Source organism: Heptranchias perlo, chromosome 6 (genome assembly GCF_035084215.1).
Source record: "Heptranchias perlo isolate sHepPer1 chromosome 6, sHepPer1.hap1, whole genome shotgun sequence".
Classification (NCBI taxonomy): Eukaryota; Metazoa; Chordata; class Chondrichthyes; order Hexanchiformes; family Hexanchidae; genus Heptranchias; species Heptranchias perlo.
This window is the reverse complement of record NC_090330.1, coordinates 101,891,585-102,179,942: the sequence shown is the minus strand read 5'-3', so window position 1 is coordinate 102,179,942 and position 288,358 is coordinate 101,891,585. Positions and strand designations below refer to the sequence as shown.

Sequence of the window (288,358 nt, the reverse complement as noted above, 5' to 3'; positions counted from 1 at the left end):
TTTCCAAACCAAATTATATGGTTTCTGTGATCCCCTCACATGAAACAAGCCAGACTATTTCAGCAAACAGCCAATTAAACTATTAATGTTGGCATGAGATGGGACCCAAATAAAAATAAGCCAAGCCAAACTGTAAGAAAAGTTGAGTGAGCTCTATTTATACCAATGAGAAAGGGGTCGCAGGAATATAACAAAGACTTGAGAAAGTATTTTGTAAAGCAAGTCACCCAGACTATGTCCAATTTATTAAAACCAGCAATCAACATCTTTTACTCAATGCAGACTGGTATCTATGTGCCTGCCATAACATACAATCCTTCTGAACAGCAATAATACTTACCTTTCTGTGAATTAGCAGTACTTGGCTACCTACTAATAATTCACATAAAAACAAAAGAAAAAATGTTTCTAGGTCCTTCTTATTTGACAACAAAAAGCCTATAACCTATCCCAGTCTCTAGATTGTGAATGAGTACATATGACCCTAAGTCACAGAGAGAATAATATTTCACCTGCATTCCAAGAAAGCTCTTCATCAATATAGTGATCATTTTTTGTAGAGAAAGAATAGGAAGATTCATGAAAACCACAGCATGCTGTAGCCTTCCCACTGGAAATTTATCACCCTAGTCTCTTTCTAATCTCAATCATGATCAATAGGATCATTAGATATTGCCAACTCAAATCTAGAGCCGACCTTTTAGAGAGAAAAAATTAAGAATCACAGTCATGCATTTCAGCATAAAACACTGCCAGGTTAGTACTGTTGATAGGTAGTGCAAAGCTCCCTACATAACATAATAACGTAAGAAAAAGGAGCAGGAGTAGGCCATACGGCCCCTCGAGCCTGCTCCACCATTCAATCAGATCATGGTTGATCTTCAACCTCAACTCCACTTTCCCACCCTATCCCCATATCCCTTGAATCCCCCAATCTATCAATCTCAGCCTTGAATATACTCAACGACTGAGCATCCACAGCCGTCTAGGATAGAGAATTCCAAAGATTCACAACCCACTGAGTGAAGAAATTCCTCCTCATCTCAGTCTTAAATGGCCGACCCCTTATCCTACGACTATGCCCTCTAGTTCTAGATTCTCCAGCTGGGGGGGAACGACCTCTCAGCCTCTACCTTATCAAGCCCCCTCAGAATCTTATATGTTTCAATGAGATCACCTCTCATTCTTCTAAACTCCAGAGAGTATAGGCGCATTCTACTCAACCTCTCCTCATAGGACAACCAACTCATCCCAGGAATTAATCTAGTGAGCCTTTGTTGCACTGCCTCTAAGGCAAGTATATCCTTCCTTAGGTAAGGAGACCAAAACTGTACACAGTACTCTAAGTGAGGTCTTACCAAAGCCCTGTACAATTGTAGTAAGACTTCCTTACTCTTGTACCCCAACCCCCTTGCAATAAAGGCCAACATGCCATTTGCCTTCCTGATTGCCTGCTGGACCTGCATGCTAACTTTTTGTGTTTCTTGTACCACGACATCCAAGTCTCTCTGGACACCAACATTTAATAGTTTCTCACCATTTAAAAAATATTCTGTTTTTCTATTCTTCCTACCAAAGTGAATAACCTCACATTTCCCCACATTATACTCCATCTGCCACCTTCTTGCCCATTCACTTAACCTGTCTATATCCCTTTGCAGACTCTTTGTGTCCTCCTCACAGTTTACTTTCCCATCTAGCTTTGTATCATCAGCAAATTTGGATACATTACACTTGGTCCCTTCATCCAAGTCATTAATATAGATTGTAAACATCTGAGGCCCAAGCACCGATCCTTGCGGTACCCCACTAGTTACAGCCTGCCAACCTGAAAATTACCCGTTTATCCCTACTCTCTGTTTTCTGTCCTTTAACCAATCCTCTATCCATGCTAATATGTTACCCTCAACCCCATGAGCTCTTACCTTGTGTAACAACCTTTTATGTGGCACCTCATCTAATGCCTTTTGAAAATCCAAATATACTATATCCACTGGTTCCACTTTATCTACCTTGCCAGTTACATCCTCAAAAAACTCTAATAAATTTGTCAAACACGATTTCCCTTTCATAAAACCATGTTGACTCTTCCTAATCATATTATGATGTTCTAAGTGCCCTGTTATCAGTTCCTTAATAATGGATTCCAGCATTTTCCCGGTCACTGAAGTCAGGCTAACTGGCCTATAATTCCCTGTTTTCTCTCTCCCTCCTTTCTTGAATAGCAGGGTTACATTTGCTACCTTCCAATCTGCTGGGACCATTCTAGAATCAAGGGAATTTTGGAAGATTATAACCAATACATCCACTATTTCTGCAGCCACTTCTTTTAAAACCCTCGGATGTAGGCCATCAGGTCCAGGGGATTTATCGGCTTTTAGTTCCATTAGTTTCTCAAGTACTTTTTCTCTACTGATAATAATTACTTTAAATTCCTCACTTTCATTAGCCCCTTGGTTCCCCGCTATTTCTGTTATGCTTTTTGTGTCTTCTATTGTGAAGACAGATACAAAATATTTGTTTAACGTATCTGCCATTTCCTGATTCCCCATTATAATTTCTCCTGTCTCAGCCTCTAGGGGACCAACGTTTACTTTTGCTACTCTCTTCCTCTTCCTTCCCTCTACTCTGTCACAGCAATTTGTAAACTCCAACCTTGCTAAAGCACCCAGTACTGCATCAACGTGATATTTTCAGTTTTCATATTGACTAACTGTGACTTCTTTAAATGAGACGACCTATTTATTGCCAGTTAATGCAAAAGTGAGTAGATTTATGCTGAGTACTCATACTAGTTATCTACTGGAATAAAACTGTCCAGAGCCATTTCACTTGGGAACCAAACTAACATTAGGGAGGGAAGGCCATAGCCTACGTTTCCTAAGTTTGGGCTGGTGGCTGGTATGTCATTCACCAACAACCCGTATCAAAAGTTTTATCCCAGATTTTCTGATATTTGCTGTTGATGGCTGAGATGTTGTGCCATCAGCCTGAAATGAGAAAATTTACCTCGACATCTCATCCCTCTGGGTCTGTATTTGTCCGTTTGTTGTTGTGTAATGTATGCCTAATATCAACCAGAATGTTAAAGAAGGTCAACATATATCTTCACCATGTTCTATACTATATTGTTTATTTAGGCCAAATTAATAAAATAATTAGAAAGACAACCTTGTTATTGTGATTTATTAATTATATTACACATAGTAGGGTCCAGTCACTTATCCATCTGGGAGGATGGGGAAGGTAAGATTTCTTATGTTCTTTATTTCTAACTAAATCATAAACGCATGTAGAAAGAACATATTTACAATTCTGCTACAAATAGCGAACAGAGAAAATCTTCCAGTGTCTGGGGGCATTGACATCAAGTCAAACTGAATACTTGGTAGGGAATGAATGGAAACTCTGGGTCAGAGTTCAGGAATGAAAAGGATGCTAATCTGAGATTTCTTATCATTCATCTCTCTGACTCAGCTTGTAGGTTGATGTCAACTGTGCTGCTTTCAGGCCTACTCAACTTGAAATGTCATATCTCCTCAGGGTTATAGGGCGGTGATGTGATGCAGCATTTCTTCCAACAGGTGTTTTTTTTTAGTGCCTGTACGTGGGGAGCATAAACGGGAGAAAGATTTTGTATATTTTCTATTATGCCATTCTTTATTAATACTACACAGAGGCTCCCTCTGCCTCCCAAGAGACATAACTGTAGCATAGATTATGCAGAATATGTAGAAAATAGGGAATTAATGAATATACTCATCCTAGTCCTCCAGTTAGGACACTTTTTCTCCACACAACATACTTCCTACCTCATCTCTAGACTGATCATTTATCAGTCTGCCCTTGGGTTATTGATGTTATGTTTAATCTGCTGTAGGTGTCTGTTTATGTATATGGTCATGATGTGGAGATGCCGGTGATGGACTGGGGTTGACAAATGTAAGGAATCTTACAACACCAGGTTATAGTCCAACTGTTTTATTTGAAAATCACAAGCTTTCGGAGGCTTTCTCCTTCGTCAGGTGACTCACCTGACGAAGGAGAAAGCCTCCGAAAGCTTGTGATTTTCAAATAAAACAGTTGGACTATAACCTGGTGTTGTAAGATTCCTTACATATGTATATGGTGATCTGTTTATGTACATCTTTTAAAAATCCCTTTGGGGCGAATTGTAACGATTGCACTAAAATGTCTCCACATGTACTTCCATTATAAGGGTATTATAATGTGGCACAGTAAATAGTGTAGATGGGAGCAGAAATTTGCAATGGGACATTGATAGATTATGTGAGTGGGCAAAACCACGGCAGATGGAGTTCAATGTGGGAAAGTGTGAAGTCATCCACTTTGGATCTAAGAAAGATAGATCAGAGTATTTTCTAAATGGCGAGAAGCTAGGAACTGTGGATGAGTAGAGAGATTCAGGGGTCCAAGTACAGAAATCACTAAAAGCTGACAGATGACAAATAATTAAAAAGGCTAATGGGATGTTGGCCTTTATCTCAAGGGGGCTGGAATAGAAAGGGGTGGAAGTTATTTTACAGTTGTACAGAGCTCTGGTTAGACCCCATCTGACGTAGTATGTTTAGTTCTGGGCACCACGGCTCAGGAAGGATATATTGGCCTTGGAGGGGGTGCAGCTCAGGTTCACCAGGATGATCCCAGGACTAAAACGGTAAATGATGACGACAGGTTGCATAGACTAGGCTTGTATTCCCTTGAATATAGAAGATTAAGGGGTGATCTAATTGAGGAGTTTATGGTAATTAAAGATTTTTATAGGGTAGATAGAGAGAAACTATTTCCTCTGGTGGGGGAGTCCAAACAAGAGCTAGACTGTTCAGGGGTGATGTCAGAAAGCACTCCTTCAAAAAGGGTAGTGGAAATCTGGAACTCTCTCCTCTTAAAAAGCCGTTGAGGCTGGGGGTCAACTAAAAATTTAAAAACTGAGTTTGACAGATTTTTGTTGGGTAAGGGCATTAAAGGTTACAGAGCCAGGGCAGGTAGATGGAGTTAAGATACATATCAGCCATCATCTAATTGAATGGCGGAACAGGCTCGTGGGGCTGAATTGCCTACTCCTGCTCCTATGTTCTGGGATTTTCCTGGATTATTTATTATCAGAACAGCTAGTCTGCTGAACATGGGTAATAAATTCTGTGTTCAAAGGCTTGCTGTCTGTGTAACACAACTTTATTTGAAATTAAGTCCATTTTCAAATGGATATTAATACTCTGTCATTTGGTGATGATATCATCAAATTAATAATGCATGATCATCTCCATTGGTAATTTTTTCATCTATGTAAATGTGAACAATTTGAGATTTCTTTTTAAACTGATAGTAACAAGATTAATGGTGACTGACCAGAAAGGAGCTCTATGTCTCCCATTTCCAGACTAGCTTCATAGAACATGCTTCAATATGCATGGCTCTCATGCTGATTACAGTCATTTCCTTTCCTCAGCCGTATGTGATGATAAAATAGCATTTTTTTGCGAGACAGATGCAAATCTGGCCCATTTGCCAATATCTCTGCTGCCAAATTACACTTGGCCAGGGAAATGAAAATTGCTCCTCATATGTCCTGCCTAAATATCATACGATACTAGTTCAAAATTATTCCTAAACTTGTTTCCCTATTGCTCCTCTCCTCCAATCCAGACAAAGATAAAGAGAGTGCTTAGAATATGGAACTCTCTAGTAGTTGAGGCGAATAGCATAGATGCATTAAGGGAAAGCTAGATAAACACATGAAGGAGAAAGGAATAGAAAGTTATGCTGATAAAGTAATATGAAAAGGAGTGGGAGGAAGCTCGTGTGGAGCATAAACATCGGCATGGACCAGTTGGGCCGAATGGCTTGTTTCTGTGCTGTAAATTCTATGTAATTCTATGTAATATATAATCAGTTTGAAATGTTTGGAACAAATAGTATTCCATTTCCTTATTCAAAAATGGTGTTTATTTTATAGAAGCAGCTTAGAGCCCATTTTTCTATTATCTGAATTCAAAGTTGAGCTAATGTAAGCATTAACTTCAAGATTTTATGTTATACCGAGGCTGCAGTGTACACTGTCTACAGGATGCACTGCAGCAACTCACCAAGGCTTCTTTGGCAGCACTTCACTAATCTGTGGCCTCCACCGCCTAGAAGGCCAAGGGCAGCGGGTGCTTGGGAACACCATCACCTCCAAATTCCCCTCCATATCACGCACCATCCCCACTTGAACATATATTGCTGTTCTTTCATCGAAACTGGGTCAAAATCCTGGAACTCCCCACTTAACAGCATTGTGGAAGTATCTTCAACATATGGACTGCAGCGGTTCAAGAAGAAGGCCCACCACCTTCTCTGGTGGGCAAGGGCAACTCGGGATGGGCAATAAATGCTGGCCTTCATAGCGACGCCCATATCACAAGAATGAACAACTTTTTTTTAATGTGTACGTAGGATAACTGTTGCATGTACTGGCCATGTTTTCCATTAGTTTACCCCTTCAGTAGTTAAAAATGCTCGCAGGGATGACACAGCTTTTTAATGTTATATAATAATGAGCACATTTTATGGACATTCACCCATAATATATAAAGACACTTATTTAATTGAAAAGCTTGGCCATTTTTTATATGAAGGTAGTAGTTATAATTTTCCCATGGCGCTGTTGTTTGTCTGTCATCGATCAGCGTCATTGTCAATGCAGCAATCTAAATCATTATGGGATGTGAGAGTGTCAGTTTAACTTGGGAGTCAGGTCAGCAATCTGATGCCTGGATGCATTGAAACCAGGAAATATGAGACCAGCTCTCGCAGGTAGCCTCACATTGGTTGGGCTTTACATTGGGTGCAGTATAACTCAGTCGAATGTGCAGTACATGTTTGAAAGTGCCCAGGCAGTCCGTCCAGAGGCATTTTAAATTTGGTATGGAATCTTTTTAATGTTATGACAAAAGTAATGCTCTCAACTGCACTCTCATAACTTAAAAATTAATCCCTGAGGGTTGGAGCTCTGTACATGTTTGTCACTGCTGGCTGCACATCACACTCAACAAGTACAGGTTTAAGACCAATATTTGTAGTACAACACTTTATGACTATTGGGTTGCACTTATTTGTTGAATAATTCAGTGGCTGTGTAGTTACATCCCACATGTATTTACCCTCACGTCTTAGAGCCAGTGGTAAGGAGCTATCCATCAGGATTCAGGAAAAGGGATGGATCCATGTCGATGAACTACTGACCCACTTCTTTATTATCCCAAAGTTTTGATTTGGGTTATTGGTAACAGCGAAAAGAGATAAATTGGCTTAATCTCCTCTAGTGTTTAAAAAAAAACTCTGCTACTTGGGTCTCTCCTAATGTTATCAGTCATTTGAGCCTAGATTCAGTTGTACCTAACAGACTAAATTTTCCCTTTGAAGCAAAAATGTTTTAGAGAGTGAAATAGAATTACTCTAAGCTCAGAGGCAGGAAGACAGCCTTCTATTCTCTGGTGTCAGACGGGGGGAGGGGGAGGGGAGGACGACATCAGAAGTGTAGAAAAATCACTCAGTGGATATTTTAATTTACACAGATTCCTATCAAGGGCAGATACAATTATTGGGCAGAAGTGGTATTGCCAACAGCAAAATCAATGATAAGCCCACTACAATCTGCAAAGAAAAGCATTGTGGCCACTCTAGACCTGAATATATGTATTCTAAATATACCGGGCACCTTGCCTAGATTTCCTACAATGTGTTTTTGAATAAGTGTTCAGTTATGGGTAGCTCCAACATCCCATTGTTGGCCTGTTGTTATGGACTAATTAAAGGAGACAGTAATTACAATATTTTGTTGCTCAGAAAGGGACGGAGATAATATTAAGGTCAGATGGATTAGAATGCCGTCTTCCACTTCCAGGACCTTGTTATTTCATGTTTCCTTTCATTCAAAGTATCACCTGCTGAAGATGCTGATATAAAGAATGTTCCACTGCAAGTACTTAACAAAGATCTCATGCCGTGAACAGCTGCTAGTTGTGTCTGAACTATATGTGAAATATTAAGTCCTGTTATAAAATACAAACAACCAGTCAAATCTATAGGCACACATTAATGTGCGACATAAGCATTTTTAATGAATTCGTAATCTGATTCTGATTTAGGCAGGATTTGTGTAAGCTGTTCCTGTTAAATGTCTGATTATAAGCCACATTTTACTTCATCTTGACTGATTTCATTGTGTGCACATCTGTTAGGAATATATGAAGAGCTCTAATAAGTTCCAGCAAAAGGCAAGGCTGCCATCATCAGACTGGATTGAGCAATTCTGCTTTTAATATGTGTTGCTTTGGTATGGTACGATGACAAATGAGCTCATACATGCTTCTGACAGACTCAAGAACATTCTGTATGAGCTTTGCTAAAGCTGAATCTAAACTCTTTCAAACTGATGCAGTACTGACATAGTCTTCTCAACGCAGAACTAGTTGATCGATGAGTGAGTGAGTAAAACAGTTTTAAAAGAACAATGTCTGACATTTGGAAGATTGTGGACATTGTTCTACTTTATTAAGGATGTAATATACCTCCAGAATATATAAAACATAAAGGGGGTGAAAAAAAAATTGGATAGGGCCTATTATTGGGCAGGGGTAGCGCAATCCGCTATTACCCCGTGCCCAGTGGCCCCTGCGCAAGCAGGATGAGACTTTTGTGAGGCCCGAGGACTTACCTTCAAGCAGTGTTCCGAATCAACGTTGACACCAGGATTCAATGCAATTCGTACTTTCCACCAATCTCTTAAAGGCAGGCTGTCTCTTAAAAATCCCTTAAAGGTAGCTGGTACCTGTTATTTGCTGAAAATAACAGTCTGCTGTCTGCACGGAGATCAGACATCGCACATGCAAAACACAGAAGCAGCTCCTATCCCTATGTTTACAAATTGATGAGTTATGTTAAAACATTGAATAAAAGTTGCGCACTACTAAATTCCACATCCTCCAATCTGTATGCCAGACCTCACCAATCCGCTGATCTGAGTCGGTACCAGGCCCGTGAGAGTGCATGCACCAAGGTTCTCTGCTGATGCACTAGAGGACTTGGTGCAAGAGGTGGACAGAAGGAGGGACATCCTATATCTGCAGGGGGGCAAGGGATCCTCCAGACATATACCCAAAAGGCAGTGGGACAAAGTCAATGCCAGGCGCACAGCATCATGGATGCAGTGCAGGAAGAAGTTCAATACTTTGACATGAGTGGTCATGTTGAGTGAGGTCAATTGTCAAGTGGTGTCTCCTACCAACTACACCACTAGCCCCATCCACTGCTCCATGCACTACACCCCCCATCACCCACATAACAACAAACTCTTTCCATCAGTACTCAACTCTTCCAATCAGATGCTTCCTCTCACCCTTACACATTACCACTGTTGCAAGCCGCCCACCCACAACTCACAGGCTACACACACTGGCAGCTATTCAACCATGACAGGCACATCACCCAGACACACGTCCCGCTTTCTTGCAGGAGAAGGTGGCGCATATCATGAGGCAGCAAGTGGCAGTGGCATTTAGCCCCTCGAGCCTGTTCTGCCATTCAATGAGATCATGATGGACCTGTGATCTAACTCCATATACCCACCTTAGCCCCATAATCCCTCAATACTCTTGGTTCACAGAAATCTATCAATCTCAGATTTAGAATTCACAATTGAACTAGCATCACCTGTCGTTTGCAGAAGAGCGTTCCAAACACCTCCCACCCTGTGTGTGTAGAAGCATTTCCTAACTTCAGTCCTGCACATCCTGACTCTAAATGTTAGGCTACGTCCCCTAGTCCTAGTATTCAAGTAAAGGAGACCTCCAAAAACAATTACAAATGTCTCAGCAGCCAGAAGCAATAATCCAGCCACTAATCTGTAAATCCTGCATGGTCCCTTTGAATAGCACTGGGGGTTCCCCCCAGGCACTCTGAGACACGTTCAGATGGTCGGGGTTAAGACTGTGCGTTACGTCCCAAAATGGTATCTATTACTTTAAATCAGCGTTGCACACTGATTGCACGCATTTTCTCCCTACTTTACATGCTTCCGGTGTTCGGTATTTGCACATGCGCTAACTCCTATACCAAGATGACGTCTGGCGCATGTCACGCTGGAAACGTGCATGCGCAGCCAAGTCACCAACTTGGATGTTGGAGAGGCTGAGTAGTGTCGAAACAACAGGTGCTACACGGCCCAATTTAGCGCCCATAGAATTTCCATGAAACACAATGAAAATATATTTGTCACATGTGAATGTTGACATAATAATAAGTCTCTAACACCGTCTTGGGGTTCAGAGGACTTTCTATACCTTTCTTTCTGCATTTTTGTTGTTCATGACATTGCTTGAACTATGTTACACACTTTAGCATTTTGTGCAAAGTTGTGATGAGGTTCATGGGTTCTTTTCTGATAGACCAGAGACAAATAAAAAATTGTGCTCGCCCAGGATTTTATAAACTACAGTAGGTCTTAGACAGGCTAACACATTGTTACCACACAAAAGACAAAATGTATCAAACTATCTGCTCAATTGGCGTCTCTTAATAGTCTTTCCAGAAATATATGTTTAGCATGTGTTTTGACATAAAATTAGACAGAAAACAAAAATGTGTATTTTCATAGCACCTTATCACATCCCTCAGAAATATTTCAAATGACTTTGAAGTGCAATAGCTATTGTTATTAGTAAAGCACAGCAACAATTTTGTGCACGGCAAGATCCAACAAGCAGCAATGAGGTGAATAACAAGTTAATTGTTTTTTTGGTGGTGCTGGTTCAGGAAGGAATGTTGGTCAGAATACCAAAAAAACCTCCCTGCTCCTCTTCAACTGGTGCTATGGAACCTTCACTGTCCATAATATTTAACAGGGAGCCTCCAGTTTAAGAGAGTGAGGAGAGAGGTTAGGAAAAATGTCTCTATGCAAAGAGTTGTTGGAGCATGAGATACATTGCCACAGGGAGTAGTTGAGTCAGACACCATTGCATCTTAAAGGGAAATGTGGATAATCATTTGAAGCCAAGGAAGATAAAGGTTTATGACAGGAAAGCAGGACAGTGCGATTAGTTTGGCATTGCTCTAGCAAAGAGCAGCCACACAAGGTAAGCTAAATGTGCCATTCCAAGCTGTAAACATCTGGTTCCACGGTGCAGTATCTCCATTACTTACTTCCGTGCTTGTTGAGAATCCTGATGAGAAAATAGATGTACGCAAAAAAAATTCCTGAGGCCTCAGTTCAGATATAAACAATGTTCATTAGGTTCTGGGAATACAAGAGAGCTGAGGACTTTCTTTGTCCCTATTTCATTGTAGCACCTATCTGTCCTTAAATTCTGTTCTAGATCCATTCTTTTTTCCATACATTTTGCTCCTCTGATTTGGTTCATTTTGATTAATCTTTCCCATTTCCTTTAATAGTGGTGATTTTTGTTTTGCCATTGAAAGATCTGTTTCTGATCTTTGTTTTTTTAGAATCAATGTATCAGTGGTTGGCATTATTCTCATCACTCATGGTGGGTTAGAGGTTAGAGAGTAGCAAAGTCAGGTGGTCTGATTTCCAATGAGAAAGCTGAATCTGACGAGAGGGGGGGACATGAATGTCAAATCAGAAAATTAAGATGCATCTTTTAGTGTGTTTTTATTTTCCACAACTGTTCTATTGTGAGTTGTTGCTGTTTTATGAATATGAGATTCAAGCCAATCAGGTGCGAATGTGACACATATTTTGCATATCAAATATGATGGACACAGGCACACATTAAATGCAAGATTAATGCTCTGAATAGCATTCAATGAAAACCAATAAGAAGTGATGTACAAATTTAAAATGGAACAACGTTAATGCAGAAATAAGTTATGGAACTTTTTCAGGCACACTTTTGGGTTAAAATGTGGATGTTAAATCAGACTCAGCTGTTAACAATAGCTTTACATTCAAAATATCAGGATATTTTCGATCATTGTCTTTCATGTACTGAGGCAGAAACTAAAGCACAATGTATTCTCCATCTCCCATTATTCGAACTGACAACATAACAAAGCATTTTAATGTAAGTGTTTACATTAGAATACTACATCCATCCTTAACAACTTAGCATTAATATATTTTACATCATAAAAATTAAACAATATACTTACATTATGCTTGCCCAACAACACAGATAATTGCATTGATTTTTGCTGACTAGAAGGCATTATTCCAACAGCAAATACCAATCAGCTAGATGCCTTGATGTTTCTGAACAGCACAAAGCCCCATAGAAAGTCACACAATGAGGTTTCTATTTTGATCTGATTTTTGCTGCTCTGTAATCAGTTGCACATTGAGTGCACCTGGACGTTTTTTTTTATAGCATGCCATATTGAGTGCACCTGACATGAAAGAGACTGAAAACAGGGAGGGTATACAGGTCAGGGATAAAAAGAAAATGTTGAAAACAAATTACTCTATTTACAAAAAACATATTGTCATCCTTCAAAATTATATGATGGTTAAAGCATCTTCAATGTGGAAAAATGCAAAAATTGCACTTATTTGGAATCAGTGCAGATCCACTTCAAACATTGGCAGACTTCTTACTTGTTTATGTGATTTCCAGTTGTCATTTTAATGTTTTTTATACTTTATTTTTGAGAGAAATCCTGAATCTTCAGAAAGTTTGAAGTAGTATGTGAAAATTTAGATGCACCAGAGGCCTTTTACCAATAGGTGAACCTAAAACAACAACAACTTGGGTTTATAAAGCGCCTTTAATGTAGTAAAATATCCCAAGGCGCTTCACAGAAGCGATTATCAAACAAAATTTGACACCGAGCCACATAAGGAGATATTAAGACAGGTGACCAAAAGCTTGGTCAAAGAGGTAGGTTTTTAAGAGTGTCTTAAAGGAGGAGAGAGAGGTGGGGAGGTTTAGGGAGGGAATTCCAGAACAAAATAAGTCTATGTTTATTTTCACATATCTCATTTCAGTGTTAAAACTAGCCATAGACAATGAAATCTGTTCATAGAATAGGCCTTAGCAATTGACCCAGACCATGAAAATACACGCTGTCCAAGTGTACGATCACAATTTGACAAACCATGGTTATTTTCTGCCACCTAGTGGTGCATATACATCTAAAGTTAGATCATCCAAAGCATAGAGCTCTGAATTCATTTATTAACTGATAGCCTGACCATACCCGGACTTTGGGAACTTCAGTGATTCCAAAAACAAAATCCAGTTCCCAAATTTCAGTACAATCAATATGGTTTCTTTCTGAACTACCCAACACCAAAACAAACTAGTACCACATTCTGTCTGGTTTGCTATAACTGCAAACAGTTTTTGATTCAGATTGCTTGTCCCAGAATGCATCAAGCAATAAGTACAATGTCAATGTATTGTTGTACAATGAATTTGGATTCATCCAAATTGCCAATTTTTGGGAGCACTAATCTAGTCAGCTCAGACTGTAGAAACCTGAATCTGATGGAACTGAAACCAAACCAGAACTGTCCCAGATTTAATATGAGCTTCTACAAAATAATAAGAGTAAAACATTTATTTTGGCACAATTGCAGAAGCCAATCTGACTGAGATATCTGTAAGCATTTGCCAATGATATTCTACTGCAGCCGTAGTTAATTTATACAAAATAATAATGATGTTACTTTAACTTCGAATGTGAAACAGATGGAGTTTTGACATTTTTTTATTCATTATCTAATTAACAACATTATTCCAATGATTTTATCCCAAATATTTCCATCAATTTGTGCTCCTTATCAGTGTTGATGTCTGGGTTTGTACCAGTAATTTATGATTGGTGAGTTCAAGCTTCTTGGTGCCAGTGCATTTCTAATGCACTGATAGCTGCTCAACTTCTTTCAAAGTTGTTCCTCATCTATATGCATCAGATCTGTCCCTCTCTCATTGACACCTCTACTTTTCCTTGGCTGACCTTCCTTCATGCTGGTACCATTTGACAGAGCGCTCAGATGTTAACAGAAGGTCTTAAAAACTCAGACTGAGCTCCTAATGATGCTGCCTTCACAAAACCTGTACAACCAATCCACCTCCCATTTAACCTCTGCACAACTTGATATATACTGCCTGACCTGCTGAGCATTTCCAGCATTTTGCTATTTTTATTTGATATACAGTTGTACAGATTGTAAACAATTTCAGGTTGGGATTGTTGTAAACAATTTGAGGTTGGGATTGTCCTGTATGCAGCATTTTATTTTGCATTATACATTCTCAGCAGAATTTTGGGGTGGTAAAATGCTCTTTGATCATTGTTACTGCTGTTACATTTTGCACTGTAAATTAATCACAAGGCATAAACATTATCATCCAAGTGGAAAATCAGCATGTAAAACCAATAATTAAGGAAGAGACATAAGCCCAGTAACAACTTTGCATCTGTTTTTTTGAGCGTTAAGCATGTGTGAAATTTAAAAAAAAATTAAGTATGATTTCATGTTTCCCCAGTTAGAAAGGAGTCACACTGGTGCCAAATGTATTCTGCTGCACTTGAAAATGTTGATTTATTATATATTTTAATTCATTAGTAATGACTCTGGTGCATCACATATCAGTTTAAAGATTTGTAAACAATGCACAACCTTTACGAACTAGTTACAATTACTAATATATTATGGTAAAGCATATTAAACAGCAACACACTACACCCAATGGAAATGCCACTCCAACTGTTTTGCTGAATTACCTGGCAGGAGGCAAGCCACTTTTCACATGTATACATTAAGGAAATAAGGACTAAGAGGATGAAAGAACAATGGATTGCCAGAGCACTCCAGGAAGTGAAAGTAAAGGAAATAGGCATATTTTGCAGGACTCTCTTCATAATGTTTTTCTTCAAATTGAATTTTGAAAAGACAATTCATTTTCTGGCTTCAAGGGAACAGGTCTGGATGTAGAAGTAGTAAACAATGACTTTTTATAATTTTAGTAGTTAACAATGCCGCCCTTACACAGCTTATAGCACCAAATATACCATTTTATGTTGTTAAAAAATAACAGTTAGCCACTAGTATTTGTTAAAAATTACAAATTTTTGAATGAGCTATCAGTACATGCATCTTTGATTGGTTCAGCGTCTGTGGCACACTCAAGGGTGATCCAACATTCTCATCAGGCTGGCCATCAGAAAATTAAAGGAAGTCCCACTTAACATCCCCTAGATGTATGGAGGAGATTGGCAGCTGGTAGATTAATGCAGTTAGCAAATTGATGAGAAATAAAGCAACAACAACTTGCATTTATATAGCGCCTTTAACATAGAAAAACATCCCAGCTCCACAGAGGAAAAACCAAAAAACCTCTTGGCTAATTATGTCTAGCAAATTTACATACTATTATGCAAGGATGTGTTCATTTAGCTATTCGGGCATGGCAATGGCAACTTCTTCAGGACATCTGGTTCACTAATGTCCTTTAGGGAAGGAAACCTGCCGTCCTTACCCGGTCTGGCCAAAATGTGACTCCAGACCCACAGCAATGTGGTTGATTCTTAATTGCCCTCTGAAATGGCCTAACAAGCCACTCAGTTGTAAAATCTCACTTTAAAAAAGTCATAATAAGAATAAAACCGGACGGACCACCTGGCATCGGACCACTAGACACCGGACACGACAAAGGCAAACCAAGCCCAGTCAACCCTGCAAAGTCCTCCTCGCGAACATCTGGGGACTTGTGCCAAAATTGGGAGAGCTGTCCCACAGACTAGTCAAGCAACAGCCTGACATAGCCATACTCACAGAATCATACCTTTCAGCCAACGTCCCAGACTCTTCCATCACCATCCCTGGGTATGTCCTGTCCCACCGGCAGGACAGACCCCCAGAGGTGGCAGTACAGTGATATACAGTCAGGAGGGAATGGCCCTGGGAGTCCTCAATATTGACTCCGGACCCCATGAAATCTCATGGCATCAGGTCAAATATGGGCAAGGGAACCTCCTGCTGATTACCACCTACCGTCCTCCCTCAGCTGATGAATCAGTCCTCCTCCATGTTGAACATCACTTGGAGGAAGCACTGAGGGTAGCAAGGGCACAGAATGTACTCTGGGTGGGGGACTTCAATGTCCATCACCAAGAGTGGCTCGGTAGCACCACTACTGACCGAGCTGGCCGAGTCCTAAAGGACATAGCTGCCAGACTGGGCCTGTGGCAGATGGTGAGCGAACCAACAAAAGGGAGAAACCTACTTGACCTCGTCCTCACCAATCTACCTGTCGCAGATGCATCTGTCCATGACAGTATTGGTAGGAGTGACTACTGCACAGTCCTCGTAGAGATGAAGTCCCGTCGTCGCACTGAGGACACCATCCAACGTATTGTGTGGCACGATCACCATGCTAAATGGGATAGATTCAGAACAGATCTAGCAGCTCAAAACTGGGCATCCATGAGGTGCAGTGGGCCATTAGCAGCAGCAGAATTGTATTCCAGCACAATCTGTAACCTCATAGGCCGGCATATGCCTCACTCTACCATTACCAACAAGCCAGGGGATCAACGCTGATTCAATCAGAAGCATAGAAGAGCATGCCAGGAGCAGCACCAGGCGTACCTAAAAATGAGGTGCTAACCTGGTGAAGCTACAACTCAGGACTACATGCATGCTAAACAGGGGAAGTAACATGCTATGGACAGAGCTAAGTGATTCCACAACCAACGGATCAGATCAAAGCTCTGCAGTCCTGCCACATCCAGTCGTGAATGGTGGTGGACAATTAAACAACTAACGGGAGGAGGAGGCTCAGTAAACATCCCCATCCTCAATGATGGCGGAGTCCTGCATGTGAGTGCAAAAGACAAGGCTGAAGCGTTTGCAACCATCTTCAGCCAGAAGTGCCGAGTGGATGATCCATTTCAGCCTCCTCCCGATATCCCCACCATCACAGAAGCCAGTCTTCAGCCAATTCGATTCACTTCACGTGATATCAAGAAACAGCTGAGTGCACTGGATACAGCAAAGGCTATGGGCCCCGACAACATCCTGGCTGTAGTGCTGAAGACTTGTGCTCCAGAACTAGCTGCGCCTCTAGCCAAGCTGTTCCAGTACAGCTACAACACTGGCATCTACCCGACAATGTGGAAAATTGCCCAGGTATGTCCTGTCCACAAAAAGCAGAACAAATCCAATCCAGAAAATTACCGCCCTATCAGTCTACTCTCAATCATAAGCAAAGTGATGGAGGGAATTGTCGAAAGTGCTATCAAACGGCACTTCCTCACCAATAACCTGCTCACCGATGCTCAGTTTGGTTTGGGCCAGGACCACTCTGCTCCAGATCTCATTACAGCCTTGGTCCATATATGGACAAAAGAGCTGAATTCCAGAGGTGAGGTGAGAGTGACTGCCCTTGACATCAAGGCAGCATTTGACCGAGTGTGGCACCAAGGAGCCCGAGTAAAATTGAAGTCAATGGGAATCAGGGGAAAACTCTCCAGTGGCTGGAGTCATACCGAGCACAAAGGAAGATGATAGTGGTTTTTGGAGGCCAATCATCTCAGCCCCAGGGCTTTGCTGCAGGAGTTCCTCAGGGCAGTGTCCTAGGCCCAACCATCTTCAGCTGCTTCATCAATGACCTTCCCTCCATCATAAGGTCAGAAATGGGGATGGTTGCTGATGATTGCACAGGGTTCAGTTCCATTCGCAACCCCTTAGACAATGAAGCAGTCTGTGCCCGCATGCAGCAAGACCTGGACAACATCCAGGCTTGGGCTGATAAGTGGCAAGTAACATTCATGCCAGACAAGTGCCAGGCAATGACCATCTCCAACAAGAGAGAGTCTAACCACCTCCCCTTGACATTCAACAGCATTACCATCGCCGAATCCCCCACCATCAACATGCTGGGGGTCACCATTGACCAGAAACTTAACTGGACCAGCCACATAAATACTGTGGCTACAAGAGCAGGTCAGATGCTGGGTATTCTGCAGCGAGTGACTCACCTCCTGACTCCACAAAGCCTTTCCACCATCTACAAGGCACAAGGCAGGAGTGTGATGGAATACTCTCCACTTGCCTGGGTGATTGCAGCTCCAACAACACTCAAGAAGCTCGACACCATCCAGGACAAAGCAGCCCGCTTGATTGGCACCCCATCCACCACCCTAAACATTCACTCCCTTCACCACCGGCGCACTGTGGCTGCAGTGTGTACTATCCACAGGATGCACTGCAGCAACTCCCAAACCCATGACCTTTACCACCTAGAAGAACAAGGGCAGCAGGCACATGGGAACAACACCACCTGCACATTCCCCTCCAAGTCACACACCATCCCGACTTGGAAATATATTGCCGTTCCTTCATCGTCGCTGGGTCAAAATCCTGGAACTCCCTTCCTAACAGCACTGTGGGAGGACCTTCATCACATGGACTGCAGCGGTTCAAGAAGGCAGCTCACCACCACCTTCTCAAGGGCAATTAGGGATGGGCAATAAATGCTGGCCTTGCCAGCGACGCCCACATCCCATGAACTAATAAAAAAAACAGGCAAATACGGTTTTGGATATGAAAGTATAACTTATGAATATATATTTTTGGGCTTTGTAGCATAGAAGATATTTTCAAAGATTGCATTTACATATATATTTTAATTAGCCAAGGTTTCTATTCTGATAAGGTTTCCTTTGTCCATTTGTCTTCAGAGCCTGTAGGTTAAGTGAATGTACAATTCTGTCTGGAGACATTCGATATTAATAGCACTGAAATTCTCTCTGGTTTGCATTATTTCATGGCAAGTGATGCCTTGCTGATTGATGCATGTTTTACAAATGTGGGGAGGGAGAGGTGGCATGCTGAATGTAAACAACAATTTCCTGGATGGTGAAGAGAGTTGTTTTGTTTCTTACATTCCTACACACCCAGATGACAATAAGAATTAATATTGATTTCCAGGCTGTTTAGAAAAAAGTTTGGGTCTTCCTCAATACTTGCTTATTGTGACAAGACTACTTTTGATCTGAGGTATCAGAGGCATCTGGATCCAGAATATCTAGGAAAGCATTTTAACCTCTCTTCAATTAACTTGTTACAACCATTTAGCGTCATAGCACAGTGATGGGCTGGAACTCCAAGGATCTAATCACACAAGTTACCGTCATCCAAGTCTGAGTTAAGTGACTAAGAATTCAAACGCTTTTGTTGTTATGGTGCTAGAAAGCATACATAGAAATATATAGAAGTTACAACATGGAAACTGGCCATTCAGCTCAGTCAATGTTGGCATTTACCCTCCACATGAGCAAATAGTTCTAATCACATTTACCCGCCGTGTTTCCATATCCTTTCAACCCTTTTCCTTTATCCACCTATCCAATCTGATCTTGAATTATGACATCGGGGGAAAATAATACCTAACCCGTTGGGTGGGAAAGCCGCTCTTTTTAAAACCTGTCCGATTTTACTCTTCAAATGGAGAATAAAGACTTCAATGGAGAGTAAAATCAGGCAGTATGTAAAATGAACAATGGACCTGAACCCACCCAGTGGATTAGGTTAAAATTACCCCCATTGCTTCTTATGCCTTTCAACCATTAACCCTGGAAATGAATGCCACAGCCTCACAACTCTGTGTGAAGTAGTTTCTCCTGCTCTCTGTTCTAAATCTTTTACGTTTAATTTTGCATCTATGGCCCCTCATTCTCGAGGCCTTAACTACTGGAAACAGTCATCTAAATACCCTGTCCCATCCTTTCATAATTTTGAACAGCAGTTTAAAGTATCAGTGGAAGTATTGTATTGCTCTTTATCCACTGATTTATTTTGCTTCTGTATAAATTTATGCCCTATATATTTAAGTAAAGAGCAATACTGTACTTTCACTGATAATTTTAAACTGCAGTTTAAAATATGAAAGGATGGGACAGGGTAGATAGAAGACTGTTTTAGCCTGAAATATATAGCTTGCCTTTGTGATGCTTTTCCATCTTCAGAGTGATTAGTAGAGTATGGAGGAAAACATTCTGTGTATTTTACTGGGTATAATTCAAGGGGTAAATGTAAATCCTGCAACGCTGATCAATTCATTCTATCTGTAAATTTTGTAAGTTTGTTAATAGGATGCACAGGCCTACTTACGGAAACTGCCTTGAAATTTCTAGGGCTAGAGGGCGGGAAGTGGGCACATCAGTCACAAGGGAAGCCCGAAATTTGGGGTGGAACTTGATTCTGCCAGGATTCTGGACCCCTTAGCCTCCACAAGAACTTTCAGTGGGGGGACGGATGGCAGGGGAGGAGTCTTTAGCTTGGCCACCCAACGTAACGTGGGCGTAAGGACATAAGAAACAGGAGCAGGAGTAGGCCATACGGCCTCTCGAGCCTGCTACACCATTCAATAAGATCATGGCTGATCTTCCACCTCAACTCCACTTTCCCGCCCTATCCCCATATCCCTTGATTCCCTTAGTGTCCAAAAATCTATCTATCTCAGTTTTGAATATACTCAACGACTGAGCATCCACAGACCTCTGGGGTAGAGAATTCCAAAGATTCACAACCCTCTGAGGAAATTTTTCCTCATCTTGGTCCTAAATGGCCAACCTCTTTTCCTGAGACTATGACCACTAGTTCTAGACTCTTCAGCCAGGGGATACAGCCTCTTAGCATCTAGCCTGTCAAGCCCTCTAAGAATTTTATATATTTCAATGAGATCACCTCTCTAAACTCCAGAGAATATAAAGCCATTCTACTCAATCTCTTCTCATAGCTCAACCCTTTCGTTGCACCTTCTCTAAGGCAAGTATAACCTTTCTTGGGTAAGGAGATAAAAACTGTACACTGTACTCCAGGTGTAGTCTCACCAGAGCCCTAGATAATTGCAACAAGACCTCCTTACTCTTATACTCCAACCCCCTTACAATAAACATACTGGATCTACTCAGGTAGCAAGTACCTCGTACCTCGCTGTTGCATCACAATGTCTGCACCTCAGACTCCAGCTCACCAACTCTGTCTTGGGAAGTTCCGTTACTACCTCAGGGCATTACACACTTTACACTTTTGTACCTTAATGAGTCTCCCATCAGCTGAAGGCCGACATGAATTCTGTTAAGGCCCTTGGAGAGGCTCCAGAAGTTTCCAATACAATTGATCGTGGCGATATACTTAATAAGATGCCTTATTACTTTTTTTTCAGTGACTGGGGAAGGCTTGGGGTCCCTTGGATGGAACAGCTGTGGACACCCCACTTTCAGCTGGAGGATTGGGGCAGACGCCTCTGACGTGCCCTTACAGACGCAGGTGACCCAGCCTGACTATAATAAAGACCCCTGGATAGATTTTTGTCTTCGCCACCTGAGCAGCAGCCTGGTGGGGCGGATCGCATTTAAATCAATAGAATGTAAATGAACCAGGTACTATAAACGGAGGGTGATCCACCCCACCCAGGCACGGAGACCAAAAATCTTCCCCATCCCTGGGATTTGGGACAAGGCCTAGATCATTCCCTGTGGCCAGATGGGAGTTCTGCTTCACTGCACTTGTGCACCCGGAATTTGAGTCCCATTGTGGGTGTTATTGTACAAAACTGAATGGGAAGCACATTAGACACTCATGTCTGTGTTTTCTTTATTTTGTGATTTTGCATTCATAGCAAGGGAATACATTATACGTGGTCAGCACTTCAAAGGCATAGGGGTAGAATTGCTATTTTCTAGGGGATAAAACAGGGGACAAAAAGAAGCAATTTCCTGGGTTATCTGCTGCATCCCAAAGAGCCCAATGGGGTTGGACGATTTCTCAGGTACCGGGCGTGTTCTGCTTTGGTTTTCCTGCCGTGGATGCGGCCTAACAAGCAGCTGCCAAAAAAAATGCTCCTCCCAGCTCCACAGCACTCTTGAGGGCGACTGCTGGCCGTGACTGGTGCGCCTCTTCCTGTTCTCCTACACCCCTCCCCCCTTTCGGGACCTACCTGAAGGCTACTGCCAGCGCAGCAAGCAGCCTAAATAAGCTTGTGGTAAATCGGCAACCTGCCTCTGGAGGCACGACAGACACAGGCAGCTCGCCGCAATTGTTGAAATGGGGCCTGATGCCCGATTTTGGGTGAGCCTCTGGCTTCCCGGTGTAGACGAGTGCTAGGTCCGCCCCATCAGTTATGCACCCGAAAACGGGCAATAACCAAATTTCCCCACACTGTCCTTATTGAATAAAGTTTGGCAAACATTATGGCATAATGATGGACAGGACAGAACAAAATTTATGCCTTTTAACCAATATATGAAAATGAAATCACCTGAATAAGATAATCTGTAGTTCAACATACAGAATGAATTGAGAACTGCGGTTCCCACTTAAAAAACTGTATTTACTCTTTATATTGTAGATCAACTACAGATCATAACAGAAGGTGCATCAACTAAAAAATGAAACACAACTTATATGAAAAAGTTTATTTGGATATTGTGTACATTTATACACGAGTTGCTGAAAAGTTTAACACTGATGTAAAACCATATTAAGCTTGTACAATATCGTTAGAGAAAAGATATTTCAGTTAGAAAAATTGACAAAAAAAAATTCAAAAAAGGACAAGGAGTGTATCTATGCAAAAGTAGCATTTAAAAAGGCAGCAATACTCACAAACCATAATGCCGGAGTGAATTTGTTATTTAAGTTATTAGTTTCCTGCAAAAACTATACCTCAAAATATACGGAAACTTTGGATCCGGTACAATTGCACAATCTGGATTTTTCGACTTGATAAAAGAACAATTATAAATCACAATAATAATAAATTACAATATTGCAGAATAGCACAAATCATTCTTATGAATCATTTTTTAAAACTAGAAGTATTTATTTTGGCATTGTTTATTTCCTGCAGATTGTGATCAACTGTATAGAGGAAAGTTGTTTTCAATTCTAAGGGGAAAAAGAAAATAAATCATGTTTTCATTTTACATACACTAACATTTGCATTTCAATTATGACCTTGCTGATGTGCAATACAATTTTTAAAAAAAAATTGTAAAGGATCAGCTTCAGAATGATCTATACTAGGACTGTCATTACATGCCTCGAGTAGAAGTACTACATTTTGCTTCCTCAAAACAGAAAGGCCGTATAAGAAAAGCTTAATTATAATTAGTATCAATATTAGTCATGGTCAGATGCATATTGGTGTTTCCAGTCACATAATCCAAGTTAAATTATATTGCATAAGGTTTAGTAACCTGCCTCGTGCAGGTGGTCGTGCTTTTAACACCATTCCTTTTCGACTCACTTTCCCTGAAAACAATGTACAATAAGCAATCTATTTTAAATACAGGTTAACAAATTCATTGTGGTTCTATATAGCAAGCATTTGCATGTCAACATCAACAGACTACTCCACAATTTACATTTTTTAACCTGTTGTAACAACCATCTCAACATTCTATGGTACAAAATTATTTTTTCTGCCAGACTCTATACATTCTTTCATCTCAATGATTTTCAGTGCGACCTGATACAGGCACCAACCAGGGAGCTCCATCACAAAGCTGATGTCAACCAGTCATATTCTCAGCAGTCTAGGAAGGAGAAACAATATCCACATTAAGTATAGTACAATTTCTCCAGTACACTGCAACAACTTTCTTGGTGCTGGAAATGTGGAAACTAAAAAGGTGCAATTTTGCTTTTCTGGGGTCTCTTCTTGGCCTATTTTTTTTTTAAGTGCACACATTCTGCATCTGAATTGGGTGTAATGAGATAATGTCTCATTTATAATTTCACAGCAGTAATTCATACTAATGACAGATCAGAGATTGGTCAGTATTCACAAAAAAAGTTATGCTTCTACAGTGTACATACAGCAAGTAAAATGGAGATAACAAGCTTTATTCATACATTAATGTACATGAAACTTTAATGATAGATGTATTATGAGCACCCGGAGTTAGTCTACACATTGTGATACGTACAAATTAATTTGCAGAAGTACTTCAGTACAAGTTCAGAAAGTTACTTTAACCCAAATCAATGTAAATGACCGTAAAACCTGAATTCTAAATTTCCTTTGTGTATAAAATGATTTTCTTTGTGAATGTTCTAATTTTTTTTTTAAATCTTCATTTTTTCCTTACTCTAGGTTTCACTGGGCTAAAGGCCTTTCTGATTGAAAGGCTGTACGAGACTCCCTCGACACCAATTACTCTGTACTTAGTACTCTCCTCCTGCCCCTACTGCAGTCGAGCACAGAAACTGGAATCACAATGCAGTCTATCTACGCTCCTTCTTCTATGTTAGATACTCATGTATCATATCATAGTAGGTACAGCACAGGAGGCAGCCATTCGGCCCATCGTGCCTGTGCTGGCTCTTTGAAAGAGCTATCCAATTAATCCCATTCTCCTGCTCTTTCCCCATAGCCCTGTAAATTTTTTACCTCCAAGTATTTATTCAATTCCATTTTGAAAGTTACTATTGAATCTGCTTCCACCACCCTTTCAGGCAGGGCATTCCAGTTCATAACAACCCGTTGCATAAAAAAAATATTTCCTCATGTCGCCTCCGCTTTTTTTGCCGATCACCTTAAATCTGTATCCTCTGGTTATCGACCCTTCTGCCACTGGAAACAGTTTCTCCTTATTTACTCTGTTAAAACCATTCATGGTTTTGAACACCTCTATCAAATTTCCCCTTAACCTTCTATGTTCAAAGGAGAGCAACCCCAGTTTCTCCAAATAATTGAAGTCCCTCATTCCTGACACTATTTAATATAATTTGGGTTCAGGCCTGTCGAATCAGACACAACTACTATATGCATATTTTAAAAATCAATTTAATCTTTATTTATGACTGACTTTGTGTATAGCAGCAAGCATGCCACATTGACTATAGCAGTAAGAGGACACTGCACTACATTCCACTTACAGGATGCCATAGTTATCTTTATCCTAGGAGGAGGGCCAGCTGACGTTTTTCTTCTGTGGAGGATTCAACGCGGCTTCCAACCTAAGTCTCTCTTTATACTTTTTCCGATCACTGTTCATGACACCCAGCATCCTACTCCAGCAGCATCTTGCATTTGTCTCCCAGGGTTTACTTAAACTTTATTACATGAAGAAAGGAAGTCATATTTAAGGAAATGGTTCCCTGTTGCTGAACTAACACTCTGGTATTCTTACAATTTGGATCAGTGTGATTCATGTACTCTCTCACACAGTACATTCTTCCTACAGTCAATTGTTGTTCAACCATGTGGATCTGCTAACCATAAGTCTGGTTACTATTTATTCTTGAACCCACCAACTTACAGATCTGCGTATTTCATCTTTAGTGCAATATTTCATTACAAAGACATACCCTACTTCTTTTTACAACCTCAACACTCTTCTCACCTTCTAACCACAGATTCCACTTCCTTATTCACTCACTCACTCAACCACCATCTGTTTAAACCATTTCCTTACACACATCTGCAAAACAGTAACTGGGCACTGATTAGTTACTTTAAGACATTGTGGCTTGAGGATCAGATAATGTGCTGACAAATAAAAGGTAAAATTTACACTTATATAAAATAAATCCTCACAACCAAATCAGCCACAGGATTTCTGATTAACCCTTTCCATTCTATCTATTACGGGTTCTATATCTATTATCCATTATGTAGGGATTCTATTGTGGCAAAATGTAGGTTATTTTTGTGTAAATTGAGTTGTACATTTGAAAAGATAAAAACAAACAGTTCTAAAAGATGCCAGAAAGCTGACGCAGGCATAAAAGGCCAAATAGCTTTCTTTGCTGCAAAATTCTAACGTTGTATGTAACATGTATCAGATTTTAGTACACATCAATTTTTCTTACTTTGAGTGCATCAGTAGCCTTGCGCAGCTCCTTAATGACTGAAGCCAAGGCCTCGGGATTGATACCTTGTTCGCAAAGACGGACACAAATTGAGAGAGACTCCATATCAAGACCAGTATTCAGCAATCTGGAAATTTCAAGGAGAACTGAAAGAAACAAATTTAAATTTATAGGATTTGGTAACAACTAGTAAAGACTTGCATTTCTATAGCGCCTTTCACAATTTCAGGATGTCCCAAAGCGCTTTACAGCCAATTAAGTACTTTTGAAGTTGTAATGTAGGAAATGTGGCAGCCAATTTGCACACAGCAAGGTCCCACACACAGCAATGTGATAATGACCAGACAGTCTGTTTTAGAGATGTTGGTTAAGGGATCAAGATTGGCCAGGACATCGGGGAGAATTCCCCCGTTCTTCGATATAGTGTCTTAGGATCTTTTGCATCGACCTGAAAGAGCAGACGGGGCCCTGGTTTAACATCGCATCAAAAGATGGCACCTCCAACAGTTCAGAACTCCCCTCAGTACTGCGCTAGAGTGTCAACCTAGATTTTGTGCTCATGTCTCTGAAGTGGGACTTGAACCCACAATCTTCTGACTCAGAGGCAAGAGTGCTACCACTGAGCCAAGGATTACGCCTGTACAATGCTGCTAGCAGTTTATTTTGTTGTGCACAAACACCCCAGCCATTTGTATTTCAATTTGGTCAAAAATCCACACAAAATTACTTAGCAATGCTCTACTAGGACCAAATGGCAGAAATGTCGAGTTTGAACTTTCATGAATAGTAGGTTCATAATTGCAAGGAGAGAATATAAAGGTGCACTGATACTCTTAGCTTCTTACAAATCATTAAGGAAATATGGTGCCATGGTTTTATAATATCTGCAAGTTATTTAAATATGCAAGTTGAATTACAGGCTTGAAGGTTGCTTATGCATGTGCATAATTGTGTAAAATTCTCTTTAAGAAGTAATTGAAGAAAAGGAAATACTTCTACCTTTGATTTGTCAACTACCTCAATACATATTAGCCAAGTGTGAGAGATTTTTAAAAAAATGAGCAGACACTTTTTGCCAATACAAGAATTTATATTTCAAACTTTGCTAAATCACACACAAGCTTTAAGACTTATCCTTAACAGCATTCTCCAACCCCTCAGGTGATGATGCCACGAGTAGATCATCAATTACCATGTCATTTTCACCTTCAGGTCCACACAATGCTAACACTCAAATATTTTATTCCTGTTTTACCATGCAAGAATGCAAATAACATACTCACAGTTACCATTTTAAACCAGCAATGAATTAACAATCAGCAAGGACTGGAGTCAGAGTTTGAACCAGGTTGCCTTATATGAATGTAGTAAGAAGGTTTATTATCCCACCCAAAATATGAAAACACTGATTCTTATAACATACATTCTGGGTACTTTCCTTCTACCAACATTTGTTATGTTGAAAAGGAACAATAACATACCTACACCATCAATAATACCAGTGATGTTAATGGTCTAAACACATAATGAAGCATTTTCTCCTCCAATACACCAGTTTCACATGGTTCACTTGGCTTTCTGGGTAGTATGCACAGAGAATGCATTATGCCACTTCAGGTTAAGTTCAATACTGCAAAAACTCTGGAATGCTTTACCCTGAAGACAGCTTCCTTTCCTACATTTGATCAGTTACCAACACTGCTTTTTTTCCACCTCTGAAAAATCATGCACCTCCACCACTACTGCTCCCCCAATGTTGCTGAAACCCAAATTCACATCCTTATCACTTCAATGTTCAACTTCCCCAGTGTTTTCCCAGTCATCCCTATCACTTATAAAAATTACAGCTCATTCAGAATGCAGTGAACTGTGTCCTCACCGTACAAAATCCCCCCCGTTCTCATTCTTTCCAAGTTCTACAGGCTGCCCGTGCTCTAGCTACTTGATTTCAAGATTCTTGTATTTGGTTTCAAATCCCTCCATGGCCTTGTCATAGCTAACTTCACTAATCTCCTCCAGGCATAGGTTCCCATGTGTTCCACAGACACATGCTCTCTCTACTCCAACATCAACTGCTGTATTTTAAGTGGTGCAATATAGTTAAAAGATGCAAACAAAAAAAATAGTATCATGTTAATTTTGCCTAAGAGCACTTTACTCTAAAAACAGCTAACTCTCTAAAACATAGTAGCACTACTTCCACCACTCTAGACCCAGCACTTTGAATTGGCATAGTGGAAGTCCACTTGCTGCTACATATCCCACCTCCCCATCTGCAAACTAACCCCATTTCTCTCTCAAAGCATGTAACCTTAATAACTGCAATTAATATACTTACTATCCCACCTATCCTTCCAGCCAAAGTGGAGAAAGGCAATACAATTAAATTAGAGGTACACTAGAGAAATAATCAACAAATCCTTATGTAGTTAACAAAAGCTTTAAAATAATTGTATCCTTCAGATGGATGAGGAAACAAACAAAATTGCAATTAAGTTTACAGTATGTGTGTTATTTTTCCAGAAGCAAGATACAGCATTTATAAAAAAAACTAAAAGCAAACACTATTTGCTACAATTAAAAAATACATTGTTCATCCCACCAAATGCAAGTCCTTGTTGAAGGATATACCTAAAATACACAATTTAAAAAGAATGCAGCAATTTATTAAAACAATCCTTTATTCACAGTTCTCTTGGAAGAAGTGACGATCCAAGAATATAAACCAAAAGAAATACTGTGTGCCGAGGAACATCCTACTTGGAAACTAGATTTGCACCTAGGGGTCCCGACCTTCGTCTTTTTCAATAGCTAAGATGGATAGTGATGTTCTGAACAGTGCCACTCTTGGGTCTTTATCATGCCGAATGTCTTAAGAACAATTTGCATGACAGAAACTGTCCAAGCTGGTGGGAATTATTCATGCAGATACTTGCAGTGGAAGAAGTCGTGATCAAGGACATGCATCCTCTCTAATGGGGTGAAACTGCACTGTGCACTAACAGGCAAACATGTTAATGTATTCATATAAATTTCTGTTGCCCCATTTTAACACGTTTGTATGCTAATAACACACGGCGCAATTTTGTTCCACAAAAAGCGACCAAGGACTTGCACTTGCTGCTTTTGCAAAACATAACCATCTGAGGTTCTACAATTATATTGACTACTGGAGGCCCCTTTTGATTGGGGGATGGGGTAGAAAAGAGATAATGGATAAAAAGCTGCAAGTAAAGAAAAACAAATTAGTGATGGATCTTTGTGAACAATATGTTCAACATGTGATATGTGGTCGTACACAGAACATAACCAGCAGGGTTTCCATCAAATATGGTAGATAATTTTAGATTCATTAAACTCTACATGCATCTAATCCACACTGACAGTTTTATAAGAACTGCTTACAGCAAATATGAGATTCTTGAGCCATAATGACTAGCTGTAAGCCACGTTACGCATATTAAAAAATTAAGTGTTATTATTTGTGTGAATCAAACACCAGAAGCCCTGAACAAATGCAATTTAAAGTTTGAAGTGATTTGGGCGGTGTTTTATGAAACTAGCAGACCTGCCATCACATTGAGGAGGAGGAGGATATGCTGTTTTTTTAACGACAGGATCACTATACCATGTAATACCCAATGTTTTATAAGACAAATACAAGGAAGAATGAAATACACAGATGAATGGATTCCATGGCTTTAATGACAAGTTTAATAACATTGTTTTCAATAAGTCATCATTATTGGATTTACAAAGCTTTTGTAGTCAATTACATAAAAGGACCAATGTTATTGTACTTGCAAATGAATGATTAGCAACTTATAACACTAAATGAAAGCTAGATACTATTTCATATATATTTTCTTTTACCATGGCATTGCTCATCATGAATTGGCTGTTTCTAAAGAACAGGGGGGTTATGCCAAGTAATATTACTAGTGACACTCATTTATCAGAATTTGGGGCAGTCCTAGGATCTGACAGCACTGAAAGGAGTTTGTGAAATATGATTTTAAAAAAAAATCTTTGAACCCTTATTTTGCATCCGTATTTGGCAGGCTGAGGGAAATAGAAGGCAGATTTTTAAAGTATTTTGAGCAAATTGGTTTGCCTTCTCCTTTCTAAGAAATTTGTGCACAACAAATCAATTAATAAATTTGAATTCCAATAAACAAATACATTTTCTTGTAGCCAATCAGTTGACAGATACGTGAACTGAGGTGGGACAAATTGGAATAAAGGGGGCAGTGGCAGCATGGATACGAAATTGGCTAAGTAATAGGAATCAGAAAGTAGTGGTGAACGGTTGTTTATCGGACTGGAGGGAGGTACACAGTGGTGTGCTCCAGGGGTTGGTACTAGGGCCATTGCTTTTTTTGATACACATTAATGACTTTGACTTGGGTGTACAGGGCACAATTTCAAAATTTGCAGATGTCACAAAACTTGGAAGGGTAATGAACAGTGAGGAGGATAGTGATGGATTTCAAGAGGACATCGTAAAATCAAGGAAAACCCAAAGATGTTTTATAAATACAATAAGAGCAAGAGGATAACTAAGGAAACAGTAGGGCCTATTAGAGAGACCAAAAAGGTAACCTATGTGTGGAGGTGGAAGATATTGGTATGGTTCTTAATGAATACTTTGCATCTGTCTTCACAAAAGAGAGGGACGATGCAGACATTTTAGTTAAGGAGGAGGAGTGTGAAATATTGTATGGGTTAAACTTAGTGAGAGAGGAAGTATTAAGGGGATTAGCATCTTTGAAAGTAGATAAATCACCAGGGCCGGATGAAATGTATTCCAGGCTGTTAAAAGCAAGGGAGGAAATAGCAGAGGCTCTGACCATCATTTTCCAATCCTCATTGAATACAGGTGTGGTGCCAGAGGATAGCTAACATTGTACCATTGCTTAAAAAGGGAGCACGGGATAGACCGAGTAATTACAGGCCAGTCAGTCTAATCTTGGTGGTGGGCAAATTATTGGAATCAATTCTGAGGGACAGGATAAACCGTCACTTAGAAAGGCATGGAGTAATCAAGGACAGTCAGCATGGATTTGTTATGGGAAAGTCGTGTCTGACCAACTTGATTGAATTTTTTGAGGCAGTAACAAGGAGGGTCGATGAGGGTAGTGCATTTGATGTAGTCTACATGGATTTTAGCAAGGCTTTTGACAAGGTCCCACATGGCAGACTGGTCAAAAAAGTACAAGCCCATGGGATCCAAGGGAGAGTGGCAGATTGGATCCAAAATTGGCTCAGTGGCAGGAAGCAAAGGGTAATGGTCGACGGGTGTTAAGTGACTGGAAGGCTGTTTCCAGTGGGGTTCTGCAGGGCTCAGTACTAGGTCCCGTGCTTTTTGTGATATATATTAATGATTTGGACTTAAATGTAGGGGGCATAATTAACAAGTTTGCAGATGATACAAGAATTGGCCGTGTGGTTGATAGTGAGGAAGAAAGCTGTAGACTGCAGGAAGATATCAATGAACTGGTTAGGTGGGCAGAAAAGTGGCAAATGGAATTCAATCTAGAGAAGTGTGAGGTAATGCATTTGGGAGGGCAATCAAGGCAAGGGAGTACACAATAAATGGGAGGATACTAAAAGGTGTAGAGGAAGTGGGGGATCTTGGAGTGCATGTCCACAGATCCCGGAAGGTAGCAGGACAGGTAGAGAAGGTGGTTAAGGCGGCATGTGGAATACTTTCCTTTATTAGCCGAGGCATAGAATACAAGAGCAAGGGAGGTTATGCTGGAACTGTATAAAACACTGGTTAGGCCACAGCTAGAGTACTGTGTACAGTTCTGGTCACCACATTACAGGAAGGAAGTAATTGCACTAGAGAGGGTACAGAGGAGATTTACGAGGATGTTGCCAGGACTGGAGAATTTTAGCTATGAGGAAAGATTGGATAGGTTGGGGTTGTTCTCTTCAGAACAGAGGAAGCAGAGGGGTGATTTAATTGAGGTACACAAAATTATGAGGGGCCTAGATAGAGTGGATAAGAAGGATCTATTTCCCTTAGCAGAGGTCAATAACCAGGGGGCACAGATTTAAAGTGATTGGTAGAAGGATTAGTGGGGAGCTGAAGAAAAGTTTTTTTCACCCTAAGGGTGGTAAGCGGTATGGAACTCACTGCCTGAAAGGGTGGTAGAGGCAGAAATCCTCAACTTATTTAAAAAGTACCTGGATGTGCACCTGAAGTGCTGTGACCAAGTGCTGGAAAGTGGGATTAGGCATGGCGGCTCATTTTCAGCCAGCATGGACACAATGGGACAAATGGCCTCCTTGGCCTCCTTCTGTGCCATAAATTTTCTATGATAGACAGGCTGGTCGAATGAGCGGACACATGGCAGAAAAGTGTGAAGTGATACATTTTGGTAGGAAGTACAAGGAAAGGCAACATAAACCCAAGGGTACAATTCTAAAAGGGGTGCAGGAACAGAGAGATCGGGGGGTATATGTGCACAAATCGTTGAAAGTGGCAGGGCAGGTTGAGAAAGCACATGGCATCCTAGGCTTTATAAATAGAAGCATAGAGTACAAAAGCAAGGAGGTTATGATGAACCTTTATAAAACACTGGTTTGGCCACAACTGGAGTATTGTGTCCAGTTCTGGGCACCGCACTTCAGGGAGGATGTGAAGGCCTTAGAGAGGTTGCAGAAGAGATTTACTAGAATGATTCCAGGGATGAGAAGCTTCAGTTGCATGCATAGGCTGGAGGAGCTGGGGTTTTCCGTTGAGCAGAAAAGGTTGAGAAGAGATTTGAGAGGTATTCAAAATCATGAAGGGTCTGGACAGAGTACATAGAGAGAAACTATTCCCATTGGCCGAGGGGTCAAGAACCAGAGGACATAGATTTAAGGTGATTGGCAAAAGAACCAAAGGCGACATGAGAAAAAACATTTTTCACACAGTGAATGGTTGTGATTTGGAATGCACTGCCTGAGGGGGTGGTGGAGGCAGATTCAATTGTGGCTTTCAAAGAGGAATTGAATAAGTGCTTGAAGGAAAAAAATTTGCAGGGCTACGGAGATAGGGCAGGGGAGTGGGACTAGCTAGATTGCTCTTGCAGAGAGCCGGCATGGACTCGACGGGCCGAATGGCCTCCTTCCATGCTGTAACCATTCTATGAAATTTGAAAATGAGAATCTGCTGTAAGTGTGACAAAGATATATTGTGGGGACAGAGAGAGCCAGTGTGTGATGCAGAAAATGTGAGCTACATGTACTACATTTAATATATTACTGATGAATTTCCCACAAAGCTTCTAATTGTAAGTCAGTGGATGCTCTGTTTTATAAAGGAACATTACAGCATGTAAAATACAATGTATTCTTCTACTAAAGTGTTGGTGTGCCCTTTAATGTTCTAATTAATAAGTAAACAGTAAATTTGATAAAGGTTAATTTCTCTTAAATGTGATTAGTAATATCAATCAAGTTTCAGAAATTCTGGCACTTGTGTCAATTAAGGTATTTTTAACTGTCAGGAGATTTTGTATATCCCAAATTACTGCTTTTATACTTTTTAAAAAAAAAAGTGGCAAAAATGTTGAGTGTAACAGGCAGGTAATGATTATTAGACATTGTTTATAAACAAACAGCGAGTCGAACACACAATTTTAATCCTGCAACATTTCTATGCCACAACTGGATGCAAATTTCTTGTATTCAAATTGGCTAATATTCAATTTTTTTCCCCAGTTAATTGATTCAAACTCCACAAATTTCTTCTAGCTGATACCGGCATTCACTCAAGGAGTAGGAAAGATGCTACACTGGTGCAGTAGAGAAATTTCTTCTGAAGTTGTGGGGTTAATCATATTGTTGGGGCAAAATAAAGGGAGCTTTACTCTATCAAGCTGTGCTATGAAATGGGAAATACTTCATTTCTCAGCACCAACATCCCTTTGTTGATGAGAAAAAAAAGGTATAATTTTAAAAAAACATTTAAAATTGGTAAAAATGGGCACCACAGTAGATACAGCATTTGGTATTGTGCAAACATGCCGAAATGATCAACATGGCAATTCTTCAAAAAAAAATCAAAGTAGCTGACCTGCACAAAAACTCCTCCATAAAAAAAAGTCCTTTTAAGCCCCAGTTTATCACTAATGGAGCACCAATCTATTCAGAATGTTGGAGTCAGGGTTAATTCTTTCGCTCCACTGAATTCCTGATCGGTGTCATGCTACAGTAGAGAAGTATTGAGCAACGGTTAAGTGATCTTTCCAGAATGAGGGAAATAAAATCATTAGAAGCCATTGTTGAAAAAGTCACCTGTCACACCATTCCCAGTTTTAGAGTTGAATACTTTTCCATTGAGATAAAGGAATGTTCCAGAAGTGAAGCTATCCCAGCATTCATAGCATAAGGGAAAGGTATTCCCTCAAGACTATTGGTCTGCACATTGATGCAACATTGCAGGTGTAATGCAAGGGTCATATCCCTTGAGGGTTTGAGGGTAAAGGTTCACGAGGTAGTTACTTTGCCACAGTGGTGCACAAAGAGCCCAAGACAGATTCAAGATGCTATTTACAGCCAAAACAAGTGTTTCTATTTTGGTTAATTAACACCCAATTAATGGGTTTAGTGTTTTCTCGTAAGAATACTATCATGCACCCAACTCTAATGCATCAATGATCAGTACCTCAGCTGCAGGACCCACTATAGAAATTTAACTTAAAAAAAGACTAAACCCATACCAGATAACACCACCAAGGTTAAGAAAAGAAGACCAATCAAATCAGGATTCAGTGATGTCAAACCTAAAGCCCTGTAGTATAAGTTTAGTATACTGCAGGGAGTCTTTGATTTTATCACAGTAGGGAGGAAGAACATGTGGAACAGTATTTTTGCAGCTTAGATTGATAAAGCTCCCATTCATTGTGTACCTCCCATCTCTTAAGGACATCCCAAAGCACTTCATAGCTAATGATTTATTTTCAAGTGCAGTTACATCTATTATGTGGACAAATGAGGCAGCCGATTTGCAGCCAGCAAGGTCCCACAAACAGCAAGTAAATGACCAGATAAACTCTTTTTGGGAGTTGGTTGAAAAAGAACTTGCGTTTATTTACATTGTACTTTTCATGTTCTCAGGACGTCCTGAAGCACTTCACAGCCTGAGGTCTGGAAGGAAGAATGTTGGCCACAACTCCCCGTTTGTCTTTAAATAGAAGTATCAGTCTAGATTATGTGCTCAAGTCCTGGAGTGGGGACTGAACCCATAATCTTCTGATTCAGAGGTGAATTCGTTCATACAGTTGATTTGTGGAAGGGAAAAGAATTGCATTATAGAAGAGAAATAAATCTTCTTGGAAGGAATTTTCAGCTATGGAAGATTCTTGGGTTTTCCATTTAAGATCAGAGAATATAATGAAGCCAAGAACGTTAAAGCATAAAGGACATAAGGGTGATGAAATTCCAGCCCTTTATTCTCTCCATTATAAAGGCCACCTACTTCCACCACCGTAACACATTCCACCCTTGCCCCTGCCTTCACCCATCTGCTGCTGAAACATTCATTTATCTCTTAGTCACCTCCCGACTCACCCACTCCAAAGCTCTCCTTGCTGACCTCCTGCCTCCACAAACTGCAAATTGTATCATATGATACACCACATCCCGCTTGCCCATTGACCCTCATCTTCTCTGACCTACATTGGGTCCCGAACCTCCAATGCCTCAAAATTAAAATTCTGAGCCTTGTGTTTAATTAATTTCATGGCCTAGCATCTACCCTCTCCCCCCATCCCCTCAGCAAACTTCTTTAATACTACAACACCTCAGAACTCTCTGTTCTAGACTTTGGCCTCTACTGCATCCCCTCTCCTTTAACCGCAACTCCTTCGGATTCCCACCCTAAACACAATGAAAAAATGCTGGAAACACTTCAATAGGTCAGTCAGCATTTGTGGAGAGGATAGATGAGTTAACGTTTCAGTTGATGTCCCTTAGTCAGGCCCTGCTTAAACATCTCCACCTCCCTCTCCTCCTTAATTCCCACCTTTAACCAATTTTTTTTGTCATCCCTAATAACACCACCTTTGACTTAGGGTCCCAGTTTTCCTTAAGCCTCATGAAGCACCTTGGGGCATATTTCTATGGTAAAGGGTCTATCCAAATGCCAGTTATTGCTGAAACATCACTTATCCACTAGCTTCAACATGTGATGTACTGGAGTCATGGCCGCACTTCAACATGAACTTAGCTTCGATGTGATTCAATGGGTTTATAGCTGCTCACTCATGGGAACATAGGGACAGGAGTAGGTCATAATGCCCTTGTAGCCTGTCCCACCATTCAATTAAAAAGAAAGACATTCATTTATATAGCACCTTTCACAACCTCAGGATGTCCCAAAGCACTTTACAGCCAATGAAGTACTTCTGAAGTGTAGTCACTGTTGTAATGTAGGAGACGCGGCAGCTAATTTGTACATAGCAAGGTCCCATGAACAGCAATGCGATAATGAAAAGATAATCTGTTTTGGTGGTGTTGGTTGAGGGATAAATATTTGCCAGGACACCGAGAACTCCCCTGCTCTTCTTCGAAATAGTGCCGTGGCATCTTTTACGTCCACCCTAGAGGGCAGACAGGGCCTCAGTTTAACTTCTCATCCGAAAGACGGCACCTCCGACAGTGCAGCACTCCCTCATTACTGCACTGAAGTGTCAGCCTAGATTTTTGTGCTGAAGTCTCTGGAATAGGATTTGAACCCACATTCTTCTGACTCAGAGGTGAGAGTGTTACCACTGAGCCACCGCTGACACCTCTAAATTAAATCATGGATGACCTGTACCTCAACCCCATTTACAGTTTGTTTCCAGTGCAGTGTTGTTATGCTTGGTGTGTATCAAGGGATATGGAACAATGTGATTGAAATTCAGGCCATTTTTATGTGGGAACTATTCTAATTGAAAGAAAAAAAGGGTAGCATTGAGTATCCCAGTGTTACCAACACAAGAAACAGCTCTACAAGTACCCCCCTCAGAAGGAAGACACCAGTAATAAAACACTAATAGGTCAATTAAACTAAAGGATGCTCAAAATAAAATATCCCTAAAAAATACACACGACAGGCAGGCAGTCAGAGCGACTCTCCCCATGGATCCTACGTATCCTGCACCTGTGGATAGCAACTTTGGCCAGGCCAAGGCGCAGACCCACGAGAAGGATCCCCGGATACAAGGCCTTCTGCTGGTTGCTCTCACCTCCACCAACCAACAAGATGTTATCCCAAGGCGTGTTCAGACAGAAGACGAGAGCAAGGAAGTGGAGTGTGTGCAGAGAAGGCTCAAGTTGTGAGGCGGAGGCTGGCAAGGGAGGTTTCAGGACCTGCGCTGATGAGGATCTGTCCAAATGGGGGCGAGATAAGACAGAATTGCTCCACCTGCTTAAACATCAACATACCTAGTGGAATCATGGCCAAGTGCAACTGTTAGTGCCTGGTTGGCTTTGGCTGCAAACCTGATGCGGCATCAGGATATTCAGGTAGCTAACATCTGAATGTCCTGGCGCTACATCCAGCCTGCATTATGGCAGCTGGCGGCATTCAATCCCACTCCATCGACATGCAGTACCTTCACTTTGGTTACCTTCGCAGCCAGGGCTCTTCTCTCTGCCAGCCACGTGTCATCGAAGCTGACAACCCAGAGATGTGGCTGCCCCCAGAGATGTGGCTGCCGGAGGAGCGGTTCGGACAAGATGGCGACTGCCTTGGATGAGGACCTGCTGGAGCCAACCATGTTCCAGATTCTAACCAGGTGCCGATAAAAGACACACAGCTCCTGCAAGTGTGCACGTATGCCCTGCAAGTTCACAAAGAAAGTGCTGCCCGAAGTTCAGGCAGTGTAACAGGCGGAATAAAAAAAATTTTCCAGCGCACAACATTTGTATTGGCCGTGGCTCATTGGTAGCACTCTTGCCTGAGTCGGAAGGTCGTGGGATCAAGTCCTACTCCAGAGACTTGAGTACTGCAGTACTGAGGGAGCACCGCACTTTCAGAGGTGCAGTCTTTTGGATAAGACATCAACTGAGGGCCCGTCTGCCCTCTCAGGTGGAAATAGAAGACCCCATGGCACTATTTCGAAGAAGAGCAGAGGAGGTCTCCCCGGTGTCCTGGTCAACATTTAACATTTATCCCTCAACCACCACCTAAAACAGATTACCTGGTCATTTATTTCTTTGCTGTTTGTGGGATCTTGCTGTGCACAAATTTTGCATTTCGCTACATTACAACAGTGACCACACTTCAAACTGTACCTCTTTGGCTGTAAGTGCTTTGAGAAATCCTGAGGTTGTGAAAGGTGCTATACAAATGCAAGTTCTTTCTTAACGTTTGGGAGGAATTTCCAGGTGCAGGGAGCGCTGCAAGTTTCTATATGCCCGTTCCCAATGGCAAGTCGAATATAGAAGATATTAAGACGATTAAAAGATTTGACAGGGTGGATAAGAGAGAAACTATTTCCTCTGGTGGGAGAGTCCAGATCAAGGGGGGGGGGGGGGAAATAACCTTAAAATTAGAGCTAGGCCGTTCAGGGGGTGATGTGCTTCTTCACACAAAGTGGAAATCTGAAACTCTGTCCCCCAAGAAGTTGTTGAAGCTGGGGGTCAATTGAAAACGTCAAGGAAACGTCTGATGAAAATGAGAGCGGTATCTTTTTGTTAGGCAAGGGTATTAAGGCGGGTAGATGGGAGTGGAGATACAGATCAGCCGTGATCTAACTGAATGGCGGGACAGGCTGGAGGGGCTGAATGGCCTACTCCTGTTGGCAAGTGAACCGCAATGAGCGCCGTTACACCGAGACCGTTTGATCAATGATGAAGAGCGATCCCCCGGCCGGCAGTGAAAACAAACACGAGCCGCTTGACAAACGAAGAAGACAACAACACAATCCCTCCCTCACCGTCCATCGTCTCCCTCGCCGCGTTCAGATTCGCCGCATTCGCCATTCTTCCACCTTTCACCCGGAAACACACAAACCGGGGGGGGGGGGGGAGAACAGCCGGTAAAATCGATCAATTCACAGCCCGGCAGCTCCTCCTTTAACTGACAAAAATACCAGACAGGTTTACTTCGGTCCGAGAACGCGAGGTTGGAAATGGCGGACTTTGATCGGCGCCATCCTGCGGCTGATTCTCTTTTGTCAATAAAGTTTTTTTTTTATTTTCGGTGCGTCCGTTTGGAACGCTGGCGAAGGTTTGAATCTGATTGGCCGCCGACAGAGGAGGCCGCTGATTGGCCGTCGGCTGACGGGGCGAAATTAAATGCAACGAACAGAAGGAACGGAAACAGCGGTAAAGTTTACCGAGAGAGGTAAAATATACCGAGAGAGAGAGAGAGAGTGTGAGGTAAAATATACCGAGAGAGAGAGAGAGAGAGTGTGAGGTAAAATATACCGAGAGAGAGAGAGAGAGAGTGTGAGGTAAAATATACCGAGAGAGAGAGAGAGGTAAAATATACCGAGAGAGAGAGAGAGAGTGAGGTAAAATATACCGAGAGAGAGAGTGTGAGGTAAAATATACCGAGAGAGAGAGAGAGTGTGTGAGGTAAAATATACCGAGAGAGAGAGAGTGTGAGGTAAAATATACCGAGAGAGAGAGAGCGTGAGGTAAAATATACCGAGAGAGAGAGCGTGAGGTAAAATATACCGAGAGAGAGAGAGAGTGTGTGAGGTAAAATATACCGAGAGAGAGAGAGAGAGTGTGTGAGGTAAAATATACCGAGAGAGAGAGAGAGAGAGTGTGAGGTAAAATATACCGAGAGAGAGAGAGCGTGAGGTAAAATATACCGAGAGAGAGAGCGTGAGGTAAAATATACCGAGAGAGAGAGAGAGTGTGTGAGGTAAAATATACCGAGAGAGAGAGAGAGAGTGTGTGAGGTAAAATATACCGAGAGAGAGAGAGAGAGAGAGTGAGGTAAAATATACCGAGAGAGAGAGAGAGTGTGTGAGGTAAAATATACCGAGAGAGAGAGAGTGTGTGAGGTAAAATATACCGAGAGAGAGAGAGAGAGAGTGTGAGGTAAAATATACCGAGAGAGAGAGAGAGTGTGAGGTAAAATATACCGAGAGAGAGAGAGAGTGTGTGAGGTAAAATATACCGAGAGAGAGAGCGTGAGGTAAAATATACCGAGAGAGAGAGCGTGAGGTAAAATATACCGAGAGAGAGAGAGTGTGAGGTAAAATATACCGAGAGAGGGAGAGTGTGAGGTAAAATATACCGAGAGAGGGAGAGTGTGAGGTAAAATATACCGAGAGAGAGAGAGTGTGAGGTAAAATATACCGAGAGAGAGAGAGTGTGAGGTAAAATATACCGAGAGAGGGAGAGTGTGAGGTAAAATATACCGAGAGAGAGAGAGTGTGAGGTAAAATATACCGAGAGAGAGAGAGTGTGAGGTAAAATATACCGAGAGAGAGAGTGTGAGGTAAAATATACCGAGAGAGAGAGTGTGAGGTAAAATATACCGAGAGAGAGAGAGAGTGTGAGGTAAAATATACCGAGAGAGAGAGAGAGTGTGAGGTAAAATATACCGAGAGAGAGAGAGTGTGAGGTAAAATATACCGAGAGAGAGAGAGCGTGAGGTAAAATATACCGAGAGAGAGAGCGTGAGGTAAAATATACCGAGAGAGAGAGAGAGTGTGTGAGGTAAAATATACCGAGAGAGAGTGTGAGGTAAAATATACCGAGAGAGAGAGAGAGTGTGTGAGGTAAAATATACCGAGAGAGAGAGAGAGTGTGTGAGGTAAAATATACCGAGAGAGAGAGCGTGAGGTAAAATATACCGAGAGAGAGAGAGAGAGAGTGTGTGAGGTAAAATATACCGAGAGAGAGAGAGTGTGTGAGGTAAAATATACCGAGAGAGAGAGAGAGAGAGAGAGAGTGAGGTAAAATATACCGAGAGAGAGAGCGTGAGGTAAAATATACCGAGAGAGAGAGCGTGAGGTAAAATATACCGAGAGAGAGAGAGAGCGTGAGGTAAAATATACCGAGAGAGAGAGAGAGTGTGAGGTAAAATATACCGAGAGAGAGAGCGTGAGGTAAAATATACCGAGAGAGAGAGCGTGAGGTAAAATATACCGAGAGAGAGAGCGTGAGGTAAAATATACCGAGAGAGAGCGTGAGGTAAAATATACCGAGAGAGAGAGCGTGAGGTAAAATATACCGAGAGAGAGAGCGTGAGGTAAAATATACCGAGAGAGGGCGGGGGGGGGGGTAAAATATACCGAGAGAGGGCGGGGGGGGGGGGGTAAAATACACCGAGAGAGGGCGGGGGGGGGGGGGGTAAAATACACCGAGAGAGGGCGGGGGGGGGGGGTAAAATACACCGAGAGAGGGCGGGGGGGGGGGGTAAAATACACCGAGAGAGGGCGGGGGGGGGGGTAAAATACACCGAGAGAGGGCGGGGGGGGGGGGGTAAAATACACCGAGAGAGGGCGGGGGGGGGGGTGAAATACACCGAGAGAGGGCGGGGGGGGGGTAAAATATACCGAGAGAGGGCGGGGGGGGGGGGGGTAAAATATACCGAGAGAGGGCGGGGGGGGGGTAAAATATACCGAGAGAGGGCGGGGGGGGGGGTAAAATACACCGAGAGAGGGCGGGGGGGGGGGGTAAAATACACCGAGAGAGGGCGGGGGGGGGGGTAAAATACACCGAGAGAGGGCGGGGGGGGGGGGTAAAATACACCGAGAGAGGGCGGGGGGGGGGGTGAAATACACCGAGAGAGGGCGGGGGGGGGGTAAAATATACCGAGAGAGGGCGGGGGGGGGGGGGGGTAAAATATACCGAGAGAGGGCGGGGGGGGGGTAAAATATACCGAGAGAGGGCGGGGGGGGGGGTAAAATATACCGAGAGGGCGGGGGCGGGGGGGGGTAAAATATACCGAGAGAGGGCGGGGGGGGGGGGGGGGTAAAATATACCGAGAGGGCGGGGGCGGGGGGGGGGGGTAAAATATACCGAGAGAGGGCGGGGGCGGGGGGGGGGGGTAAAATATACCGAGAGAGGGCGGGGGCGGGGGGGGGGGGTAAAATATACCGAGAGAGGGCGGGGGCGGGGGGGGGGGTAAAATATACCGAGAGAGGGCGGGGGGGGGGGGTAAAATATACCGAGAGAGGGCGGGGGGGGGGGGTAAAATATACCGAGAGAGGGCGGGGGGGGGGGGTAAAATATACCGAGAGAGGGCGGGGGGGGGGGGGGGGTAAAATATACCGAGAGAGGGCGGGGGGGGGGGGTAAAATATACCGAGAGAGGGCGGGGGGGGGGGGATAAAATATACCGAGAGAGGGCGGGGGGGGGGGGATAAAATATACCGAGAGAGGGCGGGGGGGGGGGGGATAAAATATACCGAGAGAGGGCGGGGGGGGGGGGGATAAAATATACAGAGAGAGGGCGGGGGGGGGGGGTAAAATATACAGAGAGAGGGCGGGGGGGTAAAATATACAGAGAGAGGGCGGGGGGGTAAAATATACAGAGAGAGGGCGGGGGGTAAAATATACCGAGAGAGGGCGGGGGGGTAAAATATACCGAGAGAGGGCGGGGGGGGTAAAATATACCGAGAGAGGGCGGGGGGGGGGGGGGGTAAAATATACCGAGAGAGGGCGGGGGGGGGGGGGTAAAATATACCGAGAGAGGGCGGGGGGGGGGGTAAAATATACCGAGAGAGGGCGGGGGGGGGGGGTAAAATATACCGAGAGAGGGCGGGGGGGGGGTAAAATATACCGAGAGAGGGCGGGGGGGGGGGGGTAAAATATACCGAGAGAGGGCGGGGGGGGGGGTAAAATATACCGAGAGAGGGCGGGGGGGGGGGTAAAATATACCGAGAGAGGGCGGGGGGGGGGATAAAATATACCGAGAGAGGGCGGGGGGGGGGGGTAAAATATACCGAGAGAGGGCGGGGGGGGGGGTAAAATATACAGAGAGAGGGCGGGGGGGTAAAATATACAGAGAGAGGGCGGGGGGGTAAAATATACAGAGAGAGGGCGGGGGGGTAAAATATACAATGAAGTAAAACATACAGAGAGGGGCGAAACATATCGAGTGGGGTAAAGTGTACCCGAGGGAGGGAGTGGGGTAAAATGTACCCAAGGGAGACAGACAGACAGACAGACAGACAGAGTGGGTTATGCACTGAGCGTGTGTGATGGAGAGATGTAAAGAGGTACCGAGTGTGATGGCGAGAGGTAAAGTACCCAGTGTAGTGAACATAACAGTGAACAGTTGGAGGCAAGTATACAGTGGTGTCCTCTAGGGAATGGTGTTAGGATCACTGCTGTTTTTGATAAATATCAATGCCTGGGATTTGGGTATAGAGGGTCTAATTTCTAATTTTGAGATCACACAAAACGTGGAAATGAAATGTAGCAAATAGTGAAGAAGATAGCAGCAGACATCAGGAGGACATAGACAGACTTGTGAGATGGGCAGTCACTTGGTAGATCAAATTTAATGCAGAGAAGTGTGAAATGATTAATTTTTAGAGGCAAAATGCGATGAGGCAATAGAAACTAAAAAGAGGGACCTTGGGGTTCACATCAAGACAGTCTCTGGTTACAGCAGTTTGCCAACACTGCCCCGACTCAGCCTGCATACGTTCGCGAAGTACACGATTTCCGAATAAGAGTTATCGGTCTCAGCAGCTCGACAAATAGAGAGCAGTACATAGAGGAAAAGTACCCAGTACAGAGTATAACAAGGTGTCAGCCTTGGCTCAGTGGCAACACACTTGCATCGGAGTCAGAAGGTTGTGGGTTCAAGTCCCACTCCAGAGACTTGAGTAGGTAATCCAGGCCGACACTTCAGTGCAGTACTGAGGGAGTGCTGCACTTATGGAGGTGCCATCTTTTGGATGAGACGTTAAACCGAGGTCTGTCAGCCTTTTCAGGTGGATGTGAAAGATCCCATGGCACAATTTCAAAGAAACAGGGGAGGTGTTCCTGGTGTCCTGGCCAATATTTATCTCAACCAAAATCACTAATACAGATTATCTGGTCATTATCACATTGCTATTTGTGGGACCTTGCTATGCGCAAATTGGCTGCCACGTTTCTTACATCACAACAGTGACTACACTTCAAAAGTACACCATTGGCTGTAAAGTGCTTTGGAATGTCCTGCGGTCTTGAAAGGCGCTATATAAAAGTGCAAGTTCTTCTTGAGAGCCGAACATGGAGGGAAATACTGAATACATAGAGTGTAATAGTGTTACGAGGGAGTGGTGAAGTACTAAGTACATAGCGCATTGTTGTATCAATAGAAACCGCTGGCTATAGTAACACTGTTTCAGTTGGAAATGCCTTCCATTTACTCATACAATACAGGTAAATGTACTTCACATGTATATTTACTTAACAAATATCTACCACCAGAGTACTGTGTTCAGTTCTGAGCACCGCATCTCAGGAAAGGGTGCAGTGAAGATTCACCAGAATGACACTGGGGCTAAATGGGTTAAATTATGAACACAGGTTGCATAGACTAGGCTTGTATTCCCTTGAGTATAGAAGATTAAGGGGTGATATAATTGAGGGGTTTAAGATGATTAAAGGAGTTGATAGGATAGATGGAGAGAAATTATTTCCTCTGGTGGGACAGTCCAGAACAAGGGGACATAACCTTAAAAATAGAGCTAGGCCATTCAGGGATGATATCAAGAAGCACTGCATCATACAAAGTGGAAATCTGGAAAACACTTGCCCAAAAAAAGCTGTTGAGGCTAGGTCAACTTAAAAATGTCAAAGTTGAGATTTTTTGTTAGGCAAGAGCATTAAAAGTTATGGAAGCAAGGTGGGTACATGGAGTTAAGATACAGATCAGCCATGATCTAATTGAATGGCAGAACAGCCTCTAGGGGCTGAATGGCCTACCTCTGTTTCTATTTTCCTATTCAGTGCAAAACTTTGCAGTCTTTCTCTTTCACCAAATTTGGAATTGATCAGACACAGCACATTAGTGCCAGGTTCTAGGTTTCCGTGTAGCAATTGTGAGCAGTATTTTGACCTCATCAGTCTGATTGCTGAGAACGTTAACTTGAATAACCAAGTTGAGCTAAACATGGAACACAGCTTGGTGCTGGCTATTCTCAAAACCAGATATTCGCCCTTATTCACGGTATTTTGCTACATTATTAGCACAGCCGTTCTGCCATTTATACACTTTGCAGTGTCAGTAAATCCATCTCCTGTCCAATAGAGAGCAGTTCCCAATGGCAAAGCAGAATGGACCTTTTATGAACTGAAAGGCCAGATTAAAAGTGTCAAAATTAGCAACTTTCTTAAATTTTTCCAGCAAAATTTGAAGCTAAGCGGTATAGGGATCTCTCAAAACCATGGCCAGCTGCATATCGCTGCAAATTTGGGTAGTGAGTAACATGTTGCTCTCCCATTTGCCAAATGAACGGTTTTAGCTTTGCTCAAAATTCTGTTATATACCACACAAGGTCACAAACCATCGTTCCTTTTCCCTACAATTTCACTTTCAGCTCATTCAGGTGACTATTGATATCAGTGAGAAAGAACAAATCACACTTACAAGCTTTATTTTTCATTTGAGAGAAATTGTCCAGTTTGCCTCTTTCATCAAGACAGTCTCTGGTTACAGCAGTTTGCCAACACTTTGCCCCGACTCAGCCTGCATACGTTCGCGAAGTACACGATTTCCGAATAAGAGTTATCGGTCTCAGCAGCTCGACAAACTGCTGACAATTTTGCATAGGATCGGATAAAATTGACTTATATTTATAACAGTTTGCACGACATTTTTCAACGAATCATCGTGCCATCTGAGCACAAAGGCTCTCGGTGAATTATGAGTGAAAGGAGACTTTTGATTGCTGTATGGTTCCGATTTCACTCATATTTATTCAGTGGTGTAACGAAGCCAGAGTTTTGATTAATTATGGCAGATGCATCATCAGTGCTGATCGAGCCCAGATTATCCAAGGTCAGCTCAAACCTCTCGATGATCACATTTGCAGCAGCTAAAATGTCAGAACCCCATGTGCGGACTTTCAGTCCCGTAGGTGCCAACCGCTCTTTTAGTTCAAAGTTATGCTTAACAAATCATGCCCGGTGTCACGAATGTTGCAGGATTCATTAAGTGAAAGTGCAAGAGAATCTTTCCGCTCAGATTTTAACCGAGATTCGACGCTGCCAGCCAGATCCAGCAAACGACGTCAAACTATCTGATGACTCGACTGCAGCTCTCGAATTTTCTGCAGGATATCATTTCTGATTTTCGTTGCATAGTTCTCCAGTAAAATGTCCATGACTGTCACCATAATCACTCTCGCCAACTCTCCATCAGAAAATAGTTTCTTTTTTCACGTCAGAATCCAAGCAGTTTTGCAACTGGCCAAAGTTATAAGTTCTGAAGATGAAGAGAAATTGTTTCGGAACCCTTTTCCGTTGTTTGAGAGTTGATTTCAGTCAAGAACTGCAAACTGATTGAAAATTTTCTATCAAATTCAGAATGTACCTGTTTGAAATATTTCTTTAAATCATCCACCTTGTTCTCAGCAAATGTATTTATGCACAAAAGGTCATGTGGCTTCTTGTCACTTTTCACAACAGCAAACTGAATTCCTCATTCATTGTGAAATGTTTGACCAACTTTGGCCCAGTCTCGACCTTTCTTGACCGGAGGCTTCACTGGTGCATCAGTCAGCTCTCCCAAAGAACTATTCACAGAAATGAATTGTACACAAAACTTCACTTAGCTAAAGTGGCCCTGCAGAAGCATTGCATGTAGGAATATGTGCTGTGACCCAGTTGCTGCAACTTGCTTAGGCTAAGTAGTACTTTAAGGATATCTGGTTGAGAAGGAAAGATGTATAGAAAAAATGTTTATATTAAAAATCATCAGTCTAAATAGATGGTCAGTAAAGAGCTGCTCCCCCATATGAGGAGACATTAAAGTAACTGTTTGATATAATCATTTATCTACCTGAGGTGGGAAAGGAAAACAGCATTCATTTTTCCAAGAACCAATCAAAAAGCATTTAACTGTTTCCAAGGGATCTCTTAACAAGCTTCTTTCCAAATTCTTTCTGTGGAGATGTGCACTGCTTATCCACTTCCAACTTCATCCCTACCCTTGCAACACCTTTTGGTTGAAATTTCCCATTGCCTACCACAGACCTATACGTTCAAAATAGTCATGTGAGCTCATTGAAGAAAATCCTTTTTTTATCTTTTCGCTGGTTTTAATTCAATGAGAATGACATGGCAATAGATTATTGGAGAAGAGATGACATTAACAACTTGAATTTATATAGTGCTTTTAAAGAAGAGCAATGTCCCAAAGTGCTTCACAAAGGCAGAATAAAAAAAAATCATATTTCACTTGACTTAAAAAAAAATTGTTGTTTACTTTTTCATGTAGATTCTTCTGCTTCCTGAAAGCTGCTATATACCATTAAGAAAAGAATAATGGGAGACCTGAAGAATGAGACTAGGTTACATGTAACGCCGGACACACCTGGGCGGCCCCCTGTCTCGAATCCTTTTGAGAGTCCCAGTGATTATGCAAGATTGCATGAGCCAGTGGTTCCCAGTCCATCTGTCTTCAGATTGGTGAAAACACCTGACTCACAGGTTAGATTAACATTCTTTAAAGGGGGAATTCTTTTCTCTTCTGTTACTATATTGCACACAAAATATTGTATCTTTGACCAAATATTTTGCTCTTGTACATAACGCTTATTAGCAGTGCTGTATTTTAAGTTGGTTGTTTTAGAAGAAAGGGTACATGTCACATGAAAACTATATTTGAAAGAGCCATCCCAGATTGGATTAGCCAGTAACAAATTAACGTTATTTTTAAATAGTTGGGTAAGAGGGGGAGGAAATGCTTACAAGCAAGGAAGTCAAATTTTCTTTAAATTTACAATAGTTTGGGATGCTTTTCAGTTTGAAATTTGCTAGAAAGAATGCTTATTCCTCAGCTCAGTACAGAGATTTGAGCACAGATGGTAGTGGTTGTTGGAGGCCAATCATCTCAGCCCCAGGACATTGCTGCAGGAGTTCCTCAGGGCAGTGTCCTAAGCCCAACCATCTTCAGCTGCTTCATCAATGACCTTCCCTTCATCATAAGGTCAGAAATGGGGATGTTCGCTGATGATTGCACAGTGTTCAGTTCCATTCGCAACCCCTCAGATAATGAAGCAGTCTGTGCCCGCATGCAGCATGACCTGGACAACACCAGGCTTGGGCTGATAAGTGGCAAGTAACATTCGTGCCAGGCAATAACCATCTCCAACAAGAGAGTGTCTAACCACCTCCCCTTGACAAAAAACGTCATTACCTCGCCGAATCCCTCACCATCAACATCCTGGGGGTCACCATTGACCAGAAACTTAACTGGACCAGCCACACAAATACTGTGGCTACAAGAGCAGGTCAGAGGCTGGGTATTCTGCGGTGAGTGACTCACGTCCTGACTCCCCAAAGCCTTTCCACCATCTACAAGGCACAAGTCAGGAGTGTGATGGAACACTCTTGCCTGGATGAGTGCAGCTCTACCAATACTCAAGAAGCTCGACACCATCCAGGACAAAGCAGCCCGCTTGATTGGTACCCTATCCACCACCCTAAGCATTCACTTCCTTCACTACCGGCACACCGTGGCTGCAATGTGTACCATCTACAGGATGCACTGCAGCAACTCGCCAAGGCTTCTTCCACAGCACCTCCCAAACCCGCGACCTCTACCACCTAGAAAGACAAGGGCAGCAGGCATATGGGAACAACACCATCTGCACGTTCCTCTCTAAGTCACACACCATCCCGACTTGGAAATATATCACAGTTCCTTCATCGTAGCTGGGTCAAAATCCTGGAATTCTCTACCTAACAGCACTATGGGAGAGCCTTCACCACACGGACTGCAGCGCTTCAAGAAGGCGGCTCACCACCACCTTCTCAAAGGCAATTAAGGATGGGCAATAAATGCTGGCCTTACTAGCGACGCCCACATCCCATGAACGAATAAAAAAAAACATAATCTAGGCTGGCACTTCAGTGCAGTGTTGAAGGGATGCTGCACTGTTGAAGGTGTCATCTTTCGGATGAGATGTTAAACCGAGGCCTCGTCTGCCCTCAGGTGGACAAAAAAGATCCCACAGCACTATTCAAAGAAGAGCAGGGAAGTTTTTCCAGTGTCCTGGCTAATATTTATCCCTCAACCAGCACCTTAAAAATATAGATGATCTGTTCATCTGCTCCTACGTTATAACAGTGACAACACCAAAAAGTACTTCATTGGCTGTAAATCACTTTGGGACATCCTGAGATCATGAAAGGCAGTATATAAATGGAAATTCTTTCTTCCGTATTTCTGGTGTATAGCTTGAAAATGTACTATTTTCCTCATTTAGACACCTGGAAAATTCAGATGGTCCATTGGAGAGCTTGCCATCTTGCATCCAATTGAAATTGACCCAGAAGATGTTCACCAGCAATCTGCATTTATGAGCTGCACCAGGTTACCAGTTTTATCCTATTATGAGTTGCATACAGTGCATTCATTAGATCAATGTGTACATGTGTGATTTGATGTTCTTTCTCATCCATTTAAATTACATATATGGTAGTATTTTGTTTGCCATTCAGCAGGGGGATCTTATGAAGGGCTATCACTCTGGAGATATTTTCTTGCTTAATTTCAATTCAGAATGATTTGTTAACTCTTAGTCATGTTTTTTTTTCTTAATAGCATGCCCTCAATTAGTTCATTAAGTCACCCACAAATTTTCTCCATTCCATTGCATTTTCTTGCACTATAGGATTGTGTAGTGGATCGGACTTGCTTTGTTCAATGTCCGTATTGACCATTAGGTTTTAATTGCACATCTTATAGTGTGCTTCTACCAATATATTGCTGCTTCCAGTATTTTTTTTCTAATGAGACTTATATTTGAAGAGTGGATATTTTCGTTTGTGGCCTACACAGACAGAAACTACACAGTCTCAATTTTTCATACCTGTGTTGTCAGGGGGCCAAAGCTTCTAATCACAATACTGTCTGATTCTATTTTAAACAGTAAGTTGCAATAATGTGCCAAACAATGTCTCTTGTAGTTCAAAAATAGGGGACAAAGATTTAAAATGTTGAAGAACATGCATGGAATTTCTTGTTAGATTACCAGTGGAAAAAGGTTATTCTTTGTATTGTGCTAGGAGTCAGTTTCAATGTCAGCAGGCTTGTTGTGACAGTAATATTTTTAAAATTTTATTTTTTTAAATTTATGCTTTTAGACTAGATAATGATATTGAGGCAAGGAAACAAAAAGCCATTGAAGAGGTAAGTGCTTAGGCCAAAATGAGGAAAACGTTTTTGTGTGACATTAGTAACTGTTAAAGGAAAATCGTGCCAGCAAGTACGACTGACAAATTGCTAAGGACCTTCTTCTCAAGTGACTGGTTCCTACACCCCTCACAACGTATAAATCTATATGTATACACATATGCATATATTTTTTTAAGTCATAACATTTGTTTTAAAATACTCCAGAATTCATCCATCCATGTCCAAATGATCTTGGGCACATAGTTCAATTTTTAAAAAGTTTATTAATGCACACAAAATATAGATATCTGGGAGAAAATTACAAGGTTGTAAATGATTTTGGCAGATCTAAATAACCAGAGCACAATTTGCATTTTCAGTATTTTTTTTAAAACTGTGATTGAATTATTCAAGATACTGTAAGGAACCTCAACTTTTCTTATTGTTTATTTGACCACTTCAGGATGTTTCATAAGCATATTACCACTTGTGTTGACTGGGCTATCAGTCGGTTTTGTTCTGCAAAATGCTAGATAGGTATCGTTCTATATTTTTCATGGTCGATTGGCATTCCTAAAGGATTTCTCTGAACTCTGGTAATCCTGTCATGTCGACGATGGAGATCCCACCGTATTGTCTCTGGGGGTAGGGATTGGGAGATATCTTTGGCTAGTTTCTGCTAACTCTACTTCATACCATGGCACTGTAGCCAATGTAGAGATGGACTCATGAAGACTTCATGGTGGATAGACAAACCTCATGCATACATTGCATCATAGATACTGGTGTAGAGTTCAGTATTATTAGCAGAGTTAGTGAAGTGTTGTGGCTTTTTATTATTTTTGTACTGGAGGAGGTGTACATTAAAAGTTCTATAATCAAGTGGTTTGCCATATAAACTTTGTTACTGTTCCAGTTTTTTTTAATAAACCTGATTTAAAGTTTATAGTCTAAGTCACATGGTCTCTGTTTATATACTATCTGATAGCTAATCTCAGTAATATGGTATCTGCTTGTTCCTAGGCAATATGGCTATATCAGATATTGTGTGGATAATATCACACTTCATTTTGTAGAAGTAGGGGCTTACTTTATGGGAGTGGCCTTTTGCACAGCTAATGAGAGAAATATGTGGTGAAACCCTAAAATTATAACAATAAATTCAGGCAGTGATCCTATGCCATGTTGTAATATTACTTGAATCTTCACCTCAGGTTTAAGATTTCAGTATGAAATGTATCCTAATATTCTGTTTTATCTGACTTTTTATTTTTAGTTTTTCTTGAATAGTATCATTGTCCCTTCTCCTTGGACTCAAGCTGAGGGGAAACAAATTGCACAGTCCCATCGAGCCAAATGTGAGTTCTTTGAAAATAGCTGAGTTTTACTGATTCCTTTAATCTATAAATAACAAAATTCTTCTCAAATGGGACTCCTCCACAAGACTGTAACAGCTGTTGGTTCAAAGATGGGGATGTACATAGATAAGCCAGCTTACACTTCTCAACCAGTTAGTTTGCATGTCATTTATTCTCAGCTCAATATATTAGATTTAGTCAAAAATCAATAACTATGTAATCAACAAAAAATCCCTTTATGTTAGATACCTAGAATTGGATGTTAAGTTTGTTTAGTGGGAGGAGTTGTGGTCAGTATGCAAGATTAAAAAATGTTCAGGAAACTAAAATGTAAGCGATGCATAGACCAGTTTGATTCAGCACAGCAAGTTAGAGCTGTTTGGCAGTATTTGCCTCAATACAATTTAAGATGTAATTTCAGAGTTAGATAAACTAAAATATGTTCACTATTTATTTTCATTGCAACAGCAGAAACTTTATTTTATATTAATGAAAACTCTCAGAATTTTTTTTTGTTAAAAATCAATTATTTGGACTTCAACTCAGTTTTCCCACATAACATTTTCCTTTGAATTGGACCAAAGTTTGCTGAATCAGTTGCTATTTCATCTGATAATTCCTGAGGAGCCCTCCTATAAGCTGAGTGGATAAGGGTCATACAGACCAAGAAAGTCCCTAGTTTGACAAGTGTCCAAAGGCTAGGAAATGGAGGCAAAAATACTCACTGTTCCCATTCCTAATCACAACACAGTGACTCTTTAAGTTAGCTGTGTGTGTGTGGATGTTGGGTCAGGCTCATCTTTGCTTGTTTGTGTGTGTTTATATATGATGTGGAGATGCCGGTGATGGACTGGGGTTAACAATTGTAAACAATTATATACACACAGTCAAGTACCTTGTTGATACTGTCTAGGCTTACATGTGAAATACCTTGGGGCTGCTGGTGCTTTGGAGTTATTTCCCATTGTGAACTTAGTATGTTCAATGAAATTGGGTGGGGGGAGTGGTTGGAGGAGAGGAATATTCCTGAAATTCCTGTTTGTCAAGGTTGCGGCAGAGCCCCCCCAGTATATGTGTATGTGTGTGTTTGTTTTCTTATTGGCTGCTACCTTTTCCCATTCCCGTTGGTGTTGTTTCTCACTTGTGTATTCTGATGCCGTCAGCATCTTTAGGGAGATTTCCCTTTTTTTAAAAAAAATGATATTATGTTAAGAGCCTTAACGGAATGTAATCATGTATAAAGTGCATCTAAAGCATTTACATTTCTTTGTTTGCCCTTCCTTTCAGGTTCATCCTGGGATAGGGATTCTTCAGTTATGTCAAAAGAATCTGTTGTATTGCCTGGGAAGCATAATGGTTAGTAGTTGTCGTATAATAGCTGCATCAAGTTCTGCCATTCTATTGATTGCAATTTAGTGCTTTATTTGTTCTACTTTTGTCCAGAACAAGTGCCTGCCTGCAACTAAGAATTAATTTGTTCAGTGGACCTAAAGTGAATTTAAATCACATGACAAACAATTTACTTTACAAGACAACATAATCATAAGACACCATATTCCAAAAGTAAAATACTTGACCTCTATGTCTCTTATAGCTTTAATTTCTCACAAATTTCAATGCAATGACAATTAAGTAGCTGCTTCACACTGGCATACATTTTGCAAGCAGATATGACCTGGTGGTTATGTTAGGAGAGCACATAGGTGAACATCTTTATGGGAATAATGGAGGTTGCCATATTGTTTCTACAGGAGAATCGAAATCTGTAATTCAGTGCTACAAGTACTACTTGTACAGTATATGATGAAGTGAAATTGTAACAAAACTTCATCTTTGTACTTCATATTTTATTTGACCACAGTGTGTTTTTACTGTGTCCTTCCTGATATTTCCCTTGAAGAATTCGATCATTTAGCTGTAATACTGCATACTTACCCTTGACCTTAAAATAAGAATATTAGTTGTTTGAAGTCTTATTAATCATACATTGCACTGTGATAAGTGTTGTTATTACTTGTACCCAAATGATATTCCTTCATACACACATAAAATAGTAAACACTTAATGTATATGGAACTGAATTATCAGAAATGTAGAAGTGCAAACTTACCTGAACTGAAATCACATCAGATCATTGAAAGCTACAGGTCATTTAGTATTTTTCTCCACAGGAGCCACCTTGTCTAATGACAATCTCCTTCATGCTTCCTTTAATATTTCACTTTTTCAAGCAACTGTCTAATTCCCTTTTAAAAGAATTTTTGGACTCTGCTTCAACTATAGTTTGTGTTGGAAAATTCAACATTGTAACTACCCTCAAGAATTTTTTTCAATGTTCCCATTAATTCTTTGTTCTGTTAATTATTTCCCCCATTGATTCTCTCCTGGAGACCAGTGCTCTCTCCAAGCAGGTTATTAAATAACTGTCTAAATATATCACCTTTTTCTCATGAATATGGAAATTTGTGGAAAATTAATATTTTATAAATATAAGTTTAACCCCAGAAAATGTGCTTTTGGGGGTAGATTTTTAGAGCTTTTGTTTGCAATTTTCTGATGTGCACTCGTGACGTACGAGGTACATTACCAAAGGGGAGGATTTGAAGAATCTCTGCAATATAATTTGCCATCATTTGGTTTTGTATGATACTCCACACATCTTTAGCTAGTCTTAACTAAATTACTTCAGCCACATTAACACCTATTTGCACTGTCTACTACAGCGGCACGATCATGAATGTTACAACTGTTTCCAGCGCAGAAGGAGGCCATTGGGCCCGTTGTGTCTGTGCCCAATGGAACAATCCATTGCTGGAACAATCTAAACCTAATCCCACTGCCCTGCACTCTTCCTTTGCTGCAAATATCTGTTCACTTTTTCCTTAAAAGCTGGCAATGGTCTCTACCTCAATTACTCCCTATGATAATGCATTCCATGCTCCAATAGCTCTCTACATAAAATACATTTCCCCTAACCCCTCTCGCTCATTCTCTTGTTGACCATTTTAAATTGATAATCCCTCAGCACTGACTCCCCAAGCAGAGGAAGTTGTCTTTCTCTGTTCTACTTATCAAAATTCTTCATATTTTTAAATCTCCTCAACCGTTTTCTGCTCCATTGGAAATAGTTCCAGTATCTCAAGTCTCTCCTTATAACTAGTTTCTGATCCCTGGTATTGTCCTGATGAATCTGTGATTCACTCTCTGGCTTTGATGCCCTTTCCATAATGGGCTGCACAAAATTGCAAATGACACTCCAGCTGTGGCCTTGCCATTGCTGTGTACAAATTCAATATTACCCCCTTTCTCTTGGACAGTAAGTCCCTATCTCTAAAACCCAAAATGCTGTTGTTTTTTTTAAATGGCCATAAACACCGGCACTAGCAACAATGCATTTGCGCTCCTGGTTCTTTGTTCATCCAGACCCTTCAATATCCTTCCACTGAGTATGTACTCCCATTCCTCATTGTTCTTCCTAAAATGCATCACCTAATCACTTTTCGTTAATAAATTGCATATGTCACCCATCTGCTCATTCTGCTAATCTGCCTATGCCCTGTTCCATTCCAAATCCCTACTTTTGTGTTGTCATCAAATTTTGATAATGTGCTCCCTACACTCAAGTCCAAATCATCTAGTTATATAATATACTGAGAACAAAAGTGGACCTAACCATTGACTCTAGGGTGCCCCACTTCCAACTGTTCTCCAATCCGACCAACACAGACAATTGCACTTTGTTTCCTGTCCGTTAACCAACTTTTTATCCATGGTGCTACTTTTCCTTTTTATACCATATACCTGCACTTTTGTAGTGCGCCTCCTATGAGACACTTTATCAGATTCTTTGTGAAATATCTAGGTGCACAATATATATTACTTTCGCTTTAGCATACAGTAAGTCACTCCTTCACAAAACTATGTTAAATTTGGCAAACGTGAGTTTTTAACAAATCTATACTAGCTGTCCTCAAATATCCTATGCATCTCTAAATGCTCACTAATTTGATCTTGATTTATGGATGCTAAGAATTTTCCCACAACTTACATTAGACTAACTGGTCTATAGTTACCCAGTTTATCCTTTTTGAACAGCTAGTATAGTGACGACCCTCCAGTCTGCCGACACAATTACATACCAAAAGATGATTGAAAAAATATAATCTGAGCTTCTGCTATGTTTTAAATATGTAATGCAGATTAAGACACAATGATTTTGTTACTGTACATATGAGTTAAGTAGTTTAAGGAGATTTGTTCAATAACTTAGGTTTTTTTTGCAGCAGCTTGTCAGACCTTGTTGTCATTACCTGTGGACTTTGATCTAGAAAAAATAATAGGTAATGTATAAAGCATTATACGTGTTGTCTAAATGTGAAAACTGAAATGGACAAAATATTGATCATGCAATGGTTTAGGAGTGGTCTGTGCCGGTTCTCTCACTTCTTTTAAAAAAAAATCTGATTTAGTTATTGCTTGCGCTGTCTGGGTGGGGGATAGGACTGTCTGGAAAAGAAAAAGGCATTCACCCTATCTGGTCACCTTGTCATTTAGATCCATTTACAGCAGGGGTCTCAACTTGTGGTCCTAAGGCTAAAAGTAGCTGCTGAGGACTGGTGCTCTGGCTGTCAAGCCCAGGCAGCTTGGTCCTATTTCAACTTGTATTTCTTTTTTGTTTTTTCCTGTTTGAATTTTGTGGACTGGAGATTTGGAAACGGCTATTTTTAGCACTGTTGTTTCATTGGTGGACAAGTCGTAAAACAAAACTTCAAGACTTCAAATTTATGGGAACGTGGATTTAAACATTATATGTTGCTTTGAGGCTCCATAGTACAAAGGCATGTGACCCACAAAGACACATATTTGGACATCCCTTATGTACAGGACCTGCTTAGACTCATTATTTTTATTCTGTCTTGAGACAACGGTATTCTTATTAATTTCTGCAATTGTCCACTTATCTCCTTGCTTTTAATGCTTCAATAAGGGTTTTTATTTTGGTTAGTTGAGTGACACATATAAAAACTTCACTATGTTCTTAAGTCACCAAACCAAGCTGCTGATAAACCCACACAAGTCGAGCTTCTGCTTGCCCGATTATAGTGCGCACACTCTTCCCATAGGGGCACTCCCAATTACCTTATCCAGAGAGCTTAGGTGCTGGTTGGTAAGGAACAAGACTTATGGATCCCCAAGTATTTGCAAAAGTATTGCTGGAGTTGAATCAGCTAAATACACAGCATACTAGCACAGCACACTGGTAAGCTGTCAGCTGCTTGTCCAGTCAGGGGCATTGGGTTGAAGAGTTTCCTGGAGCCGAATGGTAAGATTCCCAGCTCCAGTGACAGTTTTACCCCTCTAGGATCCATTTGTAAGCTAGGCTGGCTGGTCAATCATCAACAGTACTTTTGAATAGTCCTAGACTTGCTTGGCTCAGGTATTGGATTACTGAGTCTGCCACAGCTTGACTTTGTTCTAAGTTTGCATCATCAGGTGTGTCATCTTTTTGGAACCATCTTGATCCCAAAGACATGCTGTTTACAAACACATTCCTCTTTTCCATCCCACCTCCCCAGGAGGATAGACACTGGTTGGTCATTTGACAATTGACGAGTCCACACTAGTCAAACAGCAACTACAAGTTTGTAGTTTCTTCTATTGGTAAACAATTTATACTAGTATCTTAACTTAAAATCGATGCGTCCATTTCTCTTCTCTTAATTGGGACAATCCATTACACGTCGCATTCATGCTACCAGTTTAGTTTACAACTTTAAGAACATATCTTCTCTCCTTTGTTGATTCCCTCATGAACAGATTCATCTCCCTTAGCACCATTGACTTTTTTTTAAGATGCTAACAATTTATTGTCTGTTAAAATTTTTTACAATGCTTATTATAAGCAGAGTAACCAAAATTGGGGACAATGCTCCCCAGTGCTTTGTTGAGTCAGTGTTGTCTCCTTGGAATAGTACCTTTATGGATCTACTTGCACTTCATAACAGTATCCTACTTGTCCTGATGGTTGCTGCCACATGACATTGTCAGTGTATATTTAACTGTTACACCTAAATCTTTCTGCTGCATTGTACAAATTGAGAGGATCTGAAAGAAATATTTGCTGATGTTAACACTGATGTGCATTTCCTTGCCTTTTTTTTAAAATGAAAGGCTCTTGCCATTCATCTGTCACAATATTAAATGTCTAGTTCATGGAATGCACAACTCCTGAACAACCTTGTGTTACCAACGCATTTAAAGATATTTGAAGTGGAACTTCTGTTATTAATAATGGAATTTTGGGCAGAATTCACACTGCAATTTCGTCAAGTGGTACTGGAGGTGCTAGGTATGACTATCGGTAATAAAAAAGGTTTTCATTGTGCAAATTTTAAAAGGCTAGTTTAATAATGGAAAATTTCTGTGCTAGGCCACAACTGCCAGAACCAACTGAAACGGATATTCACAGTCCAAAGACTGCAACATGATTGAGCTCTGAAACAGATTATATATACGGACAGGAATCATAGAACAATACAGTTCAGCAGGAGGCTGTTCGTCCCATTGTGCCTGTGCTGGCTCTTTGGTAGAGCTATCCAATTAGTTCTACTTGCCTGCTCTTCCCCCATAGCCCTGTAAATTTTTTCCCTTCAAGTATTTATCCAATTTCCTTTTGAAAGTCACTATTGAATCTGCTTCCACCACCCTTTCAAGTAGTGCATTCCAGATCCCAACAACTCCCTGCGTAATTTTTTTTTCATCGGGATCGTCTCTGTTTCTTTTGCCAATCATCTCACATCTGTGTCCTCTGGTTACTGACCCTTCTGCCATTGGAAACGGTTTCTCCTTATTTATTCTATAAAACCCTTCATGATTTTGAACACCTCTGTCAAATCTCCTCTTAACCTTCCCTCCTCTAAGGAGAACAACCCCAGCTTTCTCCAGTCTCTCCACATAACTGAAGTCCCTCATTCCTGGTACCATTCTAGTAAATATTTTCTGCATCTTCTCTAAGGTCTTCACATCCTTCCTAAAGTGTGGGGCCCAGAAGTGAACACAATACTCTAGCTGAGGCCTAGCCAGTGTTTTATAAAGGTTTAGCATAATTTCCTTGCTTTTGTATTCTATGCCTCTATTAATAAAGTCAAGGATCCCATATGCTATTTTAACAGCCTTCTCAACTTGTCCTGTCACCTTCAAAGATTTGTGTATGTGGACCCCAGGTCTCTCTGTTCCTGCACCCCATTAAAATTTTACCATTTAATTTATATTGCCTCTCTTCATTCTTTCCCTACCAAATTGTATCACTTTACAATTCTCTACATTTCATATGTCCTTTTCACCAGTCTGTATGTCCTCCTGAAGTCTGTTACTATCCTCCACATTGTTTACTATATTTCTGAGTTTTGTGTCATCTTCAGACTTTGAAATTATGATCTGTATACCCAAGTCCAGGTCATTAACATATATCAAAAAAGCAGTGGTCCTCATACCGATCCCTGGGGAACACCACTGTATACTTCCCTCCAGTCTGAAAAACAACCATTCACCACTACTCTTTGCTTTCTGTCCCTTAGCCAATTTCGTATCCATGCTATCACTGTCCCTTTAATCCCATTATCAAATGCCTTTTGAAAGTCCATATACGTAACATCAACCGCACTACCCTCATCAACCCTCTCCATTACATAGAATCAGAGAAAGGTTACAGCGTGAAAGGAGGCTATTCGGCCCATTGAGTCCGAGCCGGCTCTATGCAAGAGCAATCCAGCTAGTCTCACTCCCCCGCCCTAACCCGTAACCCTGCAATTTTCTTTTCGTTTCAAGTACTTATCCAGTTCCCTTTTGAAGGCCATGATTGAATCTGCCTCCACCATCCTCTCAGGCAGTGCATTCCAGATCCTAACCACTCGTTGTAAAAAAAAAAGTTTTTCCTCATGTCACCTTTGGTTCTTTTGCCAGTCACATTAAATCTATGCCCTCTGGTTCTTGACCCTTCTGCCAATGGGAACAGTTTCTCTCTATCTACTCTGTCTAGACCCTTCATGATTTTGAATACCTCTATCAAGTCTCTTCGCAACCTTCTCTGTTCCAAGGAGAACAACCCCAGCTTCTTCAGTCTAACCACATTACTAAAGTCCCTCATCCCTGGAATCATTCTAGTAAATCTCTTCTACACCCTCTCTAAGGCCTTCACATCTTTCCTGAAGTGTGGTGCCCAGAACTAGACACAATACTCCAGTTGTGGCTGAACCAGTGTCTAATGAAGGTTCAACATAACTTCCTTACTCTTGTACTCTGTGCCTCTGTTTATAAAGACCGGGATCTCGTATGCTTTTTTAATAGCTTTCTCAACTTGCCCTGCCACCTTCAACAATTTGTGCACATATACCCCCAGATCTCCCTGTTCCTGTACCCCTTTTAGAATTGTGCCCTCTAGTTTATATTGCCTCTCCTCATTCTACCGAAATGTATCACTTTGCATTTTTCTGCGTTAAATTTCATCTGCCACGGGTCCGCCCATGCCACAAGCCTGTCTGTCCTCTTAAAGTCTATCACTATCCTCCTCACTGTTTACTACCCTTTCAAGTTTTGTGTCATCTGTAAATTTTGAAATTATGAAGGAATATAGGTGTAAATCTTGCAAGTTAGTATTCCAGCCGTGGGATCTCACTCAATGGGACGGCAGACCAGATAACAAGATGCAGAAATCAATGTACCCAATTCAATATTCTGATCGTTGAAATTAATAATGAAAAATTAGGGTCATGAATTGGAAGCACTGACTTTTGCGCCTGATTTCCCCTTTCCATCAAGTGAGGCTTTATGCTGTGAATGCTAAATAATATTTTTTTAAAGGGGAGGAAAGTATTGGGGGAGTGCTTTATGTTCCAGCTAACTTGGATTTTTTTTAAAGTGACAAATCTATGGTGTCATGGTGACCATGAGTATGGTCTCCTCTTTTAGACTACTGCATTCCAAAAAAAAAGGGCTGCTTCTAAGCCTGCCAACCAGGAAACTAGGCTAGGAATACAAATTCCCAGCCTGTAATGTGGTTTCCCAGGATTGAGCAGTTCTTAGACCAGTCTGTAAATATAGCCATGGTGTTTGCAATGTAGCTGCTATAAGACACACATCGATGCTTACTGTGGCTGATGTCACTAGAATAGCCGAGGAGGGAGGGAAACCCTATTTGAGAGTCTGCATGGTGACGAAAGTATAACCCACTGCCACAAGCACTTTTCCTCCCCTTTCAACTGTGCTGTAAATTTTACTAATGTTACTCAAATCAAGTTTATTTCTGTGTTCAGGTGAATATTATAAATTGGATGATCCTGCTGACCAGTCCCATGAAAGCTTGAGTGCATCTTCACTTCGAAGGAAACTATTTATCGATGGTGAAAAAAGTTGCTCTGATAGCTCCTCCCTTCCTTCACCAGAGGAAAGTCCATGTGCGGGACCTATCCAATCCCAAGGAAATCTATGCTCATTGGAGTCTTCTCCAGTTCGATGTAGGAGCCCCACAAAAACTCCTAGTTCTGTAAGTATCGTATAAAGCTTCTAATATCATTTTTGGGACCCATACAGAAGATTATAAGGGCAAAGAGAATGTAGAATGTGCTGGGCTGCAGCTTGGTAAGATGTGGTTTTATGCCTCCAGTCCTCCACACAATGTTCCTGGCCTCAGCTCTGTCCATTGACTTCCAATAACACAGCTAAGTGCTTCACCACAAGGAAGAAGTGAAATAGGTAAACACAGGCTGTTTCCAAACGTTCCCTCTCACCAGCTAGTTATAGAGCAGCATTGACAAAGTTTTGACAGCATGTTGCCTGCCTCTCCCTCACTCAGGGACACTACATGGTACATGGCGATCGATTTTGTTTTTAAATATGTACATTGTCAGATCCATAAAAAATTGAAATTCTGCATTTACTATAATGGAATTGTTGAAAATGCTGGTGCCATGAACTAACTGTATTGAATTTAAAGTATTCTGTAGTCAGCTGAAGGCTGTTCCTTAATTTATCATTTTTAAATAAAAGTCAATCTATGGTGGATGATTGCCCTTTGGAAAAAAAAGGTGTGGAAAAAACCGTGTGGGAAAAAAAAGTTACTCTGTGCTATTGCTGCATTATTGACTGATGGTGGCAGCAGAAATTTTTTTTTGAGAAAAAGCCAATTTTTAAAAAAAAGCAACTTGGTGCCAAAATTACAAAACTAAAATTCAGTTTCACATTTTTGAGGACAAACTGAGCTTCACTCCGTTTTCACCAACTGCAAGTCTCTTGGTTTGATTAATGAATTATTATACACTTCCATATCTTCCGTATTTCAGTATCTTCTCTTCTGGTAAGATACAACAGGAAAAGCTTTTTTGGAGCAGGGGGTGAAAGGAAAGCCTGTAGAAAAGTGGTGTTAGGTATTTCATGCAATGAAAAATGAGCTGTATATGTATTTTTCCACTATAATGTGTGTTTAGTTAAAAACAAATCCACACTGAACTATATTACTGCACTGAAAAGCACTTCTGGATTGAACACAGGATTCATGTGAGGTCCCTCAGCAAACAGCCTGAAGTCAGAAAACGATAACTAAACTATCCATTGTTTATTTCAGTATTCAATCTTGTAAGATTTTTTTGGGGGGTGGGAGGGGTAGAGAAGAGAGATTTTGTATGAAAGTAGCTGACTCTGATTGTGTAAAACCTTTTGTCAAGGTAGGTAGCAGTTGAGGAGCCTTGTGTTTGTTTCTGTAGTTTAATAAAAGTTAATGTGTGCTCGTGAGAATCTTGTATTAAACTTGTTTGTTTACTAATTGAGTTTTTAATATTTTTAGATTTAGTTGTGCCTTTATAGTCTGCTCCATTTAGAATGGTGACCAGAACAGGAGATTCATAATGTGGTTCCATTTATTTCACTGCTATAATATTACTAAGAAAAGCACACTATACCAAAAAAAATGTTTGCATGCCACACAACACAATGTGGTAATGTAGATCCACCCTTGTCAATTTTAGGGGCAATTTTCATCAAGTCCCATCCAAGGTGCCGGAAGAGCATGCAGTTTAGGGAGCCTAACAAGCCCCATGTTTCCAGAGAAGTCTTCTCCTAATCCTGCATCACCACCTTTGTCTCCGATTGGACTTCAATTTGACAAAATACCAGTTTCAGGTTTGAACTTTTTATTGTTAAAACTCAAAAATGGTAGTCACTCTTTTTAATACAAGCAAACATTCTAAATGGAGAAATTTGAAATTAGTTCCTGAATACTACTTTCCCCTCTTTCTTGTACTTTGAGGTGGTCCTTCCTAAAACCATTCTTGCAGACCAGTGCTTATTTATAGCACTTGTTAATCTGTCATGAAGCAAGCCAGATTGCTATAACAGGCTGGTAAAACCCCTGAAAAGCTCATACATTCAAGTTCATTATTAAGGTGTTAGGCAATTTGGAACTATTGCTGTTACCATTAGTGCAGCAAAAGTAGAGTTATTTTTAGTTCCTTGCTTGCATATTTGGAAGAAAAATTAGAGGGTAAATTTTCATGACTCCACTCAGCACAAGCCTCGCTCAATGGAAGCATAAATTGAAAAATCTGGTGTGGAGGTTTGGGTACAATAGAAATTTTAAAACGTGTAGCTAACTACATTCTTTAAACATTAACCACTTGTTTGAATTTGTTACAGCTCAGTAACGCTCCATTATGCTTTGAGAACCACCTATCTTCCACTTAGCTTATAGAGTCATAGAGTTATACAGCACGGATAGAGGCCCTTCGGCCCATCGTGTCCGCGCCGGCCATCAGCCCTGTCTACTCTAATCCCATATTCCAGCATTTGGTCCGTAGCCTTGTATGCTATGGCATTTCAAGTGCTCATCCAAATGCTTCTTGAATGTCGTGAGGGTTCCTGCCTCCACAACCCTTTCAGACAGTGAGTTCCAGACTCCAACCACCCTCTGGGTGAAAAAGTTCTTTCTCAAATCCCCTCTAAACCTCCCGCCTTTTACCTTGAATCTATGTCCCCTTGTTATAGAACCCTCAACGAAGGGAAAAAGCTCCTTAGTATCCATCCTATCTGTGCCCCTTATAATTTTGTACACCTCAATCATGTCCCCCCTTAGCCTCCTCTGCTCCAAGGAAAACAAACCCAATCTTCCCAGTCTCTCTTCATAGCTGAAGCGCTCCAGCCCTGGTAACATCCTGGTGAATCTCCTCTGCACCCTCTCCAAAGCGATCACATCCTTCCTGTAGTGTGGCGACCAGAACTGCACACAGTACTCCAGCTGTGGCCTAACCAGTGTTTTATACAGCTCCATCATAACCTCCTTGCTCTTATATTCTATGCCTCGGCTAATAAAGGCAAGTATCCCATATGCCTTCTTTACCACCTTATCTACCTGTTCCGCCGCCTTCAGGGATCTGTGAACTTGCACACCAAGATCCCTCTGACCCTCTGTCTTGCCTAGGGTCCTCCCATTCATTGTGTATTCCCTTGCCTTGTTAGTCCCTCCAAAGTGCATCACCTCGCACTTTTCCGGGTTAAATTCCATTTGCCACTGTTCCGCCCATCTGACCAACCCATCTATATCGTCCTGCAGACTGAGGCTATCCTCCTCGCTATTTACCACCCTACCAATCTTTGTATCATCAGCGAACTTACTGATCATACCTTTTACATTCATATCCAAGTCATTAATGTAGACCACAAACAGCAAGGGACCCAGCACCGATCCCTGTGGTACCCCACTGGCCACAGGCTTCCAGTCACAAAAACAACCTTCAACCATCACCCTCTGCCTTCTGCCACTAAGCCAGTTTTGTATCCAAAGTGCCAAGGCACCCTGGATTCCATGGGCTCGTACCTTCTTGACCAGTCTCCACACGCCTAGTCACCCCCTCAAAAAATTCAATCAAATTAGTCAGACATGATCTTCCCTTGACAAAGCCATGTTGACTATCCCTGATTAATCCTTGCTTCTCCAAGTGGAGGCTAATTTTGTCCTTCAGAATTTTTTCCAATAATTTTCCTACCACTGATGTTAGGCTCACTGGCCTGTAGTTCCCCGGTTTTTCCCTACTCCCCTTCTTGAATAATGGTATTACATTAGCGGTTCTCCAGTCCTCTGGAACATCCCCTGTGGCCAGAGAGATTCTGAATATATGTGTCAGAGCCCCCGCAATCTCCTCCTTTGCCTCACACAGTAGCCTGGGATACATTTCGTCCGGGCCTGGGGATTTATCCATTTTTAGGCCTGCTAAAACCGCCAATACCTCCTCCCGCTCGATGTTAATATGTTCGAGTATATCACAGTCCCCCTGCCGTATTTCTATGTCTACATCGTCCTTCTCCATAGTGAAAACAGATGCAAAAAATTAATTTAGAACCCCTCCTACATCTGCCGGCTTCACACACAGATTGCCATTTTTGTCCCTAATGGGCCCTATTTTTTCCCTAGTCATCCTCTTACCCTTAATCCTCTTACCCTTAATCCTCTTACCCTTAATATTCTCTTTATAGTACCGGAGTAGAGTCTCCAAAATTTTCCCCCAATATTCACTGACCATTCTAATTGTTTATTTCGAAAAATCTATTCTTTGCATAACCTGTGCTTTTTTTTAATGCAGAAGAAAAGGACTTTACTTTCGTGTCTCCTGTTGCTCCTTCTGCAGCAAACTCAGATGGGATTTTTGACCACTGTACAGAATCCCCTTTTATAGAAGGATGTTCGCCTATTAAAATATGCCCTCCTATGAATCCCAGACTTTGTCACACTTCTCCTCATAAGTTTACTCTTCCGCATGACCACAAAAATGAGCAGAGAATCCATTCTCTATCACATGCTAACCCTGAAATGGATGCAGAGGTGTTCTCTTTATATCTGGAAGCAGATGGTAAAACAAATTGTATTACATCTCTCAGTCTCTCGGATGTCAACGAAAACATAATGGTGCTTCAAGATGGGAATGAGGATCATACTGTTGATATGGCAGACCTAGGAGCAACTGAAGGGGATGATAGCACATGGGTGAAGGAAACAGTAACCAATATTAGTATTCCAATGACTAGCTCGATGACTGGAATTACATTTAATGTTGAAAGCCCTCGCATGTATATGTCGCCTCTAGCAGAAAGCAGTGCTATTCCATTTGAGAGCATTAGTATGCAGGTAAGGATAATGTTTTGAGCAATTCTAACATAAGCTAATGCTCTAGTTGATTCTGAAGAACAGTCAATTTTTTTTGTGATTTTGCCTGAATAAAACCCAGATCCAATTATGCATGATGTAAAATAATAGATGGTTAGGTGTGCATTGTAAATGTGTATATATTATTGAATCGTTCAGTCTGAGTGTTAATGTACCTGTCATGCCTTATCTGTTGTTTGTATTGATTTTTTGTAATTAATAGGCTGATAGTGGATATAATACACAAACCACTTCTGCGAGTAGCATAATGGATGCTATTGGAACAGATAGCCAGCTTGATAAAGAGCATTTGGAACTGCAGACACTAGTTGGAACTTTACCTCAAAACAAGCTTGATGTAAAATCTAAGGTAATGTTGCTGTGTTTTTTTTATATAGAACCAATACACATGATCACTCAAAATGCTTACATTTTGGTTAAAGATGGAATTGAAAATAATATATAGGCATAGTACTATGCACGTTATGTATGCCAAAATATATTTTATGGTTAACATTTTTTATTTCATTAGGAAGGCAAAACAGTGGTAATGAACTTAAGTGAAGGTATTTACTGTTCTGTACTTTATTTTGATTTTACAGTAAAGTACAAATAAAGGTTGACTCGACAGCTACAATGTTAGAACTTTAGACCTGAAACCAGGAGAATAGAGTTTGAATTCCAGTCTCAAATTCGTTGCCCACATTTGTGCTTCTCCCTTTTTATTTGTAAAAGAGAAGAGTTATTGTGATTATGTTTAGTAATCTCAATTGGGTCATGGGGCAGGGGGAGGTGGAGAACAGTATTTAAATCTGACAGCCATTGTTGCAGTGCATTAGATCAACTTTATTTTGTTTGGCATTCTAACCAAGTGGTTCGGCCACCTCATCAGCCAGAATTGGAACATTTAGTTATTGTATCGGCACTCGCAGATCCCCGATAAAGTATATCAACACATTATCAAGTCCCCAACAGTTGCTTGTTTCCTATGGTGAGAAAAACTCAATGATAAACTAGGGTCCAAACAGAGAATAGCTAAGTGGGTAAGTGCACTTTACATTGTCACCATTTAATGGCTAGGGAGCCCAAGGAGCCAAGTAAAGATCATTTCATCCATTTTACAGCTGCTTTCTTTAACCCTTCATAGGGTTAGATGAAGTAGGGAGGGAGGAGGCTCGTGGGGATCATAAACACTGGGCCAAATGGCCTGTTTCTGTGCTGTACATTCTATGTAATTCCTGAACATCTCTCAATCAGGTGCAGATTGATAGCATTTGCAGGGCTACCACCTGGAATAACTCCCAATACTTTTTTTCTATACAAAACTCATCGGACCTGTGACTGCGTTTGGCAAAGCTGCCCTGGTGGATGATAAAAATATATTTCAGGGTTCACCCTCCTAAATTGTATTTCTTTGGCATGCTCCTACATGTGTTGAGAATGTGGAGTGGAAAAAAATATAGATTACTTATCTTGCAAGTGTCTTCTAATGAGCACCATGATCCCACACATCCATTCCAATAGGCCCTGCTGAATATTAAATCATCTAGGATTAGAAGAATATCCTGTAGTTGGTTGCTGAAGCTTATGTCAAAGTGCAGGCATGGTACATGACTTTTACAAGGAACGGCAAAAGTGAATTCCGTCAGTTAACGCCTTTGTGGCTAAGCATTGGTTCCTAGGGAATACATTAAAGGAGGCCAGCCTCCTGTGTTGTGTGAATGTTTGTTTGAAGAATGAAGCCAACCCTACCATGGTAGTTAATTTAGGATGTTGCATCTACAGGAGCCTATTTCTTCTGAATTATGCATTCACATGAAGGCCTATGTACCGTGTGTGAATCGACTTATCGATCTTATTGAAAAAAACTTTAGTTCTTACCAGAATTGACTTTTTTTTTTAAAATGTGCATTTCTCTAATTCCAGGATTTCCCTTGTTCGGAGTGTAAGGAGAACAAAGAAGTATTAGGAATGAACTCGCCTGCTAATTTAAATAAGCCTTTTCATATCAATAGGCTGCATTCAACACATGATGTGGCGCTCGGCCAGAACATCTGCTACCTCAATACTTGGAAAAACCCCTGTGAACAAGCACTGAATAGAATATTTAAAAAGAATGGTATGGATTCCTGATGGAGGCCATCTTGATAGCCTTATCATGTAAAGAGAATGAGAAATTGCAAAGTGCCGGTGTATAGTTATTAATGATCTGTTACTTAGCAACTAGGGAGATTGTACACTTGAGTCTGCATTCTGGAAAGTTATGCTTCCACAAAACACTGATTAATGTTGATCTGGAATCGAAGAGCGAGATGGTCTTACCTCTGTAAAACTTCATAATCAGAGATTTGCACATCATACTGCTTTTAAGGGAGAAATCTGTTTGATTCATAGAAATTTCAGCACAGGAGGCGGCCATTTAGCTCATCATGTCTGTGCTGGTGCTAGCTCCATGTCAAAACTACCGACTCTAAACTTATTTCTGTACTCTTTCCCCAGACTCTTGATATATTTCTTCATATTTATCTAATTCCCACTTAAATGTTGAGATTGACTTGGCTTCAATAGCCTCTAGTGGTAAAGTATTTCATATTCTAATGATCCTTTGTGTCACTTTTATGCTTCTATTACTAATGCTAAATATATATCCATTTATACCGAGTCACCACCAAATGCTTCCTGATCTTTTGCTAGAAGTGCAAGAGTATGCATAGTGGGTCAGGATAGAATCATATCAGTTGTAATGCCCCCTCTCCATCCCAATTGCTGAATAGTTTGCAATCACTCTTGAGTCAGCCATTTGAGCAAAGTAGCAGAGCGTGAACTGCATGTGGAATCATAACCAAGCAAGGCCTCAAAGCCTTCAGGAAAGTCTGGGGAGAGGGGCTGGGTGGGGGAAGAGTGGTATTGAGAGCTACTGCTATGATTTCATGCTCATGATGAGAAATTGTTCTGTCTGAGAGTATTTCATTTGGACCTCTTAATTATTTTTGCTGCATCTGAAGCCAAATTGACAGTCAGTTGTGGTTGTGCCTAAGAAATTGCAGTTATAGTTTCAATGAGCTTTGATACAGATTGTCTTTTGAGTTAGGGTTAAATACAATGATTTCCAACTTGGAAATCTTCTCACAAGATGCAGCCTAAAATATCAGTTTGAAGCTGATTCATTTTGTATTTTCATAGAATCTGGTTAAGTAGAGAATAGAGGGGTTTGGTTTCTCAACAGTAGCTATAGATTTTTAAGAATCACTAAATGATAATTTCTCACCACTACAAGTTGAGTTTTGAATGAGTGCATCGGTTAAGTAATGCAATTTATTTTGGGCCACTGAAGATTCAATATCCAATTCTTACATCATTCATTTTCATATACCACCCCTGGATGTAAATTGTTGCAAAACCAATTACCACTAAGGCTGTATTGTTAATATATGTGTTTTTATTTGTAATCTCTACATCAATGGGGGTGATTTTAGGAGGCAATTGAGGGTGGGGGGGGCTTCGAAAATTGCAGAAATTCCTTTCAGGTTTGGAAGCCGGCTCCAACCCGCCTACTTCTGAGTTTCCCAAGGGACCCACCTGTGTGCAAGCCGGCGACCCGAAAATGGAAGTCCCACCGGCAATTAAAGCCAGCGGGATGACAGTTAAAGAGCTAAATGTACCTCATTGAGGTACTTAAGGCACTTTACCTGTGACAGATTAAGTACTTAGAAAGATTTTTAACTTACCTGGGCGGCTTGCCCACCGCTTCTGACCAGTCGTGAAGGGCTGGATCAGGGAACAAGAAACTAAGTAAATTAAATAAAAAACCATAGCTGGAAGTGAACCTACCTTTGCACCCTGCACCAAAGTGAACCTACCTTTGCACCCTGCTCCGATGTCCCCTTCTTCACCCCCCAATCCTCCACCGATGTCCTTCCGATCTTCTCCTCTTCACCCCCCGATCTTCCACTCCCCCCTGCACCCCTGGTCTTACATTCCAGCGGTCTCTTTCCCACCCGCACCCCCCACCACACCTTGCGTTGTAGCTCTGATGTTGTAGCTCTGTCAATGAGGTGGGGAGTCTTAAGGGAGGGAAGTCAAGAGCATGAGGCCTAGCTGGCTGAAGACACAGCTGCCAATGGTGGTGCGAGGGTGGGGGTAGGGGGGACGGGGACGCAAGAGGCCAAAGTCAGAGCAACGGATAGTTGTCGGGGGTTAGAGGTTACCGGAGGAGGTTGCAGAGACAGAGAAGCAAGGCCATGAAATGATTTAATCAAGTATGAGAATTCTAAATGGAGGTGTGGGGCAGCCAGAAGCCAATGTAGGTCAGTAAGCAAAGGGATGATGTGTTAGTGAGACTTGGTGCAGGATAGGATATGGTCAGCAGAGTTTATGGAGTGTAGAGGACAGGAGGCCAGCCAGAAGAGCATTAAAATAAAGTTGAGGTGACAAAGGTCATGTCTGAAAATTTGAGCAGTAGATGGGCTGAGGCAGGCAATGTTACGGAAGTGGAAGTAGGCGGAATTTATGATGGAGAGTATAGGGGTTGGAACCGCAGCTCAGTGTCAAATATGATGCCAAGGTTATGAATAGTCTGGTTCAGCCTGAGACAGTGGCCAGGGAGGGGAATGGAATCGGTAGCACAGTTACGGAGTTTGTGACTGAGGCCACAGCTGATGGCTTCAGTCTTCCTTATAGTCTTACTGGAGGAAATTGCAACATATCCAGGATTGGATATCTGACATAGAGTCAGTGGAGGGGTTAAGAGAGGTGGACAGATATGTGGAAGATGAAGAGGAGGGGACCAAGGACAGATCCTTGGTGGACTCCAAAGGCGACAGTGCTGGGGTGGGAAGAGGAGCCACTGATGGAGATGCTCTGGCTGTGATTGGATAGGTAAGAATGGAACCAAACGAGGGCAGATCTGCTGAGTTGGACAACAGATGTGTTGAAGGAGGATGGTGTGGTTGACTATTTAAGGCTGTAGAGAGGACCAGGAGAAATAATGTAGCGCAGTCGCAGAGGATGTCATTTGTGACTTTGATTAGGGCCATTTCATTGCTGAGGCAGGGGTGGAAACCTGATTGGAGAGATTCAAACATGAAACCGTGGGAAAGATGGGCACAGATTTGGGAGACAGCAACACGTTGAAGGACTTGGGAGGAAAGGGAGGTTGCAGATGGGGCGATAGTTCGCAAGGATGGAGGGGTTGAGGTTGCATTTTTTTTTAAGGGGAGGTGATGACTATGGATGTGAAAGGGATGAGGCAATACCTATGGTGAGAGAACCATTTACAATGTCAGCTAGCATAGGGACCAGGAAGGGAAGTTGGGTGGTCAATAGTTTAGTAGGAATGGGGTCAAAGTGAGCAGGAGGTGGGTCTCACAGACGAGAGAATTAGGGGAGAAAGGAGAAAAACTAGAGACCACAGTTCAGTTAGGGCATGTGGAGAGCCTGAGGAGAGAGGTTTGGCTTAGTGGGCACGGGGAACGGCAGCAAAGGCAGTTAACAGATGGTCTCAATCTTAGTGACAATGAAGTCCTCAGAGGAAAAGTCTCTATTTGAACCATACAGACCAGGAAGATTTGCTTCAAGCTTGTTGATGTTAGCTGGTCTGAACTGGGACAGCAGTAAGGGTTCTAGAGTTGGCAGCAGTACCCATTAATTAAATATTGTACAGCGATCTCTGCTGAACGCGCACATGTGGATCGCAGATCAGGTTTGGCTGTGATTTACTGTTGAGGCTCACTCATGAATAATGGCCACTTGAGGTACTGGAGGGTGATTAGTACCTATAGAACCAAACCCTGGTAAGGGAGCAAGTTGCAGGAGGGGAAAATTGCTTCCTTTGAAACTGAAAGGTTAATGTGGGTTGGGGTAGTGAAACCAGTTTCCTCTAACTCTTTGTTCTTTCTTTGCAGTAAGATATTCTCCACCTCGGCTACACAATGAGAAGTCTTCTTGCTTTATAAGACAACCTCTTGAAATGACTGTGGAGGAACCTGAGCCCACTGGGGATAACTCTATGACTCTGTTTTAACTGAATCAAAGTGGCAGCAAAATCTAGTCTTAAAGGCTAGAATTTTTGTCTGTTGACTATGAATGGGTGTAAAATCCATCTGTAAATGGCACAATTGCTTGGGTCATTAGTAACCTGAAAATACCTAAACAGCCACTAGGATGAGTGGCAAAAAATCTTTATCAGCATTCTAAAAATGGTACTTACATGTAGTTAAAGAAATGCTATTTATAAAGTACCTGAATTTACTGATCAGTTGCTATGTTACCCATAAATCATGCATATAAAGCAGCAGCTCCAGTCTATGCATTGTTTTTTTTCATTCAAACTGATGCATAAGCAAATATCACAATCAGACTTTTGTCAACAATGTTCAATGCCCTGGCATGTATTGTAATTTAACCTAATAATTTTTATTATGTAAGTATATAGATAGAATTTATTAAGAATTTTTTAAAAAATCTAATCAGTGGCAGTTTACCATCTTTTCAAATGACTTGCCACCTGGCTTTATGTCTGGAAACATCTAAATCAGGATCTTGACACTCCCAAGAATTGTCAAATGGCGTTCTTGGATGGGCAGAAAAGCTGGTACAATCAAGTTTAAATTTGAAATGAAAAATATGCTCTTAAAATATTCTGTTATCAATAGTTAAATATATTTGAAAATAGCAAAAATGTAATGTTTACATTTTGGACCTAATGGTCTAGTAGCAATATTTTATACTCAAATGGAACTACATGTGCTTTTTAAAGTCAAAATCTTTAATAAAAAATGTTTCTAAATCCTGTGTTTTTAAACTTTTTGGTCCATGCACTAGAATATATAATTTGTGCATACTACAACATATGTACATTTCAAAATTTATGTAAATGCATATAGGATAGTTGTAGTAATGGCTCATTTATTCCGCCATGCCACTGCTGAAATTTTAAGTGGTTTACAGAAAGAAACAACTTTGTGTCCAGGGTTAGGGAGGTTGGTTGATATTTGGATTGGAGCCCTTTGGTCAGAGCACAGGTTCTGCGCCAATAGTTTGGATTTGTTCTTTTTCTCTTATGGTTGGCAAATCCAGTGTTTCACTTTTAATTTCGAGCTGCAGCTTTTTTTCCTTTTTCTCACTTTGTGTTTATGAACCTCTTCTGTGTGTCTTCTCCCCCTCTTGGTCCATGTGCATATTATTTTGCCATTTCTATAAGGGCCAATTACCTGATCTGTAATTTTAGCAGGAATCCTGGAGTAACCACCGTTTTCAGCTATTGTTCAACAGGGTTCCAATGATCTCCCACCAGAGAACACCTGCGGAAATTCCAGGCGTCCATTCCCTTGGGGTGAAGTATCTTCATTAAAAAGTGACTAGAAATAACTAGTTCAGGGGTGTGCAACGTTTTGGTGCGGGGGCTAGAGCCACATGATCCAACGAGAGATGGTTGCTTATCACGCAAAATCCTAGGCCCTGTGTATAAGAATCCAACCCCATATGCAAAAAGAACAAGCCCTGCTATTAAGTTTTAAAAAAAATCTCCCCACCCTGCACCTTTGTACCTCACTTTTTTGCTCTTCCTGGCTTGTTCAACTCCCCCTTGCATTCTGTTCTACACCCTTGCCTGGTCCATCTCTGACTGCTCCCTACAGTTCATAAGGTGGAAGCTGCTTCTCTTTGCAAAATAGCTGCTCTACCTTGGATACAAAGGCTGTAGCTGACCAGGTAACAAATGCTCCAGTATCAAATTAAATAATCAAGATTTTTTTTTAAAGACTATTAGAGGTACCGTTCTTCTCCCTACTGCGATACTTAAATTTTTTTTTCTTGATGTGGGCACACTGGCCATACCGCATTTATTGTCCATCTTTAGTTGCTCTGAGTCCATTGAGTCAACCATGTGGCGTGGGACTGGAGTCACATGTAAGCCAGACCAGGTAGGGGTCACAGGTTCCCTTTCCTTAGGACATTAGTGAACCAATCAGGCAGTAATCATGGTTATTGTACCTGGTACTGGCCCACAAATCATCAGCTTTAATGAATTCAGTTTCCCAACTTGCCATGATGGAATTTGAACTCAACTTGGATTGCTGGTCCAGTACCCTAACCACTCAGCTACCATACCCTGTCTATAATGATTGTTTTCATAGAAGTAAAGATACACATAAATAAGTTTGAGACTAGTTAGTGATGTGAATGAAAGCAATGATCAGAGCTAGGTTTGAAGGAGGGGGAAGAGAGGTAGCTAGGCAGAGGGAATGGGGAACAGTATTCTGGAGTGTGGGTCCGAGATGGCTTTGCTGCCGAAAGTAGAGGGGAGGGAAAGGATGCAGATGCCAGGATTGGAAGGGGCAGAAGACATGCACTGACAGAGCTGGAGGAGATCGCAAGTTTGGGAGGGTGAAGGTTGCGAAAGGATTTGTAAATAAAGATCAGGATTTTGGATTCAATGCATTGGCAGATGGAGCAACTGGTACGGGTAAGAGCAGAGGTGATGGATGTGAGCAGTTGACCTTTTGCCATGTGGTTTTTGGAGAATTCAAGTTGGCAGACCAGTGAGTATTGGAGAAGTTGAACCTGGAGGTGACAAAGGCATTAAGAAATAGGAGCAGTAGTAGGCCATACGACCCCTCAATAAGATCATGGCTGATCGTCTACCTCCACTCCACTTTCCCGTCCGATCCCTATATCCTTTAGTGTCCAAATATACATCGATCTCAGTGTTGAATATACTCCACGACTGAGCAGCCATAGACCTCGGGGGTAGAGAATTCCAAAGATTCACAACCCTCAGTGAAGAAATTTTTCCTCATCTCAATCCTAAATGGCCAACCCCTTATCTTGAGACCAAGACCCGTAATTCTAGACTCTCCAGCCAGGGGAAAACAGCCTCTCTACCCTGTCAAGCCCTCTAAGAATTCCATATGTTTCACTAAGATCACCTCTCATTGTTCTAAGCTCCAGAGAATATAGGCCCATCCTCCTTTAAGACGCTCCTTAAAACCTACCTCTTTGACCAAACTTTCAGTCACCTGTCCTAATATCTCATGTATCTTGGTGTCAAATTTTTTTGAATATCCCTGCAGAAGCACCTTGGGGTGTTTTATTACATTAAAGGCACTATATAAATGCAAGTTGTTGTCTTGCCCTGTACTTACAAACCAAAATCTCCAGAAGACAATTGTACAAAATGGCTGAGTAATTGGCTGTGACAGACCTCAAGGCCACCTAAATTCCAGGTGGCAGATCATACAATCCTTTAACTTTTGCACTCCATCCCCCCTTATAAAGTGCCACAAAAGTTTAGAACATTATTTTTCAGTTTGTTTTAATTATACTGAAGTACTACACTAATAAAGAACAAAACTGTAACTGAGATTCTGGTGTGTTATGTTAAAGAATTATTAAAGTCAGTTTTCATTGCCATTTTAAAAATCTGGGGATTTTTCCAGGTTTTATTTATAGTATTTTAAAAAGGAGAAAAATCAGTGAAAAAATGGACTTGAGGAACTTATGTCTATTATTCTGGCTCCAGCCATTTAACTGCCATCATGATGGTGATTATGCAGAGGGTTAGTTGAAATCTTGCTTTTAGTAAACAATGCCTTGGAGTGTGATCAGAGTTAGCTTTTGATTGATGACCTCAGTCTTTAAAATACTCAGTGTGGTAACTGTCAGCGTACTTCTCTCCTTGCTGGAGTATAAAGAACAATCCTCACAGCCCTACATATAGGTAATCCAAGCTCCTAGGAAAAAAACCAAATTACAACCATCGTTTCCTTTCCTGCTACAATCCGATCCAAAGATGCATGCATGCACATCATGTGTGACATGGGCACCCCACACACAACACACAATCTGCGTCAGTGATGCAATGGACATGCATCTCCAAAACAGATTTTTGGAGAAAACAATGGGGAATTTCATGGAGTTTTCATCAATTCAACACTTGAACAAAAAGTCTGGGAATTTATCAGTGGAAATTGGTAAAAGCTGATTTTAAAGACCTTTAACTGTGTTCGAACATAGTCACTCATCAAGGCCAAAGGTGAGAAATTTCATCACTGAAACAACTCAACAGATTGTTCCATATCCTCATCCAGGAATGCGATTCCTCTGAATAGTCATCCTCACTGGACCGAGAGTCTGATTCAGGTGTATGTTTATGGTTTCTTTGCCAATACAACTTATTTTTACAATATAATTGACAGTACTAAAAGGTAACTTTTCCACATGGTGTAAATCTTCCATTTAAAATTAAGTTAGTTCTGCTTTGCTCATTGGTACAAGGTTCTGGAGACTGACACCTTCCTTATTTAGATCAAAATAGGCATCAGGTCAGCACTTGCTACATCTGAGTTCTGACTTCAGAGTCTTATATCACAAAATTAATGCTTTGTGCCAGAAATCTGGTCTCAACTCCAATCACACCAACAAATATCAAGTTAGAATATGCTCTACTCATTTTAAAAAATGCAAAGTGATATATATAAAATCCAACATTTTATTCAAAAAACAGATGACATTTCGTATTATAAAAAACAAATGTGTAAATCATACTATTGATTTTCCTCATATATATGTACACATGTATAGTCAACTCAGCTTAAAACAGACATTTTATACTAAATGAGCGAGAACAAATACTCGCCAGAGTAATAGCCACACAGAATGGTAACTTTTCTAGCTTAGCTTGACTTTCTTCACCACAGGTTCAACAGCTATATTTTGCAGTGATGACTTTCTTGGAACACTGACTCCAGGAATCTGTCACAAGAAACAAATTTACAAAAACTTGCACACTGAGGGCTTTCAAAAGAAAAATGGGTGGAGAAAAAAGGGAGAGGTTGAAATCAAGGAAATTCTGAAATCCCTACATCTAACTATGAAGTGCATTGTTTGTTTTGCCTTGAAGCAAAGCTGCTAACTGGTGAAAGATTGGGAGTTTTAATCATCTCTAAAAAGGCCATCAGTTGGAAGCAAATACATGGGAGTAATTTATGGTTTCTTTCATGAGAAGGAAATGTTAAACTACCAATGAACAAACAGCATAAAGGCATGGTTCATAAAGAACATGATCAATATGGAATATGGAACCTATTGGACATTGTTAGATAATGAATAATTGTGTGGATTGGGTATCATTGTGAGTAGCAAGCATATAAATTGAAGCAAAAAGTAAAATTCAAGAATAAATTAAACACTCTCCTAAACATCAACAAAATCCAATTCTCTACAGTGATACTACTTGGCAATACATCAGGCTAGAGCACAAATGGAATCACCTGAAAATTTTGCTAAGGCAAATGAGGTGCCAAGGTTGAAAAGATATCAGTCACTCGAGGCCAATCATTTCATAAGGTGACTGTTTGCTAGCTGTTTAGGCAAAGGACAGGCATGAAGTGACCCTGATTGTCCTCATACGATCCAGGGATAGAGCATGGTGAATTGATATGGTTCCCTCCCTCTGTTTGCAGGAGGTGAGGGAAGAGTATAAAACCTGTTTTTTCCAGTCGTGGCACAGCACATCACTAAAATGAACTGAATGAAAAGTCTCTTACTATAACTTATATTTCTATAATGTTCCTCACATGCAGAAAAATGGTTCAAAGCACTTTACACAACGCAGGACAACAATGGAAATCCAAGAGGACCAGAATGTATGCAGGAAGGATGAGTGTGAAAACATGGTTAAAGAGAAGTCTCTTTTACTTAAGTGGGGGATTCAGAGTCTGGACACAAGTGACGTAATCTTAAAATTAGCCACGGGTGAAAGATACAGCGCTCCTGTCTCGAGTATTGGGGAGGGGGCAAGAAAGCCAAAGGCAAGCTAGATTATTTAGAATAGTCATTGCAATTTAAAAATGACAAGCTCTGATTTAAAAAATAAAAACAAGTATTTGTAACCAATGGTTTACACATCAAACAACTAGATATCTAACTGGGAAAGTGCTGCCACGTTTTATTTTTAAAAAATAGAACTCTTACCATGGGCTCAACCAGTGCCATTCTAATCTTCTGGTGTTGGATATTTGACGCATCTAATGTGATTGTCACGGTTACCTTGTCAAACATGTTAAATGATGTGCCTTCTACTGTTAACGATGGGATCTGTAAGAATAATAATAGTGATTGCCTGCATTTTCTAAATCCATATACACCATTCAATTCACCTTTTCAGAACACCCCAATTGCTGTACATGCAATGGAATATTATTTTTCCAGAATTTTTGGTTAAAAATACACAATGGGAGATTTTTTTTCCATGGTTTTTAAAATCATTTAAAATGAGTTAAGGTTCTCTCATGTCTGGGTGATAGCTCTCGATTCCAATTTGATAGTGTCTTCATTCTGCAGACATCTTACAGTTTTAGACAAGTCTTTGTGTAAGCACTCCAAAATTGGAGACAAGAGTCCAACCAGATTTTATGGACACTAAAAGGGTTGATATGAAATTACATGGGTGTCAAGAATAAAAAAGGACCTCAAATATTCTGCCAAGTAAAATATAGTTAATTGTAAAAGGACTGGGTAGAAATCTCTGTACCTCTTCATTGTAATGCAGCTTTGGGGATTGTTTGCCTTTCTCTTCAAAGAAAACGGTGCCCTCCAAACCAAACTTCGGAATGAGCACCACAATGGCATTCTTTTTCACAAACAGAATATAACCAACTTCATCAACAAGTCCTTTGTTTCTGAAGAATAACTGTAATAACATTGGACAGAAAGAATTTAAATTCTTGTGGCACACATGCAAAACGGTAATCCTGAACAAACAAACTGAATTTGCATATTCATTGAATATTCAGCTATCAATTGCTTCCACTTGACAATATCAGAATTATTGCTTCAAAAGAATGAAAAAGCTTCTGGACAATTTTACCTTGGATATTAAGATTGACTTCATCAATATACAGGACTTATTTTAAAAGTTTGAGTAAATATCAGCAGGTATCTATGGAATTGGATGCACGTGACTACATAGAATGTTTTTACGCAGCTATAACAAGCCGTTTGAGTAAAAAAATGCTGTACTTTACATTAGAAAACAGCAATGGACAACTTCCGCAAATCTATCATGAAAACTACAACAGCTCAGAAGTCAGTTGCGTAGTTACATTACAGCTTAAGTGAGGATTTGGGAGCAGTAGGAAGGAAGGAAAGAGTGCAAAAGTAAGCAAAAATACAACAAAAAGGTATTGAACATGTACACTCCATTTAGCCTGGCAGTAAAAATCTTCCTCACCAATAATCAGCACCAAACCTGCAATCATTTGAGTGAACTTTAGAATCTGGAAAGAGAGCCTTTTCTGCTAAGTTAAGCTGTTATGAGATATGAAATGTTAACTGGAATATTATTTATAAACTTTAAATATTTTGCTGTCACATTGGTTTTTACCTGGGTATGGAACGCCACAGAAGCCCGTTGGGAGTACTGTGCCATTTTGTGACGATAGTTGAGGTTATTACACAGGGCTTGTTGTTTGTGCTTGTCCATGATATCTGGATAAGTAGAGTCAGCATTGATTGCCACAGCCAACAGACGATGTACTATTACATCAGAATATCTGCAATGGGGCAAAACACAGACTAAATGATCAAGCAATATCTAATACAATACAGGTGAAAAAAACTCAAAAGGGTTAGTGAAGCTTCCAATAATATCACATTATTGATATACAACAATATATGGGATGTAAAACAGAATGCTAAAATTATACATTTTCTTTACTGCACCTACAAGGATTTTTTAAAAAATGAAATATATGGCACTTCCTTGCCAAATGCTCTGACAAAATATACAGGATATTTGATCATACCATATAATAGTATTCAAATTATCTGAACTAAATAGGAGAGAATTAAATGCATCCAACTATTACTTTGGCTACAAAGAACAGTTGCATAGTTTTAAGAACAGGAGTTATTATACTTCATGCACTCTACATTAATTAAATCAATTTGGGGGGAAAAAAAAGAGACTTTTGCACTAAACTCCTTTTCAACACAATACAAGAATCCCCTCTCCCAGCAATTAATCACTTATTTTTGAGCTGCAGAAAGCATGTAAGCATTAGCATCAGTGATGAGATCACTCGCCATAAAAGTGATTTCCTGTCCAGGTGGACTGATGCTATGTTGACTTTCATTTTACTTGTATACTAAAGATTAAAAAAACACTTGACACAAGATCCACACCTTCTGATTGGCGATGTAAAGTGAGTATAGATAGGTGAAGCCAGACCAAAGTGATGGAAGTCAGTATCCATTCCTGAGCAAAAATAGACAGCCTGCATCATACAACGCGTGGTTAGGATTCGCAAGAGTGTATTCAAATATGGGGAGCCAGGAACTTCAGCTTTATCCAAAGAGTCTGCCAGGGCCTTTGCTGAATCAGTCTTGATCTCTAAATTCTGAGAGGAACAGGAAACAAATCAAGTACCATTGTATTTTTTTGTCTTCATGTTTTTGGTGAGCACTTGTTCAGTAAAAGTAAATAAATTAACCTTATGCCTTAATACATGTTAGTACCATGCCCACATAGAAAATTATCAACATTTACACTCCAGCTGTATGCTTCGTAGAATTTCACTTAGCAGATCTATTTCTAATCATTTGTATTTGTGAATGGCTTGATAGCTTGGAGTCCTGCTCTGGTGGCCTCCCTATGTCTATCAACAGATCAGTGAATTATTTTATAAGGTATTGCAAAAATCACACCAGATAATTTTAATACTGCCTGAATATAAGAAGCAATTTATATACAGGCAATTTATTATCCAAACTTTGTGGTGCATTGTTTCTCTACTAGAAACAATGGAAATTCATAAAAAGAGTGCACTTAAAGTCTTTCCCCCATCCCCCGCCCCACTTTATCTTCGCAACACTTACAGATTAAAGGCTAACCACACTCAAAATAACAATAACTATGACATCAGAGATTTATTCAGTGGCCATCCTTGATATCTTCATAGTTCTAAATTATCTATTATTTCACTCAAAAAGCAGACAAGGTGTTGCGCAACTGAAGTAACATTTTTACCGTACTCACTCAAATTAGCTCCAACAAGGTGACATCTCAAAACAGCACCTTATTTGAGTCTCATACAATTAAGAGAACACTTCAACCAGTATAATGCAGTAAACTGTCCTCGATTTACTCACTTTGGATTTTGCTGCTTTGACAAGGATGTCATAGTTTGATGGTGGAGGCGCTGGATGCTTTCTGAGTAGTGCACATTCCGAAAACTCTTCATAAATTTTCTGTGCGACTGAGATATTGGCCAGCAACATGAACTCTTCCACCATTGAATTGGTTTCCCTGTAAATAAAGTTAGAAAAATGTTAACAAATGTTTTAACAAGGTTTAAATGTCAGTTGCAGAACTCATCATACTGGACATTAATCGAATAAGCAACACAAACTATTCTACTCCTTCACAGAAAAGATGGCACGTTTTTCATTTCAATTTTGTATTTTTTACTAAAAGGTTTGGCCTTCCTTTCATTATTTTGAAAAATTCAGAGTTTTATAACCAAATGATGAAATGGGTTTTCAGAAGGAGATTTAAAGTGACTGTTCCAAAAATGGATGGGATATTGTTCAGAACAGGCAGTTACAGATTATCCAGAGGATGAAAACTGGAATCATGCCATTAACCAGTCTTTACTGCTACTGGCAAGTGAAAAGTCCAGTTACTGCTAGTGGGAGGATCAACCCCATGCCTTTTTAGAACGTACAAAGAAAAATTACAAAAATAAAATCTTGTATAAACCTTTACAATTTCAGACCCAATGGTTCAAGAAGTTTATCCTGTAAGTAGCTGAGCCGTGAGACGAGGACGATCCCAGGTTCAATCCTTAGTCTGTGTTAAATTAGCTGATCCAACCCAGGATGATGGCAGAGTTGCTCCAAGTGATTTTAGGATCTCAGGTTAGGGGAGTGGGGGGAGTAAAAAGTGATTGTCCAGGGTTCTCAATAAAATGATTTTTTTCATCATTTTAAGTTGATAGTGCTAGCTGAAGATACTATGTTTGAACTGTGTCAGGCACCATCCTGCATCATGTAAAACCGCCCGTTCAGCTGCTTTACAGTAGAGCCTCTAGTAATGCAAGCTACATCATTATAATGCAATGGAAAATCATTGGGAAAATAGGGAAGCACATCTTTGCATATATCAAGAGCCACAATCAACATTGCTACTTCAAATGCTGCTGATACTTTTAATACATTTTGCACCGAGAATAAACGTTGGATGTAAACTGCGACATTCTTACCATCAGAGATGCATACAAATATAAAACTAGCAATAAATCAGGGTGCCAAAGAGTGAATGTTTAACTACTAGATTTGTACCAAAATATCATTGAAATAGGAAAGGTTTGCATTGAAGACTTTTGAATTATACCAAATTGATACTGGTACAATGTCTCCAGTATAAATGAGACTACCATACCTCATAGCTAAACAAAAATGATACTCTAATAATAAATGAAGAAATCATAGAAGCACATTAACTACAGAAATATTTATGAAATTTTAATACTACATGTGATAGAAAGTTTCTCCTTCAATATCTAAGTACTGAATGTTTTTTACAGCTCATAAAAATACATGCAATGTATCCAAGTAGACAGCGGTAAGTTTTAGTGCCGGCTCTACAGAAGCACAGAAACAAAAGTGTTCAATTCACATTATGGTTTGAAAAAAAAACTTCAGCACATCAATAAAAATCAGGTACTGTAATAATTGAATAAAATGCTCTAGTGCACCATTTCTCAAAATTAACTGCCTAAAAATGCATAAAATCTAAAATAAAATTCTATTTTTTCTGTATCTTTAAGAGGTTGATTAGCTTTAACCCATCACAATATATGAACAAAGAATTCAAAAAATGGAATTCACTGATTTTCAAAGCTGCCCAAAATTCCATTTCTATAGTACATACTTTAGCTCTTTGGTCTGCAGGTCAATAGGATCATGGGTCTCGCTGTCTATGTGAAACCGCACTTCAGGAGAAGACAGTGTTAGAGCACTGAAAACAAAAGCAGACTTCAATTAAATGCTTCAAACACAGCACGGGTTCAAAGTTTACAAGTATCCAAAATCTAATTTCATTTGTTCATCCTTAACCGTGCAATGCCAGATGTAGATGATCTGCCATGAGTAAAATATGTCCAAAAGTGAAATGAAGAACAACTCAGGAGCACCACAGACAATGAGTGGATTATTCAATTAGTCTTATTAATGCTGAAGTTTCCATGTCTCACTGCCAGCCATGTCATTTTCCAGCCATAAATTACTGGACAGATTTTGAGACCTCCCGCCTGGCGGAAAAGCCCCAAAAACGGTGGGAATGGCTTACAGAGACCTTCCCCGCAGTCTTCCCCCAGGCCTACTGCCGGGTGGATGGAGCATCTGCCTGAATCAGATGGTAGGCCCATTTGAAATGCAAATCAGGATCCCATCAATTACAAGGGGCACCGTTTACCATTGTACAACAACACTGGGTGGAGCTTGCACTGCAAATTGCTCCGACCGGTATATGTCGCCAGTCCAGCCGAAGAGGAACCGTCGGATAAGTTTGTGTTTATTTTTGTGAACCTGGGAGGAGTGAGAATGCTTCTTTGGGCTCCATGAAACCGGCCCCCATCCCGAGATGGAACCACCTCCCCACGGATCTGACTTCTTCCAGCCTAGTGGTTGGTCGGGCCGCCTGATACTGCGGTGGCCCAGCGCCAGCGAGTCACCCTGGGGTGCTTGTTTTTTGCCCACAGGCCAAATTCTAATGAGGCTTGGCCCTCAATATGGACCCGGCCTCTGATTATCTAGCGGTCGGCTGCGCGCTCCGCTGGCTTCCTCCTGGGGGGAAAATTCATCCCTATACGTTTAAAAGAAATTTATGGTACCACAAGAATGGATTTTTTTTTTAATCCACTGATTCCAAACCACATGTGGCAAAATTCTTACCATGCAACAGAAGATTTAAAATTAATTTAATACTGTGCCCTAGTGCTAGAATAAGCTTGAAATTGAATAATTTCTGCTTGTTGTGATCAAAAAATTGTATATTTTTAAATAAGAGATAAATTTCTAGACGATCTGTTTTTAAATAGTGTTGGTTGCGGGATTAATGTTGGCCAGGACACTGGGAGAATTCCTCTGTTCTTCTTCGAAGAGTGCCATGGGATCTTTTACACCTTCTGACAGGGCAGACGGGGTTTCGATTTTACGTCTCATCCGAAAGACAGTACCTCCGACAGTGCAGCACTCCCTCAGTGCTGCACTGGAGTGCCGGCCTTGATTTTGTGCTCTGGTCGTGGGTGGGGATTGAACCCACGACCCTCTGACTCAGAGGCGAGAGTATTACGATAGAAACAACCCTGGATTATAGATTCCATTTTAGGAAAAGTTTTTTTTACATAAAACATAAACTTTAAAATCTCACCCATTGTCAATCCTCTTCTTTTTCAGAATCTTTGCCAGTTTATTCAGACGGCGAAGTCCCATTGTAATCTCATCATTCATGCTGTCATCATCAATTCTCATCTGTGCTTCAGCATATGTGAGTGATGCCTATTACACAAATGTGCAAGCCCAAAAGGTAAATAAATACAAATACAAACAAAATAGTTATAGATAATTGCTTTCCACGACCTCCAGAATGCAGGCTTAAGATTCAAAGTGAAACTGCAATAATATAACTAGCAAACTTGAATGCCAATGACCCACTGATAATTAAAACCAATGTTTCCATTATTCAGTCTGCTTGGATCCGCTATATTCTGCTTTAATATGCAGAGGCTAAGATAATCAGACTATTAAATTTAGAACATTAGAGTTGTGGTTAATAGTTTTTGCTACTGAGATTTTTTATTAACTAGGATAATACTTCAAAGACATTACATTCCACCGTGACTAATTATGTCATGCTCAATGTCCACAGCTTGCTTTTCAGTTAACACATAGAAAAATTATCAGCAACAAATGACAGGCTATTGTGTCTGAATATATGATGCAACAACAAAGGATATTGAGGTTTAACTGGATAATACTATGGAATATTGAATTTTCATAACTTGTACCTATGGAAAACAACAACAAGAAAAAAGAAATAGGAGCAGGAGTATTCCATATGGCCCCTCGAGCCTGCTCTGCCAGTCAATAAGATCATGGCTGATCTTCTACCTCAACTCAACTTTCCCGCCCTATTCCCACTTCCCTTGGATACCTAGGAATTATTAAAAGGCTGTAATCTAATCTCTCGGATTCAAATTTTATCAGCACTTCACAATTATCATCTGCACTACAAGATTACGTTAGTGACATGTCACTAAAAAGGGATTTTTTAAAAATACATATATTTTGTAAACTCCACGGGGTTATTTAGATCACTTTCTGTTCTGGAAGCAGCTTTTCTCAGAAGTTGATGACTGCCATCGCAATCAGTGTCAACACTGCACGAGCATGACACTGAAGGATTTACCATGATTGTGATACAATTGCAAATTTATCCAGCATTAACTGGCAGTTGATCACTTTAAATTTCTTTGGGTAATATATGTTACATAGTGCCTCATAAATCAGGACACCCAGGTAAGGTACTGACATGAAGTATAAAATGTTTCAATAGAAAACAATGGTTTATGTGCTAGATGGCATAAATCACACCTCTAGGTTTATATGCCATAAAAAGTTGTGTGAAGGTGAAACTCAAACAACAGAATTTTTTAGGATTAAAAAAAAATGGAAGCATTTAAGGATTAAAGTGGATAAGGTTCAAAATGTTTCCTGTGTTCAGACAAATTTATTCCTGGAGGAATGCAATCAATGTGAGCTTGTATTTAAAAGATGTGACGAACGAAACTTCTTTTGTTACATTTTCCTGTTTAAATATATCTGAGATAAAGCTTTCTGGTCCCTCTCTCCATTCTCTTGTGATGAAAGAAGTTTTTTTATACATTATTTTTCCTCTTCTTTCCTGTTCCCTCTCTCCAGCCAAACAGCCAACATAATAAGCAGGTACATCATGGGAGAGTGGAGTGAACGAAAGATATTCCTGGGCACACTGCATGAAAATATTACTTTACCTTAGAATTAATAACACTTTTTGTAAACATAGTATGTAGGATTTCAGCATTCCACGTCATTTCCCAAATGCAAGAAAATGCAAACCTATGAGGAAAAAAATAAGTTCAAAACAAGTTAAGTGATTGTCAAAATTGAGGTTTCAAAGGAACCGATTTATGAAATTATTATAAATCTAATCTGTTGTCATCCTTATTTTTAGATCTCAAGGAGGTGGTGACTTCTTCCCAGGCAACAGACAATTTCACTGTACTCTGGGAAGTGGTGAATATTAAATCTCATCTAATTTACTTACTGTATGGAGGTGGGTGGTTGGGTGGGGGGGGTGTTGGTAGAGATAGAAGGAAGGGAGGACAGTGTACCTGGCTTTCAATCAGTGCCTCACAACGGCATAGTTAAGATCAGAAAACAAACAAATATGAATATAGGATATGTACAGAAAAATAAGATACCTCTCCACATTGGATCTTAAGGAGCAAAGATTTGAGCTGAGCAGTTCTGGAACCATGTCAATTCTCTATTGCAAAACAAAAATGTCAGTATTATTGATAGAGTTATCCATTATTATTACACTTGGGCTGAAATAAAACAATACAACCCCTAGAACTACTCGTTTCATAAATGAAATAGCATGAATGTGTCTTCTACCGTCAGAACTCAAAAGTCGATACAATTATGCCTGCAATGCCATATTCAATGTTTATAAAATAATTATGGTTATGCACAAACCAAGTCCAATTAAAACTAGTGCATTTCATATTTTGATTAAAATTAGAATTGTAGCATCCTTACCTTCTCGCAAAGATATACTGTGGTCCCTCGATTTGCTGACTCCTGGTCCAGAGCATTTCCAGGGCGGATGAAATGGCTCACGTCTGCTATATGTACTCCAACCTGTTTTTGAACATTCACAGATAGTATTATTCCTCAGACAACTTCTCAAATCAGATTCAAATTAAGGAATAAACTAAACGGCCACATAATCACACAGAGGGTTGCAGTGCTGGACACATATGACCTCAGGTGTTTAGGGATTTGAATGTTAGCAGTATTAGAGCATTTTATGCTTTACATTTTACCACACTAACCCATTAGGTTTACTGTCCATCAATAAGAAAATCTAACCCAAGTATCTGAAAAGTCAGAAATCACCCATCTCCACAAACACATATCCTTCTCAATCAATATGTCTGATGTGAAGTTTGACCTGGAGAGGCAAAATCAACCAAATCCCAAGTAATGCAACAATCCTGTTCTGATACTAAAGCTTATATCTTCAAAACTACATCTAATTTCATCATGATGCTATTGAATAAAAATTGTGCTGTTAACTAATCTCTTGTAAAACAAACAGCTTGCCTTAGTGTCCCCTGGTTGAAGAAGATAAAGGTTGCTTGAGGTTCCCACCCCTGATCACTGTTGTGTGACCCCACTGGAAGAATATATGTTTGGATTTTGGGTGAGGACAGGATCTGGCTCAGCTGTGATGGGTTTCTATCCTCAAGTAATCCACCAACACTCACTGTCCAATCTCATACAAAAAGAATGGTCAACTGATTGAGGTGCTAGATGACCAATGGCATTTGTGGGACCATATCCAAGCATGAGTTGCTGCCTTCTGGAGAGGTGAAGTGATGCGAGAAAATTGGAGCAGAAAAAAATTTGTAGATGAATGCAACTTTTCTTTTGAAAAATAAGAATGCTTAACTGGAAAATTATTGCACATCAGAATATGCCTAGAGCTGATCAATAATCCGTTTGGATTACTGAAGGGTTAAAAATAGAAAGGGGCAAGTAGAAGCCAGTGAAATAAGTATGCTCCCTATATGACCAACCGGCATTAAAAACATCCTTTCACTACATAACCACATCCAACACGAAAGCATTTACAGAAGTATATTGTTTACTGAATTTTAACAAACCTAATTTCATAACTTTAATAGAAAGTACCTCAACAGAAAAATCTCATTACAATAATCGGTGTTTAAAGGATATGCATCTTTAATGTTTTGTTTGTAGTGACAAGGTGGTGCTTTGTGTTATTTCTTGTAAACTGGTTATATCCTGATGCTGTTGCTCATGATAGAAAGGAAGATGTGCTGTTGTATAAGGACAGGAGTGTTATACCATGTACTGTAGATTGTATTAGAATATTGCTACGGTGAAGTTGTATCCTTTAAAGGCCACAAAGTCTAATTGCTGTTAGATTTGGTTGGTTCCAGTCAGAATTTTATTAGTATTTAGGCTGCAGGTCATAAAAGGGTTATTAAAGGGTTATTCCCAAGATAAATTAAGAGGCTGGAGATATTCTGAATCTGGCATTTTCTATTGCTGCAGAGTTTCTCTACATCGTAAATGACTGCTTTTGTTTCATATCTTTTTGAAACGTGACAGAAATTTGTATGTGGTAGCTGACTGTGACGAAAAGGAATTGCACGCTAAACATAACAACAACTTGCATTTATATAGCGCCTTTAACATAGTATCGTCTTTACTTCATTAACTAAATGATCTCCAGAGGAGAGTCAAAGGATACGTTGTTTCATAACTGAAGGGGTGTTATGCCTTATAACGCACAACTTACAGGGCCACTAATTTATTGGGATTTACATGGTACCCACAGAATTTTTATTGGTGTTTTGGGAATGGAGTTTCATGAGACTGTTCATTTTTCTCCTCTGGGCCCCATAAAAATCTTCAGGCCTATTGCTAGCCCGTTCTAGCTCCCCCACCTGCCAGCCAATTTTGTGTGGCACCAAAATGACAAGCTGCAGTGGAGCATCTATTTGATGCCCACAACTCACTGGTAAAATTTAAAAGAGGTCCAAACCTGAAAATGGTTCCAGCCTTCCAAATGTGAGCTTGCATGGGCGCCCCGCCAATATTGCACCCATTTTGGGCTAGACTTGAAAATCTCCTTCATGTACCTGACAGCAGCACTGGGGCATACAGAGCTGTGGAGTTTAGCAGAAGTTTAACAATAGAGGCCCTGGTGTTTGTAGGTACTGAGGGGGGTGGTCCTGGTTTGGGTGCAGGTGTTGTGAAATATCTAACTGTTTTCACAATTTTATTATGTTACAAACTTCATTTTGAGCCCTTAAATGGTGAGGCCAAAGGGAATAAAATGGTAGTTTATTTTTTTTCACAAGTCTTTTTAATGATTTGATTGGCCCGTATTCACGTTGGTAAGAAATTTGTATATTACTGAATTTACAATTAATACATTTTTGTATCAACCAATTAACTGCAAGGAATGATAATTAATCTTTGCCACATGACAGGAAGTGTGCACAGAGGCACCATCTTTATAATTAGGTAGGTAGGTAGATAGAAAGCTAGGAAACATTATTTCTAGATTCGTGCTCTAAAACTGAGCACTTTTTCTCTGGCTCTATCTAAAATTCTGTTTAAGTCAAAAGAGGGATTCATAATCAAGTTTGTAACCAGATTTAAGTGTATACTTCATATCAGAATTTACCTCTAGATTTCCATTTTCCAACTCTCGACAATGCAGGGCATCATCAATATCAGTACATCCAGGAGGGTCCACACTGCAGATGTGGAGATGTCTTAGGTCCATCCTCTCTTTCATGTCCTGCAATAATGTAGAACTGTCAGGTAATGGAAAGATTACATGAATTATGTCTGGTAAGAAAAAGTCTAATTTTGGGTTACATTAAATTTTTCAATGTTTAAAAAAAAATTACAAAATACACGTACGCGCGCGCGCGCGTTGGCTGTTAAAGTCTCATGAATTTGGTGAAATCAATTTAAGAGAACAACCTTGAGAAGTCATCAGATCTCAGAGATTGTGTGTGAAAGACAGTACCATAATTCCAGCCAGCTATAATCTTATGTAATACCTACAAGACGATCAGAGCTGGAAATACATAGAAGGTGAGAAAAGACAGGTTAATATTTTAGGCATCAACCCATCATCAGAACTGAAAGCTGGAGGATAAAGCTAGCTGCTTAATAGACAAAACAAAAATGAAGGCGGTGGGCGGAGTGAGATACTGCGTGAATGTACAAACAGACTTTACTGAAAACCTAGAAGTACCTTGTCCTACACCATTATCCAGGGACCTAAACATGGCTTCCATGTGGTACAGGTAGGTTGTTAAATTTAGTGTACTTTATTTATTGATCATGATGTTGTCTCCTATATACTCCGGAGGCCCAATATAGTATGTGACCACTTTGCTGAACTCCTGTTCTTTCTTGAGTCATCGTGGCATGCCTGCTCGCCACTTTATCGCATCATCCCATTCCCACTCTGCCCTCTCCATCTTTAACCTTCTACAGTGTTCCAACCAAGCTCATTCAGGCACAGCATCTTAGCTTTCTCCTGGGCACCCTCCAAACCTTTACATCCGAACACTGACTTTAGTAACATGCAACTTTTGCTATCTCTCCCATTTCTTCGTAACGCGCAGTGGTGCTTATCGCATCTGGGGGAGGGGGGCAGGTTGATACCGTTGGTGTGGGCTGTGTCCTCTCTTTATGTTTACTGGCGGCCAACTAAGTGTTCCTAATATTGTTTTCTCTTTCAGGTTTCCAATATCTCTATTCTGCACCCCCCCACCCCCCCGACCCCGGCCACCCATCAGCATTTTTTTCTTTTACTACATTTTATATCTTGACAAGTTCCACAACACTTTTTACCTTTTTCAAATAAAACCTGTTTGGGTAATCACCTATTATCTTGCTCTCCTTCCCCACCTTTGTTTGTTTCATTTTCATTTTAAAACAGTTTGGGTTAACTTTCAACTTCCAGTTCTGACAAAGAGTTGATAACCTGAAACATGAAAACTAAAGCAAAATACTGCAGATGCTGGAAATCTGAAACAAAAACAAAAGATGCTGGAAACACTCAGCAGGTCAGGCAGCATCTGTGGAGAGAGAAGCAATATATTTCTTTCTTTTCATTCAGACAACAGTAATTGTGTAATTTTTACAGTTTACAGAGTGACATAAGGAGCAGTTATGTCTCTTGGGAAGATGAAATTAATTTTTTTTGTTAAGTATAATTTTTAAATAGTTCTGAACTATCTAAAAAGTTTTTTCTTCAAAAAATACAGAATTTCCACACATTTTAATCTAAGTACTTATAATCTATTGTACTGAACCCAAAAGAGACAAGGTACCTGACTTTCAAATGCATTCATTAGAGAATTACATTAAAATTCACCATAGTTTTAAAACGTAATGATTGTTTGTTTGTTTTGTTCCAGGTTACGCTGGTCTGGGCCCATTATAGCCTAACAATCACAACACAACTACTACATTTTAAACTATGGAAAATGGCAAAAAAAATCCTACTTATTTATCTGAATTTGCACCTAGTGGGGTGAGAGAATGTCAGACTTGATGCTCTTTGCTGTCCAAAGTTTAGAGGTACAGTAATATATGAAAATTGTGGTGTTCTACATGTTAACATCCTCTCTAGACTGAATGAATTGAGTTTGACATTTAATACTATACCTGTTCTGTGATTAGCCATGGCATCTTGGGTAGAAAACTAAGAACAGCCTGTGAGAAAGGCTGATGGGGGACATCGTGCTCAAGCAGAAGAACTTCAGTTTCTGTTTCTTTATCTCCAGCATTTCCTAAACTTCTGACAAAGTGGCCCTGTACAAATCCAAACACAGCACAAACATTTCTGATTATGTTTTGTTGCTCATTTCCTCCCTTCCTTCCTGAGGTCATCGAGTCTAGGTGGGGTATGGTTCCAGCAGCACCAACCATCCTCGGCATCAGCCTAGACAGCAAGTGTCAGCAACTTATTCAACTGTGAGGGGACATCAGAGCCAAGCTTGATTATGTCCTCACCTAATAACCTCACCAAATGCACTTTCAAGTAGGAGTTACTGGGCAGGTGCAGCAATGCTGGTTGATTTTCCCCTTACTATCCAGGAATGCCAAGGCCAACAGTAACATCCAAGCTGAGATCAGTGTGGACTGTAATCAAACCTAGGATCATCTGGTCAGTATGGCTCAGCTAGGTACTGCTATACATCAAACGAATCATTGTGAAGACGGGCAATTTATATATACATCACACACATCCCTCTCAAATTACTTAACTTCTGAACATTTGTCTTCACATATTAAATATCTGAAAATAAAGATTAAATCTTGCACTGGGGAGTTTTGTGATGTAACATATATCTCAAGTGAAGAATATCAATTAACATGGGAGTCACAAAGTTTTATATTTTTATAATCTCTGGGGGCATATAACTATGTCGGGAAGACAACATATGATGTCTATCATTTGTTTGCAACAGTAGCCAAATGATGGCCACAAGATGCCTACAAGGTTGGAGCTACTATTCAATTTCATATATAGATCCTGTTATCACACGTGAGTGAGAATGTACACTTTTCAGACTGAAAATATCAAAATGGTTTTGGAGAAAAAAATGGTTATCTTGAAATAACTGCCAATGCTAAAAGTAAGAATGAGTTATAGTCTCCTTATTTAAGAAAGGACATAATTGCTTTAGAGGCGGTTCAGAGAAGGTTCACTCGACTGATTCCTGGGATGAGGGGGTTATCTTATGAGGAAAGGTTGGAGAAGTTTGGCCTGTATACATTGGAGTTCAGAAGAATGAGCAGTGATCTTATTGAAACATATAAGATCCCAAAGGGATTTGAAGGGGTAGATGCTGAGAGGATGTTTCCCCTTGTGTGCGAGACTAGAAATAGGGGCCACAGTTTAAAAATAAGGGGTCTCCCATTTAAGACGGAAATAAGGAGAAATTTTTTCTCTCAGAGGGTCGTGAGTCTGTGGAACTCCCTTCCCCAGAGAGCGCTGGAGGCATGGTCATTGAATATTTTTAAGGCTGAGTTAGGTGGATTCCTGATTAACAAGGGAATCAAAGGTTATAGTAGGCAGACGGGAAAGTAGGGTTGAGGTCACAATCAGATCAACCATGATTTTATCAAATGAGAGCAGGCTCGAGGGGCCGAATGGCCTACTCCTGCTATTAATTCATATGTAGTTCTCCAAAGTAAATCCATAACTACTTCAAATCACAAATATGGCCAATGAACTTGTAAACTGTTTTGTAACTGAAAACATGGGGTTTCTCTCCTAAACCAGTTGAAACTATCTATAATGTTGCCTTTTTAAACCCAGCTACATTATACAATCTTTTTTCTCTCCTGTTACACCCAAATCAACTCAAATTCAAATCATTTTTTGGGGGCGAGATAGAAAATAGAACACTCTAAACAGACATTCTACAATGAAATTGATTTGTCTAGGTTTGAAGAGCAAAGGTTAATGAATTATATATATTGGCCATCTTATTTCCCAATAATCAATTACAAACTGTTTCAATAAACTTGCAATGATTACACTATAGATGTTGATCCTTTATTAAAGAAGTCATCAGGCATCAAAACTTGTTAGTTGTCTTCAATATTTGTTGTAAGCATAAAAAAAAACATTATACATCTTATTTAAAATCACAGGTGCCCTGGAGTAATTTATTATAATCTTCAAACTCAGATGCTGGTTATAAACTGCTTGAGTTTCGTTCTCAAGTTTTATGTTGTCTGAAGCACTTTCTTGTAATCTTTCCTAGGTAAACTAAACAAGGAAATTAACTGATATACTTACATTAGGATAGCGAGAATTTCTGGGCCAACCATCAATTACAACAATTATTCTCTGCTTCTCAAGTGCAGAGGACTGTCGTGTTTCTATTCGAATCCTAGGAATCCTGCGGTCCGCTGGTGTGAATAAGTGTCTTGTTGACTTGAAACGCAGATAAAATACAGGTAGTAGAGATTCAGATTTCTATTTATGAACCATTTATTACATTATTTAAAAAAAATAATATCCCATTCCACCTATAAGCTCACCTCTTTAATTTGTGACTTTGAAATCATGCCACAGTATGATCTCCAGTTCCTTTTAATTATGCCAACTACTTTACCAGTTGGCTTTGAAAAATTCTTGGTCGTTACGTTCTTCAGCTTAAAGAGAAAATAAACATTTTAAATCGGCACATTAACTTTTATAAATTTATTCTTGATCTGAACTATTTTATAACAGCAGAATCAAATTCCCCAATTTTAATGTAAATTACCTCTTTCTTGAATTTAGCATGTCACCTACATTATATATGAATAAAAAGCAATAACATAAAATAATGTACAGAAGCCATGTAGTGAGAGGGACAGATTACAAGCTTTTAAATCTGATTTTGCTTATTAAAAAGTAAGTCAGTATCATTTGCACAACAAATCATGTGGCAATTGCTTTGTAGTTAATGGCAAAACTCAGCCAAATACAATAACCTGCAGCCCCTTTCTCCCACACCTTTTAAGTCTCATTATGTAGGTTTGCATTTACAAAATCAATCCTTTGACAGTTTAACAGTACATAGTCTAACTTTTTCCCCAAAATATGTAGTGGTCAGCAAGATAATTGTAGCAATTCCCACAAAGATTACGGTTTAATTCTTTTACTTTCAGATACTGAAATGGAAAATTTGGTGAAATTAATTTATTTTTATTACTGTGATGTCCATCTTCCAGTCTGAATAATAAATGGTTTTATTTTTGACAACTTATCAAAGTATTGCAGTAAATGCACACAGCATTAGATCTCTTACAAGGCCTTCTTTCTCTTCCTCTTCCTCATCCTCAACTTGTCCTTCATCCTGAAGTACAACAGCTGATGGTGCCACCCACTTCTCTTTGGGCAGCAATTCCACTGCGACTACATCCTCATGCACAGCTCGATTGAGATTCTTCAGCCCCTGTATAAGGATCTGTAAAGCCACAAAACAACTCCAACTTTAATTTGATTTAACTAAGTTTCTGAAAATGTCTTTTTACAATTCTCAATTAATTTATGGGGACAAAAAAAAAATCCAGTGTTTAAATTTAGAAAAGAAGCATGCAATACATTATATGTCGATTTAATTTTGATGCACTGTTAATATTAAATTCTATTGCCTTCACTGAATCAGAGGAAAGCCTACGGGGAGTACTTATAGTACAATGTAAACCTTCACATACATTATTTACAAAGCTAGTGGAGATGCTCATTGTGAGTCAAAGGATGGAGCGTTTTATAACCTATTCCATGCATTTTATAACATATAACATATGCATGTGACAGGGTGTCATTTTCTACCAATCGACTGGCTATGTTCCTCATTCCATAAGATTCTTTCTCTCTCATTCTCTCCTCACCAATCACAACAGGATATTTAACCTCCCTTTTCACCCCTGCTCAAAATGCTCTCACCTCGTCTCACCCCTAATCAAATGTGTCTTTCTCCTTTGCTATCATCTGTCTCTCTCTCTCTCTCTCTCTCTTACCCCCATCCCAACAGGGTGTATCTAACTTTGCCCTCTCCCTCACCTCAACCACATCTCACTCCCTCCCTCCCACCTCTGAACAGTCTCTCGCTCTCTACCTTACCTTACCTTACCCCACTCTATTCCACCGCGCCCCCCCCGCCCACCTTTCACCCTGCAACAATTACAGTCTCTCTTGTACTCCCACTCAGTTCTCTGGCAATGCTGTTAAACAGAAGTCAGTTTATTTATTGCACATGCACATAGCACTTTTCTTCACGCTGGCTTCTTCACTGTTTCCTCCTTCACCTTTCCTCTATTCCATTACTTCCGTTGATATTTCCTTTTCCTCCCTTTTTTTAATCTTATGTCATACTTTCTGCCTCCACTTCCTAAAGCATTTGGACTGTCGGATGGGGAAACTGCAGGGAAAGAATGGACCATGGGAAAAAGTAGAGACATCAGGAGGTGCAGGCTACAGTAGTCCCATTAGGTGACGCTCCTATGCATTGAAGTCCTGAGTGTCAAGGTTAGTTGGCAGGCAAATTCCATCAGATGAACTCATGCATATGCTATGGATGGGAGTGGAGGGAAGAGATGGCCAGAGTTGCTTTACTAAAGAAAACTGACTCCTGAAAACTACAGTCCAGGAATACTGATAGACAAATTAAATATAAACTTGATGCCCAATGGAGTCTATAGTGCTGCTTGTGCAGTGGACAAGGCGGAGCAGTTGAGGGAGCGAAGTTTATGATTAAGTTTTGATTTTGTTTTTAAGTCCATTTATGTGATACAGGCTTATTTTGGCATGAGTGAGGAATGGTCATGGGAGCTGTATCTCCGAACCTCTCGCTGGAATATGGATGGGGAAAAAACAAGTTGGAAAGAAAGATTTTCTTAAAATCAATGGCAAATAATAAAAGTATAATGAAAGTAGAAATTATCAGACAGGAGAAAAACAGGCATTTTACCAATAGGGATGGTCATGATAAACACAAGACCAGAAACGTTACAAAGATAATACACTGAAGAACGGATCTCCTGCCTTGCAGGAGTCATCTTCAATTTCATGACTGATATCCCTTGCCACTTCAGGTCTTTGCTCATACTAAGTACCACTTTGATGGAATATGTTACAGGAGTGGAAGCCAATTCAAAGATGACTGAGCCTGTTAAAGTTACTATAGGCTGAATACAAAGTAGTCACCAGCTAGTACTAAATGCTAAAGTACTAACTTCTGTAGAAGTGAATGGAGCCGCTCCAGAGTACACACATCTGCCCCTTTGGCATACATCATTGGAATGGGTGCCAGGTATGTGGGATGGAAAATTATTCAAAATCAAACATATATGTTCAACGTTCTCACCCTAGTCCTCTCCATAAGGCAGCAATTCATACTGTGGCAACTGCACTCCAAGTGATCATTTTTTCAAATGAGCACCTGGATTGTGATCACTGGTAAACTATTTAACTGTAGAGCCCAACAAAGCTGAGGCTGATCGCACACCGGCGCATGCGCACCCACAGCCAGCCAATAATGATCAATGGATAAGAAACATGCAAAGAATTCTGGCTAGTGCATTTGTCCACTGAAGTGGGGTCTTCCAGCCAGGCTTCTAGAGAGTCGAGCAAATGATTTAGCAAAAGTGGACTGGAAACAGCTACTTGAAGGTAAATCAGTGTCAGAGAGGTGAGAGGCATTCAAGGGGGAAGATTCAAGGGGTTCAGAATAAACATGTTCCCACAAAGAAAAAGGGTGTGACTGCCAAATCTAGAACCTTCTGGATGACAAGCAGCATACAGGGTAAGATAAGGCAAGAAAGGGAAGCTTATGTCAGACACAGAGAGCTCAATACTGCAGAAAGCCTAAAGCAGTATAGAAAGTGCAGTGGTGAAATTAAAAAGGAAACTAGGAAAGCAAAGAGAGGGCATGAAAAAATACTAGCAAGTAAAATTAAGGAAAACCCAAAAATGTTTTATAAATACATAAAGAACAAGAGGATAACTAAAGAAAGAGTAGGGTCTATTAGAGACCAAAAAGGTAACCTATGTATGGAGGCAGGAGATGTGGGTATGGTTCTTAATGAATACTTTGCATCTGTCTTCACAAAAGAGGGGGATAATGCAGAGGCTGTAGTTAAGGAGGAGGAGTTTGAAATATTGGATGGGATAAACATAAGAGAGGATGTATTAAGGGGTTTAGCATCTTTGAAAGTAGATAAATCGCCACGTCTGGATGAAATGTATCCCATGCTGTTAAAAGAAGCAAGGGAGGAAACAGCAGAGGCTCTGACCATCATTTTCCAATCCTCTCTGGCTACAGGCATGGTGCCAGAGGATTGGAGGACTGCTAATGTTGTATCATTTCTTAAAAAGGGAGAAAAGGATTGACCTAGTAATTACAGGCCAGTCAGTCTAACCTTGGTGGTGGGCAAATTATTGGAATCAATTCTGAGAGACAATATAAACCGTCATTTAGAAAGGCACGAAGTAATCAAGGACAGTCAGCATGGATTTGTTAAGGGGAGGTCGTGTCTGACTAACTTGATTGAATTTTTTGAGGAGATAACAGGGAGGGTCGACGAGGGTAGTGCATTTGATGTAGTCCACATGGATTTTAGCAAGGCTTCTGACAAGGTCCCACGTGGCAGGCTGGTCAAAAAAGTACAAGCCCGTGGGATCCAAGGGAAAGTGGCAAATTGGATCCAAAATCGGCTCAGTGGCAGGAAGCAAAGGGTAATGGTCGACGGGTGTTTTTGTGACTGGAAGGCTATTTCAAGTGGGGTTCCGCAGGGCTCAATACTAGTTCCCGTGCTTTTTGTGGTATATATTAATGATTTAGATTTAAATGTAGGGGGCATGATTAAGAAGTTTGCAGATGACACAAAAATTGGCCGTGTGGTTGATAGTGAGGAGGAAAGCTGTAGACTGCAGGAAGATATCAATGGACTGGTCAGGTCGGCAGAAAAATGGCAAGTGGAATTCAATCCGGAGAAGTGTGAGGTAATGCATTAGGAGAGGTCAAACAAGGCAAGGAAATACACAATAAATGGGAGGATACTGAGAGGTGTAGAGGAGGAGAGGGACCTTAGAGTGCATGTCCTCAGATCCCTGAAGGTAGCAGGACAGGTAGATAAGGTGGTTAAGGTGGCAAATGGTATACTTTCCTTTATTAGCCAAGGCATAGAATAAAAGATCAGGGAGGTTACAGCAAGAACTGTATAAAACACTAATTAGGCCAGAGCTTGAGCACTGCGTGCAGTTCTGGTTACCACATTACAGGAAAGATGTGATTGCACTAGAGAGGGTACAGAGGAGGTTTGCGAGGATGTTGCCAGGACTGGAGAATTTTAGCTAAGAGGAAATATTGGATTGGCTGGGGTTGTTTTCTTTGGAACAGTGGAGGCAGGGGGGTGATTTAATTGAGGTGTATAAAATTATGAGGGGCCTAGAGTGGACAGGAAGTACCTATTTCCCTTAGCAGAGGGGTCAATAACCAGGGGGCATAGATTTAAAGTAATTGGTAGAAAGATTAGAGGGGAGCTGAGGAAATTTTTTTTCACCCAGAGGATGGTAGAGGTCTCGAACTCACTACGTGAAAGGGTGGTAGAGGCAGAAACCCTGATCACATTTGAAAAGTACTTGGATATGCACTTGAAGTGCCGTAACCAACAAGGCTACGGATCAAGTGCTGGAAAGTGGGATTAGGCTGGGTAGCTTTTTTTCAACCGACATGGACATGATGGGCCAAATGGCCTCCTTCTGTGCCGTAAATTTTCTAATTCTTCGAATAAAAAAGAATATATTTTCTGGGCAGCCGTCACAATTTTTCTGCAAGCACTTTTTCATTTGTAGCTGTAAACAGGGGTTACTATGGATGACAAAAAAAAACCCTCAAATATCCTAGGGAAAGGGAGGGATGTCACCTGGTGATGTAACATTCTGGGGAGTCCAAAAAAAGAGATACATCTAATTGCACACAAATGCATTATATATATAGCACACATCAGGAATGAATTGATGCAAGCTGGCAACTCATGGTTTTGTAACAAAAACCATGAGTGTACACAAGTTCAAAACCAACAACTGATTCCAAGTCATCCGTGGAAGTTGCTTGTCAGTGAGCAAACATGTTAAAGGCTAAAAGTAAGGAGTCGCACAACACCAGGTTATAGTCCAACAGCTTTATTTGAAATCACAAGCTTTCGGAGCTTTGCTCCTTCATCAGGTCACCTGACGAAGGAGCAAAGCTCCGAAAGCTTGTGATTTCAAATAAAGCTGTTGGACTATAACCTGGTGTTGTGAGACTCCTTACTTTTGTCCACCCCAGTCCATCACCGGCATCTCCACATCTTGTTAAAGGCTGAAGGAGGGGATTCCTCCAGCATAAAACAGATCCTACATTTTAAACCTGCCAAGTTACCCTTATTTTTTAAAAATAATTGCCATCTATGAGATCTATTAACAGTCGAGAAACACCTGAGATAGCATGTGAATGTACAACTGATTGTTACATGCTGGAACTATGGTTTCTTGCCATGGGATTTTTAAAAAGATAGACCTAGTTACGATACTATATGATCAATCCATAAAACAGGCTATGATAGAATACTGAACATAATTCCCTGGAACTCCTGATGGAAGTCTTTTTTTTTAAATTTGAAGTCATTCACCTCTATGGAGCATCTTTACTGCCCCAATATAAACTTCATCAGTTCCTGCATCATTGTCTTGCATCACAGCCAATTTATGCTGTGGGTATGACAATTTGGAAGTGGACTAACACTGTCCAAACTCATTTGATGCAAGACCCTTACAGCCAGAGGCCACAGATTTTCACTTGTCAGTCTGGAGTGGATTCAAAAGGTCCCAAGTTTGAAATCCAGATCCCCCAATAGCCAGACTTTCACTTCACTTTTCTATAAATTTGACAATGGCATTAAGGAAAGTGAAGAAAGAAGCAGAATTACCTCTCTGTTTTCTCCTTCTTCTCCATGGATCCAGACTGTGGCTTCCAGGTAGTTGTCTCTGTTGGCTCTGAAGGTGCCTTGGAAGTAATGACTAGACTTTATACCTTGCTGTACTCTGGATAGAGGCAGATGTTCTGCGAAGATCAGTCTACCACACTCTATTTCATTCTACAGTGAAACAAAATTTTAATTATATTATGCATACCAGTTAACTGTATTCAAACAAAACAAATTTGAATTCCTATATCTATATTGAGCATTTCATGTTAGATGGTCTTTCTACCCATTTCCGACTGCAATTGAGAAAATCTGAGTCCACATCCTTTTATTCTGTGGTGCAGCACAATGGAAAACTGTTCCGATAAATTCATTTATGCTAACTTTTTCTAACAGTGTAGTGTTGGTATGCTCTCCCCCGTGTCATACATTACCCTAACTTGAGACATACATCACCATTGGGTCAATATCTTGAAATTCTCTGCCAAAACATCATTGTGGGAGCACTACCACCACGAAGGCTGCAGCATTTCAAGGAAAAGGCCCCATCACCTTCTCAGGGCATGTAGGGATGGGCAAAAGATGCAGCCTTGGCAGCTTGCCGAGTACAATTCTTTTTTAGAAAATGGATATTATGACAATACCAACTGAATATTATAAAATGTTTACTTTATTGCCAAGAGCAATTTTCATGAGAAAATGATCTATGGGGGTCCTGGACAAGAAACTAAAATCGTAGACAACAATGAATGGGATGGTTGACCTTTGTGTTGTTTTAACTTTCTTATATACTTCACTATTATTAGAATTATATACACAAGGTAACAGCTACTGCGCTGATTAAATGCAGATTCTATTGTTACATTTTGATCAGTCAATAGTGCATCAATGTAAATAAGTGACATATGATGGCCATGTACGCAAGACCGTATACCAACTAAGATTTGTGTGGCGAGAGCATGGCAAGAACAACCACATAATAATCTGCAATCTAATTACAGTCATTTGCATTACTTGTAAAATTGACACTGTCACTAAAATTTTCCTTTCTACCTGAACAAAATAACACAAGACAAAATAAAACTTAAAACCTCTCCCCCTCTTCCATACAGCAAACTCCGAGAACGGTACTTACAGATGCATCAGAAATACAAGCCAGGCGATCAACAAGTTCAGGATTTCCAGCCAAACTCTTGATATATTCATCACCTAAAAGCCAGGGGAGGAAATAGTCATTAATGAACAGTCCAGAATCATAAACCATATTTGAGAAGCCAATGGAGGAAGAGTATGTGCAGTTATAACATGAATGAAAGTAACTAAACATACCAGGCAAGAACAGTATTGTAAAAAGAAGTGGCCTGATAAAGTATTCACTATTCAAGCACAGGTCCATCTGCTTTATAACAAACATTAATTCCAGTAATTTAAAACAATGACTGATGTTACATTTCTAACTTTCACATTTTTACTCTGTACTTGAAATCTTGCAATACATTTTCTATCATCAACTTCAATTTGTTCTGAAATGGGATCTGAATTAGTTGGCTTTGCTTAAGTTGAATAAAAACTAAACACCCAAAGGCTATTAGTTATTTAAGGCCACTACATTTACCCTTGCTAACTCAAATTTCAGCTGTTAATTCATGTTCAATTATTCTTTGTTGCTTAGATTTCACATTTCATCATGTTTACATTAAAATTGACTGCATTTTGGGATTTCTATTATTTCTCGAACTACGCGGCTTTACTGGTAATCATGATATGAAGCAGCTCGTAGTCAGTTTGGAAAATTTACTTTTAGAATGAAAATTGTGCAAATAAAAGTTTTACTAATACTAGCAGATCTCCCACTGCATTGCTGGCGGTAGGTCAGAGGTGAGCAGGCTCTACACCATGTGGTGGTGACAGGACACTGTTCAGGTTAATATTGGAAATCATATTAAAGTGCCACCTGGTGGCATGACAGGGAATCGTTATAGCTAAGCATGGAAATTTGTGCACTGGAATTTCCATAGGGATGTTTAGTTTTCAATGGAGTGCGGACTCTACGTAAGCATTTTAATAAAAGGATTTCAATGCGCATTCTTGAATACTGTTCATAGCAGATATAACTGTGACAAACCTGTTTACTTCACAAGTGACTCTAGATATGTAGCAACAAAAGATTGGATACAAAAAACATGAAAAAACTGTCACAAGCATCAATATTTATGGGAATGTTCCTAATTTAAACTGAATGTTTACCACAAGTAATTAAATTACTAAAATACTTAACTTTTCTTTTCCTTTCAAATTTCTCCCTTCATCTTCTGATGGCAACGACTCATGCTGGGATAGAGTTCCAGGAGCAACAAGAGCCCTACAGACCATTCTTTACACGCGAGCCTAGACAACGCATGCTGGCGCTCTATTTGGCCGTGAGAGTCGGATGTCCCTGATAGGAATAAATGACTTAGCTCTGTATGACTTAGTACCACACAAAATGATATATGTACTTTTTGAACCAGTACAGGAGCTGCAAAAGGACTTCAAGTCAATCACTCTAACTCGATCATATGTTTGTCAATTACTGACATCTAGGAGTATGACAAAGTATTTGCAGTTCTCAGCCCATTTTATATAATCAGAAAACTGCTCACTGTTGTTGCCCCTACCATGAGTTTGAATCACACTTTTCAAGCAGTGTACTATACAGAATCCTACCAATACTCCAGTGGGGCTTGCCTACAAATTTTCCTCAGCTGAGGAAATACTGTCTCTAATTCCATAAAGCCCATACTTACACGTAAATGCTACCAGGCCATCTTCCGCAGCACGCTCTTTGTTTTTTCTGTCATTTGTTATTAAGATAACCTGAAGCTGCACAGTGTTGATTTGTGATTTTTTTAAATGTTCATTGTACCACTTCACTGCTATCCGTATGGCTCGGTCGTTTCTGTCGTTTGCACTTTCACCTTGTTCTTGCTCTATATAGGTATCTCTGAGGAAGCAACACATGCCACAAGTTACGGATTTGTTTTAAAGTAGATTCATTTTGAATTCTCGTTTACAGATAGATAAATCTCTATCAGATTACCATCTTTTCTAGGCCAGACAGCAGGTTTTTCAGAAACTGCATTCAGAATTTTTCACTGAACACAATACAAAGAGAGTAATATAGCTAAAAGTGACAAAGTAGCATCAAAGAGTTCAGATAGTGTCATAAACCAGAAGATCAAATGGATTATAACTACAATTTGAATGGTGGGATGAGACGACAGCCTCATCACTCCTGGATACCTTTTTTGTATTTAATATTATGATTCTACAAAATTTGAGGTTAACTGAGATTGTTTTATGCAGTCTATTGACAGCAGGCATCAGAGTGTACAGCTTTGGCCAGTGCACTGAAGCCCGTTGATGCATTATGGTATCTACACTAAAGCAATAATGATTGCAATATGTTGCTTTGCAAATTTGATTTTATGAACTAATTATGAAACAATAGTCAGTGTATAATATTCATTTAACAGTGACTTTGGCAGTCCAGTTATATTTAAGAATCATTCTTTTGCCAACATGTTAAGATCATGCCAGCCTCAATACTCTGCACAACTACACACGTACATATATATTTAGTAAAAACACTACAATGTTTTTAACTATACCACTAGATGGAAGAGGAGGGAAAGGAGGGGAAACGATGGAGGGGGAGGGAAAGGAGGGGAAACGATGGAGGGGGAGGGAAAGGAGGGGAAACGATGGAGGGGGGGGGAAAGGAGGGGAAACGATGGAGGGGGAGGGAAAGGAGGGGAAACGATGGAGGGGGAGGGAAAGGAGCGGAAACGATGGAGGGGGAGGGAAAGGAGCGGAAACGATGGAGGGGGAGGGAAAGGAGCGGAAACGATGGAGGGGGAGGGAAAGGAGCGGAAACGATGGAGGGGGAGGGAAAGGAGGAGAAACGATGGAGGGGGAGGGAAAGGAGCGGAAACGATGGAGGGGGAGGGAAAGGAGCGGAAACGATGGAGGGGGAGGGAAAGGAGCGGAAACGATGGAGGGGGAGGGAAAGGAGCGGAAACGATGGAGGGGGAGGGAAAGGAGGGGAAACGATGGAGGGGGAGGGAAAGGAGCGGAAACGATGGAGGGGGAGGGACAGGAGCGGAAACGATGGGGGGGAGGGAAAGGAGCGGAAACGATGGAGGGGGAGGGAAAGGAGCGGAAACGATGGAGGGGGAGGGAAAGGAGCGGAAACGATGGAGGGGGAGGGAAAGGAGCGGAAACGATGGAGGGGGAGGGAAAGGAGGGGAAACGATGGAGGGGGAGGGAAAGGAGCGGAAACGATGGAGGGGGAGGGAAAGGAGCGGAAACGATGGAGGGGGAGGGAAAGGAGGGGAAACGATGGAGGGGGAGGGAAAGGAGGGGAAACGATGGAGGGGGAGGGAAAGGAGCGGAAACGATGGAGGGGGAGGGAAAGGAGCGGAAACGATGGAGGGGGAGGGAAAGGAGCGGAAACGATGGAGGGGGAGGGAAAGGAGCGGAAACGATGGAGGGGGAGGGAAAGGAGGGGAAACGATGGAGGGGGAGGGAAAGGAGGGGAAACGATGGAGGGGGAGGGAAAGGAGCGGAAACGATGGAGGGGGAGGGAAAGGAGCGGAAACGATGGAGGGGGAGGGAAAGGAGCGGAAACGATGGAGGGGGAGGGAAAGGAGCGGAAACGATGGAGGGAAAGGAGCGGAAACGATGGAGGGGGAGGGAAAGGAGGGGAAACGATGGAGGGGGAAGGAAAGGAGCGGAAACGATGGAGGGGGAGGGAAAGGAGCGGAAACGATGGAGGGGGAGGGAAAGGAGGGGAAACGATGGAGGGGGAGGGAAAGGAGGGGAAACGATGGAGGGGGAGGGAAAGGAGGGGAAACGATGGAGGGGGAGGGAAAGGAGCGGAAACGATGGAGGGGGAGGGAAAGGAGCGGAAACGATGGAGGGGGAGGGAAAGGAGCGGAAACGATGGAGGGGGAGGGAAAGGAGCGGAAACGATGGAGGGGGAGGGAAAGGAGCGGAAACGATGGAGGGGGAGGGAAAGGAGCGGAAACGATGGAGGGGGAGGGAAAGGAGCGGAAACGATGGAGGGGGAGGGAAAGGAGCGGAAACGATGGAGGGGGAGGGAAAGGAGCGGAAACGATGGAGGGGGAGGGAAAGGAGGGGAAACGATGGAGGGGGAGGGAAAGGAGCGGAAACGATGGAGGGGGAGGGAAAGGAGCGGAAACGATGGAGGGGGAGGGAAAGGAGCGGAAACGATGGAGGGGGAGGGAAAGGAGCGGAAACGATGGAGGGGGAGGGAAAGGAGCGGAAACGATGGAGGGGGAGGGAAAGGAGCGGAAACGATGGAGGGGGAGGGAAAGGAGCGGAAACGATGGAGGGGGAGGGAAAGGAGCGGAAACGATGGAGGGGGAGGGAAAGGAGCGGAAACGATGGAGGGGGAGGGAAAGGAGCGGAAACGATGGAGGGAAAGGAGCGGAAACGATGGAGGGAAAGGAGCGGAAACGATGGAGGGGGAGGGAAAGGAGCGGAAACGATGGAGGGGGAGGGAAAGGAGCGGAAACGATGGAGGGGGAGGGAAAGGAGCGGAAACGATGGAGGGGGAGGGAAAGGAGCGGAAACGATGGAGGGGGAGGGAAAGGAGCGGAAACGATGGAGGGGGAGGGAAAGGAGCGGAAACGATGGAGGGGGAGGGAAAGGAGCGGAAACGATGGAGGGGGAGGGAAAGGAGCGGAAACGATGGAGGGGGAGGGAAAGGAGCGGAAACGATGGAGGGGGAGGGAAAGGAGCGGAAACGATGGAGGGGGAGGGAAAGGAGCGGAAACGATGGAGGGGGAGGGAAAGGAGCGGAAACGATGGAGGGGGAGGGAAAGGAGCGGAAACGATGGAGGGGGAGGGAAAGGAGCGGAAACGATGGGGGGGAGGGAAAGGAGCGGAAACGATGGAGGGGGAGGGAAAGGAGCGGAAACGATGGAGGGGGAGGGAAAGGAGCGGAAACGATGGAGGGGGAGGGAAAGGAGCGGAAACGATGGAGGGGGAGGGAAAGGAGCGGAAACGATGGAGGGGGAGGGAAAGGAGCGGAAACGATGGAGGGGGAGGGAAAGGAGCGGAAACGATGGAGGGGGAGGGAAAGGAGCGGAAACGATGGAGGGGGAGGGAAAGGAGCGGAAACGATGGAGGGGGAGGGAAAGGAGCGGAAACGATGGAGGGGGAGGGAAAGGAGGGGAAACGATGGAGGGGGAGGGAAAGGAGCGGAAACGATGGAGGGGGAGGGAAAGGAGCGGAAACGATGGAGGGGGAGGGAAAGGAGCGGAAACGATGGAGGGAAAGGAGCGGAAACGATGGAGGGGGAGGGAAAGGAGCGGAAACGATGGAGGGGGAGGGAAAGGAGCGGAAACGATGGAGGGGGAGGGAAAGGAGCGGAAACGATGGAGGGGGAGGGAAAGGAGCGGAAACGATGGAGGGGGAGGGAAAGGAGCGGAAACGATGGAGGGGGAGGGAAAGGAGGGGAAACGATGGAGGGGGAGGGAAAGGAGCGGAAACGATGGAGGGGGAGGGAAAGGAGCGGAAACGATGGAGGGGGAGGGAAAGGAGCGGAAACGATGGAGGGAAAGGGGAGAGGACAGGATCACACATTTTATTGTTTATGGTGTGGTCTCACATTTCCACATAACCATATGTGGCCCATTCGCTGGTTTTGACACGTGCACCAGTGAAAACCTGCAATGACTTTCATTCTACCAGCTAGGGGTAATTGTAACAATTTGACTGTTTTCCCTGTTGAGATTGACTAAGTTAGGACAGAAAATGACCAAGCTCAGTACCTCCTTAGTCTCTTTGATTTGAGCTAGACCATTCAGTATATTTACTCAGTGACCCATTTGGTTCAGGGGATGGGGTTGCAACACAGCACTTAATAAAATTATAATAAATAAACGATTGCTTCATCCAATTTTATTCGGTGAAGACAAGAAATATGTCTGTCTGATTTCTAATACAACAGCCTGCTATTCACATCTAAATCAGAACAAATCTTGTAATAAGAACATAAGAAATAGGAACAGGAGTAGGCCATATGGCCCCTCGAGCCTGCTCCACCATTTACTAAGATCATGGCTGATCTTCTACCTCATCACGCCCTATCCCCATATCCCTTGATTCCCATAGTGTTCAAAAATCTATCGATCTCAGTCTTGAATATACTCAATGGCTGAGCATCCACAGCCCTCTGGGGTAGGGAATTCCAAAGATTCACAACCCTCAGAGTGAAGAAATTTTTCCTCGTCTCCTTCCTAAATGGCCGACCCCTTATCTTGAGACTATGACCCCTAGTTCTAGATCCTCCAGCTAGGGGAAACAGCCTCTCAGCATCTAACCTGTCAAGCCCTCTAAGAATTTTATATGTTTCAATGAGATCACCTCTCATTCTTCTAAACTCCAGAGAATATAGGCTCATGCTACACAATCTCTCCTTACAGGACAACCCTCTCATCCCAGAAATCAATCTAAGCAATTTAATTTCCCACTAAAGAATAAAATTCAGATTCATAGGCATCAAAATGGTTAACCTAATACTGCCTTTATGAAATGAAATATTTCATCCAGAACAGTACTTCACCCTCTGAAATTATAAAGGAAATTACCATATGAAGTCAGTTAGCCGAGAGATGGGAAGCAACATCATGCAACATCAAGATCAAATACCAAAAAAAACTTAAATGTTTACATTTTATTTTCTCTTACTTGTGATGTTCGTTTGTGAAAGTGTAAAAATGTTTTTCAGGGTTGTTAATCACATCCTTAATTCTTTTATATACTGGAGCACTTCGATGCCTGACTTCTTGCAACACTGTCTGCAGGATCACCACATTTTGGATCGCAGGATCCTCAAGGATATCAATCTAATAATAAATTTTTTAAAAAATATATAAATGAAGAAAATGACAGGTTTGCAGCAAAAAGAATGACAATTATATAACTATTCCAAATCTATATGTCGGCATCCAATAAAACGTGGACCCAATACAGCAATGTTTTGTTTCTTTTTAAACACCTACAGCTTCATGCTCAGGGATCAAATGCATTGATAGAATTTATTGCACAAAATAGGCCATTCGGCCCAACTGGTCTGTGGTGGTGTTTATGCTCCACAGGAGTCTCCTTTTTTTTTCATTCATTCATGGGACGTGGGCATCGCTGGCGAGGCCAGCATTTATTGCCCATCCCTAATTGCCCTTGAGAAGGTGGTGGTGAGCCGCTTTCTTGAACCGTTGCAGTCTATGCGGTGAAGGTTCTCCCACTCCATTTCATAGAATTATAGAATGGTTGCAGCACAGGAGCCCATTCGGCCCATCGAGCCCGCGCCAGCTCTTTGTAAGAGCAACCTAGTTAGCCCCATTCCCCCGCAGCCCTGCAAATTTTTTCCCCTTTAAGTATTTATCCAATTCCTTTTTGAAAGCCACGATTGTATCTGCTTCCACCACTCTGTCACCTTTAGTTCTTTTGCCAATCACATTAAATCTCTGTCCTCTGGATCTCAACCCTTCTGCCACTGGTAACAGTCTCTTCCTATTTGCTTTATCGAAACCCTTCATGATTTTGAACACTTCTATCAAATATCCTCTTAACCTTCCCTGTTCTAAGGAGAACCTTCTCATCTCACCCTAGAAAGAAAGAATAACTCGCATTTATATCGTGCTTTACACGACCTCAGGACATCCCAAATCGCTTTACAGCCGATGAAGTATTTTTGAAGAGTAGTCACTGTTGTAATGTGGGGAACGCTGCAGCCAATTTGCGCACAGCAAGATCCCACAAACAGCAATGACCAGATTATCGGTATTTTTTTTTGAAGTGATGTTGGTTGAGGGATAAATATTGGCCAGGACACAGACAGAATAACTCCCCTTCTCTTCTTCGAAATAGTACCGTGGGATCTTCTACATCCACCCGAGGGGGCAGACGGGGAGGGGGAAAGGAGGGGAGGGGGAGGGGGAAAGGAGGGGAGGGGAGGGGGAGGGGGAAAGGAGGGGAGGGGGAGGGGGAGGGGGAAAGGAGGGGAGGGGGAGGGGGAGGGGGAGGCCTCGGTTTTAATGTCTCATCCGAAAGACGGCGCCTCCGACAGTGCAGCACTCCCTCGGCACCGGCACTGGGAGCGTCAGCCTGGATTTTGTGCTCAAGTCTCTGGAGTGGGGGCTTGAACCCACGACCATGCGACTCGGAGGCGAGAGTGCCCCACACACACACACACACACACCCCCCCTTCCCAGTCTAATCGAAAACAACTTTGAAGACCGGGGGAAGGCGAGGTGGCACCGGCGAACTTCTAGAAATAAAAGCGGCGCCCACATGGCCGGCTTCCCCCTCCCCTCCCCACCCCATTTTTACCTGGTGCAGCACCACGTTGGTGTCGGGCAGGACATAGTGCGGCCGGGGGCAGAGGTCGCTGCTGGTGTGGGGGTGGTCGCTGAGCACGGCTGGCGGCGGCTGCTCCTCCTGTCCGGCCCGGGCCCCGCACTCCTCACACAGCCCCGAGCCGCACTGGATGTCGTCCCGCAGGTAGTGCTCGCGGACAATCTTCAGCACTCCCCCCGACCGCGTCTTCTTCACGAATGTTTTAGACTTCAACATTTTTCTCTTTTTATTATTAAAAAGAGAAAAATGTTTTATTATTTAAAAATTTTTTGTGAGGTGATTTTTGAAAAAAAAAATTCAACCGACCGCCAACCGCCGGCAGAGAGAGAGAGAGAGAGAAGGCGGGAACTGCTGGGCGACCGAAACCTAACCCTGAGTTTACCGCCCCTTCGCATCTCAGAATGCAGGAGCAGGCCATTCGGCCCATCGAGCCCGTGCCGGCTCTTTCTGAGAACACCTCCTTTCCCCCCCCCCGTCCCTGCAAATAGTTTCCCTTCCAATACTCATCCAATTAATTTTTTTGTTGAAAGCCGCAGTTGAATCCGCTTCCACCGCCCTCTTAGTGCATTCCAGCTCCCAACCGCTCGCTGCGTTTAAAAATGTTTATCCTCACGTCGCCTTTGGTTCTTTTGCCAGCCACCTTAAATCCGCGCCCTCCGGTTCTCGACCCTTCCGCCAATGGGAACAGCTTCGCTTTATTTACTTTATCAAAGAATACCTCATCAAATCTTCTCTCAACCATTTCTGCTCTAAGGAGAACAACCCCAGCTTCTCCAGTCTATCCACGTAACTAAAGTCCCTCATCCCTGGAACCATTCTAGTAAATCTTTTCTGCATCGTCTCCAAGGCCTTCACATCCTTCCTAAAGTGCGGTGCTCAGAATTGCACACAACCACTGGTTGAACCAGTGTTCTGTAAAGGTTCAACATAACTTCATTGCTGCCGTTATTACCACTCCTCAAATAAAACATCTTCATTTTTTCAGATTAAATCGATACGAATTGACAAAAGAAAACTTTTTAAAAAATTTCTTCCCCCTCTATTTGTTTAACTTTTTTGCTCACTCGATTGCTGCTGTCATTAGATGGTATTTTTTTTGCAGGTTTATTATCATTTGTGTTATTCGATGAAATCCGCTCGTTTGTGTAGCTATGGCGTGAATGAATGTAATTGGAAAATGCTAAAAAGTGTTTATGTAAAAAGTCATAAAGTGAAGTTTAGTTTTTTTTTAAAGTAAGTTTTTGGTTTGCCAAACTACAGGCGCTTGGTGATGTTTAACCCTTTACTGACTGAAACGCTCTTCATTTTTCTACCACCACTGGTTCCAGTCTTTCCTATAATAAAAGCAGAAAATGCTGGAAAAGCTCAGCAAGTGAGGCAGCATCTGTGGAGGGGGAAAAAAAAGGCAGATGCTGCCTCACTTGCTGAGCTTTTCCAGCTTTATCTGTTTTTATTTCAGATTTCCAGCATCCGCAGTGTTTTTGCTTTTGATCCGTTCTTTCCTATGGTAGGTCCTGTACAAATGAAGCTGTTGCATGCTCAAATAACTGGAAATATCATTTCGTTAAAACGGCTCATTTTGAGGAGTGCAGGATCCTGTTTAGTTTAATCTAACTAAATGAAGCTTTTGACGGTGGATACCATCACACATCAGTGTCCTGCCCTCCCCTCCCCTGCATCTCATCGGGCTAAAAGAAAAACGCCGCTTGGCTGGGGGCGCTGTGGGGCGCGGTCCTCCGATGCGGAGGGGGCGCTGTGGGACTCGGTCCTCCGATGCAGAGGGGGCGCTGTGAGACTCGGTCCTCCGATGCAGAGGGGGCGCTGTGGGACGCGGTCCTCCGATGCGGAGGGGGCGCTGTGGGACTCGGTCCTACGATGCGGAGGGGGCGCTGTGGGACGCGGTCCTCCGATGCGGAGGGGGCGCTGTGGGACTCGGTCCTCCGGTGCAGAGGGGGCGCTGTGGGTCTCGGTCCTCCGGTGCAGAGGGGGCGCTGTGGGACGCGGTCCTCCGATGCGGAGGGGGCGCTGTGGGACTCGGTCCTCCGGTGCAGAGGGGGCGCTGTGGGTCTCGGTCCTCCGGTGCAGAGGGGGCGCTGTGGGACGCGGTCCTCCGATGCGGAGGGGGCGCTGTGGGACGCGGTCCTCCGATGCGGAGGGGGCGTTGTTTCTACCTATCTCGCTGACGTCGCTCGGGGTCCTGCTGGTGGCGGTTGCGGGGAAGCGCTGGGGTCGAGGCGGCATTTTCAAGTTGCAGCAGACGGACTGGAGTGAGTTTGGGGAGCGGCGGAGATTGAGGTGGGTAAGTCGGCGTTGGTGGCCCCGAGCGGATGGTGCGGTGAGTGGGGGGAAGCTCAGCTTGAGTACCGAGGGAGGGCACGGTTGCTAAGGGCCTGGTTCAGTCACACTGACTGCTTGACGCTGTTTTGTTTCTGTTAAAACAGCGGCGATAGTTTAACAGAATTAATTCTCTTGCCCTTTTATCAACAGTTTGGGAAAATATGTATGAAATTGCACTTGCACCAGATGAGATGCCGTATTTAGTAACTAAAGGGCACGACCACTGATAGCATCTCTAAAAAACAATTGCAAATGCTAGAAATCAAAGTTTGGACATACACTGTATCTGTAAAGGGGAAGGACAGGCTAACTTTTTCTTTTGTGATGTGGAGATGCTGGTGATGGACTGGGGTTGACAATTGTAAACAATTTTACAACACCAAGTTATAGTCCAGCAATTTTATTTTAAATTCACAAGCTTTCGGAGGCTTCCTCCTTCCACATCGTTCACCTGACGAAGGAGGAAGCCTCCGAAAGCTTGTGAATTTAAAATAAAATTGCTGGACTATAACTTGGTGTTGTAAAATTGTTTACAATTTTTCTTTTGTGAGGAGGGATCCAAACTGAAAACTGAAAGATAAGCATTCATTAGGTTTGGAAAGAAAGACAGGTGAAGAAACAGCAGATATTCCAAATACAGGGACGAAGATATTCGGTTGAATGGCCCGCAAAGCAACAAATCGTTAGATGGTATAAAAGATAATAGTGAGGCAGTGAAAAATGAAAGAACAAAGGATGTGTGAATAGCTACGGCAATAAAAAAAAAGGGAAAAGCCCACGCAAGGAAAAAGGCAAGAAAATTGGGAACTAAAAAAGGGGAGGAAAACCTGCAGATACAAGAGGTCTCCATTGAAATCAGCAAGTGCTGGAAACATAATGTGCCCATCAGTCTGAAAAGAGGGGAAAAACAACAACCACCTGCATTTATATAGCACCTTTAACGTAGTAAAACGTCCCAAGGTGCTTCACAGGAGTGTTATCAAAATTTGACACCAAGCCACATAAGGAGATATTAGGACAGGTGACCAAAAGCTTGGTCAAAGAGGTAGGTTTTAAGGAGCATCTTAAAGGAGGAGAGAGAGGGTTAGGAGAGAATTCCATCGCTTAGGGCCTAGACAGCTGAAGGCATGGACGCCAGTGGTGGGGCGAAGAATATCAGGGATGCACAAGAGGCCAGAATTAGAGGAACCCTGAGATCTGAGGGTTGTAGGGCTGGAAGAGGTTACAGAGATGGGAAGGGGTAAGGCCATGGAGGGATTTGAACATAAGAATGAGAATTTTATAACAGGACAACACCTGAATATTAACACCCCCCCACCCAATTATTTCAGACCTCAAATGTCAATTTACTTTCCTTCCTCAACACCCCTGTTATAAAGAAAATGGGGATATAGGAAAAGCCTGAAACAAAGAGCTTCTATTTATATGGTGTCATCACATCCTCACAACATATCAAAGTGCTTCATTTTGAAATGCAGTCTGTATGTGGGCAAATGCAGAAGCCAATTTAGCACAGTAAACTCCCCGAAACAGCAAATGTGATAAGTCACTTGTCTTTTGCTGGTGTTAGTTATGGGAGGAATGTTGACTAGGACTCCTGCTTTTCTTCAAATAGTGCCATGGCAGTTTGTTATCCATCTAAAAAGGCAAACAGAGCCTTGGTTAAATGTCTCATCTGAAAGAGGCTCCTCTAAAAAGGCAGCAGTCCCCAGTATTGCACTGAAGTGCCGGCTAAGATTATGTGCTGAAGTTCTGGAGTGGGTCTTGAACCCACAACCTTCTGACTTAGAGGCAAAAATGCCTTGGTTTAATTATGTAATGGGGGAATTTGAATTACGGTTGTTGGTGCTCTTTGGATAATGGTCACAGCCTTCATTGTGCTGTGAATGTAAATTCTGTAAGATGGTAATACACGCATATGTTTGATTTGATGGAGCTGTTTCTTGTATAAAATAAACAACTAGGGCAATTACTACTTGAGTTTACCAGTTATTTTTTGTTGAAAAAGCTGGGCAGTTAATTTCTGATGTTATGAGAAAGCAAGATGTGGAGATGCCGGTGATGGACTGGGGTTGACAATTGTAAACAATTTTACAACACCAAGTTATAGTCCAGCAATTTTATTTTAAATTCACAAGCTTTCGGAGGCTTCCTCCTTCGTCAGGTGAACGATGTGAAAATGAAAACCTCGAAATGAAATCGCATTTATAATTCACAGAACAATGCTTGGTGAGTACAGACAGTTGTACAAAGCCTCCGAAAGCTTGTGAATTTAAAATAAAATTGCTGGACTATAACTTGGTGTTGTAAAATTGTTTACAAATGAGAAAGCAAGAGAGAGCTTTATTTTCTCCTAATTAAAAAAAATCCCCACTCTGCTTAAAAAGTGCACAGATGGTCCAATGGAGGACTTTTTAAATTTAGTTTCTCTTTGGGCCTGAATTATACTACAGTCCAGGTAGTGTGTACATGTTAGAGGCAGTCTCAACTATTGTTTCATTACTTTTCGGGGAAGGGGTCTGGGGTAGTCAGATCATTACTCCAGAGTTATACTGCCACATTTGTGTGGAACCGCACCCATACCCCATTTGCATTGACAAAATATGGTATTAGATCAGCAGCCTAAAATTCCCTCCTCAATGGTTCAGTTGGTAAATACATTGGCCAGGAATTTCCCACCTATTTGCGGCTCCACCTTTCCATTGACCGGTCATCTGGCAGCTCAATGGGAACAAGTTGCACGACAAAGCCAGAGTCCGTGTTCTCCAGTTCCTTTAGAAGCTGCTGCCCCACCCTCCCTCGTCCACAGCGACTGCCTTCTGGCGTCTTGAATGGCCTGTGGGAAGAAATGAGAGGGTTACAATGGTTCTTTCTGCCAGTGCTGAGATCCTCCATGAGGAGGAGGGTGGGGAAGGCTGGGCCCCTGTCCTGCAGCATTGAGGTAGAGGAAATGGACAGGTACTCACCTGGCTCTGGACCCTCGAATGTTCAGACATAGCAAGATTGGAATTCTGTGTCACTTTTTATTTATTTTTAATTGTTTTAATTCTGTTATTTCCCTTTTTCTGATCTGAATTTTTTGTTTTTGACTTTTTTTTCCATTTGTTATTTTCCTTTCCAAAATATTACCTTTTTAAAAACCCAATTTCTTATTTGTAACCTGTTTTTGTGGGTCATTAAGAGGAGTTGATTAACTGATTGACTCATCCTAACCTTTGAGGAAGAGATAGTTAAACATTCTTTGTTTCCTATTTAAGATCCGGTGTCTTCGTCCTGTGTCAAAGTAAGTCTTCCAAAGAAAAACCATGTCGCGCAAGAAGAGTAAAGATGATAAAGCCCATGTTTCCAGCTCCTTTGAGTCTGAAGACATCAGTTTAGAAACGACTGTACCAACGGATGACATTTCTTCATCAGAAGAGAGGGAAGCTTCCACTAAAGTCACCAGGCAGCTCATTGAGAGGAAGGAGCTTCTTCACAACTTACAGCTGCTGAAAATTGAGTTATCACAGAAAAACCTGGTCATTGACAACCTGAAGGTAGAATACCTCACTAAAGTAAGTTCTTTTACTATGCACCTTTCAGACCAATTTAACGGTTTTACATTGTTGAAGAAGTGGTTAGAATGTGGAACTTGTTACCACAGGGAGTAGTTGAGATGAATAGCATAGATGCGTTTAAGGGAAAGCTAGTACATGAGAGAGAAAGGAATGGAAGGGTATGCTGATAGAGTGGGAGGAGTCGCTTGTGGAGCATAAACACCGGCATAGACCAGTTGGGCTGAATGGCCTGTTTCTGTGCTGTAAATTCTATGTAAGTCTTACTCCATCAAGTTATTGAATCCATATTAAAAGGTGATTAGATTAACTGTTTCCAGACTGAATAATACTGATCTGCCCTTTTCAAGGTACTTCATAATAGGTAACTAAGATTCTTGTCTTACTATCCTCAGTGAATGCTATATCTTCTTTGAATAGAAAAAAAAGTTAGTTTAAGCAGTACTCATCAGACTTTCTAACAATATTTAGTGTACAACACATTCTTAGAAAATATATCTGGGGACATTCCTGTGCATCCTTAAATGTCCTACAGTTTGTAAGTAGTACCACAAAGTTAAGGAGTCCCTCTTTATTACTGGATACATTCAAGGTGCTTTGTACTAACTGTACAATATAATAGGTACAATGTGTTCTCATCTGTTAGGTAATTAGTATTGCAGAACAAATTCTCATTTTCCTCAATGGTAAGGATACAGTGGGGCATTGCAACCTTTGCTAGTTTAGTATTTCACAGAACAAACTGTAAAATTAAGAGATCTTCATAAATATGCAGGATTTAAAATGTTCTATATCCATCAACTGTGGGAACAAATCAGTGGACCAAGGAATCAATTCAAGCTTTGTATAAATGTGGCTATGTTATAAATGGGTGGACAGTTTATCAAATATGGAACGCAGTGGATCATGGTTAATTTACAGTGAGGCATCCAGCACTAAATATTAAAGCAATCCTATAAGATGCTCACTTTCTTCTGTAAGTGCACATACTGGTATACAGGAATACATTTTATAGAGGTAATCATCATTCTGGGTGGATTGAGTCTCTTAAAACTCTGCAGTAAAATATTGTTTTGAACCGACTGAGTTCAACCCCATCCCACCCCCTCTCTGCATTTCTCTCACTGTTTCGCTGCAATGCAGATAGAAGATTTGGAGGAAAGGCTGAATGATTCTCTTCACCAGAAACAATTGCTACAGGTCCGTTTGGAGAACCAGCTGAAAGTTCAGCAGGACGATGCCAGGTGAGTCTGCAGCACATCTATGATGTGATGTTTTTTGAAATCCACTGTCCTGGTATTCAGTTTTCCAAACTTTAAAGCTGCATTCCCCTGTGATAAGAACCCTGTGGGGCAAAAAGTAATATTCCTAATATATAATTAATGTTGAAGATAATTTTTTTTGGAAAGTGATTGAATCAGAAGAAGACATTTAGCATATTTCAAGTGCTAATATCACCTGACCCCCCTCTGCTGTATCTGGAACTGAACTGGAAGAGCAGAAGTCAGAACTGTAGGCACTTACAATATGCAATTTTGGGTATCTCCATCAGATTACAATCATTTTATCAATTTTATTTCTCTGCTCCCACCACAGTCAAGGTCAGGTGTTTTATTTTTGACCTATCCACAGAAAAAAAAGGACACTTTAAAAAAAAAATCAAAGTCTGTGCTAACAAATGGCTTTCTATTATGGTGCAGAAGACGTCAAGAGCTACGAAAACAAGAAATGGAAACTATTTTAGATAGACAGAGACAACTTGAACAGACAAATCAGCAACTGCAAGAACGAGCAGGTGACATTCGTCGCAGTTTACGAGATCTGGAATTAACTGAAGATCAGTATGCAGAGTTGAAAACTGGACCTGAAGATCAGTTTTCTATCCCAGAATATGTATCAGTAAGTAAAAGCTTAACAAGTAGATTTTATTGTAATTTAATCCTTTGACTACATAGTACTGTTGAACAAAATGTTTAATTGTCATAAACTGCAGCACTGTATAATTCCTATTCATGAAACTGGGGATGGATTTAAAATAGTGTGGTTGGAAGGGTGGGCAGCATTTACAGATTGGGAAACAAATAGCATAGATTTGAACCACATGGTGATCATGTTGAAAATAGGGAATGTGGAGTAGGTTGAGAATGAGAGTAGACTAAGGAATGAGGAAACATCAAGAAGAAATGGAGCACTGGGCAGGACTGCATAAAGGAGTGGAGTTAAGTATCTTAATATACAAAAATGTAAAGAGCATTACAAAAACAGTTTTTTCAAAGAGATGGAGCAGATATGATTGGCCGAATGGCTGCTTTCTGTGCTGTAAAATTCTGTGATTCTATAAAATTAGGGAAATTTTAAGGACACTTTTTTAAAAAATGCAATAACAAAACATGGAGGTACATTAAGCCTGCCAACAGCAAATATTTTTAAATTTATCCTGGATTATTTCCAACTAAGTATAAACTTTGTTTGCTATTCAATAATTCACCATTTTTTTTTTAAAAAAGCTATGTCCTGCTTAGTTCCTTGATTTGTGCCTCTAGATCGGTTATGATTAATTTTCCTCACCAGATGGTGCCATAGCATCTTTTTGAAAATCAGTAACCTGACATTATAGTATTTCCTACTGTGCATCTTATTCTGAATTTAATTCATAAATGTGTCATACATTAAAAATTGCTTTTCAGAAGCATTTTGTTTCCAATTTAAAATCAGCTGCTCATTGTTGATTCTTTTGTTACAATTAAGTCTCTGAAAAATGACCTATTCAACAATAACAACTTGCATTTATAGAGCATATTTAACATAGAAAAACATCCTAAGGACATTTGTGGGAAAGTTAGGAGAGTTGATAGAAAGGTTAGTTAAAGAGATGAGTTTTAAAAACAGGGATGAAGATCAAAGAGGCAGAGGTGCTTAGGGAGCAAGTTCCAGAGAGTATGGCTGAAGTTTCTGCTAGCAGAGTGGAGATGGGGGTGTTGCATTAGGTCAGACTCAGAGGACCAGAGGTGATATAAGGCTGGAAAAAGTTGTGGACATACGTTGGGCCAAGACCTTGGATAGATTTGTAGATTTTTAATTTGATGCATTGGTGGACAAGGAGCCAGTGAGTGTGAGGGGAGCAATTCTTAGTGTGGAACAGGAGGGAAGGAGAGAGAGGAGGAATTGGGAATAAATTGAGAGAGAATGAGTGTGTGTGTTATAGAGAAAGGGAAACATGAAAGATTGGAAGACAAAGATAGGGAGACAGGAAGAATGAGAGAGTGCTAGACGAACAGAGACAATAATGGAAAGAGACATTGTCTGTGTACAAACACCATACTCTCATGACGAAATCCATCCCCAGCCACTGTCTCAGGTTAAACCAGACTGTTCACAAACTCTGTGTCCTTCTTGACCTCGAGTTGAGCTTCTGACTCCGTACCTTCTCCATCACAAAGACCGCCTACTTCCACCTCACTAACATCACCCGTCTCTGCCCCTGCCTCAGCCCATCTGCTGTTGAAACCCTCACCCACACCGTTGTCAACTCCAGACTCAATAGTCCAATGCTTTCCTTCACCCCACCATTGCTTTCCTTCACCCCACCATCTTGGCCTAATGGTCTGGAAATCCCTCCTAAACCTCTCCGCCTCTCCACCTTCCTCCTTATTTAAGACCCACCTTAAAACCCATCTCTTTCACCAAGCTTTTAGTCAACCCTCCAAATATTTCCTTCTTTGGCTCGGTGTCAATTTTTGTCGATTATGCTTCTGTGAAGAGCCTTGGGGTGTTTTTCTATGTTAAAGGCTCTATATAAATGCAAATTGTTGTTAAACATATCTTGTGCTGGCTTCAGAACCACTTCCTTCGAGCAAGTCAAATTGGTTAATTATCCTAAAAACATGTTGTCTAATACAGATCTTATAGAATATGTATCTAAGAAAAGTCATGAGCAGAAACATAAATCAGTACAGCTTGAACCAAACTGCAATTATTGAAATTAATATCAAAACAAAGCAATTTATGATATCCTACCCTAAAATAAGTGTTCTGCTATAATGAAGGAAGTAAATGAAAACTCAACTAGTAATTAAATGACAGGCTATCAGAATGCGAGCCACTGGGGGTTCCATTTTGACTATATAACACAATGATCCAGTTTTTGTAATGTGAAACGCTGGATTACCGTTCTTTAACGGTTTTGTATCTGAATAATTTTATTCTGTCCTTCACTTGTCTTGCCAAATTATATTTATTTTCATAAAGTAAGTATGGTGCTAGAGAGGACTGTAGGGTCTTTTGTTTTACTTCTGGTTGAAACAAGCCAAAGATGCATTTGTTATCTAGTGTTCTTGATGCATCATTGGAAAAGAAACATGATTTTGTAGGCCTAATTTAGCAAATTGTGGAATCTAGTACAAGTAATTATAGGGCCATAATGTTTATAATCCTCTATCATATTTGCCTTCTTATTGTTAGATAAGATTTTATGAAGTGGTGCGACCTTTGAGAGAAGAGATTGAAGAGCTTCGACAAAAGAAAGCTAGTCTTTGTGAAGAGGTCAACAGCCAGAAAAATCAATTGAATCGCTTGATTGAGGTTGGTAATTCTTGCTATTTTTAGAATTAATATGAATATAGGATTTTAAGATGGATTGACATTCCTAGTGTCCTCATGTTTGTAACTACTTACTAGTCATACAGTCATGGCTATATGAATTTATTCAAAAGAATGTTTTGCATAGACTGCAGTTTTTTAAAATTACATGGCTTTACACTGTTTACCTCACAACTTTACATTTTGAAAAGAAGTTATTTCTCACGTTTTAATCCGTGTTTTTTCAATGCACATTCTTTTCCACTGCATGTTCTGTTTTCCTCTACCAAACGTACTACAGTTTAGATTTACTGTCTTAATTCAGATCCACTGAATGTAGTCTCTCTCACTCATATTTATATTGTTCCTGCAATACCATTGATAGTGTTTGTAATTCAGTTGTAGGACTGCTGTTAATATTTTTCTTAAAGTATTTTAAATTAAATGCTAATGAAATGGCAAGTTTCATGCATGTGTAATTATTTTACATTTCGTAAAATTAATCGTTGTCAGGACTATTTACTTTGTTTTTTTTTATAAATTACAACCTGACTCTTAAAATTGAATTGTGGCGGCCTTTGACAGCTGAAGTCTCAAAATCCTGATTTGGTATTTACCTGTTAACTCGAATGCTACACTGCCAGTTATGGCATTTATTGCTAGCCTTATTTTAATTTTGAAAACATACGGGGAGCAAGTTCTGGTTACTTTGTGTCACAGTATTAGAATCTTGGGCATTTTAGAAACCAAATATTGTGGAGAATTTCCTTCCTGTTGACCTTTTCTGAATGACTGAAGGAGCCTTGTTGCTGGTGGATTGCTCTAACGTTGCAGTGATTCAGCTGACACTGCAGTGAGAGTTTGTCTTTGATGTTTATACAAAATAACATCAGACTCAATCCATTAACAATAAACTTTATTTTTAGAATATATGGGTAACATGGTGCTTATCTTGATTGCTGATGATAGCAATTTCATTTTTTTTATTCCTCTTGTTTTGGTTTCCCTCTTACAGCCATGTTTTTTCCTTCAGTTGGTAGAGCAAAACAGTTAGTTACTGACATCCCTTTACTTGCTGTTTGTTGGAATATTCGCACTCCGTAAGTTTAATGTCTGTGTGAAGCTGAAAATATTTTACACTATTGTTGAATTAGGAGTGCAAATTGGGTATGAAGGCCTGAACTGACTCTGAAGCAAAGCAGACTAAGACCTCCTCCCTCAGGAGTTTTCACTCCACTTTCTCAGGGCCCAATCTGACATTGGATTCAGGCTGCATTTACACTATTAATTTCAGCTTCCGTGCAAAGCAAAGCCACTTTTTACCGCTGCTACGGTTATAGTATAAATGCATTCTATGACTCTGATCAGGAGACAGGAGGTATGTTCCTGTAGGGTGGAATGTTCCTATCTTTGTACTTCCTCCTAGTGTCCTGTCCAAGTTAAAACTGTTTTTCAAGTCTCCTGACACTGCTGTGGGGGTCCATCATTGCTGTAAGAACTGTTATGTTGTTGCGTTTCAGACAATCTTTTGCAAAGAGTAAATTTTAGGTCCCAATCAGATGAGTTCATTGTTGCAATAGGAAATTAAAAATCTTTGAGAAATGTAACTTTATTAGGAATGAGAAGTATTAAGAGTGATGCAATCGTTCCTTGTAAAAGTTCTTTTAATAGGTGCGGTGATCTTAACCTCCAAAAATATTAGTCGCTGTACTTGTTGTACTAGCCATATGTAGTTTTGTTTATCAAGTTGGATGACAAAAAAAATTGGAATTTTGGTTCATCATCAGAAAAATATCCTTTGGTTTCTCCTTTTCCTATTCAATATCCCTACTTCTCCACTGAGAATGCAGGCTGAGACCTTTCTCATAAGTCTCTGCCAAAGCAACACTACAGATGAGTATTAGGAGTGGAAGAGCAGTGTGGTGTTACTTGCCTTATTTATGAGAAAATTTGATCTCACTTGCTCTTCATCTGAAGTCATGGTTCAGATAGGAAACTCTGCAGCGAAGGACATTTGAATATTCAAGAAGAAAATTCTTCATAATTTGACCAGTTACGTGATTACGGCAGCCATACAGCACCTTTGGGGGAGAGGAGGCTGAACACAGAAGCATTAGCACTCATGTACAGAAGTATGTTGCATAACGTCATGGTTAAATGTTTATAATCTGTATAATGTGATGAAAATACTTTGCTTAGGGTCTAATACCTAGCACCAATTTCAAAAAGGAACAGAGATTTGTACATGGGGACTTTCTATATTCAAACATTGAGGAAGACTGCACATTTTCAGCCACATTATGATTCTATTGCGATTTAATCTGTCAATACTATATTTTGGTTTATCTGCAAAGTATTGTGTGGACTGGCCAGTTGTTTATTCTTCTCTGAAGCTTTTTCCATCACTTTTGTTTGTTTTTGTAGCTACATTCTACAAAAATGTGCTGATAAATATTTTACCCAGAACTGAATTATGACCTGTTAGACATGCCCGAGTTTGTATTAAACGTTTAAGTCATACTGAAGTGCTTTTGGAAGTGGTGGAACAATAGAACTGCAATTTTTAAAGGAACAAATTTTGGGTCATTCCTTAGATATTCACTCGGTTACAGTGGAGTTCGTCACTCCCGTAAGCAGTCTGAGTGACTTATGTTTAGGGGTGTAACTGTACTGTTCAATATCTAGATATTCAATAGTATAATGCAAGGGAGTAACAATAGTACTGCCTGTGATCTGAACATGTGCAAACTATTTGAAGGTGGACCAAAAAACACTTGGGAAGGTGAGGCCAGACACGAATTGTTAAGCTGCTCTACTTCACAGCACGTGAACATAGAGTTACAGTAAATATCAGACTCACTTAATTCGATCAGTACAAATTGCCTTCACACAATAATACAAAATAATGAACACGCTATGCTTCCCCATCAGTGGGTCGTCTCACTTGACCTAAACACAAATAACTCCTATGTGTTAAATTTCTGAGCCTGGCCTCTGCTGGATCTAAATGCCTGTGTCTCTGCCCCTATCTTTGATCTCCCCTGTATTCACAAGTAGAAGGAAGGACTTGTGCCAGACACCTCCTACCAAGTACCTGGAACCAGTGCAGTGGGTTTGAGCTATTTATCAATTACTGAGACAGGCTAATGAAATGCTTAATGTTTACAGTGAGGATAGTTTGCATTTTAATCATCTATCATCTAGGTGCTTTTTTAAAACTTGACAATACACTTTTTAAAAAATCCAGCATTTAAGTATAACTCTTTTTCGAGACCCATTCTGTGGAAAAATGGTCAAAAATCCTGAAACATGACGACTGCCATTTCGAATCTAGGGAAAATGCTAAATGTTTCAAGCACATTTATTTAATGCTCATCCTTTTCCATGCTTAGAGCTATGAATCTGAAAGGAGAACTCGCTCTGATCTTGAAGTCCGTTGTCAGCGCCTCACATTAGAACTAGCAGACACCAAGCAACTTAATCAGCAAGCAGACTATAAGAGAGAGAATTATGACCGGGTGAAGCAGTAAGTACTCTCATTTTTATTTTTTTTGGTAGTTTTATCTATGGTTATCCATTTATTTTGTGTGCAACTTCAAGTATGGATCCAAAACCTGACTAGTACCCATTTTGCAACCGACTAAATCCCACTTATACTGTCGGTGTCTCTGCTATGAATTGCACTCCACTTCCTTGAGAGAGTTCTGTACCCAGGTGGTCAATTTTGAATCTTTTGAAAGCACACATTAGGGTAGCCATTTGACTTCCTCGGGTCTTTTTAAACTCGGTTTGACACCATATTGGAGTTGTGCTCCATATGGCATTAAAGCCAAGTGGTATAGGACCCGCAAAGTGGCCTGCTCAAGGATATTATACCACTGCATTCTGGTGTTAGACTGGGTCCTAACTCTGGAGTTATACTGTCAATTGTGCACTATTTTCTCTGAATCGGTATGACTGTGCTAGGCCTAGGAGAAAACAAATGAATTAAATTACCCTGCACATGTAGGAGTTAGCAGTTATCTTACTTTCTAAAGTCCCCACTTAATCTAGGTCTGTCAGCGTTTGTTGGTGTCTTAGACATCTGAGGTAGAAGGTAGTGCTGAGAAGCTCATTCCAGGGAGAGAAAGTAAAGCAGTTGGTACTGTGGAGCATAGCACCACACTGCTATCCTGCTTTTGGAGGACTGAAATATAAGTATAATGTTCAATATGCATACCCTACAGTTTATACAATTTAAAAGTAATACCCAGGCTAGAAATAGTGTGACAAACAAATTGTAACCCAGGAAGTGTGCCAAACAGCAGGTGCGTGCTAGATGCAACACATGTATATTAGCAAATCCCCCATGGCATTGCACATGGTGAGTCAGAGGATTTGCTGAAGTGTGATGTCTAAAATGAGAGGCTTAAAGAAAGTATGCCATACAGAAGACTTCTAATCTATTATAAGATACTGAATTTATGACATAGTTATTCCCATGAATTACCTCGTATTTATCTGTGTATACATAGCAGGTGAGTAGTTGATTAATAGTTCAAGCATTGTCTTTGGTTCCATTGAATCAGAGTGTAACAAATGAAAAATCAGTCGTACGTAATGGAAATTAGAGCCTTTCGGAAAGAGCAATCAAAGCTGATTAACCAACAGTAGTAATGACAACAATGCAGAAGATTTTGACATACAGTTATGCAATTATAAAATGTTATAGCAATTTGCTATTATAAGTGTTGACATAAAAACAAGGCTCAAAAATTAACATAGGAAGTAAGTTTAATGGGGTTAGGATGTTGCAGCTATTTGCAAGAGTTATAATGTACTATAGATATGTACATGCAAACAAAAGCTGTGATAAAATCTCATGATAAAAGTTTGCCAAAGCTGTTATTTACAGAGTTTTAGGGGTGGGAAATGTATGAGTTTTTTTTTAACTCTGCACATTATAGCTAGTATGTGTCTGGTCACACTGGTTGTTTGTTTCAGTGAGCGAGATGCACTTGATCGGGAGACTTCAGAGCTCAGGAAAAGGTTAGAATTACTTGAAGTCACGCACAAGGCACAAACTAAGGAGAGAAATGACTTATCCAAAGAGGTATGTACATTGATGTAGAAGTTTGCTGTCCTTACTAATCTTAGGGTTGATGTCTCTTCTAACTCTTACTTGATGTCTTCTTACTCACTTTCTTCAGTTTGTTAATTGCCAAGAAATCGAACAGTACTACACTTAGGTGTTAGTCTTGACTCAGTGTTAGCACTCTATCCTCTGAGTCAGAAGGTCTTGGGTTTAAGCCCTGCTCCAGAGACTTGAGCACATAATCGGGGCTGACATTTCAGTGCAGTACTGAGGGAATGCTGCACTGTCAGAAATGCTACCTTTTGGATGAGACATTAAACTGAGGCACTATCTGCTCTCTCAGGTGGATGTATAAGGTCCCATAGGACTATTCAAAGAAAAGCAGGGGGGGTGGTTTCCTGGTGTCCTGGCCAACATTTATCCCTCAGCCAACATGACCAAAGCATTGTATCTGGCCATTTATCTGATTGGTAACAGAGAAGTTATTTGAACCAATTAAATATCCAGTTGACTAATTGTGAATGGACTAAAAGTTGCAAAAAATATCCATGATGAATCAGTAACCAGCTGGAATCCAATCGAGCAAATGTTTAATTTTTTTCCCAAAGCTAGCATTCATAAACCAGAAAGTGCCACAAAACCGACCAGAAATGTAGCTTTCACCCTTCTTTCAAATCATTCGAGTAATTCCATCACACTCAGCTAACATTTTCATCTGTCCCTCAAGTCTGTGCATTCAGTTAAAAATAACGCAACCATACAATTTATAGAATTACATAGAATGTACAACACAGAAGCAGACCATTCGGCCCAATAGGTCCATGCTGGTGTTTATGCTGCACACGAGCCTCCTCCCTCCCTACTTCATCTGACTCTATCAGCATATCCTTCTATTCCTTTTCCCCTTCGTGTTTATCTAGCTTCTCCTTAAATGCATCTATGCTAGTCGCCTCAACTACCCCTTGTGGTAGCGAGTTCTGGGTAAAGAAGTTTCTCGTAAGTAATATATTTTACGGTTCTAGTCTTTAAGCAAAAAGGCTGCAAGGTGTTTTGTTCCAAAGTATAATAGCTTTATTAAGAAGTGATAAGTAACAAAGATGTTAAAGTACAAGAGTACAATTAAATAAGCTATTAAGATGAATACAACTTGACAAAGTTTATCACTGTACAAAGCTTCGAGGTGCATCTCTGAGTTGAGTGACCCAGCCTTGCTCCAAGAACGTTTTAATCAATACGAAGAACCCCCATTAGCTCTATATGGGCCTCCCATCAATCATCCTCTCTGTCTTATGGTGCTGCCATCAGTCCTACTCCCTTATACACACAACATCTGACTTTACCACCTTCCTCATTATTAGTTGCCTCCGAGTTATCAATAACTCTTATCTCTGTCTAAAGCATCTCGCGCTACTACCAAAGTACGGATAACTCCCTTTACCCATGTTATGAACAGGAGATGAGTGTGACACCAGATGCTCATTACTCAGAGGCCCTCTCTTGCACAAGGTCATAAAAAGTTGTTTTAGATAGATAGAAAGCCTTTGTTCACAGGGAAAACCGATATAATGCTTTTCCATAACAAGATTTACAATATTATATAGAAAGTTTGTTTAATGCTTTTCTTACACTCCTGAATTCCTTTTGGATTTATTAGTGACTATCTTATATTTATGGCCCCTAGTTCTGGTCTCCCCCGCAATTCAGAAAATATTAATACACTTACCTAGAAAATTGGCTATTTAGTGTTATGCCTGTAAGACGTTTCTCCACATCAGCCTTCCCTTCTGTCCAAAGCTTGGCTTGAGTGGGAAATTTCACCTGGGCTTTGGGTGTTGAGCATTTCCAGCTGCTATGGACAAATTCTGACTCTGTGACAGATGCATCATGGACGTTGTAGTTTTCACCCTGCTACTACAGGGCTACAGTACTTGGCCTACATCACAATAATGAAAAAGATAAAGATTGGGTTGTAGCTTATCTTGGCAATATCAGTGCCAGAGAAAGCAAGCTATCATGAAAATTGTAATTTTCACCCTGTTTCTACAGAGCTGAGATATCCAGTGTACTGTGTTAACCGAGTGGACATTTTAAAGCAACTATCAGGTGCAAATGGCAGACAAAAAATATAAAAAATAAAAGTTTCATTTTTATTAGTATTCTAAGCTAAGGATATTGGGATGATTTTTTTCCCTTCTGTTGCTGAAGGAGACTTGGATTTACACTAGTTTTGGAGAGAAATGCTCATGAGGCACTTTGATGCTGACCTCCAACATTATGACTGAGTCAGCTCACCCCAGATCATGGCAAATGACCACCTGTTCAAGTGCTGGCCATTGGATACTTGATGGTGGAAAAATCTCCCTTGCCATGATGCACCAGCATTAGCTTCATCAAAAACTACAAATCCATCATTGGAGGTAGAGGGACAATATATCTTTTATAATCACATAAAGCAACTAAGAAAAAATGAGGGAGGGTGGAGGGAAGTATAAATAAAGTACCTGCATCTTAATTAAATACTGTAAATTCACTGTTGGAGGTTGAGCAAAATAATTATTGATAACTAACTGGGATTGAGTGATTTTAGGGAGGGAAGAACAAATGAAGTCACTTGCTTGTGAAACAGGTTTTGCAAAGTGGCATATTTCATGCATGTTGGGTCCAAAGTAAATGTCAGCACTTCTGGAATTTTGTATACAAATGTGGCCACTATGCCAATCGAGCACTAACTAAGATATTTATGAACTAGAAGGGAGCATTTAATATAATTCGAAAGTTCAATTTCGTTTTGATTTGTACTATCATGAAAAATGGTGATGTGGAAATGGTGCCAAATTGTAGTAGTGAAAGAACCACACCACGAACTTGTATGATCACTGAAAACCAAAACCTGATGTATGTACAGCACCACTTTCCGCAAAAGCCCAGTCACACAAATTACTCTCAGTTGTGTGTTTTATGTTCTATGTTAACCTAAAATGCTTTGACTATTTTTAAGTAGTCACTGTTCATAATTCTATATGTGATTAAGAAATGGCGTACCTTTTGTGTAGATTTTATGAAGTTAAATGTAACTGACAAAATACTTGGTGTAGAATTTACAGTATTTATGGAACTCACTGAGTACAGTTTCAGTGTTGGAAGTCGTGTTAATAGTAACCTTGCTTGAAAATGTATGATATCTTCGAACTTTTGTCCATTGATAACTGTTCAAGTCATTAAAGTACACTTTAAAAATTCAGTGACCTTTAATCAAAGCTATTTCTCTGTGCCCAACACAGGTGGCAGCATTGCAACAGTCTGTTAATTTGCTGCAAAAAGATAAGGAATACTTGAATCGGCAAAATATGGAACTGAATGTCCGCTGTGCTCATGAAGAAGACCGTATAGAGCGCCTCCAAACTCATCTTGAGGAGGCAAAGCGAGCTAGGGAAGAAATGTATGAAAAATATGTGATTTCAAGGTATGTCAATTTGTCTTAGATTTAGACTTTTATATTAAAATGAAGGATTCTTTTGCAGTTCATTGACCTGACAATGCGATTCCATGGTTCAAAATAATTCTCAATCCCTTAGGACGGGGCATTCCAGATGCACAGCACCACCCTCCCTTGTTAAATACAATCCAGTACGGTGATCTTCTGATGAAACACAAATGAAGTTGTTGTGAATTTGCTGTCTATTGTTTCAAAAGCCGTACACAGAAACATCACAATTTTTGCACCTTCATCAATGTCATTATGTACTTCAATTTTCTTCATTATGGGAATAAACCTGTTGAATTTCCGTGAAGTCACAGAAACACACAATGGAGGCGTTGCTTTTATAAATGTTAAACAAATTATTGTGTAAAATAGTGCTGTAAATTTATTTAACGTTTCTGCAGATGAATAACAATAGAAATAAAAAGCATTGTCACTAAAGCATGTGAAATCACAGGTCGCAAATCAGCTTGCATTGCATCCTTTTGCATTGTGAGAATATGTAAATACTTGCAGAGGATCCCACATATATAAAAGTTTGAAAACCAGTGCTGTACAATTTACACAGACTGTCACTTCAAGGTGTACAATGAAGGTAAACTGAGATCACTTAATTATTTTCACGCAAACTTGAATTTAATTTAAAACTATACATAAGCTTTTATCTCAAAACCAGGACTAGTAAATTATGTTTACACATACACAAGACTACAGAACCCTTTTTATTTAATTATGTCTGGAGTTGCCATGACATATTTTCCATTCTGTCACAAACCCTGAACGTATAATGTTAAAAACACTTTTATAATTTGTTAGATGTTAACTTTTAAACAATTTAAAGTGTACAAATGTTGTACTAATGTGGAAGTTCTGTACAAAATGCTAGGTTGTCTATTGAGCTCTACATATGCCTCCAATAATCCAGATATCAATTTTATCATTCATTTCACATAACATAGTTTAGTGCAAGTCTTGACTACTGGCTCTACCTCATAACAATCTCTCTCGTCCCCTCCACAGCCTTTGTGTTGTAAGACTGCTTCCTCGACATCCAGTCCTGAATGAGCCTAAATTTCCTCCAATGAATCATCTGGAAGTCCAAAGCCATTATCTTCAGCCCCTGCTATGAACTCCGTTTCCTACCCACCGATTCCATCTGGCCACTGTCTCAGGCTGAAGCTGACTGTTAGCAACCTCGGGGTCCTATTTGACCCTGAGCTGAGCTTCTGACCCCATAATCCTCTCCATCACCAAGATTACCTACTACCACCTCTGAAATATCACCCATCTCCGCCCCTGCTTCAGCCCATGTGCTGCTGAAACCCTCATCCGTGCTTTTGTTACCTCCAGACTCGACTGTTCCAATGCTCTCCTGGCCGGCCTCCCCTCGTCCATCCTCCATAAACTTAAGCTCATCCAAAACTCTGCTGCCTATATCCTAACTCGCACCAAGTCCCATTCGTTCATCACCCCTCTGCTCGCTGACCTGCATTGGCTCCCGATCCATCAACATCTTGAATTTAAAATTCTCATCCTCGTTCAAATCTCTCCATACCCTCGTCCCTCCTTATCTGTAACTGCCTTCAGCCCTACCACCCTCTGAGAACTCTGCGTTCCGCTGCCTCTGGTCTCTTGTGCATCCCCCACTTCCTTTGCCTACACCATTGGCGGCTGTGCCTTCAGCCTTCTAGACCTAAACTCTGCAATTGCCTCCCTAAACTTCTCCTTATCCACCTCTCTCCTCCTTTTAAGATGTTCCTTAAAACCTAGCTCTTTGACTAAGCTTGTGGTCACTTGACCTAATGTCTCCTTCTTTGGCTCGGTGTCAGTTTTTTGTCTGATTATGCTTCTGTAAAGCATCTTGGGATGTTTTACTACGATAAAAGCCTTATATGAATGCAAATTATTGTTGACTATAGTTGAATTATTTATTTCTTTTGCAAAGCATTGTGCAAGGATTATAAACTTAAGAACCAGCCAGTCTAATTGTTGGACATGTGCCATGATCATGCATTTTATTAGCACACGCTAGCTTTTGTGCAGTGCTTAATTTAACATTTAAATCAGTTGAAAAGCTAAAATGAAAGCAATTTTGATTATTTTATTAAATACCCATATTCCACATGGCCGCAGAGTATTCCCTTATCAGCAACAGATTGGAAACACATATGACTGAATGTAGATGGTCCTTTAAAATTTGTATCAAAATCCATATTAATAGAAGGATTAAAATAAAACAGTAGTGTACACAAACTTTGTACATATCTTTATTAAAAATTCTGCAATTGCTGGAAGATATCACATAAGTAAAATACTTGTGCCTAGCTCACTAAATTTAAATTGATATTGTTGTTCAGCCTAAATCATTGCTGTAAGTATTTTAATTAGTTATATCATAGACATGTAGAATTCACCATTTTACTCTTTTGATTGTTGAAGACAAATATTAAAGCATTTGACACTTCTTTTAAAGGGACCACTACAAAAATGAATATGAAGACAAGCTTCGGCATGAACTGGAGCAGATCCGAGTGAAAACAGACCAGGAAATTGAGCATCTTCGAAGTGGTTCCAAAGAAATGTATGAAAGGGAAAACAGGTAGAGCATTATCCACAGTACTGCATAAGAAGTAATTCAGAATGATCTCCTACAGGATTAAGATTACTGAGATGTATGGACATAAGGGGCTCGATTTTTGGACCCCTGAGCTGGCGGGTTCGTGGCGGGGGTGCTCCGAAAATCGGGGATTCCCGGGGCGGGTCCAGAGCCCGGTTCCAACCCGCCCACTTCCGGGTTCCCCAGTGACGCGCTTAAATGCCGGCGCAGCCCCCGCATGCGGGACTCCCGCCGGCAATTATAGCCGGTGGGATGCCACTTAAAGTAATTAAGTAGGTACTTCAGGTCGTTTGCAGACATGATTGACCTGATATTTTAGGAGGGGTGGGATTTTCAAAGCAACTGAGACTGTTTCCCGTACTGGGGGAAACACTCCCAGTTGAAATGGACTGTTGCAGCCATCAGCCTGTGGCATTTGCAAAGGTCCATTTGACAGGTGGCAGGGTGGGGAGACCCTCACTTATTGCAGGAGGCCACTCTGTCACTTTGGACAAAGTTTGGCCTCCACCACCCTCCTCCTAACAATAAAATTCACAAACTTGCACACTTACCCCGGTGTGCAGACACATTTACCTACCTTGCAGACCCCCTCAAACGTACATCTTCCAGATGAGGGCTGCCATAGCTGCAGTCATGACCTCCTCGGAGGGCGAACAGCATCGCCGGCCACGCCGTCCACCTCTGACACGTGGAGCTCCAGAACACAGTGCTGTGACACATCCACCTGCACAGCAGGAGGGAGGGCAAAGGCAGAGAGAGATGCGTCGCAGAGGGCACTACCCTCGCCACAGGGTCCACAGACCGAGACTCAGCTCCCTGGAACTCTCTGAGCAGCAGTGCACATGGAGGCTCAGAGTCACTCGACATGTAGTCGTGGACATCTGCAGCCTCCTTCATGCCGAGCTGCTCCTGGCTGGCCCGAGCACTATCTTCTTACCTGTTGCTGTCAAAGTCACCACTGCCCTCAACAACTTCTCCTCCGCATCCTTCCAGGGTGCCATTGGGGACATCGCCGACGTCTCTCAGTCGTCTGCACAAAAGAGCCCTGCAAATACACCAACACCCACTCTGCAGTGACACAATGGGTGGCATCAGTTGTGGGTCTTCATAGTGATCCTCAGGAAAGGGCATTAGTGCACAAACCAGATAAGATTCACAAAGATGTGGCAGTAGTGGTGCCAATATAATATGTAATGTGAGTTGATCAGAAATCAAATATAAGTAAAAACCATGACAAACCCTCAAACGCCGTTGTTCCTCCCCCTCATGCTCACGACACGTTTGCCTTACGCTTCCTACTGTACGTATGTGATGCATGCCCTGTGGCTGCAGCACAGGTAGTGGCAGGTTGAGTGAGGCTGACCATGAAAGAGATGCATGAGAGGGTGAGTATGAGACAGAGCCATGAGATTGTATGAGGATTGGGTTGAGTGGTAGTAGTGGGATGAGTACTGGCGAGGTGAGGATTAGCTTTGAGTGGGTATGAGGGGTGATGTGATAAAGTAGTCTTGTCAGTGCAGAAGGAGATGTGGGGTGGGGGCGGTAATATGGCAGATGGAGTGTAGGGGAATGAGTAAGTGTACTCACTTCGGCTGACCTACTTAGGTCATTGAAGCGCCTCCTGCACTGTATGCAGGTGCGCGATATGTTGGTGGTGCAGGTGACCTCCTCTGCCACCTTGAACCAGGCCTTCTTGGTGGCAGAGGCAGGCCGCTTCCTCCCACCCGCTGGGGAGAAGATCTCTGTCCTCCCCCTCCTCCTCACCCCATCCAATAAGACCTGGAGTGAGGCATCATTAAACCTGAGAGCAGATTTCCCCCTGGGCTGCTCCATGCTGTAATTTTTCCTATTTTCTGCAGCACCAGTTAGTGGAGGACTGCCCCTTTAAATAGGGCTCCTCCAGCTGACAGTCTATGCTGCGCATGCGCATGCGCAGTGCGCCCAGTCGACCCCCCGCTGCCATCCCGCCGCCCTCCTAATATCGGGCCCAAGAAATCCGATGGAAGTGTTGTGCCTTCCTTTTTGTGTATTATATACACGCTGATATGTACACTCATAAATAATTGCATGTCCATTAATTGTTATTTCTTAGCAGAGAAGTAAGCATTCAATAAATGAAATGGGGTGATTTCACAAGTGATAAACTGCTGACTATGTTGTTGCCAACCTTACCTATTAGTCTTGCTGTTGCTAAATTTCCACTGTAGCAGTTAATTGCTAATGAAAGTTTCTTTATTTTTTTTAAATAACACTATTGAAAGAAAAAGCTTTACTACTTAAAAAAGAAATGTCTGCAGCAAACTAGAAAAATGTATTGTATGCCGCTATTGGGTTAGATTCTGTATGTTTTATAATATATAAGCGCCAAACCTATAGGGTTAAAACTTAAAAAGGGTTCGCCTGCATTTCAATAATTTGTTTCCTTAATCTTGCTGCTAAAATGTGTCTTTTCCTCATCAAAGTGAGAAATGTATTTCCACTTTTGACACCCAGTATTATTGAATATTGTCTAGCTGTGTATATATGACCAACTTTCTGCTCTGCTCCTGAATATGCCTTAAAGCTAACCTTAGAGAAGCACTCTGTCCTGCACCAGTGTGAATTCTTAGTCATTTCCTATTCCTGACATCCTTGTGGCTTCTCTGAATAATAATTACCAGTTTAATTGATGAGCAATATTAACTCATTTTGCCATCCAGTACCCTAATAATGCTTTGAACGACATAAAGTATATGTTGTGCACCTATACTCATTAGGGATTGAGTTGAGATTAACAAAGCTCTTTTGACTAGAGACCTTTGTTATTTTTCAGGCATTTTCTTTGTGTAAACAGCTTAATAGTTTTAATAAGCAGACGGAATATCCTACAGATTGAAACCTGCGTATTAATTCTCTGCTATATTGATATTAATGTTGCCCAGTCTAACGATCAATGGTAAATTGCTTGATAAACGATATATAGGTGCTCACAACATCACTTGTAAATTTAGCCAACAAAAAATATCACACCATTAGACTACTTTATACAGATTAAACTACTGTTGTGGATTATAAATAAAATAATATGCAGAAGCAAAAACTTGGCTAAGATATACTGTACCGTATAGCACAATCAGTAATTTATACTAGATACCACAACAACTTACGTTTATATAGTACTCCTTTCCCCATGTAAGAGAATGCTTCAAGGAAACTGGGTTAGCTGTTCAAAACAAATCTGTGATTATTCTTGCTTCTGGAGGTCTGCAGCCTTTTTCAGTAGGTAGTCCCTGGTATATACGTGCTGTTTATGGAGCTCTATACACCCGCATCAGGATCTAACGAAAGGCTGCAAGGTTTGATATTCATGCACTGGTCGTCTTTGATGTACAAGCAGCCTCTTTTAAAGATTGTATTTAAAAAAGAGAATCTAAGCGGACTAAAATCTCACCAAGCAATCGGACAATGGTTTGGGAATCGAGCCTCTTCTCAGCGGTGCTTACTTATTTCAACTGGACTATTTTTAACATAAAACAATTGGAAATCATATTTTAGACTGTAGTGGTAAACAAACAAGTTACTATGTTTTGGGCAACTAGAGATTGATATGGAACAACAAAAATATATTTAGGCCAGATTTCCACGTGGAGTAAGTTTACAGAGTAACAGTTTGCTGAGTTCAGTTGACAGTAGCTCATATGGGCATTTAACACAAAGTGCTCTTAAATATTATGATAATCATGATCAGAAAGGCATGCACTTCAACGTGAGCATTCTAAATACTCAGTAGACAAACAAAGAGATTTTAATTTTCTGTGATTTGGATACACAGACAGTATTATCTTGGCTAATTACTTGATCACATTTAAAAATGTAATTTATAGGCCAGATTATGAACTGCATGCAGTATTAAGTCTACAACTGCACTGGAAACAGAGATTATAGGCAATTAGACAGAATACACATGTTTGCATCCGTATGCATGCATTTCTCATAAGTAATTCCTGGTGATGTTCCAATTTATACAAATGACCAAGTTCAGTCTTGTCCCATACATGGTAAGCAAACATGTAATTCACCATATTCATATGCAAACTGTGTTATATAGATTTAATCTCGGTATTTATAATAAGCTCAACATGTTTGTTGCATTATTTAATTTAATCACTTAGCATAGGGCTTTGAAGGATCCTGTTTCAGGTATTTTAAAGTGCTCGTGTTAGTAATGATTTAAAAAAGGATGAAGCTGAGATATTCTCTTAAATGCAGGTTTTGAGTTGGTTTTTTTTTCAGTCCTTGCAAGTATTTGAGATAAAGTGGACCAGCATATCTTTCACAGCATGGTATTACAACTAATTTGTAAAATTACAGCACATTTGCAAATAAACAAAATAAAGTTCAATAAAAACAGAAAATGCTGGAAACATTCAGCGGATCAGGCAGCATCTGTGGAGAGAGAAACACATTTAATGTTTTAGGTCGATGACCGTTTAAAATGCAGATGATTACTGAGACATTGGGCATGATTTTGACCCCAAGCCGGGAAGGGAGCAGGGGGGTCAAATTGCGGATGGGATACCCGGACGTCCGGGTTTCCAGGACATCCTTACGATTTTGACGTAAGGACACCTTTAATGTTTTTTTGTCAGTTTGCCGTCCGACTGACTGGCCTGATTGACAGACTGGTCTCAGTTGGATGGGAGAGCAGCCAAGGAGGGGACGTGTTCAGATAAGTCTTTGTTTGTATGGATTGGGGGTGGCATGGGTTGGCACAGGGGCACAGGTTGGCATTGGGAATGGGTTGGCACAGGGGTCCTCAGTCATTGGGGGAGAGATCGGGGATCAGTCACGGTGGGGGGGGGGGGGTGTCGGGATCAGGGGTTATCGTGGGGGTACGTGATCATTGTGGGGGGGATCGGGGTCGGGATCCGTGATCATTGTGGGGGCTGGGGGGAGATCTGGGGCAGGGGGTCCGTAATTGTTGGGGATCGCTACAGGTAGGCTTGTTGGGCCTGCATGAAAGAGAAGGCCCTGGAATCCCGGCCCCCCGGGGTTGAAATCAGAAACTGTGGGGAAAATGGAGGCCAAAGCCTCCTTGAACGGTTTTAAGGCCTGATCTGCCTCCTGGGAGTGGGTTGGTCGCCCGCCGCTCGTCCCATCCCGATAAAAACTGGAAATGGGCGGGTCTGAAATGGTTGCAATTTTGAATACCCCCCTACCCCCAACCCACCCATTTTTCACTGTTAAAATCGTGCCCCTTGTGTGTCCTTTTTGAGGAGCCTCAATACTCTCTGGCAATTCTTTTGCACCATATTTGCAGGTAAATACGTAAAGCCAAAGTCAAGCACAAGGAACTTGAACATTGCCTGCAAAATCTTAATCGTGCAACTGGCCATAGGTACCAAACATTTCCCCCCTCCACCTCGCCCCAGCACACCTGCCACTGAAACCCTCATCCAAACCTTTGTCACCTCCAGACTTGACCATTCCGGTGGTATCCTGGCCCGCCTCCCGTCCTCCATTCTCTGTTAATTTCAGTTTATTTAAAACTCTGCTGCCTCTATCCTAGCCTGGTATAGGTCCTGCTCAGGGGAGCTCTCCCTCAATCAACATCACTTTAAAAAAAACAGTATCTGGGCATTGTCTCATTGCTGTTTGTGGGAGCTTGCTGTGCGCAAATTGGCTGCTGCGTTTTCTACATTACAACAGTGACTACACTTCAAAAGTTCTTCATTGGCTGTAAAGTGCTTTGGGACATGAGGTCATGAAAGACGCTGTATAAATGCAAGACTTTCTTCATTTTTCATTTATCACCACTGTTCTTGCTGACGTGCAATGGCTCCTGCTCTTCCAATACTTCCAATTTAAATTTTCATCCTTGTATTTAAATCCCTTAATGGCCTTACCCCTTCCTATCTCTATAACCTCCTCCTGCCCAATAGCCCTTCCCTCTCGAACTCTCTGTTGCAATGACTCTGGTCTTTTGTGCATTTTTCCACCGCCCCTTTGCCCCACCATTGGCAGCCATGCCTCCTGCCCTCTAGGCCCAACACTCTAGAATTCCCTCCCTAAACCCTTCAACATTTCCACCTCCCTCTCCACCTTTAAAACCCTTCTTAAAACCCATCTCCGAACACCTTTTAACCATCCCTCCTAAGAGCTCCTCCTTTGACTCGGCATCCATTTTTGTCTGATTATGCCTCTGCAAAGTGCCTTTGGCTATTTTCCTATATTAAAGGTGCGGTATAAATGCAAGTTGTTGTTGGTTGAGAATAAACGGTCGCCAGGACTCTGAGGATCTCTCCTCCCCTTCTTCGAATAGTGCCATGGGAGCTTTTACGTCCCTTGACTAGGCAGACAGTGACTGAGTTTAACATCTCATCCAAAAGCTGGCATCTCACAAATGTAGCACTCCCTCAATACTTCACCGATGTGTCAACCTAGATTATGTGCTCAAGTCTCTGGAGTGGAGCTTGAACCCTGACCTTCTGACTCGGGCATGGATGCTACCAGCTGTGACAAGCTGACACTTGTAATGTCCTTCAGTCTGATGTCCAGTTTAGTTGTAGAACTTGTAATGCTCTTCGTCTTATGGCTGGTAAATTGAGTAATTTTCTTGATACCCAGCAGAGAGTTAGAGCAGTGACCCTTGACTTTTGGTCAGCTGCTGAAGTGAATAACAACATAAGAATAAAGGTATGAGTAAAGGTTGTCAGCACATCGAATTTGTTCTGCTATGCAAATCCTCTTTCAGACTTTCTTTTACTTTAATCAATTTCAAACTTATAACAACTCTTTCTGTTCTTTTTGAATTGGAAATTCATTGCATTTCCTTTTGAATGCCTCATATCAAGCCTATATTTTCTGCACTAGGTGGCAGTCTGATCTCTAAGTCAAATAATTGATTCCTTTGGCTCAGGCTTAACTCACATCTTCCTCAGTTTAGTGTTATGTTCTTCTATCCTTGTTTTATCCAACTTACTTGCTTCACAGTTTTAAAAAAAAATAGAATCACATCCCTCCTTTCTAATAAAAACCATTTTTTTCCCCTTAGTTTCTCTTCACACTCAAGTATATAAAAACCGTTGTCCTTCTCTGAATCCTTTTAACTGCCTCTATATCTTATTTATGGTGACTACACCTGAATGCAATACTTGGCATTTGTTCTCTATAATGCTTTATAGAGTATCAGTAACACTCCTTGAATTTATTTCCTACAAATCTGTTTACATACCGCAACAATTTATTTGCCTTTGCAACTGCCACCATACACCATGACAGCAGTTTGTGTTTGATCAACGATTGCACCTGGATCTTTTTCTCTGAAGCATGGTATTTGTTGACGTACCTTTCATATTGTGATTTTTTTTTATTACTATCTTAATGCCAATAGCTTACAATTCTCAATATTGAACGCAACTTAGAATTCATTCTGCCCAGTTGCTGAGCCTCCGTGAAATCAACAGCTTTCCTCTAAATGTCCTCCTTCCCATGAAAGTAACAGTGACTTTCTGTTTGTGATGATAATCTAAACCGTTTTACAAAACTCAAAGTTTTCATGAATATTTGTTCAAATTTACTATTAGACTGCTTGCAGTAAAGCACAAGAAGGTGAATAACAGTAATATTGTTTCCCTTTTTAAAAAAATAATTTTCCCTTTTTTTTCCCCCACACAATAGGTTGAGCAGATACTGTTTCCAAACCTCTGCCAATAGCACTATTTGTACAACTATGAGGAGTTGCACTAAAGTGCTGCTGAAAGAGTCTTTCTCCGTTACAGTAGGAGGAAAATAAGTCAATGAAATGCCCAACATTTACTCAGTGCCTCCGTCAGCCCAGCTTAGATCGAGCAATTGCCATGAGAAATGGTGGCTGCAAGCCCACGCCCTACAGATTTATGGTGCGACATGTTAGTACACTGATGTGCTGCTCCACCGTATTACTTATTTTAATGGCTTTTCCAAATATTACATGGAGAGAAATTATCCTCTGATCAGCTGTTAGTCAAACAGAATTTTCTTTCATCCTAACTTTGTTCCTGTCCTCCCAGGTGTGAATCTCGTGCCTCAAAAAAATGTTAGTGTTTGTAATTATGTGTTAGAGGAAATGTTTTAATGAGTCATGGAGTTCAATAGCCATAAAACTTAACAGCATATTTTGTAAAAGTTAATAAAAAGGTATATTAATGCTTCTCTGCCCAGACCCCATTCCATCTTTTTACAGTTATGAGTTTGTACTTTACTTCATGTATTGAGAACTGCCACTACAAAATTCAAACATTGAGTGAATAATGGATAATCAACTTTCACTGTCATTCAAAAGTTATTATGTCCAGTTTTGTTTCAGGAGAATGCTGTTAATAGCATCTTTTGTGGCTTTTATTTCCTTTACTGAGCAATTTTATTGGGCATTAACTGAGTTTCTAGTTATGTTTAGACCAGCAGACTCTCTCTTTGTAGAAAGACATCAGTTTACATTAATAAATTTTATAAGACAAAATGTATTTGTAGGGAACTACAAATTCACACCTGTGATTATCCACACTTTTACTCTTTTGTATTATTTTTAATGCAGTATGCCAGCTTCTACCCTGTTTATGCTGTGGGGTCATTTTGACAACAGTGGGAAACTGCACATGTGCAATTACTCTAAAGTTGCAAATAGAAAGAAAGAACCTGCATTTATATAGCACTTCTCATGACCTCAGCGCATCCCTAAACACATTAGAGCCAATGAAGTGTAGTCACTGTTGTAATGTGGGGGGACGCGGCAGCCAATTTGCACGCAGCATGGTCCCATAAACTGCAAAGATATAAATGACCAATTAGTTGTGTTGGTTAAGGGATAAATGTTGACCAGGATACCGGGAGAATTCTCCTGCTCTTTTGCATAGTGCCATGGGATCTTTTACATCTACGTGATAGGGCAGACAGGGCCTCAGTTTAACATCTCATCCGAAAAACTTAACCCTCAATAGTGCAGAATTCCCTCAGTACTGCACTGAACTGTCAGCATAGTTTGTGCTCCCATGTTTCTAGGGTGGGATTTGAATCTATGACCTTCTGACCCAGAGGCAAAAGTGCTACCACTGAATCAAGGCTGTCACTAACTTTAATGCTACCGCACATGATAAATTACATGCATGTGTAATTATTGCTAAACTGTATTTGCAACTTTGGGGCAACTGAGGTGAGGGAAGTTTCAGAATAGGCTAACAATGGCAAAAAGTGCTTTGCTGGACTGGAGGCCAGACCGCTAAGTAATCCTCCGACACCAAATTTTGCCAAGGTGAACTGTTTATGTATTTCACTGCTGGTAGTTTTTATCAGATGACCCAAGCAAAATCCTTATTCTCCAGGTGTTTCACTGTCTCAGATGATAAGAATGTTGGATTATTTATGCGACAGGATTATCTCCATTTACGCATTTGCGGAGATGGAGATTTGCAGAGATGACCCTGTAGTGTCAGTAGGCCATTTTAGTTACCAATCTTAGGGTCATTGGTGATGGGGGGGGGGGGGGGGGGGGGGCGGTGAAGCTAAACTCTTTTTTTCTCAGTGGGACTAAAATTTCCATTCTTATCATCTTGGTGTTCACGTATAAATTCAGTGTCCCCAGGTTTTGATTTTGCTGTGGAACTGGGTGGGACTTATTTCTCAATATTATTTTCTCTGCTAATTTGCCTTACAGCTTCTATCAGAATCAAACTTCATATCCATAAGGCCTCAAATTTTCTCACCCATCATGTGAATAAAAAGGAGGGGGGAGTACTTCCAATAATATTAGTTTTTTGTCAGTGAATATAAATTATATTTTACAGTTTACTATATCAGTCATCTCTGCACCAAATTTGGTATGAACAAAGAAAGATACAAGAATTTTTTATAGAAAAGTAGTGCCTGCCATCTTCTAGTTATTGAAAGGAAAATAAATCTACGCTGATAAGGACGTATTTCCATATTCAGTTTTGCAATTAATTAAGTTTTTTAAAAATTCTATCCTAATTCAGAAATTTGAGAGATGCAAGAGACAACGCAGTTGCAGAAAAGGACAGAGCTGTTGAAGCAGAAAAGGATGCTCTAGCAAAATATGACCAGTTTCAGGAACAGTAAGTTATTGATGGATTAGCCTTGTCCTCTGCAGGTTGAATGTACAGAAAATTCAGAATTCTTGCATGTCCATGTTGGTTGAAACTGGATAAGCATTCAGTTTTTAGCTATTGCATTTCATATTTCTACTGCTGGTATGCAGGTAATTTTAGGAATTTTATCTATAATACTATGGGTGCAGTTTCCTTCAGTGTGGCAGATGTAATGCCAACCGTAGTGACTTTGGGCATGTGACTTACTAAACACAGTAGCCTGAACCACTGCTGAGGCTAAAGGTCTTTGGTATGGGCCAGGATATTCAAAACAGAGTGATTGAATTTCTACTTTTGGTGCACTTGTTTAATAAACTTTTACCAGAAACAGTGCCAACCTGAACATTGCCCAGAAAAGACCGAGAATACAACATTCTTTTTATGGCGACGAAATAACCTATCCATCACATTATCAACACATCACCAGCGTAGGATAGCAGGGAAACTGAGAGAAGACCATAACTGCTCTTCTGATGGCTCAATGAATAAATGCATCCATATTGTGGTAATGAGCCATATAGATCAGGAGAGCCCCACGCTTGCTCCCTAAACCATGCTGACTTAGCTAATTTTAAGCAGTGCATAAGGTTGTTAAAACTGGCCAATGTATTCCTGGGGTAGGAAGTGTAAAAATCAGCTAGCTTTCCCATCGTTTAATGCTCTTTAGTGACCGTTACTGGGAAGTTCACCAATGTGGACAATGAGTGACGAGAATGGGGCTTGGCTGTGATGCCTTCCACTGTAAAAGAGACTGCTGACTTTGTTCATCTTCCTTCTATCAGTTCCGGCACTCATTAGTAAGACACAGATAATAGTGGTGAAATGCATTCTTTGATATGTTTTGATACTGTGAATTGGTTTTGTTGCAAGCTATGGGATTTTGTATCGCAGTAATAACATCAACACATCTGTTGACTATGCTGATATGTAGTGTAATGCTGTTATAATGACATCATTGTGTAGTCTGGCATTGGATGGGAAATTGCATAGAAAAAGTAGTTTCACACCATTAGCACTGCAGCATGATGTTTAAACTTTAACTTTGAATGTTCAGTTTTAAAAAAAAATCAAGTATCCTAATATTCTGTTGGCTTTTATCATTAGAAATCTCGCTATTAGAGAAGCACACTGTGTACAAGCTTTGAATATGTATAGAGGCCTTTCTTCAGCCCACTCAGCAAAAGTGCAAGCAAGTTGTATAACTATAGCTGCCTGGCCCTATCATTGTTGCAACCATTTGTTGAAGTACTGTATTACTGAGGAATTATATGCCTCATTCTTCATGGGAATTGGATCTCATTTTTAGGTGTGTATCATCTTCCTCTTGACCTTTGTTTTCTCTCCTGTAGTCAACAATGAGTCTAAACTATATACACCCTTAAGCAGTCCTTAGGTGAAACCTTTGGTATTCTCATTGATATCTGGTTACCATATTAATTTGAATATAGGCCACATTTTAGAGCAGTTTCCGTTAGGGATGTGGCCTGATTGCAAGTTCACTTTATATTCCTGGGGAAGGGCTCAAGTTTGGAGTGCTACATATATGTGCATTAATGCATTACTTCATCCACATAAGCCTCATCTCTGTTGAAGAATTATGTTTCTTTTGTCCATGAATATTTCCATCATAGAGCTGGTAGAGTACATTCTTCAGTTCCCCCTGTATTTCTACATCCATCATGGTCTGCGATGCAGAGAACCAGAACCTCTTTTTGGGAGTCTAAGTAAACTTTCTTGGGTTTTGAGACCTCCTCCTTTCAGATACACCCAAGTTCTCCACTGTGAGAACTTGGACAGAAGGAGGCGATAATGTGCTGAGAATTAATACTGATAACATGCTACACAACTTTTCTCTATGCATAAAAAAAATTATTTTCTGATTTCCACTGAGCTTTTGACTTGATTCCCCCAATTTTTTTACCTGGTTTTTAAAAGGTGTAAAATAAACTATGAACTACAACCAAGATTTCTTTTCAAAAATAACTAAAAACATGGAGTCCTAACAGCGTTATAATAGTTAAAGGTGATGACAAGATATTTAGCCGTAGGAACATAGGAACAGGAGTTAGGCCATTCAGTCCCTTGAGCCTGTTCCACCATTCTGTTAGATTGTAGCTGATCTGTACATCAGCTCCATTTACTGACCGTTGATCCGTATCCCTCGATACCCATACCTAACAAAAATCTATCAGTCTCAGTGCTGAAAATTTTAATTGACCTAGCATCCACAAACTTTTGCGGGAGAGAGTTCCAGATTTCCACTACCCTTTGTGTGAAAAACTGATTTCGCTTCGAAATAGCCTAGCTCTAATTTTAAGATTATGCCCCCTTCTGGATTACTGCATCAGAGGAAATAGTTTCTCTGTATCTACCCTACCAAATCCCTTCATTATTTTAAACACTTTGATTAGATCACCCCACAACCTTCTAAACTCAAGGGAACACAAGCCAAGTTTATGTAATCTCATAGGGGGAGGGTGTTGCAGCTGATCTCAATCATGTCCTTGTCTGACATCCACTTGTGTGCAGTTTTCAGGGGTCACTGGGTGTTTTTTTGTTTTACTGGCTGACAGCTATTTTTTTTAAATGTGGTCCACCATAAAGTTGATTTGGCACTACTGACATAAAGAAACATGATGTTCTGCCAGACATAAGTAGAAAAGAAATGGCAATCAGATCAACATCAATTACAAGCTTGCTTGAAACTTGGTTGAACATGTTGAGGCAAACTGAGTTGGTTTGGCACAAGAATAGGACTGACTATTGTATTAGATTAATACTTGGTTTGGAAAATATCCATTTGTGCAGGGTGACAGCTCAGGGTGTAGAAGATTTCCCCAGACAATCTTGCATTGATTTATCATGGTAGTAACTTTGTGAGTAACTATTATATACAGGGATCAATTTATATTGCAGCCAATGTGTATTGCTGCTGCACTGTAATTCCAATTGACTGCATTTATACTTGGGTCTGGTGTCAAAACAGAATGAAAGACCTAAAATGTAACTTGGCATGAATAGGAAACTTACTTGAAACTACAGAGACAGTGATCCACAAATAAATGTTTTTATTCCTGAAGGAGGGATGTTGGGATTAATCTAAAGGATTGACTGGTAGAAAGGTCAACTGAAGAATCATAAAAGCAAGTGGTTTCCTTCAAATATACATAACTGCCTATATGAGACTGCTTGTGACAAAGAATTGCTTCATTTAAAAGAGACTAGGTTTGGTTGTAGACACAGAATGGCCACATTTCTAATACATCAGTGCCAACTGGCAACATGAATTTAATCCAACAAAGATTATATTTGCTGATCAAATAGGGAGAAAAGACTGGAAGGGGAATCTCCATTCTGGCATGTGGAGATTGGAGGCACAGATGCCATTTTAGATAAGTGAGATGTTTTCCATTTAGCTCCTTTGAGGAATATGAATTGGGAGCATCTGAAAGATGCCAAGAGGTAATGATGAGGTTTTATAAAACCTTGATAAGACTTCCGATATGAGTGTTCTGTGCAGTATTGGGCCCCAACACTAGAAAAAGGATATTGAGGCTTTAAAAGAGGGTACAGCCAAGATTCACTAGGATGCTGTCTGGTATGAGGAAATACAAATACAAAGAAAGACTTGAGAAATTGGGTCTTTTTTCATTAGAACAACCCAGATCACAGGGCAATATGATAGAAATATTCATAAGTATGAAAGGATGGAATAGGGTAGATAGAAGAAGACTGTTGAGTGATCAAGAAAAAGGAGCCATAGATACAAGATTAAATGTAAACGATTTAGAACAGAAGGCAGGAGAAACTTCTTTACACAGAATTGTGAGGATATGGAATTCACTTCCGGGGTTTGTAGTTGAGGCAGAAACCATGTAAATATTCAAGAGTAGATTGGATAGACGGATGAAGGAAAAAGGTTTGAAGGGATATGTGTACACGATGACTAAATGCGATTAAAACTATGCTCGCATAGAGGGTAAACACTGACACAGACTGGTTGGGTTGAATCAGCTGTTTTTGTTTGTAACTTCTACATATTTCTAGATACTTAGGGAAAAATGTTTGCTTTGAGGGTGCTGACTTTCTCAGGAGAATAAAGGAAGTGGCAACTGGCTTCTTGAGCATTATGCAAGATGAGGGCATTCGGTTTTGAACATAGCATTTTCCAGGACCTGTACGTCTAAGTAGCTAAAACCAACATTTTTCCTTTGTTAGTTTTTAAGAAACAACTTTTCTATTATTTTGAAAGTGAGTCGTTCAGTCATAATATCTGTAATGACCCGTTTCAGTAACTCAAACCTAATGCAAACTGGCCTCCAGGATGATTATGATGATTAGGAGTGCTTTTGATGTGATAATGCTTATTTTTGACCTCTGAGATCTTGGAGTTTTGCCAAGTGACAATATTCTTAACAGTGTCTTTTTAATTTATTATAACTGTTCCAAGGAACTTAGGAACAGGAGTAGGCCATTCAGCCCATCTGGCCTGTTCTGCCATTCGATTAGATCTGTACCTCAACTCCATTTTACCTGCCTTCGAAGCATCTCCCTTGATACCCTTACCTAACAAAAATCTATTGATCTCAGACTGGAAAATTTCAATTGACCCAGCAGCCACAGCCTTTTGGGGAAAGGGAATTCTAGATTTCCACTACCCTTCGTGTGAAAAAGTGCTTCCTTATTTCACTCTTGAATGGCCTAGCTCTAATTGTAAGGTAATGCCCCCTTGTTCTGGATTCCCCACCAGAGGAAATAGTTTCTATCCTATCAAATCTCTTTATTATTTTAAACATCTCAATTAGATCACCCTTTACCCTTCTAAACTCAAGGACATACTTACCAAATTTATGCAACCTCTCCTCATAATTTAACCCTTTAAGCCCTGTTGTTATTCTGGTGAACCTGCCCTGTATCCCTTCCAAGGCCAATATATCCTTTCTGAGGCGTGGAGCTTAAAAATGAACGCAGTACTCCAGACGGGGTCTGACAAAGGCTATGTGCAACTAAGCATAACTGCTGTCCCTTTGTATTCCAGCTCCTTTGAGATAAGTCTTTGTGATTACTTTTTATACCTGTGCACTAGCTTTAGTGATTTGTGTACCCAAATCCCTTTGTTTGTTCACAGTTTGTAGTCTCTTGACATTAAGAAAATATTACAATTTGTCTTTCTTTGATCCAATGTGGATGACCTTGCACTTCCCCACTTTGAACTCTATCTGCCACAGTTTTGTCCACTTACTTAACTATATATAAGAGCATAAGAAATAGGAGCAGAAGTAGGCCATACAGTCCCTCGAGCCTGCTCTGCCATTCAATCAGATGGTGACTGATCTTCAACCTCAACTCCACTTTCTTGCCAGATCCCCATATCCCTTGATTCACCTAGAATTCAAAAATCTATCTATCTCAGCCTTGGATATACTCAACGACTCAGCATCCACAACCCTGGGGTAGAGAATTCTAAAGATTCACAATCCTCTGAGTGAAGAAATGCCTCCTCATCTTAGTCTTAAATAGCCGACCCCTTATCTTGCGACTGTGCCCTCTGGTTCCAGACTCTCCAGCTAGGGGAAACAACTTCTCAGCACCGACCCTGTCAAGCCCCCTCATAATCTTATATGTTTCAATGAGATCATCTCTCATTCTTCTAAACCCCAGAGAGTATAGACCCATTCTACTTGACCTCTCTTCATAGGATAACCTTCTCATCCCAGGAATTAATCTAGTGAACCTTTGTTGCACTGTCTATAAGGCAAGTATATCCTTCCTTAGATAAGGAGACCAAAACTGTACGCAGTACTCCAGGTGAGGTCTCACCAAAGCAATCTACAATTGTAGTAAGACTTCCTTACTCTTGTACTCCAGCCCCCTTGCAATAAAGGCCAACATGCCATTTGCTTTCCTAATTGCCTGCTGTACCTGCATACTAACTTTTTTTGTGTTTCTTGTACCAGGACACCCAAGTGTCTCTGGACACCAACATTTAATAGTCCCTTTGTAACTTCCTGTGCCTATCTACACAATGTACTGTGCTTCCTAACTCTATTCCTTCATCCAGGTCATTGATATATATGGTGAATAGCTGAGGTCCCAGTACAGAATCCCGGGGAACACTACTTGTTATATCCCACCAATCGGAGTACACTCCCTTTATCCCTAATTTCTGTCTCCTATCTCCCAACCAATTATTAGAAGGTTACCTCCAATTCCATGTGCTTTTGCTTTTGCTAAAAATCTCTTTTGCAGAACCTTATCAAAAGCCTTCAGGTTGTCCATACAGACAACATCTTTATGGATCATGTTGGTGACCTCCTCAGAAATTCAACTAGATTCGTCAGACATGACCTACCCTTCACAAATCTATGCTGACTCTCCGATCAGCTCATATTTGTCCAAGTGCTCAGTCACTCTGTCCCTAATGATAGATTCCCAGTAACTTCCCCTCAACTGATATAAAACGGACATGTTTGTAATTTCCTGGTTCCTCCCTCCCTTTTCAAATAATGGAGTGATATTTGCAATTTTCCAATCCAAAGGCACAATTTCCGAATCTAGAGAACTTTTGAAAATTATGACTGACTCATCTGCAATTTCCTATTTCTCTTACTGACCTGGGGTGGAAAAATTATGTTCTGGAGATTTGTCTAACTTGCCTCATTATTATCTCAAAGCTTGACACCATCCATCAGTCCATTTTACTGGAACCTCATCCAACAGCTTAAACATCCATTCCCCCCACCACTGGCATACCATGACTGCAATGTGTATTATCTATAGGATGCACTGCAGAAAATTGCCATGGCTTCTTTGGCAGCACCTCCCAAACCCGTGAACTCCATCATATCGAAAGACAAGAGCAGCAGGTGCAAAGAACACCATGGTCTCCAAATTCCCTTCTAAGAACATATATGACCATTCCTTCATCGTCGCTGGGTCAAAATGCTGGAACTGCCTACCTAACAGCATTGTGGGAGTACCTTCGCCAGACAGACTGCAGCAGTTCAAGAAGAAGGCCACCACCACCTTAAGGGCAACTAGGGCTGAGCAATAAATGCCGGCCTTGCCAGCAACGCCCGTATCCCAAGATTGAATTTTTAAAAAAAGATAACAGTGCTAATACAAAAATGTGCATAACACAGCTGTTCAAGCTGTAAAGCCTGGGGCGTGTGTTAATAGCCTATTTTACAATGATAGCACCTATAGGAAATATTTCGGATTTTGCATGAATCACATTAGTTATTATAAAAATTTAATGAAGAATAATAGGCATCCTACTCGAATAAACATAAAATTATACATTTGTTTCGAACTGTAGCAGGCACACCATTTGTTTTAGTACACGTGAGTTGGTGGTGGTAACCACGAGGTAGCCTGCAGGCCAAATGCATTCATCAAGGTCCTTTGATCTGGACCCAGAGTTCACTTCAGTTCTTTTCTTTGCGCACTTTGCACAAAGCTGATTTTGACTTTAGCCCTTAAAAATTCCCAGATGTGGAAAACTGGAAAAGGCTGTTCCCTGACTGGTGCATTTTGACCAATTAGGGAGCAGCCATTTTACACCAATCAGGAATTGGTCTTTACCAGTCCTCCAGGCCCAGGAACTTTAAAGAACTGAAGCTTTCAAGTTTTGGAGTAGGAGAGGATGGGTGGAAGAGGAGAGAGGGTTTGATTTTTCTGTGTATGAGGATCTCATTTCTTTCTGTGTGGAGGTGTGTCACTTTGGGTGTGTCACTTTTGTGGCGTAGGAGGTGGTGGGGGCTAACTTTTTTATGTATGAGGGCTCACATTTCTGTGTAATCATATGTGGCTTACTCATTAGTTTTGAAGCATGTACTTAGCCCCAGCTCAAAAATATTGTCTTACGGTACGTATTTGGGAAGATGTTAGTGCATGTCAAAGGCATATTGCTTTGGTGGACATGAGATTGTACGGAAACAATTTATTTTTACATTTGGCATATTCCTCAACCCCACCCAAGAACGGCATCCATATTTTTATAATCCTGATTAGCAGATGATATGTGGAGTTGCACACAGGGATCCATGTCATGGTCTTAAAATCCCTCTGCAGTCTTGTTCTTCCAGCCTTGCATTGTCTTCTGATTCCAGCCTCCTGTGCATGCCCCCTGCCTTCGCCCCACCATTAGTGGAACAACCTTCAGTTGCCTCGGCCTTGACCTCTGGAACTGCCTCCCGAAACAACTCTGCCTCTCTACCACTCCGTCCACCTTTAAAAATCCTCTGAAACTGCATCTTTAGGCATGTCTTCAAATTTCTCTCACATTAGTTGGCATCCATTCCTCTTGTTACTTCTCTGTAAACTGTCTTGGGACATTCTGCATGTTAAAGGTCTATATTAACACAAGTTGTTAAAGTGATGGAATGCTGTCTGTTCTCTCACTGAACCTTTGGTCAGAATTTTTATTTCTGATAGATATGAAATTGTAACTTTTAGTTTTCTTGCTGGAACATTATTTTGGTTCCTGTTTAGAAGACATGTAAGCAACTTTTCTCCACACATTTGAAATATAATTTTCTGTGTACCCTAAATTCTGTGTGTTAATGGCATGTTGTCATCAGAAGATGAAATTGGCGCTAACTGGTGCGTTCTGGATCCTGAATCACTGATCCTCTATTAAAACCATTCCATGACATCTACAGGCATTTAAGCCCATCAACAACAGATGCTGTAAGAGTATTTTCAATCTGGTATTTGGAAGACATCCAAGCTGGTATTTCCTTAACCTCTTCTGTAGATATATTTGTACTGCAAGGCAATACAAGAATTTGTAAGAATGTATGGTGAAATATTTATCATTATAGGTAATCCAAGACTCAAATGTATATAGAATATTCTGCTGCCGTCAGTCAACTTGAAAATCTCAAGTATAAAAAAGGTATTTCTCCATTTCAGTCTTGCAAATTTTACCAAAACTTAACCAGATATGACGATGTGTCATTACATAATACAATGAGCTTTAAGAATGCTCCAGAATGATGCACTACAAAGTCTTCTGCTTAAGCATACTTATAAAAGGCAATCTTTGAGTAATTTATAAACACAAATCATTATTTAAATATTCTTAAACAAACTCTCTGAAGACTGCTATTGTCTTGACATTTAAAAAAAAACTGGTCAGAGTTACTTTTTCACATAAATAACAGATCAGACCTGTACAAGACCCAGTGATGAATCTCCCTCTGATCTTCCCTCCCTTCGTGAAAACTACCTGATTTCGAGTATAAGAACTAACAATAATAAGAATTTCTAGAATAAGTACTCTAGTATCTTGGCAGCAGTCGTATTGTTTCTTATACAGTTGGCAATGAAATTGGACCACTTAGCTTGATTTAATTTTATCTTTGGTCTGTATTGATTTATGGAGTTAAATATCTTGGCTCCATAACTCAAATGTGAAAGAAGCAGTGTTTAACAGACTCTGAATTTAGTACTTCATTCATCTTCAAAAAAAGGCGCTTTGAGATAGGAACTAGTTGCATCTAGATGAACAGCCAAAGCAATTCATGTGTCATAATGGGGAATACTAAAGTGCTTGTAATAATCTCCTTTAAAGCTAAATATAACTTATTTTAAACAAAATCACTTCCACATGTATTGCATAAATAAACTGTACTGAGGATCAGATGAATATCTTTAGGCTCGTAAAGAATAACTTCTTAATTCATTCATGATTTGAGTGTTCCTCTCGTATCTTTCCACTGACTGCTATCATGTATATGCTATGCGTTGATATAGCTTCTCACTAAAACATACTTTGATGAACCACAGTTTGTTTTTGTTGAGGCATCTTCATTAATAAAAGTGCTATAAAGTTCACTGTAACATCCCCTCATGATAATGTGTTTTTTGCATGGCTTATAAATATACCAATGTTCTATCATTCTTGATAAAAGCAAAAAAAAACATTTTCTTGGATTCCTGGAAGAAAATGCACCTTACAGAACACAACTTACACAGTATAATGCTTAGCATATGTTTCTCAAGTAAATAAGGAAACACAGCGAGGAGCACCATTTTATAAATGATTCACTCTTTCAGTGCCCTTTAGTATCTAAGAACTCCTGAACAGTGCAGCTTTGAATCGTGACTAGCTTCTTTTTACCATTGTGTACGTGCCATTGATATTTCTTGCTTGTAGCCCTGTGATAGTTTTTTTTAAAAATCAATTTTGATTGTCTTAAGTATTTATTATGGTAGTTGAACTGTGAACTGAGTGATCTCTACAGGTTGGGCAATTGCTTATCAGGATATCTTTTCTTGCATGAGAGCCTTTGTAGTTTGTTTTTGTGAAATAATTCATTGTTGCTGCTCCCTCCCCTAACTCGTATGGTAAAATGAGGTCACCTTACCTGCACATAATAGCTGGGGGGTGATAATGTCATTGTAACTATAAGCCACCATGAAGGACGCTATTGCATATGCACCATAGAGATCAAGATTAACTGAGCAAGAAGGAATGATTGGGCATCTGTTCTTAGTGATGCACTGCTGATATGGCAGGGATAAAGCATGGAAAATCGGAGAGAAGCCATCACCAGCCATGTATTTCATATTCCCTAACGGCCATTTAGCAATCTGAAGCATGGAAGTAGTTTGCCTCCAAGTTCTCAAATGCATTTCATGCATGACCAAAAGATGCAAAAATAAAATTAAAAATGGAGAGTTGCATCCCCTGGTTAACATTCATCTTTCAGCCAGCATCACTCAAAACAGATTTGTCAGTCATTCATCCCATTTCTGTTTGTGGGAATGTGCTATGTGCAAAGTGGCTACCACTTTTGCCTATATCACAACACTCTCTGCACTTCAGAGCAATTTGTTGCATGTGAAATGCTTTAGAACATTTCTAAGAGATGTTATCAGGGCTGTATAAATGCAAGTAATTTTAGTTATGTTGAACACACCAGTTGTTCAGCATCCACATGTTTGAACTATGGGCACATACACGTTGAGAGATAGTTACTGCAAATGAAGTAATTTGTGTTTGCATAACACTGCAATAAATTTAAGCATGTATTGGGTCATGAAAGCTTGTTTCCTGAGAAACTGAAAATTATTTGTTTCTGCAGACCAAATTATAATAGAATACTTTCTTTTTAAAGAAATTGTTTTGACTCATACTGAACAAATGAATTCAGTAAGAGCCCCTGAATTCCCATTCTTGTTTTGGTACTTGTAGACACTATCATTGTGGTTTAAAGATTAAGCTATAGTATGCTCCTTTTTAAGAGTAGTTTGACAATGTTATTGAAAGACAAAAATATTTTTAGAAAAGCAACACTTTACACCTCTTTAGTACTTGTAAACTGTTCAATCTGTTATATATACTAATGGATTTACTACAGCCTACACACAGTAAATGGGAGGATTATGCACTTTTATAAGGACAGGAGTGTTGTGCCGAGTAGCAAGCAATGTATTATTCTGATGCTAAGGTGGAGCTGTATTTAACATAGCCTATGCCTTCGAGAGCATAAAGTCTAATAAGTAGATATTGCCTGAGATTAGTTAGAGCTATTTTTTATCTTTTTTTAATACTTGCTTGGTTGTGATTTGATGGTGAATTTTATGAAGACAATATTTGAGCCAATTAGGTGCAAGCGTGACGCTTTTAATTTGATGGATGCAGTAGATGCAAGGTTTTGTGTGTACATACTTACGTACATACTAACATGTCCCATTGTGTTGCTCATGATAAGTCAGAAGATTTATGTTCTGAAACCATAGACATTTACAGCCTATCCTGCCTGTGTTAGCTCTTCACTAGAGCAATGCAAAACTAAGCTCACTATTCTGCTCCCTCCCCATAGCCTTGTATCTTCCTCTGCCTTTAAAAATGCAACAGTCTCCACCTAAAACACTATCTGTGGCAAAACATTTCATGCTCCAATAACTCGAGAAGAAATTTCTCCTAAACCCTCTCCTCACTCTTCTAGTGGTAATTTTAAATTGTTGACTCCTCGTCACTGACCCCCCACCGCCCCCAACCAGAGGAAATAAGCTTCCCCTATTCACTATCAAAATTCTTCCTGATTTTACAAATTTTTATTACATCTCATATTAGAACCTGGGAAACCACTCACACTGCTCCCATACCCGGTTACCTTTGTCTCAGTGTTTCCATACTCCAGGATCTGCCCTCCAATGTTCCTGAACTGAAGAAAAACTGTTCCCACATCCAGAGACCCACCCAATACTCACTGTAATGCCTGGGAACCCCCCCCCCCCCACTTTCCAATGTGCCCTTGAGACCGCTAATAAACCCATGAGACCTCCATTGCTTCCAGACTTGAGGACTTCACCCCAGTTCTACCAAACCACAGCATCCCACTCAAATCCCTGGAAACCTACCACACAACGTTGCCAGACCATTCGAGCCCCCACACCCCCCGCTCCACTCCCAAAGCCCACCAGTCCAGACACATTGCCAGCAATCCAAGTTGTGCGAAATCTTCGGATCATTCCCCAAAGCACACCCAAGCCCCAGGACCATCCCCCAATCCTGGAAAACCTCCCCACCTCACCACCCCTACCTCAGTTCTACCAAACCCAGGATCATACCCCATTAATACCCAAGATCAGAATTCCCTCCTCCTCTCATAAAGCCAAATCCCACTTCCCCTTTACTCCCTGGTGCACATAACTTGCTATCTTCCTCTATATCCTTGACTCTCAATAAGTAAGAGAAAAAATTGTGGGGGCAGATAGAAGAAAAATTTCATAATGGGATAAGATAAGGCATCATGGGTTATAGTTGGCAGAGGTGAGTGGATACTGTGGTGGGGCAGCAAATACGGGTGTGGGAAAGAGAGGCAATACAGGATAGGGTGGGAATAGGGTAAGGGAGGTGATGGGGGGTGATGATGAAATGGCCTCTGCGCAAGGATGCCATTGGAGAGTTATATAAGGTTAAGGGGGTTCAGTGGAGCAGAAAGAAGTGGATATTGTGGTGGGGGCATTGGTTACAAATGTAAAGGGTTGGGGAGGGATGGGGTGACAGGAAGGATGGGTTGGTCACAGTGAAGTGGGGAGGGATGGGGATGACAGAAGGGATGGTGGGGTTAATGAGGTGGTCTCTGGCTGCTTTCCGTTCTGGAAGCATATCAGGTGAGGGGGTAGAAGGAGGAATACAGTGGAAATGGTTGAATGGTTACAGGGGTAGGGGAAACAATGGGAGCGATAAACTGTTAGGAAGGGATTGGGGAAAAGCAAGAGATACGTGGGAGGCGCGTAGGAAGCGAGCCATCAAGGCAGTAGGGTCGTCAGTGAAAAATGTGGCCTGAAGCCCTTAGTGACTCCCTTCCATGCCTCACACCATTGCCCCCATCTGCCCCCTCTCTTTATTCCCTCCCCCCTCCACACCCTCTTTCTCCCTCTCTTTTCTTCTCTCCTTTCCCTATCTTACCTTCCCCTTCATTCCCCTCCCTCCCTGGCCATGAGGCTCACTCCAAATGAGCAATAAGTAGCTATAGAAAACAGTGGGGGTTTTTTTAGAATTTCTTTCCCACCTTGATTATAAATTTGAATTTTGTAATATAAGTCTTTGATACATAATCCGAGCATAAGATGTAACTGTGATGCTGTACAATCTATAAATTTGGAAATGAGTAATATTGTTTACACACAACATTCAGTTCAATTTTGATGTATGTTACAACATCTATCATTAAATATTGTGTGATGTAGCAAAGTTAAGATTTTTCATTAAAATGCCTCAACAGACAAATTCATAACCTATGAAAACACCTACAATTTAAAACTTAAATGTTTGGTGTGAAGAGGGTTTGCTTAAGATATTTTCCTGAATCAAGTCTTAATTTCACTCGTAGAAGCTCTACACAACACAAAACATCAACTTCCATCATTTGCAAAACGTTGTGTTGCTTTAGATGTTTAAATCCCTCGTGGAGTGTGGGAGGAGCTGCAGAAAGAATCTGGTTTTATAAATGCTGCATTAAATCATTATTTTAATATATTTGACCAAACTCAAATTCTATGAGGTATTGCTTGCTGCAGAATAGCTTTAATAAAAAGAAGTTCATGTATGTTAGCAATGTTAGTGACTAGAGTAATTTGCCATGACATACTTGGGCATGCTCAGACTAACCCTTCTGCAGTTTGTGCGGTCAATAGTTTAATGCAGATAAAATATAATTGTGTTGCATTTAGTTTACACTGTTTCACAATTTTTCTTGCAACAACTTACAGGCACGGTAGCTGTTTGAAGTTTGCTATTTTTCATGAATTGTACAAATTAAACTTTACGGTACTTGCCCTATTTGCTCGTGATATTAGAGATGTGCTGCAGTGCAGTAAATACATGCTTTGAATGCCTGTAAATCCTTAGTACAGTTGTTGAGCATACCCAGAGTTTTTAAGCAAGCAGAAAAGGATTGCTCACATTCATGCAATGCAAAGTTTCCGAGCCAACAACGACAGATGCTGTGATACAGCTGAGATGTAAAATGATTTAGGAAATTGCTCAAACTACATTTTGTTCAGGTCAAGACTAAAAAAGGAACAAGGTTTTTTAAATTCCTTAACTATGTCTGGAGATGAGGACTCAGCAATAACTCACTGTTTGTGCTAGCTGCCATGAAATCCTTTCATTACAGATTCATAAAATATGCCTACAGCATTTCATAAAGCTTGGCTCTTCATATGTGTTGCGTTAGGAATGCAGGATTAATGACATTGTTGCAGAATAGCAAGGATTATTTTTGTAACCAGACTTAACACACTGTGTAAAATAAAAGATAACACATGGAGTGGTACAGCTTCCGTGTTTGCCGCACAAAAATCAAGTTAAAAGTTAACTTGGTTGCATCTGTAAAATTAAAGAAATGTGATATTGTAAGTGTTTCCAACTGCTGAGTTGGAAGATGCATTGTTTTATACTATATAATGTATAATATATTACCAGGACCACTGTTGATTGAAAAAGTGAAATTGTGTGTTTAATATAAAGTATTATTGGACTGTTAGTGGATTCTTTAGGTTCAAATTGTGTGATTATCTCCATGTCTTTGTGGAATTTGTAAATGATTGGCCTGTCTGATATATTGCTGTACATATGTACTCTTATCCTTTTCAAAGCCCAGGACAAATATCAATATAGTAGGAAGGTGTCTGCATTTCCACAGAGTTAACAGGTGCATAGCAGCAAAGAGGAGCAGGGGGGAGAGATCATTCATTTAACAAAAATGATCACTTTTCAGGTATTCACTAAGGTACAATTGCCTGCATTTTATAAAATCTCACTTCCTATTATATTTTGCTTTGTAATATGGTCTGTCACAGTATCATGTAATTTACTTTGATGTTTGTGAATTAGCTTATCAAATTTTAACATTTATTAGCTTTGTCATGTAATGAATGGAATTTTATTTTGCTGTCCCATTTGTTACTTTGTCCAAAAACAGTGTTTCATGATGGGGTATGGTTGCACAAAACCCAGTAGCCCTCCAGTACCTCACTCAAGTGTCCAATCTTCATGTATAAGCCTAAACAGTGATTGTCAATAGGCTCATCATCTGTTCAGAATTCAGCTCAGCCTGATGCTATCCATGTGCTAACATCCTGATGCTAACATGCACACTAGGTACTTTCTGGTTAATGGTAATTGAAAATGGGAGAAAAAGTGCAAGCAGATTTTTTTTCTACCCCATCCCCAAACACTGTGCCAATGTCAGTGCATCCACCACTGTCAAATCTGAGAAAAAAGCAGAAATGGATCTAGGATAATCCTGGTCTGTGTAGCCTATTACCATAACATGTACATTTTAACAACTGACCCACTGGTGAAAAGCCCACCTGAATCACATGTTCATTAGAAATCGCTTTGGAAATGTGAAAATAAAGAAGACATTTGATATATTTTTTCCTACTTCTCTCACTTTCTAGGTTTAGGCAGCTGCAGGTCAACACAGACAGCCGCATATCTGAACTCATGAATCAGACAAAGCTAAAAACATTTGAGGCAGAGCGAGCTCAGTTGGTACAAGAGGAAACAGCCAAGAATCTCAAGCAGTGTCAGTTGGAATGTGATAAGTACCAGAAGAAACTTGAGGTAAAATGATTGTTTCTATTTCAGGGCAACCAAATAGTATATCTATGCAAAAAGAAAAGTTCAAAATACACGAATCACTGTACACAAATATCATTTGATCCACTTTTTGCATTGTGCATTCCACTGTATGACTCAACTGCCTTACACAATGGCCCTGAAATTCCTAAGCCTGAGATGGTGAGTGAGGACACAAGTCAAGCAAGGACCAGAATTTTTGGTGGGACCCACTTCTGCATCTCTACCTCCTTTGTTTACATCCTAAAATTCCAGAGGAGGCGGATGCTTCCTGCGCCCACCCCTCTTCTGCCCTGAAGCTATTGTAGTTTCCTGCCAGTTCCATTTTTACTGTGGCCAACTTAAAATACATCTGCATGAAGCGGGCTGACTTACTACACCACCACGGTAGTGGGAGCCTAATGCCTCTTTCCCATTGGTAATATTGCTGTTAGGAAAACAGCTCCAGAGAAACTGCCAGAATTTACTTTTGAAACATTTAACGCCCTAGCCAAAACAGCCAGGCCCTCCTCCCCACAATGGAACACCTTCCACTTCAACATCCCTGGCCTCCTACAGGGTGGGCGCCCAAGGACTCTATAAATATTGCGAGTGCATGCCCCTTTATGTAAATGACCCCATAACACAGATTTGGGATGGGAGTAATGCCCAGCCAGACTGGCAATCAGAAATCCCACCACACCATACTTGTGGTGGAGTGAGGCTCCAGGAATTTCTTTATCCAGGACCTTGCCATGAATAATGTGACAGAAGATCCACTAGTCTTTGAATACAAAATAACTAGCAAATATACAAACTATATACACACCTCACAGTATTTATTTTATGTAATGAAAATTGACCCACAACCAGTGATACCAAATTCCATGGAACCAGAAATAAATTTAATAGCATAGCAAGGCAACAGTACATGCTAAGTCGCATCACAGCACCATTTTGTATCTCACTTCACTGCCACAAAACAAGAGCCCAGTATGAATCAACATCTTCCAGAGAGGAGGGTAGAAAAGGGGAGAATTGGAAAAAAAAGTGTGGCTTCTTTCCTAAGCCTTGTTGTATAATGTCTCAAAATTTTGAGTTTATATTGGGAACAGACTATCCCCTTTTGGAAAACACCTTTTTCTATTCCTGACATGAGCTCCTCGCACTTATTGTTGGAGGGGACGGGGAGAAGGGTTTAAGGAGACGGTTAGTAGTGGAGAAAAGAAGCTGGAGGTTATCTTTGCTCTCCATGAGGAGTCTGGAGCATTGGGTAGTTTTGGTAGAGGAGAGTGAGGCTCGGATAGCATTTGATGTGGTCTAGCCAGATTTGGTGATGGATCATTAAACCAGTTGTGTACCAGATACCCTCAAGTCTGTGTCCCTTGGACTTGAGAGAGCAATGATGGTGGTCATACCGGGGGAGCAACCATGATGGAGAGTAAAGGTGGAGGTAAGGGTGTGATTGAGCAGATCAAGAGCTGCAGAAGTATCGTGGCAAATTGAAGGCCAAAGGCAAGGTAGTTGGGAGTTTGAAATTGCAGTAGTAAGTGACTTGGGAAAGAGTTTTTTTCCCAGAGAGAATGAGGCATGCACTTACGTTTATTGATACAATAACAGTCAGCATCGGCCATTAAAAATATGGTGCACTTGAATATTTATAAAGCACCACGATCAGATTGAATAGGCCTGAGAATTCTAAAAGAAATGGAAAATTGTTTCAGCTCATTAGACAAGACTGTGGCACCAGAAGTCTGGAAAATAACAAATGCTATTACAATCTTTAAAAAGATCAGAAGCTTGATCCTGGGAATTATAGACTGTAACCTTGACTACTATAATGAAAAAAATCCATTAAAATGTACTATAAATGAACCGTTTGAGGTGCATCTAATGAGTACGACCAGTTCTTTCCAGAAATAATTAAAATGTCTGCTTTTTTTCAAAATTACCTATATACTCTGAAATTGCTACTTTAATTCTAAATTTAACAAATTAAGTTTTCCCTTAAAATAAGAAAAATAGTTACTAAAGATTTCTGTGGAAACTATAATAATTTTTGGAAAGCAGTAGACCTAATGAAGGCAAAGGCAGTCATTAAAAGCTAATGATTTATCAAAGGCATGTTGTACCAGTTTGGAATCATTTGACAGCGGATGGGTGGCCTTATAATGGATACTAGTTGCCATGCATTTTTAAAAGCATTTACTAAGACATTCCATTATTTTGAATTCCATCGCTATGTTTAATCAATGTTCATGGTTTGAAATAGATTACTCAATAAAAGTAATTCTTAACCAAACTCATTTCAAAGAGTATCCAAATCTGTGCCTTCTACTAGACATAGATCCAAATGAGATATCTCAGTTTGATCACCTTGCCCACCTTTTCTCACCTATATCAAAGCAACTCCCTTTCCTTTCTCATTACAAGATGGACCAAGTTAGTCGTCTTTTCTCTTAGGTGTTGGTTAAGGGGTAAATGTTGGCTGGGACAACAAGAGAACGCCCCTGTTCTCCTTCGAATAGTGCCACGGGATCTTTTGTGTCCATGTGAGGGGGCAGACAGGGCTTCAATTTAATATCTCATCCGAAAAACTTAACCTCCAACAGTGCGGCACTCCCTCAGTACTGCATTGAAGTATCAGCCTAGTTTCTGCTCAAGTATCTGAGGTGGGACTTGAACCCACAACCTCTGACTCAAAGGCGAGAGTGCTACCACTGAGCCAAGGCTGACACCTGTTGACAGAAGCTTTATCTTTTCCCTCTTCCCTTCACGCACGCGCACACACAAACCACTCACTCATATCTCTCGCTCTTTTCTCACTCACACTCCTCACTCACTCACTCACTCTCACACACACTCTCTCTCTCTCTCTCTCTCTCTCGCACACACACACACGCACACACACACACACACACACACACACACACAATGCCGTCTACCCAAGCAGAGGCTTCAGTACCTGTCTATGGAACACCAACACTCCCAGTCTAGCTGATAGCAATCGCCATGCATGTCCTGTCCGGAATAGAAGTAAGAAAGCCACAGACGTCCCCCCACCTCCAAAAACAATTCTGGGTCAGTGGGCAGACAGAAATCTGTTTTTCCTCGGGTGGGGGAAAGCTGTACTTTAAACTCCCGCCCCCAGTGGAAATTAAAACTTCATTTCCTTACCCTTGCTCCCCTGGTCCCTCACTCTCCACACCCTCTCCTCTCCCATCCTTCTCCTTTGTCCCCTCTCCTCTATTCTCTCCCTCCGCCTGATCCTCCCATCGCTATCCTCTATCTCTCTTTCACCAACTCTCCTCCTCCTCACTTCCCCCATCCCCGCGACTGCTCTATGCACCCATGTCCTCCTTCCGCTTTCCTCCTCCCCTCCTCTCTGCCCATCCGCAACTCTTCTCACTCCCTCTACTCCATGTTCCTGTCTGCTTCTTTCTCCATCTGCCTCCTCACCCTTCCTCCTTACCCCCCTGCCTGGGTCTAGTTATTTCCCTGCCTTCTAACTCCTTGATCTGACTACTGCAATTGTTCTTGACTCCTCATGTACAAAGGCACAGGAGATTGACTAGTTAGTGTAAAATTCCTTTGTGTTAATTTAACAGCATAATTAACCTTTTAAAATAAATATGTTAATGTCTGTGCTAAATAGCGCAAAAAAGAATTTTACGTGAACATGTTAACTGGCAGACTGACAGAGTTTAAACCTTCCACTGAGTAATTTACCTTTAGATGTTAACATGTAAAAGCATGTTTACAGTTAATTGTGATTTGTTGAATTATTATCTCAACAGGTTTTAACAAAAGAATTTTATAGTCTGCAGTCATCAGCAGAAAAGCATACCACTGAACTTCAGGCTCAAAACTCTGAGCTTCAAGCACGATTGGAGACCTATGAGAAACTAGAGCAAGAGCTGGATGGTGTTATAATGCAAACAGCTGAAAGTAGGTCAACATATTGGGATGGTGTGTGACTTGGAGGGGAACTTGCATGTGGTGGTGTTCACATGCACCTGTTGCCCTTGTCCTTCTAGGTGGGGGAGGTCGTAGGTTTGGGAGATGCTGCTGAAGAGGCCTTGGTGACATGCTACTGTGAATTTTGTAATAGTACATACTGCAGCCAGGATGCACCGTTGGTGGAGGCAGTGGATGTTTAAGCTGGTGCATTGGGTGCCGATCAAGCGGACTGCTTTGTCCTGGATGGTGTCGAGCTTCTTGAGTGTTGTTGCAGCTGCACGCATCTAGGCAAGTGCAGAGTATTCCAACAAACACCTGACTTGTGCTTTGTAGGTGGTGGAGAGGCTTTGGGGAGTCAGGAAATGAGCCACTTGCTGCAGAAAACCCAGCCTCTGACCTGCATTAGTAGTCACGACATTTATGTGGCTGGTCCAGTTGAGTTCCTGGTCAATGGCGACCCCCAGGATGTTGATTGTGGGGGATTTGACGATGGTAATTCCATTGAATGTGATGGGGAGGTGGTTAGTCTCTCGTTGGAGATGGTCATTGCCTGGCACTTGTGTGGCGTAAATGTTATTTGTCACATATCAGTCAAGCCTGGATGATGTCCAGGTCTTGCATGCGGGCATGGACTGCTTCGTTAAATGAGGAATTGTGAATGGAGCTGAACACTGTGCAATCAGCAGCGAACAGCCCCACTTCTGACCTTATGTTGGAGGGAAGGTCATTGATGAAGCAGCTGAAAATGGTTGGGCCTAGGACGTTGCCCTGAGGATCTCCTGCAGCGATGTCCTGAGGCTGAAATGATTGGCCTGCAACAACCACAAACACCTTCCTTTGTCCCAGGTATGACTCCAGCCACTGGAAAGTTTTCCCACTGATCCCCATTGCCTTCAGTTTGACGAGGGCTCCTGAGTGCAGCACTCGGTCGAATACTGCCTTGATGTCAAGGGTAGAGACTCTTGCCTCATCCCTGGAAATCAGATCGTGTCCACGTTAGGACCAAGGCTGTAATGAGGTCTGGAACCGAGTGGTCCTGGTGGAACCCAAACTGAGCATCGGTGAGCAGGTTATTGGTTGACGGTTCCATCCTTTACTTTGCTTGATTGAGTAGGCTGATAGGGTGAAATTGGCCAGGTTGGATTTGTCTTGCTATTTGTGGACAGGACATACCTGGGCAATTTTCCACATTGCTAGGTATATGCCAGTGTTGTAACTGGAACAGCTTGGCTAGAGGCACGGCTAGTTCACTATTTCAGGGACAATGAGGACAATTGTTGTGCCCTCCTGCAATACTTGATGTGGTCAGCTAACTCAACACATAACAGCCTCTCTGGTTTGTGTGGCCAGTTTCTTACCATATTGTGCATTTAGCCACTGAACTGTTGGAGAGCCTCGATCCTCAATTATAAATGTCTACGAACCCCGGTATTTCATATAAAAAGTGATGTGTAGTAAGATATTTACAAAATCCAAAGATAAATAACTAATGAATAGTGCATTACAGTTTTCCACATATTACTCTCCTAAAATCATCATCTTGTAGACTTGGGTAATAAGAGTGATCCAAAAGACCATTTCAATAGGCATTCAATGCTTTAGTAATTTTGCAAGCTGCCTTCTTTGGCCAACTGACAAACCAGGCGTATTTTGATCTTTCAAAGTCTGCTGGCATATATTTAGATTAATTTTGTTTGTTTTTCCGCAGTGGAAAATGAGGATGATGCAGAACGGGTTCTATTCTCTTATGGCTATGGTGCTAATGTTCCCACAACAGCAAAACGACGCCTTAAGCAGAGGTAAGAAATTGAGACTATTCTTCCTTTATTCTTTTCCCAGCTACCATGAGTATGTTACCAGCTGAAATAGGAAAAATCACTTAAGGTACATGTAATTTGAAGAGATTTTTGAAGCAAATGCTGCAATTTTTCCCTTTATGAACTAAATAAAAGAGTTCCCAGGTAACTAGTTTCAGTTTTCCTTTATTCAACATCAAACAGCATCAACTGCATGCATGAAATGTCTGCCCTTGTTAAACCTAAAATTTGTTGGTTAGTGTTGATTTGTGTTTGTGTTAAATGATTTATTGATTTTGTGCTGTGTTTTGAATATTGTGCTTACTATACAAGGCTCTGCTTTGTCACTGCCATTTATGTATATTATCTCTCGTCCTTTTGATCATCAATTCACCGTATGTGGAAATGGCACATATTTCCACAAGAGGATGAAATGCAAATGATGCCAAAAGCTGTTTTCCCTTATCAAGCTAAAAATGAAGGTGCCTACAGAAAGAAGAGGTTGAAGCTGACCAACAAATTAAAATGGTTGAACATTCGGTCCTCCTCTTACTACCCATTTAAATGTAACAATAATGCATATATTGTTGACCTGCTGCAGCATAGCATGAATGGCAGCTTCTAGAGCAGCTGAAGATTTTTTTTAAAGTTGTTATTAAAAATGTAAAAAAAATGGATTATAGGGAATAAATTCCCTTAAGATTTAAGTAAAATCTTAAAATCTCCCATAAAAATGTAATTCACGGCCCCTTCCCGCCCATAACATCCTGTATGGGAGCATTGCTATGGCACAAATGATGGGAATTCTATCATATTACATTCCGGCCATTTGCAATTCTTTAAATACCCCCTTCCAACTGTCCTAATTCTTTTTACTATGCCCATCCAAACACATGCTAGCTTTTGACACAATAATCTGAATTTTAAAAAAATACACCATATGTATAAAAGTGTATATTTTGCCAGCTTATTTTATTTGTAGGTAATAGGTAAATTATAAATTTGCCCAACGTCACTACTGGTGAGCAATCCCAGAAATGGTGGCGTTTTTGCCCCCCTACCTGCTGTAATTACACCAGGCAGCCAGCTTAATTCCAGAGGAAAATCTGCCTCTGTATTTCAAAATCTATCCTAGATTATTCATCTTTCTTTCGTTAGTTGAGGGTACAAATATTTTTTTCCAAGCTATTCTTTCCTTTCCTTGATCTGCAGAGGCTTTGTATCAACTGCAGTTGAGAGAACGTCACCCCACTAATCCAGCTCTAAATCAAGAAAAAACTTACATTTAGATAGCACCCTTCATGACCCAAAAGCCCTGCTTTGCCGTTACACTGCAAGTGGACTCTATGCTGCAAATATAAACTTTAAAATGCCCCTTGCACTACCCATAGCAACGCTGGAGGACGAGGACAAGGACAAACGATCATCCCTCGCATCCGCGTTGCTATTGCGCAAATGATGGAAAATATATTGGGTTACATTCCATCATTGAAATTAATTACGATACATAACACGTATGTCCAGACATATAATATGTCATCAGTTACTTCCGATGGCGAATTGAAGTGATATTAGAATGGGCGGGGATGCAGAGGAGGGTGTCCTTGCCCCTGCCTGCCCTAATTCCTTCAGTATGCTGGCCTCCTTCCATCTCCCATGACTCCTTTCTTAGTTTAACTCTTCAAGAATGAAATGTTTAATTTAGACTATATGCTATATTCAACAAACATTTGCTCACAAATGAAAAACGTTGACCTTTCAGTAATAGTCAGCCGTTTAACTTAATTGGCATGTCTGATATTGAAAAAAACATACATATCAATCATAGGTTTCAGACATTTGTTTTGCAATCTTTTCCCGTGTTTTTATAATGCAATCAGCTGCTTTCAGCAAGATTGTTTAACATCTAAATAGGCAGACATACTGGATATTTCAACAGAAGTAGATCTTCATTCTCTAATTAGTCTTTCTCAAACATTTCTGAGATTCCATTCTTATCCTTCAGTTCTGCTCTAGGGCACAAGTTTAATAAAATCTTTTGAGAAATGCAGGCAGTCAAAACGCTGTTAGAAAGTCTTCAGTAAAAGTAAATCCAGAAAAAGTAAAGCAGCTGAGATGATTAATCCAAACATTAATCTGCACTAGTGAGACTGGATTTAACTACTTTTGCACTGAAGTGATATGTGTGTGTTTAATTTTGATCATTAGTTCATTGTTACACAATTTTTATTCCTTGAGAGCAAAATTATGGCAAAAAGCTATGCAACCATTGCTTGATGCTTTCATAACATCTGTTAATTTCATGCTGGTAATATACATCAACTTTTATAAGGAAGAATCTTCGAGTTAATAAAAAAAATCTCCACTTTAGTTAAAATTACAGGCAATAACTACTGCATTGAATGGTTTTTAATGTTCCTTTTTTAAAAAAAAAAGTATTGTGAAACAAGGTGGATCTAAATGCATCCACAGAAAAGCAATTGTAAAATGGAGTTTTCGTTGGCAGGAGGATTTAAATAGTTTCATACCAGTTAATTTAGTAAAACTAACTTTTATTTTAAAGGCAGGATGCCTTGATTGCAAGTAGGAAATAGCAAAGTGAGAAAGATTTGAGTAAGACTGCTAGCTTGAAAAGTAGCCTTGGAATGCAGTTGAAAATCGCGAACATTTACAAGAGTTTATCCAGGCCTCAGTGGTACCTAAGATGGCATGAATGATAAAGTACCAAGAAGATTGCTTTTAACCAACAGTTGCAGTCTTACAAAACTGATGTTTCATTATATCGGAGGAGCTGTGATAAGGAGAACATAACTGCCAAGTTCTTTGGAAATGTTGGCTAACTGAATAATGCAGTCCCTTATCAACAGCAGTCATCTTTGATTCTCTTTGCTCAGAGCTGCTGACTCCCTTTTACATTGCTGTAGATGACATCATAATCCTATTACTGGTGGCAGCTGCCAGGGAATTTCCCAGCTTTTTCAAACATGAAGCAAATGCCCCATCCAGCTAAGTGGATGACATAGGCCTCCCAGCATCTTTCCATATGTAATATCGACTTCCTTGGGTTTACACTGTAAGTCGGAGAATATAGACGCACTCCTACCCGTCTCTGATGTCTTCCTGTTGCTGATTCTATCTCTCCTCTTCTGTCTGTTTTTCTCTTCTCTGCTGATTCTTTCTCCTTAGCACACTCTCTCTCTTTCTCTCTCTCTCTTTCCTTTCCAGAGGGACACTCTTTCCTTTCCAGAGGGAGGTGTGACAGTGAAAGGAGCCACTGTTAGATACAGGCTGCATTTGGGGTGGGAGTTGCAGAAAAACTGCGATCCTCAACTGCTTCTTTCCCAGCCCCTCCGCTAACCACTTGTGCTCCTCCCTTACCTCCTTACTCCCATCATGTCCACTACCCCTTCACTTTTCTACTAGCCATCCCTCTTCCTACCACCTGTTGACTTCTGTCACTACCCCTATGTCTTCCCCTTTGAAACACCCATTCAATCCCTGCACCCTCACCTCCCCCTTCCCCCTTGCCTCAAAGTCAACTGGCAATGTTCAGGCCAGGCAACAGGAATTAAAAACAGCCTAAAATTTCTCGCCTGATTGTGTTGTAGTTTCAGGCATGCATTTCATCATGTTTAATAGCAATTTACCACATTCACCCTCGTGACATATTCTTCTTCTGCAAAGGTCTTTCACATTGGGGAATTTGAGACAATATACTGTTCAAAATAAAACATAACACCTGTGCATTCCCAGCATTTTATGTATTTCCAGTATTTCCATTTACTATTTCTAGTATTTCCTTACTGCTGGAGTACCCTTGCTGTCAATGGTCTATTCCATCGAAGGAGGTGGCACAGACTCTGCTTTGACACCAGAAAAATAGAAGGTGCAAATATTATCAGCAGCATGAAGTAGTCGCAGCCATTTTCAACAAATGTGAATTAATTTGGATTGATCTAATCTTAGAGTGAGAATAAGCTACCTAGATCTGTTCCCAGAATCAGGACTTCTCTAACTGGATCCTGTATCAGCTGGCAGGCCAAGAGATTCCTGACTGAATCAGGTGGCATTCTGCCTAAGCAGTAGCTGCCACCTATCCTGACCTGAGGGAAATGGCACCCCAGGATCTCTGCAGTGCTTACCAGACAGCGACTAACTCTCCCACAGTCATATCTGGGATCCACAGGTGGCAAGCTACAGTAGGTACAAAATGTTGATTGTTGAAGATGCATAGTTTTCTCTAAGAACCCAGTGGACAGATCTGGGGAGTTCGTGGCTGTGTTTATTTCCTCAGCTGTTTAGTTTTCAGATGTTTATCCATGTTTTGAAATTTTATTGGCAAGTACTCACATTAGCATTTCTTGTCCAACAATATTTTCAGATGATATTTATATATGTCACTTTAGTTTTTTTTTGATCTCAACACATTGACTTTTGTAAGGAAATAATAACAAATGTGTTATCTAAAATGGTGAGTTTTATTAAAAGGGCACCATCAAAATGAAAGAGAATGCATCAAACATATTTTTACATAGGTAAACGGATATTGCAATGGCACAAAATACCTCACCATGTCACTTCTGAATCATGAAGATGATTGGTTCTTTACCCTTCCTAATCCAAAGGTAGATTTGCTAAATATATTTCATGAAGGTAGCATCCCCTGTGTTAAACATAATTGAACGTAGGACTAGTAAGAAGCAATCTTATGGGACTCGATGAGGAAAAGGCATACGGATTTTGCCTACAAAATGGACATTCACCCCTCTGACTTTTCTCTTGATTTGCAGTACTTGTTATAACCACGTTTATGGAATATAACTATTTTGCAGATAATGAAGCTACACTTCAAGATCAGTAATCTAACATGTGCCATGAGTAATAAATATGTATTTTATTAATTGGCTGTTTCCATTAAAAATATGAAAGTATGTTTTTGAAAGTTCTTTAGAAAGGAATGGCCCTTTACATTATCCTTATACAAAGTCTGTCAGTGTTTTTGAAGAGAAATTGATGTATTTACAAAATAGTCTTTGTGGTTTAATGTAGTTCAGTGAGCCAAGATTTTTGTGCTTGATATATTTACTTGGTCACAGCATTCAATAGAATTCATTTTTAAAAAGTTAAACAAATGCCCTGGTTAGACCACACCTGGAGTACTGTATTCAGTTCTGGGCACTGCACCTTTGGAAGGATATATTGGCCTTGGAGGGAGTGCAGTGTAGATTTACTAGAATGATACCTGGACTCCAAGGGTTAAATTACAAGGAGAGATTACACAAAACTAGGGTTGTATTCCCTGGGATTTAGAAGATTAAGAGGTGATTTGATTGAAATTTTCAAGATATTAAGGGGAATTGATAGGATAGATAAAGAGAAACTATTTCGCTGGTTGGGGAGTCTATTACTAGGGGACATAGCCTAAAAATTGAAGCCAGGACTTTCAAGAGTGAAGCTAGGAAACATTTCTACGTACAGAGTGGTAGAAGTTTGGAACTCTCTTCCGCAAACGGCAGTTGTTGCTAGCTAAATTGTTAATTTTAATTCTGAACTTGATAGAGTTTTATTAACCAAAGGTATTAAGTGATTATGGGGCTAAGGCAGATATAAGAAGTTAGGTCACAGATCGGCCATGATCTCATTTAATGGCGGAACAGGCTCGAGGGGCTGAATGGCCTACCCATGTTCCTATAAATGGGTTTCTTCTGTAAAGAGAAAAGACAGATTGATGTTTCAGGTATGAATTGTTGGTGAAAACTCAAATAAGTGAATAGTTTATTGGAACTGAACAAAATGAAAAAGGGAACATCAGGAGAGGTGGAGGAATAGAGGTAATGGGTGAAATGCCCAAACGGGATTTATTGAAAAATTGGAAAGAGTTAAGAACTGATGGAAGATGTATAAAGATATCAGTGAGGCAGTGACAATATATTAACAGAAAACAAGGATGTAAATATGAGAAAGACTGCAAATGCTGGAAATCTGAAATTAAAATGGAAAATACTGGAAACAACAGGCTTGCCAGCACTCAAAGAAGAGAAAGGCTACCATCCTGGGTACAGAGCACCAAAACTATGTTCTACCAAAAGGTCGGTATCCACAATATCAGCCTGCCTCCCCGGAGCACCCCGGCAGTCTCTGACTGTAAGGAAATGGGAGAGATAGCTCAAATTTGACGTTACCTAAAATCAGTGTTCAGACTAGAGGGCTGCAATTGAAAGTTATTCTTAAAGGTTGTGTTGAGCTTGCTTGGAACAGCATTGGAAGCCAAATTGGCAATTGTAGGGAGGGCAGAACAGAGGTGTGCAGAGTAGGTGTGGTGAGGCTTGATACGAATCATTAAGCTGCTTTAATTCACAGTAAGATGAACATACTGAGCAACAGTTATAATCAGATTCACTTCTTTTGACCAGTACAACTTTTATTTGCATAATGATAAAAATAAAGAACACACCACACTCCCACACATCACTGGATATTCTGTTCAGCCTGATTAAAAGCTGTAGTATTCCATCACTGGGCAGATGTAAGCTTCTTAGAGCACTGAAGTTTCTACTGGTGTCAAATATAAATTCCAACTCAATTTGACTATGCGAGATTAACCTCACATATTTTTCTCAAGTCTAACCATTTACATTCCTGATCCTTAGGTTATAAAAGATAAGCTTCTTTAGCACCCACATGTATTAAGAAAAATGTAATTGTGGAGCCCTTGTGGAACTTTGCAACTTTAAATGGACAAATGTGCTTCAATCTATTAATTGCCCTCTCCTTTCTCCTCTCAGTGTTCACCTTGCAAGAAGGTTGTTACAATTGGAAAAGCAAAATTCACTCCTTCGAAGAGACCTAGAATATCACAAGATCCATGCTGATGAATTGAGTCAAAAGGTAAATTGTATGACAAAAATGAAGCATTTTTGTCCACGATGGATTCTTTATTACTGGCCACAGTACACATAAATAAAGGTCTGTTATTGCTAGCTGTATCTGCAATTTGTAGGCAATATACATTGCAGCCTGGCTAATATTCATACCTCAGGTCAGGGCAGAGACATGCATAGTTCAGGAGTCCTTGGTCTGCATGATTTGTTTGGCGACTTTGTACCTGGATGGGAATCCATCTAACTGGTTATTCAAACTATTTGGCACAAATCAATGAATCAGGCCATCCCATTCAATTGTGAGCATACTATGCGATTGATGTCTTGGGGCTGTTTTGGGGAAGTGGTTTTGATTGACGGTTGTGTCTGGTTAAAGATACGAGTCTGGTCTCTAGAGGGGCAGGGCCAATGATTCTTTGATAGAAAGCTCTGCAGTCAGGAGTTTCCAATTATAGACTTTTATCTGTTTGTGCTAAGCTTAGTAGTCAGTCTGAAGCCAGCGAATAGATTGGGCTAAATCAGTGGCTTCATGGCAGTGTTTCGCCATGTGAGAAGTGAGTGATTATGTTCCAAGAACTGATTTTATATTGAGAGATAGCACAGGAGAACCATCTGTTGTTTTGACAATTCAGAGAGAACAAGAAGGCTTATAATTATTTTGAATATACTTTTCATATAGAATACAGTTCATTTACTCATTTAGTGTTAAAGAAAGCCTTAGTCTGATAGAATGTATATTCATTCACAACCAAAGATGAGATCGTGTGGTGGTAGTTGATTTATTCCAGTAAATCGGAGTACAGTGGCTGGAGTTCTCTGTTCGATCCCTAGGTCTCACTACATTTACCTCGTATTGGGCAGGTAAAGAAAGGTATACTCTGGTTTGTAGGGAACGTGAGGTCCACTTACCAGAATGGATAGTGATGCTGACCCAAGAAGAATATCTCATGTAAAAATTCAAAGATATAACTTTTTTTTTGCTCCTAACTTCTTTTCATTACTCCATCCCCTCCAACCCACAAGCCTTTGTGGCAGGAAGGGGAAGACTGTTGCCGTTGCACCTTGATAAGTCAACAGCAGGTCTATTTACATCAGAGTAAAATGAGCAATTTCTTTTTCATTCCCTCTGGAATATTCCACTATCACCATAAGCCCCAATAGGATAAGAACTGAGGAAACATATTAAAGTTTACTATTATGGTAAGATCAATTTCTCAAAAAAAACAAATTTTACAGTTGTCTATTAATTGATTTCTGCCCTTGGTTGTACTGCAGATAAGCTTTACAAGGAATGTATTTATAATTTTTTTAAAAAGGTTTTTTTTCTTATTCACTATAGTAGAATTTGTGGACTTTATAGTTCCACACATGTCTATTTTCCAGAGTGTAAACATATACAGCTTCCTGGAAATCATATTTAGGAATATAAGGGCTAATTCCTCCAGCAAGGAACATCACTTGTCAGAAAGTCGCAGGACAGCACCACTGATTTAAACTACTTTCTCTTAACAAGCAAGATTCATCTTGAACCCGTTGCAAACTCCAAAAATTTCCTTTGTTTCTCACTAGGAGAGTGCAATAATGTTAGGACTTCCTAGCCTGTGTTATGGAGTTTGGGAATTCCCACTTCTTGATATTTGTAAACCATAAATGGCTGTAACCCATCACAAAGGCTAAAAATTTAAACGATTTGGACATGGATATCAGCCATTCACTAAATATTTCTGGTCAGTGTCAACAAATCTAATCAAGCACTGGGATGACATTTTTTGACCATTTGAGACAAAATAGATTGCTTGTGAGTATGTGTAAATTTCACATTTGGAATAGTGCCTGCAATTTTTGGCACCTGACCTTCAAAAGAGCTTTGAATGAAGAGAGTTCAGATAACACCAACATGAATAATGCATGGGGTCAAAACTAAATTTCAAGATAGGTGAGTGCAACTGAATATATTGGAGGAAAAAAGATTAGAGCGCGAACAACTGAAGTAGTTAAAGTACCTGAAGGGCATGATTGCTGTGGATGTAAATGTGTAACTGGGTTAGTTACCTTAAATGTAATTTACAGCACTGGGGAACATGAATGCAAAATTGGGTCCCCCCTCCCTAAAAGGTAGCAAAGATGTAGATATAGATCTGGATAAATTTCCGATTAAAAGATCGATTAATTTGAGGGCTACATATGCATATTTCTATTCCATGCAATACTTAGGCTATTTCAATTCCTTCCCGTGAACATTTTATCTGCAGTTATTCTGCTACCTAATGGAGATTACATGAGTTGATGAGAGACCATGGGCTCGATTTTAGCGTCGGGTTTCCAGCGGGGGGGCCCCGAAAATCCCGAAACCCGGTCACGTGACCGGATCGCGCCGCGATCCCGACCACTTCCGGGTTCCCCGATGACGTGCGGGGCTGCGTGCGTGGCCCCCGCTGGTGGGAATCCCGCAGGCAATTAAAGCCAGCGGGGTTCCACTTGAGTCTACTTACCGTGCTTGTTGAGGTCATTAAATGAGCTCAATCAGCTGTGAAAAGAGGAAGTGTGGGATTTTACCTTCATCGCAGAGTGTTTCACACACTGGGGGAAACAGTCTCCCTCCAACCAGGCGTGTTGCAGCCAGCAGCCTGTGCCAGGTGCCAAGGTGCACTCCACGGGGGAGAGCCCTCACCCACGCAGGAGGCCACCGCGTCACATAGGGCAACCCCTGCCCCCCACCACCCCCCGCCAAGCCAGAGGACAGACCGACACGAAACCGCAGCCCCAGTCCGAGGAACCACCCACCTACCCTGCACAACCCCTCAGACCAACACCTTCCAGATGGGTGGTGCATGGACACCCTCGGAGGACGAACAGCATGACCAGCCCCAGCAGCCTCACAGTCCACGCCGTCCGCCGCAGAGACGTGGAGCCCCCCAACACGGTGTTGTTGCACGCCCACCTGCACAGCAGGAGGGAGGGCTACCGCAGAGAGAGACGCATCGCAGAGGGCACTACCCTCGCCACAGGGTCCACAGACCGAGGCGCAGCTCCCCGGACCTCTCCGAGCAGCAGTGCACACGGAGGCGCAGATTCGCTCTACATGTAGTCGTGGAGATCTGCAGGCTCTTTCATGCCGAGCTGCTCCTGGCTGGCCCCAGCACCAACTGCTTACCTGTCGCTGTCAAAGTCACCACTGCCCTCCACAACTTCTCCTCCGCAGCCTTCCAGGGTGCAGCCGGGTACACCGCCGATGTCTCTCAGTCGTCTGCGCGGAAGAGCCCTGCAAATACACCTGCACCTACTCTGCAGTAACACGATGGGTGGCATCAGTGGTGGATCCTCATAGTGATACCCAGGAGCGGGCATTATTGGACACAACAGACAGGATTCGCGGAGACATGGCAGTGGTGGTGCCAATATAATGTGTGATGTTTGTTGCTCTGAAATTCAATATAGGTGACACCCATGGCAAACCCTCAAACACCCTTGTGCAACCCCTTCATGCTCACGACACGTTTGCCTTACGCTGCCTACTGCACATATGTGATGCATGCCCTGTGGCTGCAGCACAGGTGGTGGCAGGTTGAGTGAGGCTGGCCGTGAGGGAGATGCACGAGAGGGTGAGTATGGGATAGAGCCATAAGATTGTATGAGGATTGGGTTGCGTGTTAGTGGCAGGATGAGTACTGGCGAGGTGAGTAGGTGGAGGTAAGATGAGGATGGGGTTTGAGTGGGTATGAAGGGTGATGTGACAGAGTAGTGTTGGCGGTGCCGAAGGAGATGTGGGGTGGGGGCAGTGTTGTGGCAGACGGAGTGTAGGGGAAAGACTTCGTGTTCTCACTGTGGCTGACCTGCTGCGGTCATTGCAGCGCCTCCTGCGCTGTATGCAGGTGGGCGATATGTTGGTGGCGCAGGTGACCCCCTCTGCCACCTCGAGCCAGGCCTTGGTGGCAGAGGCAGGCCGCTTCTTCCTGCCCACCGGGTGGAAGATCTCTGTCCTCCCCCTCCTCCTCACCCCATCTGATGATACCTGGGGTGAGGCATCATTAAACTGGGAGCAGCCTTCCCCCTGGGCTGCTCCATGCTGTAATTTGTTCCATTGGTTGCAGCATCTGTCAGTGGAGGACTGCCCCTTTAACTAGAGAGCCTCCAGCTGACAGATCGTACTGCGCATGCGCAGCCCGCCCGACGCGCAGACCAGCAGCGCGGACCCCGGAGGAGCAGGTAATTGATTCCTATTAGTGTGTTGCCTGCTACGATCGCGCGGGCAACCCACTAATTTCACCGAGCGTGTTGGCCACGCTCCCGAAACCCAACCCGCCGGAAACCCGCAGGCCTGGTAAAATCGGGCCCCATGACAATGCACACTGCAGTACACACTCTGTCAAGAGGAGTAGGTTAAGAAGCCTTTTTAATTATATTCTTTCTTACATTTTTATTGCCAAAAGATATGTCAGCAGTTAATGAAATTACAATAAAAGAGGTAAAAGCAGATTATTGTATTTGTGCAGAATATTTATCAACATAATCCATTAGAAAAAAATCCAAAGAATTTGAAATAGCACGATTTTGGCAAAGATAGTTAAATACTCATGCTTTTGCATAAGCACACATTTTTATGTAACAATTAAAAGTGATTTTGACAATTTTATTCTATTACCGCATCTTTTATCTCCTAAGCCAATGTAAATGTTTTCACATTTTACTTTTGCTGTTTCATAAGTTCATTGTTTTAAATAATCAGTTCTGAGTCAAGTAGTTGCTTGCTATCATCACTCTAATTTTTAAAGTTTTCTGGCTCTCAATGTGACTGGAGCTAACTTATTTTTAATAAGTAACTGGAATGGTGTGATATTTTGAAAACCCAATGGCAGTTTGTTAGAATAAATTATGGTTTATGATCTGGATAAACAGATTGTTTTAAGAGAATTATTCTGGATGTAATACTGCACTTTATTGGGTTGAAACTAACACCTCCATTTTTGAAATGGTGTTGGAGTGTGTTTGACTTGTTTTTTTTTATTGAAGCAGTGCACAGTTAACTAAATGTTCTGAGGAAAAGTGTGTTCCAAGGAATGTAATGTATCCTAGTTTTTAGTAAACAGAAACTGCCACAACAAGAAGTACGGAAACAAATGCAGAATTGTATTGCACCAGCTGCCAGGTAAAGCATACTGAACAATGTTTTCTTTCTCAGATAGCAATGCATAGGTATTAGCGGGTCCAAAGCAATGTAGAAAAGTAAATCACTACTACTCAATCACTACTACTCTAGCTTTTATTGTTTTGGCCACTGATAATGTTATTCCAACAGGATCATGCATGTGATTTTTCTAACTGGCTATACCCCCTGGTGTACTAATGTTGACTGTTATTTGTCCTCCTATGAAACTGTATCTTGGAAATGAAAGGAGGAAACAAATGGTATAGTGTACTTTTTTTTTCTTGAGAATATTTCTAGGTGTTTGGAAAACCAAACTCTGGACAGTTTGTCAACTAAATGATCTCTTGTCACCCACATAAAGAAAAACTGGTTCTGTTAGTAACATGTCATTGAAATGTCAGTCAACACACCGTAAAAACATGTTTCAATAAATATGCCCTTTGTAGATAGGTTTGGAAAGCTTTCAAAATCTAATTTTGCTCTTTTGTATATTGCATGCTTTTTTTAAAAAAAAGAAGTCAATGATGATGAAAGCAGTATGGAAGATTGCATTTTCAAAAATATAAAGAAGAAAGCAGGAAACCTCTAAAAATTCAATTTTATTAAGTGCTCAGGTTTGGAAAATTATTTCAAAAGATTGAAAGAAACATTTGGCAATCAACAAATCATAAAATGTCACTTTTTAAATCAGTATTTCTCTTCTTCCAACTGTTTTTAACCTCTTTGATGTATTTATAAACCCACTGCTTCATTAGGACTCCTGCAATTTTATTTGAAATTCACAAGCTTTCGGAGGCTTCCTCCTTCCTCACCTGAGGCAGGAGGAAGCCTCCGAAAGCTTGTGAATTTCAAATAAAATTGCTGGACTATAACTTGGTGTTGTAAAATTGTTTACAATCATTAGGACTCCACATCCTTGGTGATTTCCAGGTCCATCTGAACTCCCCTTGCATCTCTCCTCTGATTTCACCACCCTCCTGTTTTCCCAAAACCCCCCTCTATCCATATAAATTCTCCTAGCCATATTCCAGCCACCACCTCAACCTTGCCATCTTATGTAGCCTCTCCAATTCCGTCGTCTCCGACCATTTCCTTGTATCCCTTACCAGCCACATTTCCCTACACTCTTCCAATCCCACTTCCTTCTGGATCCACTAATTCACTAAAATTGCATTTACAAGTTGTCAGCTGCTACGTCTTTGTCCATCCATTTGCCACAATACTTTTGCAGCTGTTGACCCGCTCAACCATTTTCTCACTTCCATCTTTGATGCCCTTGTCCCCATTAAAACACACTCTCATCCTGGCTATTATCCCTGGTATGGCCTCCGTCTTCGGTCCCTCAAGTTCAAAGTGTATCTGGCACAAAACTGGGTTAGCTATCCATCATCAGATCATGTCAGATTAACCGCACCAACCTCCTGCAAAGCTTTCCTCTGTGGCCCAGTCCAGTGGGATTGCCCACTCTTAGTTCCACTCTATCCAGTCGTAGCCAGAGCACCTCCAGCAATCACTTCTCTTTCCACCCCCACACTATCACCTCCAGAGCTCCCCAAGGATCTATCCTCGGCTCCTTCCTCTTCCTCATCTACATGCTATCCTTTGGTGACACCATTTGAAGATATGGGGTCAACTTCCACATGTGTGCTGATGACCACCAGCTTCTACCTCTCATGACCTTGCCTCTCTCTTGTCAGACTGCTTGTCTGACATGCAGTCCTGGATGAGCCACAATTTTCACCTGTTAAACATTGGGAAGACCAAAGCCATCATCTTCAGCTTCCGAGACAAACTCTTGCCACCGATTCCATTCACCACCATTTCCAGACTCAACTATTCCAATGGTCTCCTGACCAGCCTCCCATCCTTCACCCGTCATAAACTTAAGCTCATACAAAAACATGCTGTCCATATCCTATGCCACAACTGACTTCTGTCACCCCTGTCCTTGCTGCTGTATATTGACTCCTGGTTCCCCAACACTTCTAATTTAAAATTCTCAAATGTTTAAATTCCCTTCCTAAACCCCTAACCTCTCCACCTTCCTCCCCTTCTTTAAGACCTTCCGTAAAACCCAACTCTTTGAACAAGCGTTTGGTCAGCCCTCCTAATGTCTCCTTAGGCTCAGTGTCCAATTTTGTCTGATTAAACCTCTGTGAAGCACCTTGGGATGTTTTCTTATGTTAAATTTGCTTTATAAATGCAAATGGTTGTCATTGTGGCTATCAACAAAATAGTTTGGTTAAAGTCAAAAAGCAGTCATTGTAAGCTGCTTTAGTCCTTTTATAGGTGGACATTTGATAACTGTACATATGAGGAGTATTGAGGGTCATGATGCTTAGTTGACTGAATGGAACAGGCTCAAATGGAGTAGCTGGATTTTTTCCTGTCTTTTTTTAATGTTGATATGGACAACTCATGTAACTAGAAATACTAACAAAGCAACATTTAATGCTTTATGAAACTTTAATCAGATTTCATAAGTGGTTTCTTTCACCACGCACTGGATTTCTTTACAAGTAGGCATTGTGAGAATTGCGTGCTTGCCAAAACTCTAGTAGATATCTTCCCCAAAATTCCAAACAGGGAGGGGCAGTTCTTCCTTTCCCCGGTGTTAGAGGTCTTTCCATGTTAAATGAGTAACAAAAAGTACTTTTTTTTTCCTATACATGTTTCGTAGTGAAAAAGGAATGTGCATTTAATACATTAATGATTACCCAATATCTAGAGGATAACTCGAAAGGCCAGTTTGTGGTGTACACAAGGGAGGATTGGAAGCAGACAACATCTAAGAGATAAGTGTCTAAAAGGGAAACAAAAAGGCCTCAAAATGTAATTTTTCTGTGTGCTCGGGCTTGCATCGCAAAAGGGACTGGAATCCAGTTGAAACTTTGCAGTGTTTATATTTTAAATTGACATAATTGAACTTGAATTAGAGAACCAGCTTTTCTGTCCTGTCTCTGTGACAGCAAAGAAAATTGATGAGTTGCTCTTCCCCAATAATAAACCCCCCCCCCCCCCAAGAAAGAAGCAAAATTTGTGGCCAAATTTGCTGATGATACAAAGATAGGTGGAAAAGCAAGTTGCGATGAGGACACAAAGTGTCTGCAAAGGGATATTGACAGGTTAAGCGAATGGGCAAAAATTTGGCAGATGGAATATAATGTGGGAAAATATGAAGTCATCCACTTTGAGAGGAAAAATAAAAAAGCAAAATATTTGAATGGAGAAATATTACAAAATGCTGCGGTACAGAGGGATCTGGGTGTCCTCGTACATGCAACACAAAAAATCAACATACAGGTGCAGTAGGTAATCCGGAAGGCAAACAGAATATTGGCCTTTATTTCTAGAGGGATGGAGTATAAAAGCAGGGAAGTCATGCTACAACTGTATAGGGTGCTGGTGAGACCACACCTGGAGAACTGCGTACAGTTCTGGTGCCCTTATTTAAGGAAGGACATACTTGCATTAGAGGCAGTTCAGAGAAGGTTCACTCGGTTGATTCCGGGTATGGAAGGGTTGTCTTATGAGGAAAGATTGAACAGGGTTGGGTCTATACTCATTGGAGTTTAGAAGAATGAGAGGAGATCTTATTGAAACATACAAGATTCTGAGGGGACTTAATAGGGTAGATGCTGAGAGGATGTTACCCCTCATGGGGGAATCTAAAACTAGGGGCATAGTCTCAGAATAAGAGGTTGCCCGTTTAAGACGGAAATGAGGAGGAATTTTTTCATGCAGAGGGTCGTGAATCTTTGGAATTCTTTACCCCAAAAAGCTGTGGAGGCTGAGTCATTGAATACATTCAAGGCTGAGTTAGACAAATTTTTGATCAGCAAGGGAGTCAAAGGATATAGGGAAAGTGGAGTTGAGGTAAAAATCAGATCAGCCATGATCTCATTGAATGGCGGAGCAGGCTCGAGGGGCCGAATGGCCTACTCCTGCTCCTATCTCTTATGGTCTTATGGTCTAAAATTGTTGAACTGAATACATTCAAAGTACTTACAATTTAGTTATGAGACTATGACCTTAACCATACTTTATTAGCTATTTTTTGCTTTAATAGATTTTAAAATAACATTATTTATATGTCTATGTACTTTCTTGCAAATATATTTTAATTTTTTTAATGATTTCCACTGCCTCTTCTCTCGATGCTTTTAAAAGGGGAATTTTAATGAGCATTTTAACATCTCCAGTTTAGACATATCTCTTCTGATGGTCCAGCATTTAAATTTAGTTGAAAATTCCAGGTGACTGCTTGAAGCTATGTCTTATTTTTCTCCCTTTCCTGATGGTGCCTCATACTGGGTCACAGTTCCAAGGAACCAATAGCCGTCTGATACCTCTCCACATGGCCATTCTTCGCGTATCACTCTAGAGAATGAATGTCATCAAGGCTGTCCACCCAGAGGATAATCTCAGCGGAGCCTGTTTTGAGCCCTGACTAATTTATTTATCTCCCTAGCCCAAGGGTACTAAGGCCATCCTGGCTAAAAACTAACTGCACAGACCGGAGATCAAACCTAGAGCTTTGCTCATCTGTCTGGCTTAGTATCACGGTAGAGGAGCAGTTACCTCCCAAGCTATTATGGGATCACAAAAGAGACTTTAAATGAAGCAAATACTCACAAATGTTCATAAGGTTGAAGTGTAGCTGATAACGTTGTCTACCTCAGTAGCTGCATCAACTAAGACGACTTATGGGTAAATCCTGCAAAAATCATTTTTTAATCAATTTTTACTCCATCTTGTCTGATGGATAAAATATGTGCTGGTGTTCCATTCTTTTGCATGTTGCCCCACTAAAGTATTAAGAAAGTGCTGAACTGTTTGACTGAAGTTACCTCCATTAGATTGATCTGCTGCATCGTTCATCCTCTTCAGTTCTGAAAATGAACAAAATAAATGTACAAGTGGAGAATGCAAAATTTTCCTTTTGGATCTACATATTAACTCCTCCAGCCAGGGGAATAGTTCGGTCAGTCTCTCTATGGAGTTATCCATGCTTATTGTCATTGCTAGGAGTGTGTCTCAATTCTGTTCTGTCAGGTAAGCCCTATCCCAGGCCTCACTAATATTAAGTGCATCTCTATTCTGTGGTGCTATGTCTTGGTGTCCGGCTGAGAACTGAGGCAGTGTATGCAACAGTTCAAGTAGTCAGAAATCGAGACTGAAACTCACCAATATTTGGTTCAAAGCCAAGAGCTGAAATACTTCACCTATTGGCCAGCTCATGTGTCTTGGATTTTTATTTTATTATCTTTAGGGGAAGAAAGAATTCACAGGTTAGTATCTTTGATCGATTGTCTCCTTTGGCATGGGACTTACAAGGTTTCCTAACTTGCTGGCTGAATTAGCTGCAAGTTCACTTCCTTCAAGGCTGACGGCCAACATTTTTAAATTAAGAAGAAATGTTAGTTATTTATAATGCAGTCACTGTTTTTAAGTTCAAATTATAGTTACATTGAGTGAAAGCTTTGCAATATTTGCATAAGTATATCCATATGCATGTTGATGCTACAATTAGAATGGTCCCAGGGATGCGCGACTTCAGTTACGTGGAGAGACTAGAGAAGCTGGGATGGTTCTCCTTAGAGCAGAGGAGGTTATGGGGAGATTTAATAGCGGTGTTCAAAATTATGAAGGGTTTTAATAGAGTAAATAAGGAGAAATTGTTTCCAGTGGCAGAAGAGTCGGTAACCAGAGGACACAGATTTAAGGTAATTGGCAAAAGAACCAGAGGCGATATGAAATTTTTTTTATGCAACGAGTTGTTATAATCTGGAATGCACTGCCTGAAAGGGCGGTGGAAGCAGATTCAATAGTAACTTTCAAAAGGGAATTGGATAAATACTTGAAGGAATAATTTGTAGGGCTGTGGGGAAAGAGCAGGGAAGTGGGTCTAATTGGAAAGCTCTTTCAAAGAGGCACGATGGGCTGAATGGCCTCCTTATGTGCTGTATCATTCTATGATTCTATGATAATGCCCTTAAATACAACTTTCCCAGCTTGATTTCAGCTTTCAAAATGGCTGCTGATTTCAGCTAGTTTTGAAGTGAAATGAAATTTTTTGCATACATCTGCCTGTTTACCCCTGCATATATTTCAATGAACAGCAATAGATAACTGAATTTAATGTGGAAGCACAAGTTTTAAATAAATTTGTGTTCATTTGAGTGCTGGAGTGATATTTGTAAAATTACTTATTGAGCGGTTTTCTTCATAACAATTGCTAAATTGATTGCTCTGTGATTTTTTTTCTCTGTGATCTTTTTTAATATGCAGTTTATTTTTCATATCTGACTAAATTTTTTTCTTGTTTTTTCCTCTTTGCTATCTTTTGGTGCCTAACTATTATCTGTTGACATTTCTGTTTAAGTATTTTGCAGTGGGCAGTTCTTCCCGTACTTGTGTTTCACCCGTTCCCCAATATCTCTGCCTCTAATACTTGTGTTTTGTACATGTGGCTTTATGTCAAGAATCCCTACCTGAGTGTAACTTAAGTCGCAGAAAAACACTGCCCCCAAGTATGTAAAGTCAACCCAAGAACAAACCAACAGAACTGGTATGAATCCAGAGGCTAAAGGTACTGACCTGGTAGTTGCACTATAAATTTACTGGGGTTTTTTTTTTGTTTTTGAGTTCTGTTTAAGCCCTCATGTAAACCTGGTTGTTCTTATGTTAAATCACTTGAACAAAATTGACAATGTTTCAGATTTCTAAAAATCTGCATATTAATTTTTTTTTTTGAAGTATCGTTTTATTTTCAAGTGGGGAACTGGTGCAGTGATACTTGTCCAAAATGTGTTACACTATTTTATGCTTAACATAAATAAAAGATTTTATACATTTTTTTAAACAAACGCCAACAGTTTTAAACTTGCCTGTTCTTTTCATATGATCTCAATCACTCCGTGCCAGCTAAAGCACGCTGAACTAATAGAACAAGAATAACAAAAGTCCCATTTGATCGTAATCCAAGATGATTTGGAAGGAATACATGTACTCCAGAAAGGCATGCAGAAAAACTGTAGTCATCAGCAACTAGTACCACAGGGAGTGGGACTATCCACAGCACCAATACTGTAAAACTGAAACGCTGTGCAGCTTGCAATTTTTGGTAGCTGTTCGTTCTGGAATAACAAAAGCTTAAGTGCACACTTCAAAGTAATAGTAATATCTGTGTCATTAACTGAATTCTGAAACATTAAAAGTTGAACTCTGAAATATTTTTAATTAACATAATCATATATAGAAGAAATATTACCACAAATTCATGGAGTCTTTCTCTAAGTAGAGCCAAGCATTTACAACTTGAAAGGCCCAGTGGTATATGATATAATTCCAGGGTCACAAATAATATTTTGCTTGAAGTACTCTGAGACTTGCCACAAATAAACATCTTTTAAATTGAATATTTTTTTTAAATCAACTTTTTTAACCTTTGGTTGTAAACGAGAACAAATGATCATGGTCAGATTAGGCTGTTCAAAAGTTGACTGAATATAAATATAAACTAAGATCGGTAGAGGCAATTTTTACATTTCTAATGGGGTACTGATCATTTTTCAGAATTTTACACGAATAATTGGCCATTTATGAATGTTTTTCATAGAATTATAGGTTACAGCACGGAAGGAGGCCATTTGGCCCATCGAGGCCACGCTGGCTCTATGCAAGAGCAATCCAGCTAGTCCGACTCCCTCGCCCCCTCCCCGTAGCCCTGCAAATTTTTTCCTTTCAAGTACTTATCCAGTTCCCTTTTGAAGGCCATGATTGAATCTGGATCCACCTCCCCCACGGGCAGTGCATTCCAGATCCTAATCATTCGCTGTGTAAAAAAGTTTTTCTTCATATCACCTTTGGTTCTTTTGCCAATCACCTTAAATCTATGTCCTTTGGTCCTTGACCCTTCCGCCAATGGGAACAGTTTCTTTCTACTCTGTCTAGACCCTTCATGATTTTGAATATCTCTATAAAATCTCCTTGCAACCATCTCTGTTCCAAGGAGAACAACCCCAGCTTCTCCAGTCTAACCAAGCAACTAAAGCCCCTCATCCCTGGAATCATTCTAGTACATCTCTTCTGCACCTAAAGCCTTCACATCTTTCCTGAAGTGCAGTGCCCAGAACTGGACACAATACTCCAGTTGTGGCCGATCCAGTGTTTTATAAAGGTTCATAATTACTTTTTTTTAAAAAAAAGCTGCACCAAAAACTTTGCAGTTGTTACCAAAAGCTCATTTTTTCACTTGTTCATGTTACAGGAAAATTGGTGACATAAATGGAACTTAAACGCCATCAAAAATAACTAAAGATTAAACGTACATGCCAAAATATCAGCATTTCACATTAGCATCGGCATTTTGGTGGTCTGGTTAATATTTGCTGCCAAAAGGCAACAGACTGGGTTCTTCGCCCCAGTGTCGCTCTAGTGGCAGGACTAGAGGAGTAAGGGATCCTGGTCGCTGTATATTATAGACGGGAATTCTTGCAAGAGCTGGGCTTCTCACTTACAGCATGCAGCAGCTAGAATTCCTTACATTAGCAGCAGGGAAGAGTGAGAGAGAAATATATCTCAATGCAGAGAGGAGGGGGAACGGATGGTAGTGAGGTTAGAAATGGCTGCCAGTGAGGGGTAGATGGAAGAGGGCAGAAGCTGGGAGTGGTGCATTGGGAGAAGCTGAATGTGGTGCAGGAGGAAGGAAAGTGCCAGCATTAACTGGGTGGAGGTGAGTGAATGTGAAGAGAGAGGTGTGTCAACATAAACTGATGGAGGGAAAGAATTCCCACTTAAACTGAGGAGTTTGGAGGAGGAAAACAGTGCCAATTTGAATGGGTTGCGAGAAGGGAAGAGGAGTCCCGAGATGGAGAGGGAGAAGAATGCCAGTCTGAACAGGGAGGGTTAGACACAGATACAACTTGGAGCGGGGTCGGGGGAAGGAACCCGGAAGTAAGGATTTCCCACAGGTCCTACCGAATTTAATGGGTAAGACCTGTTTTTAAAATTTTTCAAACGGTTTCCCGCCTGATAGCCAGTTTGATTGAAAAGCTGGCTGCCTGTTAGGCGGGAAATCAGCTGTAGAGCAGATGAGAGGTAAGTCGGAGTTTGGATTTGGTTGGGGGGGTGTCGGCGAGCAATCGGGATCTTCGGGGTTTGGATGGGGAGGGTGTTCGGAATAGATCAGGGTCCTCAGGGTTTGGATGGGGGGCCCGATTACCAGGGGGAAGGAGTTGAGCAGTCTGAGATCATTGGAGGGGTGAGCAGTCGGAGATAGTGGAAGGGGGGTTGATGAGTATTCGGAGATAGTGGGGGAATGGTGAGCTATTGGAGATAGTGGGGGGGATGAGCTGTTGGAGATATTGGGGTGGTGAGCAGTCGGAGATAGTGGGGGTTTACATACGAACATACGATTTAAGAGCAGGAGTAGGCCATTCGGCCCCTCGAGCCTGCTCTGCCGTTTGATAAGATCATGGCTGATCTAATTGTGACCTCAACCCTACTTTCTGGTCTACCTACTATAACCTTGTTAATCAGGAATCTATCTAACTCAGCCTTAAAAATATTCAATGACCTGCATCCACCGCTCTCGGGGGGGAAGGGAGTTCCACAGACTCACGTCCCTCAGAAAAAAATTCTCCTCATCTCCATCTTAAATGGGAGACCCCTTATTTTTAAATTGTGGCCCCTAGTTCCAGTCTCTCCCACAAGGGGAAACATCCTCTCAGCATCTACCTCTTCAAGTCCCCTCGGGATCTTAAATGTTTCAATAAGATCACCTCTCATTCTTCTAAACTCCAGTGTATACAAGCTCAACTTGTCCAGCCTTTCCTCATAAGATAACCCCCTCATCCCAGGAATCAGTCGAATGAACCTTGGGCGGGCCAGAGAGCTTTCCGATCAGATCTGGAGTCAGGCAGGGCTGTCCTCTCTCCGCGGTCTTGTTCATATGTTGTATCGAGCCATTTGCCACGTCCATCAGGAAGGTCGCAGGTATCGGGGGGGTGACGATCCCAGACAGCGGAGGCTGTCAGGTTAAGGCCTCCCTGTACGTGGACGACGTCACCATCTTCTGCTCCAATCAGCAGTTGGTCCATACACTGATGGGCATTTGCGACAGTTTCGAGCTGGCCTCGGGCCAGAGTGAACCGAAACAAAAGTGAGGCCACGTTCTTTGGCAGATGGGAAGCCCGGTCCTTTGTCCCCTTCACCGTCAGGTCCGACTACCTGAAGGTGTTGGAGATCTGGTTCAGGGGGCCCCTGGCCTGCACATAGAACTGGGAGGAGCGGATCGCCAAGGCCAAACAGAAACTTGGTATGTGGGTGGGGCGATCCCTCTCCATTAACAGCAGGAACCTGGTGATAAGGTGTGAGGTACTCACGGTGTTGCTCTACATGGCCGGGGGTCTGACCCATTCTCCACAACTCCGCCGTCACAGTCAGCCGAGCTATCTTCCACTTTGTCTGGAGGTCCAAGGTAGAACGCGTCCGGACTATGTACATGCCCCCAGACAAAGGGGGGGAAGAGCATCCCCAACACTGCTCTGATCCTGATGGCCACCTTTGTGTGTGGCTGCCTCAGGATATGTATAGAGCCCCAGAAAGCAAACACCAAATGTCACTACGTGCTGAGTTTCTACCTGTCCAACACACTGCAAAGGCTGGAGCTGGCTGAGCAAGTGCAGAAAGTCTCGTCCAGCTGGACCGTCACCCCCCCACCTGTCCCCTGAGGAAGAACCCCTTTGACCACAAGGCCGTCAGACAATGGTCGACACGAAACGTTCTCAGAGTCCAGCAAAGAACGTAGAGGGTGGACTCGATTGGTTTCTTCCCCGACCAGCCCGTCGATGCCATTTGGCAGAACGTCTAATCACCGGAACTGACCAACAGGCACCAGGATGTAGCCTGGATGGTTGTGAGAAAGACCCTCCCAGCGCGGTCCCTCCAGCACGCATGGAACCACAGCTGCTCTCGAGGCTGTGGCGGGGAGGAAACTGTCGTCTATCTCCTGATGGGCTACCCCTTTGTGCAAAGGGTGTGGAGAGATATGCGTTGTTATCTGTCCCGGTTTATCGCAAACCGTTCGGTAATACAGGACGCTGTGCTCTACGGGCTGCTCCCCGGGACATTTTTCCAGGGATCATGCCCCAGATATCCAATGTGTAGCATCACCAATTTTGGGTATTTAACATTTGGATTTCCCCCTTCACGCTTTCATATATTTGTTTATTTCTCAAATACAAGTGAAAACATTTGGGTTTTACTTACAGCTTCAGTTACAAAGCCATGCAACTACTTATTTCCATCTCAAAAGCTTATAATCAGGGCTATTCTTGCATTGTCAACTTTTTGATGGTTGTGTCATGTTTTTTGGGCTGTTAATTTTATAGATGGGCATGTATAAATAAAATGTACTGATTATTGCTTTCTCTGTATCTCAAATCCAGCAATCTTGTCTCCCTGCCAGGTTTTTCATCTACTTAACAAGCTATCACTTCAAAACAATCAATAAAATATAACTTCTGGCCTCACACTATTTCTGTACAATTCCAGGCTAGAGGTAAAATTCCCAGATTTTTGATTGCTAGTGACATACACATTGACCTCTGCCCTTATGAAGTAGGTGTGAAAATGTTATGATATTACAAAATTAAATTGGTTGCGGCACATAAAAGTTCCATTTCTAAAATAAAGAAAGACTTGCATTTATAAAGCACCTTTCACGACTTCTGGACATCCCAAAGCACTTTACAGCCAATTAAGTACTTTTGAAATGTAGTCACCATTGTAATGTAGAAAGATGAAGAGTATAAAAGGATTTTTTTTCCTTGCGTAAAAAAAAAAGCTACATACCTGCCTAGGAGAGCAACGTTCCATTCTTTTTCCCCCTTTTTCTTGCACTGTCTCCTCTTCCTCCCCTGAGCCACACGCCACCAGTGGCAGAGACAGCAGTACAAGTTACAATACAGCCCTTGACAATTTTCCGAGCCTTTTGGAGATTCCCATCTCACTTAATATGGCTGAGGATTGGGAACTCAGTGGAGTGGAGAAACTAAACCTTATTCTTTCCATTCCAGGTTATTTATGTACTAGAAATATTAAACAGATTCCTTTATCTTCAGCGGGACTTTCACTGGTCAGGTTCCGCTGATGCCCGTGATTCTCTGATACCTTGTTCAAGCGGTCATTTATTGGAAAATGTACCGAGAAACCGAATGTCAGCAAGCTATTCAATTGTGGGAGCATCTGCTCCTACTTTTAAAAAAAAATTTAATTCCTGCATTTTCCTTTGAGCACTGTAGTAATATTTCTGAACAAAACTATTTTTATACAGCAAAGTATCTGATGTGTCTGATGATGCTTCTTACTGTTAAATTAGAAAACCTTATTATCCTAGTCTGACCAGGTCAATAATTACTTGGAAAGAATATCCCATATGACAGGCTTTGATCACAGGTGTCATGGCTGCAGGCTTGAACGTACCTGACACACAACTGGGCTGGTTGTCCACACCAAAGGTGGCAAGACACCTTAAATGTAAGTTATTGCTTTGTTATTCTACAGGTGTTGTCCTGGTGATTTGTCCTCGTAACCTATGTATGATGAAACTGTAACTGAATTTTACAAGACAGCTCACAAGGAGAATAGTTTCAGATCTCAAAGTTTCTAATTAAGCCATGTGTTTGCAATTTCTCTTATTGTTTGAAAAGGCTTGCAACAATACCCAATTTCTGACAATGTGGTCAGAGATCAGTCAGTCTGTTGAAGTCATCTTGGTTGAGCAGTTGATGCTCTGTGTTAAACATCATTGAGGAATCGTCTTTTAATATTTGGTAGCAAATTTAGAAAAATGCATGCAAAACTGTGTAATCTGATTCAGTTCCTTATTCTATTTAATTTTGTTCCAAGGTACGAAATAACACAAAAGGCAGGGGTTCCCAATGATATCCAGATAAGGTCTACTGATCTCATTCATTAACTTAGTGAGCTATTTTTGTGGAGTCAATATAAGTATCTTTTTGTTACTCTATCCCTATGTCTCGTCTCTTCTCTCCATTTTTCTCTCTGCATTTTTCTCTCTCTTACACCCTTTCTCTGTTTCATTGCTTATTTTTCTCCCACCTATCTCTGTTACTTTCTCAGTTGATCTGAAATTCCTGTTTTTGTAGTAGAAAGTTGTGTTTTCTTCAATGAGGACAAAGTTACAGCACCCCTCCTGCATCTCCACTACACTTTATCTTTCTATCTGTTTCTCTTATGCTCTCACTGCATCTGTTATCGTCCCTTTTCCCCATTTTACTATTACTTTGTGTCTCTTACTCTTTCTCCGCATCTTGGCAAGATTGCAAAGATAAATCAAAGCTGTACAAACTTCTGCAACTCAGCACCCAGGCCCCCCCCCTCCTCCCAGCCACTGGGGAGTTCACATGTATTTTGAACACACCGTTGATTATTTAATTTAATTTTATTCCATATGAACTGTTAGCAGCCTACATATTGAATAAAACAGTAATGGTATCAGAAAAATGTGGAAATATCTCTCCAATTGACTAATGCGGTTCTTCATTTTGTCTTTTAATCAATTTTCTTTGAAAAAAATATCAAGAATAGCTTATCTTAAATCAGCTTCCAGCTAGCTCTTCATTTCACAATATTTGGACATCAGTTTGTTGATATTGCTGGACTCTTTTTTAAAAGCATCTCTAGTATTTTTTTTAATTCTACTTGGGCACAAAGCATAGACTTTTTGTAGCAAGCAATATTGTGAACAAATTTCTCCATGTCCCTAAAAGCCTCTAAGTCTTAATTGAAAGTTTTGTAATACAAATATTGTGCACTATACGTATCTTACTTATTGCAAAAGTTCTTCCTGATGAAAGATATTTATTGCAATATACTTTTCTTTCTGTAACTCTTATACTGGCTATTGTGTTCCATTGTTTTAGTTTATTTCCTCACTAATTTACAGGATTTCAAAATGATTCAAAGTATAGTGTTATCTAATACATGGCGTATAATAAGTGCACTAATACCAATGTATTTAATGCAAATAGAAGATGCAAGGTTCATAGATCCAAATTGAAAAAATATTTTGTATTGTATTCTTAGAGGAAATAGTTGACCTAGTCATGCATTCCTGGGATACCTTTCTTTATTGTTTGCCTGTTCACATTCCAATCCATTAATTTAAGTGTTTATGGCAGTTAGTTGCATTTCATTTGCTCTCCGCTGAATTAATTATTGATGCACTCAAATTCCTAATGACCTATAAAGTTTTGCATGTGCATGTTACATCAAGTGCAAGTAAACCTAATCTTGTGCAGTAGTTACACTATGCTACCCATCTGAGAACTGTAGTTGTAGAGTGTGAAGCTCAGCCAACAATAGTGGAGTTATTTTGCAGGCTGTGCCTGGTTATGACTTGCACTCTGGCAACCAAGAAACAAATCTGTCCATATGTCCTTAAACACTTCCCCAGCAGTTATTTTTTTTAATGTTAACAGATACTAGGCACCATCCCCAATTTCTTAACCTGTTAATTCAGTCATTTTTGTTCAAAAAAAATGAATTAACCAGTAATTGAAATTAAGCAATTTTTAAGCTAACTTTTAAAGGGCCACTTTAAGCTAATTGATCGCAAAGCAATCAAAATTGAAGACCAACATTTTTATTCCAGCATCTTCAGCCAAACACTGCTTGCCATGTTACACTGTGACAGTAATTTTCCTCCTTGCAGTGTCACTTTAAATAGCCCTGGTGTCCATCTGAATTATTTAAATTACCATGACGCTGGGAAATTGTCCAGGTAAAGGTGCAGGCCTGGGGCAGGCAGAATATTCATCCTACAGCGGCTTGATTCTGTACAGTTTATACACATTGCTCAATTTTCATTACATAGTGAATTTGACAATTTAGCAATAAGTGGCCTCTGGGCAAGCCTAACAAGTCGTGCAGCATTCAGCTTCTTTTGATTGCCTTTTGGATTTAGTGTTTGAAATAACATGTGGGGAAGGTGGTCATCTGTAATTGGCAGCAGCTAAGGAATGGAGTCAGGTCTTGAAAAATTTGAACTGGTTCAGTCTGATTAAAAACAATGTTTTCAGACTGAGCAATCTCCCATAGCACTTTGATCAATAGCGACTGACCAGGCAGGGAAGAATACATCCCCAACCACTTAAGTGGGACACATCACTGAGCTGCAGTGCAAGAAAGCCGAGAAGTGTCCCTGTGCTGGGGTATAATCCGGTTATAATGGAAATTCCCCAGGAAACATTGAATTCTGTGAGGATGGATGGGGAGGCCTGACATTTTTTATTTCGTAGTTCCAGTCGTGTTAGAATTTTGGACGCATCCAGAAGATGTGTAGAACTGGGCATTATTTGTTACAACCCCTCCAGCATTTGCCCAGAAGCCCAGGATTTCATTTATGCAGATGGTAGAGATGTGATAATCCATCACTCTCTGTTTCGTGCAGCTGGAGGTTATATGCCTTACAGATGGATTCCTACTCATTGTCAGTTTTGTTCTTTCATGATTTCTTTCCTGCATTGCTCTTGTAAAATTTGTGTTTTCTGGACACGTCAGTAAAGCTAAAGTATCCATATAAAACTAGTTTTGTCATGTCTTCTTTGGGACAGAGATAGAAAGTTCTGTAGTATTGTGAGGTGGGTGAGTGATTTTGTACTGGTTAGAATGGTTTGATGCAGAATGTTTCACTTGTAGCTGGTGGAAGAAGTTATCTTGATTGTGTTGATACTCAGCTAGGAGATGGCTCAAAAGTTTTTGTGGATCCATTGTGGATGAGCTGCATGAATCTTGCAAAGTACTTGTCAGGCAACAAACTAAAGCCATCTCTCAGTTTATGGTGTGATATCTGAGTTGTGTCAGAATTTTACAAGTATGCTGTTAGGTGAGTGATTTTGTTTAATGACAACCTTGGTACTGCATGAGCAATGTGCGTAATTTACATCTTTAAAATGGAATACCTGCCATTTCGTTGAAAGGTTAGTTGAAAAGAATATTTTGTAGATATTATCAATAGTCCTTAATCAAACCATAGAACTAAATACTCACTGATGATTGATGGAATTAATTCATAAATTATCTTTAATTGTGGCTAATTAATATTTTGGATTGAGAGTATATCTCACAAAATGCATTAAATCACTAGTTTTTAATATTTATTGTAATTGTTGATGTGTTCACGGTCTTTAGATTGTTGCTTTAATCCACCCAACTAGTGATCCAGCATTCTCTCTCTCTCTCTCTCACTCTCCCCCTTCCAAAGCAATTGATTTGTAATTGTTTCGGGTTGATGTTCAGAGCTGTTGATTCAATGAGATGTTTTAATAACGTTACATAATTAGATTGTTAGTAAAAGTAATTATCAACCGATCAACAAGATGTTATTTTTCTTTTCATTCCCCAGCTTGCAAATGCCAACTCCTTGCTTAGTCAAGCGCAGCAGCCTTACAGCTACCTTATTGAGACTGTGCGCCAGAGAGACACTCAGATCCAGACATACAAGGAGCATCTTTCACAACTGGAGAATGAAGTGTGGTAAATATCAAGAATTATTGGCTTAATGTAAAATATTTTCAGTCCTTTTTAAAATAAATCTTGCACTGGATTTCCCTTTGATTTAATGCCTGTTGTCAGGCGGTTTTGGGGTACGAAACTGAGTAAAATGGGCAGGTAATAGCTGCTGCCTCAACTACGTTGGTAAAAACTCACACCAGAATTCTCCTCTAAAAGTAGCATCATTCCTCTTTAATGACTGCCGGTAGGCCAACCCACTGCCTTTAAATGGGCCAAGTGGGCATGGCTAACCCCTCTGCTCCATTTTCCCAAACCGGGACCAAATTATTACCGCACTATATAAATGGGAGTATGAACTGTAGCATGATATCCCTGAGGTGGATACCACGTTGAGGAGGCCATTTTGTTTGCTGGACCTGAAGGTCTGTTCTTTGCCTGAATATTGATTTTTAGCTGTTTGATCCTCTGGAGGGTCTGTCAAGACTTTTATTGCCCTGTTTAGGTAGTTCTGCAGAAAATATAATTGTGGACTTCCCAATTAGAATCCCTCTATTCCTACGTTATGAGGAGGAGGAGATGTAAGAGGATAGATTGGAGGTCCTTAGAGTGAGGCATCACAGGAGTCGTATGTTTCCAACATGAAAATACCCACTCACCGGAGTTTACAGACCAAGAAACCAACTGAAGCTCCCATAATTCAGACATCATGTCTGCATCAATATCTGCCTAAGGCTTTAACTACTGAGAAAGGTGGAATAAGCTATTCACAATTGCGGATTCTCGCCGTTGCTGCATAAAATGGTCAACATGAAATTTACCTCAGCTTCGTGAAACACAACAAGAAGGAACAGCTGCTCCCTGTTTCCAGCATTGTTCAGAACAAGATAGATAAGGACAGTAAGCTTCAAAAAAGCCAGTGAGGTATCACTGGACACATGTCGGCACCGGTTGGTGCTGGAAAGCCTCCAACGCCGCATAATGCTGAGGACTTAATGATATCAAGCAACACTAAGAACTCACCAGCATCAGATGACATCAAGAACCTTTAACGCTACTTGGTGCTAAGAGTTCACCAATACTTACCAGCACTGGGATATCATTGGCACCAAAGTCTATGTAAACAAGGACAGATTAAATTTCGTGACCTAGACTTTCCAGCACTCCCCCCCCCCCCCCCCCCCCCACGCCCCCTTTGGGACACACATCCAGCAGGGCAGGATTTCCTTCTGTCCCTGAAGTGCCTCCCCCCCCCTGCCCCCCGAAGCCAGTGGAAAGCAGCAGGAATGCACTGGAGTGATGCCTGAGTTGCTTTCTGCCTCCGCCCACCCCAGATTCACCAAACAGGGAAGGCAGAAAGCCAAGGCTCAAACCCTCCAAGCAGATATTTTCCATTTGTACTTGTACTTGATACAAACATCAGCTTCAGTCAGCAAGCGTATGGCTCCTGTGAAGTGAAACTTGATCTTGTGTGCTAATTGTCCAAGATGTAACTTTCCCAGGGCAAACAATGAACCCCTTTTCAGTCAATATGGGTTACCCTGTAACCCAAAAGCTCTCTGAAATTAGCAGAAAACAACACGCTGACTGGGAATAACAATACTTTCATTTGTGTAGCATTTTTAATGTAGAAAAATATCCCATGGCACTTTAGAGAGGGATTTGTTTTGAAGGAAGGGGAGATGAGCCAAGTTAGGAGAGGTGACCAGAGACTTGAAAATGCTTAAAAAGGTGCTCCCCACCTTTTTTTTTTAAGACAGGTTGAGGGTTTTAAGGAGGGAGTTCCAAGGATTCGAGTCAAGACTCTGCTACTAGTGGTGGGGTGAAGAGAGAGAAGGATGCACAGAAGCCGAGAAGGGAGTGTTGAAGGGTACAGGAGAGGACATAAGGCTGGAAATGGTAGCAAAGGCAGAGTGGGGCCAGGCCATGGAGAGAATTGAATGAGTATGAGGAGTTTAAATTCAATATGTTGGAGGGCAGGGAGCCAGTGTGGGTCAGTGAAGATGGGAATGATAAGAAAGCAGGATAGGACATCAACTGCGTTTTAAATGAATTGGCATTCATGAAGGGATTAGGATGGGAGTCAGGCAAGCAGAACATTAGAGAAATCCAGTCTTGAGTTGACAAAAGTATGGATAAAGATTTTGATGGCACTGGGAGTGAAATAGGTATTCTGCCAGGTAATGTTGCAGACATGGAAGTAAACAGTCTTGGTGGTCGGTAGAATGTGGTGTTTGAAACTCAGCTCAGGGTTGAATAGGATGCCAAAGTTCTGCACAGTCTGATGCACCTTGAATGAGTGACAAACGAGGAGAGTGGCTTTGGTATACTCCAGGTTTAGCTGGAGATAATTTTGACTCATCCACTCTTAATGTGTGTCAGGCAGTCTGCTGGTACAGAGGTGGTTGTGAGATCAAGGGACGTGGTAGAGGTAGAGCTGGGTGTCATCAGCATACATGTGGAAGCTGATCCCAAGCATTTATAGTTGATGTCACCAAGGCATAACTGAGGATCAGAAGGGGACCAATGATAGATCCTTGAGGAACTCTGGAGGTGACTGTGCAGGGACAAGAAGAGAAGCCATAGCTCAAAATACACTAGCTGTGTTAGGACAGACAGGCGTGTAACCATGCAAGGGCGGTCCCATGTAGCTGGACAACAGAGGGGATTAATGAAAACTGGGGGGAAAAAAGTGCACTTCGAAAATATGTTCTAAGCCACGCTAAGTGCAACTACTTGGAAACTAAATACATCCATAATTTTATATGAATCAAAAGCTTAGTCTTGGCCTGGATCCACATTCATCACTGGTGCCAACTTTTCACAGTAACTTTAAAGGACAGCTCCATCCTATTTATAATTGTGGATAAATTCGAAGGTCGCCTTATAGTGAGTTTTTAATCTGTGTCCAACTAACCACAACTGGTGGTGCCAAAAATTACAAGTTACTTTTGAGGGATACCATTTTTCGTTTTTGTACCCGACATTTCTTTTCCTATGATATCTGGAAAGTAGTTTTATGGGCCTATGATGGCCAATCGATATTCTTGATTTAAAACAAAGTTATGAGTAAAAGAACATGTTGCATGGTACGGTACATTTTTTTTATTGTGGACATCAAGATGAGAGTTGCTGGTGCTGGGAAATTGAATATTTTCTACTTTTGGGACTCAATGTTAGAAGTGACCATTCTCAAATCAGGTTACATGTAGAGTAAAGCTCCTTTTACTTTGCCCCACCAAAGTGTTTTAACAATAACCGCAGCAGAACAGCCCTTCCTGCCCCCACTGTAAATTTTACGCTGCTCTCACCAGCCATCCTTGTGGCTAGTCTCAATATTAATGCCCAATTACGTGCCATTTTGTGCTTTAGATCACACTCACCAGGAACTGGGTTGAGATTGTCCACACTCAGTTCACTTAGAACGCGTACAGCTGATAAAGAGAGGAGATTTCCATCCCATAAGCCTGGGCTGGATAGTCAGTCTGGTAGGCCTCCATGCCACCCAGTCGCTGCTGAAATATATTGTAATTTGTAATGGGTACCAATAGGAGTTTAAAGAGAGTCTACACTTCTTTTATGAATCCATATGATAACAGTAGATGGGAACTCACCGGCAGAGAAGAGACTTTGAGCCAGATTTTCCTATTGCTATATGTGTGGTGTTAACCTGTTTAAAGTGAATGGGTTAATGCTGCTGTTAAAGTAATGCTAATCAGAAAATCTAGGCTTTATTTCTGCTATTTTGCACCATCCATATTAGGAGGAGTATATTCCATCAATTCTAATAGTACAGTTGAGTACATTCTTCAAAAAGGAAAGTTCAAGATGGTGACAGTGCCTCAATTCTTAGACAATCTGCCCTGGAACTATCTTCTACTTGTATATGAAGGACATTTCCATTTAACGAATGAAGACGACCTTCAAATTAGGCAATCTCACCTTTTAATATTGAAATATGGTGGATTTTGTGAAAATTCCATGCTGTGAAAGAACAGGCAGTAAATCACATTATCCATGTAGCAATCTATGATTGCTTTTATGTAGATGCCTTCCTCAATTTTTCACTGTATTTATTAATGACTTGGATGAACGAATAGAGTTGATATGTATATCCAAGTTTGCAGATGACACTAAGTTAGGAGGGACAATAAGTAATGCAGATGGGAGCAGGAAGTTGCAATCATTTATGATTAGTTATTTAGTTGTTTTCCAACTTTATAGATCTATTTGAAAAATGGTGCTTTAAATATTTATATCCAATTAGTAAATTTCCTCTTCACTATAAGTGACCAATGTTATGAGTTTCCGGTCAAGCAGATTTGCTTTTATCTCATGCCAGTAATTCTGGATTATTGTAATCTTACTAGAATAAGTAATTCCTTAAGGAAATTAATTTTGAAGTAAACTGAGGCAATATCATTTGAACATAATTTTCTAGCATATTTCAATTTTGCATTTGCTCACAGAAATCCGTGCATAAAAGCATATTTCAGTTCTGTATACAAGAAAGGTTTTGATAGTGTAATTAGAACACTTAGACGTGATGGGAATAAATACTTTTCCACAAAATTTAAATTGAAAGACTTGAACCTTCCAAATTTAAATAAGATGATCTGGATAAGGAAAAATGTAATGTGGGCTGGTTTGAATAGAGCAAAAAAAGTCAACTCAGAATATCACTGAGCAATAAGAGAAAAGAAGCCAAAGGAAGAAAGAGGTATTTTGTAACGTATGGTCTTTTTAAAGCAGAAAGTCCTCCGCTATAGGTGAAAAAAATTATCTGATGTAAAGAAAAGTAGGATATTTGAGAAAAAAAAGAACAGTTGTCAGTAGAATAGTCTGCTGGCAGTCAGTGTCAGTAGCCACTTAAGTGAACTATTAGTTCCGTTTATCCCTCTTTAGTAGAGGTTAGCTGGCCCAGGGAACTATCTATATCCCAGCAAAAAGAAGAGGGAAAAAAATTGGCACTTGAGTTTAAAAAAAAACTATTGGATAGCTTCACTAGAACTACATACTGCAATATAGCTTTAATATGTAACATAACAGTTGGTCAAAGAAATAGCCAGAAGTATAAGCACCTTGCTTATTGAGATAACCTTTTTCAAACTCATAGTTATACTGTGTGACCAAACAGTGTCATATCTGCAAAGCCAGTTCCATTTTTACATGGATTATGTGAATTAGATTTCATCCCACAAAATGAATATTTGTGTTGATCAAAACATCTATCTTGCTGCAATAGTTTCAATACACCTGCCGAACAATGAGCAAACTACCCCAGGGACATTGCCATAGCTGATATCAATTAATGTCACACATTTTAAATTTGGGATCATCTTGCATAAATGCCAACTGTCAGCATTTGATGCTGACGGTCAATGTTTTTGGGGCCTCGTCAGTGTGTGATAGTATTCGCTGACAAAAACCAGCAAGGACTGGGCCTTTGACCCTTTGGACCCACTCCTATCCAGGTCCTGTTCCTATTTGACCAAACCAGACACCCCAAGTGCTAATGGAAAAGGCCCCAGTTTTCTCAGTTGGCACCTACCATACCACTTGTTGTATTACCATTCGTTGTATTTACCCATTGGAGATTCACTTCAAAAAAACATTCTAACATTTATGTTGGATGCAACATCAAAACTATCTTTCAGACCTATCTGAAATTGGGTGACTTTTTTGTTCAGCTTTAAATCTGTTTTGCAAAGATTGAACTTTAGTTGAACTTGAACTTAAACTGGAATTTGTTTGCCAGGACTGTCATAAGCCCCAGTCAAAGAATCTACAAATCATCAAAAACAGTTTGACATTCATTTAAAGTGTGTGTGTGTGTGTGTAATATAATATAAACGAATGTCCTTGCGGGCGGATTCACTAGTGCTGTGGGTAGGGTTTAAATTAATTTGGTAGGCAGTTGGGCACTAGGATGTAGCATTAGAAAGGAGAAACAAGGTGCACAAATGATTGGGAGAGACAGATAGCACTAGAGTAAGAAATAGTATTAGGTGGGATCAGACTAAGAGAGAATATGAGAAGGTCTAAGATAGATTTAGTATGCATGTGTGTAAACACATGAAGTGTGGTAAATAAGATTGGTGAGCTGCAGGCACAAATAGCCACATGGGAATATGATGTAGCGGTGATAACAGAGACCCGGCTCAAAAAAGGGCAGGAATGGATACTAAATATTCCTGCATACAAGGTGTTCAGGAAAGATAGGGGGGGAGAAAAAGGAGGGAAGGTGGCAGTATTGATTAAGGAGAATATTGCAGTGCTGGAGAGAGAGGATGTCAAGGACAGAATCTATTTGGTTAGAGTTAAGAAACAACAGAGGTGCCATTACACTATTGAATGTATTCTGTAGGCCACCAATTAGTGGGAAGGATATAGAGGAGCAATTTTGCAGAGAAATTACTGAGAGGTGCAAGAACTAGAGAGTAGTGATGATGGACTTCAACTATCCTAATATAGGGGCCGATTTTAGGATGGCCAAGCGGGTGCGTTCGGGACGGGGGGGGCTCCCAAAATGGGGGAATCCCGGAGTGAGTCCGGAGCCCAGCTCCAACCCACCCACTTCCGGGTTCCCCAATGATGCGTTTGGGTGCGCGCACAGCTCCTGCATGGGGGACTCCCACCAGCAATTAAAGCCGGCGGGATGACAATTTAAATACTTACCTAGTTGAGGTACTTGACAGACCTCTTTGACTGGAGATTTTGGCAGAGGTGCAATTTTCATGGATCCTCAGCGTGTTTCCCATGCTGTGGGAAACACTCCCTGTTGGAGCAGACGTGTTTCAGTCAGCAGCCAGTGGGAGATGCAAAGGATTTTTTTTGTCAGTTGGGGGGAATACCTCCTTTATTGCAGCAGGGCACTCTGTCACTTCAGACAAAGTTTTGGCTGCAACACCTTTGTCTTTCCATTCAAAATTATTAATTTATACCCTAAACTCTGCTGTGCAAACACATTTACCTACTTTGCGGACCCTCTCAAACTCTCTCCATCAAGATGGGGGGGGCGCCATGGCGCATTCATCACTTCATCCGAGGATGAGCAACATCACCAGTCTCACCAGGCACGCTGTCCACCTCCATCATGTGGAGCTCCCACAACACAGTGCTGTGCCGCAGGCACCTGCACAAAATAGTCGTGCAACTACACATACACCCACTGTAGGATGACCCAATGGGTGGCATCAAGTGTGGGTGTTCATGGAGAACCTCGTGAAAGAGACTTATTGCACAAGCCAGTCAAGAATGGCCAAGACGTGGCAGTAGTGGTGACAATATAATATTTAATGTGAGTTGAACCAAAATCAAACATAAATAAAAAAACATGACAAACCGTCAAACACCCTTGTGCATCCCCTTTGTGCTCACAAAACCTTTGCCTAATGCTTCATACTACTCATACATGATGCATCCCCTGTGGCTGCAGCAGAGGTAGTGGCAGGTTGGGTGAGGGTGACCGTGAAAGAGATGCATCAGAGGGTAAGTATGAGACAGAGCCATGAGATTGCATGAGGATTGAGTTGAGTGGTAGTGGTGGGATGAGTACTGGGGAGGTAAGTAAGTGCAGGTAAGTTGAGGATGAGGTTTGAGTGGGTGTGAGGAGTGATGTGATAGAGTAGTGATGGCAGTGCAGAAGGAGTTGTGGGGTGGGGTCTGTGATGTGGAAGACAGAGTGTAGGAGAATGAGTAAGTGTGCTCACTTTGGCTGACCCAGTTAGGTCATTGAAGCGCTTCCTGCAATGTATCCAGGTGCGGGATATGTTGCTGGTGCTGCTGACCTCCTCTGCCACCTCGAGCCAGGCCTTCTTGGTGGCAGAGGCAGGCCACTTCCTCCCGTCCGCTGAGTAGAAGATCTCTCTCCTCCTCCTCACCCCATCCAGTAACACCTGGAGTGAGGCATCATTAAACCTGGGAGCAGCCTTTCCCCTGGGCTGCTCCATGCTGTAATTTTGGCTGTTTGCTGCAGGAGCAGCATTGGAGAACTGCCCCTTTAAATAGGGTTCCTCCAGCTGACAGCCTGTGATGCAGGTGCGCAGTCCGCCCGCTGCGCAGGTTTCCAACGGGAAACCCGGAAGCCACGGTAAGTGGCTTCAATTTACCTGCGATCGCGTGGGGAACCCACCGATTTTACTGGGCGGGTTACCCACGCACCCAGTCGACCCCCCACTGCCAACCCACCTCCCTGGTAATATCGGGGCCATAGACTGGGATGGTAATAGTGTAAAGGGCAAAGAGGGGGGGAGTTTCTGAAGTGTTCAGGAGAACTTTCTTGATCAGTATGTTTCCGGCCCAACGAGGAAGGAGGCATTGTTGGATCTGGTTCTGGGGAATGAGGTGGGTCAAGTGAAGAAGTGTCAGTGGGGGAAGATTTAGGGAACAGTGATCATAGTATCATAAGGTTTAGATTAGTTATGGAAAAGTTCAAGGACCAATCCAGAGTAAAAATACTTAATTCGAGGAGGGCCAATTTCAGTGGGTTGAGAACGGATCAATTGGAATCAAAGATTGGCAGGCAAAACTGTAATCGAACAATGGGCAGCCTTTAAAGAGGAGATGGTTCGGCTGCAGTCTGGGTACATTCCCACAAACGGGAAAGGTAGGGAAACCAAAGCCAGAGCTCCCTAGATGATGAAAGAGATAGAGAGTAAGATGAAACAGAAGAAAGGGCGCATGACAGATGTCAGGTTGATAACACAAGTGAGAACCAGGCTGAGTATAGAAAAAGGAAATAAGAGGGGCAAAGAGAAAGTATGAGAATGGACTGACGGCCAACATAAAAGGAAATCCAAAAGTCTTCTATAGGCATATAAACAGTAAACGGGTAGTAAGAGGATGGGTTGGGCCGATTAGAGACCAAAAAGGAGATCTATGCATGGAGGCAGAGGACATGGCTGAGGTACTAAATGAGTACTTTACATCTGTCTTTACCAAGGAAGAAGATGCTGCCAAAGTCACAGTAAAAGAGGAGGTAGTTGAGATACTGGATAGGCTAAAAATTGATAAAGAGGAGGTATAGAAAGTCTGGCTGTACTTAAAGTAGATAAATCACCCGATCCGGATGGGATGAATCCTACTAGGTTGCTGAGGGAAGTAAGGGTGGAAATTGCAGAGGTGCTGGCCATAATTTTCCAACCCTCCTTAGTTACGGGGGTGGTGCCAGAGGACTGGAGATTTGCAAATGTTAAACCCTTGTTCAAAAAAGGGTGTAAGGATAAACCCGGCAACTACAGGCCAGTCAGTTTAACCTTGGTGGTGGGGAAGATTTTAGCAACGATAATTAATAGTCACTTGAACAAGTGTGGATTGATAAAGGAAAGTTAGCACGGATTTGTTAAAGGCAAATCGTCTTTAACTAACGTGATTGAGTTTTTTGGTGAGGTAACGGAGAGGGTTGATGTTGTGTCTATGGACTTTCAAAAGGCGTTTTATAAAGTGCCATAAAATAGGCTTGTCTGCAAAATTGAAGCCCATCGAATAAAAGGGGCATTGGCAGCATGGACGCTAAATTGGCTAAGTGACAGGAAACAGAGTAGTGGTGAAAGGTTGCTTTTTGGCCTGAAGGAAGGTATACAGTCGTGTACCCCAGGGGTTGGTACTAGGACCACTGCTTTTTTTGATATATATTAATGACTTGGATTTGGGTGTACAGGACACAATTTCAAAATTTGCAGAAGACACAAAACTTGGAAGTAAACAGTGAGGAGGATAGTAATAGACTTCAAAAGGACATAGACAGGCTGGTGGAATAGTTGGACACCTGGCAGATGAAATTTAATGCAGAGAAGTGCAAAGAGATACATTTTGGCAGGAAGAACGAGGAGAGGCAATATAAACTAAATGGTACAATTCTGAAGGGGGTGCAGGAGCAGAGAGACCTGGGGGTATTTGTGCACAAATCTTTGAAGGTGGCAGGACAGGAGTTCCTCAGGGCAGTGTCTTAGGCCCAACCATCTTCAGCTGCTTCATCAATGACCTTCCCTCCATCATAAGGTCAGGAATGGGGATGTTCGCTGATGATTGCTCAGTGTTCAGTTCCATTCGCAACCCCTCAAATAATGAAGCAGTCCAAGCCCGCATGCAGCAAGATCTGGACAACATCCAGGCTGGGCTCATAAGGGGCAAGTAACATTCGCGCCAGGTAAGTGCCAGGCAATGACCATCTCCAACAAGAGAGAGTCCAACCACCTCCCCTTGACATTCAACGGCATTACCATCGCCGAATCCCCCATCATTAACATCCTGGGGGTCACCATTGACCAGAAACTTAACTGGACCAGCCATATAAATACTGTGGCTACGAGAGCAGGTCAGAGGTTGGGTATTCTGTGGCGAGTGACTCACCTCCTGACTCCCCAAAGCCTTTCCACCATCTACAAGGCACAAGTCAGGAGTGTGATGGAATACTCCACTTGCTTGGATGAGTGCAGCTCCAACCACACTCAAGAAGCCCAACACCATCCAAGATAAAGCAGCCCGCTTGATTGGCACCCCATCCACCACCCTAAACATTCACTCCCTTCACCGGCGCACTGTGGCTGCAGTGTGTACCATCCACAGGATGCACTGCAGCAACTCGCCAAGGCTTCTTCGACAGCACCTCCCAAACCCGCGACCTCTACCACCTAGAAGGACAAGAGCAGCAGGCACATGGGAACAACACCACCTGCACGTTCCCCTCCAAGTCACACACCATCCCGACTTGGAAATATATCGCCGCTCCTTCATCGTCGCTGGGTCAAAATCCTGGAACTCTCTTCCTAACAGCACTGTGGGAGAGCCGTCACCACACGGACTGCAGCGGTTCAAGAAGGCGGCTCACCACCGCCTTCTCAAGGGCAATTAGGGATGGGCAATAAATGCCGGCCTCGCCAGTGACGCCCACATCCCATGAACGAATAAAAAAAAAGGTTGAGAAAGCAGTTAAAAAAGCATACGGGATCCTGGGCTTTACAAATAGAGGCATACAGTACAAAAGCAAGGAATCTATGTTGAACCTTTATAAAACACTGGTTCAGCCACAATTGGAGTATTATGTCCAATTCTGGGCACCGCAGTTTAGGAAGGTTGTGAAGGCCTTAGAGAGGGTGCAGAAAAGATTTACTAGAATGGTTCCAGGGATGAGGGCCTTCAGTTACGTGGATAGACTGGAGAAGCTGGGGTTGTTCTCCTTAGAGCAGAAAAGGTTGAGAGGAGATTTGATAGAAGTGTTCAAAATCATGAAGGGTTTAGATAAAATAATTAAAGAGAAACTGTTCCTGTTGGCGGAAAGGTCGAGAACCAGAGAACACCAATTTAAGGTGATTGGCAAACGAACCAAAGGCAACTTGAGGATAAACTTTTTTACACAGCGAGTAGTTATGATCTGGAATGCACTGCCTGAGAAGGTAGTGGAAGCAGATTCAGTCGTGGCTTTCAAAAAGGAATTGGATAAATACTTGAAGGGAAAACGTTTGCAGGGCTACGGGGGAATGGGACTAACTGGATTGCTCTTACAAAGAGCTGGCATGGGCTCAATGGGCCGAATGGCCTCCTTCTGTACTGTAACCATTCTATGAGTCTATAAAAACAGGTAATGATCTGGAGCTAGAACTTAAGCTGCTGAATAAGTTAGACCTGGCCTGGTTTCTTCCCCAAGTTTCTGGACTGAACCTGAATTTTAAAAAAGCCTTTTCAGTGGCACCAAGCATGATTTAATTCTTTTTGCCCTTTTTGGACTGAAGCCAATGCTTTCAAATAACAATGATTCCTAAATTTACATTTCACAAACTTTCCCGAGCCTTCAGGGTAACTTCTTGCCTCTCGCTGCTAATGCAGCCTCTGACTGTCCTGACATATTAGGTGCCTGTGAATCATTCTTAAAGGACCAGATGGTAAATAAGGGGGTAACCATCCACAGCAACAATCTATTTTAGCAGGACCACGTTGTAGCTCGTGACAGAATTGTGTCATGTGGCATGAGTTGTCAACCTCTCACAGGCGAGATATGGAATCAAATATATTTGAAATCCTCTTGACTGAAGTAGTGCTCAAAGAGATGTTTTTGGCAAAAATTTATCCCGCATCACATGCTGACAATTCTACTTTTATCTGCCTCTTGCCATAAATAGATTCCAATGTCTAGTCTCAGGTGTTCTATCTTCTTGATCAGCGACTTGTTGTCACCATGAAAATTGGCATGGAAATAAAGAAATAAAAATCCCTACTCCATGCTGCATCTTCATACTTTTCCTGTTGACCTTAGTCAACTGGTTCACTCTCAATTAATGGCAAGTTAGATTTAACAATATCTGGCTTCTGTTATGATAATTTGTCTGCACCTAAGCAGGCTTTGATTGGTATTTGGAAGGAAGTGACATCAGCATGGTTTGCCTGATGGCAAATTGGACAGGCAAAATTGTTACTTTGAACTAGCACCCCGTCTACCAATTTAACAAGACTATACCTCTTTCATCTCCATGGACAGCCTACGTGTGGTTTTCATGTCATTGACAGCACTCCTGAACGTAAACAACCTGACCTCCAGAAATACCTCAGTAACACAAACCTAAGATTTTAGTAGATCTTATGAGCCTCTTCTGACCTGTTAAACACACTGAGCTAGTTCAAAACACAAAACAGCACAAAAATGCAAATAAGTGATGCACATCACTCGTTCAGTGTCACGTACAATTTTTCAGTTATATAACTGTCAATTTTCAATTGCTTTTTCTTTTATAAAGATAAGCTTTGTTTATAAAAATACTTTTAAAAGTATTTTTGTGATGACTACATGGAGTTCCTGTTCACTTAACTTGGTAAGTTAAGTACACAACTGGAGAAAAAAAGCCTTTGTTAAATAAGACATGGTATCCTTACAATGCTCAAATGGATCTGCTTTTCTTTCAGTCGGTTAAATAAAGAAAAAGCAGCTTTACTTCGCATGAAGAACCAAATGGCAGCAGATCTAGAGAGACTCTTGAATCAGCGGGAGGTAATGTTTCTTTTTTTTACATTATCTTGTAATTGGCAGGTGCCTATAGTCAAAGAAAAAGCTTATTGTAGTGGTTGCTGCTTAAAATTTGTGGCAGTGTATATTAGTACTAAATTAGGGACTAAATTAAAAAGCAGGACCTCACTGGTAATCTCAGGTTTACTACCCGAGTCACTTGCTAATTGACATAGGGATAGGCAGATCAGAAAGTTGAATGTGTGGCTGAAAGAATGGTGTGGGAATGAATGGTTCCATTTCATGGGACACTGGCACCAATACTGGGACAGGAGGAGCTGTATCAATGGGACGGGCTCCAGCTGAACTGGAATGGGATCAGAGTCCTAGCGGAAAGGATGAATAGGGCGGTGCATAAGGCTTTAAACTAGCAAGATTTGGGGTGGGGGGGGGGAATCTGGTAGCAATAACAAAAGCTTAAAGATAAAAGAAACAGGCGATGAGTGTGAAGGTGAGAGTGCAAGGAATAAAGATATCAAACGGTCAAGGAACAAATACAGTTATAAACAGAAGTATAAAAGGACTGTTAAAAAAAATAAAGTAAAAGGAACAACTATTAAAGATGAATTAAACAGCCTGTACAGCAATGTATACAGCGTCCAAAATAAAACACGGGGAACTGGAGGCAATAACCTGTAGTGAGGAACCAGTTGTAGTAGGAATAACTGAAACATGGCTACCTAAAGAACAGGACTGGCAACTAAATATTGCAGGCTATAACATAATCAGAAAGGATAGGGAATGAAGAAGGAGGTAGAGTAGCTGTACAAATTAGAGATAACATAATGGCAGTAGAGAAAAGGTACATAACTAACAGATGGATAGAAACAGAATCCCTATGGATTGAAATAAAAGATAAGAAGGGATCGATCACGCTAATAGGGATATACTACAGACCACCTAATAGTGGAAAGGAGGTGAAGGAAGAAATATGTGAAATGAGTGAAGGATATAGAATAATAATCCTGGAAGATTTTAACTATCACGAAATAAACTGGCAAGAAGAGTTGGTACAGGGAATGGAGTTTTTACAATATGTGCAGGACTCCTTTCTTACCCAGTATGTAAAGAGCCCAACAAGAGAGGAAGCACTGCTGGATCTAGTAATGGGAAATGAACCAGAACAGATAAGAGAAGTAAGTTTGGAGAACATCTAGGCAACAGCAATCATAACATAATCAGATTTAAGATAAAAATTGAGAAGGACATAAGTAAGACAAAGACCAAAGTAATAAATTGGAAAAAAGCTGATTTTCAAGGGATGAGAATGGAACTAGGGAAAATAAACTGGAAAAATTTACTGATAAACAAAGAAATAGAACAGCAATGGGAAACGTTTAAAACGGCGATCAATAGAGTCCAGGAGAAATATGTCCCACTTAAAAGCAAGAACAAACTAGCCAGTAATACACCGTGGATGAATAAAAAATAAGGGCAAAATTGAAACTAAAGAGAAAGATATACACTAAGTACATAAACAACAAAGGAGAGGATGACAAAAGGGAATATAAAAAGGTTAGGAAAGAAGTTTTATAAAAACAGTTAGGAAAGCAAAGAGAAACTACGAAAATAAATTATAAAGGAATATCAAAAGAAATAATAAAGTATTCTACAGACACATAAATAACAAAAGAAAAGTCAGGATAGGGATAGGGCCATGAAGGGATACAAACGATAAACTCACTGATGATAACAGCGAAATGGCAGAAATATTAAATAATTACTCTGCCTCAGTATTTACCAGGGAGACTGGTGGGCATGACATTAGAAGAAGAGATCAAAAAAGATATAAAGACATTTAAGATAGAAAGGGGGGAGATAATTGATAAACTAATCAAACTTAGAGAGGATAAGACTCCTGGTCTGGATGGATTGCACTGTACATATTAAAATAAGTTAGGGAAGAGATAGCAAAGGCACTATTACATATATATATAAAAATTCATTAGAAAAGGGAATAGTGCCAGAGGACTGGCGGACAGCTAACGTGATTCCTATTTGTAAAAAGGGAAATAGAACCAGTCCAGGGAACTATAGACCAATTAACTTAACGTCGGTGGTAGGAAAGATAATAGAAACCTCACTCAAAGATGTAATAGAAAAACATCTAGAAACCGAAAATATAATAAAGAGCAGTCAGCATGGATTTCAAAAGGGACGGTCATGCTTGACGAACCTTATTGAATTCTTTGAATAAGTAACAGAAAGGGTAGACAAGGGTAATGTAGTAGATGTAATATATTTGGATTTTCAAAAGGCCTTCGATAAGGTACCACATAGACTCATGACTAAGGTCAGAGCATGTGGAGTCAGGGGACAAGTAGCAGAATGGATAGCAAGCTGGCTACAAAACAGAAACAGAGAGTAGGGGTTGCAGATAGTTACTCAGACTGGCAAAAGGTGGGAAGTGGTGTTCCACAAGGATCAGTGCTGGGACCACAATTGTTCACCATTTACATAAACTATTGAGACTCGACAATCGAAAGTATAATTTCAAAATTTGCGGACGACACCAAATTGGGGGTTACAGTTAATACCGAGGAGGACTGCAACAAAATACAGAAAGACATTAATAAACTTGTAGAACAGGCATGTAATTGGCTGATGAATTTCAATATAGATAAATGTGAGGTATTACGTTTTGATAGGAAGAATAAGGGGGCCACATACTGCTTCAATAATAGGAATTTAAATGGGGTAGAGGAGCAGAGGGATCTGGGGTACAGATACACAAATCACCAAGTAATAACGCAGGTTAATAAGGCCATATAAAAAGCAAACCAAGCACTGGGGTTCATTGAAAAGCAAAGAAGCTATGTTAAACTTGTATAGAAGCTTGGTTAGACCACACTTGGAGTACTGTGAACAGTTCTGGTCTCCATATTATAAAAAGGATACAGAGGCACTGGAGAAAGTGCAAAAAAAAATGTCCTAGGATGATAACATAGAGGTTATACCTATCAGGAAAGATTGAGCAGGCTGGGGCTCTTTTCTCTAGAAAAGGGGAGACTGCAGTGTGACCTGATCGAGATCTTTAAGATTATGAAAGGGTTTGATAGGGTGGACGTAGAGAAGATGTTTCCACTTGCGGGGAGACCAGAACTAGGGGCCATAAATATAAGATACATTCACTAATAAATCCAATAGGGAATTCAGGAGAACTTCTTTACGCAGAGGGTGATTAGAATGTGGAACTCATTACTGCAAGGAGTAGTTGAGATGACTAGCATAGATGCATTTAAAGGGAAGCTAGATAAGCACACGAGGGAGAAAGAAATAGAAGGATATGCTGATAGGGTTAGAGAAGTAGGGAGGGAGGAGGCTCGTATGGAGCATAAACACCAGCATAGACATGCTGGGCCGAATAGGCTGTTTCTGTGCTGTACATTCTATGAAATTCTGTGTACTATTGAAGAAAGTTTTTAAAGAATCTACTTGAATCTCTCCCCTTCCTCAAAACCTAACAATCGTGCTTCATTTCAAACACTGCCTCACAGGATAGATCAGAGCAGACACCTCCATAGACACCAAAGGCCCGATATTAGGAGGGAGGCAGGTTGGCAGCGGGGGGTCGACTGGGCGCGTGGGTAACGCACCCAGTGAATTCGGGGTGCTCCGCACGCGATCGCAGCCTAATTGAAGTTACTTACGCGTGCTTCCGGGTTTCCCGTTCCAGACCTGCGCAGCGGGCGCATTGCGCATCCGCATCACAGGCTGTCATCAGGAGGAGCCCTATTTGAAGGGGCAGTCCTCCAATGCTCCTCCTGCAGCAAAGAACCAATTTTGGAGTATGGAGCAGGCCAGAGACAAGGCTGCTCCAAGGTTCTCTGACTCCTCACTCCAGGTGCTGCTCGGTGGGGTGAGGAAGAGGAGGAGGGACCTTTTTTTCCATCGGATGGGAGGAGGTGGTCTCCCTCCGCCACCAAGAAGGCCTGGCTGGAGGTGGCCGAGAAGGTCAGCAGCAGCGGCAATGTGTGCCGAACCTGGGTCCGGTGCAGGAAGCAGTTTAATGACCTAACCAGGTCAGCCAAAGTGAGTATACTTACGCATTCTACCACACTCCATCTTCCACGTCACCTCCACCACCACACAACTCCTTCTGCACTGCCACCATAACCCTCTCGCATCACTCCTCACATCCACTCAACCATCATCCTCACCTTGCCTGCACTTACTCACCGCCCCAGTTCCCATTCAAACACTGCCACACAACCCAATCCTCATACAATCTCATGGCTATGTCTCCCACGCACCCTCCCATGCATCTCCCTCACGCTCACCCACACCAATGCATGTAGTAGGTCACCATGCAACCATCACTCAATCACGCCTCTGTGTTTTGCCTTGATAGGAGAAGAGATGCCAGAATGCCCGGGAGAGGGCAAGGACCGGAGGGGGCCCGCCACACCAGGTGGTCTTAATATATGCGGAGCAGCAGGCACTAGAAATAAGCCGGACACTGGAGTTGCCTGTCTGTGGCGGACGCCGAGACTGGGAGTGCACAAGTGGCTGGTGACAGAAATCTAACACTCAGCATTCATGATAGTGAATGATTTTAGCATCACTTGGTTTCTGCAGCACCTCAACATCTGTCCACATGCTTAATATTGCTTTCTGTTCTCTTGCAGGGCCATCTGCGAGCGCCGTGACTGCGGAGGGCGATTCCTCAGACAACGTGCCAGCCTCCGAGGGTTCATCATCACATCTGAGCCAGTCATCCACTAGCGCAGATACACACACCTCGGTGGGTCCCTGTCCTCACTTAGTTGGGCTTGCACATGTTGAGTCGCCACGCACATGTGAGCACGAGCAGACCCTGGTGGCAGGGGCAGCCGTGGAGAGTCCGCGTCAATGGGAACACTCTTCTCCAGGCTCTGCTCAGCTGGACCCAGATGCTGAACCCTGGGGGCCAGCCGTGAAAAGGAGAGTCATCGAGGGCCAGCAGCACTTTGCCGAGGTACTGGAACAGTTGCCACGCACACTCTCCACAATCGCGCAGAGGATGGAGGAGTCCAACTCCTGCATGAGTGGAATGGTGGCACAGGTACAGGAGGGTATCTTTGAGTTAGTGTGACAGGGACGTGAAGGCATCTCTGAGATAGTGTCGTGGGTAGGTGCGGGAATGTCTGTGATGGAGGAAAGGCTAGCCCCCATCGAGCTTCAAGCACGGCTCAACAATGAGTCCATTCAGGCCCTGACAACGGCCGTTCGGATTCAGGGTGAGCAACATTCTGCCACCTTTATCAGGCTGACCGATTACCTTACAACTGGTCTTCCAAGGCTTCACACAAGTCCTCCAAAGTCGTCCAGCAGAGTGGAAGAAGTGATGTGGGCCTGGGCCAGGAGAGGGATGATGGTGAAAGGGGACATGGAAGTGGGGATGCCACGCAAAGCGTCCCACATCTCACCCATTGCCCCCCTCTCAACCAGTACCCACAATGCTGCCCCCTCTCCAGGTGGCCAAGTCTGCCCCTGCACAGGTGCAGGTGGAGCAGTCTTTAGAAGGGCCCTCACGGGCACCGAAACCCAGAGGGTGTCCGCGCAAAGCATCTCATCGGTCAGGGCATGGACAAGAGCAACCTGACACTACCTCTGCTGAAGCCACAGGGGTAGCACCACATAGGGGTTCCCATAAACGTACGGCGAAGGTTTTGTGAGCATAAAGGGGATGCACAAGGGTGTAAGACAAAATGTCATGTTTTTGATTTACTTTTGTTTGTTTTGCAAAAAACCATAAAAAATTTGTTATCACCGCTACTGCCACGCCTTTGCAAATCTTGTCTGGTTTGTGCAATAATGCCCTTTCCTGAGGATCACCATGAAGACCAACACCTGATGCCACCCATTGTGTCACTGCAGAATGGGTGTAGGTGTATTTGCAGGGCTTTTTTGTGCAGATGACTGAGACGCCGGCGATGTCCCCGGTGGCATCCTGGAAGGATGCGGAGGAGAAGTTGTTGAGGGCAGTGGTGACTTTGACAGCGACAGGTAAGAAGATGGTGATCGGGCCAGCCGGGAGCAGCTCGGCATGAAGGAGGCTGCAGATGTCCACGACTACATGTCGAGTGACTCTGAGCCTCCATGTGCACTGCTCCTCAGAGAGGTTCAGGAAGCTAAGCCTTGGTCTGTAGACCCTGTGGCGAGGGTAGTGCCTTCTGCAACGCATCTCTCTCTGCGGTTGCCCTCCCTCCTGCTGTGCAGGTGGATGTGTCACAGCACTGTGTTGTGGAGCTCCACGTGTCAGAGGTGGACGGCGAGGCTGGTGATGCTGTTCGTCCTCCGAGGAGGTCATGACTGCAGCTATGGCGGCCCCCATCCAGAAGATGTACATTTGAGGGGGTCCGCAAGGTAGGTAAATGTGTCTGCACACCGGGGTTGAGGTTGCAAGTTTGTGATTTTTTGTGTTAGGAGGAGGGTGGTGCAGGCCAAACTTTGTCCAAAGTGACAGAGTGGCTTCCTGCAATGAGTGAGGATCTTCCCCCCACCCCCTCAAACCCCAGACCTGTCAAATGGACCTTTGCAGCTGCCAGAGGCTGGTGGCTGCAACATGTCCATTTCAATTGGGAGTGTTTCCCCCAGTACGGGAAACATGCTCAGTTGACCTGAAAATCTCACCCCTCCTAAAACATCCTCCAAATCAGGTCTCCTAATGACCGGAAGTATCAAATTAATTGATTTAAGTGGGATCCCGCCGGCTTTAATTGCCGGTGGGAGTCTCACATGCGGGGGCTGCGCACGCATCTAAGCGTGTCATTGGGGAACCCGGAAGTGGGCGGGTTGGTGCCGGGCTCCGGACCCGCCCCGGGAATCCCCAATTTTTGGAGCCCCCCACCATGAACGCACCTGCTCGGACATCCGAAAATCGAGCCCCAAGGCACTGCAATTTTTTGTTTCACTTATGTATTGTGATGAAGTTGTTAGATTTCAAAGCTCCATGGAAACTTTCAGTTTGGTAGCTAGATCACGTTAAGAACCACTTAAAAGTTTTTCTTAACTTGATCTAGCTACCCAACTGAGCGTTTCCTCGGATCTTTGAAATCTAAGAACTTCATCACAATATATAAGTGGTGACTTCACCACATTGGCGTCACTTAATACGTGGGAAAAATTAAAGATCTTTTTCCTTCAGAGTAGGGGATCTATGGAGCAAAGTCCCAGGAAAGGGGATATTGTTATGTTGATTAACTCACTTCATAAAAAAAAAAAGCTGTAAAAAATTCTGGGTCAGAGTGGAATTAAAGGTTAAATGGATAATTGTAGATAGGTCAATTGTTCTATGAGGTACATTGGTTCGCAAGCTGGGACCACAGAAGTATCATCCCATGAAAAGCAAGTGAACCTAGCAGGTTTATATTATGAACTTAGTGATCCAATTTTATGATTATAATTGGTTAATTAAAAGAATTTGCCGGTAATTGTTGTCCCTGGAGCATTAATGAGAAATGGTCTTAATGGCCGAATGGTTCCTTCCTGTTCTGAAGTACAATAGACAGTTACAGTATTATCTTTTGAGAATGGGGACAATTAGTGAGTTTTTACTATCTTAAAACATTGCTACGACTACATACAAGGAATTTATAAGACGGTATCATTGCCATTAAAACATTTTACATATATTTGGAAAATGCTGTGCCTTCATTTAATGTGTAATATACACAGTTGCAAATCTACCCCTTGTGAAAACATTCAAATAAATTCTAAAATTAGCCAGATATATTTACTTTACTTCCAACAGTTTGAAAGGCTCAAAGTTAGTACTATTATAACATACATTTGATAATTAACTTGTAATCTTGATAAAAGTATTAATTTTATAGAGATACTGAAACAGGCAAAATACTCTGCCCACCTCAAAGAAAAACTCTGGAAAATAAAAATGTCTTCATGGCTTTTGAAGTCTGTTTTCTATGCATTGGGATTTATAATTAGCAAAAATATGCAGCCAAATCTTGTACACTGAGACATTTGTAAATTGTTAATTTTAATTACTGTTGTTCACTGCTGCGAGATTCTTCAAAACATTTGTATTCCTCAATGCTGAACATTATAAAACAAACAGCTGGAAACTTGATAGCACAGTGTGGTAGAATAATGTCCTTTCATCTTTAAGGCCTGGGTTTGAATCCATCCCAGACAGACTTGGTGAAACTCTGCCTATTTGGTTGGTTTTAAAGAACATATGTGAAAATATGGTACTTTTATTTCTTTGTACAGTTGACTGGAACATAGGAACAGACGTAGGCCATTCAGCCCCTAGAGCCTGTTTTGCCATTCAATTAGACCATCACTGATCTGTACCTCAACCTCATTTACCCGCCTTTGCACCATATCCCTTGATACCTTTACCTAACAAATCTATCAGTTTCAATCTTGAAAGCTTCAATTGACCCAGCGTCCATTGCCTTTTTAGGGAGAGTGTTCTAGATTTCTACTACCCTTTGTGTGAAAAAGTGGTTTCTGATTTCTCTCCTGAATGGCCTGGCTCTAATTTTAAGATTATGCCTTGTTCTTGATTTCCCCCATCAGAGGAAATAGGGTTTATTAGATAAAGACAATCTATCAAATCCTTTTATCATTTTAAACACCTTGGTTAGATCACCCCTTAATCTTTTAAACACAAGGGAATACAAGCCAAGTTCATGCAACCTGTCCTCATAATTTAATCCCTTAAGCCCTGGTATCATTCTGGTGAATCTGCGCTGCACCCCCTCCAAGGCCAGTATATCCTTCCTGAGGTGTGGTGCCTAGAACTGAATGCAATACTCCAGATGGAGTCTGACCAAGGCTGTATAAAACTGAAGCATAAATTCCTCCCCTTTATATTCCAGCTGCCATGAGATAAAAGCCAACATTCCATTAGCCTTTTTCTTTGTTATTTTTACCTAGACTAACTAGATTTTAGTGATTTATGTACAGGGGCACCCAAATCTCTGTGCTCCTCCACAGTTCCTAGTTTCTTACCATTTAGAAAGTACTCCGATTTGTCTTTCTTAGATCCAAAGTGGATGACCTCACACTTCACAACATTGAACTCCATTTGCCACGGTTTTGCACACTCACTTAATCTGTCTGTCACTTTGTAACTTCCTGCTCCCATCCGCACTACTTACTGTGCCTCCCATCTTGGTGTCATCTGCAGACTTGGATATGCAACTCTCTATTCCTTTACCTAAGTCATTAATAAATATGGTAAAAAAACTTAGGTCCTAGTACAGACCTCTGAGGAACACCACTTGTTACATCCTGCCAATCAGAGTGCGTACCCTTTATCACGACTCTCTGTCTCCTACCTCACAACCAATTTCCAAGCCATGTCGCAAGGTTGTCTCCAATTCCGTGCACCTTTATTTTTGCTGCTAAACTCTTGAGCGAAATCATATCAAATGGCTTCTGGAAGTCATAATAGATAACATCCACAAACACTCCTTTAAAAGACTTCACTGGGCCAGTTGGATTTTTACAACAATCCAACAGCTTCATTGTTACTTTTACTGATAACTTTTTATTTACAGATTTTTAAAATTAAATTCAAATTCTCAACCTGCCCTGGTGGGATTTGAGCTCACGTTCAAAGATAAACTGTTCTAGCAATTCACTATTTCAAGAAAAACAGTTCAGTATACAAACTAATTCTACAATAATGAAGCACTGAATATGAAATTTGGTAATCCAAGTAATATTTAGGCCATTTTCCCATGGACAAAATATTATGTAAAAGTACCATGATTTTCCTGGCATAACAAAATGCTTCAGCAAAATCTTGTGCATTGCTTGCTGTAATGCAACTTGTGAATTAGTTTTTATGGTACTTGGAAATGTGTCGATATGATTCGATGAATCTGTAAAATTTAGTTTAAAAAAAAGGAATAATGCAGTTCCAACTGATATACACCGTGGAATTGTATCAGTTTTCACACATGCGGAGACTTGGTTTTTAATATCTGGCTTCTTTCACTTGCACTTCAATGTGATAATTTGAGAGCCATCTTATGTACCCTGTAATCCTTAAATCTCTAAATCACTTTGCAGTCATTACTGTCAGTACAAAATCCAGCCAAAGGTCAGGGCTATACTAGTTATTCTGAAAGGGACAGGCTTTACTTTTTGTGGTGGGGGGAGCATTAAGCACATTTGATATAACAATAAATATGTTCATATCCTTGTCTCTTTTTAAAAAAAATCTCACTTGAGGTACTTTATAACTGAACAGACTAATGAAATCCATGGCAGGAAATTGAAGGGGACACAACCTGTTTGTGTCATTTAAAGATGTTTGTAGAAATGTTGGCCCAGTGTATCTCCAGATGTCTAGTTAATGAGGTTCAGCTGGCATGAAAATTGGCAGAGAGCCCACCGCATAACAGGAGTGTTTGGCAACAAGATCTTTCTTGCTATTTTTACCTTACACCCACCAAATCTTTAAATTGTGTTTTTTTTGCGTGGAGCATAAATCTTGGTTACTGCGCTTGAGTCAGTTTAAATTGTGTTACATTGATCATTCAATTATTTAATGTGAGAGTATATGGTTTACATCACAACTAATCTACTTTTATACTTAAAACTGCCCCTGTGAAACCCCTTGGAGTCATTTTGCATGCTGTGCTGTGCTGGTCTGATCTTGATCAACAAGTTGACATCAACAATGCTGCCTTCCAGGATAGCTACACTACATTGACAGCATTTTTATATATGAATCGCAAAATGCCTGGTCACTCAATTGGTTCACTAATTTCTACTTTCGTGTTTTTAAGCTTTGTTGTCAAATAAGTTTAAATACTGAGTAAGTTTAATTTTAAATATGTTTTACATGTAGAAATCATTAACTTTTTGATCAAAATGTTATAAATAAGCATTTCACCATTAATTATTAATTGAAAAATTCAATGGCCCAGAAATTACTCACCCAAGGACGCTATTCTGTAATGGCGTCCTCTCCGACCGCTGGCGAATCCATGGAGTAAGTTCACGAATGCACATTAAAACCAGAAAATCGTGAACTTGCTCCCATTGATTCGCTGTCGGTTTGACAGGTCCGAATTAAAGGGCCACCTACGCTAAAATCAAAGAAATCATTAAACATTCATAAACTTGCCCATCTGCCCAACTGGAACAAAGATACTTCACCAAAAGGTATGCTGGAAAATACCAGCCCTGCACTACTTTTTAAAAGCACGGTGATGACTGTGACACAACAAAAAATTAAATTTTAAAAATGTGGAATGTCATAGTACTCATCTTAATATTTTTTGATCATGAGAAAAAAAAAGATATTTTTCTTTACTTTTAACTTCTGTAAGTTTCATTAAATTAAATCATTTGCTTGGCTTTTTATAATAAGATATTTAAAATTTTTAACAGAGAAGTTTACTTTAAATGAATGATCTCTACTTGCCTGCTTGTGGACGTGGCTTCCATTCCCACAGCCATTTCCCATGCGCATCAGCCCACGCTGTTCAGAGGCTGGGCAGATGTCACGATTCATTTCAAATCTTCCAATTCATGCAAGTGGACACCTCTGACCCGCAGTAAGTAAATTTGTCCCTTTTCTTCGTAGGAGCTGCTGCGGAGGTTGCCACGCTGATGTGCACAATTTCCAGCCCATTGTCCCCACAGTAAACTGAGATAACTATATTTTTTCCAAAAGACAATCCAAACTGTAAATGATTTTGCATACCTTAAATGCTTGGTTGTAAAAGAGGATGTGAATTAAGCATGTAAAAAGCATAAAGCTTTACCTTACATTGCTCTTAAATTCAAACTCAATTTTTTTTTTAAATGGACACCTAACCTGGATTTTCCTCTTGTCACCCAATTCTCAGGGGATGGGCCCATTTTGCTCGCTCCCTATACATTTTGTTCACTTATTTAATTTTCCTATGTCACTTCTGGCTGTCCCCAGAAACAAAAATAGGCAACCATATTTAAATGAGGAACATGGTGAACATCATACATTACATTTTCAGTTATTGCCGCATCAATAAAGCTGTACATAAATTGCATCCACACAAAATGGGCACACTGCACTGTTAGGTGGTAAGTGAAAGGTGAAAGTCCATTTAAAGGGCCCAGCTGCCATTATAAAAGAATAGAGAGTTTATTTCTCAGTTAATGTTGATCATTTTGAAAATTGAGGACATCATTGAAGTCACTCATTTGTAACTTGGCCTAAAAAACATAGTCAGTATTTACATGTTAGATCAGTTATTGAGAAATCAAGGTGCATCTTTTAATTTGTTTAATTGTTAAATAAAAGTAATAGAAGTAAATTAGTAAAACATTTTGTGATCGTGGTACCTGTCTGTATTGACTATCTTTTTTTAATGTCAGCTGTGTTTATATTTTGCAGGAATTGGCAGTAATGAAGCAAGTTTTGATAAATTTGCATAACAAGCGCTATGGTGGTGGCTTGCCAGGCTCTCGAGATGAAGTCAAAAGTAGTCCTATTGCACACAGAACAAAATTTTCTCTGAGTATTCCCCCAGACGAGGATGAAAACATCTACAAACCAAAACCAACTCTTTTTGTAAGTTATCTCTTTGTCTGAAGCAAAGAAGACTTCAGCTTTTCACCAGCCCAAATATTTAGGCTTCTTCTAGTCATGTGAAATACAGGAATAGGAGTAGGCAATTGAGCCCCTCACGCCAGTTCTGCCATTCAATCAGATCATGGCTGATCTGTACCTCAGCACCACTCCATTTATTGCCTTTGGTCCATATCCCTTGATACCCTTACCAAACAAAAATCTGTCAATCTCTCTTGAAATTTTCAATTGTCCCAGCATCCACAGCCTTTTGGAGAGTTCCAGATTTCCAGCAGTAATCAACTTTCAATCTCATTCCAAAATGTTATTTGTCTTGCCTGCTTTTATTCAATAGATTGCATAATTCTCAATAAAACATTCGATTTTTTGCAGAGGTCTTTGTTTCATATTGAGGCTTTCAGCGCTGAAGGAAAAATACAGATACAAAAGGAGAAATGGAAATAAATCTTAATGGATTTGTGAAACCCCTAAAATCTCCCTACCTCCTTGATCAAGAAAATGTTAATCCCTAGGAGAAGCTATTATTGCTGGGTGTCAGCATTGTCATATCAGCTTCCATCCTTTCCAAGCACTTATGTTACAAGTTATGTAATTTAGACACCATCTCTGTTCGAAATGGTTGTGCTGCTGTGACATTACACAGTCACTCAAAAAGGCTAATGGGATGGCATAGGACCCATAATTAGAGCACATGAAATGGATCACAGGCCGAGAGATTTTAGTTTTATATAATTTAATGTAATTTCATGCAGTGATAAATGAGCAGCCAAAGTATAGTGTAATTTTACATAATTGGACTTTTTAAATTTAAATATTGTTTTAAAACTGAAACATATGTGAACGTCATTTTGATGTCCATCTATATATGTATAATTTGCAAAATTTCTGCTTCGAGTTTTAAAAAGAGCCTCAGTGTCTCATATTTTGCTTCACAGAGACCATTTACCCAAGGGTTGGGAGCACACCACAGGGAAGAATAGAGAAAACACAGATTTACTTAGTAAACATTTGTCATGCTAAAGGATCTGACAACAGAAAGTATCCTCTATATCAGCAGAACATATTTGAGCACACTAATTGCACAGGTAGCTTACAAAATATAATCTCCATGTGCTGTATTTAATAACACCGAGTTTAATAGACTCAGGTGAAAGGGAAAATCTGGGGAGAAAACAGAACTATAGCACTGGCTCCTACAGTACCTAGCCTGTTGGTACCAGAAGTAACTCTAGCAGGTTCATTCAAGCATTTTTACTACTGCTGACCTTTAACCTTTGAAACCAACAATGGAGGCATGAAAAAAGGTGGCGGTGTTGTGATTTTTCGTCACTTCATTGGCATCCCTTGGTTCTTAGAGATACACATAGACATAATAGGCTCACTGCAGAGCCAGACTAGGCTGAAAATTCATTTCCTGTATTTACAAGGCTCCACTATCATTCTGCATGTGTTATATGTCTTATATATTTGATCATTTTTGAAATAGTCAGTCATGTGACTGAAAAGGAGCAGAGACAATCCTCAGGTGTGACTCTGAGAAAGGATTAATAATGCATAAGGAGGATTGCATCCTACAATTTGAATAATGTTCTGAGTTTGGAGGACCATCGTTCAGTGTTTTACTTAATACCCAAAGTTGTATGTCGTACCACTTGTGTTAACCTGACTTGTATTGAGACCAGCCTTCAGTGCCTTATTTGATGCAATTTTTGTGTCAGTCAGAAGCTTCTGAAGCACAGCTTGCCCCTTAAACAGGATGATATTTGAAACTCATTTGATAATGGAGAAGGAAAGCTTGGGTATTTGTGACAAAAGATTCAGTGTTTTTTCACCACTAACCAAATTGAAAACTGAAACTAAATGGTGTACAAATGTTTTGACATTGAATATAACTGTTGTATGAATTAAATTTGCTTGAGATTTAGTGGTGCAATAACCAGCCACAAAATAGTAGGACATGGGTCCACAATTGTAGTTTGTTATACGGTAATTCTTGATCTTGTTCATGGTGTCTGGGAGAGGTACTGAGTAGAGGTATTTCTTCACGTGGAGGGAGAGAAAATCAGCAGGTAAGTCACTTAGGGACACAGTTATACATCTATAGCTGGATTGAGATTAATATTAGTGTCCTGGGCTTAAATTACCTTACACCCTGTCACCTGGGAAATTATTAGTATGTACGGTGATGGGGGAGGAGAGGGAACGAATAAAGGAGGGAAGAATATATGTAAAATGAGACAAAAAAAACTATTGTGTATTCAATTTGTAAATTGAGTCCTTTATGGCAAACTGATAAGTCTTCGTTAAAGGAAGAGATAACTAGTTCTCTGATTCAGGGGTGTCCAATTTGCAGCCCTCAAGCCCTGGCAATCTGGCCCTTGAAGCCTGGGCAACTCAGACCTATGTGTACGTATATTATTTTGTGGGCTGGTAGGTTAGAAAATGGCTTTTAGTACCGTTGCCTCATTAATGGATAAATCCTCAATCAGAACAAGGACTGTTGGTATCACCAGCTTGAGATATATGCAACATGCCATGAAACACACCTGTGTGGTCCATGAAAAGAAGGGCTTGGACACCGCTACCCTATATAATAATTGGATGACTAGGTTTTGTATCAAAAATGGAAAAAAATCTGCAAGAATGCCTCTGAGCACGACCTCATCATTAAGTTGCGCTGTGGGTAGGTCTTTGACATTTTTACCTCTAAGGAATCCCTGAATAGAAAATAGATTACAGATTCTGCATTCTTCCTAATCTAAATTATTTTTTTCTTGCAGACAAACAGAGAATGTCCTGCCTGGTACACAAAATTGAAGCAGAAAAATACTTGACTCTTTTGAAGGACCTTTGTAGATGCTGCACTTCATCGTACTACTCATTTTCTGTAACATAACCACAAAGCTGAAGATGCAGGTTTTCTAATTCAAGCGTTGTGATTCCAATAATATGTCCGTTGTTTGTGAACCACTCTTAAGGTGCATTTACACTACAACCATAGTGTCGGTATGAAGCTTATTGGCTTCACACTAATGCTGCAGTTATAGTGTAAATGCAGCCTGAATCCGGAGTCAAGGTCTGACATGACACCAGAGCAAAGCACAGTGTGAGACTCCTGAAGGAGGGACTCTCACTCCACTTCGCTTCAGTTAGTTCAAGCCTTAAAAACCCAATTTACATTGCACAAGATTAGCTTCAGCGTAATGCCTAAACCATTCTGTGCTGACACAAGTGTAATTCCACCCTTATTTGTACAACTAAAGTGAAGATAGACTTGCAAGGATGTCAACGTTATTGATATACAGCAGTTTGTTTATTTTATTACTGTATTGGGTAACCAAGTTACATTTGTGATAATCTTGCACTATACATGTTTAAAAAGAAAATTTTAATAAAGGTTTTATTGTAATGTATATCTGTTTACTATTCTGCAATTCTTTAATGGTTAGTTTATCAATATAACAAATAAGGTTTTCAATTGGCTAGTTAGTGTTCTGTTAATACTTTGTTTTTCTTTAATACAAGAGCTTTCTCCTTTGTAACACCATTGTAAAACATATTTCAGATGTTTTGCTGTAAATAGAAATAATAGGTTTAATTTATTGGAGACTTTGGATTGTTATTGTGTCTGATTTTTTTTTTCTGGTAATCTTCCTGTTTTCTTCCAGGTTCGCAGTGCCCTGCACCACCTACAGCCTGGAGCATAGGCCGCAACTTCTTCCTAGACTGCCACGAATCCTGCCCTGAGGCAGCCCTCGACAAATGTATTGGAGCAGCCTGGAGGCATTACTCTTCTCATCAGTACATCAGAGATAGGGAACTCAGTAATGTGAGGGATTGAATCTAACTACCTTAGCTCAACATAGTACCCACCTCACTACTGCTTTCACTTATTTTAAAAATTTCCACTAATCTTTAGTTATCTTTCGTATCCAGTGTATCTTTTAAGAAATCTCATGATTTGTTTATTTTCAGAACCAAGGGGGACCTTTTGCATAATGAATGCAATTGGTACTTCATATTTGACCAGATAATTATGAGCCAATACCAATCTGCAGCCACAGACTACTGGCACAAATCTTACATAATGCACCCAAAGGAGACAAGCATGTATACTGCATTCACATGGGCACATAATTTCATTCATAAAGCTAATGCATTCTAAGGTTTCGTGCCAAGAGGTTCAAAACATCCAAGCGCGGTGTAATTCAACCTATCTGCATTTGAAACCTGACCTTTTCAAATAAAATAATCTGTAATGTCAAAGCAATTTATCATTTGCAATATAAAGAATAGGTCATCAGACACAATGCGGTATTTTTGCTTCAAGTAAAGCCGAAGGTTCTTATTTACATTCTGCAAAAGTCACATTCACATTCTAATCTGATTGTTTATTTTATAGCTGCAATTTAAGCTGTACTAGAGCCAAATCATATTAAGGCTTGTATGATGTGTAAATCATATTAATTGTCACATAGTGGCAATGATAATCTCAACAGGTGAAACGCAATATGCAACCAGAGTCTTGAAATTCACTATATTTTATTCCCCCGCCCCCATCAATTTTCTCAGCTCCTCAACAACAACTTTCATTTATATAGCACCTTTAACATAGTAAAATGTCCCAAGGCACTTCACAGAAGTGTTATCAAACAAAATTTGACACCAAGCCACCTAAGGAGATATTAGGACAGGTGACCAAAAGCTTGGTCAATGAAGTAGGTTTTAAGGAGCGATTTAAAGAAGGGTGGAGAGGTTTAAGAAGGGAATTCCATCGCTTAGGGCCTAGACAGCTGAAGGCACGGCCGCCAGTGGTGGGGCGAAGGAAATCGTGGATGCACAAGAGGCCAGAATTGGAGGAACGCAAAGTTTGCGGAGAGTTGTAGGAATGGAGGGTGTTACAGAAATAGGGAGGGGCAAGGTTATGGAGTTGATTTGAACACTCTCCTGAAGGCGTTGAGACATGTTTGGGTTTTGGTTCCATAGATACAGGTCAACCTCTAGTACTTCAGCCCAGTAGACATCCTTCACAAATGAGCCTAGACCGAGTGTCTGTAGGACACTCAACCACGTATAGCTTTATAGCTGTGGCTGATCTCACCCGACACGCACATCCTGTAGGAGTGGCTGAATAGCACTTGAGAGGGCACCTGAGCTGGCATTTCCCTTCCATACCCCAGGGGTGCTGAGGCCAATTGTAACACCTCCAGTGGCAACGAACTGAGATCAGGTAGCTCAGCACAGACTGGAGGTTGAACCTGAGGCTTTGATGATCTGTATAATCCAGTTTGACAGTAAGCACTGCACTTAGAACTAGAACATTGGGGAGAGCTTCTGATTTACTGTATTTTGGTACTGTTTTTATTTTGTGAGTGAATTCAATGTCACGTTTTACTATCCATTGAAAAGAAACATAGCTGTGTGCTTGTTATTTAGTAAACATTCCAGAATTCATGCTGCAAGTTTTTAATAATTTTTCAACTCTTTACTTTGTCTACACTACAAAATTGATTGCTGTGTGTTGTACCATTCATGATAAAAATTAATTCAATAGTTTATTAGGAACCATTGATGCTATCATTTTGGCCCTGAATTTTCTGGGATTTTCTGCTGCTGTCCCGCCATAGCTATGTCGGAACTGCGGCAGAAAGCCCGTTTATGCACCTAGACGGGGTTTACACCGCACTTCCAACAGACCTACAGTGGCGCAGCAGCAGAAAGTCTGAGAAAAATCAGGGCCTTTATCTTTTTAAAGTAAATGTGTTCTGAGTTCTTTAATTAAATACCGTCAAATCTTTGTATCATTTAAAAAAAATATGCATTTAACTTTTGCCAAATTTGCTCACTTAGTGCCTACATTACACAGTTTTGTATTACGATCAGTGCTTGGGCCTCAGCTATTTACAATCTATATTAATGATTTAGATGAAGGCACTGAGAGTAATGTATCCAAGTTTGCTGACGATACAAAGGTAGGTGAGAAAGTAAGCTGTGAGGAAGACACAGAGGGGGTAATTTTAACCCGGAACCAGGAAGGGGACCGGGGGGGGTCGAGTTGCGGATGGGAAACCCGGAAGTATGGATTTCCCAGACATTCTTACGATTTTGACGTAAGGATGTCTTTTATTTTTTCTGTTGGTTTGCCGACCGACTGGCCGGCCTGATTGACAGGCTGGCCTCAATAGGACAGGAGCAAGGAAGAGGACGTGAAAAGGTAAGTCTTCAATTAAGCCTTTCACTGTATGGATTGGGGTGGGTGCATGGGGGTCACGGGGGACGAAGTCAGTCATTGGAGGAGTCGGTCATGGGGGGAGGGATCGCTGGCCAGTCACCAGGGGGATCGGGGTTCATCGTGAGGGTCCACCATCGTGGGGGGTGGATCAGGGGTCATCAAGAGGGTCCACGATCGTTGAGGATCAGGGGTCCGCAAACATTGGGGGTCATCATGGGGGTCCACGATTGTTGAGTGAGGGAAATCGAAGATTGAGGGGGTTTGGTCGCTGCAGGTAGGCTTGTTGGGCCTGGGGGAAGCACACCTGCTCCTCCGGACCCACAAGTAGTGCCAAAAAGGCACTTACCTGCAGTTTCGGGTCTTCTCGCCTCCTTTCGCGTGGTGTGAAGGAAAAGGCCTGGGAATACCGGCCCCCAAGGGTTGAAATCAAAAAACCTTTGAAAATGGAGGCACGCAGCTTCCTTGAAAGGTTTTAGTGACCAGTCCACCTCCTGGGAGTGGGTTGGTGTCCTGCCCCGGTGAAAAACGGAAATGGCCAGGATGGGGGTGGGTCTGAAATTAATATAATTTTCAATGCCCCAATGCACCTGTTTTTCAAAGTTAAAATTCTGCCCAAGGAGTCTGCAAAGGGATTTAGAGAGGTTAAGTGAGTGGGCAAGAAGGTGGCAGATGGAGTACAATGTGGGGAAATGTAAGGTTATTCACTTTGGTAGGGAGAATAGAAAAACAATATTTTTTAAATGGTGAGAAACTATTAAATGTTGGTGTTTAGAGGGATTTGGGTGTCCTCATACAAGAAACACAATAAGTTAGCATACAGGTACACAGCAATTAGGAAGGCAAATGACACGTTGCCCTTTATTGCAAGAGGGTTGGGGTACAAGAGTAAGGAAGACTTACTACAATTGTACAGGGCTTTGGTAAGACATGTGTACAGTTTTGGTCTCCTTATCTAAGGAAGGATAATACTTGCCTTCGAGGTGGTGCAACAAAGGTTCACTAGATTAATTCCTGGGATGAGCGGGTTGTCCTATGAGGAGAGATTGGGTAGCATAGGCCTTGCTCTCTGGAATTTAGAAGAATGAGAGGTGATCTCATTGATACATATAAGATTCCGAGGGGGCTTGACAGGGTAGATGCTGAGAGGTTGTTTCTCATGGCTGGAGAGGCTAGAGCTAGAGGGCATAGTCTCAGGATAAGGGGTCGGCCATTTAAGACTGAGATAAGGAGGAATTTCTTCACACAGAGGTTTGTGAGTCTTTGGAATTCTGTACCTCAGAGGGCTGTGGATGCTGAGTCGTTGAATATGTTCAAGGCTGAGAGATTTTTGGACTCTCGGGGAATCAAGGGATATGGGGATCGGGCAGGAATGTGGAGTTGAGGTCGAAGATCAGCCATGATCTTATTGAATGGCGGAACAGGCTCAAGGGGCTGTGTGGCCTACTCCTGCTCCTATTTCTTATGTTCTTATCTTATGTATTGGAAACGATGCAAGAATTTTTGGACCTATTTTTGAAAAACAAAAATTAAAGTATAAATCCTAAATGTCAAAAATTAGATGCTCTCTAGGTGAATTTACTGTATCCACGGGTCTATATCACCACCTCTCATTACTGGGTGTCTAGATGCCCAAGGCTAGATCCCTACCAACATGGTGAGTGTAAACATCTCAACCCTACTGATTCAGTCACAACATCCCCTCTTCCCAACATGGAATGTAAATGAAGACTGGCTACAAAATTTATCAACTGCCCAAACAGTAAAGCAGGGCAGCCCTCCACATTTCCTCCAATCTGTGGAAATGTTGGTGCAGATCATCTGAAGGATGCTGCACTCAGGGGTATGCTGGCAACAAAATTTCAGGACCGTAAGAAGGTCCCAGAAGGACTTGAAAGGAAGATATTTTATTTCCATGATTTTATGCACCCCAAAAATGAGGGGGATTGTGCTGAACTGTGGGCTTCAAAATGCTAAGTAGGATCGATGTATGTTGAAATATCTCAGGAGAAGCACCTTTATTGTTTTTGATCCACCAAGAAGAATAGCAAAGTTTGTAAACTACTGTGAATAAACTATTTTGTGCTATTCATTTACCTGTTCTGTGTTAAATAATTGTCTCTTGATTTATAGCCTGAACCTCGGTATGATAGAGTATATTTAATCGCTACTGAAGACGCGAAGAAGCATGCGGCGTGTACCAGCAAGCCTGACTATGGTGATCGAGGTTCTCTGCTCGACTCTTGGGTCTTGCTATCGTTTACGTAGACATTGGGGAGGTAAAGGCACACTCCAATTCGTAGTGGATACAGGGTCCACTTATGGGAGGAGTCAGTGGTGTTGAACTTCTGTAGATTGTCTAGCGTGAATACCTAAAACATAATAGTTTGCACAACAATTCTACAAACTCCAATCAGAGAACCAGCTGTTTTTAGTGAGGATGGGAAAGCAACATGCTGTCAAAATAGGGTTGGATCCCCGAGTAATAGACCTTGGTGCCAAAGCAGGCAAATGATCATAGTTTGATAAGCAGGGAGAATATAGTAGCAGGTCTTAACATAATCTTGATCCTACCCAGTGAGTAGACCCTTCACAACAAAATGCTCTATGGTTTTTGAAAGGTAGAGAACCCTTCTCTAATGACTTACAACAACAATAAATTGCATTTATATAGCACCTTTAACGTAGAAAAACGTCCCAAGGCGCTTCACAGAGGCGTAACCAGACAAAAAAAGGACAGAAATAGAATGCAAACACAATTGTTATGATTGTTCTCCAGGATTGGGACTCATTCCAATATAATATAAAACAATAAGCTATTTCTTGGCACAGTCAGCTGTGCTTCCATTTCAATCTCCCTGATCTCCAAAGTGATTGCTGAAAACAAGAGATAGAGGTTAATTATGCTTGTAGTCCCACATTAGCCTTAAAAAATTGATTTTAGTCCTACAATCCCTGGGTAGGTCCTGTCCCACTGGCAGGACAGACCAACCAGAGGTGGCGGTACAGTGATATACAGTCAGGAGGGAGTGGCCCTGGGAGTCCTCAATATTGACTCCGGACCCCATGAAATCTCACGGCATCAGGTCAAACATGGGCAAGTAAACCTGCTGATTACCAACTACTGCCCTCCCTCAGTTAATGAATCAGTCCTCCTCTATGTTGAGCACCACTTGGAGGAAGCACTGAGGGAAGCAAGGGCACAGAATGTACTCTGGGTGGGGGACTTCAATGTCCATCACCAAAAGTGGCTCAGTAGCACCACTACTGACCGAGCTGGCCGTGTCCTGAAGGACATGGCTGCCAGTCTGGGCCTGCAGCAGATGGTGAGCGAACCAACATGAGGGAAAAACCTACTTGACCTTGTCCTCACCAATCTACCTATCGCAGATGCATCTGTTCATGACAGTAGGAGTGACCACGCACAGTCCTTTTGGAGATGAAGTCCTGTCTTCACACTGAGGACACCATCCAACGTGTTATGTGGCACTACCACCATGCTAAACAGGATAGATTCAGAAAAGATCTAGCAGCTCAAAACTGGGCATCCATGAGGCACTGTTTTGTATTCCAGCACAATCTGTAACCTCATGCAGCATATTCCTCTCTACCATTGAACCCTGGTTCAATGAGGAGTTTAGAAGAGCGTGCCAGGAGCAGCACCAGGCGTACCTAAAAATGAGGTGCCAACCTGATGAAGCTACAACAGGACTACATGCATGCTAAACAGCAGAATCAACATGCTATAGCCAGAACAAAGCGATTCCACAACCAACAGATCAGATCAAAGCTCTGCAGTCCTGCCACATCCTGTCGTGAATGATGGTGGACAATTAAACAACTAACGGGAGGAGGAGGCTCCGTGAACATCCCCATCCGCAATGATGGCAGAGTCCAGCACGTGAGTGCAAAAGACAAGGCTGAAGCGTTTGTAACCATCTTCAGCCAGAAGTGTCAAGTGGATGATTCATCTCGGCCTCCTCCCGATATCCCCACCATCACAGAAGCCAGTCTAACGCCACGTGATATCAAAAAGGACTGAGTGCACTGGATACAGCAAAAGCTATGGGCCCCAACAACATGCTGGCTGTAGTGCTGAAGACTTATGTTCCAGAACTAGCCGTGTCTCTGGGAAACTGTTCCAGTGCAGCTACAACACTGGCATTTACCCGATAATGTGGAAAATTGCCCAGGTATGTCCTGTCCACAAAAAGCAGGACAAATCCAATCTGGCCAATTACTGCCCCATCAGTCACTCTCAGTCTTCAGTAAAGTGATGGAAGGTGTCACTCACCAATAACGTGCTCACCGATGCTCAGTTTGGATTCCGCCAGGAGCACTCGGCTCCAGACCTCATTACAGCCAAATATGGAAAAAAGAGCTGAATTCCAGAGGTGAGGTGAGAGTGACTGCCCTTAACATCAAGGCAGCATTGGACCGAGTGTGGCATCAAGAAGCCCTAGTAAAATTGAAGTCAATGGGAATCAGGGGGAAAACTCTCCAGTTGCTGGAGTCATACCTAGCACAAAGGAAGATGGTAGTGGTTGTTGGAGGCCAATCATCTCAGCCCCAGGACATTGCTGCAGGAGTTCCTCAGGGCAGTGTCCTATGCCCAACCATCTTCAGCTGCTTCATCAATGACCTTCCCTCCATCATAAGGTCAGAAATGGGGATGTTCGCTGATGATTGCAGTGTTCAGTTCCATTCGCAACCCCTCAGATAACGAAACAGTCCGTGCCCGCATGCAGCAAGACCTGGACAACATCCAGGCTTGGGCTGATAAGTGGCAACTAACATTCGTGCCAGACAACTGCCAGGCAATGACCATCTCCAACAAGAGAGAGTCTAACCACCTCCCCTTGACATTCAACGACGTTACTATCACTGAATCCCCCACCATCAACATCCTGGGGGGGTCACCATTGACCTAAAACTTAACTGCACCAGCCGCATAAATACTGTGGCTACAAAAGTAGGTCAGAGGCTGGGTATTCTGCGGCGAGTGACTCAAGTCCTAACTCCCCAAAGCCTTTCCACCATCTACAAGGCACAAGTCAGGAGTGTGATGGAATATTCTTCACTTGCCTGGCTGAGTGCAACTCCAACAACACTCAAGAAACTCGACACCATCCAAGACAAAGCAACCCGCTTGATTGGTACCCCATCCACCACCCTAAGCATTCACTCCCTTCACCACCAGCGCACTGGATGCAGCAACTCGCCAAGGCTTCTTCGTCAGCATCTCCCAAACCCGCGACCTTTACCACTTAGAAGGACAAGGGCAGCAGGCACATGGGAACAACACCACCTGTACGTTCCCCTCCAAGTCACACACCATCCCGACTTGGAAATATATTGCCATTCCTTCGTCGTCGCTGGGTCAAAATCCTGGAACTCCGTACCTAACAGCACTATGGGAGAACCTTCACCACACGGACTGCAGCGGTTCAAGAAGGCGGCTCACCACCACCTTCTCAAGGGCAATTAAGGATGGGCAATAAATGCTGGCCTTGCCAACGGTGCCCACATTCCATGAACGAATAAAAAAAAGAAACAACTCTTTTCCCTACCAGATTGTGTAGTCTTCATGGTGTTAACTTTCATTTTCAGGTGGTATCAGTTCTAATTTGATTTATTGGTTTTAACACCCACCTTAATCTCATGGAAAAGGCGATCAATTTTCCCTTCTAAGCTCATTTGCAAAAAATTATTTACAACTCCAGGTGCAAACTTGGTTAGGTCTAGAGATGATACGAGATGAAAATTGTGTGTCAAGTCAAATTTAAAAGAATGGAGAAAATTAAAGGGGAGGGAGATAAAATCTTCTGGAGAGCATTAAAATCATCTCAAACAATTATCAGCCTAAGCCAAGATAAAGGGAAAGGGACCCTCAGATGCAGGTATGAGTCTGCAGACAAGTGAAGGTACAACCCAGAACCCAGCTTCCTCCTTGATGGGGAGGGGAAGAGGAGTGGAAATATCACTAAGGGTCCAAGGGCTATCCATGGCTGCTGACCCCACTGATGAACCCCTCAACAGTAAAGGAGAACCTCAAGCTGGAACCCTGAGCATCTGCTGGCTGTTTCCACACCTGCTACTTCCACTTACAAGAAAAGGGTACTGTTCAGCTTTAGCATGATGAAATTGTGTGTGTAAGAAGGCAATGGTTGCATGCAGTTCTTTAAATGGAACCTCCATATAAAGGAGGTTTGTGACATGTTTAGTGGGCCTCACAAGAAATGTTTGCAAAGGTTAGGAGTACACTTATTTCCTCCTGATACCATCAAACTTCTTCCTCATTTGCACCCAGGTACAATGGACCTTGATGATTGTGTTGATTCGGTCATTGTCTTCCCTCGCTCCATTCAGTTTGCCCCTATGTTTTTACTAGAAGGTGGCATTGAGCCTCAAACAGGGCTACTCTCCATTGGTGCACCTCCTGTAGCTGGATCTTTAACTCTTCAGCATCAAAGGAAGCAGTGTTGTTGTGCTATTGTGAACTATTAGTATGCTTTACTGCCCCCATCATGACTTCCCATTTAATGCCCTGGTGCAGCCTTTTAAGAGGTATTTTATGCTGTCCAGCCTAAGGTACTACAGGCCAAGGTCTCTGGCCAATTTTTTTATGGACTAGTAGCTCATTCAAATTAGGGAGAGGGACTCTCATCAATTTGGTGCAATTTCCAATGATAGGGGTGGTGGGAACTGACAATGAGGAATGCAACAATTGCGTAGATCATTTTATTTTTCAAAGCTACCACTCAATAAGCAGAAAATACAATCAAGCTCACCAGACACACAAATTGCACAATCTTAAAAAAAATCTCTGAATTTACCCATAAAATTCATTGGTTAGTGTGAGGAATACCTGCAAGATGTTTCCTCAGATAGGTCTGCCCTTTTATCTGGATCTTGAGTTGGAACTTTCACCTGGGAGTGGGTGCTGGAATTTCCAGCTATGATTGACAAATTGTGTGTGTGTGAGGGAGAGAGACATCCCTTGGCAGCATTACATCAATGCTAGCTATGTACAGTGATTACAAATGTGCATAATATTTCAAGTTATAGTCTCAATGATGTTTGATAATGTGTCTATTGGTCAGCCGGTGTTCATGCTCCACACGAGCCTAGTCCCACCCCTTTAGTGTTCCCTTTTAGCTCGCAGCAGTGGCCACGTTTCATGGTTTGCTCTTGCTTTTCTTTGTAATAAAAAGGCAATAACTTACCTACAGAACACAAGTGGTGAACTTGGCTTTCTGAAACCATGCGTTAAGTATCCACAGAAGCAGAAAGCCCTGTGTAGACCTACACAATGCAATCTGGATTCCATCTCTGGCATACATGCAACAAAAACGTACATGTGGTATGGCATTCAAAACTATAACTTCCAATATTGTGGTTGGAACTTGGGCAGAGATCTATCTGCTGCACGGTCCCAACATGCAAGTGGTTGGATACCAACAGTATCCAGAACGCAAACCCTTCCAAAGCCTAGCTGAATGCATGGCAGTAGCACGATTTTTTTTATTATAAGGGCTGAAAGAAAATGGTATAGCTGGGGCCCAAGCAGCTCAGGGATCAGTGCTTGGGGCCCAGCTGTTCACAATCTATATCAATGATTTGGATGAGGGGACCAAATGTAATATTTCCAAGTTTGCTGATGACACAAAACTAGGTGGGAATGTGAATTGTGAGGAGGATGCAAAGAGGCTTCAAGGGAATATAGACAGGCTAAGTGAGTGGGCAAGAACATGGCACATGGAATATAGTGTGGAAAAATGTGAAGTTATCCATTTTGGTAGGAAAAGCAGAAATGCAATGTTGATGTTCAAAGGGACCTGGGTGTCCTTGTACATGAAAGCTATCATGCAGGTGCAGCAAGCAATTAGGAAGGCAAATGGTATGTTGGCCTTTAAAACAAGAGGATTTGAGTACAGGAGTAAAGATGTCTTACTGCAATTATATAGGGCCTCGGTGAGATCACACCTGGAGTATTGTGTACAATTTTGGACTCCTTACCTAAGAAAAGATATACTTGCCATAGAGGGAGTGCAACGAAGGTTCACCAGACCGATTCCTGGGATGGCGGGATTGTCGTATGAGGAGAGATTGAGTAGACTGGGCCTGAATTCTCTAGAGTTTAGAAAAATGAGAGGTGATCTCATTGAAACATACAAAATTCTTACAGGGCTCGACAGGGTAGATGCAAGGAGGATGTTTCCCCTGGCTGGGAAGTCTAGAACCAGGGGTCACAGTCTCAGAATAAGGGGTAGGCCATTTAGGACTGAGCTGAGGAGAAATTTCTTCACTCAGAGGGTGGTGAATCTTTGGAATTCTCTACCCCCAGAAGGCTGTGGAGGCTCAGTCATTGAGTACATTCAAAACAGAGATCGATAGATTTCTAGATATTAAAGGCATCAAGAGATATGGGGATAGTGCAGGAAAATGGCGTTGAGGTAGAAGATCAGCCATGATCTTGTTGAATGACAGGGCAGGCTTGAGGGGCCGGATGGCCTACTCCTGCTCCTATTTCTTAAGTTCTTACGAAAGGATTTAACACAGGTTTGTGGAACCAGGCTCAGATCCCAGGCGGGAACAAGAATTTTCTTCAGCGGTTTGGTATGTATGTGACAAGATCAGAAATTGGCCCTATTTATTGTTATAGAACTTTATATTATATCTTTTTTATGTGAAAGGCATTGGTGAAATACACGATGCTTTGGTTGCCTAAATGTGTTTACTGCAAACAGAAACCACATTTAAACCTGTCTGGAATGTAGCCCCCGTAACCATTTGAAGGGACAAGCCTTGTTACTTGGAAGCAGGCCCTTCTGTAGATTGTGTGGAGACAAGCTGATTTCTTTGTTCTGAAGTCAGTCAATTGAAGTAAAGGTATTTGAATGAATTTGAGCCTAGCATCTATTATTAGGCTGTCAGTCTAAATGCTAGCCTGTTATCATTGTACTTTTTGTTTGACAAAGGCTTGTGAAACTTGGGAGTCAAGCCGGAGGACCCACAGAGTGTCTCTGGGGATAGTGGTTGAGTGACAACGCCTTACCCAAGCTGGGAAATGGATTTGGCTGTTGTCCGCCAGTTCTTATGGTGGCCATTGAGATAAAGAGGAATACCTAAAGACTCTGGTGATTAAATGAAACCTCACATAATTATAATGGTCCAGGTGCAGCAGTATTAGGAGAGTTAGTGAAGTATCAAATCTTTTGTTGTTCTTGCATATCCATGAAGATGTAAGTTAAAAGTTCTGTAATGAAATCAAATCTGCTCTTTTTTCACGCTACTGTCTAATTGTTGTTTTTAATAAATTTGGATTGTAGTTTATAGCCTAAGCAAAGCAGTCTGATAGTGTTTAATATTCCACTAAATGAAACTAGGAGAACATGAAGTGGCTCATGTCAATTCCAGAAAGTTATTAGCATCATAAGGGTTTCTGTTCAATCCCTCGTCATTGCTATTTTACCAGATATTGTGTATGAAGTCACACTCCAGTTCGTAAGGAATGAAGGCTTTATTACAGGAGTGATTTTTCACATCAAACCCAAGGGAAATATCTAGAGCAAACTGAAAACTTAATAGACTTCAGTGTTTTACATGTTCAAGACATACAGCCTATATTTCCATAGTTTCCAATCACACGTTTAGAACAAACTATTCAGATCTGTGCTCACAGCTGTCATTATAGATTGGGGGGGGAGGGGGAATGTGAAATATATGCTTTACCCCCTATTTTAAATGGGCTATTGGTACATGAAAGGCATACCCAGAGCGTGGCCTGTGGCACACTTGGCTTGGGATTATAAAATCCAATGAGGAAGCAGCAAGGGCTACAACTCACCAAAATAAGAAGAAGTTGTGATAGTGACAGAAAAGTTGTGCAATTGTTCACATGTTGATGGTGGTATCAGGAGCAATGTTAAAGTAACTGTACTCCACTCATTTTCTCACATTTCTTGTGGCGCTCAACAATCACAGCACAAACCTAAGTTGGGAACTCCCAGTTCTTCTCATTTAAAGCACTGCACACAACTGTTGACCTTTTGTACACACTGTTTCACATTGTGCCCAAGGTACATGGTGCATTTTTCTTGAAGGTGGAATGGCAGCTGAGGATCAGCAAATAAATGCTGAAGCATCCAGACTGAAGTGCTCCTCAGATAAGAGATTGCTCAGTGGGGTCAGCATTCAAGGATGCAGAGGATATCTCTTCATTCCTTAAAGCCATGCACACACAGTGTTTCTTATATTCAGACATCATGCATTGGCACATAATGAAGGCATAATGGCTATTGATGTGTATGATGATGTTTCTGTGTTCAGTTACCACTTGAATATTAATTGGGTGCAAACCCTTTTTCTTCACGAAGGCTATGGAGTTGACATGAAGAGCTCTGAAGCCCACACTGATACAGTGCCTGACTCTTTACACTCAAGAGAGCCCTGGCAGCCGTGTGTTCTGTCCAACTGATGTCTCCTTTCCCCAAGGAAATTGACGAAGGTGGTGCCCCTTGTAAACAATAGCAGGTGTGACCTCTTTGATACATGTGTGCACTGCAGACTGCCTGATCTGGTAGATGTTTCCTGAGGGGGTTGGGGGGTGGGAAGTTGGTAGAATGCAATAGCATGAATGTTTCATGCTGTGGTAATTTTCACTTCTATGGGAGCATTGTCCCTGATACAGATGTTGTATGTAGAAAATTGTTGATCAGATAGTACAACTCTGTACAACCTGCCTTGTGAAGCAGAGGGGTGAAGACAGGTTTCCGTTGACACGTCAAGGTATAGCTCCCGGGGAGTAACAGATGTGGCCAAAATGCCTCCGGATTCATTTACACCTGCATCGGTTTGCTCCTCATTTCAATTATGCAGTGCCTTTGGAATCCTCAAAAGAATATCTATTCTCACCTTTTTGTAAGGTATGGTACAAAAGCAAACAGAAACCAAGAATAATAAAACTGTTAGTGGACAGGACAAAAGAAAACAAACGGAGGCTGACCCAGCAAAGCAAACTAATGTATGGAGCAAAATGCAGCCAAGAGTGCATGAAAATGCAGGCAAATAAACTTACTATTTCCCTATTAAGCACTTAGGTACATCCAGCATTTTTACGCAAGGCTTGAGCTGTGGACAGATTCTTGCCCAAACTCTTAAAATTGCTGACAAAACTTTAATATTGATAAATCATAATACAGCATAACCTCCAACATAATGTGAGCAATATTATGGGTGATCTGCTCGTTGTTTATGATTTATTAGTTGTGTTGCAATGGTAAACATAACTAGTTTATTGGAATAGTTATAGCAGCGTCTGAAAGATTTGCTCCCCTTTACATCGAGTTGGGCCTGACCATCTTTTAACTGAACTTTGTTAAGATGCTCCCTCTTCTTAGGATAACTAAAGTTGATTCATGTTTGAAATCATTCTTTTAGATAAAGAACTCTTTTAATTGAGGTAGGTTGTGCCCTAAAGTTAAGTGCGTAATGGAAAGCTCATGCACTATAAAATAAGATCTGCAAAGGGCATCATCCACACACTTTGATGTTGACCGCAGAGTACAATAAACAATATTTTTTTTTAACATCCAACTCAGGTGCTTTTATTGCTGCCCAAAAACCTGTCTCTCCTACTATACTTTCTGAATAAATGGTAAAATAAACTAGTATGGAAATTCAACTCAGTAATAGGAACATAGGAATTGCTAGATGAAAAAAGACCAAAGTCCATCTAGTTCGCCTTCTACCATCCTGGTAGTCGCATAATACAACGATAATTGAGTTGTTGACTATTCATAGCAATCAATCTCTATCCATTAGTCTACAACAGACCCAGACATGAGGTAAGGAAAGCTTTAAGAACCATGGGTCCAAAGTCGCCTGTTCCTCCCTAGCATTCTACCCTTACCATATGTACCCATATACTGTATCCCAAAATACTATTTTCTGAAAGAAATCTATCTGATTTGCATTTGAATGAATCAATACTATCTGCCTCCACCATCTCCCGAGGAGCCTATTCCATTGATTGACCAGTCGCTCGCTGAAGTAATGTTTCCGCAGATTAGTTTTAAATTTCCCCCCTTCAAGCGCAGGTCATGTCCTCTGGTTCTACTGTTCTGGACAAGGTGAAACAGCTTGTCATGGTCTATATTAGATAGTCCCTTTAGAATCCTAAAAACAATTTTTCAATTTAAATTAATAGCAATGAATCAGAATAGGATATTCAGACCATTTTTCCACTCAAAAAAAATCATTGCATTAATTTTATATTCCTGCTTACCTAAACACTAGACTTTTTTTAATGGAATCATAGAAGATTGGCTGCAGAGGTGTGCCGTATTATAAAGTTATTGGTTACTAAATCCATTTTATATGTATCATTGATTTTAAAGCTTTTGATTTTTTTTAAAAATAAGCAAATGTATTAAGGACTCTTCTGCACAACAGTATTTTCTAGTAGAACTACAGGCATATGTTTGTGGTTTAAAAGGCACTTCAAATATGTACTGTTGAGTAGTATATTCCAATATGTCATTAAAAATGTTTTTTAAATTAACACTTGAAAGGTCAGATGGCCAAATAGTTACATACTTATATCTATCCAGCCATCTATCTATCTTTATTGTATTATAATAAAAACAATACCTCCCATTCCCATTTTGTTACACTTAATCATGGTCAAAAATATTCCAATCCAGTGAAAATTTCTAACTCACTTACAACTGGGCTCATTCAAATTTGTCTCACCTCAATTCAAATTTTTTCCACCCGAGTGGCTGATATTAACATTAACTTATTAATTGTGTTTTCTCAAAGGCAAATTTCTTAGGAAAGACAAAGAAAACCAATCAAATCACTCAAATAGTTGTTTGAATTTTTTTTCCTGCTGCCATTTTCTCCTTAGCCTACTGACTACAGGCTCAAAAAAAAGGTTTCTAACAGAGTTAAAACAAAATTAAAATTCCTTATTTCACAATAACAAGATTAAACTTACCTACGCCCCCATTAATGTTTTTCCTCTGAAGCCTCAACTTTCCTCAAAAGCCTCGGGTTTGAGCTTATAATTTTTCCAGACTCTGTCAGTTGGAGATTTAACAGCTATGCTGGTTCCTACAATTCCCAGTATGCTGCTATTGGAGAATGATAAACAGGAAAAGAAAGGGAGAGAGCCACATACAGCGAGAGAAAGAGTTAGAGGGAAAGACACTGAGACTTGAGCCCTTTGCTTGAGGGAAACAGTGGAAGCTGAATTTGGAGGCATGATGCCACTATCCAACAAGTATGCTTCTTTCTTTGACTTCTTTCCCACATTTCCTGCCTTCCTTCTCTCCTGGGGCTACACACATTAAACAGCCACAGCATGCATTAAATTTCTCAAGTTTTTAAACCTGTGCTTGAAGGTATTGTCTTGGGGATACCTTGTAACTAACTGCCCTTTTCTCTTCCTGTAGGCTTTTCCCAAGATTATGGCCCAGGACATATTGCTACCTACGACTCTCTGAAATCTTGGGAACCCTTCCAGGTGGTAAAAGGTCTGGGCCCATCCAGTTACTGTCTTCTTTCCCCTGGAAAAGTGATGAAGGGATTTTCCTGGGAAAACACAACACCAAGTGATTTGCTTGATGCAGTTATGAATTGCAGACCGGCTAATCTACCAGACTTCCCTTGTGGTAGCCTGGAAGGATCCTGTGGCACAGAAGCCAAATGCAATTGTTAACTTCACAGCAACATAAAGAGCTGTTCTAATGCTTGAAGTGATCTACAGATCAGACTGTAGCAGGTGGTATAGCTTTGTTATTGCATCAGCAGAAACACTGAAGACAAGTCTGATCTGACATACCCTGGTACGGTCCTGGGGCAGTGGCAGGTCCACACATAACATCTGAGATGATTTTGTACCCGCAGTTGTTGCTCCACCATAAAATGTTCTGTATCATCCAGATTGTGTAGGGGAATAGGAGGTGACAGAGCCAGGCTCAACCTCCCAATCTTCATAAATTATACTTGAATAGCAACAGATATTTGGCACTTCAAAAAGAAGTGCAGCTCAGCCAAAAGGCATCAGCAATAGAGAGCACAAAACATATGTGCACAAAAATTAAATACACACCCTTGTAATAGAAAAAAAACACAGCGATCTTATGCAGCCAAACACCATCTTTTAAGCAGGGCTTACCAGCTGTAGGCTATGCTCCCAGTTTTTATGGGTAAGGCTAAAGGTGTGGGCAGTGCCTAACCCAAACTCATGAAATTTGGCATGGAGCCCAAAATGGTTCAATTCAGTATTTAAAGGAGGCACATAAATGCCAATAATGTGGCCTCATTGAATTGCTTCAAATTACACCTCACAAAATGGAAGACAGAAGTAAACTATGACCTCTGTTAGCTGCATAGAAGCATAGGGTCACGTGAAGTGACCCTTTTATGTCATTACCTGAGCCCCTTGTAATGAAGGAACTCCAGCCTATGTATTGCTGACAGCGATAGGCTCCAGGTGAGAGATATTGCCCAAATTAGCAGGAAAGTTCAGTTCCTTCTTATGCAAAGATAAATGTTAAAAGTTAATAACTGACTAATGCCTCATACCTGGAACCTACTTTTTTTGGCAAATATATAAGTTAAGGAGGAAAACGTTTGAATCCATGAGAGAAAAGGCAAGATAATCAACTTAGAGCAGGCAATCTGAATTCAGCATTCAAACACCTCCTCAAAATGGAGAAACAAGCATAACATTTGATAAGTAACATTTAATATACATTTAAAATACTTTAACATTTGCTTTAACTCTTTCCCAGTATTCATCGGTTTCCATGTGAAGGAGAAGGGAATGGCTTTCCATTATTTGTTTCATATTCTTTTTCAACTAATTTTTTATGGTTCTCGATATTGCTTTGGATTGTCTTGAAGCAGATTCAAACTGAGAGATTGGGTACACTATTTTTCATGCTTTTATGTAACATTTTTGGCATACACAGTGTAGCTTTGAATCTGGCTTGCTTTTTTACCCTTTCCCCTTTCTCAGGCCAAGCACTTCCTGCCACTGAGAGGCTGACTGACCTACTCCCATATTTCTGCCGATGCCTGTCTGAGCCAGTAGATAGAAGGCACATAGCAATATCCCACCACTGTTGGGAATCCACCCATCGGTACTGCGATCCACCACATTGCTGCTTTTGATCCCAAGTACACAATCATCTCTGGTTTTAGAGCTCTATACATATCCAGAAAATCTGTGCTTCCTCAATCTGATTTTCCTCCACTGGCAAAGTTTTCAAATTATTAACCTGTAACCGCCATACAAATCTTTTCGTCTGACCAGAATTTTTTTTTACTTTCTCCAACTGCAACATCTTATTCCACAAGGATTTAAATTTACGAAAACACAAGTGCATACCCATTTTTTTCTTAACAGGCAACATGCCTTTTGCGATGAAACCTGTTTTGCTCTCTGTCCACCTACTTTGTGAACTGACTTTAAATAATCTATTTGCTGGTTTTCTCCAGTGATTTGTTTTCGACCTTCGATGGTTTCTCTACCTATTCTTAGGGGGAAAGAAGAAAGAGCAGAGGAGGGGGAGTAACTTCTTGTTATCCCAACTGTTTGTTTCCTTCTGGCTACCCCTCCACCCAGGTAACCCTCTTCCCTCCGCCCCCCCCCCCCCCCGCCATTGGTATGCAACATTTCCCTGCAGAGTGAAGATTAATGATCTGTTGGCAGGCCAGTGAACCCAGTATCGCAGTCATTAGGAGCCGTGCAAGAGCGAGTTGGATTGACATGACCCATTCTTTGTCTCTCCCTCCTAGAGAAGCCCCTCCCTCACTTTGCTCTGCACCTATCCCATGTAGGGATATCCCCAGTCCCAAAATCCCACGGAATTAATGTCAAATTTATGTTACCGGGACGTACTTTTGTAAAATCAGTAGTCTCCAGGGTAGCCTTCTCAATGCTGTAAATTGTGTTTCTAGATATTTTATTGGACATTATTTTTTCCTAAAGGGAAAGCACTACTGGTGAAAATTAATAATTCTTTGCTTCATCACTGAGCTTTTTAGCAGAGCAGTGCTTATAAAATGCCACTGTGTCACAGTTGTTCATATGCGTTTGATTTAGGTAATTGAGATGCTAAAATATCCCAGACACAATGGGCTCAATTTTAAAAGCAAAGTCCGGGTGCGTTGGGGCGGAGGGGCAAAGAAAATCGGAGAAATCCAGAGCGGGCAGGATTCCCGGCTCCAACCTGCTGAAGAACGCGCATGACCCAGAGTCATCTGGGTGCTCATTGAGGTACTTAGGTTTATTTTTGGCATATTGGCCACTTAAAAAGATTTTGACCTTACCTGGGCGGCTTTCCCACGGCTTCCGATTTACGCCTGGTAAAACCAGATGGGAAGGCCCGGATCAGGCAAAAATAAACGAAATAAATTAAATAAAGTTACATTTCCCATTGTAAAAAAATAAATAAACCAACCTTACAAATGATGTCACCTGCACCCCCCTGCTCCGATGTCTGATGTCTCTTCCCCCCCCACGCCGATGTCCGATGTCGCTCCACCCCCCCCCCCCGCTCCGATGTCCGATGTCTCTCCACCCTCCCCCCACTCTGATCTTTGTCTCCCCCTCCCCCCCCCCCCCCCCCACCCCAACTCTCTCGCAATGGCTGGCTGCCGGGTACGAAACCCGGAAGAGGCTTTAATTGGCCTCATTAGCGTTGCCCGCCTGCTTCCCTTCTGGGTTTGGCGCCGGCAAATCACCACCCCCCTCCCACCGCCACCCCGCCGCCCTTTTAAAATTGAGCCCAATATTCCTTTAACCAGTTTTTCCTCTGCATGGCGATATCACTGCAGTGCAAGATTAGCTTTATCCTACAAAAACAATCATTCTCAGAGTTTTAGGCAAGTTTTATCTGGTACAGACCTAATTCTCTGTATTTACCCATGTTTGAGATGCCAAAGGGAGTGGGTGGCATGGTGGGCTTAGAACACCAGTCTTCATAAACACTAACTTGTTCAAAACGCATCTGCCTGTATCCCATCGCGCACCAATTCTCACTCACTTATCACTGCTGTTTTTACTGACTTACATCGGTTCTTTGTTCCCTGATGCATTAAATTTAAAATCCTCCCTCTCATCTTCAAATCCTTAATGTCCTCACCCCTCCATATCTCTAGAACCTCCTCTAGCGTTGCATCCACTCCTGCACCTTTTGGTCCTCTGGCCTTTTGAGTATTCCCTCCTCTCTTTGTTCCAGCATTGGTGGTAGAGCCTGCAGCTGCCTTGAGCCTACTCTCTGGATTTCCTAAACCCCTTTGTCTCTCCACCTCTCTCTCCATTTTTCTGACCAAGGTCCGGTCGCTTCTCAACTCTAATACCATGGGGGTAATTTTAACCTCCAAGAACGGTGGGTTGGGGGGCGGGTGGGAGTTGAAAATAGTTGTTTTTTTGGGTCGCAACTGCAAAATTTTCAGACTTTGCATTCCCAGTGGGAAGCCAGTACTTTTACGTGCCAACGTTAAACCTGGAAATAAAGCCGGGTTGCGGTCGCGACCCAAAAAACAATTATTTTCAACTCCCACCCGTTCCCAACCCACCTGTTCTTGGGGGTTAAAATCACCCCCCATATCTCGACATCCACTCATTTATTCTTTTTATCTTTTTTTTTCTACTTCCTCAATACTCTTAATAAGAGCCGGCATGGGCCTGTGATTCTATGATTCTATGTAAAAAGCCGCAAGACATTCTCCACATTAAAGATGCTAAATAGTTTCAAATTGTTAGTGATGGAATGAAGAGTTCCTTTCTCTGCTAGCTATAAAGGCCCTTCATTAAACGAGCCATTCCAGTTCCTAATGGGTGTGTGATTTCAGCACAAAAACTGCTCACAAATAAATTAGCAGTTTTACTCGGGACATAAGGTGGCTGATGTAGGATATGGAAAAATTAATACTGGTGCACTAGGGGGTGTTCTTCCGTGTTTGGAATTAAAAGATAATGTTGGGGCAAAGCAGAGGGGAGCTTTACCCTGCACTTAGCTGTTCATACCTGTCCTGGGAGCGCTTGATGCTAATACTGGTTGTCAAGGGTGGAGACTTTTAAGTGGTATTAAAAGCCAACCATGCTGGATAAGTGCTAAGATCACAGGATGAAGTAAATGGACAGGGCGGGGGGCATTTGTGCTGTTGACATAAATGCGGTGCAGACTAATTGTGAATTCAATTTCGTCTTTTGCAAGGTTTATTATATTTTGAAACAAGTATATTGTATCACCAGAAATACAGCTTTTTCCAATTTAAGAAGTGGCAATCTCTCAAGGTATTTGTGTTGATCGTTGACAACTCAGTTGCGTGATTCACAATAATTTATAAAAATGGTAGCTCTTTAAAAAGGACTTTGTTGTTGAGGTTTTGTACTTTAAGTGCAACCTGAAGCCAAGTTTTGCTTTTAGCATGTGGTTTTTATGTATCTCCAAGTTACACAATCATTAAATAATGCCCCCATTGGGAATTGGATAACATTTTGATTTGTAAAAGCTGTAGCCTACTCTTAATTCAAAGTTGCTTGGTTAAAGTTATCTGATAATTCAATTTTTGTTTTAGCACTAAATTCTCATTTTGGTGTGTTATTTACATTTATTAATTCAAATCATTATATAAATCAAAATCTTAGCACAAAAATGACTGAATTGTCAGAAGTATTGGGTTACACAAGTTTAAAAAAAAATCCATATGATGAGTGACACAATTTATATAAAATATGAAACCGGACTTATAAATGAAAATTTGTAACATACATGCTAACCATCAGACTTTTAAGCTTACAGTTAGCTTTTTGAAACCATGTATGAGCTTGTTAGTGTTTTATAAGAAAAAAAATGTTTTTTTTTCCCTACTAGGTTTGGAAGTTGCCAATATCAACAAATCAAGTTGGTTGGATGGCGGGAGTGAAGGCTATTAAAAGCAATCAATCAGACATTACTTTCTTCCCTGTTAGTTGCACACAAATTTGAGGCAGAAATAGTCTCAGATGAGCTGATGGTTACCGAGAGTTGCAATTACAAGTCTCTGTATTTCGTCTTTTCCCCTGAAGATTGTATATATAACAAGCTGCTAAAATGAAATTTAAAAAAAAAATTATTTTCCTCAAAAAGAAATTTCTGGAGAATGCCTGACAGTTGTCTCATTGAAAGGTTTACTTTCTTCAAGACTACGTGCAAAAGCTTTTATGAGATAAGGTGGTTGTTCCTGTTGTGAATATATTCATTTGAGCATTGCTTTTACTGCACATTGATGAACAGTATACAATGAATTAGGTCTGTACTAGAAATAAAAGTGGGAGTGGGGTTGGAATGGTGTTTTACTTAATTTTAAAGAATTACACTGAATTCTCATATTTCGAATTTTACTAGAGTGTACTACTTTGATATATGATCCAAATAGTTGGCCTATTTATGGATGATTATGTTCTGTAACTTTGAAAGCAATTTTCAGTTTGTTTACATGCTAATGGTGGAGGTCCCTTTGTTATCATATAGTAAAGAAGAGAGTCCACATTGTCCACAGTGGAGCAGTTAACATTCACAAGAGAATGTGAGTGCTGCTAATTTTTTTAAAAGACTTGCATTTATATAGCTCCTTTCAGGATGTCCCAAAGCGCTTTAAAGTCAATGAAGTACTTTTTGAAGCGCAGTTACTATTGTAATGTAGGAAACAATGGAGCCAATTTCTGCACAGCAAGGTCCCACAAACAGTAATGTGATAATGACCAGATAATTTTTTTTTTTAGGTGTTGATTGAGGAATAAATATTGGCCAGGACACTGAGGAGAACTCCTCTGCTCTTCTTCAAAATAGTGCCTTAAGATCTTTTACGTCCACCTGAGAGGGCAGATGGGACCTCAGTTTAAAGTCTCAGCCAAAAGACAGCCCACCGACAATGCAGCACTCTTTCCGTACTGCACTGGAGTGTCAGCCTGGATTATGTGCTCAAGTCTCTGAATCCATAACCAGTTGACTCAGAGGCTAAAGTGCTAGCACTGAGCCACGGCTGATATATGATAACAATCAATAAGATTATGATAGATTGCAAACCCCACACAGGAGGCAGTCAGTCAGGTCCACCTCAGTTGTCAAACATCAACACAAATACTTTGTGAAATTACAACCTTTTAAATTGGAAAAAGCTGTAATTCTGGTGATCGATATATTCTGGCCCCCATTTGTGCAAACCATCTTTTTATTCATTTTAGGTTTTTTAAAATAATTGCAGCGTACAATGATTTTTTTTTAGTTGCAGTACAAGAATGTAAACCTTTTTTGACATAGTCTAAAGAGCAATATCGACCAGAAAATACTATTGTTGATAATCGCAGATGAATGCTCAGCACTTTAGAATGACTTTCACTGTCTGCTATTTTAATGGAGGGCATTAACCCATTTATCTTAAATATGTTAGCCCTTCTGTTAAGTAATGGACAGAGGAATGTCACACTAATGTATTAAGCAATCATCCAACCAACAATCATTTCTATCCTCATATTAGAAAATGTTTGAAATTCACGACAGGTTGATTGGCATCAAAGTTGAAAAAATAGGTTACGGTTTGGGAGTGGCCTTTCAAAAAAACTTGATTCTAAGGGTTTCTTTTGATCAATGATATCAACTCTCTCTAGTCCCTCCTGAAGTTACTCAGCAACAAAAGTTATTCATTTAAAATAGTTAAATCAGCATCCCCTCAATTTATTTAATCCTGCACCAAACTCTGGACTGTTGTGGATTCAGGGACACATGCATTTTGTTCTGTGCATGTAGAATGCACTCCTTCATAGCATTATTGTAAATCTGTTGTTAAAGATTTCAATTCACAAGTTAACTTGGAAGTATTTAGGGCCAGATTTATTGGACCCTGTAAAGTTGTGTTGAAGTTCATACAACCACTTATATTTATAGCCCTCCCAGAAGAAACTATATTTGGCTTGAAAGGCAGAATTACACTCTACTCCAAAATGTCAGAAAATGCACCAAAGTCAAAATCAAAATTTTCAGGGGATGCCCCCAGGTCCCTCTTAAGAAAAAAAACCAAACCCCATACCTTGAGCACTCACATCTCCCTTCAGTAATATCTAAATCCACCACTGCTACAAAGTACACTTCTGTGTATTTTAATTTTTTTTTCTGCTGCAATAAAGTAATTGAATATACCTGCAGCTTAAGTCACGACAAGTCCGTGTCCATTCAATTTTTGTCTTTGCTTTTATATGTCTTAGGCCTACATTTCGGGCTGCTTTTGGTCTCTCAGCTTTTTGGGAACTGTGCCAGCTCTTTTTAAAAACTGTTGGTCGGCTTTCTAGGCTGGCACGTATGTTGTAATGTCAGAGCAATTCATCATTTGCAATATAAAGGGCAATCTATAAAATATACACGTTATTATACCAGCCATTTGTGCTTCAGGTAAAATTTAAATCAATGCAATGTTCCTCAGAACCCATAGAAATGAGTTACAATAGAGATGTTCAAAGCGACATCGTGAAATCACAAAATAATGCATTAAATCTTCAGATATTCAAAGCACTTCAATGAATTAGTAATTTAAAAGTTCAGTTGAGGTAGGCAAAGCAACATAAATCTAAATTTCCGTCACCAACTTATGCAGCAATCTTTGTTGCTGCTTCCATTGAACTGTAAAAGTTCAGAAATCTGGGCCTCAGCCCCAAACCACAGTCTCCAGTTCAACCTGGCTGCACGTTTGCCTTCCCACAGGGACTCAAACACACCCACTTGTGGGTTCTCAAAACCAGTCCTCTATCCTTTCACACAACAAAAGGGCAGTCCTCGCCACCACTGCCTGACTACCTTCTCTTCCGGTCATCCCTTGCAGATTTTCTTCATGTTCTAAGCTCATGGAGGAAGGAAACCACTGAGTGATTATTTGGGAATATAGCCACAAAAGTGAGGCACAATCAATTCAAAAATCAATTTGTTCATTTCCTATTTACAACTTAGACCACAGTGGATCCTGTATAATGTGCCTGTGGCCTCAATAATGGTTGCACTGTGTACAGACTGTGCCAGCATTGTCCACCCATGTAGTCTGTGTTCTTTAGCTCTACTTACAGCATGACAACCATTGTAAGTTAATGGTTCACTTTTTTTTTTCTGTTTGAGCTCTGAAAGCTGGAATGAGCTGCAGTTCAGTACAAACAATACCTGTAATTTAACGCTTCAGATTCCATTTGTGTAGGTCATTTATTTTGTGTGATCTCAATTATGCTCACACTAACAATGGACGGACGTGTCGGGGTGATTTGCAAATCTCCCTGAAAAGTGTAGGCTTCCAGCACTTTCCACCCCATCATTTAAGAACTGTCTGATACTATCAAAAGATAACCTCGAAAACTGGAATTATAATGCATATTGTTTACTGTCACAATGCCTGTTAGAATTATTGCAGAGCTAGACATTTGATTCCGTGAACCTCGCAGTAAAGCACCAAATACTTCCTGTGTAAATTTCAACAACAAAATAATCACCATCCCAAATGAGCTCAGAAAAATAATATTTCACCCTTTAGCAGCAGTGTTTGTATTTTATGGGGACACTGGAATGAGGACATAGGCAATGTATTGGGATATAATACAAACAATAGGTTATTTTACAAGACATATGCAAGCCACAGGTCACTACCCATATTTGCAGTATCCCATAAGCACGAAACATCGAGACTTCAGCAGCTCCAACAACACTCAAGAAGCTCGACACCATCCAAGATAAAGCAGCCCGCTTGATTGGCACCCCATCCACCACCCTAAACATTCACTCCCTTCACCACCGGCGCACTGGGGCTGCAGTGTGTACCATCCACAGGATGCACTGCAGCAACTCGCCAAGGCTTCTTCGACAGCACCTCCCAAACCCGCGACCTCTACCACCTAGAAGGACAAGAGCAGCAGGCACATGGGAACAACACCAACTGCACACTCCCCTCCAAGTCACACACCATCCTGACTTGGAAATATATCGCCATTCCTTCATCGTCGCTGGGTCAAAATCCTAGAACTCCCTTCCTAACAGCACTGTGGGAGAACCGTCACCACACGGACTGCAGCGGTTCAAGAAGGCGGCTCACCACCACCTTCTCTAGGGCAATTCGGGATGGGCAATAAATGCCGGCCTCGCCAGCGACACCCACATCCCATGAACGAATAAAAAAAAAATCTAGTTTGTCAGGTGGATGTAAAAGATCCCACCGCATTATTTGAAGAAAGCAGCGGAGTTCTCCCTGTGTCCTGGCCAACATTTATCCCTCAACCAACACCTAAAGCAGATGATCTGGTCATTTATCGCCTTGTTGTTTGTGGAACCTTGCTGAGTGCAAATAGACTGCTGCATTTGCTACATTACAACAGTAACTACGCTTCAAAAGTACTTCATCGCCTGTAAAGCACTTTGGGACATCCCGAGGTCATGAAAGGCACTATATAAATACAAGCCTTTCTTTAGTTTAACATGACCTGTAATATCATGGGAATCAGGAAAGTTGACGTGGATACCCACCTACTTTAGGCGCTGATGATCATTTTGTGATCTAAATGTGTTATTTTCTAAAACCAGATGTAAGTTAATGATGTAGGCTCTGTGTCTTTCATGCCAATCTTGAGACAATTGATTTGGCAATGAACAACCTCAAACCAATTTAAAGAAAAAGCCATTACTGCAGGGAATTTCTCCACAGTGTGAAGGGGTGTCAGGAATGTTGATCCCAGGAATTTCAGAGATAATGTTAATCATTTCCGTGCGGAACATCCTAAGTAATGGGTGTTTCCAATATAGGCAAATAAAAAGTGTCCGTATCTCAATATGTAAAAAAAAAGAAAAGTCAATTTGCATAGGAGATAATGGGTTCTACAGATATTGCTTCTTCCCCTGGCCAGTAAGAGGTACGTAAGATTGCCTTAATAGGATGTGTCCATCTAAGGGAAAATACTTGACCTCTGGTGCTCTCCCTGACCTCATGGCTGATTGGCTGTGCACTACCTCAACAGCTTCCTCAAGCTCTCAGCCTCCCACCACTCTGGCCTAACACCCCAGTCATTTTGCAGATTTTACTCATTTTTTCTCCTTGTCATCTCATTTCACCCATGCGACCCACCTCCTGCTCCCACAATCCCCTCAACTCCCTCTTCCTGGCCCCCACTGTGGACATCATCGATAGTTCCCTTTCTTCAAGCACTGTCCCTCTCCCCTTCAAACCACTCCTCAAAAAATCCACCTTGGCACTTGTCATCGCTTTTCATCTCTACAACCATCTCTCCGAAACTCACCATACCCTTGTATGATACCATTCCTACCCATCTGAATGCAGCCACTGCACCTCCAACAGAGGCTTTTCTTCCCTCTCCCAAACCATCACCTCCAGGATCCACTAAGGTAACCCCTTCCTCTGCCTTGGCAACATCATCTGCAGGCAGGAGGTCAGCTTTTATTTGTACACTGATGATACCCAACTCCATCTCTTCACCACTTCTCTTGATCCCTAACTGCCTCCATGCTGTCAGAATGCTTGTCGGACATCAAGTGCTGGACCATGTCACAACTTCTTCCAGCTCTACATGGAGACAACCGAAGGCATTGTCTTTGGACCTCACCACAAACTCCACCCGCTTCTCTTCACTCTCCTACAATCACTGCACCACACTTCAACCCAATTCCTTCTCCTCATACTCACACACTCACCATTATTGCAACCCTCACTTGCCCACATCTCACAAGTGTAGGGAATTCATTTTTTTGTGAGATTCTTAGACACTGGACGAATAGTCAAGCAAAGAAAGCCACCCTCAACTACAGTAGTTTCGTTAATCAAAAGTAATTATTTAATGATGTTATCATTCATATGAGCATTCATGAAGCAAAATCAAACCATACAAATGACTTTCCTCTATAAAATCCCACTATACACTTAATAATTCGCAACATTATTATGTAATGACTTAACAATTCACACACACATCAGGCAAATCATTAATACATATACAACCTTTAAATCAAGGATTTTGCTTATCAGGCCTGAAGGTTGACCAGCTCTTCAGAACTCGAGGTCGTCTTCTTTTTGCATGATGTTCGGCTGCAGTGTGCGTTGCTTGTGACTGCCAGGTGAAGAAGAGAAGAGAAGAGAGGAGAGGAGAGGAGAGGGGAGGGGGAGAGAGGATGGAGAGAGAGAGCCCCTGTTCTTCTCTCAAAGTCTTTTTATATTTTTTTTACCAATAGGATGTAGGATTGGGGAGGGTCATTCTTTTTGTCCAATCACTCCCTGTTACTATGCCTCAATCATTGATAGTTTAGGCTTTGATCATGTGACTGAAGACCCTTTGATGTAGAAAAGACCATGGGCTTGATTTTAAAAGTAAAAAACGGGTGGGTTGGGGGCGGAGGGGTATTAAAAATTGCCACCATTTCAGACCCCCCTCCAATCTGCCCATTTCCGGTTTTTGCAGGGGTGGGACGAGGGTCGGGCGGAACAAACCCCTCCCAGGAAGCGAGTCGGGCCTTAAAACCTTTCAAGGAGGCTTCAAGCTTCCATTTTTTACTAATTCCCCATTTCAACCCTGGGGGGCCAGGATTTCCGGACCTTCTGTTTTACGCCTCGTGAAAGTAGGCGCGAAGGCCTGAGACTGCAGGTAAGTGCCTAGAAAGGCACAGCTTGTGGGCCCGGAGAAGCAGGAGTGCTTCCCCCAGGCCCAACAAGCCTACCTGCACCGACCCTCCCCCCACCCCGGACCACGGACCCCCTCCTGATCCTCCCCCTCTGAAATCAATCCTCCCCCTCCAACCCCGACCTCGATCCTCTGACCCCGATCCCAATCCTCCAACCCCGACCCTGATCCTGCAACCCCGATCCTCCGACCCGCCAACCCCAGACCCTCCCCCTTCAACGATCGCGGACCCCCGATCCTGCACCCCCCCCCCCCCGTGTCTGACCCCTGATCCCATCCCCCAATACTCGCAACCCCCTTGCCCACCCTTCCCTCTTGCCTACCCATGCCCCTTGTCCACCCATGCCCGCCTCCCCCCCCCCCCCATGCAAACAAAGACTTAGCTGCAGACATTCTCTCCCTGGCTGCTCTCCCGTCTGACTGAGACCAGCCTGTCAATCAGCCGGTCAGTCGGATGGGAAACCGACAAAAAAATAGAAGATGTCCTTACATCAAAATCGTAAGGACGTCTGGGAAACCCATGTGCTCGATGGGTTGTAAAAGGTCCCTTTATTGTCTCCGTTTATGGCCTTTCATGCAGAGATAGTCCCTTACATTTCTATGCCCAGACATTCTTAATAGTCCCTATGTCTCCAATTTTGATTGCCTCAGTGGCTTCAAATCCATTCCTTATACCATTTGACCAAATGCTGGGTGCAATGCTATTTGATGTTTTACAAATCCCAGTTCTTTTGAACAGATTACCAGATAGCAATGAGAGGCCTCTGCTTTTTTTCACACCTGCCATTGCTTTCCTGATCCAAAGCCTTTGATCTTTGTCCTTGTTGCCTTTTCTTATATTACCCCCTGCTGTGTTGAAAAGCTTGTGCTTCCAAAAGCCTGTGTGTTTTGAAAGCCTGACAACATTTTAAGCTCAATATTATCCATTATATATAATAATCTAGATATCTATCCGCAGGACAATGTCTTCGACCCCGAAACTCATACTTCTCCAATGCCATCAGCGTCAGTGAGGGAAAAACAGGATTTGCGTGAACACAGTTTACCACATTACTTTGTTTGTAGGTTTACAAATGTCTTTGTTTAAAAGGGGTACAGTTAACCCTTTCCTTCAAATATCTGTTGTTAAAGGGGTTTTGAACCCCCCACAAGACTGTCACTAACATACTCCCTTCTTTCTCGCATGCAGAAGGTTGTGCACAACGTAGACAGGAGTCTGCCGTCGGAGGAGGCCAAGCCCACCTGCACACCCTCTCCCCTGTGGAAGACAATGCTCTGATCATCAGGGGCAAGGGGAGAGTCATGGCCGTAGCTAGTGGCAATATTGGAGCAGACGTTCGCAGGGTTTCTTCACACCTTATCCTCCTTTTACCTTGTTGCTTCTATCTCACCCTACACACTCTGTATGGCAAACTGTAGCTGCTTTCAGCAGCCTCTTCTCTCTCTGCTCTCCCTTCACGTTAAACCTAACCCTTCTCCCTCTCTTTGCTTTCAGGTGCTGAAAACGTGGAGATACCTCTGTCACTTCAGGAAGAGGTGGCCAGCCTTCCTAAAGAGGCACCGCCACTCGATCTGACCCTGGCAAGCACCAGCTTACATAATGGAACCACACGTACCTTAGAGGGTAGGCGAGAGGAGGGGCCTGCACGTGGTGAATCACCGGGCACAAGTCCGCAGGACCTAGGGCAGGGGGATAGGACGCCACAGTTGCCAGCATGCCGGAGGGTGAGATTACACACAAGCTCTGCTGTAGAGGACTCAGAAGGAGATTTCGAGAGTCCAAGCTACCGAAGAAGGCTGATGGGAATACACCGGGTAATGCTGGGTGCACTGGGCAGCCTGCCAACGAGCTTGTACACAGTGGCTCAGAGCACGGAGCAGTCCAGCTTCAACTTGTCTCAAGGCTTTGTGCAGAGTATGGAGACCATTCTGTCCAACATGGACCAAGTGGTCAGCTCCATGAACATGACAGTGGAGCCCACCATGATGGAATCTCTGCTGATGGCTCTGACAGCTTCCATGGCAGCAAACACTCCCAATGTTGGGGGCCAGTGTTGACAGGGGTTCCAAAGCATCACATCTCTCCTGCGCTCTGTCCTCACGCAGAACAGTAGGAGTGCTGAGGCGCAGTCCCAGAAGAATGGCCTTGACTCCATGGGAGAGGCACCTGCTGTCCTCTCTTAGGATCACAGCATACCTGCTCCCCCGCTATCCACTCCGCAAGTGAACTTGTTAGTGCCCCACAGCCAGCTGGACCAGACTGCTCCAGCCCACGTGGAGAAGCTGCACTCTGCAGCTGGGCCCTCAAGGCCCAGAGCTGCTCGAGGGCGTCCAGCAAGGCCATCTGAAGAGTCCTCAATGGAAGCTCAGCAGCTTCCCACCTCCCAACCTGTAGCCACTGGGGAAATACTTTGTAGAAGCATTTGGATAAATAATCAAGGACAGATGACAGGCACTAAGGACTTGTAGAAGGTAATCCATAATTATTTCTGTTAACTGTTAGATACAGATGGAATTCAGTTGTTTAATAATTTTTTTTTGTTCTGGATTTGATGTTGGTGTTTATATTTATATTGAAGTGGGGGCAAGATACATAAGACTGGACTGAAGGAAGAACATCGGATGGTGCCAGCAAGGACAGTGCTGATAAGGATTGTGGGACTATTGGTGTATAAAGGATGGGAGGGATGGTTCAGGTAAAGCGCTGTTCGATGAGCTGCGGCAGCTAGGGGCACTGGTGGCCGATGCCGCTCCTGCTCCTCCTCCTCTTCATGCTCCTCCTCCTCCTCATGCTCCTCCTCATGCTTCTCCTCCTCCTCATGCTCCTCCTCCTCTTCATGCTCCTCCACCTCTTCATGCTACTCCTCATGCTGCCCCTCCTCCTCACGCTGCCCCTCTTCCTCAAGCTGCCCCTCCTCCAGCTCCTGCTCCATCTGCACTTCTTGCTGCCCAGGTGGTGGTAAGGGCTGGCCCCTCACGATGGCAAAGTTATGGAGCATGCAGCAGATTACCACAAATCTGGATACACAGTCAAGACTGTACTGCAAAGCTCCTCCCCAACGGACAGCGAAAGTGTTGATTGAGCATGCCAACTGTCTGCTCAATGACATGTCTGGTAGCGGCATGGCTCTTGTTGTAGGCCAGCTCAGCAGCTGTGGGTTCCTCACAGGAGTCATGTGCAAATATATAGGGTATATCCTTTGTCGCTCAGCCAACCTGTAACCTGAAGGGCTGGTTGGAACAAAGGCTGCACAGAGGACTGATGCAGGATAAATGAATCATGACTGTTGCCAGGAAACCGGGCACAGATCTGCATGATGTGGTCACATCAGGCTGGTGATGGGGACGGAGAAAGGCAATCTGGGTGCAGTCTATGGCACCTTGCACCCACAGAAAGCCTGCAATGCGGGCGAAGCTTAGTGCTCTCCCGTCCTGCTTCATTCTGTCCATGGGGAAAGAGATGGAGCTGCTCCTAGTAGCATGGAGAGCCTCGGTGACCTCCCTGATACAGAGGTGATCTGTAAACTGTGAGTTGTAACTGATGTCACCTGCTGCAGCTTGGAAGGAGCCTGTTGCTTAAAAGATGACCTTGACAGCCACAGGCAGTGCTGTCCATGCTCTGGTGCGAGGCTCGAGTTGTGTCTGCAGCAGGCGACATAGCTCGGTGACAGCCTCCTTTGTGATGCGAAGGCGCCTGACACATTGCTCCTCAGTGAAATTGAGGTTTGCGATGTGCTCCCTGAAGATCTGCTGTGGGTATGGCTTTCTGTGCAGTGCCCTCCTCTTTCTTCTGCGAGCTGCTCCTGCCTTCCTTGCTGCTCCCCCTCGTCCTGCAGCCCCAAAGGCAGCCCGACCAGACCACCCATGATTACATTAAAACTGGTTCTTCTGTCTACTCCTGCTCCCCTGTGGATGGTCACCCACATCCCGCCCACTGCTTCATTATTTCTCTCTGTGTAGTCACCACCTTCTGGAGGTTATCTTCCAGAAATAATTCCCCCTTGTGTATTTTTATAGAGTGTAGCCAGTTGGTCCTTTTGTTCAGCATTATTCTGCTCAACCAACGACCCTTGGACATTTCAATAATGTTTATTTCTCCTGGATGCTTTTCACATCCAGGATATTCTATATCATGAAAGCTGCACACATCACAAGTCTTGATCTTGAACCTGCCATTTCTATGCTCCCAGTTGCTGTGCTACTCACAAGTAGTAGTTCTAGAGCTTCTTTTTCTTACCTGCCCTGATGTTATAGATTTGGGCCTACTCCTTCTTAGCACCAAACTCCCTTCCTTACCTTCTTTCAACTCATACTTGCTATGTCACGTTTTCATTCAGGTAGTCTTGCAGCTGATGTACCCTCTCACTTGCACATGAACTGTTTTATATATTTTTTTACTGTTACAGACTGTTGTGCTCTTAGCCTTTGACTTCCACTTCCTGGTTTAGCACTATTTCAATATAATACTTTTTATATTGATGTACTACTATTTTATTGAAGGATGTATTCTCTTATTTTGTTAAGCCATTATACATTTTGATTACGTGGGGCCTGAGGGAGGAGTGTGTTGATACCATCAAGGCTTTTTAGCTTGACTGTGCTTGTGCTGACAGCAATGCGGATTAAGGGGTAGAGGCAGCTTGATTAGTTTCGGGTTTTTTAACACCCTTTTAAATATCCTTATTTCAACATTATACTATCTTTTAAACTCCTTAAATGCTTCTCTTAAATGTACTATCTTTTGTACCTTTTCAAAGAAGCAAGTAACTTTCTCTATGGTGGGTGAGAAAAACACCCCAGTAATGGATTGTTAGGGGCTTAGCAGAGAAGAGATAGACCCCTGATCTGCTCGCTCCTTTCACTCAATAACTTCTGTACGTACTACAGATTTAATATGCAAGTTGTGTAAGAGGAGTGATGGAGAGAAATCCCAGCATGGATCCGCTCCTTAATGCTCATGACAAGTCTGTTTCCCATTACACTTTGTCTCCCTCCTTGTACTCATGTGACATAAGACCTATATTCAGGTTTGTTTTGGAAGCTGGTGGCAGCTTTTAAGTATTCTAGGTGGAACATGTATAGTGTAAAAAAATTTCAATACAGCAGTGAGAGATTTGGAATGTAAAGAGAGATGCTATTTCTTGTTAAACTTGTGTCCTTATAAATCACTTGCTCAAAAATAATTTTAATCTCCCTTTTTTGTCACTTGGTTGCTTCTATGTTCATCCTTGATCTGATGATCATGGTGCAATTAATTTTGAGAAATAGTTTTGGCTAAGGAATCCATTTGACAAATAAATGGATCCATTTTTAATCCCACTCTCTGCAGTGTTCATATTTGTGGTATTAACTTGGCTCAGTTGATAACAACGTCACCTGAGTTAGAAGGTCATGAGTTCAAATCTCACTTCAGGACTTGGGCACATAATCTAGACTGACACTAATACTGAGGGAGTGTTTCATTGTCTGAGAGGCCATCCTTCAGATGAAACATTACAGTGGATGTAATATATTTGGATTTTCAAAAGGCCTTTGATAAGGTACCACATCATAGATTCACAACTAAGGTCAGAGCATGTGGAGTCAGGGGACAAGTAGCAGAATGGATAGCAAGCTAGCTACAAAACAGAAAACAGAGAGTAGGGGTTAAGGGTAGCTACTCAGACTGGCAAAGGTGGGAAGTGGCGTTCTACAGGGATCGGTGCTGGGACCATTGTTGTTCACAATTTACATTAATAATCTGGAGTTGGGAAACGGAAGTACAATTTCAAAATTTGTGAATGACACCAAATTGGGGGAGTGTAGTTAATACAAAGGAGGAATGCATCAAAATGCAAGAGGACATTAATAAACTTGCAGAATGGGAGTGTAATTGGCAAATAAATTTCAATATAGATAAATGTGAGGTGGTGCATTTTGGTAGGAAGAATAAGGAGGCCACATACTTCTTGAACAATAAGCGTCTAAATGGGATAGGGGAGCAAAGGGACCTAGGGATACAGATACACAAATCACTAAAAGTAGCAATGCATAAAAAAAGGCCATAAAAAGGCAAATCAAGCACTGGGGTTCATTTCTAGAGGGATAGAATAGAAAAGCAGAGAAGTTATGTTAAACTTGTATAGAACCTTGGTTAGATCACACTTGGAGTACTGTGCACAGTTCTGGCCTCCATACTATAGAAAGGATATTGTGGCATTGGAGAGGGTGCAAAAAAGATTCACAAGGATGAAACCAGAACTGAGAGAATATACTTCTCAGCAAAGGCTGAACAGGCTGGGGCTCTTTTCTCTAGAAAAGAGAAGACTGACGGGTGACCTGATAGAGGTCTTTAAGATAATGAAAGGGTTTGATAGGGTAGACGTAGAGAAAATATTTCCACTTGTGGGGGAGTCCAAAACTAGAGGTCATAAATATAAAATAGTCTTTAATAAATCCAATAGGGAATTCAGAAGAAACTTCTTTACCCAAAGATTGGTAAGAATGTGGAATGCGCTACCACAAGGAGTAGTTGAGCAAATAGCATGGATACATTTAAAGGAAAGTTAGATAAGCACATGGGGGAAAAAGGAATAGATGGGTATGCTGATAGGGTTAAATGAATTAGGGAGGGAGGAGGTTTGTGTGGAGCATAAACGTCGGCATGGATCTGTTGTGGTTTCAATGCAACTGGATGTAACATTAAACCGGGCTCCCATTTGTATGTTCCTATGGTTCAGGTGGATGTTAGAGCTCAATGGCACCATTTGAAAAAGAGCAAGGAGTTCTCCCAGTATCCTAGACAAAATTCCTCCTTCACCAAAAACAGATTAACTGCTCATTCATCCAGTGTTTGTGGGATCCTGCTGAGCCCACTTTCCTTCAAATTCCACATAACTCATAGTTAGCTTATCTCTATAACTTGTTATGTCTGCACCCACCAAATAAAGCAAAAATAAACAGGTTAGGTTCAGTTGCTCAGTTTCTTTCTTGATGTGTAAATTAAAACTACTACTTCCACTTAGGCCATTGGCCATGCCTACACTAGCATATTTGTGTTTATGGTGCTGCTAATTCTGTTAAATCTTAAAAATAACTAAAAATGGCTACTTTCAAATGAAAATGGCCACCAGACTTTTCACAGCTATGAATGTCACTTACAAAGCTGTTGACTCGGTCGAGATTGTTGTTGGATAAATCAGAAATGTCAAAGAGTTGCAGGAACGCAGAGCTCTGGGACGCTTGTAGGGCTGGAGGATGTTACAGAGATAGGGAGGGGCGAGGCCATGGAGTGATTTGAACACAAGGATGAGAATTTTAAAATCAAGCCACTGCTGGATCGGGAGCCAATGCAGGTCAGTGAGCATTGGGGTGATGAATGAACAGGACTTGGTGCGAGTTAGGGTACGGGCACCAGAGTCTTGGATGAGCTCAGGTTTATGGAGGGTGGAAGAGGGGAAGCTGGCCAGGTGAGCATTGGAATAGTCAAGTCTGGAGGTAACAAAAGCATGGATGAGGGTTTCAGCAGAAGTTGGGCTGAGGCAAGAGCAGAGATGGGTGATATTAGGGAAGTGGAAGTCGCCGGTCTTTGTGATTGAGAGGATGTGGGGTCAGAAGGTCAACTTGAGGTCAAATAGGACACTGAGGTTGCTAACAGTCTGGTTCAGCCTGTGACAGTGGCTAGGGAACGGGGTTTATGGTAGGGACCAAAGACAATGACTCTAATTTTCCCAAAGTTTAATTGGAGGAAATGCTGGCTCATCCAGGACTGGATGTCAGACAAGCAGTTTGACAACACAGAGGTGTTAAAAAGAAGAGAAGGATAAGCTAGGAAATTACAAGCCAGTGAATGTTACTTCAGTTGTTGGTCAAGCTACTGGAATCTGTAACATAGGATGAAATTGCTAAGCATTTGGAGAAACATTAGCTAATCAAGGCCAGTCAGCCTCAAAGGCAGGCCATGCCTGACCAATCTTATTAATTGTTTGAAGAAGTAAGAGGATAGATAAAGGAAATGTGGTTTATATAGATTTGTCAATTTGCACTTGATAAGGTATCACGTTAGAAAATTATGGATAAGGTAATGGACCACAGACTTAAGGGAAAAGTGGTCTCATGAATAGAGAGATGGTTGTTTAGGGGTAGAAAGAAGTATGGTGAGTAGAAGGAAGAATGGAAGAAAGGTGTGGTGAGTAGTGTTCCACGGGGGTTTGTGTTAGAGCCACTCTTATTTACTATGTACATAAAATAAGTGAACTTAGGAATTACATTATATTGAATGGGGATTGAGCAGGAGAGTGGGATTAGACTAGATGGTTCATGTGGAGATAAACACCAGTGCAAAATTGTTGGGTTGAATGGCCTGTTGCTGTGTTGGAGCATTCAGGTTCTATGGAGCTTGTTGCTATACCAATGGGCACAGATTCTTATTCATTATTTTACACCAGCTGAATTTCCCCATCTAAGTCAGGCCATCGGGGGTGGGAGTGGGGAAGAGAGAAAATGTCAAGTGGGGTTAAGGGATTGACCAAAGATGAGAAAGGTTAGAGAAATGACCAGATGTATTTTCTGCCTGTATTATAATGTGTCATCCTCAGTAATGGAAAAAAGAGCTTGTAGTGTGTTATGCAAACATTGTAAGCTGTATTCTGTATTTGTGTTTAGGTTAGTTACTAGCTCTTGCTTTCCTTAGCTTCTTGCATTTTATGCCATTTTCCACTCACTCACTATCATTTTTCTTGGATTTCTAACTTGAATTTTATTCCATTATTTGGGCCTGTCTTTTCCTGAAAGTAGATTGTATCCACTTCCATACAATCTTACTGTAGCAACCATGAGGTAGGCATTGTGTAAATTGTATTTCCATCCTTGACATCCCTATAGATTCCACTCTGCAATGCATGCGATATTACACTGTTCCATTTATTCTCTTGCGCTGATTGAAATATGTTCTGAGCTGAGAAGGTTTTGCTTGGTGCTGAATGCTGTCAGTCATTTAAAGTTAAGTGAGATCTTTATTAATCTTATTACCCTCAGGATAAGGTACAGTTGGATTTGAATATACTTGGGAATTAAGCAGATAGGTAACAGATGAAATTCCATGTCGAGCAATGCATAATGCTTCATATGGGGATGAAAAATCCAGGAAGGGACTATTGGAATCATAGAATGGTTACAACACAGAAGGAGGCCATTCGGCCTGTCGAGCCCATGCCAGTTCTTTGCAAGAGCAATCCAGTTAGTCCCACTGCCCCGCTTTTCCCCATAGCCCTGCAAATTTTTTCCCTTCAAGTACTTATCCAATTCCCTAATTAAATGGGAAAAAATAATGTGCATGGAAAATGAAAGAGTTCTGGGGGTCTTAATTGACAATAAATGGAAGCTATCGCAACAATGCTCAGTGGCAGTGAGTAAAGCAAATCAGATGTCAGGATGAATTAAAAGGTCAATATTGAGCCAAAATAATCAGCTAATCCTGCCACTTTATATAACATTGGAGTGATCACACTTAGAATATTGTGTACAGTTCTGGTCGCCACAGTACAAAAAGAAACATGAGAGAATAACCAGAATGATTGAGAGGATGGAGGGATTGGATTATGAGGAGCAATTATGTATATTGAGTGTGTTCTCACTGGAAAAGAGAAGGTAGAGAGGTATGATTTGCTGTTTTTTGGTTTATAAAGGGACTAGATAATGTAGACCATGACATGGTATTTCACTTTGTCCAGAACAGTAGAACCAGAGGACACAGCCTGCGCTTGAAGGAGGCTAAATCCAAAACTAATCTATGGAAAAAATATTTCAATAAGTGAGTGGTCAATATGTGGAACAGCCATATAAGGAATTGACTCCTTCCATACTGGCCTCTTGTGCATCCCCGATTTTAATCGCTCCACCATTGGCATCCGCGCCTTCAACTGCCTAGGCCCTAAGCTCTGGAATTCCCTCCCTAAACCTCTCTACCTCTCTCTCCTCCTTTAAGATGCTCCTTAAAACCTACCTCTTTGACCAAGCTTATGGTCACCTGTCCTAATACCTCCGCATGTAGCTTGGTGTCAAATTTTGTTTGATAACGCTCCTGTGAAGCGCTTTGGGATGTTTCACTACGTTAAAGGTGCTATATAAATGCAAATTGTTGTTGTTGATTCATTCAAATGCAAATTAGATAGGTTTTTTTCAGAAAATAGCGTTTTGGGATGCAGCATATGAGCAATACTGACATGTGACGTGTTACGTGTAGCGTGCTTGGAAGGAACAGGCGAATTTGGATTTATGGTTCCCAAAGCACTCCACCATCGGGAACATCATGTCTGGGTCTGTTGTAGACTAATTGATAGAGATTGATTACTATGATTAGTCAATAACTCCATTATCATTGTATCATGTGACTACCAGGATGGTAGAAGGCGAACTAGATGGTCTTTTTGTCATCCAGCATTTCCAGTGTTCCTACCCTCCTGTCAGATGTTTTGTTCTTTTTATCTATATTGTTGGAGAATAATTTCAGAAATATAATATTAATTTTTATCATCTACACTGTAATTTTACAGAATAGAATTTGCAATTAAAAGCAAAACATAGCTGATATTAATTTTGATTTTGATGTACACTTTAATATATCCTGTGTTCCTTGTTCTTCATGTGATAAAGAACTCACAAACTTTATATGTAAAATCAATTGGAATTACACAGACTGAAGTAAGGTTACTAATGAAAGGAATATAAAATGCCAGAGCTCAGGCAGACTTAGATTTAATAGCATCAGATATCGACTTAAGAGAAGAAATTAATTCAGTGGTCTGTTAATCAGTAAGGTATATTTTAATGAATAAAACAAATATTTAGTTTAAGAACATAACCTTTAATGTTTATAGGATGATAGAATTATAGAAATGTCTGTGGGATTTTGTCAAAGGTCCAGTAACTAAAACTTTTGGATGGAAAAAATTGTGTTTTAAACTAATGAAATGTACTGGGAGGGTTTAAGTAGCATTTAATTCTATATCCAGCATGCTGGCACCTTGCCAAATCAGCAATGTTCCAATATATTGCATCGCAACTTATGTTTTCCACATCTCAAGAGTGGGCACAATGGAACTACATGACCTCGTGCCTGTCATTGTGTATGTGCCACTGATTGGAAAAAGAACATTTCTGTGGTCATTTTATTGGTAAATGCAGTAACATATAAAAACACTTAATATTTTTGGTAATAATAGACAAAGGAGACAGAAGATCCAAACAATAACTGAGGAGGCCTGTCCAAGATGGTAACAGTGAGTGCTAAGATGGAAGTTAAAATATGTGCGACCTCAAAAATAGCAACCACGCTGCTGCCATTAACTACAGTCATGGCCTGAAATGACTTCTGGTTTCTGCAGAGAGCAGGGACACTGGTATGTACTACAATGATCCATGTTAGACTAAGGCAGCTGGTTGAAACAGGTTACGGTGCTTTTACGTTGATGGTAATTTCATTCCGATGCTGGGAGACCGATGTCATTGAGTCGTCTGCCTGTATTTAGTCTGCTAAATCTGGTTCCCTTAACCCGTCAGAAAAATTATAGATTTAGTTTTTCATCAGTATACAATACTACTACCAGAGATAGGGAAGCGAGCATATGGGCACTGGTTTCCTAGCATCCGAACTGGAAAAAGTCTTTCATAAAAGCACCTACTAAAGGGCACTCATTCTCACACTGAGTAATTCCAATGCAAAATGTAGAGAAGTGCGTGGATGATGTGATTGGAATGCACAAAATTAGTGCTTAGCTTGGCACAACTACCAAGGTGGCTCAGTGCTGCGCTGTCGGAGGTACCATCTTTCGGATGAGACGTTAATCCAAGGTCCCGTCTGCCCTCTCAGGTGGATGTAAAAGATCCCATGGCACTTTTTCGAAGAGGAGCAGGGCAGTTCTCCTCAGTATCCAGACCAATATTTATTCCTCAACCAACATCACTAAGACAGATTATCTGGTTGTTATCACATTGCTGTTTGTGGGACCTTGCTGCGCTCAAATTGGCTGTTGCATTTCCTACATTACAACAGCGCCTACACTTCAAAAGTACTTCATTTGCTGTAAAGCGCTTTGGGATGTCCTTCGGTCATGAAAAGTACTATATAAATCCAAGTCTTTCTTTTTTTTTCTTCCCTGTAAAGGTCTGCAGTAGTCACTGAAAGTCACTTCTGGAATAAAGGAGAAAGAGATGTCATGACACAGCAGTCGAATTTTTCAAACAAGTATCCACCAAAATTCCTTACCCAGTTTGAGGAGGAGGCAAGCCTACTCCAACATTTAGTAATATCCTAATTCCCTCCACATGACATTTAAATCATGCATTCCGTAGTGGTATTTTGCGGGGAAGTGGTCTAAATACAGTCATCCTCAGATCCATTTGAGGCTAATTGCTAAGGAAAGTTTCTATAGATTGGCAATTGCTTGTAAATCCTTGATCCTTACTGTTGGGCAGCTGCTAGAAAAACACAGCAGAAGATGACTGGCTTTCTTTTTCTTTCTACTTTTGACAATTTGAAGTGTGGTGTCTGAATGTGATGGAAGCACACTAGATGCAAGACATTTTTATTATTAAATACAATCAGGTTGTTGTGCCCTTAAAATACGAGAAACTCTATCATCAATCCACGGCAATTAGCTGTTTCACGCACTGTTGTATGACAAGTATTTGTTGTTGTACAGTGGTGAGAAATATGAATACCACATATTTAATAATGCATAATTATTTAATTCATAGGAACCTATTCATTAAAAAGGAGATGGAAACACCAGTAAATGTGCGATCTGTTATTGCTTATTTTTATGCTTCATGCTTGAAGACTTGTGATTGACTCCCCGAGCGCTAAATTGGGCCGTGTAGCGCCCGTTGTTTCGGCGCTGCATGGCCTCTCCGACATCCAAGGTGGCGTCTTGGATGCGCGCGCACGTTTCCTGTGTGACGTGCGCCAGACGCCATCTTGGTATAGGAGTTAGCTCAGGCGCAGATAACAATGCTGGAAACATTTAAAGTAGGGAGAAAATGGCTTCAATCGGTGTGATTTAAAGTGATAGACACCATTTTGGGACTTAACGCTCAACTCAATGCACAGTCTTAATCCCAACCATCTGAACATGTCTTAGAGTGCCTGGAGGACCCCCCACCAGTGCTATGTAAAGGGACCATGCAGGATTTACAGGTTAGTGGCTGGATTATTGCTTCTGGCTGCCGAGACATTTGTAACTGTTTTTGGAGGTCTCCTAGACTTCAATACTAGGATGCAGGGACATAGCCTAACATTTAGAGCCAGGACGTGCAGGAGTGAAGTTAGAAAATGCTTCTACATGCAAAGGGTGGGAGACGTTTGGAACGCTCTTCTGCAGACGGCAGTTGATGCTAGCTCAACTGCCGTCTGAGATTGATAGATTTCTGTGAACCAAGGGTATTAAGGAATATGGGACTAAGACGGGTATATGGAGTTAGGTCACAGGTCCACCATGATCTCATTGAATGATGGAACAGGCTCGAGGGGCTAAATGCCACTGCCACTTGCTGCCTCTTGATATGCACCACCTTCTCGTGCAAGAAAGTGGGACATGTGTCTGGGTGATGTGCCTGTCATGGTTGAATAGCTGCCAGTGTGTGTGGCCTGTGAGTTGCGGGTGGTCGGTTTGAAACAGTGGTAATATGTAAGGGTGAGAGGAAGCATCTGATTGGAAGAGTTGAATACTGATGGAAAGAGTTTATTGGTATGTGGGGAATGGGGGGTGTAGTGCGTGGTGCAGTTGGTAGGAGACGTCACTTGACAGTTGACCTCACTCACCTTGACCACTCATGTCAAAGCATTGAACTTCTTCCTGCACTGCATCCACGTTCATGATGCTGTGCGCCTGGTATTCACTTCATCCCCCACTGCCTCCCACTGCCTTTTGAGTATATATCTGGAGGGCCTCTTGCCCCCCCCCCCCCTTCGCAGATATAGGATGTCCATCCTTCTGTCCACCTCTTGCACCCAAGGTCTCTAGTCATCAGCAGAGAACCTTGGTGCATGCACTCTCGCAGGCCTGGTACCAACTCAGATCGGCAGATTGGTGAGGTCTGGTATGTAGATTGGAGGATTTAGTAGTGCGCAACCTTTATTCAATGTTTTAACATAACTCATCAGTGAGTAAACATAGGGATGGGACCTGCATCTGTGTTTTATGTGTGCAATGTCTGATCTCCGTTCAGACTCTGTGCAGATGGTAGACTGTTATTTTCAGCAAATAACAGGTACCAGCTACCTTTAAGAGATTTCTAAGAAACTTCCTCCCTTTAAGAGATTGAGCTCCCTCTGGTGGTGGAAAGTGCAAATTGCATTTATTCCACGTGCAAGGCCTGGAAAGGAATGCCGATTGCAGGTAAGTCCTCGGGTGGGTCCAAACTTGTGTCCTGCCTGCGTAGGGTCCATCGGGCGCAGGGTACTAGCACATTGCGCTACCCCCGCCTGAAACGGATCCTTACCCAATCCCGCCCCCCCTCCCCCACCTTAAGCAAAAGTGTTCTTTTCCCATGCAGGGAAAATTGTCATGTCATTACTGGAAGAGGTAATTCTACATAATCTGCTTCCAGGATACTTCTGTCTAACAGCGTGAAGCATCAAAGACAGGAACAAGGCATGGCTAAGAGCCACTGACAAATGTGCTCAAGTTACCTTTTAAGATCGTTTGAGGAGTATTTCAAATTCAGATGAATATGGTTCCCTTTTAATGTTGAAAGGGTTAAAGTGATACTATTTTTATTGTGGAGTTTCACACGCACTTAGTGAAGTTGTAGGTCTACTCCTTAGTTGAGGAAAGAACATGGAACTCATGCAATGGTCCATTAAAAAACAAACTTGTTTTCTAAAGCGCATGTTGTTTTGACTAAATTGCGCCTTGGTGTACCATGTTAAAATATTTATCGCTTTCTCATTAATCACTGACATGTTCTTGCAATTCCAATAACCACAAATATGCACATGTTGGTTATAATGTCCATCTTTTAGTTCAATTTGTGAAATTGCATTAGCTGTGCAGTTTTGAACAACATGCTAAAGTTTTAATAAACCGAGTAAACAAAATGAATTCATTCATTACTTTATGTCCATGTTCAGAGGTGCGCTATTTCAATAAGCAAAGAAAATCAGTACTGAAAAAAACTTTAGAAATATTCCATGGACCACCCCCTCCCCCCTGTTAATTTTTTTCTCCTCCTGAATGCATGGACTTTCGCAGGGATACAATTGCATGGTTGCGGACTACTTTCCAGTATCTTATCCAAGTGACCATTCTTCATGGGTGAGCTTGGACAATTAATATTGGCGGGCTATTCAAATCATGTGCACATCACATCCAAACCTGATCCTATCCTCCCCAGCATCCACAACCATGCTTTCCAATGACCTGGATTTCTTTTCACTCCAGCTTAAGTGCACGAAAGCTAATTATGCCCCATTGCTGTTGAAGAACAAGAGCTACCCAAGGCACATGCCACCTTATAAAACTTAAATTGGCCATTGAATGAACGTGGGGAGTCTTTTTTATGACTTTAATCATCAACGGCATAAGCAACCATTTATTTCACTCTGCAAAGTGGCATTTATACAAAAATACAGTTGTGACCTCTATATCAATAGGAAAATAGTCCCCCTCCCCCTGCCACCGAGGTGGAGTCTTGTGAAAAAAACTCTTCTATGGCCTGAGATACCTGACCAGGAGCACTTGGATCAGCAAGAATAACTGGTATAGCTGGTGTTTATCTGGAAGATGCCAATCAGTCTGGTCGCAGATCTATTGAATCAGTTAAAGCTTTGATGTGCTTGTTTCCATCTCTTGACAAACCATTCCATGACCATCTGTACACCATGTGCTATTGCCTTTGCAAACCTCTGATCTACTCAGAGTGGATTTATACATAACATCTTTAGTGTTGCTGTGAAAAAAGGATCCATGGCAGATCAAATGTATCTCCTGACCTAACCGGATAACCCCAGCACCTGGCAGTTTCAGAATTGAACTACAGGTCACAGATCGTAGGGTAAATGTGGTCTTCTGTAGTTTGAGATCCAAAGTGCAAAGCTTAGGGGACCAAGAGAAGGGAAAAAGTAAACTTTTATATATATAAAAATATCATTCTGCATTGGACTAATGAACTAATCCACCTTATAAAAGAAAATAACAGAGCTGCTATGTTTTGTGATGTCATAGAATCATACAGCACAGAAGGAGGCCATTCAGCCCATTGTGCCTGTGCCGGCTCTTTGAAAGAGCTATGCAATTGGTCCCACTCTCCTGCTCTTTCCCCAAAGCCTTGCAAATTTTACCCCTTCAAGTTCTTATCCAATTCCCTTTTGTCATGATATATTCCACCAAAAAAATCCCCATTAGCTCAGATGAAGGTGTGAATGGGGCCTCCAGATCCAAAGTGAATTCAGCAACAATTTGCTCCCAAGTTACACGATGGAGTTTGAATGGACCCTACGTTTAGGACATAAAGAAGTCATTCTCTTATCTTGCTTCTGGCTTTCTCTAACCACCTTCATACATTTCTAAATCATCTCCAACTTCCTTCATTTTTCCTCAACTGCTTTAATGTCCTTATATCCCCTTCTTGAATTGTTTGTTCCTCCGAATTATCTCACTTAGAGTAGCAAAGTGCGTTGGACTGAATGTCACAGTTTTACTTTTGAATTATTTCATGATTGCATTTATATTCTTCCAAGGGTGAATACATTCAAGGTAAACAAAAGGAAGGAACTTCAAAGTGGGAGAGTAGGTTGATCTGTCTTATTGCCTGGGACTTGAGTATTTCCCCCCTCCTCCCAGATTTGCAATTATGATTGAAGAAAATGAACATTTTGATGTTGAGCTTGTTCTGATAGTTTTGTGCAGCTCTGCACTGGATGTCATTATAACTTGATGTCTTTGGGGACGCTGTCCCATCTGGAAATTATTATTGTTTTTTCAAACACTACTGTTTACTATTACTACAATTTATTTTAAGTACTTTAGAAAAAGAACATATGACTGCAATTGCCATTGATGTCAACATGTGGTGAAATCTGCTGGAGAGGTAGAGGAGAAAGTTCTGCTCATCACTGGAATCCTCTTCCCCATATACACCACCATCCTTTCTGGGCCCCAGGAGCCCAAACAATGTGACACTGCTCAGTTGTCATATTGCTCACATATATTGTGATGCTTCTCAGTCTCTAGATATACTCCATATCTGCTATAACACTCTGAGACTTTCTTGGCAATCATACAGCAACTTCAGTGATTATATTATAAAGCTATTTTTAAAAAAAATCTTGCTGAACTTCATTTTTCCCTAGCGAATTCCCTCCTGCTCCTTTCTCTTAGCATTACTCAGGGGTACGGTAGCATAATGGTTATGTTACTGGACTAGTAATCCAGAGGCCTGGACTAAAATCTGGCGTCATGAGTTCAAATCCCGACCAAGGCAGTTGGCGAATTTCAATTCAATTAATTAAATAAAAATCTGGAATTAAAATACTAGTATCAGTAATGGTGGCCATGAAACTACCGGATTGTCGTAAAAACCCATCTGGTTCACTAATGTCCTTTAGGGAAGGAAACCTGCCGTCCTTACCCGGTCTGGCCTATATGTGACTCCAGACCCACAGCAATGTGGTTGATTCTTAATTGCCCTCTGAAATGGCCTAGCAAGCCACTCAGTTGTAAAATCTCACTACGAAAAGTCATAATAAGGATAAAACCGGACTGACCACTAGGTACCGGACACGACAACGGCAAAACACCAAGCCCAGTCAACCCTGCAAAGTCCTCCTCGCGAACATCTGGGGACTTGTGCCAAAATTGGGAGAGCTGTCCCACAGACTAGTGAAGCAACAGCCTGACAGAGCCATACTCACAGAATCATACCTTTCAGCCAACGTCCCAGACTCTTCCATCACCATCCCTGGGTATGTCCTGACCCACCAGAGGTGGCGGTACAGTGACATACAGTCAGGAGGGAGTGGCCCTGGGAGTCCTCAACATTGACTCTGGACCTCATAGCATCAGGTCAAACATGGGCAAGGAAAGCTCCTGCTGATTACCACCTACCCTCCTCCCTCAGCTGATGAATCAGTCCTCCTACCATGTTGAGGAAGCACTGAGGGTAGCAAGGGCACAGAATGTATTCTGGGTGGGGGACTTCAATGTCCATCACCAAGAGTGGCTCGGTAGCACCACTACTGGCCGAGTCCTGAAGGACATAACTGCCAGACTGGGCCTGCGGCAGGTGGTGAGCGAACCAACACGAGGGAAAAACTTCCTTGACCTCGTCCTCACCAATCCACCTGTCGCAAATGCATCTGTGCATGACCGTATTGGTAGGAGTGACCACCGTCACAGTCCTTGTGGAGATGAAGTCCCGTCTTCGCACTGAGGACGCCATCCAACGTGTTGTGTGGCACTACCACCGTGCTAAATGGGATAGATTCAGAACAGATCTAGCAGCTCAAAACTGGGCATCCATGAGGCATTGTGGGCCATCAGCAGCAGCAGAATTGTATTCCACCACAATCTGTAACCTCATGGCCCGGCATATTCCTCACTCTATCATTACCAACAAGCCAGGGGATCAACCCTGGTTCAATCAGGAGTGTAGAAGAGCATGCCAGGAGCAGCACCAAGCGTACCTAAAAATGAGGTGCCAACCTGGTGAAGCTACAACTCCGGAGTACATACGTGCTAAACAGCAGAAGCAACATGCTATAGACAGAGCTAAGCGATTCCACAACCAACGGATCAGATCAAAGCTCTGCAGTCGTGAATGGTGGTGGACAATTAAACAACTAACGGGAGGAGGAGGCTCTGCAAACATCCCCATCCTCAATGATGGCGGAGTCCAGCACGTGAGTGCAAAAGACAAGGCTGAAGCGTTTGCAACCATCTTCAGCCAGAAGTGCCGAGTGGATGATCCATCTCGGCCTCCTCCCGATATCCCCACCATCACAGAAGCCAGTCTTCAGCCAATTCGATTCACTCCACGTGATATCAAGAAACGGCTGAGTGCACTGGACACAGCAAAGGCTATGGGCCCCGACAACATCCCAGCTGTAGTGCTGAAGGCTTGTGCTCCAGAACTAGCTGCGCCTCTAGCCAAGCTGTTCCAGTACAGCGACAACACTGGCATCATACCCGACAATGTGGAAAATTGCCCAGGTATGTCCTGTCCACAAAAAGCAGAACAAATCTAATCCGGCCAATTACCGCCCCATCAGTCTACTCTGAATTATCAACAAAGTGATGGAAGGTGTCGTCGACAGTGCTATCAAGCGGCACTTACTCACCAATAACCTGCTCATGGATGCTCAGTTTGGATTCCGCCAGGACCACTCGGCTCCAGACCTTATTACAACCTTGGTCCAAACATGGACAAAAGAGCTGAATTCCAGAGGTGAGGTGAGAGTGACTGCCCTTGACATCAAGGCAGCATTTGACCGAGTGTGGCACCAAGGAGCCCTAGTAAAATTGAAGTCAATGGGTATCAGGGGGAAAACTCTCCAGTGGCTGGAGTCATACCTAGCGCAAAGAAAGATGGTAGTGGTTGTTGGAGGCCAATCATCTCAGCCCCAGGACATTGCTGCAGGAGTTCCTCAAGGCAGTGTCCTAGGCCCAACCATCTTCAGCTGCTTCACCAATGACCTTCCCTCCATCATAAGGTCAGAAATGGGGATGTTCGCTGATGATTGCACAGTGTTCAGTTCCATTCGCAACCCCTCAAATAGTGAAGCAGTCCGAGCCCGCATGCAGCACGACCTGGTCAACATCCAGGCTTGGGCTCATAAGTGGCAAGTAACATTCGCGCCAGATAAGTGCCAGGCAATGACCATCTCCAACAAGAGAGAGTCTAACCACCTCCCCTTGACATTCAACGGCATTACCATCGCCGAATCCCCCACCATCAACATCCTGGGGGTCACCATTGACCAGAAGCTTAACTGGACCAGCCATATAAATACTGTGGCTATGAGAGCAGGTCAGAGGCTGGGTATTCTACGGCGAGTGACTCACCTCCTGACTTCCCAAAGCCTTTCCACCATCTACAAGGCACAAGTCAGGAGGGTGATGGAATACTCTCCACTTGCCTGGATGAGTGCAGCTCCAACAACACTCAAGAAGCTCGACACCATCCAGGACAAAGCAACCCGCTTGATTGGCACCCCATCCACCACCCTAAACATTCACTCCCTTCACCACCGGCGCACTGTGGCTGCAGTGTGTACCATCTACAGGATGCACTGCAGCAACCTGCCAAGGCTTCTTCGACAGCACCTCCCAAACCCGCGACCTCTACCACCTAGAAGGACAAAAGCAGCAGGCACATGGGAACAACACCACCTGCACGTACCCCTCCATGTCACACACTATCCCGACTTGGAAATATATCGCCGTTCCTTCATCGTCGCTGGGTCAAAATCCTGGAACTCCCTTCCTAACAGCACTGTGGGAGAACCGTCACCACACGGACTGCAGCGGTTCAAGAAGGCGGCTCACCACCACCTTCTCAAGGGCAATTAGGGATGGGCAATAAATGCTGGCCTCGCCAGCGACGCCCACATCCCATGAACGAATAATAAAAAAATTACTAAAACCTATACAAATGATTTTAAAATGAATCGTAGTAGGGAAATCCTGATGGCTCAGTGGGTAAATGCACCAAGTGCTGTGGCCATACAGGCCTAGAAGGTCCCAAATTTAATCCTTTGTTTGTGCTGAGTTGTGGGATCTCAACCAGAGCAGCAGCAGTAACCAACCCTATTATTGCACTGCTTACTTAGGATTTCTGCATTGTTTTAAAGGTTGTCTGATTTGCATCTTTTGAATAATGTACATTACTTTTTTTTAAAAAGTTATTTGCTAGCAGAAATCCAACGTTGATTTTTATGAACAAGCACAAACAGAGTGGAGAAAGCCATTCACATTTTTTTAATGGATCACACAGCTCAGAGGACCAGTAAGTGACCTGTTCCTAATCCTTTACCAATGTCATTAGTCTCCGTCACCAAGAATACTAGGATCGGACTCCCTCTGATTATATGACTTTATAAAGAAAGTATTTTTGGGATGAGGGCAGCACCAGAAAGGTAGCAGTTATTGCCCATCCCTAGTTGTCCTGAGGGCATTAAGAATCAACCATATTGTGTGGGATTTGGAGTCACATGTAGGCCAGACTGGGTGGCAGGTTCCTTTCTCTGAAAGACATTAGTGAATTAATTAGGGTTTTACAATGATCCAACAGTTTTACGGTCATTATTCCTAATGCTAGACCATAAATTATCTGGTTTATTGAATCTAATTCCACAATTTGACATGATGGGATTGAAATTAAGACCTCTGGGTTGCTAATCCAGTACTATAACCACCAGGATACCATACTGGTTATTTACCACCTTCCTCTGGAGAACTGCTTCACTTCTACCTAATACTTTCCTACAGTGTGATGCCACAGATTGGGAACTCAATATGCTGAATTGTGTATATTTAAACCCATATCCTATTATTCTGTAGCACAATGTGTTGGAACACCAGCTTGTTATGCCACCAATGTGCCCTTTACATTTGAGTTCTTAATTTTGTTCTTAATGATAGGAAATTAGTTTTCTAAATTTGGACTTGCTGTACGTAATGTGGAAATTATAATTGCAGTTTTCTCCTTGGTATATCTTTGCTCAGAAACCTCTGAGTTACCACAATGAGTTAAAATAACCAGAGTGTAGCTTCTGTTTAAACATTTTCCTCAGAAAAGAATCAATAAGACCCCAACTAAATAGTAGGAACATTTGTGCTAGACCTGCCTGGTGATTGTCCTCGGTTTGTTTGGTTCTCTCATTATGCCGAGGATTAGGAGTAATTACAAGATTTTAAAATAAAGCTACCACTTTTTGATTGATCAATTAATCGTACAAGTCCTGGCAATTGCAAAATGAAATTTTACTTAAGGGCTCAGTGTATTGGTCACTAATGAACACTTCTACACCTGATGTAAAATTGTGCTTTCGTGCATTGAGCCAGGACTGGCACTTGAGACGTAGTTAGTCCATAAATAAAATAAGATTGTGTTTTATCATTTCAAAATCTAAAATTAAATTGATTCTCTTTTGCAATCAAAATTTGTGCGGTCACACAGATTGAAATCTTGCTAATTTAAGATTTTAAGATTGCATCTTGCTAACTGTTCTTTGTCAACATAGGCAATGTTATGTTGGCTACAGAAGCATGACGATCTGTGAGTATTATTCTTTAATTTCATTTTGGTCTCATGTTATGATGCCAACAATAGGAAGCTAGAGGCTGGGCTTTTAGAGAAGCTTTGTGCAGGTGTAACTTGGAAATGGAGACTGAAAAAGACACCCAAGACAAGATAAGAGCTGGAGAAGAGCAGTGAGTGAGTAACAAAAAATTCCATTGATAAAAGTGAAATGGTCTCATGAAAGAAATAAAATACGAATGTCACATGATTGCCAGTGCATATAGGGTAGTGTTCCCAATCAGAAGTCTGAGTACAAGTTCCTGTAACCAGTGTAAGACTATCAGACTCTGCCTTCTGAGTTGGTCCTGGCATAAATTTAAGGACAATTTGGGGGTACATTTTATGCCTTGTAAGAAATACATTTAAAAAAAAATATGTACACGGATTGGGGCAAGTTTTAACCCCGAAGAACGGGTGGGTGGGGATTGAAAATTCTCCATTTGGGAGTGGGACTACATCCCGGTTCCAACCCGCCGACTTCCGGGTTTGACCCAGTCGCATCTGGGTGCGTCCATGCTTCTGAAAGCCGGAAGTCCCGCTGGCTTTATATTTAAAGGGCTAATTGAGATACTTAAAGTACTTAAAGAAGTTACATTTTTGTGCTTTGAACTCCACAAGTCATTATAACTGCTTCTGAACGTGTCTCCCATGACCTCTGAAACACACCATGGAAATGGAAGCGAGTGGCAGCTGGCAGCCATTGGACATTTAAACCAGTGATTGACACTTGTAGAAAAGGTGAGTTTTTGCAGCAGGGCAATCAGTTCTCTCAGACAAACCTTTGGCTGGGAGTTCTTTGTGTTTAGTCTGAGATTTCTTGGTTCACACTCAGAATTCTTGTGTTCAGTCATATTTACTTACATTTTGGACCCCCTCAAACTGACACCATCAGAATGAGGGGTACAATGGATTTATTCAGCAGTACATCTGACGAGGAGGCACATCACCATCCACGGCAGGCACTGCATGTAGTTCTGGGAGTTGCAGGTGCATAAGACAGAGGTGCGCCACAGGGACCTGCAGAAGAGAAGAGAAGGGACCATCGGAGTGGCCGAGGTCGCAGGTGGCATTACCCATATGAGAAGGTCTACAGGCAGAGGCTGAGCTTCCTGGACCTCTCTGAGGAGCAGTGCCTGTGAAGACTCAGATTGAATTGCCAGGTGGTCGCAGACATCTGCAGGCTCCTTCATGCAAAGCTGCTCCCGGCTGGACCTGGTGGCCAAGCATTGCCCGTCGCAGTTAAAGTCACCATTCCCCTCAATTTCTTCGCCTCTGGATTCTTCCAGGGCACCACCAGTGACATCACCAGGATCTCTCAGTCGTCTGCACATATGTGTATACGACAGGTCACAGTTGGCTTGTTTGCCAGGGCATCCCCACTATGTCAACTTCCCTATCGACAACATCAGCCAGACTGAGAGGGCAGTGGGTTTCCACTCTCTGGCTGGCTTCCCACAGGTACAGGGCGCAATTGATTGCACACACGTGGCAATCCGAGCATCTCCACATGAGCCAGGACTTCATCAACCGAAAGGGATATCACTCCATCAATGCACAGCTGGTATGCGACCACCAGAAAAGGTTTCTGCAGGTGTGTGCCAAATTCCCTGACGGCTGCCATGTTCTGCTTTAGATACTGTTGGGGGAGATGGCTTATCAGGGGAAAGCAGCAAGAGCCAGTTTCGGGGCACCACGGGTGGCTCTGCTGCACAGGAGGGGAGGAAGAAGAGTGGCAGGGCTATAGTGATAAGGGACTCGATTGTAAGGGGAATAGATAGGCGTTTCTGTGGCCGCAAACGTGACTCCAGGATGGTATGTTGCCTCCCTGGTGCTAGGGTCAAGGATGTCACGGAGCGGCTGCAGGGCATTCTGGAGGGGGAGGGTGAACAGCCAGTAGTCGTGGTTCATATTGGTACCAACGACATAGGTAAAAAAAGGGATGAGGTCCTGCAAGGTGAATTTAAGGAGTTAGGAGATAAATTAAAAAGCAGGACTTCAAAGGTAGTGATCTCAGGATTACTACCGGTGCCACGTGCTAGTGAGTATAGGAACAGGAGAATAGACAGGATGAATGCGTGGCTGCAGGGATGGTGTAGGAGGGAGGGATTTAGATTCCTGGGACATTGGGACCGGTTCTGGGGAAGGTGGGACCTGTACAAGCGTGACGGGTTACACCCGAGCAGGACCGGGACCAATGTCCTCGCGGGGGTGTTTGCTAGTGCTGTTGGGGAAGGTTTAAACTAGAGTGGCAGGGGGATGGGAACCCGAGCGGGGAGTCAGAAGGGAATAAAGTTGAGAGCAGCAAGAGAAGGGAAGACCCAGGGGAAATCTACAATACAAATAGTACAAACAGTTGTTCAAGAACAAGTGAAAGGGAAAAGCGTAGAGCAGCGGAAAGAAAGTGTACTTTAGGCACGAGAGATAAAATAAAAACTAGAAGGTGCAAGGCGATTAACCCAGCATCAAAGCTGTGGCAGGGGGTTGGGAAGCTGAGCAGGGAGACAGAGGAAAGCGTGTCAGGAAGGGACAGAAGGTATGGAGTAAAAGGTAAAGTGTTAAAAAAGGAAAAAGCAGGAACTAAGTGTCACAAAACATATTTGAAAGTTCTTTATCTGAATGCACGTAGCATTCGTAACAAAATGGACGAGTTAACTGCACAAATAACGACGTATGGGTATGATCTTGTGGCCATTACAGAAACATGGCTGCAGGGTGACAATGACTGGGAATTAAATATGCCAGGGTATTTAACTATCAGGAAGGACAGGCAGGAAGGAAGGGGAGGTGGGGTGGCTATGTTAATAAGGGAAGGAATCACTGTAATACAGAGAAAAGATATTGGGACAAAGGATCAGGATAATGAAACAGTTTGGGTAGAGATAAGGAATAATAAGGGGAAAAAACACTCGTGGGCGTAGTATATAGGCCTCCTAATAGTTGCAACTCTGCTGGAAGAAGTATTAATCAGGAAATAGTCGGGGCATGTAATAAGGGAACAGCTACAATTATGGGGGATTTTAACTATCATATTAACTGGACAAATCAAATTGGGCAGGGCAGCCTTGAGGAAGAGTTTATTGAGTGTATTAGGGATGGATTTCTTGAGCAGTATGTAACTGATCCTACAAGGGGGCAGGCAACCTTGGACCTGGTCCTGTGTAATGAGCCAGGATTAATTAATAATGTCCTAGTTAAGGATCCCCTTGGAATGAGTGACCATAACATAGTTACATTCCATATCCAATTAGAGGGTGAGAAGGTTGGTTCTCAAACAAGCGTACTGAGCTTGAATAAAGGAGACTATGATAGTATGAGAGCGGAATTGATTAAAGTGGACTGGGAAAATAGTTTAAAGGGTAAGACGGTACATGAACAGTGGTGTTCGTTTAAGGAGTTATTCTACAACTTTCAAAAAATATATATTCCACTGAGAAAAAAAGGGTGTAAAAGAAATGACAGCCATCCGTGGCTAAGTAAAGAAATTAAGGATAGTATCCGACTAAAAACAAGGACATATAAGGTAGCCAAACTTAGTGGGAGGATAGAAGATTGGGAAGTCTTCAAAAGACAGCAAAAAGTAACTAAAGGATTGATTAAGAAAGGGAAGATAGATTATGAAAATAAATTAGCAAAAAATATAAAAACAGATAGCAAGAGTTTCTACAGTTATATAAAAAGAAAAAGGGTGGCTAAGGCAAACGTAGGTCCCTTAGAGGATGAGATCGGGAAATTAATGGTGGGAAACATGGAGATGGCAAAAATGCTGAACAAATATTTTGTTTCAGTCTTTACGGTAGAGGACACTAAGAATATCCCAACACTGGACAAACAGGGGGCTCTAGGGGGGGAGGAGCTTAATACAATTAAAATCACTAAGGAATTGGTATTGAGTAAATTAATGGGACTCAAGGCGGATAAATCCCCTGGACCTGATGGCTTACATCCCAGGGTCTTGAGGGAAGTGGCAGTATGGATTGTGGATGCTTTGGTAATAATTTTTCAAAATTCTCTGGACTCGGCAAAGGTCCCGGCAGATTGGAAAACTGCTAATGTAACACCGTTATTTAAAAAGGGTAGTAGGCAGAAGGCTGGAAATTATAGACCAGTTAGCCTAACATCTGTGGTGGGTAAAATTTTGGAGTCTATTATTAAGGAGACAGTAGTGGAACATTTGGATAAACATAATTTAATAGGACAAAGTCAGCATGGCTTTACGAAGGGGAAGTCATGTCTGACAAATTTGCTTGAGTTCTTTGAGGATATAATGTACAGAGTGGATAAAGGGGAACCAGTGGACGTAGTGTATTTAGACTTCCAGAAGGCATTCGACAAGGTGCCACATAAAAGATTATTGCTCAAGATAAAGAATCACTGGATTGGGGGTAATATTCTGGCATGGGTGGAGGATTGGTTATCTAACAGGAAGCAGAGAGTTGGGATAAATGGTACATTCTCGGACTGGCAACCAGTAGCCAGTGGTGTTCCGCAGGGGTCGGTGCTGGGTCCCCAACTCTTTACAATCTATATTAACGATTTGGAGGAGGGGACCGAGTGTAACATATCAAAGTTTGCAGATGATACAAAGATGGGAGGGAAAGTAGAGAGTGAGGAGGACATAAAAAACCTACAAGGGGATATAGACAGGCTGGGTGAGTGGGCGGAGATTTGGCAGATGCAATACAATGTTCGAAAATGTCAGGTTATGCACTTTGGCAGGAAAAATCGGAGAGCAAGTTATTATCTCAATGGCGAGAAACTGGAAAGTACTGCAGTACAAAGGGATCTGGGGGTCCTAGTGCAAGAAAATCAAAAGGTTAGTATGCAGGTGCAGCAGGTGATCAAGAAGGCCAACGGAATGTTGGCTTTTATTGCTAGGGGGATAGAATATAAAAACAGGGAGGTATTGCTGCAGTTATATAAGTTATTAGTGAGACCGCACCTGGAATACTACATACAGTTTTGGTGTCCATACTTAAGAAAAGACATACTTGCTCTCGAGGCAGTACAAAGAAGGTTCACTCGGTTAATCCCGGGGATGAGGGGGCGGACATATGAGGAGAGGTTGAGTAGATTGGGACTCTACTCATTGGAGTTCAGAAGAATGAGAGGCGATCTTATTGAAACATATAAGATTGTGAAGGGGCTTGATCGGGTGGATGCGGTGAGGATGTTCCCAAGGATGGGTGAAACTAGAACGAGGGGGCATAATCTTAGAATAAGGGACTGCTCTTTCAAAACTGAGATGAGGAGAAACTTCTTCACTCAGAGGGTGGTAGGTCTGTGGAATTTGCTGCCCCAGGAAGCTGTGGAAGCTACATCATTAAATAAATTTAAAACAGAAATAGACAGTTTCCTAGAAGTAAAGGGAATTAGGGGTTACGGGGAGCGGGCAGGAAATTGGACATGATTTTAGATTTGAGGTTAGGACCAGATCAGCCATGATCTTATTGAATGGCGGAGCAGGCTCGAGGGGCCGATTGGCCTACTCCTGCTCCTATTTCTTATGTTCTTATGTTCCTTCATTCGGCCCTCTTCCATGCACAGGACAGACTTAAGGGCTGATCCTTGGGGACACGGGATAACCCCCTGCAGGCGTGGCTCATGACACCTGTGAGGAACCTCACCAGCGAGGCACAGCAGTGGTACAATGACTGTCACATCAACACCAGGTCTGTCATTGAACAAGCCATAGGAATGCTCAAGATGTGCTTCAGGTGCCTGGGGGAGCCCTTCAGTACTCACCGGCGAGGGTGTGTAGAATAATAGTCATGTTTTGCGTCCTGTACAATATCGCTCAACAGAGACGGTTACAGGTGGATGAGTTCCCATGCACTCATGAAGCATCCGCATCTGCCATCAACATTGAAGAAGACAAGGAGGAGGGGGAGGACGATGGACAACCTATTGGCAGAGCAGAGGCACACCTGGCTGCTCGTGATGCCAAGGAGTCACTCATATTTGATAGATTCTCATAAGGAGATCTGCAAAGTGAAGATAGTGAAGTACTCAGACCACCCGGAATGACCACCACCAACACCAGCCCCCCCCCCCGGCCCCCGTTTGCATAAAACAGTCCTACTGCCACACATACACCCATTCTAAATGCACCCAATGGGTAGCATCGAGTCTTGCTGTTCATGATGTGGCACATGCAAGGGCACTTTCACGAAAGGGACTCAAGAATGGAAAACATGACAGTCAGACACCCTTGTGCATACCCTTGGTGATCACAAAACCTTTGCCTTCCTCTTCCTACTGCTTCTACCTGGTGCATCCCTTGAGGCTTCAGCAGAGGTAGTGGCAGGTTGCTCAGGTCCCTGCCCTGACTGATGAGATGCTCTCGGCCTATGCCCTCTGGGGTACGCATCTTGTTATATATACATGTGCAAAAATAAGTAAATTAAAAATGATGGCCACGGAACTGTTCGCTGAGAAGTAGTAGTATAGACTGGGCAATTCTGTTCAATCCATACTTCTGGACTCACGTGCTGAGCCTGGATTACAGCACTGGGTCTTGGAATAAACAAGACTGAAGAGTGTTTGAGAAACGGACCCTCAGATCGAGTGGTAGGAAGTAGAGAGAAGTACACTGAAACCACCAACACATTATCAACCTTGATGTCATTACGATCGGAACTTTAATTTTTCTATTGTACAAACCACTGTCTTGAACTCACCTAAACCCATGACTAATGCAATGATTCTCAATTACCATTACATCACATGGTGTTTTTTACCTTTACAAATTTTTTTTTTTTGGAAGGGCAGAGTCTGCCGTTTAGAAATAACAGAAGGCAACAGCAGAGAGGAATTGAAAGGGGGAAAACAATTAAGAAAAATGCAATGGGTCATGGTGGATTAGAAAGTATTCATTGCAATTTTTAAGTTATTTCTCAGCTGATGTGAACCTTCTTTTACCACACACTTTCCCTGTAATTGTATTCTATTTTATCACTGCTAATCTTTTGCTTCTTTCCCCAGCATTTGCATAGCTAAAAACTATACTTCATCTATTCAACATTTTTTTGTGGTTCAAATTGTAATCTTTTATTTCACAGTGGTGTCCCTGATTTGATCTGGAGATACAATTTGAAAGTCATAGGAACAGGAGTAGGCCATTCATCCCTTCAAACCTGTTCCGCCATTCAATTAGATCATGGCTGATCTGTACATCAACTCCATTTACCTGCCTTTGTTCTGATCAAAATTTTTTTATCGACCTTAGTCTTGAAAATTTGAATTGACCCAGCATGCACTCCCTATTCAGGGAGCAAGTTCCAGATTTCCATTACCCCTTGTATGAAAAAGTGCTTTCTGATTTCACTCCTAAATGGCCTAGCTCTAATTTTAAAATTATGCCCTCTTGTTCTGGATTCTCCCACCAGAGGAAATAGTTTCTCTATATCTACCCTTTCGAATTGCTTTATTATTTTAAACACCGTGATTAGATATTACCTCAACCATCTACACTCAAGGGAATACACCAGGTTTATGCAACCTATCCTCATAATATAGCCCTTTAAGCCCTGGTATCATTCTGGTGAATCTACACTGTACCGTTTCTAAGGCCTATATATCTTTCCTGAGGTTTGGTGCCCAAAACTGAATGTGATACTCCAGCTGGGGTCTGACCAAGGCTGACTTCCTCACTTTTGAATTCCAACCCCCTTGAGATAAATGCAAATATTCCATTAGCTTTTTTGATTACTTTTTGTACCTGTGCACTAGCTTGATTTGTGTACATGGACACCTAAATTCCTCTGCTCCTCCACAACTCCTATTCTCTCACCATTAATGAAATATTCTCATGTGTCTTTCTCAGATCCAAAGTGGATAACCTTACACTTACCCACATTGAACTCCATCTGTCATAGTTTTACCCACTCACTTAGTCTATCTATGTTCCTTTGTAACTTCCTACTCTCATCCAAACAACTTGCTGTGCCTCCGAATTTAATGTCATTTGCAAACTTAGCTATACAACTCTCTATTCCTTCATTCAAGTCATTAATATATATGGTATAAAGCTGAGGTCCCACTGCAGATCCCTGGGGAACACCACTTGTCACATCCCACCAATCAGAGAATGAACTCTTTATCCCTAATCTCTGTCTCCTATCTCCCAACCAATTACCAAGGGAGCTTGTGGAATCTAGAGGGCCTATCACTTCAAACATACAACTGCAGATCGACATTCATTCTGAATATACTATTCTGTCTGAAGAAATAATACTGAAACATGTGCCTGTTAAACTGGATTGTTTGGGAGACAATGTATATTACTTTGCTCAGGAAGGGTGCTTTGTTTAATTAAAAAAACTGCTGGATAAGGTAAACATCCTACTGTGGCCAGTGATTACAAATTCTCATTCTAATGATCCTCCGAATTTTGTTTTGTTTGGTTTTAGATTAGAGTGCCTGGTAGCAATTAATATTAAAATTCTAATGTTAAGTTATCCAACATCTGGTGTAGATACTTGATCAAATTATGCTTACTATGGAAGAAACCTGAACCAAGGATATTGTTTGTGGCAATCTAAAGTTTGCACATATCCCTGTTGCTTTTCTTCTCTCTCTCTCACTTCCCCCCTACCCAGCCCAGTGTTTCTGGTAGTCGAGCACAGGCACCGGGTTGGTAGACATTGCTGGCCATGCTGCTTTCCATCCTCTGAATACACCTTCAACGTTGAAATAAATTTGTATGCAATTGTGAATACCTTTCTATTTCGCTGACCTCCTGAATCACAAGATACTTATAGATGATGAAGGCCATTTGCCTATCTAAATTAATCCATGCAGTAAGATCCTACAGTCCTATCCCTCCACCCCCTCCATCCCCATTGCAGCATCCAATTGTTTCTTAAATGTTTCCAGGGTTTTTGCCTCCAGTACTCTATCTCGAAATTTATTCCATATGTTGATCAATTTCTGTGTGGAGAAGAATTTCCTGACATCAGTCTTAAATTTTTCTTTTACTAGCTTGAACTGTTGTCCCTTTGTTCTACTCTTGCAAATTAATATTTAAAATCATTTTCTGGATTTACCTTTCTATTCCTTTAACTGTCTTGTATATTTCTTAAGATCACCTCTCAGACTCCTTTCACGGCTGAAAAGCCTAAGTTTCTCCAGTCTTTCCTTCTTAACTCAGATACTTGACACTAGGGATTACCTTTGTGCATTGAGGGTTTGTGGAAAAATCATGCGTTAGAGAGTTAGATCTAAATAACTCATGAGGCCAAAGAGGGTGGAGTCTCCTGTTGGGTCGAGGGATATGTCTCAATTGTTGTGGGTACGCTGATGAGAGAAGAACCCAATCTTTGACGCACATATACGGCTATACATATTGCATTGAAAGCCAGATGAGGCATTTAGATGAGTTGCCTTATGTTGCAGCCAAATCTCACAACCTCAAATTCATTCAAACTGAGGTGATGTCATCATGGTCTATCAGTGGCTGTGCCTTCCCAGGTTTTGGCCCAAAGACGGAAACAGTGGATTAAATAAAAAACGCAGTAACTCCAAATCACAAATGTAGCACATTTTTTTGTGCTTACAAGCACATAATGGTTTTTTGATAATTCATCACGGTCCATTGCATTTTCTTATGATTCCCCCCCCCCCTTCAATCCCCTCTGTTGTTGCCTTCTGTTATTTCTAGAATTTAAAGTAGTCCTTTAGACATGTTCCAGGAAGGGGAGGAAAGGACTTTCCTCTCCAAGCCATCTCACAAGGGTTTGATAGCTTGTAGCTTTCCATACTGTTAAACTTCCTGAGTGAATCATGAGCATTATGAAACACTTGTGAAAATCACATGAATTACAGGTGTTGGTAATGCTGATACCTGAGAGTTTGGTCCCCTCCAGATAAAAGGTCTCCTCTTCAACCGACAGTTAAGAGTACTTGTCCCTTCTGTTTTAAGATTGCCATTGGTTCAGTTTTGGACCGAACACTGGTATTTTTCCTTTTGTGTTCTGTGATATAGATGCATTCGTTAACTTTTCAATGAATTTTCATCAGAAAAGGAAATATCAGATTGCCAGTAGCATGCATTCAGAACTTCAGCTATGATCCCTTTCGCTGTTTGGGTTTGCACTTAGCAAAAGATGGAAACCGTATTAATTAGTCTCCATTTGATCAGGCCTCCCTATGAATCAGATGTATGCATTTAGTATTTTCTCTCCTTTCCTGTTTTATTTCCTTACTCCATGCATCAATGCTTGAATGAGAGTGGGCAAACAGCCTGTTCCATGTATCTGCTGAGGCCTTAAGCTGACTTCAGTAGGTGTCGAAGAGCAGGATAGGTTACTAACTTTCTCTACATTTTCCATGGGAAACCATTGGGTTTTCCCTTTGCATCTTCCCCTTACATGACTGACATCAGGAGCTCTCTGTATAGAGTCAATTTTTATACAAGAAATGTATTTATTCGGTTTTCTATGCTTAGTTTTGCCATAAAACTCTCATCTATAGTGGGTGAGAGATGCAACTCTTCACTCGCTGAAAATAATGTGTGACAGTGTTTGCGAATATCATAAGTAGTCAACAGAAAACATGAAAATTGTACAACTGAATCTGCCTGATTCTGAGAATGTGAAAAGAAAAATGAGACAAGAAAATATGTGTTCTAGAGTTTAAAAATGAAATTAGATTATTGATTATATACAGGGCTTGTGCAGAACTGTACACAACAATACTCAACTTTCAGGCTTGTTTTGTTTTCTCACTGACCCAAGAGATTAAGATGGTGGTTGTCAAAACTGTTGCTAAAGAAGGTGACAAGTGTGACCTTTGACAGTCTAGATTTGTGACTGACCGTGAAAAGATCAGTGAAGAACAGTCTTGACTTTCCTCGATTTAATCCCAAAACTAGCACTTTGAACAGAGCGTTGCTTAACTGTTTAAAGTCCTGGTGAGAAGTGTTTTTTTTTACAGCTGAGCAGCGGCTGACAGTTTAAACAGCTAATCAGTAAGGTATAATACTGTACAGTCCCTGATATTACAGTCATCCTGGAGATCAAACACATGATCAAAATTCGAACTTTGCTTGCTTTTGTGATTAATGGTTTGTAGGTTCATATTTTAAAGTATGAAAGACTGAACCTAAGACCACTTAGATGCTGGTATTAGATTCAAAAATGTTTAAGGCAAACTGCTGACATGAAATGATGCATACCAAATGAACAAGGCATTCCTGTTATTTCATTTACAGAGGAAAAATGAGTTTTAGATGATTTCTCCAAAGCAATTAATGGCTATTTCCAGTAAGTGAAACCTATCCCTTTGAAATGTATTTTTCTGGTATGGATGAAATGAATTAGAACACAGGAGAAATGCTCTTTGTGTTTAAATGTACACCATTTAAAGTTTGATATTTCCTTTGTAGAAAAATGCATTATGCAGAGTTAGAATGTAAAATTCCCAGTGCAACAAATATTAACATTAAATATGACTAGCTTATTTGCTATTTATTTTAGGATTATGGCTTTGATAATTTAAAAATTCCATACTTGCTAATCCAAGATGCTTAATGTGGAGATGCCGGTGATGGACTGGGGTGGACAAATGTAAGGAATCTTACAACACCAGGTTATAGTCCAACAGTTTTATTTGAAAATCACAAGCTTTCAGAGCTTACCTCCTGGAGGTAACCTCCGAAAGCTTGTGATTTTCAAATAAAACTGTTGGACTATAACCTGGTGTTGTAAGATTCCTTACAAGATGCTTAAAGGAATTATTTGCTATATTTTACTCTATTTTATCTATTTTTAAGTTGGTCATGTATATTTAGAGGTACACTCTGCGTACACACACGTCACCCATCTTTACATCACCTATTGTACACTTGCCCTTGGGCCAAGGCAGGCACAGGTTTGTAGATAGAATCTTGAATATCTGTAACACTTTAATAGGCAAGATGTTTTCCTAAAATATTTCAATAGGTTTTACATATGTAATCCCATTAAATGGTTGAGACATTAGAAGCATGCCAAATAGAATTTAGGAGTAAACACAATTAATCCATGAATTACATACACTGCAACACTGACTATCATTTGTATGAAAAACTTGTAGCTTCTAAGGTCCATTATGGGTTTTTCACACTTGAGGTAAACTCACAAAACGATCCATTTTTGCAAATGCTTACTGCTGTACAGACTTAATGTGCCATGATTCTAAAAAGCTCAACATTTACTTTCCTAGAACTGTGTGGCTGTCAAATAGGTTTTCATTGTAAGTAAATATAACTGAGTTGTCAGAAAAATCTTTGCTTGTATCACGCATGCTGTGTTTACATATCTGTGCAAGTGAGGAAACTACTTTAGACATTTTTTATGCACTTCCTACTTTTACTCCTTCTCGCTTATCCTATTTACAATAACAATTATTTTGACATTTTCAGTATTTAAAAATTGATCAAAAATAGAAACGATTAAAATTCTTGGACAAAAATCGTAAGGGGAAAATGATTATTATGCTTTTTGAGTGGAAATTGATGGAAAATTCAACCTCCTTAAAAACTTTGGATCCATCCTTCCCTCCCTGACCAGCAAATGTAGGATCATTTTCTCTATTCCATGAACTAGTTTCCTGTGGGTTTTTTTTAACTCCTACATTATTTCTGTGTCAGCTTGACTGAGTTGGTAGCACTCTTGCTTCTGAACAAGAAGGTTGTTTGTTCCACTCCAGACATGAGCACATAACCTGGGCTGGTACTTCAAAGCAGTACTGTGGGAATATTGTATTGTTGGAGGTACAGTTCTTTGGATGAGATGTTGAACCACTCTTCAGATGATATGTTATGGGTACAGTAGCATAGTGGTTATGTTCCTGGACTAGTTAATCCAGAGGTCTGGACTAATGATCCAGAGACATGAGTTCAAAGCCCGCCAAGGTAGCTGGGGAATTTAAATTCAGTTAATTAAATAAAATCTGGAATAAAAAGCTAGCACCAGTAATGGTGACCATGAAACTACTGGATTGTCGTAAAAACCCATCTGGTTCACTAATGTCCTTTAGGACCTGCTGTCCTTACCCGGTCTGGCCTATATGTGACTCCAGACCCACAGCAATGTGGTTGATTCTCAACTGCCCTCTGAAATGGCCTAGCAAGCCACTCAGTTGTGCAATCCCACTACAAAAAGACATAATAAGAATACCTTCATCACACAGACTGCAGCGGTTCAAGAAAGTGGCTCACCACCACCTTCCCAAGGGCAATTAGAGATGGGCAATAAATAAGTCTCATCTGCCTATCCCGATGATTCAGGTGAACACTAAAGATCCCATGGCATCACTCAAAGAGCATGGAATTCTCCCAGTGTCCTGGCTAACATTCCTCGCTCAACCAATTCCATCAAAAACTGTGTTTGTGGGATCTTGTGATACCCACAATAGCTGCTGCATTTGCCTACATGAGTCAGAGTCACTGTACTTCAAAGTAATTCAATGTATATGAAATACCTTGAGATGCTTAAGACACAATGTAAATCTGTTGTTTTTTTTCAAAGGGATTCCTTTGATTTGTGTGGAATTAAAAAATAATAATCCTGCTGTCAAACCTCTATGTCCGATAGTTCAATGCACTGCCATGATGTTGAGAGCTATTGTCTGTGGTCACATTTACCAGGCCTGATCAGTGGCACCTGACAGCTCATAATGCCAACTAAGAATCATCCCTTCCAATGATGGCAGACTTGGAGACAGAAATGGGGGTTCCAAGCCATAACAGACTTTATAGCATGGTGTGCAATCATAACTTTTTAAAAAAAACATAATGATGCTTGCAAGGCCTTTAATGCTCTAAAAAGTAAAATGTAATCACTATGTAGTATGATTCATTTAGTACAATAGCATTTCAGCATAAATGATGTACAATATCACTTCTCTTGTTGTGTAAATTGCTCATTGACTGGAGTGTGTTAAAAGGCTGTAATGTTTAGGTTAAGTTAAACTGTAAGAGGTATATCAACATGAGATCCCTTAGATGTTACATCCTTCAAACAATCCAACTTGTGTACATCTATAAGATGTACAGTAGGATGTCTAAACGGAAGTTTGTGCACCACATATGGTCCTTGAGCTCCTGCAAAATCTGGCCCTGGAGCTCAGCTGAACCTGTATTATTTGCTGGTTTGTCCTCTTCAAATTTTCTGAGCTTGGAAGTTTGTAAAGGCTCTTCCTTGTGCTGTTGCCTCATTGGTGGATAAATCCTAAATCAGTGTACAAAATCTATTAATTTCAACTTGAGATTTATGCAAATTAATGTAAACATTGATTTAAAGTTTATATATGCCCCAAGACTCCATGGTACCCTTCTATTCAAAGACAAAAAAGTTTGGAAGCCCTGAAGTACAGTTTTTCTTGTTATCAAGGTAAAAGTATAGTTCAGCATGTCATCTAATTGTGCCACATTGAGAAACTTCGTATATACACTATAATACAAAACTAATTTAACAAAAACATAGTTACACAGACTCTACAGCACATAAAAAGGCCATTTGGCCCAACTGGTCGATGCCAGTGTTTATGCTCCACACGAGTCTCCTCCCACCCCTCTTCATCTAACCCTATCAGCATATCCTTCTGTTCCTTTCCCCCCCACCAAGGAAGTTATGTTGACCCTTTATAAAACATTGGTTCAGCCACTTCTGGAGTATTGTGTCCAATTTTGGGCACCACACTTTAGGAAGGATGTGAAGGCCATAAAAAGGGTGCAGAAAAGATTTACTAGAATGGTTCCAGGCATGAGAGACATCAGTTAGTCTGGAGAAGTTGGGGTTGTTCTCCTTAGGTTAAGAGGAGGTTTGATAGAAGTGTTTAAAATCATGAAGGATTTAGATAAAGTAAATAAAAAGAAACTGTTCCCATTGGCGGAAGGGTCGAGAGCCAGAGGACACAGATTTAAGGTGATTGGCAAAAGAACCAAAGGCGACTGGAGGAAAAACTTTTTTACACAGTGAGTAGTTCATAGAAATTATAGAATCATAGAAAATTTACGGCACAGAAGGAGGCCATTCGACCCATCGTATCCGCGCCAGCTGAAAATGAGCCACCCAGCCTAATCGCACTTTCCAGCACTTGGTCCATTGCCTTGTAGGTTATGGACTTCAAGTGCATATCCAGTACTTTTTAAATGAGTTGAGGGTTTCTGCCTCAACCACCCTTTCAGATAGTGAGTTCCAGACCTCCACCACTGTCTGAGTGAAAAAAAATTTCCTCAGCTCCCCTCTCATCCTTCTACCAATCGCTTTAAATCTATGCCCCCTGGTTATTGACCTCTCTGCTAAGGGAAATAGGTCCTTCCTATCCACTCTATCCAGGCCCCTCATAATTTTATACACCTCAATCAAATCACCCCTCAGACTCCTCTGTTTCAAAGAAAACAACCCCAGCCTATCCAATCTTTCCTCACAGCTAAAATTCTCCAGTCCTGGCAACATCCTCATAAATCTCCTCTATACCCTCTCTAGTGCAATTACATCCTGCCTGAAATGTGGTGACCAGAACTGTACTCAGTACTCAAGCTGTGGCCTAACTAGTGTTTTATACAGTTCTAGCATAACCTCCCTGCTCTTATATTCTATGCCTCGGCTAATAAAGTATCCCGTATGCCTTCTTGACCACCATATCTACCTGTCCTGCTACCTTCAAGGATCTGTGTACATGCACTGCAAGGTCTGATGGGACAGGTTCCACTTAAACCGGGCTGGGACCAGCGTCCTGGCAAATCGAATAACTAGGGCTGTAGATAGGGATTTAAACTAAAAAGTGGGGGAGGGGTCAGGTGAGGGGAAATTTAGAAATCTAATGAGAAAAGTTAAGACAACAGAACAGTGTAGTGACTTGGGTAAAGATAAGCAGGAAGGGGCAGAGAGTTTACCAATAATAGTGCAACAACGTTTAAGGTCAAAGCAGGAAAAAATGGTAAAAAGTCAAAATTAAAGGCTCTTTATCTGAATGCACAGAACATCTGTAACAAGATAGATGAATTAATTGCACAAATAGAGATGAATGGGTTTGACCTAATAGCCATTACAGAGATATGGTTGCAAAATGACCAAGGTTGGGAACTAAATATTCCAGGGTACATGACATTTGGAAAAGACAGGCAGAATGGAAAAGGAGGGGGTGTAGCCCTATTAATAAAGGATGACATAAGGACAGTAGTGAGAAAGGATCTTGGCTCGGAAGATCAGGAAGTAGAATCAGTGTGGGTGGAAACAAGAAATAACAAGGGGCAGAAAACACTGGTGGGAGTAGTTTGTAGACCCACTAATAGAGTATGAATCATGAAATGAAGGAGTTTGTAACAAAGGAAATGCAGTCATCTTGGGGGACTTTAATCTGCATATAGACTGGGCAAATCAAATTGGCAAAGGTAGTTTGGAAGACCAGTTCATGGAATGTATTTGAGATGGTTTTCTAGAGCAGTACATCATGGAGCCAACCAGGGAACAGGCTATTTTAGACCTTGTATTGTGTAATGAGAAAGGGTTAATTAGTAATCTCATAATAAAAGAACCTCTGAGGAAGAATGTTACCTTGAGTTTGAAAGTAACGTACTTAAGTCAGAAACTAGAGTCTTAAACTTAAATAAAGCCAATTATATAGATATGAGGGGTGAGTTGTCAAAGGTAGATTGGGAAATTAAATTAAAGGATTTGACAGTTGAAAAGCAATGGCAAACGTTTAAAGAAATATTTCAATATTCTCAACAAATATACATTCCATTGAGAAATAAAAACTCCACGGGAAAAGTGATCCACCCGTGGCTAACTAAAGAAGTTAAGGAGAGTATTAGATTGAAAGAAGAGGCCTATAATGTTGCCAAGAAGAGTAACAAGCTTGGGATTGGAAGAGTTTTAGAAACCAACAAAGGACGACCAAAAAATTGATAAAAAGGAAGAAAATAGAATATGAAAGTAAACTAGCAAGAAATATA

At 41.4% G+C, this 288,358-nt stretch overlaps 4 protein-coding genes across 6 annotated transcripts; 2 read left to right on the top strand and 2 right to left on the bottom strand.

Annotated features, from left to right (window-relative positions):
• Window positions 1–23,020: 23,020 nt before the first annotated feature.
• mzt1 (mitotic spindle organizing protein 1) lies at window positions 23,021–39,026 on the bottom strand. The gene is made up of 3 exons (XM_067985500.1): window positions 38,773–39,026; window positions 25,853–25,998; window positions 23,021–23,571 (listed from the first exon to the last, which is right to left on the bottom strand). The coding sequence occupies exons 1-3, from the start codon at window positions 38,816–38,818 to the stop codon at window positions 23,548–23,550; spliced, it is 216 nt and encodes a 71-aa protein (XP_067841601.1). The 5' UTR covers window positions 38,819–39,026; the 3' UTR covers window positions 23,021–23,547.
• An 80-nt stretch (window positions 39,027–39,106) lies between these two features.
• On the top strand, window positions 39,107–72,433 carry bora (bora aurora kinase A activator). 3 transcript variants are annotated; one of them, XM_067985498.1, is made up of 13 exons: window positions 39,107–39,182; window positions 47,243–47,454; window positions 49,236–49,342; window positions 50,116–50,161; window positions 51,423–51,504; window positions 52,792–52,860; window positions 55,791–55,844; window positions 60,816–61,045; window positions 62,523–62,676; window positions 65,130–65,671; window positions 65,913–66,059; window positions 67,616–67,808; window positions 71,593–72,433. In XM_067985498.1, the coding sequence occupies exons 2-13, from the start codon at window positions 47,290–47,292 to the stop codon at window positions 71,709–71,711; spliced, it is 1,908 nt and encodes a 635-aa protein (XP_067841599.1). In that variant the 5' UTR covers window positions 39,107–39,182; window positions 47,243–47,289; the 3' UTR covers window positions 71,712–72,433. The 3 variants fall into 3 exon arrangements, with proteins under 3 accessions (XP_067841599.1, XP_067841597.1, XP_067841600.1); XM_067985496.1 differs by having other exon boundaries at window positions 55,788–55,844; XM_067985499.1 differs by lacking the exon at window positions 55,791–55,844.
• A 3,731-nt stretch (window positions 72,434–76,164) lies between these two features.
• Window positions 76,165–109,808, bottom strand: dis3 (DIS3 exosome endoribonuclease and 3'-5' exoribonuclease). Its single transcript, XM_067986547.1, has 21 exons — window positions 109,457–109,808; window positions 107,813–107,970; window positions 102,841–103,037; window positions 101,190–101,263; window positions 100,058–100,225; window positions 94,393–94,551; window positions 93,638–93,751; window positions 93,393–93,530; window positions 91,247–91,393; window positions 89,241–89,357; window positions 86,555–86,656; window positions 86,215–86,279; window positions 85,765–85,849; window positions 84,123–84,250; window positions 82,623–82,709; window positions 80,840–80,996; window positions 79,874–80,088; window positions 79,074–79,242; window positions 78,222–78,380; window positions 77,663–77,785; window positions 76,165–76,441 (listed from the first exon to the last, which is right to left on the bottom strand). The coding sequence occupies exons 1-21, from the start codon at window positions 109,697–109,699 to the stop codon at window positions 76,358–76,360; spliced, it is 2,889 nt and encodes a 962-aa protein (XP_067842648.1). The 5' UTR covers window positions 109,700–109,808; the 3' UTR covers window positions 76,165–76,357.
• A 1,849-nt stretch (window positions 109,809–111,657) lies between these two features.
• On the top strand, window positions 111,658–220,602 carry pibf1 (progesterone immunomodulatory binding factor 1). Its single transcript, XM_067985495.1, has 18 exons — window positions 111,658–111,778; window positions 115,078–115,374; window positions 116,518–116,618; window positions 117,075–117,273; window positions 119,836–119,955; window positions 123,345–123,478; window positions 124,936–125,044; window positions 128,308–128,489; window positions 130,981–131,106; window positions 141,114–141,212; window positions 157,173–157,338; window positions 161,130–161,280; window positions 163,001–163,091; window positions 169,874–169,976; window positions 191,551–191,681; window positions 204,555–204,639; window positions 217,001–217,177; window positions 219,976–220,602. The coding sequence occupies exons 2-18, from the start codon at window positions 115,126–115,128 to the stop codon at window positions 220,027–220,029; spliced, it is 2,277 nt and encodes a 758-aa protein (XP_067841596.1). The 5' UTR covers window positions 111,658–111,778; window positions 115,078–115,125; the 3' UTR covers window positions 220,030–220,602.
• Window positions 220,603–288,358: the final 67,756 nt, after the last annotated feature.

Bases quoted from the DNA above. Each gene is read 5' to 3' on its own strand.
- bora (XM_067985496.1), top strand. From the start codon at position 47,290: ATGGGAGACCTGAAGAATGAGACTAGGTTACATGTAACGCCGGACACA. The intron at 62,677-65,129 runs GTTTGAACTTTT...TTTTTAATGCAG, and splicing joins TGACAAAATACCAGTTTCAG to AAGAAAAGGACTTTACTTTC. The intron at 65,672-65,912 runs GTAAGGATAATG...TGTAATTAATAG, and splicing joins TTGAGAGCATTAGTATGCAG to GCTGATAGTGGATATAATAC.
- mzt1 (XM_067985500.1), bottom strand. From the start codon at position 38,818: ATGGCGAATGCGGCGAATCTGAACGCGGCGAGGGAGACGATGGACG. The intron at 25,999-38,772 runs GTGAGGGAGGGA...TGTTTCTTTCAG, and splicing joins GGCGAGGGAGACGATGGACG to TTCTCCTTGAAATTTCCAGA. The intron at 23,572-25,852 runs GTAAGAAAAATT...TCTCCTTCCTAG, and splicing joins AGGCTACTGATGCACTCAAA to ACTGCTGAGAATATGACTGG.
- pibf1 (XM_067985495.1), top strand. From the start codon at position 115,126: ATGTCGCGCAAGAAGAGTAAAGATGATAAAGCCCATGTTTCCAGCTCC. The intron at 117,274-119,835 runs GTAAGTAAAAGC...TCTTATTGTTAG, and splicing joins CTATCCCAGAATATGTATCA to ATAAGATTTTATGAAGTGGT. The intron at 123,479-124,935 runs GTAAGTACTCTC...TGTTTGTTTCAG, and splicing joins AATTATGACCGGGTGAAGCA to TGAGCGAGATGCACTTGATC.
- dis3 (XM_067986547.1), bottom strand. From the start codon at position 109,699: ATGTTGAAGTCTAAAACATTCGTGAAGAAGACGCGGTCGGGGGGAGTG. The intron at 86,657-89,240 runs GTAAATTCTGAT...GTTCAAAAACAG, and splicing joins TGGAAAATGGAAATCTAGAG to GTTGGAGTACATATAGCAGA. The intron at 86,280-86,554 runs GTAAGGATGCTA...GTTTTGCAATAG, and splicing joins CAGTATATCTTTGCGAGAAG to AGAATTGACATGGTTCCAGA.